We start from the raw sequence: 288,358 nt of genomic DNA, 5'->3' as shown, positions 1-288,358 counted from the left end.
TCAGAAGGAGAGTCTCCAGGGATGGGTGAACAGAAGAAAGATCTCGTGAGGAGGGTGGCCATCCGCAAGCCAAAGAGAGGTATCAGAAGAAATCCAACTCTGCCAGTACCTTGATCTTGGACATCCGGCCTCCAGAATTATGAGAAAGTAAATTTTTGTTGTTTAAACTACTTCGTCTGTAGTGTTTTGTTATTGCTGCTCTAGAAAATTAGTAGAGTGCTCTTCCTTATTTGTGCGATTCTTTGGTGTTGTGTATGGTTTGGATGTGAGGTGTCCCCCAATAGCTCATGTGTGAGACACTGCAAGAAGGTTTGGAGGAGAAATGATTGGGTTATAGTCTTAAACTGATCAGTGAATTAATTCCTGAGAGATTAACTGAGTGGTAACTGGAGGCAGGTGGGGTGTGGCTACAGAAAGGGGTGTATTGGGAGTGGTAGCTTTGGGGTATATATTTTGTATCTGGAGAGTGGAGTCTCTTTCTCTGCTGCTTGGTCATCATTTGAGCTGCTTCCTTCTGTCATACTCTTCAGCTATAATGTCCTGCCTTACCTCAAACCTGAGGAATGGGGCCTGCTGTCTATGAACCGAGACCAAACTTTTCCTCCCCTAAAATTATTCTGGTCAGATCTCTTAGGCTCAGCAGTAAAAAAGCTGACTAAAATATTTGGCTTATCTTGTAGGGTCTTAGACCATTTGCCTCCCTTGAATTTTCTATTCTGCATGCTCTCTTAATTTTGAATAGTACTAAATATTTGCTTTGATGCTTTGAACAATGCAGATTTCAAGTCTCTGATGTTAATCATATAATAACCTTACATAAATATTTTAGAGATTGTCTTGGATAAAGGTAATATTACTATGATGATAAAATCCGATGGGGCATTTAGATTAAGCAATATGAAGAGTATGCTGCATGAATGAAGGGATATGCAGTCTGGAAAGAAGTCAAATCCAATGAAGCAAAATTAAATAAGAATAATAGTAGCCAGGCACTGTGACTCACCTGGGAGGCTGAGTCAGAAGGATTGCAAGTTCAAAGCCAGTCTCAACAACTTAGCAAGGCCTTCAGCAACTAAGTGAGACACTGACTCAAAATAAAAATGTAAAAAAAGGTCTGGGGATGTGGCTCAGTAGTTAAGGGTCCCTGGGTTCAATCCCCAGTACCAAAAAGAAAAAAAAAAAAAAAAAAAAGAAAGAAAAAGAATAAAGGTAAATTGTTGGTTTTTAAGTCCAAAAAATAAAAATATAGATGATGTAGCCAAAATACCACGTGTGATGCAAGGGGGAAATTTTTTTTAATTTACTGTCACTGAGATATGTATCAGTGTTGTTTAATATGCAGTGAGTTTGAAAAAGGCTTAAATGCAGAAGTACTCATCTCAACAATTTGTAGGTTGCTCATATATACTCATACTTTGAGCTGCAGGAATTTAAGAGATATTAACTAATCTGATGAGGTCTAGAGCACAGTCTTGGGTGTTGAGTAAATGCAATATCCATTATTTTAAGAAAGACGTATGGAGATTTCACACTAAAGATGAAAAAAAAAAAAAAAAAAAAAAACCAGAATCCTCAATTAGCCATCTTAAAATAGTTAGGGGTTATGATAAGAGGAAAAAATTCAATTTTTTCCAAGTACCACAGGACTACCCTTAGACCAATGGGGAAAACAAAAGTAATAGAATGTTGTATTTAAAAGATTATATAAAAATAAATTTGCTTAAAGAACAAAATAATCTAAAAAGAAAGAAGAATAAAGTCCTGCTATTAATGGGACTCAAGTTTTGTCTGATGAAAAACATTGTCACTAATGTCCTACGGTATGTTAAAGAATCTACTGGGGATTTTTAAATTACACTCTGATACATGGGTGATTTTCTCAAGTTGATTAATGAGCCACAAAGTACAGCAGAAAATAAACCTCAAAAACAGGTACGCAGTTGAAGTTCTCTGCACCTGTCTTGTTTTAACATTAAGGGAACTTCTTTTACATGTATTACATATCTGACTTTTTAGAATATGGTTGTTTGTTCCACACCTATTCATCTTCGTCAGACTCATGTAGCTGTAGTACCTATCAGGATTCCTATGATCAAACAGAAGTAGCCATTCCAAGTATTTCAAGCAGGAAACAGTTTTGTACAGGGGCTGACATTACAATAATGTTGAAAGGACCGAGATATTTTTAAATGGAGGACAGTGTTAGCCAGAAGTTAGTAATATTAGGACATAGCTATACCCTGGAGAAGCAGCTCCTATGATGCAGTTGAAATGACGGCCCAAGACTAATTTTGTCCCCTTAGGTCCCTGACACTTCTCTGTCACTGCCTGCTCTTTTTAACAGTACTGGAGGCCTCTCACCAGCAAAATATACTGACACTGCATTAGAGGAAAGACCTTTGAAATGGCAAGAATTAGCTGGGTGCAGTGGTGTACACCTGTAATCCCAGAGGTTTGGGATGACTGAGGCAGGAGGATTGAAAGTTCAACCTAGCCTCATAAACTTAGCGAGACTGTCTCAAAACAAAAAAATAAAAGGGGCTGGAGATGTGGCTCAGTGGTTAAACACCCCTGGTTTAATCGTCGGTTCTACTAATAATAAATATAATAATAATTAAAATGGCAGGAATTATTCTGAATGCCAGAAAATGATTCCATGTGAATCCCACCTCCGAATCTCAATGGATGGTGTAATCTTATCTACTGTGAACCCAGAAGTAAATTAGCCATAGGCACCTTCATGTGCTTGCCAAAAATACATCTACCTACAGAAGATCCTCAGGGGTGGTCTTTTTCTTTCTTTTACAGTGTGAAAACAACTCTAGTTATAATTTTAGATGAGTTCCTCCTTACTGCTATAGACCACAGCCTCCTCCTCCTTTTCAATGTTTGTCCTCCCTCAGTTGCCCCCCATTATTTTAGCACCTCTCTATTGGGTTATTTCCATATGCATCCGACTTACTTTAGACTTCCTGTGTTATAAATATCTTTTGACACTGTATCCACCGTATCCCACTCTGCGCACCACCATATCGTACCTCTATCTTTGTCCTCCCGTATTTTAAAAAAAAAGTCTTGGAAAAGTTGACTATGAAAACTATACCCACTTTCTTATTTCACATCCTTTCTTCAGACTAATTGCATTTTATTCCTTTAACTCCATCAAAAACAAAGAACTCTATGTTTCTAAATTCAAATGGTTAATTCTATTTTAATTTTTCTTTTTAAAAATATTTATTTTCTTGACTTCCTTCTCATACAATTCACCATTTAGTCTGCCTTTTCTCTTTAGTCTGCCTTTTCTCTTTCTTTCAACTCTCATTTTTGTAGTAGATCCTCTTTCTTGATCCTTAAATGTGGCATTTGTCATTCTGAGTCTTTTATTCTCTATCTCAATATAAATTCAAGATTATCTCATCTATTTCCACATACCCATTACAGCTATTCAAATCTGATCCTCTAATCCTGATCCCTTTAGAACTACAGATAAACATCTAATTAAATACGTGACTTCATGAGCCAGTGTGGTGGCTCACATTTGTAATCCCAGTGGCTTGGGAGGCTAAGGAAGGAGGATGGAGAGTTCAAAGTCAGCCTCAGCAAAAAGCAAGGTGCTAAGCAAATCAATGAGACCCTGTCTCCAAATGAAATACAAAATAGGGCTGGAGATGTGGCTCAGTGGTAGAGTGCCCCTGAGTTCAATCCCTGGTACCAATAAATAAATAAATAATGTGACTTCCCAATTATGATATAAAATAGGCTTCTCTGACTTAATATTATGAAGAGAACTATTTTCTACTCTCACTAATAAATTGAAGATTTTGAAACCACAGAATTTATTTCACAGTTCTCATATGTATATTACTCCATCATTAAAATCTGTCACTTCTATTCTTAAAACAACAAAAAACCTATAATTAGTTCAAATTTCTCCATCTTTACTACCATACACCTAAGCCACACAACATTCAATTTTTACTACTGGAAATTTTAGTAGCTTTCTGACTTGTCTCCCTTTTTCTACTCTTGATGCCTATAATCTATGGTCTACCTAACCCCCTTACAACTCTACATAGCAGTCGGTATGATTTATTTCAAACAAAATCAGACTACTTCACTTACTTAATTTAAATAATTCAGGAACCTTCCTTTCTAATTGAAACAAAATTCATTCTGCTATCCTGATTTACAAATCGCTCCATGAGTTGACTTTAATCTATTTGACTAAACTCTTCTAAAGCTATTCTCCCACTTGTCTGATAATTCCTTGCAACAGACCTACTTTCAGTTTCCTGAATCTGACAAACTTGTTTTAGCTCTAAGACCTTTGTTTTAGCTGGTTCCCCTGCCTGGACTAGCACCCAGGCATATTGAGCTCTCTTAAATCTCGTCTCTTATTCTGGCGAGTGTTCTCTAAAATGCAATCTAATGTGACTAGCCAGCCATTTTCTTATCTCACCAACTTTTCTTAGCATTTATTCATGACTACGATGTAAATTCATTAAATACACAGACCATACTTGTCTTGACTGTTAACTATTTAGTGTCTAGAAAAGTACTTGGTACTTTATTTGGACTCAAAAATATTTATTTGCTCAGTGAAAGAATTTGTAAGAGTATATCTGAAGAATCAGTTATATACCTAAAATAACTAAATTTATCATCCTCACCTTTTAAACATTCATAAGTATCAGCAAACTGTATTTCCAAATGTTAAATATTAGACTTTGTGGCCCATACAATCTTTGATGAAACTATTTTGTTCTAGCATAGCAAAAAATTACCATAGATAATATGCAAATGGATGGGCATTTACAAATAAAATAAGCATGCCAGATTTAGCCCATGAGTTCTATTTTGCCAATTCTTGATTTTGACTTAAGATAAATTATATGTAAAATTGTGTCAGGTGTATTTATTTAAAATGAGAACTCAAGACATTCTGCTTTTTTTTTAATCTTTTTTTTTAATTTTTCCAATAACATTTATTTTATAATTTTGTCTTTTTGTAAAGCTCCATTTTTTTAGATAATTTCTTCTTCTCTGCATTTCACTTTTATCCATTCTGACATTGCTATTTATACTTCTCACCCTCCCAAGATACATACCACTGAAGTTTTAAAAAGGAAATTTCTTTCTGTGGAGAGATACATCTCCCTTTTTCTTCAAAAAACAAAATATTTACCTTCTTACAAAAGCTGTAACCATAATGAGTTCAGCCACCCACATCATCAATAATTGAATTACACAGCATATAAAGTTGGGAAAATTACACTTTCTTCCATATATATTTGGGTCCACAATAGTGAATGCTAATTACTATTTCTTGGTCTTTCATTATTTACAATTAATTTTACTCTGTTTTTCTCACTAGTTTCTTTGTTTTTTTTTTCTTCTGCTCTCTTGAATAACAAGGTGAAAATATTTTCAACCTTCTCATTTATCTCATCTCTTTTATTTTCTGTCTTTTGGCAGAAGAGTATTGTTTTCATCACAGACAAAACAAGTCGTCAAACGGCAATTTCAAGGTCTCCTTAAAATGAACTTCTGAATAATTTTTCTTATATTACCATCCTTCTATTATGATAAAATTAGAAAAGAAGTATTCCCTCAAAGTCTAGTTGCTTTACTTGTTCTTTTTGATTTCATTCTTTCCCATCTCTTAAGTCTTACAGTGTTGATTATTCCCTTCTTCTCTTTCACTATCTGTTTTTATTTTCACTTGCTCTAGTCTATCAATCAAATAAAATACATTGAAATTAATATTATTAATAATGAAAAATAAAATAAATAATTGAAAGAATTCACATTCACACACATTCTTCAATCTATCACATACAATTGTACCTCCTTTATCTCTGGTCTTTTAGAGTTACCTTCTCAAAAGAGCTTTCATGTTCTTAATAAAACTTTCTTTTTTGTAATTGACTTGCAAACATCCTCCAATGTGACTTTGTCTGCTAAAGTCACCGATGTCATCCATGTTTAGATAATCAATATATTTCAGTTAAAAGTCTATATTTCTCTTAACTCGCTTAAGAAATCTTCTTAAATTTATAAAATCTTACAAAATTTCCCAGACCCCATTTATCCCAGATGGAAAATTCCGGTCCCTCCAACTTCAAGCAGAGTTACAAAAAATAATGTCTACCTTTCTCTCAGGACCCTGCAGAGGTTCTTTAGTTTTTGTTCAAACCAACTGCTGTCTAATTAGGTGAAAACTTGCATGTCAGAATGCTTAAAGCCTGCCAGTTTTTTCCCCTGGAATCACTGCTACTTGTCCTTAGCATGACTCCATCTATAAATCTCCTGTCCTGTTTAATCTGTCTGAAACACTTTCTTCAGAGTCTGCCATCCCTGCTGTGCTTCAGCTCATGAAGAGAACAACTTTGTTCTTTCAGATCTCCTGGTTTATTTCAATGCATGCTAAATTATTTATTTATTTGTTTACTTAAGGTTTTTTTTTCTTCTTTTTGTTGTTATCATCAGATAATACTAGATGCTCTTACCATGAAGCATCTCCTCTGGAAGAAGGATAAACACACTTTTCTGGCTTCCACCTTTGATTGATCTTTTGATTTCTACATTTGGTTTTATCTCTTCTATATGATTCTTATGCTTTTAGTTTCTCTGGTTTTGGATTTAAAACTATAATATTGTCATTTTAATCATTCTTCCTAAAATGCCCTATGCATTTTCAGAAATCCCAGTACAAAATATATCTTAATGAATTATAAAATAAAAAGTATATTCTGAACATAGTTGTCATTGAGCTTCTGAATCATAGTCACACTTTTTTTTTTATTAACGCTTTCCTTTTGCCAAACAAGTCACAAAATCTCAAAATGTTCAAAATCAAATTCATATTTCCCACAGTAAGTTTCCTCTCCAGTTCAACTATTTCAGGGACTAAATTGCCCCTGAAGACCTCATTAGCAACAAAAGGACACACCCCCTCTCTGTCCAGTTCTGTCAGTTTCACTGTGATCCTCCACTACACTTACTGCCTCTTCCTCTATTCTTGATCCAGCCAGTATCATGTGCAACTTAGTATGCATCAAGATGCTGGCCCCTGGTCTCATTGCAGCATCTTTGTTTCTTCATGACATTTCCAGAACAAACTTTAAAAGTATAAACTGAATCATGACAGACCCTCTCTTCAAGGCCATAATATTTTCATGTCTGCATCAGCTATGCTGAATTTTCCACATTGAATGCAGACACTCAATGAGTATAAAATTCATTGTTAAACTCATTGAATAAATGACTGAATGGATTTATGATTTCTTGACAGTGTAGAGAAAATTTGAATGTCTGGATGCTAATAAGGGAGACGTGATCAGCGAACCAGTGTGTAACGTTACCCGTGATCAGAATCTGTACTCTCTGCAAGGAATACTTAGGTGTTTATTTAGGGCAGAAATATCTCAGAGAAGAAAACTATATCCATGATTTAAAAAAAAAATAAGTTTTATTAAAGATTGCATCCATTGCCTCTGTGACTATATTAAACAAATACAAGAGAATCTTGGTAAAATTTAAATAAAAAAAAAACTTTAAATTTAATATCATTGTTTTTAAGGGAAAAATTTGAATATATTTGCAGCCTTTACTCTATCTAAATTCAAGATTTATACATAGGATGATGGTGCATTCTATGCTCATGCCACTAGATTCACATTTAAAATATTCACAGGACTACAAGTGAAAATAAAGGAATGGATTTTGCTTACAAGAGGACTCAAGTGCATTGTGGTTACATGCTTAAGCCATTTGTTTACCAAGGAATTGAACACACTTTTCTTTGGCCAAGAAAAATCTTGTCAGACTCATGATAAGTGAGTAGCAGAAAAGTAGTGCCCTGAATATAATGCAGATCAAAACACATTTGTTTCCCACCCGCCCCAAAATTCTGCATTTCTTCAAGTGTCTCCTGTTGAAAAGCAAAATTGTCTCTAAGCAGAGAAGGGGTTCAGAAGTCTCTCAATTCATATCAGACTGAAGGAAACCTTATCATGCCATTAGGGAGAGCTTTGCTTTTTCTATGGATGACACTGTGTCACTGTGTCGCTTTTTCTCTGCATTATCTATTAATGAATTCCCTGTACTATAAGTGAGATTATTCATTATTTGAATACCAAGTTGTCCTCCTGCATAAAACCAGGATATGGGGAGGAGAGAAAATAGTTTTAACTGTGAATGCCCTGAGCCACTTACGTGGCTGTCAAGTGTCCCTCAGTTCAACAAAATCTTTTCTCAGGGTCCCCTGGGAAGTTTTGAACATTCCTTTGGAAATGAAAATGTTTTTCTTCCTACTCCTACTGCATTTCTTTGAAGCCCACATACAAGCCATTATTCAAAGAATGAATAATCCTGAAAATTCTCCTGGGAGATCATCCTGATGCATACTGAATATAATGCAAGACTGAAGACAGAATGAAGTGCTTTTTTTTTTTTTTTTTTGTAAATACCTGGTATACTTAAAAAAATTGGAAAAAAAATGTTTGTCTCAAATTTAGTATGTGTTTCATTTCACCATTAGACAACCAAATTTTTTAAAGGACATTTCAGGCTGCTCGATTTTTCTTTAACTATATTTTGCAAATATCACAATCATAGTTCATTTCAGGCTCACATTTTTACCCTTCTACTTCATTAAGTCATTTTACAAGGCTTCATACGGTGTGTATAAAATAAGTGAAATTGGATGAGAATGCATTTAGAAGAAAGAAAAGAATGTTTGCAAACCAAATGTAAACTATGTCATATTAAAAATAAATTTAACAATCTAAACCTCACATAAATTGTAATAAAATAGGGGAAATCAATGATCACTCATTAGCTTACCTAATAAAGAATATACTGAATTTAATAATATGCTTTTTATAGTATAATATGTGAAAAGAAAAAAATTGGAAATAAGAAAATGTTGTACTCTATAACAAGTAATATCAAATTTATATCTTTAACTGACAATATTCATAATGTCAAAAATACCATAACAAATCACTCAGAGTTTTGCTTATGTCATTTTTAATTGGTTATGTACCCCCATTACCAGGCACTTTCTATTCTCCTTCTGCTTAGTTTTTGTTTTTTTTTTTTTTCCCCCTACAATAACCATTATCTTAATTTGGTATATTACATTTTACTTCTTTTTTAGTTTTTATTGTTAGTATCTTCTGGTACTCAAAAAAATGGACAAGTTCTGAGGGTTGGAATAAGAAGAAAAACAGATATTTTGGGAATTAATGGGGCTTCCAAGGTAGATTAAGTTCTGAAAGCATAGCGAATTAATTTATGGAGACTTTTTGATCTTCCTTTTTTCTGGCAATTATATAATTTTCTGTTAGACATTTGTAATTACACCACAATATTTATGGCTTTAGGAGGTAGTGCGCTTATTGAAAGGCATGAAAATTCAAATGTTAAGAAGCAGGGATTCTAGAAACACAGGATAAGAACTACTTTTGCTATTTTGGGCACTTTATTTTGTGGTTCCATCTCTAGAATACAGGATTTAAACTCAGCGATCTTCAATATATCCCTAGTTTTTCTTGACTCTTAATTAAAATAGTTAATCCACTTTCTCCTTTAACAAATACTTTTCAGAGTATGCAATTTGTCAAGGACCTAAAAAGGCAGTACCGATTAAGCCAGAAAAAAATTCTGACCGCTATTCAACAGGAAGAGCAATTAAAAATATAAAATACATAATAGTGACAATGAAAATAAATAAAGAGATAGTAGGTCTAGAGAATAATTTACTGTGGATAACACAAGACATACGAGGAAATAGCATTTAATGTGAGATTGAAGTGATAAGATACCTGGTTAAGTGAAGATTTTGTGGGAAAAAAAATCAGCCTAAAGAAATGACAAATCCTTAAGGTGTAGGAAAGAAATAAGCTCAGAATATTCAGAATACATAAAGAAAGTCTGTATCTCTGACACAGTTCTAGAGTATAACTATGAAAGGTAAGCAGGATTAGACTGTACTGGCCTTTCCCCCCAAAATAAGGAGCTGAGAAATTAAGAGATTTATTTGGCTATATAAAGGGAAACTGTGTTTTAATGAACAGAGGGTCACTTTTAATATCTGGGTAGCATAGATTGCAGGAAGGCAAGAAAGGAAGCAGAGAGATTAGCAGGAGTTTAGGGAAGCTATTGCTGTGATAAAGCTTTTGCTTGTGAGATAACAGTGATGAGAAGCAATCTGATTTAGAATATATTCTACAGGTAGAGTAGGAAGAATTGTATGTTGCTTTCCATGTGAAGTAGAATGAAAGAAAAGACTTAAAAATAACTGTGAGTAGATCTTTCTGGATAATTGTTTTAGTTCTGAGATTAGGTAAGAAGCAACTTGGGTGGGGTGGTTGTCAGAGCATTAGGCAGTCAATGACACTGGTAGGTAAGTCAGTGTTTCTGTGCCAGACAGTGAAGTGTAGATCAAATATTAGAATAAACTAAAATAAATTTCCTATTGCACTTTCATCATAATGAGACCATTAAATATGTCATTTCCCTTAGTCTGGCCTTGTCTTGCCTTGGCGTTTATCCACTTTTCTTCCTTGTGACTAATAGAGAACATTGATGTTTTTAAAAGTCTAGAATGTCCCTGCCCTGACAGTTCTTCTGGTGCACATCTGTAGTCAACTGGCTGGGAGGTCTAAAAGCTTCTCTGGCTAACCAACTTCATCTGATGTTATAAGAATAACATATCTCTAATGAATGTAAATGTCTTTCTCCAGGTGACACCATGTTAATAACATGAGTTCTAGACTAAGGCCTCTCTATAACCCAATGGCAGCAGTCCAAAGCAAGATGTATCTAAATGTTTATGAGTACACATTCTAGAGGCTATTGTGAAGTAGATGCCGGCCAAGAACCTCACTAAAATATTCTCTGGATCAGGATTAATTTTTCTTCTTTTCAAATAAGCAATAGTCTGAATTTTCAGGAAACCAAAAACTGAATGACTTCAGAAGGACATATTTTGCATAAGATTATGATTTTAATTCATGATTCAGATTTTCCAACACTAGCTTATTTCTTATGTATCTGAGAATTGTTGTAGCTGTTATTTTTGAGGAAAAGGATAGGCCAAAGACAGAAATATTGGCTTTAGAGGAGAGAAGGGCTTGTTTTCCATTCATATCCATAGACAAAAATTGTTAACAATGATTAGATCTAAATCAGACTTTATGCTATTATTTAAAGTAGGATCAAAAGACAAATATCTATTATTACCTAATAATAGTTAACACTTATGTGTCATTTATAATTATTCGAGGATTATAATATGAGGTCTACATGCTTTCTCACTTAATCCTCAAAACAACTATCTGAGTTATTGTTATTACTATTCCAATTTAGAGAAGAAGGAACAGGCATGTCAAGTAACTTATACAAGTTACACAGTCATTCAGTGTTAGGATTTTGACTTAATCTCAGTCAATTTGTCTCTCCTCTAACCTCTATGAGATTTACGAATGTTAGACAAGAATCTGACATAAGTGTAGAGATAATGTCCTTTTAGAAAACATATAAGCATGACATAGTCCTTGTGTGGTAAGAATTTAAAATATATATCTGAGTCAAGTGTACATAGACATGAGTGTGATTGTTTCTAATCACTGATTATTTTCATTTTACTTATTTAGCTAACAAATGTCTATTGGCACTGTAGACTTTTGCAATTATCAATGAACAAAAAAGGACAAAGATCCTCACCTTCACTGAGTTTACTTTCTAAGAGATGATATTGTTAACAGGCAAGATTTGCTTATTCTACTTCTTCTCTAAGAGATAAGAAATAAACACCATTGTGTTAGCTTTTCATCACTGTGACCAATATACCTGAAAAGAACAATTTAAAAGAGGAAAAGTTATTGTTGTTCATGTTTTCAGAGGTTCAGTCCATAATTGGCCAACACCTTGACTCTGGGCCCAAGGTGAGGTAGAACATTATGGCGTGATAGAGGAAAGCAGCTCAGGGTGAGACATCAAGGAAGCAGTGAGAACTTGAGTGCAAGAAGTCAAAGTTAGTGCAATCCCTGAGGACATGTGCCCTGGGTCCTAGTTCCTATGTCTGTGCCCTACCTGCCTAGAGTTATCATCTATTAACCCATTCAAATTTAAGCCATCAAATCAGTCAATCCACTGATTATATTACAGCTCCCATAATCTAATCATTGTACCTCTGAACCCTTCTGTAATGTCTCATATATGAGCATTCAGGGACACCTCGTATCCACAGCATAGCAATCATTGACCTTGTGGTGAGTGTGAAGAGAATTCCAAGCCTGGGAGCGATCAAATGTATCTCAGATCACTATGGCATGATCCACTTTGGGATATACTACCCTTCTACCAGGAGGAAAGGATTGTTCCTTAGTACCTGTAGGAGTGAACTAAAATTGTAACCCACTGGAAGTCTACGTGAGCTGCAAAAAAGCCACTCTAACTAAATACCAGTATCTTTCACAGGGAAGGATTTTTGTTATTGTTTCACTTTCTCTAATACTTTGCAGCATCTGTAGAACATTAAATCAACTAAGAATTTCTACAGTTCTTGCTTGGTTATGCTTCAGAGAAAAAATCATTAATGACAATAATCTTCTGAGGCTTCCTTGGAATAAAGAGAGCTACATTTCCGCACTTCTCTGAATTCCTCCTATTTTGGACTAAGCAGTACAAATGGGCTGTTGCACATTGTTATTGCATCTTCAGCCACCAAGAAAATGGTATTCTGTGCTGCTCACTTAGATAGAATATTGGGATATCAAATAATCAGACAGCCTTTGTGTCTGGGATATCTTCCTTCAGGTTTACACAATCAGTGATTTATTGTGCAGATTAGACAGTGGCTTCACGTATTGCTTTGCTGTTGTTTTGAAGTGATAACTTTTTAATGTGCTGGTTATTTGTCTTGTTTGGAATGGGATGCTTATTTATGAATGTTTTCCAAAGATCAGATAGAGGAGTTCATGTGTCTTAAGCAAATCAATAAAAATACAAACACATGAATAAATGAAGCACATCTGTAAAAACACTTTCACTATGATCTGGTTAGGGCTCTTATTTCATCACCTTTAGAATGTTTTCAAAACATTGACAATCATTACAATTTGATATCAGAAGTTTTCAGGTTTTTTGTGTTACTGGTTATTTGAGAAAACTAGTGTGAGTTGTTAACAGCACAAACTCAGATGTCTCACAGAGTCATTTTTAGACCCCTTTTCTTCTTCATTTTTATTAGTAACCTTGCAGCTCAGAACATGATCTCCTCTCTGTGAATTGACAGCATGCCAATGCTATGGTGTGAAATTGCAGTATGTAACTTTGCCTCAAGGAATTTAGCAGTGTGGAGTTGAACTTTGATAAAAATGAATGGATTATTTCTCCCCAATGGGAAAAGCTGAATGGCCTGGTGTGCAAGACATTAGATCATGAGTCAGAAGTCATAGCCTTGTCACTTACTTGCTGTGTGACCTTGGGCAAATCAATTAACTTCTCTGTGCCTCAGGTTCTCCATCTGTATAATGAGGACCATGATTCCCACCTTAAAAGGAAGGTAGAAGGATTAATGAGGCAATGTCTGCAAAACACATTAAGCTCCATGGAAGAGAGGTACTCTGTAATTACAAGCCATTATTACAGAATTTAAAAGACAGTAAAATGGAACCATTATTTTATCTTCTCTTGTAGGAGTTATTTCAACTGAAGCAGTATTTGGTAGAATCTTAAAGCTGAATAGCTTATTTAAATTGCTTTAATTTTTGAAGGATCTCTCTTAATTATAGAAAATATCATATTTTCAATATAATAGATCTGAGAATTAAGCTAATTCTGTACAGTAGCAGAATGCAAATTACTAAACATTGAGCTTCAGATGACCTCAGATTTATTCTACTGCCTACATAGAACTGAGCCTAATTCATCTCAGGGAGATAGTTATATATTTGATCCTTGAGCCTTAAAACAGAATGTTTCCAAGACCTCCTCTACTAAGCTGCTCTAATATTTAGCAAAACAGTCTTTCCCATTACCTAAATAGTTCTTGCTCAATTTAACTGTAATTTTTTTCATTCTTAATGGAAAGAACAGTCATTTTACATATTCCATTTAATTTTTGATGCTTTAGAAGAGTTCAGAGGTTATATTATTGTCTCAGTGCTAAATAATCCTATCATTTTCCATTTTTTCCTGAAGTTCAAATATTACAATATTGTTGCCTTTGAACTCTGAATCTCATTCAGTTTTTTTTTTTTTTCAGTACCTGTGCTATCACAAGGTCTAAATTGTGAAGAAATTCAGTTGTATTAGTTGTGTCACCAAAAAGTTTTCTGAGTTTTTGTAGGTCACTGAACTTCCCGTGGTTTAATTTATGGAAAACTTGAAAAATCAGGACTTGATTGCAAGGGTTAATTTTGGTACTCATATTCTACACTGCATATCAGGGTTCTTTCATTGGCCGGTTGGTTTTACACTAGTTTATTGACTAACAATCTGTAGTTCCAAATCTTTCACAGGATTTGACACATTTAACCATCTCGACAGACTTGATAAATATAATTATCTCTTTCTTATTGATAAAGGAAATGAATCAAACAGAAAGCACCATTTTTTTTAGTTAGGGATCTGACCATGAAATCAGACAGGTATGGGATTGAATCTGATTAACCTATTTCCCTAGATCTCACTTTATCAGTGTGCTCTAATACATATTTCACAGGTTAAGTGAGGATTATACAAGGTTCTATATAGTAGGTGCTTAATATAATGCCCAGTACGTTGAACACTTGGTAATTAGTACCTACTTCATTTTTATTATGACTGGGGTTGTGGTCAATGCTACTGATTCATCATTCCAGGTAACTTACTCAATAGGTAGGGTCAAAGTTTTGATGCAAGTTATGTCCAAAGTCCAGGTTTATAGATTTTAAGGTAAGTAAAGGGATTCTTTCTTTTTTTACTTTTCTTTTTTTTGTACTGGGAATTTAACCCAGACACTTTTAACCCCTGAACCACATGCCAGCTGCCTTTTTTATATTTTATTTACAGACAGGGTCTCACTGAGTTGCTTTGGGCTTTGCTAAGGTGCTGAGATTGCCTTTGAACTTGCAGTCTTCCTGCTTCAGCCTCCCCAGCTACTGCAGTTAGAAGTATGTGCCTCTACACCTGGCAGTAAAGGAATTCTTAATAGAAAAAATATAAATAATTTCTCAGTCTTTTTATGTCTTCCTTTGGAGAAGGTAAGACTACATAAACCATTTATTGGGTAAAGTTCTCATTGGGGAATTTGCTTTATTGATTATATATACATGAATATGTATATATGAATATTCATTATTTAAAAGATATTTACACCTATAATTCAAAAGATATTACCTAAAAGCTTGATATTATTCTCAAGAAATAGTTGATAACACGTATAATAAATCATGATAATATGCATAATTAATCCATTTCTTTGTTCCTAGAGAAGTACTTTAATAATTTATTATTATTGCCAAAAGTACAAAAGCTGAAAAACTGTCTTTTCCTTACCAAACTGTGGGAAATTTAATATCAGGGATCCTGTCCTTCTTTGACTCTCTAATGACTTATTAAGTTCTGACCCTTAAGAAGATCCCTAAGAATTTCAAACAAAACTGGTTTCTCTTTCAGGCATGTAAAGCTAGGGGAGGAAAAGACATGTGCCACTCTGATTCTGATAGAGTAAAAAATGTTATAGTTTGCATAAAGAATATGGACAAAAAAGAACTGAGCAGTCTATGAGATTCAGAGAACAATAACAAAATTTTCCGAAGGAGAAGGAAATGGAGCATTTAAAGATAAGTTGGATTTAGAAATGGAGAGATAGGAGAAGATGCTAGGGAAGGCAGTGGGAATGTGCAGAAATAAAACAATTTTATTTGTTTCTTCTCTGTGTCAGGCACTATGCCTTGGGCTCATCTCTACATTCTCCCACTTTTATAACATAGATATCATTTTGAAAGGATGAAATGAAATTCAGAGAATAAGATGCTCGCTAGGAGTAATAAAACTGGATTTGTCAGGAGTCTGCTATCAGACTCTGAGAGCCTCATGATTGGGTGGAAGGGAAATATAAGAATCAATGAACAGTTGATTTGGACTACAGAGAATGTTCTGGATCTTTTTGGTCTTTACTCATTCAAAAAGGACCAAGCTGTAACTGACCTTGCTTTTATAAAACATAAAGCCAAGCGACTTGGTTTGCATCCTGTGAATTACCATGCACCTTGGATCTCTTTCTACTTCTCATGACCCTATTTTTCTCTCTACAAAAATTTGATAATCATATTCAGTTAAAAAGTCAGAGAGAGCCTTGCTCAATTCCTAGTGACAATTATAAATGTGTGGCCCTTGATAATTTTTAAAACTTTCTGAGCTTCAGTTTCTTTCTATATATAGTGTTATTTATCTTTTATTTTATGAGGATTATAATAATACATGATAAAATTTAATGAATATTCTATCAAACAGGAATAATATCATTTTCTCTTTAGGATTATTCTATGGATTAAAATAAATAAAGTAAATGATGAGAGTATGTTGTAACACAAGCACTTGAAGCCTGAGAAACAATGTCAATATTTCAAGTTTATGTGTGTGTGTGTGTGTGTGTGTGTGTGTGAATATTACATATATGCTGTTGTATCGAATCTACTGATTTGATTATTTTGCTTAACACTGGACAATATTTATTCCTTCTGATATTAAACTGTTACATACAATATTTTACCATACTTTAGGTAAATAATCATCTACTTAAGTGTTTTAGTTATTTTTAATTTGTTTTTTCTATTGCAAAAATGGATTCAGTTCTCTTGGTTAAACATCTTAGGAAAACAAATTTCCATTTTTCCAAGTGAAACTACTAAACTAGTGTATATGTATATTTTTTAAATGTTTCCATTCTCAATATCAAACTGCCTTTCAGGAACATTGCCCTATCTCTTTAATTCACATTCTCTATCTTATCTGCAACTTTGTGAAAAGATCTTCTGCGGGAAGCCTCCATGAGCCATGTGTGGGGACTTTGGGATGTTTGAGCCATGAAGCAGGGAACACTGGTTTTAGAAACTCCCAGTTGGAATCCACTGGTTTGAGAACACCCAGTTCATGTGGAGCCCTTTCTTAGCTCAAGGCTCAAGTTAAAGCACAGCCTCCCTGAGATGGGTGTAGCCTGCCAAATGCCAATCAACCTGTTTACTGCAAGACCCTTGCCATAAGAAACATGCTCCTAAACAAAACTCATCCCACTGAAGCCTCATTCCTGCCTTTGATGTACTCCCCCTTAGGTAAAAGCTTTGGAGCCTTTTTCAGTTGTTCAGTTCCAGTTCCTTTCAGAACTGGAAGACCCATCAGGTGCTCTGCTTTTTATATCTAATCTTTGACTTTGTTTTAATCTTTTACTGATTATTTCAGACTTTTAATTTTCTCAGGTGTCTTGCATCTCCTGAGCAGGAACCTGCTCTGTTGGGGTGCTGGCCACCCCTTCAATCTTTAGTGTTATTTCTTTAGTTCTTTTCTTCATTGGAAGCTACTGTGGAATTGCATGTGTATTATTCTACTTAAGGTGCATGTTGTGAATATCATTTACACAATTTTACCATGTGAAAGCGTCTTGCCATTTATTAAAGCAGGAAAACAAACAGGTTTAATTTTATTTACCTATACCTTAGTTGTTATTTTCATGATGTTATATATTTAAACACATGAAGAAAGTTTCTTGGGAATTGAGAGATTATTATTTGTCTTTCTAAATTTAAAAGTGTTTTAACATACAAATTTAGCAAACTAAATTTAGCATTTATTTATATCCACTTTTACTGAGTTTAGTAGATCGGAAATATTTCTGCCTCTAAAGTGACAATTAATGTTAGTACCAAAAGCCTAAACTTACTATAGGAAGAATATTTTGGAAGTTGGAATGCATGAGACTTTTAAAGCTTTTAGCAATAACATAAATGTAGTCTTTTGGGATACAATTGTTTTGTATACTTACATCACACTTCCAAAACTTGTTACTTTTGTCTGTAGCTCTCCAAAATTAGCTTTGAATTATAAGCTAATAAAAAAAAAATCTACCAGATCAATGATAAAAAAATTATAAAAATTAGGATCAACAATGTGTTTTATGTGCTCTTTTCTAAAAATGCACTTGTATTTATCATTTCAGTAACAAAGTGCTTATGATATTTATGTGCTGTAATAATTAAACACAGCATGAAGATGAACATGGTAGCACATGCCTTTATCCCAACAACTTGGGAGGATGAAGCAGGAGGACCACAGATACTAGGCCAGCCTCCACAACTTAGCAAGACCCTGTCTCAAAATACAAAATAAAAATAAAAGGGCTGGGGATGTAGCTCAGTGGTAGAGCTATATATGTATGTATTTATACATATATATACACACATATATATATATGGTTTATGATATATATCTTGATAATATATGATAATAATTTAATAATATTATAATAATAATTTCACATTTGGTGCATATAATTAGTTTTTATGTGATTTAGCTTGTCTTGGAAAGTAGAACTGATTAACCTCTAGAATGAGCTTGGATATTTCTCGTTTGTAGTAATCGTGTTGAGGTAGTATTTCTATTTTAGTCATACACCTTCGGTTTTAAATAATTTGGAGATGACTTTCATTTTTTTTTCAATGAAATTATGTTGAATTTCTTCTGACTCTATTTGACTTCATCATTAACTCCTCCTCTAAGAGATAAGTATTGCATGACAAAACCCATCATTCTTGAAGTCACATTCTTAATTCTTCTGGAAAGAGAACTATCTCTTAAAGATAAAATAACCTGCTGAGTTATATGAATATGAAAAGTTAGGACTTGTGGCAAGTTCATGAAGGACAGGGCTTATCTAATAAAGCCTTAATCATACTACTTGAGATAAGGTGAAATTGTGAAAGGTTTTCAGCTTGTTTGTTTAACTTATTATTTTACAGCAGCATAAAACCATGTAGGGCTCAAAAGAGTTGAGTAGGGAAGCAGAGGAAGAGGAAGATGTAGCCCAGAAAGGGATAAAGATAAAATGAAAAAGACAAAATTCTAGTAAAATGAGAAAGACAAAATTCAGCTGTTTTTGATTCACAGTTGATAAGGAGCAATATTTCAATACTAAGGCACCTTTGCTATCTATCTACTGCTCCCTCCTCACTTGAAAGTAGCCAGACATATTTCCTGTCAGTGTTGCTTTAAACAGAATGATTTCTATATAATCCTGTGTAGAACTAAAACTATACGGAAAGGAAATAGTATATGCAAATACTATTACAAAAGTAGAAACGGAGAGTTCAGGGAGAGCATTGAAACAAAAATAGCTGATGAGGGTAAATGTGAGTCCTGCAAGAATTCCCATATTTATTTGGAAGGATAGTAGGTTTCTTTTGAATGCACTGAATGAATCTGACAAAATTATATTTCAATCTTAAAAGAAAAGATGACCCCCAATCACATTGAAAGACTTAGGACTGATATTTAAATTTTTCTCATAAAACAGTACTTTATACCAAATCCAGGTCTATACAAAATCATCATCTCAGGTTCTAGCATATATGATTTTCTGCTCTGTGTGTTAAAAGATGTTATTTTTCATTATAAAATGTTTTATGAAATATTTGATTCTATATAATATTTGTGAGGTTAATGTCTGGCTTGATTATAAGAGAATATAATTTGACTTTCTTAATGTATTTCAGATCTTCTTATTTTTTAATATTAGGCAAAAATTCATATTACACATTAAATTATTGCACAAATAAGTCAAGAGATATGAAGAACTTACTAGCTACCAAGAACGGGTAATAAAACATTGAGGAAAATAGGCATAATTTCTGGTTTCATACAGATCACATTCTCCTGAGAGATGTTAGGCAAATAATAATAGAATTAAGTACAAAAATTCCACTTTCCTAGGTGCCACAAAGCAAATACGTATGTTATAAAAGTGTGAGATTCAGGGGGTCATTGAGTAAACTTTGCCTGAGCTTAAATCTGAATACTGCATAGGAGGTAATTGACAGAGATGAAAAGGAAGCACATTTCAAGCAGAAGGAATAGTAAGCACAAAGTTCTTGCTGCAGCAGGTAGCAAGTAGAGTTTTTCAGAAATATAAAGCATTCTATATGACTGGAATAGAGGGTGAAAGGGGACATGTGTCATAGTATTAACCTATACTTGCATGGGGGGGTCATCTACACTGGGCATTTCTGGCATATTAAATAATTCTTACTTTATTTTAGGAATAATTGCAAATACTTAAGAGAGTTTAAATGTGCCTACAAAGTAAGAAAGCTGATATTATTAGATTTTTATTTAAAAATCAAACACTATTTCTGATTATGGCATATAGATTGGCAGTGTAATCAAGTAAAATCTGTTACAGAATCTATTACAGAAAGTAGGAATCTATTACAGAAATCTAATTGTGTATTAATAGCAACTTGAGCTATGATATTACTTATGTAAATGGCACAGTGAACAGATTTGAGGTCAATAGTCAAATATCAAAATGTGAAAGCAAATATTTGGAGGGGTGGGCAAGAATAGGAGAGTAGTCAAGAATGACAGTGAATTTCTTCCTTGCGTTCCTACATTCAGTCATAAAGGCATCTCTGCAGAAGGGTGAATGAGGACAGATCACAAATTTAGTTGAAACAATTTGAACAACTTGTGTCTTTGAGCTACTTAAGAGATGTGAACTGTGAGTTGGATATGATGATCTGAAGTGGAAAAAATAGTACAGGCTAGTTGCCATGACTTCTGACACTAACTACTCAGATTTAGGTCGAACTTCACAGGGTAGGGGCACAGACTTCCAAAAGACTACATTCATTTCTGACCCAGTTGTAAGTTCAATGGTCCCCAGGCCAGCTTCACTTCTGACTAGCCAGCTACTAATTGGGGTGAACCTACTCCCTCTTCAGGTTCAATAATTTATGAGGAGAGTTCACAGAAGTCAGAAAAAGTTCTAAATTTATAAGTATGATTTTATTATAGAAAAGCAATTCAAATCAAAATGAGTCAAAGAGAAAGACACTCAGGACAAGGTCTGGAAAGATCCCAAATGCAATGTTTCTCTTGTTTCTCCGTCAGCACACGCTAACATCCCAGTGGAATGATGTGAGACAATACCCAGGGTCCTGAAAACCAGGAAGATTCACCCAAGCCTCCAAGTCTAATTTTGGTTGAGGTCTTATTATGGAAGCTGTGTTGATGGAATTATTGTTCACAGGGCTCATACTGGACTTTTTCACTTCCCTAGAAATCAAATTTATATATTTGGCTTCAAGTCCTAATCCTCTCATTCTGTTTTTCTGGTATGGTCAGCCCCAATTCTAAGTTACACCATCATTTTCAAACTAAGAGCCTGCTCTCAATTACCTTAGTGGACAAACCACCAGGTGTGATTCGAAAGACCTGAATAAAAGAATAAAATCCAGAATAAAATCTATCCTATCACCATGAAAATCATAAATCATAAGGAATTTGATGCTAACACCCAGGAACCCAGGGACAAAGGTCAGTGAGATATTTTGCTACACTCTAGAAATATAACTATGTAAGAAATCTGCATTTAAGAAGTTGTTGAAGCTATGGATATGGGAAAGTTATTGAGGGCCTTGCTGGATAGCTGAGGGTGGTCTGGAACTTTGGATACTCTTGCCTCAGTCTCTGCAGTCACTGGTATTACATGGTAGATATGTGCCATCATGCTCAGTGGCAAATAAATCTTGTAAGGGGAGACCTAATAATTTAGCTTTTTTATTTTCTGACTTAAATGTACTGAAGACGTTTACCATTGTTGTTTTTGTAACTGGATGGGGGTGGAAACTCTGTGAGCAGAGGGCAGGATTTGGCAGGCATAGATAACTACTTATGGACATGTGACTGGGAAGGAAAAGGGTGAAGTTACTCCCATAATTGTTTACATGACGCCATTAAAGGGCATCTTTTGGTTCCTGCTGGTCTTTTCTATGGGGAGTAGATGGATTTTACCAGACTGAACCTCTGATTTTTTGCAAGTGGGGAAAGAGAGTCCCAGGCTGGGGAACAAAGGATCTTCTTAGCAGAGGTTGCTGTGAAATAAGATCCCTTTCTAATGCTCCAAGGTTGCCCCAGAGTCTCTAGCACAAAAAGATATTATCAGATATGAAAAAGACAAAGGGGAGAATGTATATCTAAAAATTAAATTATTTGTTTTACAATTAAAAAAAAAAAAAAAAAAAAGAGAAGACAAGACAAAGGGACTCTGGTCAGACCTCCAGCTGTAACTGGATCAGTTCTGTCAGTTCATCCTGCTCACACTTGTGACTGCCCGTTGGGCAATGGAATAGCAGGCTTGTGATGTTTTCCCTCCTGACATTTGTTATAGGGTTTCTCCTTCCTTAAGAGGGATTGAACTCCTTGTCCTAATTGGTTCTTCACCAGGCTTCCTCCTGTCTACCCCGTTGTCCCTTGGTGAGGGATGGGGAAGGAGTCTTACCAGGCCACCAAAATCTTCCCAGACAAGGCTGAAATTTGCCTTGGTATTATACCTCCAGGCAGTTTTAGGTTTTCTAGAAGGAGAATACTTCCATGGCCCTTATTGTTGTAAATTTCTTAATGTTCTTACAGACTTACTGAGCTTTGGGAAGGGTTCTCACTTGCTCTGGGGAAGAATGGACCTCCCTGGGCTATCTCTGATGCAGAATTATGGTGGTTTAACACTGGAGGTTGTTCTTAGGTTATTGTCTGGTGGTTAGGAGTTTATAATGCTCCCTGGCTGCTGTTCTACTACTCTCCTCTTGAAATTCAAAAGCAGTTAACTTCTTTCTCACTAGGTTTCAAATATTTCCTTTACTTGCCTCTGTGTTATTTTGAGAGTTTATAATTGTACTTAATGAAGAGGAAGAGGAGGAAATGTATCTGTACCATATATTCTGGACTAAGACCTAACAGTGGTATTTTATATTTCTTGCTGGTGATATGAATCACCTTGATAAAAATTTTAGCCTCCGTTGTGCATAACTCTTTCTAGCATTTGAATGGTGGTCACTTAACTGTAAAATTACAAAGAAAGAATATAAGCATGCATTTTATATGGATAAGAAAATTAGTGATAGTATCAACACATTACTTTTAATGTTTGAAAAAATTAATAAAAATCATGATTTAAAAGCACACATATACACTATTTAAATACACACATGATCTAAGAGGTATGAATCTGTTTCATGATGTTATTTTGTTAAATGAGTTAATGAAGGAATTACAATCTGTACGGCCTAACAGTGGCTGGGCTCTTGCATATTGGCTTTAGTACAATTAAACGATAAAAACACTTTCCCTCATTAAGCATATATTTTTGAGAGAGAAGCAATTTTCAAAATAAAGCAGTAACTTTAGGCACATGATCTGAACAGATATTTCTCAAAAGAAGAAATACAAATGGCAACAAATATATGAAAAATGTTCAACTTGTCTAGCAATCAGGGAAATGCAAATCAAAACTACACTGAAATTTCATTATACTCCACTTAGAATAGCTATTGTCAGGAATACAAAAACAATAAATGCTGGTGAGATTGTGGGGGAAAAGTTACACTTATATATTGTTGGTGGGAAAGCAGTATGAAGATTCCTCCAAAGACTAGGAATGAAAACACCAAACTTCCCAGCTATTCCAGTCCTTGGTGTTTATATGAAAAAACTAAAATCAGCATAACTTAGTGATACATGCATAATAATAGTTATAGTAGCACAATTCACAATAGTAGGTTTATGAAACCAGTCTAGGTGTCTGTCCACAGACAAATGGATAAAAAAAAATTGTGATATACGCATAGTAGAGTTTTATACAGTTATAAGGGATAATGAAATTTACATTTGCTTGTAAATGGATGGGATTGGAGAAAATCATGCTAAATGAAATAAGCCTTGACTCAGAAATTCAAGGTTTGAATGTTTTCTCTCATATATGGAAGCTAGAGTTGGGGGTGGATAAAAAGGAGAATCTCACAAAACCGGAAGACCAATGGAGTAGAGGAAAGGGATCCAGAGGGAGGGAGGCAGGAAGAGAAGGCACAGGGAAGTACCAAATTAAGATATGTCCATGTATGCATATGCCACAAAGAATTCTGTTTTTATATATTATTTATTATAATGCATTGATTGAAATAAGAATAAGAAAAGGAGATTAGTAGAATAGAGCAAGCAGATCAGAAGGGGAATGAGAGGAGTGAAAGGGAAGGTACTGGGAATAAGATTGATCAAATTATGTTATGTTCATGTATGAATATGCATAATAAATCTCACTATTATGTATAATTATAATGTACCCAATAAAAAATTAATTCAGTTAACACATTCAAAAGAAAGAACCAAAGTCAAGTTTTTATTTTTTTTAAATAATGCAGTTATCACAGCATTAGTCACATTTTAAGGTTATTTTAAACCAACAGAACAAACCCATCAAGTTTATGTTAAAAACATCCATTTAGATTTCCAATTTTTCACATTATCTACCTATTTATCAATCTCTAATTTGAAATTTTATTTTACACACAGATATTAATTTTTAACTTGAATAAACTCATATTAAATTTTTTTCTGGGATTACTCAAAGGCATATTAGGACAACTTCCTACTAAATCTGGAAATAACAAGCTAGCCAAATGAGGTATAGTTTGTGGCACATTTATGCCTTAAAAAGAGCTTAAAGAGATATCCTGTGAGAGTTATTATTTTTTTCAGAGTTGTTCCAAATTCTTCTGTATTTTAATCTAAAATAAAATCATTTGTGTTTCTCATTGGTGATGCAGAATGAGTGAGTCTCTCTCATAAATGATATTATTTATGGAGTTGTATAAGCAATTAATAGTAGATGAATAATCAGGACAAACTTAATTTTGCTACAGGGCAATAAACCTTATTAGCAAAGATGCAACTCTGACACTTCTAAGTAAAAAAAAAAAAAAAAAAAAAAAAAAAAGAGTAATAAGTTTCAGGGTCTTTGATTCTGTATTGGCACACGTACTTGCTGTCTCCTGGTTATGCCAGGCTTCAGCTACTACCTTCTACACCATAATTTAGCAGTAGGACTCACTCTCTCCTAATGACACCATCCTTTGAGCAATACACTAATAGATCATAGGCTGATGATGTTCATTAATGATGAATCACACTAATATATCATTTTCTCTGTCACACAGGTGTTTTATCAGATTAATTTCATCGGTGCAATGACCTGTGATGATGATGCATTGCTTAAGGATAATGCAATTCACAAAGAAATGAAATTTAGAATTAAACCTGTATTCAGCAGCTTTGAGGCTCTATTGAACAACTATAGAAACAATGGATACAAATGAGACATGTATTCAAATGTTCAGCATATATTCTCATTTTTATGAAGGACAAAACAAAGCAGCTCATGTTTCTAATTACAAATATTTTTTTTCCAAAAATTCAACATATTAAAGTCCTAAAAACCACAAACTTTGACTTATTGACAAGTAGATTGAACTTAGTTATAAAAGTGTAAAACTCATTTCAAATAGCCTTTTTTTGTAAAATAAATCATTGTGGTTCTGTCTTTTTCTATACTTAGGCAAAATTATTAGAGTTGGTAGTCTTTTATTTTTTATTAATTTGGACATTGGATAAAACATATACCGTGTATTTTATATATTAAATATGTTAAATAATTGATTTAGGTCAATGTAAGAATTTAGGACATTTCCTATACATTTTAAATATTTAAGTATTTTCTATACATTTAAAATGCATAGGAAAAATTAAAATTACATTTTTCCTGGTACGTATGAATAATAATTTAAAAATATTACTAGGAGAGAATTTTAATTAGACCTTTCATAGTGATAGTGAAAAAAAAGTGTTTTATTTTTATTATTACATTTACATTTTCAATTATAATATTGAATCTGAATTAGCACCCTATTAAATTACTTTTGCTTATTACCTACATGATATTGAAGACATCTTTAAGAATATATTTAATCATTTATTTTAGAATTTTCTTTTATAAAACTACCTCACTTCTCTTCAAATAAATACCCAGTTATTAAGGAATCATGTAAATATATCCTTTACATTTTAATTCCTGAGCTTGGTTTTAATTTTTCAGTATTTACTATAAGCTTCCAAACTGATCTAGTTCCATCTCTGATACTCATGACTTCTTGAACATCAATTTGTCATATTTATATTTAGTATAAAACCCCTGCATACTTAAATCACCCACATTTCAACAAATTTTGTGTTCTGATTGAAACAGAAATTATATGACCTTTCCTAATGGTGTTTGACATCACCCAGAGGGATCTAAGTTCATGCAAATTCAGCATTCTGTGACGATGGTGTTGTCTTTTCTATCCTAATTCTCAGATCTTTATTTTCAGACAAGTATATGTGCATAATATTTTATGCCCCTTCACAGTGATTTCCTGATCTGTATGATGGTATTTATAACAGCCAGAAGGACAAGTTACATCCCTCACCTTCTCCCACTCATGGTCAGGATAGTAAACTGAAGTAATTCTGCTTGGAGGAACTAGGAGAAAAGACTAAAATTAAGCAAGGATGTTTCCTCTGTTATGTCCTTGTTTAATTTTTTTTTTTTTTTTTTTTAACTTTGGCGTCAGAAAAACCAGCTGGATTGTAGCAGATGGTGATGAACTACTACAGATCTATCTAAATGGCAATCTCAATCACAGCTACTCTGCTAGAGGAGATACTTCCGCTAGGCAGAACAATGCAGACTCCAACATGTGGTATACACTTGTTGACCTGGAGAATTCAAAATTTTCAAAGCAATAGACATACACTGCTATAATGCAGTGTTAGTCCTATATGACATTAAAGGGCAGTAAAAAAGAATATTCTCCCAGAGAGGACAGGTACAGCATATGACATTAGTTATTTACTGTGTATGGAAAGAGAAGTAGGAAAATGTCCTGAGTTTTAGGCATACATGGACCACTGGGTACAAGCAATTGGCCTGGTATACTACTCTATGACGCAGAAGGAAAGAGATAAAAAAATAGACTAGGAAAGACACATGTAGATGGAATGATAGTGAGGACAAACATTATTTATTATTTTCTCTTCTCAACGCCCTCTAGGAAAAGACCTGACTCTGAGTGGCCAGAATGCCTCATTCTACAGGAATCCTCAGCCTAACTGGCACAATGAGCATATGAACAACTTGGTCATCATGGTGGTGATGATGGCCAGGCATGGGTTCAACAACATGGATACATTCCTATCAATGCTGTTCTAGATATTGACACTACAGAATATACAATCTACCAGAAAGTGAGAATGATGTCAAGTTCTTAGAATGCATTACCTGCTTCTGAGTTCTCAACCACTTTGTGGCATGTAGGTGACTCTGGAAAGATGCCTTTCTCTCAGGAGGAAACAGTGATTCTTCTCAAACATAAGTAGAATTATCTCAGATATAAGTTTGCCTTTCCTGACTGTAAGATTTGGGGGAGAATCTCTCTACAGGAACCAAGAACTGCTCTCATTAAGTAAAAAGTAAATTTAGACCAAAAGAGGTAGACCACTCCAGGTTGGTATGCAGTCAGATATTTATTCAGGGGAAACTTAAATAGCAGGCAGTGTTGGATAAGGTACACCTTTGCACTCACAATGCATGCCTGTCTAGCCTTTTATGTCATGAAAGGAAGAAGGAAAGGGGGATAAAAACAAAAAAGGGAAAAAAGGGAAAGACTCTGATGTTCTGTTAAGCCATCTGGTTACAGTCTTAATCCATGCAGTTTTCTACTTAAATGGAATGTTTATGTTCCCTACAATCTGGTCAAAAGTTGTGTTCCAGATAACAACAGTCATCTTGACATCTGTAGGTTTCCTCTGGTACTGCATCCTACAAAACACCTCAGTCACACAACTAGAATATCTTTGAACAATAATACTTAGTCATGCAAATGCTTAAAAATCTTTAATAAACTGGGTTAGTAGTTCATATAGTATTAAATCTGATTAAGGTGTTCATTTTGCCTGAAAGAAGATGTGATCATGAACATATGACCATGGCTTATGCAGGTCTTCTCACAGATCCCGTATATCTGAAGGACCTTGTAGAATAACATGGTGAAATAGCTCATTAACGATCCAGCTGAGGCTCCCTCTTGAGACTATCAGTCAATCTATGGATATGGATTATTTTATCAATTGCTAATAAATCATACTGTTTCCCTAACAGAATATAATAACGTAGGAAATGGGTTGTGGCAGGAGTAGTAATGACCTTTCCGACAATAACGTTCAATAACTAATTTAGGAAATTTGTGTTTTCTTCCCCTATTGCCTCAGACTCTGCTGGACTAGATAGAGTTTCTTGCTCCCACTGGCACAAAATAAGACACCAGAGATTGAACCAATGACTACTACTTCCAGTCCACCATCAGAAAAGGAAAAAAAAAAAAAAAAGAAGTTATAAAACTAAGGGGAATAACAGCAGATAATACACTGTGTTGGGGGTAAGCAAGGTATGAATGTACCTGGAAACTGGGGATTTGTTGGAATTTCTTTTGCATCTTTGCTACTTTGTGATAGCAGCAAATGTACAATTGCAACAACTAGAGAATGAAAATGAAAAGGAAAATAGTCCTTAGAAGTTTTGAAAAAGATGATTTAGGTTAACCTTCCTGGTTAACAATCTAGGGCAGCCAAAATAAAGTTCGAAGGTGAGGGAAATCTATTATGTATTGTAGAGAAACATCATGGACATCAATCATGCTTTGGAGATGTTTGTTGTTGCTGGAGAAGAACCTCTCACCACTTTTTATTTCCTGTAGACTGAGTTGTGTTCGGAATTTTAAGAGATTGGACATCCCCTGTAAAAAGACTGTGGGTGATTGGCTTTGATTTAAGAATCTGAGTGATGCAAATAACTATTAGACAACTGTGGGTATCATTGTAAATTCTTAGGGCCTTTTCTTGCTCAAGGTACTGATGAGACATGAATTTCCTGAATTGATTCTGAAATGATTTGCTAAAAAAAAAAAAAAAAAAAAAAAAATGGATACTGTCCCTCTTGCCTCTTGCTTTCAGCCCCAGAGATTTTCATATCTCTGATGTGTGTTGGTGGAAATCTACTTAACACTGACACATATGTGAGCTTGAATGTCAGGGGCTTTAAATGTGGTTTTTTTTTTTTTTATCATAAAATAATGGTAGAGTAAATTTAGGAGATAAATATTTACTCTTTCATGTCCTTGATTAAGATTGTTTTGAGATGCATTTCAAAGATCCCAGGAAGGTCAAGACCCTATCATCCATTGCAGTGGTCAGCAGTAAAATAATATTTAATTAAGTTTTCTCTCCTTACCTATTTTAATCTCCTAAATTCTCATTATAGCTCCCTGTGACTTCTTACCAAACAAGATGCTTACCTGGATGACTTTGTCCCAGATTCCCTTATGAACCAGTCAATGTGCACTTTCTTCTTCTAAGAATATTGAGTAAGATGGTATAATAAAGTATAATTAGATGACAGAAACATAGAGTTTTCACACTTATCCTACATAGCAAAACAAACTATGAACAATTACGATACAACTAAAAAAACCAGTTTCATGTCAGGATTAAAACGTTGGCTTAATATTATCTTTTAAAATATATTATTGAATCAAGGAAAAATAAAAATGACATAATTTTCATACAAAAATAGTTAATAATGCTTAGTGTAATTATTTATAAAGTATATTCCACATACATGAGATTAAACCAAAATTTACCATGAATATACTGGGAAAAAAGATGAAAAGTTGAGCATAAGACAGTAAATGTTTTTCTAAGAATTACCAAATTGAGATGCAAAATAACATAAAAATCAGTAAATTAAGCTACATTAAAAAAATCCACATGAAAGTGGATACCATGTACAAATATTAAATACAAATTACAAATGCAAATAATAATTACAGCCCACCATATGATAAAATATGTATGTGTACACCATGTGGCTCAGAAAACAATATCCCAATGAATGACTCTTCAAGATGTAGCCTTCAGGTCTCTCTGATATTGATCTCTCCCAAATCTCTTGATCTTTCTATTCCAAAGTGCAAGAAAGGTCTTTCTCTGAGGTTTCCCTAAGTAAGAGCTGGTTTCCCAAGAAGATTATCCTGCAGAAAGATTAGAGTTGACTACACTCTCAAAGTACAGGTGAATTTGGTTTCAATAATCTGTTTTTCTCACCCCTTCACTTTTTTTTTTAAATATCATTTATTTCCCCTGTAAAAGTGCCTAAAATTCTCACTTCTCTCTTCCCAATGAAGATGATATTTAAGCCTCAATAATCTGACTTTTCTTTGAGTTTTATAATTTGTTTGGAACCTTACACTTTCATGTAATAAACTTGAATGTTTTTGCTTCTGTTAATGTTACTCTATTTTGCACACACACACACACACACACACACACACACACGAGAGAGATATATAATACTATATATAAGCTAATATATTATATATATAATACTATATATATTAGCTAATATACTTTATATATATATATAATATATATTAGCATTTAAAATAAATAATCCCTGGGAGAAATGGGCAATGAACAAGAATTAATTGTTAAAGAAAAGGAAATAATTAGTTAAAAATGACTCTTAAGTACACAAATGCATACTCATCCTCAGTAATAATAAGTTAAATAAATATTGAAAATACTATGAAGTATCATTCCAAAATATCACCTTTTCACTCATGCTATATTACTATGGTATGATAGAGAATAAATAATGATCTCCTTCCACATTTTCTGGTGCAAAGAGTAAAAAAAAAATCTTTCAAATTTCCTAATGATAGGAATTTTTCCTTTTTAGACTAATTAGGAGACTTATGATGGGTCTTAAATAGTTTTAGAACAGGAACTCATCTCCAGAAAGACCAAACATGTAATTTGGGGTTTGGGGTTTTAAGCTGCCTGACGTAATGGAGTGGTGGGAGTTTGGAGATAGAGGTCAATCACATAGTCACTGATTGAATCTATCATGCCAACATAATGAAACAGTATTAAAAACACTGAACTGAAAGCTCAGTGTAGTTTGCTGTTTTGTGGACACATCAGTGTCCAAGAGTGTATTATACACTAACTCCATGGGAAAATGCCATGTATATTCTCCATTGGAACTTCCAGTCCTTGCCTTAGCACCGTATTTTACAATAAAACTCTAATCCTAAGAATGCTGCTTTCCCTGTGTTCTGTAAATTGTTCAAGGGAATTATCAATAGTTCTAACAAATTATCAAACCTACAGTAAGTTGTGGGAATTCCTGCATTTATAGACAATTATTAAGAACATTGGGTATTAGTGTCAGAGTTGAATTGTATGCAATATCCCAGATGGGTTTTGAAATGGAATAAACACATACAGTGTTAAATATATCACTAAATAACATACTTCCTCATATATTGCTGGTGCTTATATAAATTGACAAACCTCTAAGATTAGCAATTTAAGCATGTGTTCTGATTAACCATACTATTTGTGAAATTTAGCTTATAGTCACAAACATGTTTATAGAAGTATGAAGCCAAATTACTTTAATGTTAGGTTTCAGGAACAACCTATATAGTGATCAACAGAGTAAGGACAAATAACTTGCATTAGAATGCTATAATGGCACATGATTAAACTGAAAAGAATGAAGTAGTTCAATCGTAATGTATGTTAGTGAAAACAATTTGAAAAAGTATAAAAATACACTTTATGTTGAAATTACTTGCATATTTATAAAATATCTAAAATATATGTAGTATAATAATAAGAAGTGTCTTAGAGGGTGACTCAGTTCATTGGGAGGGGAACAAAAGTGGGAAGAGGGACTATTTGTACCTTGCATGCTTTATTACATGAACTTTTCACTTGGTTTTCAGACTATAGGGAAATGATATTTACCAAAATAATAAATTGTTCATAAACATTTTTTGAAAACTACATATTTTACACATAACACAAAATTAGTTATTATATGCATTTGTAAGTAATCATAGGCAGAATATATATGCAACTTTTCCTGTCACACAAAATGCAAGATCAAACACAAAAAACAGATTGAGTAAATATGGAATTAAAATTTAGTCTGCTCTGCCAATCCAGTCAGAGTAGCCAATTTTGTTATAACCATTATATTGACCAATGAAATTGGTTTAGAAGAGTAGGTGGGTGTTTTAGACAGCTTTTGCATCACTCTGACCAAAACATCCAATGAGAAAAGCTTAGAGGAAGAAAAGTTTAGATTGGGCTCATGGTTTCACAGGTCTCTGTCAATAAACAGCCAACTCCATTGCTCTCCACCCAAGTGGGGCAGCACATCATGGGGGAAAGGAGCAGTTGAGGGAATCTGCTTCCCTCATGGTAGCAAGGAAACAAGTGCGGGAAGGGGCCACAGGGAAGAAGCATCCTTTCATGACTCCAGCCATGCCCCACCTGCCTAGTTACAACCCAGTCTAGGATGGACTGATTAGGTTATAACTCTCATAATCCAGTAATTTTACCTCTCAATATTTTTTATTAAGGAGCTATTGGGGGACACTTCATAGCCACTATAACATCAGGGATTAAGAAGACCTCATGTTAATGTTCCCAAATTGCTGATTTTTTTCACTCTTAGTTTTCAATATTTAAATATTGGAACTGAAATTAACTAAGGATCAACTTAATAACATATAAATTTACCAATTTCTAGTGATAACCTATCCTGAGACTATGTTCCAGGTATAGAAAAATATAATGATTCTCTTGTTTAGTTTTAATTTCAAATTTTAATTTTTATAAATGTCAGTTTAATGTTATTGGAAGCACATAAAGACTATTTTACTGTGAATCAAGAAAATTATGCAATGAACTGTAATAAGTATAAAAATGAGTCTTCAATATTGTTACTTTGAAAAACAGTTATTTTAAACTTTACGTGCTTTAGTGTATCAACTTTTATAATCATTTTTCCATTCTATTTACAAAATACATTGCACTTAATTGGCTAAAATATTGTATTATTATTTTTTTATTTTGTTCATCTTCTGTGCAAAAATTACACATATTTCCTACTTTTTAAAGTGTCTGTAACTTATACTTTGAGTTCCAGCAATATTTTTATATCATTTATATAGCCTGCAAGAATAATACAGAAAGGAGTAATTGTTAGCTGTCAGATCACAGTGTATTTCTAATCATATTCCATCACTGACACGTGTTTTACATTGTTAAGACATCTTGTCTGAAAAACAAAACTCTGAAATGGAATGTAAAAAGCCCATTCTTTCAGATTGTTTGAATTATTCATGAACACAGCACCTTGTCGGCACTTAGAATGTAATCAAAATATAAATGATGCATGCACATGTCGTGTCTAAACTCCATACTGGATGTTTCTAAGTTATGCACAAGAGTCACTGTCTTCTAAAATAGCAAAGCAAACTTGGAACCATGCCAAATTGTTTTGTCAAATCTAATTAATTAAAATATTTTAATTATAAGTTCGTTTCATAGTCTTAACTATAAACCATCCCCAATGTCTCCATTAAAACACAGATAGGTTATCTAGTAAACAATAAACTTTTTCACAAGTTTATTCATACCTTTTAAAAAATGCTCCTAAAGTTCACCCAACATAACTTGCTTTATAATAGATGGAGAACTGCAATATCTAAACTGATTTGGTGACTTACCTAAGTATTATAAATTCCATTTATTTAGTAATTCAGACATTAGTACCGTGAAAATAATTACTAACTATCCAAGGTTTCACATTTCTGTGTGAAGAAAATATGATTTTCGATGTACTATTTTTGTATTTTATTTTTTTTTTGGTGAACTATCATAGGGTTTCCTGGAATTTCAGCTTATAGCAATAAATCACATAAATACTATTCTATTTTACTATTTCTAAGAGATTTAGACGACAAAATCACGTGTTTGGATAGTGATAAATTAGGATGTAATTTCACATTAGGTTTATTCTTTAAATAGTAAGTAGGCTATGTTATATTGGTATATTACATAGTACAATTATAAAGAGATTTTATGAATATATGTATTAGATTACACTTTGTAGTTCTGAAATTAATTTTAGAACTAGATAAGGATTTGAACTATAAAATAAGGTATGCACATATTCTATTACAATTTTGTCTGTGTGTATTATGTGTGTATGTATAAATAGAGACATAAAGATAAATAAGTAGGTAGATATTAATTTCAATCTTATTTGGATTGAGAAGTATTGGGTGGCAAAATAGCTCTCATTAATCAGTTCAGGACAGATGAGGGAAACTGATTGTGATATCCAAATACAGACTGAAAGAAATACGTGATGAAAAAGGGTAATGGATGCTAAAATTAACTGGAGCAGGAGTTCACAATTCACTTATGTACCTGTTAACCAATGACTTCTGTTAGCATTTCTTATATGCAAAGTATGTTGACATACTGGGTATACACAGACATATTTTTGGCATCTTTGTTGAGGATCAGATAACTATTAGAGCTTGTCTCTGTGTCTTCTATTCCATTAGTTTTCATGTCTACTTTTATGACAATAGTAGGTTGATTTTTTTTTTATTTAGCTCTGTAATATAATTTGAGATCCAATATTGTGATGCCTCCAGCATCTTTTGTATCATCAGAATTGCTGGCTATTTATTTTGGGAATTTTATTCTTCCATGAGTTTTCAGACTTTCTTTTTCTAGTTCTATGAAGATTATCAGGGGTATTTTGAAGGAGACTGTATTGAATCTGTATTGAAACTTTTGGTGATATGGCTAATTTATAATGTTGGTTGTGAGTATCCAAGATTATGGGAGGTCTTTCCATATTCTAAGGTCTTCGTCAATTGCTTTCTTCAGTGTCTATAATTTTCATTGTAGAAAATTTCATTTAATTTTGTCTCTTTGGTGAGATTTGTTCTGAGTATATATTGAGGCTATTGCAAATGGAATTATTTACTAATTTCTTTATCAGTAGGTTTGTTACTGGTTTGCAGAAAAGGGGCTTATTTTTGTTGATCTGTACCTTGCTATTTTGTTAAATGTGTTTATCATGTCTACAAGTCTTCTGGTGGAGTTTTCTGGTAGAGTCTTCTAAGTATAGGGTCACCTCATGAGCGAATACATAATTTAGCTTATTTTTCTATTTGTATCTTCTTAAGTTTGTTCTCTTGCCTAATTGCTCAGTCTAGAGCTTCAAGAACAATATTGACTAGGAATAATGAGGGAAGACATCCTTGTCTTATGCCCGATTTTAGAGAAAATGCCTTGGTTTTCTCCCTTCAATATGATATTGGTTTGAACTTTGTTGCATATAACTTTTATGATGTTGAGGGAAATTCCTCCTATCCCAATTTCCTCCATTGTTTTAAATATGAGTTGGTGCTGGATTTTGTAGACTTTTTCATCAATTGAGACAATTGTGACTTTTTTTCTTAATTCTATTGTTATGGATTAAATCATATTTACTGATTCATATATGTTGATCCAAACTTGCATCCCTGGGATGAAACCAATTTGATTATGGTGTAGAATTTTCTTATGTGTTTTTGAATTTTCATTGATAAAATTTTACTAAGGGTTTTTGCAATTATGTACCTCAGGGTTATTGGTCTGTGGTTTTCTTTCCCTGTTATTTCCTCATCTGGCATTGATATCAGGGTGATATTACTTTTATAAAGTGAATTCAGGAGTGTTTCTTTGCTTTTTTATTATTTTTTGATTCATTGTACACAAATGGGGTACATCTTTTAATTTCTCTGGTTGTACACAGAGTAGAGTCCCACTGTTTGTATAATCAAACATGTACATAGGGTAACCACGTTTGTCTCATTCCATTATCTTTTCTTCCCCCAGGCCCCTCCACACCCCTCATTTCTCTCTACACAATCCATCCTTCCTCCATTCTTCCCTTACCTCCTACCCTACCATTATGTATCATCATCCACTTATCAGAGAAAATATTCACCTTTGTTTTTTGGGGATTGGCTTATTTCACTTAGCATGATATTCTCCAATTCCATCCATTTACTTGCAAATGTCATAATTTTATTCTTCTTTATGACTGAGTAATATTCCATTCTGCATATATACCACAATTCCTTTATGCATTCATCTAGTGAAGGACATCTAGGTTAGTTCCACAATTTAGCTACTGTGAATTGAGCTGCTATAAACATTGATGTGGCTATGTCTCTATAGCATGCTAATTTTAAGTCCTTTGGGTATAAGCCAAGGAGTGGGATAGCCGGGTCAAATTTTGGTTCCATTTCAAGTTTTCCAAGAAATCTCCACACTGCTTTAGAGAGTGGCTGCACCAATTTGCATGTCCACCAGCAATGTATGAGTGCACCTTTTTCCCCCATCCTTGCCAACACCTATTGTTGCTTGTATTCTTGATACTAGACATTCTAATTGGGGTAAGGTGAAATCTATGGGTAGTTTTGATTTGCATTTCTCTTATTACTAGAGATGTTGAACATTTTTTCATATATCTGTTGATTGCTTATACATCTTCTTATGTGAAGTGTCTGTTCATTTCCTTAGCCCATTTGTGGATTGGATTATTTGTATTCTTGGTGTAGAGTTTTTTGAGTTCTTTATATATTCCGGAAATTAGTGCTCTATCTGAAGTATGAGTGGCAAAGATTTTCTCCCACTCTGTAGGCTCTCTCTTCACATTGCTGATAGTTTCCTTTGCTGAGAGAAAGCTTTTTTAGTTTGAATCTGTCCCAGTTATTGATTCTTGCTTTTATTTCTGTGCTATGGGAGTCCTGTTAAAGAAATCTGATCCTAAGTCGACATGTTGAAGATTTGGACCTACTTTTTCTTCTATAAGTTGAAGAGTCTCTGGTCTGATTCCAAGGTCCTTGATCCATTTTAAGTTAAGTGTTGTACAGGGTGAGAGATAGGAGTTTAATTTCATTTTGCTGCATTTGGATTTCTAGTTTTCTTTCTCCATTGTATGTTTTTGGCACCTTTGTCTAGTATGAGATCATTGTATTTATGTGAGATTGTCTCTGTGTCCTCTATTCTGTCCCTTTGGTCTACCTGTCTCTTTTGGTGCCAGTACCATACCCTTTTTGTTACTATTGCTCTCTAGTATAGTTGAAGATCTGGTATTGTGATACCTCCTGCTTTACTCTTCCTGGTATAGATTGCTTTGGCTATTCTGAGTCTCCTGTTCCTTCTCTTCCTATTTCATGGAATAACTTGAGGAAGATTGACATTTTTTCTTTAAAAGTGTGGTAGAATTCAGCTGAGAACTCATCTAGTTCGAGGCTTAAGCATATGTTGGAGAAAAGATAGACTTTTAACAAATGGCATTAGGAAAACTGTACAACCATATATAAAAGAATGAAAATAGATATCTATCTACTCTACACAAACGTCACCTGAAAGTGAATGAGACCAAAGAATTATACCAAAAATAACTTAAAAATCCTGGAAGAAGATATAGGATTAACAGTTCAATGTATTATCACAGACATTGACTTCCTTAATAAGACTGTGAAAGCTCAAAAATGAATCCAAGATTTAATAGATGGTATGACATCAAATTAAAATGCCTTTGTACAGCAAAAGAAATGAGCAAGAAGGGAATGCCTAGAGAATGGGAGAAAATCTTTGGTAGCTACTCTTATGACTGAACATTACTATTCAGAATATATAAAGAATTCTTTAGAAATTAAAACCAGAAAAATAAATAGCCCAATAAATAAATGGGCAAATAAGTAAAAGACATATCTCAAAGTAAGAAATATAATCAGCAAATATATGAAAAATTGTTCAACATTATTAGCAATAAGGGACATAAATATCAAAGCTATCCTGAAATTTCATCTCACTTCAGGTAAAATGCAAATAATCAAGAATATAAGTAACAATAAACGCTGGTGAGAATATGGGGGAAAAGGTACACTTATGTATTGTTGATGGAACTCAAATTAATATAACTGCTTTGGAAAGCAGTATAGAAATTTCTCAAATGATTAGGAATGGGTGTGAGGATGTGGCTTAGTGGTTGAGTGTTTGCCTGGCATGCACGAGGGTCAGCAACACACACAAAAATAAAACAAAGAACACAAAAAGAGACTAGGAATAACTTTATGACCCAACTATCACAATCCTTGATATTTATTCAAAAGAACTAAAATCACCATGGTAAAATTATACATGCATACCAATGTTTATAAATGTACAATTCACAATAGTCAAATTATGGGACAGGCATAGGTGCATGGGAACAGATGAATGGATAAAAAATGTGGTATATTTATACATTGCATTTTATGTTATTTGTTGATAAATGGATGGAACTGAACATGCTAAGTGAAATAGAGTTTGAATAGGAGTAAGGGTCAAATGTTTCTCTTATATGAGGAAGTAAGAGAGAGAGAGAGAAGGAATAAAAACACAGGGTGGAGCTCATAAAAATAGAAGGGAGACCAATGGAGCAGAGAAAAGGGTTTGAGAGGGAAGGAATAGGGGCGAGAATTAACAGGCATTAGACAATGAAATATACAAAAATCTGTTATGTCTGTGTACAAATATATCACAATGAATTCTGCTTATATACTAAAAATAATGCACTAATTGACATTAATAATATTAGAAGGGTTAACAATAGTAGAACATGATTAAGGGGAGGGAGGAAGGGAGGGAAAGGGAAAGTTCTGGTGAATGAGATTGATCAAATTATTCTACAAGCATGTATGAATATGGTGCATTGAATCTTACCGTTACGTATAATTATAATGCAAAAATTTTTAAAAAGAGAAGCTTCACAACCAGGATTTATTTGTTATATCAAACAATAAATGTTTCTTACATAGCACATACCTTAAATATAAGTGCACAGATATGTAATATGTCAGGCAAAATCAATAAGTCAAAGCATGAATACACAAATCCATAACCATTTTTAGAAATTTTCAGTTATTCTCCAGGGAATTGATAGAATAAGTAGCCATAAATTATTAAAGACATAGAATAGTCTATGAGAAATTCATATAATAATTTGGAAATACATATGATTTTCGAGTACATATGAAAAATTATATCAAAATTGACTACATAATGCATCATAAAACAAAAGTTCCACAACTATATGAATTTAAATTATGTAGCTATATCCCTGATCATAGAACTAATAAATAAATTACAAAAAAATAGAAATAAAAATTTTGAAAATTAGTCAATATGCTTTTAAATTAACCATGTGTTAGAAAGCATATATCAATGGAAATTATTCTAAGTTTAGTGATAATAAAAACAAACTAGAGTCACTTGTGTTGGAATTAATCATTTTTACCTGTATGTTTCATCCCATACTGATTGCCCATTTATTAATAATTTGCATCCATTTGTTTGCTCATCTGCCCCATTAGTTCCAAGGCCACTACCAGTAAATCAGCTCAGGTTCCAATTGTATCTTGCTTACAATATTTCAACAGCTGAAAATATATTCCCATTATTCTTATCCCAAACAATAGTGGCCAAAATGATCTTTCTAAAGCAGTGTTTGCATGTGGCTTCTGCATTTGCTACATGAGTCTATTTAAACTGTTCTCCAAAGGTACATACAAGTGTCTCAACCCTATTGTACCAGTGTTTTCTGCTCTTTCTTTCATGTGCCTCATTTATGCCAACACCTAATTGTCACTGTGTCTTTCCCCCTAATACTCTCCCTAGGTTAAAGCCTCCTTTTCTGACTGTTAATATCTCATCTGCACTTCAAGTTCTGTTTCACATGTTACCTTCTCAATAAAGCCTGACTAGTGACCGCCCAACAACTCTGATCTTTCTATTCTTTGATCTCTGTCTACAGAGTGCACTTTATACTTTCCTAACATCACTTGTATGTTATTATAAAGTGATTCGATTAATGTTATCATTGTCCCACTTTATCATCCTTTTGTTTTGAGTAAAAGATATCTTACTTATCTTTGTATCATCAGTATGATATAATACAGGAGAAATGGATACATTTAAATAAAATAACAGTGTGCTAGGGGTCTATTTTTTATTAGTTTAACATACTGAAGTCTGTTTGATTCATTTTTATATCAAGTAGTTTCAATTCAGTCTGAACTTACACCTTAAAAATGTATTTACAAAGAAGAAAATATTTTGGAAGAAACAAATTTATAGTATTTAGTTTTAATTTTGATTTATTATGCATATATAACATTATTTCCTTAATTTTTTATATCATATATTATTTCCTGACAAGCATTTTGAAATTTATATTCTTAGGTTATAATTAATCAAGTAAGCAATTTTTCTACATAATGCGTGAATTAATGAAATTAAAGTTTTCAAAGGAAAATTCTAAATGTGTTTTAGAGCACTAAAGCTTCCTGTTCCCTAGACTCCAGTAAATTGGTAAACTGCCCCATATATACCCACTGTGTCTTGCTTTAACCGACTGACAACTCAATACTATATTGGTGGATATTAGAAGTTTGAAATAGGTTTGAAATTACACATTTCCATAGATTCAAAATATATCTAAATGACTTAAGTGAATATAATTTCTTTACAGAATAATAAATTTTGTGTATTGAACACTTTCCCAGTTTGTACTTAATAAAAGTGGGTGTAAATTTTAGTCCTTAATTCCGAGGCACTCCAAGTGTCTTTTATGTGAATATATTCAGGAAAAAATAAACCCTACTTAATTCTAATAAAGCTCTTGTGCATATTCATTATCTTCAATAATGTTACTGGGAATATTTTTCTATTAACTATTGAATTATCCACCTGAAACTATTACTTTTTTTAAGTTAGGTACAGAATAATAAAGTACAAGGTTTTTAACAAATAAAATTACAGAATAGCAGTGATGGAATTTAGAGAGATCAAAGAAAAGGATATAACTCAATAAACTTGTTTTTTTTTAATTTTTAAGAAAGAATAATTCCTATTATCACTCTAAAAACACTCCAAATACACCAAGTAAGTTTTTGGCAGTTATAATAAATTGACTAATCTGATTTCCTGCTGAATATTTTTAAAATTAATTTTATTTAATCCATTTGGAAGTGGTCCTCTATGTACATACTGAAATGTCATTTATAGAGCAAAATAACCAATATCAGGCATTTGAAATTGATGTATTTGCCTAAACCGTGCCTCTGAATATTTTTTTAAAAACAACTCATTTTTATATCATCAAAAATAACTTTAGATTTAAAATTATTTAATGTTTTAATTTCAACATGAAAAGTTTTGAGGACCATCTCCCAGAAATATATTTCAATTGAAAACATACATTTTGCTCCAAGTATTAAGTTACAAGAGAACAGTACATTGCCATAAAGAGTAAGATGAGAGGAAACACAAAGGAAAAAAGAGAAAAACATAAAGCTGATATCTTCCAATCTCAATAAATAAGGCTGGTTTCCATGGGAATAATGAGAAATGATGGTTATTATAGGTAACTTTAGTGATTCTAAATGAGAAACTTTTTTCAAAATTTTTGTACTTTGTTTTCTCTATGAGATTTCATTTGTATCTGTTCAATTGAATAATAGGGGAGAAATATTCCATGATCAAGAAAGACAAGGTATATAGATTTGAATATAGATGGGTAATAAACACAATCAGTGATTTTCTCATTGTCCTTCTTAAGTGTGGTAAAACACTAGACAACCAAGCTAAACATACACAAGAAAACCATCAGCGTGTTTCTCAAGTATTCGCCCGGAATCTGCAGACTTTTCTTGTAGTCAGTTATTTCATCTAAATGACAATCTTAGACCTAAACCACGGAACAACTGAGACTGAATCAGTATCCCTCAAGAGGACAGTGTCAAGCGGACTTCCAATAACTCTATCTGAAAATAGCTTACTGATGCAGAGAATGCCAGAGATAAGAACGTGCTCCAAGCTCCCTTGTACCAGATACCTGAAAGGCTGAACTTTTGACATAGAGAACTTAAATTTTGCCTAAATAAACAAGAGTTGCAAGTGCAACAGTACTATATTTGGTAAACAAAAATAGTGGGAAAAGGACAACATGGATCAATAATGTAAAAAAAAAAAAAAAGAAAGAAAGGAAAGAAAACCAAGAAAGATGTACAATAATTTCAAATTAGATAAAATTTCCTACATAATCATAAAAGTTTTATATAATGACTTGTAATCTGAATAAACTTAAAGAATTTATTCAGAATTTTATTCAATAACAGATGAATAATTAATAAAATGAATTTAACAGAAAATAAAGGGGATATAGCTCAGTAATAGAATAGTTGCCTAGCATACATGAAGCCCTGAATTCAGTCTCCAGCACCACCAGTTTCTTGGTGCCATGACACATGTCTGTAATACCAGTGACTCAAGAGACTACAACAGGAGGATCCCAATGTCTGAGGTCAAGCTTAGCAATTCAGTGAGACCATGTCTTAAAATGAAAATAAAAAGAAAGGCTGGGTATGTAGCTCAGAAGTAAAGTACCCTGAGTTCAATCTCCAATACTAAATAAATAAATAAAACCAAAAAAAGGAAATACAGCTAATAAAAGTAAATTAAGAAGGGGGATAATGAAACTTCAAAACTAAAGAAAAGAATTGGAATCATGTACTCCAAATACACACAAATGTCACAGAAAGAGGAATAAAGAGATGTTATATAGATACAATAATAATTACAATGTTTGAAAATGAATAAAGCAATAGAAGAGAAACTAAATTCAAGAACATTTGAGGAGAAAACCACTTTTCTGAATTAAAAAAACAAAATGCCAAGTTCTGAAAATGTCTTGAAAATTTGAAACAGCTCACCTTTTATTCTGGAAAAAATAAAATAAAAAAAAAAAATAAAGTAAGCTCAAGTATAGATTTTGACAGTCTATTACTTATTAAAAATTAAAATTGGTAATAAATTCTAATTGGTACAAATGAAATATGAAACAGAATAGAAATTAAAATAATGCTAATATTAATAGAAAAAATATTACTGAATTGAACAAAGAAAAACAAATTATTGAAATGTCTTATAGACTGCTGGCCAAAGATAAGAAAAATAGTCAGGGCTGGAGATACAGCTTAGTTAGTAGAGTGCTTGCCTAGTATGTACAAGGCCCTGGGTTCAATCTCCAGCACCATCAAAAAAAAAAAAAAAAAAAAAAAAAAGGTAGAAAAATAATCATTGCAACTTTTACATGAAAAGGCATTTCAATTTTTCAAATGGAATAGCAGATTAATTAGTAGACTTTCTTTCCACCTATTAACTGATACAAATATATTCTGTGTTATTAAAGGAAATTTTAAATATATAACTGAACTGTGAAGAATAGGAAATTCACAAGTGTCATTTTCACACATGAAGATGGAAAGTAAAGGTCAAGTTATAGGCTAATGAGATGAAGTCGCAGCAGCCTAAGGAAATGTGGTATCTCAGTTCAGACTATTGAATATATCATGAGGCACACATCAGTGAAACTGCAGACTGCGGTTTATACAGATTTGTTCATTTAACTGCATTCCAAGCCCTTTTAGAGCGCTAACTTCAAGATGAAAGAAGAAATGCTGAAGACTACATTTTATAGACCTTGTAACAACTCAGATTTTGCACATATTTTGTCTTTCACCAAATTTTTAATTCACCAAATATCTAGAAATCATAAATGAGGGAATAAGTAGGGTGTGGTGGTGCATGCCTGTGATCTCAGCAACTTGGTAGGCTGAGCAGGAGGATTGCAAGTTCAATGTCAGCCTTAGTAATTTAGTGAGGCCCTAAGTAACTTGAACCTCAAAATAAAAAAAATAAAAAGGGTTTGGGATCTGGGAATGTGGTACAGTGTTTAAGCACCCCTATGTTCAGTCACTGGTACCCAAAAATAAATAAAGTAAAAGGGAATGTATACTTCTGTTGGTTTTGTTGACCAGCATGGCCATTGAGGAATTTGAATTATCTGCTGTATCAATGTGCAGAACTCAGTATTCATTTTTAGCTTAAGGGTAAGGGCATGAAGACCTATTTTTAAGAGTAGATTATGTTTATGCTAGTATAACCTGGATTCAATATGCATGGTGGCACCTTCCTCAACTATAGTTCAGTGCTATCATCTGTGAATCAGAATAGTATAAAATAATTTAATAATGTCCTTCTTGTTTCCACTTTTCCAAAACTCAATGGAGGTTTAGAATGCAAGTAATTGGAGTACTAGAATTTCTGTGGCATGAAAATTAAGAGTTGAATAAAGGAGATGCTAAAACCAATCATCATAGATGACCATGCCATAAAACTACCCATTTGAAGCTCCTATGAAAGATGACTGAAGAAAAAGCATTGGATGCGGTCTGAAAACTGATTTGCATGATATATTGGGACCTTACAAAGGTAATCCGATTTTTATAATTACACTCAGATGTGAATCTGTAGAAAAGAGGAGAAGAAATGTCCTGCCAGAGGGCAAAAGTTCAAATAGTATTTTATAACTTACTTTACTTGATAATGGTGATCACCTAAGTAAGATAGATACTGCTTTTTATACAGTAATTGTGACTCATTAAGTGGTCATAAGTGTTTATTAAGAATAAACAGTTTGCCATTTATTCCTGTAAATGTCACCACTCACACCCATTAAGAAGCAATGAGGTGGGCATTGTGAATCTCCCGAAAGATCTGTTCATCTCTTTCCTCAGTCACATTTGTTCAAAGGCTGATACACCCGATGGCAAAGCACACAAGCATGGTGGTTAGTCATAGACATACACACCTCTTATCAAGGCTATGGCCAAAACCAAGTACCAAACCCACTAGTAGCAGAGAATTGCATTTGTCCCTCATAGATACTATTTTACAGGGTACTTACACATTGACCACCAAATCATAAATTGGGTGCAATATGTTTTCTTCAGTATTTGAGATACAAATAGTAGAAATATATTTATTTCCTTTATAGGCCATTGTCTCTAGAAAGAATCATTCTTTGATGAAATGAAATCAATATGTCGGAGACAGACTAGTACTCCAATATTTATTTCAGACTTATTCACCATAATGAAGATATGGAATCAACCTAAGGGTCTGTAAACAAATGAGTAGATGAAATATAGTAAATATACACTATGGAGTACTGTCCAGCCATTAAAAAGGATAAATCCTGTCATTTGAGATAACATGGATGAACCTGAGCACTTAAGTGTCAGGTAAAGCAAACCAGGCACAGAAACAAACACTCTATGATGTACACAGCTAAAAATCTAAAAAGAAAAAAAAAATTGTTCTCATAGAAGTAGAGAAGAGACAGTGGTAACCAAAGACTGAGAAGTGTTGCATAAAGCTAGCAGTGGCTACAGAGAGGGATTTGTTGTTAGGTACAGAATTAAAGCAAGATGGGAGGAATGGGTTCAGGTGTTCTTCTGCACAGTAGGATGATTGTATTGGACAATAATGTAGTGTATATTTCAAATAATGATGAGAGTGGGTTTAAAACATTTTTACTACAAAGAAGTGATAAATGTTTGGGGTGATGATTATGTATGCTAAGTTACCCTGATTTGATCATTACACAATGTACACATATATAGAAATATAAAACTGTAAATTATGAATATGTACAATTATTATACAATCAAAACATTAAAAATATATATAAAAGAGAAAGCAGTAATGCTTTTGGCCTTAAGATCAGCAGAGAATTTAATTTCAATTTATATACTAAATAATGTAGTGTGCTTATTTTTTTCATTAAAAATACTGTGTATGGGAATGCACAATCTAATTTTGTAAATATTTTTCTATATCACAATAGTATTACCTACAGATTTATATATAATTGTTGGATGAAGTCAATAAGAAAACATTTGCATCCAACTTTCATGAACTTTGTGATTTTGTGTTTAAACACTGAACATGAAATCACCAAACATCATGAAGCTTTCTTCAATTCCCTGACTTGTTATGTACTCTTTTGAATATAGGAAATAAAATTATATTCCCTATAGTCTCTTCCTACCCATAATCAGCTAGCCTTCTTTCCTAAATATAATTGCTGTTTCCAGAGAATTTCTAATAAAGCTAATCTTCTTAGATCTAAAGTAATATATAGTTTTTATAGTATAACACTTTTCCTTAAAGAATTCTATAATAAATGTATATATTACAATCATATTCAGTACACATATAATGAACTAGAAACAAAGTCCTGCTGCTTCATTTTTATCCAACTATTCCATAGCATTTTGATTACATCCTTCTGAGAATTGACTGAATCTGTCAAGCATCATTTTGCTTAATCATCAAGTCCTTCTGAAAGAGGCTCAATTGCTATCACCACAAGAATTTGGGAAGATTTAGACAGTTCTAGTGAATGTCTCAGTCATGGAAATAATAAACTCCACTATAGGCATCAGGTAAATTTAGCACCTAATATACTTTCATGCAAGGGGGAAAAAAAAAAAAAAAAAAAAAAAAAACTTCATGAGGAAGGAATACAACTGGTTTTCAATTTAAGTTAAGAAAGGAGGACACAATGTAAGCATATGGCTTCAGCAAATTCTTGAAGTGACATGAAATTTGCATTACAACTGTGTGTTGAGGACAACGAAAACAATTTCCAATTATGCATTTTTTTCTAACTTCTAGGAAACAATTTTTTATTCTCTTTTCACGTTTTGTGGCAGTAACAAGGAAAGAAGCAATTTTTACATTCAAATAAGAGAACTCTCACCTGAAGATATGGGGCAAAGAGGAGACATCTACACAAATCTTTATTGAAATTTATACTTACTATAGAAACAATAGACATATGACAACTCAAAATTAAATTCAGTTCAGATGTGGACTGTTTCATTCAGGTAAGAGTGAATATACTCAGGTCTTGTCTCCAAGACTTGTGCATAATGTAATAAGTAATGTATAAAAAGTTTCTCCATCCCTGACCCTGTTTCAGAGATCAGCCCAAATCATTTGTGAAGTATCCCAGAAGTGTAAACGAAGCCAGATTCTCAGTGTCACAGTCAGAACAGGGACTATCATCTGTAATTAAATTATGGATTATGATAACTTTATTACCTGTCAACTTGGCATTGAACAGCGTGGATCTTAGCATGGGGTCTCTGTCAGCTAACACTCCTGGGATGAGGATTCAGATGAGACCATTAGAGCTGAAAATAAAAGCTGGCTTCCAGATCTCTGCCAAGGAGATAATGTCCTTCTGTTCTATTTGAAGGAGAGAAGAAGACCAAGAACATAGGAAATAATCTTCTCATGGGTATATGTATTTGAAATCATTGCTCAACTTTCTTAGATAATAAAAAGAAAATTAAAACATGGTTTATTTACTAAATGTTAGACATTTTACATCATTAGATATTTTCAATAGAAAATTGTCCCCGGAAGAGGTCAACACATGATAAATAAAAAGAAGGCTATTGTCTCCAAGATTTGTGAATAATGAAATAAATAATATATAAAACACACAACGTGCCTCTGAAGGTCAACTACTTTATTTATTTTTCTTATTAAATACTCCTGTCCCTCAAAGATTGTGTTAGTTTGGATCAAAAATGTCCCCCAAAGTCCATGTGTTGTCTTAGTCCCCAGCTTGACGATATTGGTTGGTGGTAGAAACTTTTAGAGATGGGGCCTAGTGAGTGATCCTCAGATAATTGGAGGTATGCCCTTGAAAAAAGATTCTGGTGGCTTCCACTCTCTCTCTTTTGTTTCCTGGCCTGGAGGCGATCAATTTTCCTCTGCCGAACAATTCACACCGTGATGTGCAGCCTTGTCTCCTTCCCCAAAACAACAGGGCCAACCAATCATGGACTGAAACCTCCAAACCTGTGAGTCAAAATAAAGCTTTTCTTTTTATAAACTGCTTACCTCAGGTATTTGTTATAGTGATAGAAATCTGACTAATGTAAGTCACTAGCCAAGATTACAGATTTATCTAATACAAGTAAAAAATCTATTGTTAATGATTTCTTGAAACTTGTACATAAGTACAAATTTATTATAAAAATTTTAATACTTTAGGTAAGAATTTCGTCATGTTACATAAGACTTTCTGAGAAATATTTATTGTTTCTTCTGTAGATGAAGAGATTTTATAGTTACAGTTCTATTGATTTGCTTAGTGGTTTCAATTGAAGTGGGTAAGTGTTGCCATTTTACAGACCAAAAGCTGAAAAGAGGAAATTGATTCTACCAACACAGAAAAGACATAAAAACAGTAAATGTTGAAATGAAACTTAAACTAGGCTACACATTAGTATCCTTATAGTTTTGACTTACCAGTGTTATTTATTTATTTACCAGTGTTATTCATTGTCCAGGTCTGCTTAATTTGAGATACTTATGGTAAAATAATTATTCAAAGATTTAAATGAATAGCTTGGTGGTTGTCACTCTTTTGCCTTTGACAATGAAACATTATCTTTCATTTAGTTCAAATATCTTCATAAGTGAGGGAGGCAAATCTTTGAGAAAAGAAAAATTCATCACAGTATTTGCTGGATCTTTCTTTATGAAAGAGCAACTATGAAGTTACTTCATCTTTGGACAAGCACTATGCTTAAAATAGTAAAGGTGTCAATATCCCACAACTCTTGAGGAACATACCATGGCGGAAGCAGTGTAAGCTGCGGTCGGTACCATTTCCATCCCTCTACATGCTTCATCTGTGCAGGATTCAGAACCTCCACGTGATCCAAGGTGATTAAGACATTCCAATATGCCCACTGTGGCTGGCATCACAAAAGGAAGCTTCAGAAGGTCAAAGGAGTGTTAGAAGTTAAGATTTATTATAACCCAGAGCCATCTGCATGCAAACAAATTGCCTCCTATCTAGCACTTTCACTGATGTGCTTTGCCACACAGCAAGAAACCAAAGAGCTCTAATAGCCAATTGATATTAATAATTAATCCAAACATTTCTCTATGCTCGGCCTTTATCCTGTGATTGACATATGAGTCTGCAGTTTATTAAAATGTACCACAGGCAATTAAGAAATGTCACTCTGGTGCACCTTCAATTGCTCTCACATCCATTTAATAAAGCCAGTTTAGTACCTTTAATACCTAAACTCTGTGTAAATTGCACAGAACCCCACAACTTATTCTTAAAAGGTAGAGGGATAATAATATATCTAGAATTGTTCAGTATCCGTTAACTGCAAACACCCAAACCACTTAAAGTAAGCTCTAAAATGGAGGCAGGAAAGTGAAGCTAAGTCCATTTCTGGAGAACAAATCATTAAGATTTAAATACCCTGAGAATAGGAGTGGTGCATTTGCCTTTTATTTCTAGGGACTCAAGTTTTAAATTTACCTCAAGCAAAATGATTTTGCTAACCTCAGGCTTTCACAAGATCTGTTGAGATCTGCTTTATATGAGGTAGGAGGAAACCTTCTCAAGGAAGTGAATGAGTCACAGAAAAATAAACTATAAAAATGCAGAAAAAAATGCTATGTAAAAAGAACATGCTTAACATTTAAATTAAAAGTAATAAATCACTTTACAGAAAAGATTAAAACATTGTGTTCATTAAAATAAGATAAATTTTTGCAGAATTTTCAAGAATAATCATTTTATATTAAATAATATAAACAAGTGTTAAGGGAATAACCTCTTTTATCTTAATCATCAAGCTAAGTTTTATACCATGATACTTTATTCTAGATTAATTTACGTCATGCAGGATCTCATAATTACTTACATGATGCTATGTAAAATAAAATGTCAAAAAGTAAAATCAAAATCAGAGACATGTTATCTGACAGAAACAGTATGAAATAATATGTATTTAATGATTTTGTGGTATTTAAATTGCAGCTTCACTAAAATGTATTTGATTTATTCCTAATGTTATGCAATTAAGACTATTGCTTTTGATTAGGCAATGAAAACCTCAAAATTACATTATTAAACATCACAATTTCAAATGCTTTCAACTATTTATCAATGTCAATCATAACTATTTAAAGATTTGGGTGTAAAATATACCTTGATTATTTGACTTGGTCTCTCAGCAATTTACACTCAGCACAGACTTTTCCAGTTGTCCTTCAGGAGACAAGCCTCCTGGTCTCATTCATTTTGATGAAGGTGAGTTACTCTACATCATCTGGACAGAAGCTTGTGCTATTCTTAGTTGCTATAACCAGCTGCATTACTGAAAGCAGGCTCTGTCCTTACACATTATAGATGGATAGCTTCAGATAAGAAAAAGCTATCTTGGTGAATGGTGGCCGGAATTTTGATGTTTCTGTCTAGTAGGTGATAGGGTTATCATTCACATCTCTAGGTGATTTGAGAAGATGGCTGTCTGGAGCGATAGATAAAGACTCATTGGTCTGTTGCAGAGGAAAAGAAATTCAAGAGAGGCATGTGAATTCATTATTAAGAAGAAAGTATCAGAGTTTTCAGGCCAAGGGGAAAAAAGGAAGGAAATTGTGTGAAAAATCAGCTGCATTTTCTTTTTGATAGGATGTTCTGTGTTATTGGATTATATGAAAGAGCTTAGTAGATGAGGGCTATATCAAGCTTATTTGGTTATTTTCTTTTAATCAAGCAACATGATGACACATTTGGAGCAGAGTTATAAGATAACTTAATTAAAATGACAAGACTAAGTATAAATTACATAATATATACATGTTTTACAGTAGAATGGAGGTTATAACAGCTATGATTGATTTTATGTTGAAATGATTTCTATTTTAATTTATTTTGCTTTTTGTAGTGGAATTATTTTTAAATTAATTATATAGTGACTTCTGAGAATGTGTAGATTATATAGATAACAGGTAAGTCTAAATTTTATTTCTTTACTAGGTGTTTTTTAAAATACAGAGAGCAAATCTAATCCATGTTGGGAATTATAACACAAAAACAATGAATGAATGGAATGAAAAGATTACAGAGTTTGAAACTGGATAGCACGGGCTTGCCTGGAGACTCTTGGTAGGGTTTATCATAGAAAATGTATTTCATCTCTCATTGACTCAGTGTATTCCTTTTCACAGGGGAATTATAATACCTACCATATAAGATTAAGGAAAGGATTAAGGTAAACCAAACCCAGGTCTTAAAATGCTGCCAGTAGCAGGGATTCAACAACCGCCAGTCTTTTTCTCTAACTATAACAGAGACAAGTTCCTAAAGCTGACTTTAGAGGAAAACCAGATATTATTTCCAGTAGCTGATTACTACCAAGAATCATGAAAGTAAGTGAACTTCTTGTGTATAGAAATACCACATCTGAAAACCCTTAGTCATTTTACTTTTTTATTTTTAAAATTTGAGTTACCTAATATTATCTGATGTTAAATAGGTCCCATACATGTAATAGCTGAATCTTAGATATGTTATTACAGTTTTTGGAATACCACTTATTTTTATTAGAATGTCATTTGCCTTTTCAAATATTATATTTAATAATTTCTACATTTACTCCTGTGTGATGAAAGTGAAAAATTCTAGACCAGTGAAAAACCAAAGATATACATTCAAAATTAAGTGGTATATTTCCTTTCTCATTTCCAGATTCTTGTTTTATCCTCTCTTGCTGGTGGATTTCTTCGAGGCAGGTAAATTTTTGCATAATTGAAATAGGTGGACCAACCATGTTCACCTATTTTGATTAAGGTCTATGAAAATATGATATTTTCTCTCAAATTGATGCATCATTAATAATATGTGCTTGTTAGTGAGTTTTCACGAAATGACTGGTACTCAGTTGATCAAAATATTCAAATATAGTCACACATCGAACTTACAAGTGTCTTCCAGAAATTCTCTGGAAGTGGTTAATTGCTCAGGACAAAATTATAATTTGTTCCATCTATTTTGTAAGTCAATTATAGGACAATTTTCAGGTTTTTTTTAGTGGTTCTCTTGAAATGTGACTTGAAATTTGTCATCTACTATTGTAAGGTTTAAATATTTGAAATAATTTCAATTGACTAACTTGTAAAACAATGGAGGAAACGTATTTGTTCTACCGTTTCTCCTTCCTGTGTAGTTTATCTATAAACTGGATTTTAAACAAGTTATGTATTACCTCTCTTCTTAAGCAACTTTTGATTTTTATTTAAAATGAAGCTGTAGTATTTGCAAGGTGTGTTCTTTGATAAAATCAATACACATTTTTTGCAGAAAATGTGTAAAATGTATATCCTTACTATAACCAAGCAAAGCGCAGTTTTAATGTACATATTTGTAATCATTCTGGATATACTACATTGAAAGTTAATTCTGTAATACGAATACTTCCCTAAGCCAACAACAGATTATCTGTAGCATCATTTTAAATGGTGCGTAGTAGCCAAGAGTGGTGGGGCGTGCCTGTAGTCCCAGTGGCTTGGGAGGCTGAGGAAGGAAGATAGAGTATTCAAAAACCAGCCTCAGCAACAGCGAGGCATTAAGCAACTCAGTGAAATCCTGTCTCTAAATAAAATACAAAAAAATAGGTCTGGTGATGTGGCTCAGTAGTTGAGTTCCCTGAGTTCAATCCCTGGTACACATCGCCCCCCAAAAAGAAACTAACCATATGCTTGCTTCAAAAAACAAAATGAAGCTTTGTTGCAAGCAAATATTTTCAACTGATTAACCTATCACAGGTAGAAAAAAATACACCAATATAATTTATCAAGCCACCAAATATAATCATAACCTTTGATAACGTTTCTAATGACTTCTGTGTAACTGAAAACCATGACAGAAATACAGTGTTCTATAAAATATACATCATGACTTTAAAAGCTTTGGAACTTTAAAATATAGAATCTATATTAAGGATATAAAATTTATATGAATATTTCCTGAAATATTCACAATATAAAGATCAATGTGAACAGACCAGAATCAACAGGGTCAAATTTTCCATAGTATAAAAATTGTGGCATCACCATATATAAATATACAGAGAGATACTCATAAAATATTAGTGATGAGAAATGGGGTATTGCAACTCTACCACATTAATGGTTATAAGAAAAAGATATTTGCACAATTCTAAACACCAATATATGTATAACTTATGAGTATTTTGCACATTAATTTTCATACACATTTAAACAAAGGTATTCATAAACCTAATGCTGAGTTGCTAGCATCATTTGGCATATTTAGAGTGTGAAATAATATTTTAAAATATTATTTTTATATGAGATTTATATTACTATGACCTAATATACTTTGGTCTCAGACCTAAATTATAAATCTCGTGTAAATGTAACGTTTTCTAAAATAATTTGGGAAGTGATTCTTCTTCTGTCGTTCTTATAGAAATCATGTATCTTTATACAAAGGGAAACTCTTGAGCCAGCATTACTAACTTCAATCTGTGATTAGCTTTGCAGACTTTGTAGACTGCAATACTCAGATAAAAGGACAGATTTTCCTCTGCAATCAGTTCTTACAAATAAAATAACTTACTTCTAACTAGCTTCCTTAAGAGAGTGGATAAACCGGAAATAATCCCATCAAAGCTTTGCTTTTTTATTTAGTAATATAACTGAAAAATAAATGTTATGAGACTGACTTCCAGTCAGAAATATCTCATGGAATTCTGTTTATTTAGCAAACAGGACATATCTCAAAAATTATTATATTAAAAATTGTCTATACAAAGTTCCTTGAAATGTAAGCATTAGAAAACCAAAGCATTAGAATATTCTTTTTCCAAATTAAAAATGCATTAACATGTTGGTGGCAGAATATATTCAATTGTAAAACTGAAGAAACCTTTAGCAAAGCATTGTCTTAGAGATATTTGAATACTTCTGCTAATTTAAATGTGAAGAAAGACATGCTAAAATATCTTCAGACTTTCTAGTCTCATTTTAATCAATAATTACATATTAAATGCATCATAAACATTTAATAAATTTAAATACTGATTATTAGTCACACTTACTTATACAGAAAGACACTCTTTGATTCTACTATATAAATAGTTGAACTAGATTCAAGGTAGATGAGCAGAAGTGGAAGGGATTGTAATTTTAAAAAAGAAAGGCACATTTAAGCCAGCTATATATCAAAATGAAATAAGTAAGATCATAATAGAAAAAAATAATATGTAATAAAGTAATATGTCTACCTGACATATTGGCAAAGTTTTAATCAGGAATAAGGCAACTTATATTGGGCGTTGAATTTTGATAGCATTTATTATGGAATAAAGAGAGTACTATACATGTTCTAAACAAGTTAATTATTTTAATAAAGAATATCAACATTTTCAGCACCAGAAATTTACAGCCATATATTAAGTGCTATACAATAATAAGTAATTCATTGATTAAACTATAAAAGAAACTCCTAACTTTGAAAAGAAGAACATTTCATGCATTTTGTCTGATTCTTCTCAGAGCTATGACAAAGTTCTAAAATTAATTGTAACATGTTTCTCACAGTTTTTTGACATTAAACACAATGTAACATCTGCTCTAAGGTTACTTGTACTATTTTGGAGAGCTGAAATTTAACATACGCACATATATGTACCTGTATACATAAACACAAAAATGTCATTTGATCTACATTGTTGTAGAGCAACATCTCCAGAGTTTTAGCTTTAGAACTTTAAGTAAGAACCACATGGCTCTTGCCATCTATAAAACAGAAAGCAGTTTTCACACTCTTCAAGTTTAGTTATGGTTGAGTATTTGTGCTGAGTTTCATGATTTCTTACAGGATTATGCCATCATGGCATAGAGGACATGCAACAGAAAACCGATTGAAAAAAATCTCAATTCCATGATGAGAAAATCAATTGCAAAGGTATCCAGCGATATGTAACAAAATTGTGAAAATATTATGTTATTCTTTACTTGGTGATTTCACCTCGTAAAGTTTACCAAAGAATGATTGTAAATAAGAAAAAAATAATATTTAGAGTTTAAAATGTAAAAAGAGTATTGTTTTATAAGAGCTAATTAGAGAAACAATCTAAATGGGTAAAAAATGGAAAAAATAAAAATACTATGCCTGGTTCTTTAAAAAAATTATTCAAGTTACTTTATAAATTTTCTTCCAGTCAAAGATATTTTAAGTTAGGAGAATATGAAAGAAGGTCCAGACAAAAGGCTTAAAGCAGGAATGGCCCAGGCAAATCAAAGCATGTGGTGATGCTAAATTCTAAGCACTATTTACTTATTTGTTTATTTATTCATTTAACAGTGCCTGGCTGGTTAGTTTCTTTTGCATGAAAAAATGATACAAACTTGTTCAGTGTTGTAATTTACTGGATATTATGATTGCCAATTTTAATGAATCATTCTACAAAGCCTAATGATATATTAGATAGCATAAGAATGTCAATTAAAGAATGATAGTCATTCAAAAGGTTAATACTTGCAAGTCTTTAAAGTGAGTAAATTGACATAATGCAATCCACTTTTTGGAAAAATTTCCCTTCTGTGATTCTCTGGTCAAGTATCCCATGGTAGTCCAAGAGACATTTGGTTATTTCATCTATTACTATTTCAATATCTAATTAAAAACTTTGGAATGTGTAAGCTATGAATCTTATCATCCTCAAAAGGGGGGCTTATATAAATGCTTATTTTAACTGAGAAAAAAGGCAAGCTGTTTCAAAATGTAGCCCTTAAAAATGACACAACCTTGTGATGATATTAAAGCTTTCAGCAAATGTCAATACCATATGTCTTAGGCACATGCATGAACATATGCATACATGAAAACCAGTGAGAATTTCGTTTTCTGTTGAAAAACTGAAGAGTTTGTGTGGTGACACAGAGCAAAATTGATTGCTCTCTAAATAATAGGCTAAAAGAAAGAACTATGATATCTGAGCATTATGAACCTTACCTCATTCTGAAAAGGAGCTGAGGTAAAGTGAGAGAAATGGTCTGCTGGCTTCTAATTCATGAAGTGACAATGATGAATGAATGGGAGTTAGCTCCAGCTGTAGCTGTGTTTTAGCTCCTGGATACTTTGTGCTGCTAGAAATACTGAAGAAAAAAAAAAAAAAAGCAAAATTTTCTGTTCACAACAAAAATATACCATCTCTGCGGTGGTATCTAAACAGTGTCCATCAAGAAGCTCATTCATTTCTCCATGCGGGAATCCTTCTTATTTAATGGCTACAAAAACATCCAAAGACATGTAGCTTTATTGGGTCTATGCTGGATATCTTGGAAACATTATAATCAGTCATTTCATTTTTCAGAAATTTGACATTCTGTGGAGAGAGAGATAGAACAATATTTAGCCAAATGGTGTTAGTTTATCCCCACACAAAATCTTTGAAAAGGGAAAAGATTCAAAACACAATAATGTTTAAAGTGACACAATGAACTAGTGACATTTACCTATTATTTTTGTGTTCAAATTTAGCCCTGGTTTTATAAAAAAAATGCTTTGTTAAAAAGTCATCAAAATATTTCTGAAAAACCAAAAACCCTTTATTGATCTGCTTTCTACTCCTTTGTGTACTCCTGGTTAATATCTGATCTCTTATTTCCATAGGCAGGAATAATTGTGTCCACAACCAGCCCATTAGATCCTTCACACTTGTGCAGTGGATAACCATGCAGGAACGTATAGGAATTACATTTCTGAAATTGTTTTCAGAAGAATGTTACTTAATATTTCTGAATTCAAATTCTCCCTCTTTAAAATGGGAATTAAAATTCCTACCACAGAAATTTTATGAATAATACATTAAAATGTGAGATATCTGTAAATCCTTAGGTATGCTTTGTAATCGAACTATATGCAATCTTTTAGCTCATGTTGCCTTAACTTCATCTCTTCCTGGAAATTAATTCATTTTGAATGCTTATTATAATTCAAATGGTTGTAAGGGAATTATGCATAGCTCCTATTTCATAGCCTCTTTAATAACCTGTTGCTTGCTGTTGACGGAGAGAGGGAGAGAGACAGATAGAACACACAAGGGCAGCAAGGCTGTAAAGAGCCAGAAGAAGCAGCTCTCCCAGCAGGAGTTGCTGGTTGGGGTGCACAGCCTCAAAGTCAAGAGTTAGACCCTCTGATTGTCTCTAACCATGAGCACACCTATGGTAGAGGGAACATCTGGGAGCAGCAGCAGAAGTGTTTCCAAAGTGAGCCTCTCTCTGGCTTCCATGGATATACAGATGCCAACCAACTCATGTCTGAAACTTCAGAGGACCCACAATATTCCACTGACCACCAAAAAGAAGGTAATGAATCTCCTGGGTACTGTGTAACACAATATCATTGTTCACTCAACCACTACTGAATTTATGCAGAGTTTTCATCTGTACTGAAATGTAGAAGTGAATTCCCTGGACTATAATGTCAACTAATTATATTTTGAGACTGTGAAATTATTGTATTCATAATTTGTGAATTATCTATACTTTTAAAGCTTAGAAAAGTACCATTTAAAATAACAATATATTACCCATTACCCAACACACCTGCATATACACTATCCAATTTAAGACGTAAAATATTTATCAATAAAATTGAGTCTTCCATATATATTCCTCAGTTTCATTGTTTTCTTACCTAGATTTAACCCCATAAAAGATAGTCAATCTCCTTAAATAAGGGAGTGTGTGGGTATACAGTTTACTTGGAATGTAGCACATGTGAACTTCACTGTATGGCCAGTCTTTGACTTATAGTAAAAGCAAAGTCAAAGTTGACTGGATGAGTATAACATAGAGCACAACAAAAGACAAGCTCATAAGTTAAAAGAACTTGAATCATTTGATTTTTTTTTCTTTTATTATTGATTTTTATTTTATATCTAATTAACTTTTATATAAATTGTCCTCAGGGCTTCATGTTTATAAATTATTGTTATAAAAAGATTGATTACACTTGCGCAATGAGTATCATTCTGCTTTCAGAGACTATACATAAACTTTAGGTCACAATGTATGGAAAGGAGAGTATATATCTGGAAGCCTATTAATGTGAGAAATTAACTATTTGTGCAAAGTATATGTTTCAAAATGCAAATGTGATCTCTATTCATCACGACTTTGAACTATTCCTTAACTTCTCTGGGCCTAACTCATCAAATACTAAATGCTAATGATAGTGGCATTTACTTCACAGGGTTGTGGAAAGAACTGAATAGGTTGTTCAATGAATTAACTCATGAAAAACTTTAAAAATGTGTGAGATCTCAAGGTTGCTGTTTCTGTCAGTTATCACTACTTTGGTTGGATGAAAATGAAAAACTGTACTGGGTTGGATAATGCATTTTGCCTGAGGAAGCACAGAGATCTCATGCATACCTGTCATCAACTCATTGATTGTTTTAACATTTCTTCTGTCTGCATGTTCATGATACTTTTGATATTTTCTTTTTACAGTGCTTTTACAGTTGAATGTATGTATGTGGTAACTATTTTTATGCCATTTTGTGATCTACCAAATTCTATCCTGTATTCCTACGAGCTTCTTTTTCTTCCTGTGTGTTCCACAATATAAGCATTTCCTAACAGTTATTTATATTTTCTTTTCTGTCATTTTTATTTTATTTCTACTCTATTTCTTCGGAAAAATACAAAACACAAATCACACACTCAAATGATAGCAATGGTTATGGTACAGGTATACCTATTATTGTGAAAAATTTGCAGATACAAATAACTTTTCAGTTGAATTTCATATTGCTAATTTAAATTATAAATTGTTTGCCCACAGATACACTTATAGGATAGAAGCTAGAACAAAGTAAAGGGTCCATGGTACAATTTCCTCAGAAAAACGCAGAAAGCCTGTTAAGATTCCTTATATCTTTCCCCAGCAAAAAACAAGACACTTCAGGAGGAATCTGTAGATCTTTGAGCACAAATTGGTACTATGTCTAAGTTTTATTGTTAAAAAAAAAAGTGCTAAATTGCAAAATTTACTATGCTCTCCAAACAAGTAAATAATGAGAAATTCAGTGATTTTCAATGCTGTGAGCAGTAAATAATATATACTTTACACATTTTCCAATTATCTCTGAAATAATTTCTCTGTCCCTTCTTCCTTAAACCTACTTCAAACATGTTTGAAATTATCACCAAATTCTCCTTAGCTAAATCATTTGTACGTAGTACATGATTTATAGCTACAGAATTTGTGAGTTTCCAAGAAAGTAAAGAAGCTATTCACATGTCACTAATTCTATGAATAAAAAAAATACCAGCAACTTCTTTTTACAGTGTGATTCAGTATTTTATGCACTGATCATGAAATGCTAGTAAGGACTGAGCAATAAAACATGATCATTTTTGGTAGTTCTTAATATGAGAACATATTTTTCCATTGTTATAAATAAGTTTGAAGCAAAATGTTGTTTCCACATTCAGGGACAAACCTAATTCTAAGCCTCTGGCTTTTAAGTGTTTTCTTGATTTTGTTGCTTTGTGACAGTTGCAGCAGATATTTCACTCATCATGCAGTGTAGTTGGCATTCTGCCACAATTACTAAACCCAATGAAGATCATTAGCTCTAGGGGACTGCCAGTGTGAAGTAAGGCTTTTTCAAACCCCATGTAATTAACAGAAATGTTTATTGGGGGCAGAGGGATGTGGTGTATCAAACTATCCATTTAAATATCGCTCGTTAGATTTTGATGTTGCTCTAGATTTTACTATTTCAACAGTTGTACTAGGATTCTATTGTGAAAATATCATCTTGTCTTAAAGAACTTGTCGGCACATGTTCATTTAACAAGATCACACATTTATATCTATAATGATACACAGAATGACATTCAAAAATACATTCTGCAGAAAAGTACATGGAGATACGGTCAAAAATAAAAATGATTGAAGTAAATGTTAATGGGTTAATATGGAAACTATTTAAAATCATCTGTGGAAGACATTATTGTGGCAAGACTGACTTTTTTTCAAGTCTAGTTTTGGATTACTGCCTAAGAAAAATGTGCAAAAGTCCATTGTAACTGTTCAATTAGTCAGAGGTTTCAGGGCAGGTAGTTCATATTTTATTTTCTCAACCTCATATATCAATTCTGGTTTCCAAAAAATACAGGTTCCCTGAAAGTTTCAATTGTTCTCTGAGGTAGAATGGCTATAATTACAATGAACAAAGTAGCATTGCTTCAAAATTTAATTGATGCAGACTATTATATTAAAAGTGGCTCATTATTTGAAGATTCTTCAATTTTTTAAAAATTAAAATTCATGGAAGTTTGAAAGAATTCACTAGCATTTAAGAGTATTTTAAATGCACTTGAAGAGGACTTTATCCAAGATGGTGGAATAGAGGAAGTTGCATTCCTGGCTGCTCCATGGTATGAAACCAAGAAAGCAGACAGGCAGTTTCTCTACAAGGTGAGTGGACAAGAAAGGGGGTGAGAGGACTTAACTAGAATTTAAGACTGCACATTTAAAGTAGACCGGGGACACTGGAGATTGGGTATAACAAAATAAGGAAAAAATCTCCAGCAGCACAGCTTCTGCCTAGGCTGGGTGAGAAGCACCAGCCAGCGCAGTTCCTCTATGAGCACAGTAGAGGGATAAAGGAACCAAAGGAACCTGTATTAAAGGGAATTAAAGGAGGCCCGACATGTGTCTGGGTACCAAGCATTTAGAGACCAAGGACATTGCCCAACAAACCTGAAAGATGTGCTGAATGATATCTGTGTGTGGGCAAAGCTGCCATCTCTCCAGGTGTGTGTGGAGGACAAAGGAAGGAAGCACTTTGGAGATGTGGTAGCCCAGGAAGATGATTCCTGCAAACCCAACTTTGGCCCTAAAATAGGCCCAAGCCAGGAAACACATACTATATGACATAGAGTGTGCCTAAGTGACAAGTAGAAAATCAGTTTTGGAGAGAGGTTTACACAGGGGACAACTGGTCATAGAAACCTACCTGCCTCCGCCCCACCCCAATCTGACTGCTTGAAGCACCTGCTGGGAGACATACAGCTGGCCAGGAATTCAGAAGGGCAGTGGAGGAACAGATTTTTTGGAGACTGAACCCAAGACCAGGAAATATGGGGTCCACAGATGACATAGGGGTCTGAGAACGGGTTCCCCCACAGCCCAAGTGGAACCCAGAGAAGATCCCTGGGGTAAAGTTTTCCAGCATGGACCAGCAAGTACAGAGTGCTGTAAGTGCACTGATTTAAAATCTCCAGAACAATTGGCCTTCAGTGAGAAGCCTGCATCCTGCCTAAAATCTAAACCCTGCCTCCAGGATCACCTCTCTTACTCCAGCCACTCAGAGGATGGAGCATCATGCTCCAGACACCCCCCGCCTTCAACTGCTGAGAAGAGAACTTGAGAATATTTTGAACTCCATTGAAAATAATTCTTTTACTTTTCATCAAGATTTCTTTTCTTTTCTTTTGTCTTTTTATCTATTTAACTTTGATCTTTTCATTTTTATTCTCCTTTCTAGCAGTTTTGAAGCCAGTTATTTTTCCTGGATTAAATTTTTTGTGAACTAGGATGTTCGACTAGTATATTTTAGTTTGTTTTGTAGTCTTTCATTTTTATTTTTAATTTTGATTTTTTTTTTAAATTTACTCTCTCTATATATTTTTTCTCCTATTTCCCGATTCTCTTTTTGATTTAACTAACATCCTATCTCTATTTTTCTCTCTTTCACTCTTCCTTTAATCTATTTCTGTCTTCTCTCCTCTTCCCTTAAAATCATCACATCTTTATCACTTCTGTTATCTCCCTGTCCACCATCTGAAAATTGTAAAATCTTTTGCAAACTTGCTCTTTTTATTATAGCTAAGAACTGATCATATCACTCTGTTTATTATGATAATTAGCATTAGAGATATCATAGTAGGAAACATTTGGTTTAATGTATATTGCTTGTATTGATTGCTGTTATTTGTCTCCCCTCAACAGTGAGGTACTGGAAAACTTCAGGAACACTATTAGTCAACAGAGTATAAACTCTACTGCCTCAGAGCCTTACTCTTAGATGGGTATACACGCAAACAACACTAAAAAGCAAGGTTATGAATTACTCTAAGCAAACCAAGATACTCTAATACCAGAATCTATTATTGAAGGAATGTCAGAGAAGGTGTTTAGAATGTACACAGTTAAACTGATCTGATTAATAAAGGATGATAAAAGGAATGAAATCAAAGAGAAAATATAGGAAGTGAAAAATCACTTCAATAAAGAGACAGAGATTCTGAAAAAAAAAAGCAGAAATTCTTGAAATGAAGGAAACAATAAACCAAATAAAAACATCAATAGAAAGTATCACTAGCAGACTAAACCACTTGGGAGATGCAACCTCTGGAAATAAAGACAAAATATATAATCTTTTTTTTTTTTTGCAGTGCTGGGGATTGAACCCAGGGCCTTGTGCTTGCAAGGCAGGCACTCTACGAACTGAGCCATATCCCCAGCCCCAAAATAAATAATCTTGAAAATAGAGTTGACCAGAGAGAAAAGATTTATGAAACCATGAACAGAACTTTCAAGAATTATGGGATGACATGAAAAGACTAAATTTAAGATTCATAGGGATAGCTGAAGATGCAGAGTACAAACCAAAGGAATGCACATTTTTTTCAATGAATTAATAACAGAAATTTTCCCAAATCTACAGAATTAAATGGAAAATCAAATACAGGAGGCATACAGGACTCCAAATGTATAAAATTACAAAAGATATATGTGAAGGGATATTATAATGAAAATGCCTAGCATACAGAATAAGGATAGAATTTTAAAGGCTGTGAGAGAAAAATATCAGATTACATATGGGGGGAACCAATACAGATGTTAGCTGATTTCTCAACTCAGATCTTCAAAGCTAGGGGTTCCTGGAAAACATACCAAACTCTGAAAGCAAATGGAAGCCAACCAAGAATCCTATATCCAGCAAAATTAAGCTTCAGATTTGAAGATGAAATAAAAACCTTCCATGGTTATTAGAAACTCAAAATCCTTCGTGTTACTAATGTGATGATCACCATGATAAAGTGGATATAGTCTTTCCATGAAGCCAATTAAGAAGGTAGATATTAATATTTATTTCACATGATTGTGGTTAAGTTGCCTATCTCCTACCAGAAGCAGTGATAGAATTTTTGGAGTTCCTTTTCTCATTTATTTATTCCATTATACACTAATCACCTATCAATTTTCAGATGTTTGTCCAACTTTTCTTTATGAACATTAGCAAAAATTAATTTGTCTAAATTCATTAACAATATGTAAGGCACTAAAGGATAACATAAAACACTGGTAGAGAAAATATTGCAATATTCTATGGCATAATATAACATTATAAATTAAAGTAATGCTTAAATTTCAGAGGAATAAAGAACATGGATGAGCCAAGAATATCAAGGAATGTGGAGCCAATGAGGGTCATCTTTACTGAGAGCTGGCAAAGAATAGGAGTACTCTTAAATTCTTGCATTGTATATTCCCAACGAACTCTTATGGGAGAGTTCAGTGGTTGTTTCCTTTGTTGCTCAACATCTGGTTCAAATCTCCATCATCTTTTCTTGTCTTCAAATGGAAGATTATCTATAAAGGGAAGGTCCAAATTCCTCTAGAGTCTCACCCTGCACTATCCTTCAAGGGCCCATTCCATTCTGCTCTTGGAACAAAATGCTAAACCATTATGAATGATGTTTTTCACACAGAACTAAAGTTATATACCAGATATCTGGTGTATGACACAATTATAAGAATGTTTAACCAAGGAGAAAAAGTCACATCTTTAAATCAGGCTTAATTTGTCCACAATTGACCACTTAATTGTTCTTATATCAATTTATTGTTTCATTCACTAATTTGGTGGGTTTATTAATTTAAGAAAGAAAAGAAAAAAAGGAAAGAAGGGAGGGACAGAAGAAGGAAGAAATGAGAGAAAGCGAGAGATCAGTCTAGGATAGGGAAATTGAGATCATGCAAATTCTGGTATCATTTAAAGAAAAATATATGTATAAATTCTTGAAATGCATGCATGCTACAAGTCAGGAGATAGTACATCAGTGATTTAAGAAGACAGACTCTGGTTAATGTTTAGTTTCTGGGACTATCTTTATGAAGTAAATAATATGATTAGCTTTGATTTGAAATTATATTTAGCCCATTTGAAACAGTGTTTGTTGGTCCCTCTATTTACCACCACATTTTGAATCAATTGATCAAGGTGATTTTGATACAGTTGGCAATTATATTAAAGTTTGAAGAGTCTGTATAAAAACGTTTTATTTTACATTCTCTTTAGGTAAGTACATCCACTTTGAATTATTTAAGTTTCCTAAGTCAGCTGCTGAAAGAATGACAACTAAGAAAAAATAAATTTCTGCACAAGCATACCATTTACTAAAAGAAACACACGTATGACAAAATGCTCTTCAGCAAATCGTACTGTATGAACTCTGTTCTCAATAAATTCAAATGCCTGGTTTATAAAGGTACCTTAGCACTTTGTTCAATTAAATTATCAATCAATGTTCAATGGGACACAAAAGATTGAAAGATATTCCATGTTCAAGGATTGGAAGAATCCATATTGCAAAAATGTCCATACTAACCAATGCAATCTATAGATTTAATTCTTCTCACAAGATACAAATATTAACTCAAAAGACTTAAAAGTAAGTTCTAAAACAATGAAATTGCTAAAGAAAAACAGAGGGAAACAATGCAAGCCATTTTCTTGGGCAAAGAATTTTTAGATATGAAACCGAATACTTGGGCAATAAAATCAAAAATTGAGAAATACAATTGCATCAACCTAAAACACTTCTGCATAGGAAAGGAAATAATCAACACAGCAAAGACACAACCTATATAATGGGAGAAAATAATTGCAAACTTTGCATTTGGGATGGGAATAGTATGCATAATATATAAGGAACTTGATTCAATATTATAAGAACAAATAATTGTAAAGAAGGGGTACAGATCCTAATATATAGTCGCCATTACCAAAAGGTTCAGAGACAATATATGGGGTGGTCAGGAAGCAGGAAGGAAGGGAGCTAAGGGAAGAAGCACCCTCCTAGGGAACAGCATTAGTGACACACCTCCAGCCACACACTGCCTTCCTATAGCTACTACTCACTCATTCAAACTAGGAGGGACTGGTTAGGTTATAGCCCTTACAATCCAATCACTTTACATCCAAACATTCCTGCATTGATACAGGAGCTTTGGGGGGCACTTCACATCCAAACTATAATAGTAGTATACAAGATTAAAAAGTTCTACAAAAATGAGGGTAAAACATCACATATAAAGGAAACCAATCATGATTCTTGAGAAATTCTTAAAGGCATATTGAAACACAAAGAGATTTTGGCTACATATCTTTATCTAAATGTCATCATTAACTACCGAATACCAATACAAATAGACACAGCAGTGTGCAGAATATCTTTGAATACATAATCTGTGCTTTACATGTAAGATATTCTAAAAAATATGTTGCTATAAGAACCTAAAATACAAAGTAAAACCGGGTTCCTGAAAATTTCAAAATGATGAACTTAAGAAACTTTCATCAGGCTGTCCATATATATGTTAGTCATAAATCAGTGTACAGACCATAGGTCATAATTTCTCGATAACATATGGTTACCTAGATACCAAGTGAGCTCCCTAACTGCCTTACTTTCATACAGAAGGTGGATTTTATTTTTCTTTTGTGTTATAATTATTAAGGCATAATAACATACAGATTAATGGGCTTCAGTATGTCATTTCTGTATGTGCATATGTCTCACTTTGATCACATCCACCCTCCTTATTATATCCTCTTTTGCTTTCACTTCTCTCCCTCTCTGCCTGATTCCTTTCCTCTTCCATAAAAGTTCCTATCACACCTTTTGGTTATCTTTTCTTAATTTTTAGTTTCCACACTTGAGGGAAAACATGTGCTACTTGTCTTTGTGTCTGAATTATCTTGTGTTATATAACATCCTCTAGTTCCATCCGTTTTCCTGCAAGTGATTTTATTCTGCATTATGACCGAATAATACTCCATTGGGTATACATACCATATTTTACACAATCTGTTCATCTATTTACAGACATTTAGACTAATTCCAAATGTTGTCTATTATGAATAGTGCCACAAAGAATTTGGGTATGCAGGGTTTTCTTTTATATACAAGATTGATATAACTGGATGGTATGTTAAGTCTAATTTTAGGTATTTTTTTTTATTGAAACTGCATATTATTTTTCATAGTGTTTGTCCAAATTCATGTCACCACCAACAGTGAATAAAGGTTATTTTTTATTTATATCCTTGCCAACATTTGCTATTTTTTTCATTTGTAGTAATAGTCATACTTTCTGGGGTGAAATATAATCTCAAGGTTTTTTTGACTTGAATTTCCCTGATGATTAAGGATACTGAATATTTTTTCATATATTTATTGGCCATTTGTACTTCTTTTGAGAAGTATCTGGTGAGGTCATTTGCTCATTTATTGATTAAATTGCTTGCTCTATTGTTGTCAATATTTTGAGCTCTCTATAGATTAGGTATATTAATCCTCTATTAAATAAATAGTGGGCAAAGATTCTTCCCACTCTGGAGATTTTCTTTTCACTCGGTTGTTTATTTCTCTTATTTGCAGTACTTTTGCATTTTTCACTTGTAATCCAATTTGTAATTCCATTTGTCAATTCTTACTTTTATTTACCGAGTTATTGGAGCCTCATTCAGGAAATCATCATCTGTGCCATTGTCATATGTGCATCATCCATGCCCAATCATCAAATGGAAGGCATTTCCTTCCATATTTTCCTCAAGTAGTTTCAAAATTTCAGGTCTTATAAGGTGATTTTTGATCCATATTGAGTTGATTTTTGCACATAGGAGGGATTAGGTATCTATTTTCAATCTTTTTTTTAAATTTATTTTTATTGTAAACAAATGGGATAAATGTTATTTCTGTTTGTACACAGAGTAACAGCATACCATTTGCATATTCATATATTTACATAGAGTAATGATGTTTGATTCATTCTGTTATTTTTTTTTCTTTCCCCCCAGCCCTCCCACCTCTCTTTTCCCTCTATACAGTCCCTCCTTCCTCCATTTTTGCCCCCCTTCCACTCCCCATTACGTGTCATCATCCGCTTATCAGTGAGATCATTCGTCTTTTCGATTTTTGAGATTGGCTTATCTCACTTAACATAATATTCTGCAATTTCATCCATTTGCCTGCAAATGCCATAATTTTATTTTTCTTTATAGCCAAGTAATATTTCATTGTATATATATATATACCACAGTTTCTTTATCCATTCATCAATTGAAGGGCATCTAGGTTGGTTCCATAGTTGGGCTATTGTGAATTGAGCAGCTATGAACATTAATGTGGCTGCATCTCTAGTATGCTGATTTTAAGTCCTTTGGGTATAGGTCGAGGAGTGGGATAGCTGGGTCAAATGGTGTTTCCATTTCAAGTTTTCTAAGGAATCTCCACACTGCTTTCCAGAGTGGCTGCACTAATTTGCAGTCCTACCAGCAATGTATGAGTGTACCTTTTTCCCCATATCCTCTCCAAAACCTATTGTTGCTTGTTATCTTGATAATCACCATTCTAATTGTGGCGATAATCTTAGTGTAGTTTTGATTTGCATTTCTCTTATTACTAAAGATGGTGAACATTTTTTCATGTTTGTTGATTGCTTGTAGATCTTCTTCTGTGAAGTGTCTGTTCATATCGTTAGCCCATTTGTTGTTTGGGTTATTAGTATTCTTGGTGTAGGGTTTTTTGAGTTCTTTATATATTCTGGAAATTAGGGCTCTATCTGAAGTATGAGTAGCAAAGATTTTCTCCCACTCTGTAGGCTCTCTCTTCGCATTGCTGATAGTTTCCTTTGCTGAGAGAAAGCTATTTAGTTTGAACCTATCCCAGTTATTGATTCTTGCTTTTATTTCTTGTGCTATGGGAGTCCTGTTAAGGAAGTCTGATCCTAAGCCAACAAGGTGAAGATTTGGACCTACTTTTTCTTCTATAAGATGAAGGGTCTCTGGTCTTATTTCAAGGTCCTTGATGCATTGTGAGTTGATTTTTGTGCAGGGTGAGAGATAGGGGTTTAGTTTCATTCTGTTGCATATGGACTTCCAGTTTTCCCAGCACCATTTGTTGAAGAGGCTGTCTCTTTTCCACTGCATATTTTTGGTAACTTTGTCTAGTATTAGAAAATTGTATTTATTTGGGTTTGTGTCCATGTCCTCTATTCTGTACCATTGATCACCCTATCTATTTTGGTGCCAATACCATACTGGTTTTTTTTTTGTTACTATTGCTTTGTAGTATAGTTGAAGTTCTGGTATTGCGATACCCCCTGTTTCATTCTTCCTACTAAGGATTGCTTTAGCTACTCTGGGTTTCTTATTCTTCCAGATAAATTTCATGATTGCTTGCTCTATTTCTGTAAGGTACATCATTGGAATTTTAATTGGAATTGCATTGAATATGTATAGTACTTTTGGTAGTATGGCCATTTTGACAATATTAATTCTGCCTATCCAAGAACATGGGAGATCTTTCCATCCTCTAAGGTCTTCCTTAATTTCTTTCTTCAATGTTTTGTAGTTTTCATTGTAGAGATCTTTTACCTCTTTGGTTAGATTGATGCCCAAGTATTTTATTTTTTTTGAGGCTATTGCAAATGGAGTTGTTTTCCTCATTTCCCTTTCAGCTGTTTCGTCGCTTGCATATAAAAATGCTTTAGATTTATGTGTGTTGATTTTATAGCCTGCTATTTTGCTGAATTCATTGATGAGGTCTAAAAGTTTTCTGGAGGAGGTTTTTGGATCCTCTAAATATAGAATCATGTCATCCACAAATAGTGAAACTTAAGTTCCTCTTTTCCTATTCGTATCCCTTTAATTTCTTTAGTCTACCTAATTACTCTGGCTAGAGTTTCGAGGACAATGTTGAATAGAAGTGGTGAAAGAGGACATCCTTGTCTTGTTGCTGTTTTTAAAGGGAGTGCTTTCAGGTTTTCTCCATTAAGAATGATGTTGGCCATGGGCTTAGCATAAATAGCCTTTACAATGTTGAGGTATGTTCCTACTATCCTATTTTTTCTAGTGTTTTGAGCATGAAGGGGTGTTGTATTTTGTCAAATGCTTTTTCTGCGTCAAATGAAATAACCATATGATTCTTATTCTTAAGTCTATTGATATGATGGATTACGTTTATTGATTTACGAATGTTGAACCATCCTTGCATTCCAGGGATGAACCCCACTTGATCGTGGTACACAATTTTCTTAATATGTTTTTGGATATGGTTTGCCAATAATTTGTTAAGGATCTTTGCATCTATATTCATCAAGGATATTGGTCTAAGATTTTCTTTCCTTGATGTGTCTTTTCCTGTTTTGGGTATGAGGGTGATATTAGCTTCACAGAATGAGTTTGGTAGGGTATCTTCCTTTTCTATTTCCTGGAATACTTTGAGAAGTATTGGAATGAGTTCTTCTTTGAAGGTCTTGTAGAACTCGGCTGAGAATCCGTCTGGTCCTGGGCTTTTCTTAGATGGTGGATTTTTAATGGCTTCTTCTATTTCATTGGTTGATATTGATCTGTTAGATCGTGTATGTCCTCCTGGTTCAGTTTGGGAGGAGCATATGTCTCTAGAAATTTGTCAATATCTCCGGTAGTTTCTATTTTGTTGGAATACAGATTTTCAAAGTAGCTTCTCATTATGTTCTTTATTTCAGTGGTGTCGGTCATGATATTTCCTTTTGCATCATGTATTTTAGTAATCTGAGTCTTCTCTCTTCTTCTCTTTGTTAGTGTGGCTATGTGTTTGTCTATTTTGTTTACTTTCTCAAAGAACCAACTTTTAGTTTTGTCAATTTTTTGAATTGTTTCTTTTGTTTCAATTTTATTGATTTCAGCTCTGATTTTAATTATTTCCTGTCTTCTACTACTTTTGCTGTTATTCTGTTCTTCTTTTTCTAGGGCTTTAGCTGTAATGTTAGGTCATTTAGTTGTTGACTTTTCATTCTTTTCTTGAATGCACTCCATGCAATGAATTTTCCTCTTAGTACCGCTTTCATATATAGTGTCCCAGAGATTTTGATATGTTGTATCATTGTTCTCATTGACCTCTAAGAATTTTTTAATCTCCTCCCTGATGTTTTTTGTTATCCATGTTTCATTCAATAGCATATTATTTAGTCTCCAAGTGTTGGCGTAATTTCCTATTTTTATTATGTCATTGATTTCTACTCTCAGACCATTAAGATCTGATAGAACACAAGGCAGTATCTCTATTTTTTGCATTTCCTAAGGGCTGCTTTGTGGCATAACATGTGGTCTATTTTCGAGAAAGTTCCATGTGCTGCTGAGAAGAAAGCGAATCCGCTCGTTGATGGATAGATTATTCTATATATGTCTATTAAGTCTAGGTTATTGATTGTGTTATTGAGTTCTGTGGTTTCTTTGGTTGGATTTTGTTTGGAAGATCTATCTAGTGGTGACAGCAGTGTGTTAAAGTCACCCGAAATTTTGTGTTGTGGTCTATGTGATTCTTGAAATTGAGAAGGATTTGTTTGATGTACAGGCATGCACCATTGTTTGGGCCATAAATATTTACTATCATTATGTCTTCCTGATTTATGGTTCCCTTAAGCAGTATAAAGTGTCCATCTTTATCCCTTCTGACTAACTTTGGCTTGAAGTCCACTTTATCTGATATAAGGATGGAAACCCCCGCTTTTTTACTGAGTCCAAGCGCATGGTAGGTTTTCTCCCATCCTTTCACCTTTAGTCTGTGGATGTCTTTTTCTATGAGATGAGTCTCTTGCAGGCAGCATATAGTTGGGTCTTTCTTTTTAATCCATTCTGCCAGTCTGTGTCTTTTGATTGATGAGTTTAGGCCATTAGCGTTCAGGGTTATTATTGAGAAATGATTTGTATTCCCAAACATTTGGCTTATTTTTGGTTTTTAAGTTGGCTTGGTTTCTCCTTTGAGTGGTTTTTCTCTAAGGTAGTTCCTCCCTTTGCTTACCTACATCGTTGTTTTTCATTTCCTCCTCATGGAATATTTTGTTGAGAACATACTGTAGTGCAGGCTTTCTTTTTGTAAATTCTTTTAACTTTTGTCTATCATGGAAGGATTTTATTTCATCTTCAAATCTGAAGGTTAGTTTTGCTGGGTATAGGATTCTTGGTTGGCAACCATGTTCTTTCAGAGCTTGAAATATGTTGGTCCTTCTAGCTTTTAGAGTCTGCGTTGAGAAGTCGGCTGCTATCCGTATTGGTCTCCCCCTATGTGTAATCTGATGCTTTTCTCTTGCTTTGCAGCCTTCAAAATCCTATCTTTATTTTGAATGCTAGGCATTTTCATTATAATGTGCCTTGGTGTGGATCTGTTGTGATTCTGTGCATTTGGTGTTCTGTAAGTCTCTTGTATTTGATTTTCCATTTCATTCTTCAGGTTTGGGAACTTTTCTGATATTATTTCATTGAATAGGTTGTTCACTCCTTTGATTTGTATATCTGTGCCTTCCTCAATCCCAATAATTCTTTAATTTGGTCTTTTCATGATGTTCCATAGTTCTTGGAGATTCTGTTCATGATTTCTTACCATCTTCTCTGTTTGGGTGACTATATTCAAGATTAAATATTTTGTCTTCATTGTCTGAGGTTCTGTCTTCCAAGTGGTCTAGTGTGTTGGTGATGCTTCCCATTGAGATTTTTATTTGGTTTATTGTCTCCTTCATTTCAAGGATTTCCGTTTTTTTTTTTTTTTTTTTTAGAATCTCTATTTCTTTGTTGAATGATCTTTTGCTTCCTGCAGGTGCTCTTTCAGCTTATTGGTATTATCATTCATTGCCTGCATTTGCTCTTTTATCTCATCCTTTGCTTCATGAATCAACTTAACCATGTATAATCTGAAGTCCTTTTCTGACATTTCTGCTAACATACTGTCATTGGATTCTATGAATATAGAATCTAGATTTGTTTGGATCATTTTTTCCCTTGTTTTTTTTATGTTGTTCATGTATCTTCTTCTCTAGCAGTGCAGATCTGGGGTTTTGCAGATTTCCCCCTATAGGCTTATAGTGGCCCTCCCTATAGGTTTCCAAAACCCTTTCTTTAAGGGGAGATCAATATTAGCAGTGCCCAAATCAGATACTATGCAATCCTAGACCAAATAGCCCCTATGGGGACAATAACAAAATTGTCATAATAAACAAAATGAATTCAAATATTGTCTTCAGTATAACGAACAGGTTTGAAAAAAGATCTGCAGTTTCTAATGGAGGAGAAAGAGGATGCAGAGGGATGTAGAATGTGGCTGTTAATGGGATAAGAAAAGAATATACAGAAGTTCTAGAAAATAGAAAGGGTGAGAGTGTAATCAAAAGAAATCGGATGTTAGCATGCAAAAAAAGGAGAAAGAGACTCTGAGGGAACGGGTAAACAAAAGGAAAAGAGAGCAAGAAAAGTAAAGAAATAAAAACTTAAATTTTTTTAAAAAGGAGAAAAAAGAAAATCTACTGTATAACAGTCATATACTAATGAAACCTCCTAGTGTTCAGTAGCCTGATGCATGAGAGGTACCTGACAATGAGCTTCAAGCCTCCAGCAGGCATTGCAGGATGGGATTTTCCCCACCCAATGATCAGAACTACAGCTTCCAGGATTATCCAAGATGGCCTCTCTGGCTTCGAAATGTGTTGTCAAATGGGGAGTTTTAGCTCAGCGTTGGACGTGGTCAGCTGGTGGTCCTAGAGATGGGATGCAGTTGGTCTGGCAGGGGTCCTGGAGGTCCTGTGTGTTTGGTGTAGTTGTGGGATCCTGGAGGCCGGGTGCAATCAGTTGGTCTGGGGTCCCAGTGATAGGGCGCAGTCAGTTGGTCTGGGGGTCCTGGCGGCAGGGAGCAGTCAGTTGATGTGAGGTCCCCAGAAGCAGGGAGTGATCAGTTGGGCTGAGGGATCCTGGAGATGGGGCTCAGTCAGTCCGGCCAGGGGTCCTACCGGGCCTGGCTGTTGTCTCAAAATGGCGGCAGCCACGTGTAATCAAACCTGCAGATACTGTAACAGTGAACTTCCAGGCAGCAGTAGGTAGCTGGTGCTCCATTGGCCATTGGCGATCAGTTTGCTGACTGTTGTCGGACAATTGGGAGGTGAACCTTGAGCGTTGGGTGATGGATAGGTGTAAGGCAGGCGATGAACAGGCAAGAGGCAGGCAAATGGCGGATGATAGATGCCTGACAGTGAGCAATCTGCTCTCAAAAAAGGCGTGGATATTCTGGCTGACTACAGGTCATCACAGCAGACAAATGGGTAAACACCAGAGGATCAATAACCCGCAAAAACTGCCTCACCGAGAAACAGATATCCTGTGCTTGAATCCGGCGTTATGGAGCGACAAGGAATGCAGCCTCCCTCTAGTCCGCCATCTTGGATCCTATTTTCAATCTTTTACATGTAGATATCCAGTTTGCTCAATACCATTTGTTGAATAAATTGTCTTTGTTTTTGGTACCTTTGTTGAGAATCAGTTGGCTTTGATGCATGGGTTTATTTCGGTTACCTCTGTTGAATATCATTGGCCTTTGTGACTATTTTCATGCCAATCCCATGATGTTTTTGTTAAAATGTCTCTGAAGTAGGTTTTGAAATCAGATGTTGTGATACCTTTAGTATTGCTCTTTTGCCTCAGGATTGCTTGAGGTTTTTTTTGGGAGGGGGTGGTCTCTGATACTTCCATATGAGTTTTAGGATAGTTGTTTTTTCTAGTTCTATAAAGAATGTCATTGATTTTTTGATGGAAATTTCATTGAATCTCAAGATCCCTTTCAGTATTCTAGCAATTTAAAACAAAATTCTCCCAGTCCATGAACATAGGAAATCTTCCCATCCTCTAGTGCCTTTTTCAATTTTTTTTCTTCAGTGTTTAATAATTTCAAGTGTAGAAGACTTCCACCTTCTCAATTAAGTTCAGTCCTAGGTATTTAATTTTTTAGGCTATTGTGAATGACATTGTTTTCCCAATTTCTCTTTTAGTATGTATATTTTTGGTGCACAGAAAAGTTACTGATATTTACATGTTGATTTTATGTCCTGCTGCTTTGCAATTTGTTTATTAGCTCTAAGACTTTGGGTGGGATCTTTAGATTTTTGTAGATACTGAATTACATCATATGCATACAGGAATAATTTATGACTTTCCTATTCATATCAATTTTGTTTCTTTCTCTTGCATTATTGCTTTGGTCAAATTTTCAAGTGAAATTTTGAATAAGGGTAACAATGGTTGCCCAATCTTACTCCTTCTTTTAGAAGAAGTAATTTAAATTTTTACCTATTAAGTATGATGTTGGCTATGTTTTTGTTATATAGCCTTTATTATGTTGAGGTATGATACTTTTTAATGACTATTGTTATTTTGGGTTCTTAGCTATTCCTTTATGTCTAGTAGTTTGCTTTATAAAATTGAGTGTCCTATAGTTTGCTACATATATATTTATAGTAGTTATATCTTATTGATGGGTTGTTCTCTACCATTTGACCCTGTTATTCCACTCTTTGCTATAACTCAAAGGACTTAAAATCAGCATACTACAGTGACACAGTCACATCAATGTTTATAGCAGATTGTTCTCCTTATCCATGTAAATTGATCTTCTTTGTCTCTTCTGATTCTGAAGTTTGATATAGTTATTTTTTTATTGCTTCTGAAATCATTTTTCATCCTTTCACTTGAATAATCTGTATATTTTTACTGACTGTTAGCTTCTGCTGAGAAAGCTATTATTCAGATTGGTTTGCTTTTATATGTGATTAACACTTTTCTCCTGTAGCTTATAATATTCATACTTTGTTCTGCACTTTTGACAGTGTAACTATAATATGTCATGGAGAAGATATTTTTCTTTATATGGTCAGATTTATTTTGGGCTCAAAATGCCCCTTTTACGGGGATGTCCATATTTGTATGTCTCTCAACTTTAGGAAATTTTCTGCTATTATTTTGCTGAAAAGGATATCTATGCCTTTGCCTATATCTTTTTCTCCATCCTATATATTCTAATTGTATGTATGTTTTTTTTTTTTTATTGTAAACAAATGGGATACATGTTGTTTCTCTGTTTGTACATGGCGTAAAGGCATACCATTTGTGTAATCATAAATTTACATAGAGCAATGTTGTTTGATTCATTCTGTTATTTTTTTCCCTTCCCCCCACCCCTCCCACCCCTCTTTACCCTCTATACAGTAGCTCCTTCCTCCATACTTGCCCCCCTCCCTAACCCTAACTCTAACCCTTCCCTCCCCCCCATTATGTGTCAACCTCCACTTATTAGCGATATCATTCGTCCTTTGGCTTTTTGAGATTGGCTTATCTCACTTAGCATGATATTCTCCAATTTCATCCATTTGCCTGCAAATATCATAATTTTATCATTCTTTATGGCTGAGTAATATTCCATAGTATATATATACCACAGTTTCTTTATCCACTCATCAATTGAAGGGCATCTAGGTTGGTTCCACAGTCTGGCTATTGTGAATTGAGCAGCTATGAACATTGATGTGGCTGTATTTCTGTAGTATGCAGATTTTAAGTCCTTTGGGTATAGGCCAAGGAGTGGGATAGCTGGGTCAAATGGTGGTTCCATTCCAAGTTTTCTAAGGAATCTCCACACTGCTTTCCATAGTGGCTGCACTAATTTGCAGCCCCACCAGCAGTGTATGAGTGTACCTTTCTCCCCACATCCTCGCCAACACCTGTTGTTGCTCGTATTCTTGATAATCGCCATTCTAATTGGGGTGAGATGGAATCTTAGGGTGGTTTTGATTTGCATTTCTCTTATTACTAGAGATGTTGAACATTTTTCCATATGTTTGTTGATTGCTTGTAGATCTTCTTCTGTGAAGTGTCTATTCATTTCCTTAGCCCATTTGTTGACTGGATTATTTGAATTCTTGGAGTAGAGTTTTTTGAGTTCTTTATAGATTCTGGAGATTAGTGCTCTATCTGAAGTATGATTGGCAAAGATATTCTCCCACTCTGTAGGCTCTTTCTTCGCATTGCTGATAGTTTCCTTTGCTGAGAGAAAGCTTTTTAGTTTGAATCTATCCCAGTGGTTGATTCTAGCTTTTATTTCTTGTGCAATGGGAGTCCTGTTAAGGAAGTCTGGTCCTAGACCAACAAGGTGAAGATTTGGACCTACTTTTTCTTCTATAATCTGCAGGGTCTCTGGTCTGATTCCGAGGTCCTTAATCCATTTTGAGTTTAGTTTCGTGCATGGTGAGAGATATGGGTTTAGTTTCATTCTGTTGCATATGGATTTCCAATTCTCCCAGCACCATTTGTTGAAGAGGCTATCTTTTCTCCATTGCATATTTTTGGCCCCTTTGTCTAGTATGAGAAAATTGTATTTATTTGGGTTTGTGGCCGTGTCCTCTATTCTGTACCATTGATCTACCTTTCTATTTTGGTACCAATACCATGCCGTTTTTGTTACTATTGCTTTGTAGTAGAGTTGAAGATCTGGTATTGCAATACCCCCTGTTTCACTCTTCCTGCTAAGGATTGCTTTAGCTATTCTGGGTTTCTTATTCTTCCAGATGAATTTCATAATTGCCTGCTCTATTTCTGTAAGGTACGTCATTGGGATTTTAATTGGAATTGCATTGAATTTGTATAGCACTTTAGGTAGTATGGCCATTTTGACAATATTAATTCTTCCTATCCAAGAACATGGAAGATCTTTCCATCTTCTAAGGTGTTCTTTAATTTCTTTCTTTAGTGTTGTATAGTTCTCATTATAGAGGTCTTTCACCTCTTTTGTGAGATTGATTCCCAAGTATTTTATTTTTTTCGAGGCTATTGTGAATGGGGTAGTTTTCCTAATTTCTCTTTCTGAAGATTCATCACTTATGTATAAAAATGCGTTGGATTTATGGGCATTGATCTTGTAACCTGCTACTTTACTGAAATCACTTATGAGTTCTAAGAGTTTTCTGGTGGAATTTCCAGGTTCCTCTAAATATATAATCATGTCATCAGCGAACAGGGATAGTTTGAGTTCTTCTTTTCCAATTCGTATCCCTTTAATTTCTTTGGTTTGTCTAATTGCTCTGGCCAGAGTCTCAAGAACGATGTTGAATAGAAGTGGTGAAAGAGGGCATCCCTGCCTTGTTCCAGTTTTTAGGGGGAATGCTTTCAGTTTTTCACCATTTAGAATGATATTAGCCATGGGCTTAGCATAAATGGCCTTTACAATATTAAGGAATGTTCCCACTATCCCTATTTTTTCTAGTGTTTTGAGCATGAAGGGGTGCTGTATTTTATCAAATGCTTTTTCTGCATCTATTGAAATAATCATGTGATTCTTGACTTTAAGTCTATTAATATGGTGAATTACGTTTATTGATTTCCTGATGTTGAACCAACCTTGCATCCCTGGGATGAAACCCACTTGATCATGGTGCACTATCTTTTTAATATGTTTTTGTATGCGATTTGCTAAAATTTTGTTGAGAATTTTTGCGTCGATGTTCATTAAGGATATTGGTCTGAAATTTTCTTTCCTTGATGAGTCTCTGTCTGGTTTAGGTATCAGTGTGATATTGGCTTCATAGAATGAGTTTGGGAGGGTTCCCTCCTCTTCTATTTTATGGAATACTTTGAGAAGTATTGGAATGAGCTCTTCCTTAAAGGTTTTGTAGAACTCGGCTGAGAACCCATCTGGTCCCGGACTTTTCTTTGTTGGTAGGCTTTTGATGACTTCTTCTATTTCAGTACTTGAAATTGGTCTATTTAAATTGTTTATGTCCTCCTCATTCAGTTTAGGCAATTCATATGTCTCTAGAAACCTGTTGATGTCTTTGAAATTTTCTATTTTGTTGGAGTATAGATTTTCAAAATAGCTTCTAATTATGTTTTGTATTTCCATCCTGTCTGTTGTGATATTTCCTTGTTCATTCCGAATTTTAGTGATTTGGATTTTCTCTCGTCTTCTCTTTGTTAGTGTGGCTAAAGGTTTATCAATTTTGTTTATTTTTTCGAAGAACCAACTATTTATATTGTCAATTTTTTGTATTGTTTCTTTTGTTTCAATTTCATTGATTTCAGCTCTGAGTTTAACTATTTCCTGTCTTCTACTACTTTTGGTGCTGTTCTGTTCTTCTTTTTCTAAGGCTTTGAGCTGTAATGTTAGGTTGTTTATTTGTTGAGTTTTACTTCTTTTATTAAATGCGCTCCATGAAATAAATTTCCCTCTAAGTACTGCTTTCATAGTGTCCCAGAGATTTTGATATGATGTTTCTTTGTTCTCATTTACCTCTAAGAATTTTTTAATTTCCTTCCTAATATCTTCTGTTATCCATTCATCATATAATAGCATATTGTTTAATCTCCAGATGTTGGAATAGTTTCTGTGTTTTACTCTTTCATTTATTTCTAACTTCAATCCATTATGATCTGATAGAATACATGCTAGTGTCTCTATCTTCTTGTATTTGCTAACATTAGCTTTGTGGCATAATATATGGTCTATTTTAGAGAAGGATCCATGTGCTGCTGAGAAGAAAGTGTATTCACTCTTGGTTGGATGGAATATTCTATATATGTCCGTTAAGTCTAAATTATTGATTGTGTTGTTGAGATCTATGGTTTCTTTGCTCAATTTTTGTCTGGAAGATCTGTCCAGTGGTGAGAGAGGCGTGTTAAAATCACCTAGTATTATTGTGTTGTGGTCTATTTGGTTTCTGAAATTGAGAAGGATTTGTTTGACATACATAGATGAGCCACTGTTTGGGGCATAGATGTTTATGATTGTTATATCTTGCTGATTTATGCTTCCCTTAAGCAGTATGAAATGACCTTCTTTATCCCTTCTGACTAACTTTGGCTTGAAGTCCACATTATCGGAAATGAGGATGGATACTCCAGCTTTTTTGCTGAGTCCATTTGCATGGTATGTTTTTCCCCATCCTTTCACCTTTAATCTATGGGTATCTTTTTCTATGAGGTGAGTCTCTTGCAGGCAACATATTGTTGGATCTTTCTTTTTAATCCAGTCTGCCAGTCTATGTCTTTTGATTGATGAATTCAGGCCATTAACATTCAGGGTTATTATAGAGAAATGATTTGGTTTCCCGGTCATTTGGTTCATTTTTAAAATTTTGTTTATTTATTTGTTTGACACAACTTGTTTCCTCCTTTATTTGACAATTCCTTTAGGATAGTTCCTCCCTTTGCTGATTTGCTTCTTTGTTTTTCATCTCTTCCTCATGGAATAGTTTGTTGAGAATGTTCTGTAATGCTGGCTTTCTTTTTGTAAATTCTTTTAGCTTTTGTTTATCATGGAAGGATTTTATTTCATCGTCAAATTTGAAGGTAAGTTTTGCTGGGTATAAGATTCTTGGTTGGCATCCATTTTCTTTCAGGGCTTGAAAAATGTTGTTCCAGGACCTTCTAGCTTTTAGGGTCTGGATTGAAAAATCTGCTGATATGCGTATTGGTTTCCCCCTGAATGTAATTTGGTTCTTTTCTCTCACAGCCTTTAAAATTCTGTCTTTATTTTGTATGTTAGGTATTTTCATTATAATGTGCCTTGGTGTGGGTCTGTTGTAATTTTGTGTATTTGGAGTCCTGTAAGCCTCTTGAACTTGATTTTCCATTTCATTCTTCAGATTTGGGAAATTTTCTGATATTATTTCATTGAATAGGTTGTTCATTCCTTTGGCTTGTTTCTCTAGGCCTTCCTCAATCCCAATAATTCTTAAATTTGGCCTTTTCATGATATCCCATAGTTCTTGTAGATTCTGTTCATGATATCTTACCATCTTCTCTGTTTGTTCAGCTTTGTTTTCAAGGTTAAATATTTTGTCTTCAATGTCTGAGGTTCTGTCTTCCAGGTGTTCTATCCTATTGGATATGCTTTCTATGGAGTTCTTAATTTGGTTTATTGTTTCCTTCATGTCAAGGATTTCTGTTTGGTTTTTTTTCAATATCTCTAACTCTTTATTGAAATGATCTTTTGCTTCCTGTATTTGCTCTTTTAACTGTCGATTGGTGCGATCAATCAATGCTTGCATTTGCACTTTCATCTCATCATTCAATGCTTGCATTTGCTCTTTCATCTCCTCGTTTGCTTCTCTGATCATTTTAATTATGTACATTCTGAACTCCTTTTCTGTCATTTCTTCTGCCATGCTGTCATTGGGTTTTATTGATGTAACATCTAGATTTGTTTGCAGCATTTTCTTTCCTTGTTTTCTCATGTTGTTCAGATATCAGTGGACCGCTGAGATATTGCAGATTTCCTCTGTTGATTTACAATGACCCTGAAGATTTCTATATATATCCCCTCTTAGCCTTCAGTAGGCTGAAGTCTTGGAGGAGGTTGATAATGCGGTGCTCCACGAGGAAGCTGCCTCTCTAGGAGTGGTGGCCTTCAGGTGGGGTATATTCCCTGCTAGTGGGCAGAGGTGCCTCCACTTGTTGACCAATGGTCATCCAAAGGGGACCTAGGCTGTGGGCTGAGGCAAGGCCTGTTTGGGCCTGAGTCTCTGGTTTTACCGTCCTTGTGGGAAACCTCACCCAGCAGGGAAGACTCACCCGGTGGGGAGGTCTCGCTGGTCAGTTTCCTCCTAGAGGTTCCCCTCAATTTACAGCTACTGCCTGGGCTGGGCTGCCTTCCTCTGCAAAGTTTCCAGGGGCCCGGCCCTACCTCCTGGGCCTGGGAGCCTCACCCTTCGCAGATGAATCTCCTTTGGCTGCCCCTCCTCAGAGAATTTGCCCATAGGCCTGGAACCTTCGCTCCGCCCTAAGCCTGTCTCTGTGCGGCTCTTCCACCCAGAAGCCTCCTAGATCCTGGGACCCTGTTCTGCACCTAATCACCTGGCTGCGTGGCCCCTCCTCTGAGCATCCACCTGTGGCCCCGAACAATCGCTCTGAGTCCCAGAGACCCGCCACAGGCCTCTTCCTCCAGACAGCCGCCCAGTATGCCGGTGCGGTCACTAGGAGTCCAAGAAACTCACTTCGTGCCTCCTCCTCCCACCAACCACCCGTAGCCCGGGGCAATCAATCACTCCGAGTCGAAGTGACCCTGCCCGTTCCTCCTCCTTCTCCAGATAACCCCCCGGGTGTTCAGGAGCAGTCCCTCTGAGTGGCTCTGAATCCACGTGACCCGCTGCACGGGTCCTCTGGGCAACCGCCCGGAGCTCTGGTGTGGTCCCTCAAGACCAAGCGTCCCACCACGCTTCTCCTCCAGGCAGCCCCCCTGTGTTCAGGAGCTGTCACTTTAAGACCAAACAACTCACCACTCGCCTTCTCCTCTGAGCAGCCGCCTGGAGCGCTAATGCAGTCACTGCGAGTCCAAAGGACCCGCCGCGCTCCTTCTCCTCCTTCTCCTACTCCTCCGGGCAGGCCCCGGGGTTCAGAAGTGGTCAGAGTCCAAATAGCTCGCCACGCAGCCCCTTCTCTGGCAACCGCCTGTAGTTCCCGTATAGTCACCCGAATCCAAGCGGCTGCTCCTCTTCCTCCTTGTCCTCAGGGCAGGCCCCGGTGTTCAGAAGCGTCGTTCTGATTCCAAACAGCTCGCCGCGCGGCTTCTCCTCTGGCAACCGCCTGCAGCTCTGGCGCAGTCTCTCCGAATCCAAGTGGCCACGCTCCTCTCCTCCTCCTCAGGGCAGGCCCCGGTGTCCTGAGTCCACACAGTTCTCCCCGCCACTCCTCCCCCGGGCAGCCGCTGGAGCCCCAGTGGCTGCTCCGAGTCCCAGCGCTGTGCCGAGCGGCCTCCTCTATGGCGCTCCAGCGGGGGGAGGGGCGTCTCGCCGGCAGTTCTACTTCACAAAGTTTCCTGCGTTCCGGGACCCCCGTCCCATCCGGGATGCCCCCCCAGGGGGTGAGAGTCACCCGGCTACTTTGAGTTGGTCCCAAGCGTCTCAATATCTCCTCTCTTGAATCCTGAGTTCTGGAGCAACACGTAATGCAGCCACCCTCTAGGCCGCCATCTTGAAAAAAAAATTGTATGTATGTTTGGCCTTTAATGGTATCCAATGAATTTTATGTGTTCTAGTAACTCTTTCTTATTTTTTTCTTTATTACCAAAAAAAAGTGATAATTCATCAACCTTATCTTCAAGCCCTAAAATTCATTATTTCACTTGATCTAGTCTTTTGTAAGCCTGAGAATTTTTATTTCAGTTATTGAGCTTTTCATGTTCAAGATTTCTCTTTTTTTCAGAATCTCTTTTTATTGAACTGCTCTTTTAAACCCTATATTGGCTTCTTTAATTCATTCAATTGTTTATTTGTGTCATATTTAAAATCATTGATCATTTTAAAATTCAGTCTTTTGAATTCTTTGCCATTTCATCCTCATTGTTATCTTTAGATTCAGTTATTAAAAAATTGTAAACTTTTGAAGGATTAATTTTGCCTTGTTTTTTTTTTCACATTTCTTGTGTTTTTATAATGAGATTTATAAATCTATTAAAATTAATGTCTCTTCCACTTTTATGTGAGAGACTTCTTAGTGAACAGTCATCTATTAATGCTGTGACCTAGGGTATCAGTTTGTTGTGTAGGGCTGAATTTAATCCCAAATCTTTTCAATGTAGTTTGTGACTTCTTGGGGTGTGATTAGTAGTTTTTGCCGTAGTGAATACTGTGTTACAGTGGGAGGGACCCACTTTCTCTGTAGGTCTCTCAAGAGTGAGGTCCTTCAGGTAGTTTACAGAGTTATATAGAGAATGAAGTAAGTAGGGTATGCTCTACTGTTCCAATCTTGTCAGCAATCTGTTATCTGAAAGGATATGGGAGCAACCTATGCTGAGTTTCCTTGCAAATGCAGTGTCCACAATACCAGTGTTTCTATTATTGTTATAGGGATGAATGTCTAGAAATGGGAATTCAGGCCCTCAGCTTTGCCTATTTTGGGCTGTCATTACCTGGGGTCTTGTATCTCCTAACTTCTTAAATTGAAATATGCAGTGAGGTTTAAGTGTGGCCAGGTTATAGCAGGAGTAAAGTTCAATTTCTCTGGATATATAGTTAATTGGTCACAAAACATGCATTAAGTGCCAGGTTCATCTCAGCACTGCTCAGAAAGAAAAACACAAAGAACAGTAATAATAATGACATAAAAGCAAGCCACATATTAAAGTACAATTATCAAACACATATAACCAACCACCACAAAACCAATAGAAAATAATGGTAAAATAATATAGAATAGACTAAAAAGTTAAAAATTAATAAAAGTAAAATTGATTTTGTAAAAATAAAAGGAAATTTTTAAGAAAGAATACAATGCAGGAAAATAAGGATAGGAATGACTTTTTAATAAAAGGGAATGATGAGAAAAAAGAGGAAGAAAAGATCCTGTTAGAACATAAAATATAATGAAATAACAATAGCAATAATAAAAAATAGAATAAAAGGAGAGACAAAAAAGTAAAAACTTTCTCCTACTTTAGGCACTTAAGAGATTGGAGATGCTTCTTTCTGAGTTTTCTAATGTTAGAATCTTCACAGGTATGGGATGAGTAATGTGTTACACTGAAGCATGTTGTAATCCACTTAGCTCAAAAGAAAACCTGTGTTAAGTAGGCTGCAACCAAGCTTCCCACTGGGCAGATTCAGAAAATGTTGACGGTGCCATGTATTTCTTCCAAAAACTTTTTGTATGCACAGCCAGGTGTGTGACGAACATTGAGGCAACCAAAGCCCTTTTCATCAAAAGAGCTCCAACAGAATGTGAACTGTGCTTGGTAAAAACACACTCTTTCTAGAGGCTCTGTCCGTGCACCTGGTGGCATGGCCATTTGGGCTGCAGCAAGTCCTTCTTCCTGCAATAGGAAGATTCAGTGGTATGAAGGCCATGCCAGGTGGGCCTATTTTTGTCCAGAGGTCTTCCTCTATTCTGTTTGCTCAGGGACATGACAAATTGCCAAGTTGAGGCACATCCCCAGAGTGCCTTCCTGATTGGAGAATCAATCACATTATTGAGTTTTGTGCTATACTGGGGACTGTGGGAATCAATCAGTTTTGCCAGTTTTGGTCTCAGTGTTTTTGGATCTAGCCCCCTCTTGAAGCCATACCTGACCGATATCCTTCCTCATCACAGAATCAGATCACTGACCGCTGTGCTCTCCACTCCCTTCTCGCTCCTTGTCTGTGTACTGCAGTGCTTAAACTTCTCCGTAAGTTTGTGTCAGACACTCTACCAAGTCATGTCAGTGTGATGGGGTTTCCCTGAATTGTGATGATTATCACAATTTATTGTGATAATTTATTTTTTGATCCTCAGAGTAGTTCAGTCCCTAACAATGGGACTCTTCTCAAGGTGGCTCCTGGTTATAACACTCTAAGAGTTTGCTAAGTGAAGTAATGAATCTTTTCTCTAAAGTTAGCTTGTTGTGCTGCAGGAGCCACTTTCAAATTAAATCCTTGAACTGAATTTAAAACTTGTAAGAACTGTGAATTTCTGCTACAGTCATGACTGCCAGTCTGCTTTTAATATCTCTTAATATCATGGTGGTTTGTGCTCTCTGGCTTACCTCATGTTTGCAGTGTCATATTCCCTGCCCAAGCCAGGGAGCAGGATTGAAGCTGTGAATTGTTTTGTTCTTTTCTGAGTTACCTTTCTGATTCTCTGTACTATTTAGATTTCCTGTCATTTATTGGTTCCAAGAATTCTTCCTCTCTTTTTTTTTTTCCTCAACATAAAGTTTCTCCTTTGTTGCCTCAACTCTTCTAACTTGCAGAGTGCAGGAATGATTCTTCTATATCTGCAGTCTTACTATTTATGGTTTAGATATCAATTTGACTAGATTAAAGTATATCTAGAGAAATTGTAAAGCATTATTTGTGATGTTATTTCCAGGGGAGATTTGTGTGTGTCAGTGGAATCACTATTATGAAAAATATGGTGAATGTATATTTACTATAAAAGGTCTAATATTTTGACAAGAAATGAGGAACATCCATTATTTAAATATTTTAAAAATTTAAAACATTTTAATGCCTAACTCATAAAAACTGAAATTAACAAATGTGTTACTGGTGATAATAAAAAAATTATCGAACACATTTTGTGACTCGCTTTGTCTTGACGACTTGTTCAGTGTTTTATACATCTTACTGCATTTAATTCTCACCAAAACTCTTTCCAAAAATTGATAGTAGAGTCATACCAATTTTACAGGCAAGGAAATAGAAGTGGAGAAAGGTTGACTAATCTGACAAACACTGAAACTGAAGAAGACTTCATTTCATAGTAATGAAAAAAGAAAAACCTATCTGACTTGTGTATAGGCAAATTAAATGCCCACAGCTTGTGGAGAAGGAATGGAAGTCTGTGTTTTCAAATAAGGGTACTAGAAATATAGATGGTAACACATTCCCATAGTCAGTATGAGATCATATGTGTATTAATCAGTTTTGTGTTACTGTAAAAAAGTATCTAAAGAAGGCTAAGAAAAGAGTTCCATTTAACTCATAGTTATGTAAATCCAAAGCCCAACATGGAAGATACCCCATTTGTTCAGCTTCTGAGGACAGCCTAACAGGAGACAGTGTCAAAACAGAAGGGGCGTGTGGAGGAAGTTCATACAAATGAGACAGGAAGCCAGAGGGTGGTTCATAGGTCTGCTTCATTCTTAGAACAACCCACTTTTACCAGTACTCAGGGTTCCCAATAGAACCTCATCTCTTCTGAGTGCAGTTCCACCAATCACCTAAGGACTCTCTCTCACTAGGTCCCACCCTTAAAGGTTCCATGCCATCTTCCAAGTTATCCCACTAAGAACTAAGCATTCAACATATGTATCCTTATCCTTGGGGGACAATCTAGTAGAAATATTTTAGAAACTTCATCTGCATTTATATTTTAACCCCCAAAATACTATCATTAGAATATTGGAACTATAATATATGTATATGTATTGGAACATGTAGGTTTATTATTAATAGTGTCAATATTTTTAGTTATGGGGAGAAATATTTATGATAAAGAATATATATATTTATACTGCTTGTGTGTGTTCAATATTTATCTATATAACATATAACAATGTATATATGTGCAAAAATTATATACATGTAAACAGTGTAAATATATATATATTCATGATTTTATTTTTAAAAGTATAAATTTTATAGTAAGAAAATATAAAAGGACTGACTACATAACAGATTTATTACATTAAGAAACTGATATAAATTTAATAATGTATTTTTTCAAGCAAGGAAATGTATTTGTTGGAAAATTCACAAGATCACAATAACTTAAAGATAATTTTTACTGTGTGGCATTAGTGGTGCCAATTAATGACTACTTGTGCCCTAACACTCTAACTCTACAGTGCCCCTCTGCTCTTTCTTGTGACTTGCTTTCTCTAACCAGATATTATTAGCAACAAGCAGAGGCTTGAGAAGTATGTGCATGGGTTGTTTCCATTGCATAACTAGGCTTACTTCTTTTGAATTCACTAACATGAAGAGACAGCAAAAATATAGTACGAATGTAAGAAGCACAAGGAAGAAAGCCATTTAGAGTGACCAATCACAGCATACTGCCAATCGACATCAAATGTATGAATAAGCCTAGATGAGTTCTACCAAAAATGGCAAATTATTACTTCTCTTCCCATCTACAGTTTTATTACAAATAATATTTTTTAAAAATTACAGTGTTTTGATGGTTTGTTATTTTAGCAATAGAAAAATGCCTATATTGGTCAACATAATATTCCACTGTTGATAGAAAACAGAGAAACTGAAGATAGAGAATACTGGAACAGAATAAAGGGAAATATTTGCAACTATAATACATGCAGACACATCAGTATGAATTCAAAGAGCATGCTACCTTAAATTTTCAAATAAATATTCTTTTTGCTCTACTTTCTCAGAGACAAAATCCTTTGAACTCATTTTAAGTCTTCACTAAAGCACATCATGGTGAGGAAGATTAATGTTCAACGTGGGAAGATGTAAGAATCTTCAAAAACGACACATGACTGAAAGTCATGGCTTTCAATTTATGTCTATACATTTCCAGTGTGGAGTTATTTGTTTGATAACTAAAGTGTGTAGACTGGGGTAATATTTTATCTTGTGATTTTTAAAGCCTTTTAAGATAAATATACATATTTATACATTTATTAATATATTATTTGTACAATCACTGTTGTTTTTCATACATACATACAGTGTACATTGAGCATATGAACCAACCTTCTTTCTTTAGGGCTTTTATTATAAATATTAACTCACATTGATTGTATAAACAGTTTTCACTGTGACATTTTCATATATACATATGTCATTTTTAATCACATTCACTCTCCCTATTACCACCTATTTCCTTTTCCTTTCTCTCTTGTCCACTAAGGCCTCTTCCCTTTCCCTAACAGTTTCTATTATGCTTTCAGGTATTTTGTTGTTGTCGTTGTTTCCACATATGAAAGAAAACAAAATGCAATACTTGTCTTTCTGTGTCTAGCTTTATGTCACTTTACATGATGACATGCAGTTTTTTTCATTTTCCTACAAATATGATTTCAATTTTCTTCATGGCTAAATAATATTCTACTGTGTACATACACTACAAATTCCTAATCCATCCATCTGTTGACAGGTGGCTAGGTTGATTTCATAACTTGGCCATTGTGAACAATGCTGCAATGAAGATAAATTGTACAAGCGTCTTCAATGCTATCTTCATTTCCTTCAGATATATACTAAGTAGTGGGATAGCAGGATCATATGGTAGTTTTATTTAGTGTTTTGAAGAACCTCCACCCTGTTCTTTATAGTGGCTGTGCTAATGTACATTCCCACCAACAGTGTATATAGGGCTTTTTTTTTTTTTTTTTTTTTTTTCACATTCTGACCACATTTACTTTTTGTTTCATTCATAGCATCCATTCTGACTGGGGTGAAATGGAGTCTCATTGTAGTTTATCTTTGCATTTCCATGATGGTCTAAGTATTTCGGAATACTGTATTTAAAATCACTGGTATTTATCCATTGCAATAAAAACAGCATTGCTAATTCATCAAAAATACTAAGTCATATAACACCAAGAGATATTCAACTCATTGTAACTTTTACATTTGAAATAATTTGTTTGAAATCGCATTGCTAGTTATGGCACAGCTTGGATTAGTACTCTGATCTTGCTACTTATTTAGTGATCTGTGCACTAATCTCTGTTCAGTACTTACATTATTTGCACATAGAAAGTAAACCCAAGGCAATTAAATAAAATGACAAATATCTCTGGAACAGTGGTATATGGCCATATCTGTATCTTAATGGGCCACAAGTCAAACAAGAGAATAAATTCAGTATGTAAGCTGGCATAATCAGTGCATATATCTATGTTCATTTTACTGAAACTTCCTTAAATATTACATTTTCCCTCCAAAATTACCATATGCAGGGTTATCTCTTCATGTTCTAAGTGGTTATGAAGAGCAATTTTTCCCTAAAATTACTTCCATATCTCTACCTTCATTATGAGTTCATAATAAGTGCTTGAGTTCATTCAAAGTTATCTCTCACAGGGATAACATATTCAATACTTTAAAACTTTTGAATTCCACATAAAGATTCATGTACTACACAGTGTGTGTTTTTGGTTGTTCATAATAGTTAAATATTTGAATGAATCCATGAATAAGATGACTAATAGCTACTGGATGCCCTAGTAGGACAATTTGTCCAGAGGACCATGTGCCATGATTTTAAATGGCACTTGTTTCCAAAGATATAATTATGACATTAAATTTAATTTTAATAGGGCTTGTAGAGTTGACAAGTTCCCAGTATGTTCTTGTTGGAAAGAAAGCTACTGCTATTTCACCTTTTATTATTGTCTAAAATAACACAATTCTCCATGTACCAACTGCCTCAACCTGGGTCTCTCCTCTCTTATATTTCCTTGGAGCTTAAAGAGCACCTTAATTACTCACAGCTGCTAATTAACTTTCTAATTTAGTCTGAGAGCATTTTTTCCAAGACTACAAAGGACAAATGGAATTATCTATGGAATTTGGGTATTTGATGAAATGGTGCATTATTTTTTTTAAAGAAGTATGTAACTAATGCTCACACAGTTTTTACTATGTGCCAGTTCCTGCTCAGAAGGCTATAAAACTATAAAGTAGGTGGATCCTCATAGCAATCACATGAAAAATACTGACATCATTCTAATTTTAATGATGTGGAAGTTAAGGCACAGTGAATTTAAATAATATGACCAAGATTACACAACTAACAAATAGCAGAGAGTAAAGAATTCAGAGTATCTTCAAGGACAAACCTCATCCCCTATTCTCTGTGACCTCTAAGATATTATTCATCTTACTTTATTTTCACAATGTTTATGTGTCTTTGGCACATAACTTAGCATTTTATTGCAAGAGCTTCAAAGTTAAGATTGCGTTTTCAAATTATTTAGCCAAGTAAGTATTTTCATTCTAGGCCACATTTGCAATGGTAGGGTTAGGCATGTTTCAATTTTTCATAATGTTATGTGTATTATTGAGTGAGCATTTTTATAATATGCTGCAGGCTTTTTGTCTCTAGTCACCAGTATATGACAATTTATTAATGACTTCCTTTAGAACATTTGGAGACTTTTGAAGGATAGTAAAGAATAACAATTACTTAAAATACTGGGAACATATTCTTGTATTTCTGTGAAGATTATTATTTGAATTGTTTGCAACAGAATTGACAAAAAATAATCGTAGCCACTATATATTAATACTCTTAAGATTGTCATTGTAAACATTTTGAGCAAATCCATTTTGAAAACAACACTGCCTTTAATATCCATTAATGTTTGCACAACAAAAGATGAATAGAAACTAACTCATCATTCTTGAAAGTTTGTGTGTTTTTTCAAATCAACTTACATTTTTAGGAGAAGAGAGAGAGTACCCTTAAGAAGGAGAGAGATGCAGAATAAATATATCCTTCCCTATTTATGAAGCACTTATGGTAAGATGAAAATCAGATATTGATAAAACATCTCGCTTTAGTTTTATGGAGTATCTGTCAGTAGAATAGCACTGGGGTTCTTTAGAAAAGAAGCTTTTTGTTGCTTAGCTGAAATAACTTGCACTTTTTTGTGGGTAGTTGCAGGAGTATGGTAACAGAAACCGGAAGCTCCATTATAGGTTACTAGAAGTTACAACTGTATTGGAGGTGAGTTATGCCAAAAATATCATGCATTAAGAACAGTGCAATCTTCTTGATTTATATATTTACATTGAATATCACAAATGCATTCAAATGCATTTTACTGAATTTAAAGTTGCTTTGGGAGTGATTGGGAAAGTGTGGAAGCACATATATGGAGTCTCAAATCAATCATGGAATTTTAAATGACTATAAACTCTTAATGATTGAAAATCTGTAGTCCTTTTAGGTGTAGCAAGTGAAAAATTTCTAGTTTTTATAATAAAAAGGGAGAAATGGGCAGGGATATAACAATTAAAGAAAGAAATGGTGAAGATAGCTGACTTGAACCTTTCTGGTGAGGGCATTCATTATTTTTCAATAAATTAAAATAGTATTGTTTACATATGAATGCATGTGTATATATATGTATGTGTGTGTGTGTGAATATGTATATCTTCAAACATTGAGCATACTAATATTTTTATTTAAAAATAATTTTACCCATTTTTATGTTCAAATATTGTGAATAGTCTAATAATAAATCTTGATGCATGTGAGGAAAGATTTTTACATTTCTGAGTTGATAGGCAGTATTTAAAATAGCTTATTTTCAGATATACTTTCAGATGTATATATTTATTCAGATACACATTTGAAATCAATTGCTACTGATTTCGTGATACACAGTTATACTGGGTTGCATAAATTATCTCATGAATCCTTTTTTCGGAAACCTTGAAATGACATAGATGCAGAGTTCAGGCTACTGCGAAAAATTGGTAATTCATATCTAATGATATCTTTTAAAATTTGAAAACAAAAAGTTTTTTTTTGATAGTCATTAGGACTTTCTGGAATTAAGTGATATAATATTACATTATCAAAGTAGGAAGAGAAACTCAGTTTAATTATATTGATGATAGACTAAGACCTATTAATCAGTCAAGGAGTGACTGACCTACCCAAGTTGGGTGTTAGTTATTAAAGTAAATACAGACCCTTTTATTGGATGTCTTAACAGAGAATAGTCATAAGTGGACTTCAGTGGACAATATTAAGATGAAATATATTTACCTTGTTATAACTTACACTTTGAAACTTTAGTAGATTTTGTCAACTTAAAATTACTTCTAAACATGACGAAAATGCTTATCTTATTGAAATTCTTCTACTACATTTAATTCTGGAAACTCTAGCTGCTCTACTAAAAGCAATCTCAATCCTTGGAGACTAGTATTTCCTTATAATGGCATTTTTGGTACATGAAAGGATCACAGGTTTGAAAAGAATGTAAAAAACACCTGTAGTCATATCTCGTATTAGTTTTCAATTGCTGCTATAACAAATTAATAGACATTTAGTGATTTTAAAAGCATAAATATATTGTTTTCAAGTTCCAGAAATCAAAACTCTGAAATCAAACTGAAAGGGCTAAAGTCAACATGTAGGTAGGCTTGATTCCTTCTAAAGTCATGGAGGGAAAAATTTTATTGTCTTTTTCAGGTTCTAGGGCTGCATAAGATTTTTTTTTTTTCTCTACCATGATCCTCAAGGCATTTGGATCTCTTAATAGATTTTAATGTCCATATTTCTATCAGCAATCTGTCCATGACAACTAGGGCATAGTCTCTATGGGTCTTAAGATGCTTTTGCTTCTGATTGTCCTAGAACTGGAAAACCATTTCCATAGTTTGTTTTGTTTTGTTTACACTGGGAATTGAATCCAGGATCACACACATACCACTCATTTGTTCTACACTGTACAACATCCCTAGGCCTTTTAAAAATTTTGTCTTGAGACCCTGTCTTGCTAAGTTGCCCAGGCGGGCCTTGAACTTACAATCTTCCCACTTCAGTCCACTTTCATACTTTAAAAGTGTTTGTTACCACATAAAGGTACCAAGATCTGTATTCATTTCTTATTGCTGGCATAAAAAACTATCAGAAACTTTGTGGTTTATAGCAACATGAATTTATTCTTTTTTTGTTATGGAAGTAGGAAGAAAAAAATCAAAGATGTCAACAGAACTACATTTAGAGCAGAAGCAATTTCATTGCTTCTGTAATCTTCTTCAGATGGCCTGCATTGCACAGAGTGTGCCCCTTCCTTGTATCACTCCAACTTCTTGTTTTCATCATCATATCTCCTATTAATGACTCTCAAGTTCTCAGCTTCCTCTTATGAGGATTCCTGTGATTCCAGTAGGATCAACTGGATAACCCAGAATAAACTTCCCGTTTCAGGATTCTTACCTTACATCTGCAAAGTTCCTTCACCATGAAAGGTAATGCATCCACAGGTTTCTGGTATTAGGATGTGAGCATTTTTAGGGGGCTCATTATTTGACCAGTCAAAAATCTCATGTGCAAAAGATTTGTCTTAAATTTTGATAAACTAAGGTTTTAGAATAAGATAGAAGGCTTTCTGGAACTAGCGAAGCAATCTTGACATATTTGGTTAATGGAATCTGCTGCATGTCAAACTATGAAAGAATTTTACACTGTACCACAGAATGTTGATATGTTGTGTGAGCTTAAACAATTAGTACATAGTACAGGTGAATAAGGTGAAGGAGTTAGCAAGGTAGATAGGAAGAGCTACACCATTTTTATAATTAATATGAATGAAATAGGGTCTCTACAATGAACTGAATATAGAATTGAGATAATAATACCTACACTGTAAAATATTAGTAAGACTAAGAAATAATTTATAAGAATATCAGGCACAGAACCGTGTTCAATTAATCATGGTATAATTCATGATCATTCTAAATGTTCTGCATCCAAGACTATATCATATTTATGCCAACATAATCTTACTTTTTAAAAATGTGACATCAGAATTATTATAGTTATTATGTTTATAGTTAATGAAATAAAACATCATCAGTTGATTTTAGATTTATGATATAAATTGAAGTGAACTGGTCCATATTTTTTATAAAAGCTGACATTGAAATATATTACTAATAGACCTTTGAGAAAAATATGCTTATGTGTGAGGTATTTGAGTATTTGAAATGAAAGCATCAAAATTTATGGAATAGCACTTTTTGTGAAAGAAGGTATTTTTCTATAATTTATCTCATCAGAACTAGAGAAGACAGCATGGAAAATGTACTAGAAATTTAAAAGTTTAAGAAAAAATTGAGAGTATAAATTCCTTACACTATTTGAGAATAACATAATTGATAATATTTTTATATTATTATATTAGTGTAGATGCATACTTACATTATTCCTCTAAAATGCAAATATTCATAGAAAATTATTTCAATAAATCTGTTCCAAATTGGGGTCTAAATAAAAAGTAGTAAAGTTCAGAAACATAGTTAAACTTTGTAACATCACAGATTTCTTAACAAATGCTTAATATTAGAAGATCAAATTTAAAAGAAATCAGAAAGGTAAACAAAACTCTGTGCTTTTGTAAATTCATGAGTTTTGGAAAAAATAGCAAAAAAATTAAGAACTGATTTATTACTTGACTTCTTAAACACTTATTACATTTTTATTATTGTTTTTAGTTTTATGTTTTGTTTTAGAGCTTTTTGTTTGTTTCTGAAGGATGCTGAAGGTATCACATGCTTTAAGTCTACTACTTAGATTGATATTACAGTGCTCAGAAAGCATATTATAAAATGCTGGGAATGGCATAACCCATTTAGAACAAATCTTGTTCCCTTACTTCCATACATGTTACATGTGCATATTAAACTGAATTCATAATGTAGTTTTAGCTTAAATTAGGTTACTGGTTTAAAAGAATTTAAGAAGAACATAATACAGTTTTATATTTAACCAAATATTTATAATTTCTGGTAGTTTTCCCACTAGATCTGAAGTTCACTTTGCTTTCCACTCTGTTCAACTTGAAGAAAATTCTTGAACATTTCCTTGCATTGTAATCATGCTGCTGATGAATATTCTAAGTCTTCATTTCTCTAAAAATATGAGAATTTCTACCTGGTTTGTTTGTTTGTTTATTCATTTATTTGTTGATGAAATGTAGATTTTAGGGTAATTGTTTTCTCCTGTTCTGTTTTTCAGTATATTCTATTGTCATTTGATCTCTATGTCCCTGATAAGGATTCTGTCATCAGTCCCATCATTGTTTCCATTTATATAATGCTAATTTTGCTCTGGCTACTGTGATGGGCTGACAGATCTGGCTCCATGAGAATGTTATAGGCCAGACTCTAAGGGAAATGACTAAACAGACTCCATTTTGCTCTGAGACTCCATGTTATGTAGGAAATAAGTTTCTCCCATGGGAACACCCCGCCTCTGTGCCCATCATCAGTTACTTAGTGTGACATGTTTAATAATATACAATGGCAACTCCTATGTAGTAACCAATGTACCATGTAAATGGTAATTGTGTGGATGTTAGCAACCATTCTTTAGTTTGTACCTAGGTAAGGGTCAGTTTGACCCACTTCCCCTTCTGTTGATGATCTCATGATGTTAGTTCCTAATTTTGAATCATAGCAACAGACACTTATGATTGATGTGATTTTTGGTATAAAAACCCCTATAACCCTGTGGTCGGAGCTGTTCTCCCAATAGCCATTTTTTGGGGGCATTGTGTGAGACAGTCAGCGGGCCAGCTTAATGAAGACTCTCAAATTCGGACTTCTCAGTGGTGATCGGTCTGTTCTTAAGTTGCCCTCCATAACAGCTACTTTACAAGTCTCCTCTTCTTTCTCACCTTTGGATTCAGTAATTCAGTTGCTATTCACAGATGTGATTTCCCTATTTTATTTCTCAGTCTGCTTGGAGTTAACTGAGCTTCTTGGTTTTGCAAGTTGATGTTTGTCACCAAATTTATAGAAATGCCTATCATTCTTTGTTCAGAAATATTTCTATACCATTTTTACTCTCCTACTCTCCTAAGAATCCAATAACATGTTGGATAAATATATGTATATATTAATATTTATTTTATATAGTCATATTCTCTTTCTTTCTATATATATATGATTTCATAATAGCTTTATTTATAATTTCTCCAAACTCTAGGCCACTGAGACATCCTTCAACAGATGAATGAATAAACAAACTATGGCACACACATAGAATAGTATAGTTTCTGTTGATTAATAGAAATGAAATATCAAGGCATGCAAAGACATGTAGAAACCAAAAATTCATACCACCAATTGAAAAAAACCAGTCTAAAGAGGCAATATAGGGTGAGATTGTATCCATAAGACTTTTTGAAAACTGAAAAATAATATAGAGGAATCTGTAAAAAGATCAGTGATTTGTAGAAGTTTGAGAAGCGAAAGAAATGGATGGTAGACTACAAAGAATTTTAGGGCAGTAAAACTATTCTGTGTGAGATTTTAGTAGTAGGTAAACATTAAATTATGTTTATCAAAGCTAAAAGACTTGTACAACAAAGAATAAACTAATGTAAACTATGGATTTGAGTTAGTGATAAAGGTATAGATATTGGTTAATCAATTTTAACAGATGTACTATCACAATGCAAAATGTTTAAAATGGGGAAAACAAGTTACATATGAGAAATCTCTGTATTACCTGCTCAATTTTAATATAAGGCTATAATTATAATATTAGCCTTATATTACCAATGTGTAATTAGGTCAAAACAGCTTCTTCCCAAATAATTTTTAAGCATCCTAATTTCCAGACACAGGTGTTTCCAAATAGTCTGCTTCCTGCTTTCTATGTTTTTGGTATATGACCCTTTCAACCTTACGACAAAAAGTTCGTAGAAAACAAAACTGGTTGGATAAAAATTTGTATGCTTATTGGTTGTGTGAGCTGTGACATATTGATTATTGTTTGATTATTGTTAGTTTTAACTTCTCCTTACCAGGGAACACACGATCAGTGAAAAAAAAAAAAGGCAAAGAAAAAAGAGTTAGCTTTTTAGGTACCTGCCCTAGTTTCTAACATACAACAAAAAATGCTAGTTTTTTTTCTCTCTTTTATCCCAGAAATGATTGGTAACCCTATACTACCACATAATTTGGAAACTACGACTTGAATTTCTACATATCAGAAATAACATAGGGGAAAATCTTCCCCAAACCAGCTTTTCCTTCATTTTCCTTAGTAACCATTGCATTTCTACAGAGCTGTTTTTAATTATATTTTTTAAGTTGAGACTAGGAGCATGATGAAGTAATTAATTTTATTCATTTGTATTATCCACTTTTTTGGTTAGTTATGAGAATTCAATCTCTCTATGTCCATTGTTTTCTACATTTAATTTAAAATTAATTTATTTCTAGTCATTCCTCAATTGTTGGTTGACCTATACTTTCGAGCACTGTATGAACCTCTGAGGGGAGTTTGAAGTGAATCGTTTAGGTTATAGAGTACAAAAGGACAAGGCAGGTGTTAGTTCTTACATTTTCCTAATTTATATGGTAAACTTTGACAATTTAGTTCCAGTTTGACATCTTTAAAATGTCATAAAAATTCTTGTCTCACAGGGTTTATTATAAAGAATTACAAGCCAGTGAAACTATTGACTGCTTCCACTATGATTGCAACTGATTGTCAAGTATCTTAGGTAATACTTATATCATTCTTATTTTTCTAATTACAACCTTTACACGAATGGTAAAAATATTGAAATTTATTTTGGTAGCCTGAAGTGCTACAGATTTAACATAATTCTTAGTTTTTAGGTTTAGTTTGGTACAGAATTAAAGATGTGCTAAGAGAAAGGTAATGAGCAATGTCACAGAAAATAAGTTTGCAATTGCTTTGGTCATGGAGGAAAAGATGTCTACTGAGAAGGGACCTAGGAGTTCCCAGAGGAGAGGGGAAACTCAACTCAATACCGACAGGGTTCTTTGTATATATGACAGAAGAATTTCCACAGGAGCAGACAAAGGCATAGAGAGAGGTTTATTTAGGAAGGTATATAAACATTCAAAAGAGAATGGGGCCATCTGGAAAGTGAGGAGCCCTGACTTGGGCTAGGAGTACAATATTTATAGAGGCTGTATCAGGGACCAGACTGGAAGTAGATTTAGGGTGAAGCTGCATAATTTCTTGCCAGTTTTCCTGGCACTTGCTTATATCCCTCATTTTACAAGGGCAAGGGCCAAGGGATCCTTGCTCAAGATTTACAACTGTGCTTTCTGCATTTTGGTGGCTTCTGGGCGGTTCCCTTAAAATTCAGTAGTTCTCTCTCTTTATCCTAAATCCCTGTCTCACTTTTATTCCCACTTTGTGCATTTTTTATCATGACAAGTAATCTGATATTTCTTCTATTAGTAAACAAACACAGACACAAAAATTTAAAATATATAAGTTTGAAAATTAAAGAAGTCTGGTCAAGACATTATTTGAAAATCAAAATATATGGAAAGAAATTACTTTTTATGCCCTAAGAGCCAAAGGAACTATCCCACAAATAAAAATTATTGAATTCTATTGTAATCCCTTTAATTAATTTAAGGTGTTTGTTGTAATTGTCACAAAAAAAATTCAGTACATGTTTTCCCAAAAGTAACACATCAGATATGGGGCTTTTGTAGTGGTTAAATCCAGTAATTTCAGAAGAGAAAAAAAATCATATTTAATTGATTTTGTGGTAATATTCTTTGAGTTCAGCGTGATGTTATGACCTTCAACTACAGTCTTCTGGCTGTTCCCTATTATCAGTCTAAGGCACTAGATTAAAACATGACCTTTAACAATTACCAAAAGAGATCATCTGTGTTTTCTCTATTTGAAGAGTTATAGGTTCTTTTAACCTTTTGGAGAAAACTTTTCTCCATCCAGTGTTATTTGAAAACACAAATGACTTTTTAAGATCCTTTTACTTCTAAAGACGGGAGATATTTAAAGAAGCACAGGTTAATATTAAAATGAACACTTGGTAATCAGTGTACAGACTTTTGCCTGTGGTGTATTCAAAAAAGCATATGAACAGTCAGTATTGCTGCAATTGCTGTCAACTCTACTGAGAGATCCAAAAGCTCTGCAAATCTGTTGAGCTTCTAAATATTACTGAGGAAGCCTCCTGTGAAATATTCGAAATGCAGTTTTTCAGACAGTATATAAATACAAAATGTATGAAGCTCTGATTTTCACATAAATGTCCAGAGATATTTAATTAAAATTTATTCAACATTTTAGCAGATTGATAGTATATTATTTAATTAATGATGAATTAATAAAATGTGAGAAAAAACTGTAATCATGAATGCTTGAATTTCATCAGAAATTAACTGGTAATTTAACTCTCTTAGTACAAAAAAAGTTTAAGCAAAGCAATTGCATAGTCATATAGGAATTCTAAAAAATGTGCTTCAACCAATTTTTCACATGATAGACAAAAATAAATTAGACCATAGACAAAACCATAAAAGCAAAAAAAATCGAAAAATTCTAAAAGAAAATATAGTGGGAGATCTTCAGAGGGGGCACACAAATATTACTTAAGTAGAAGAAATCCTAAACATATAGGTGATAAATTTAATTATCTTGAAATTTTAAACCACTGGCTCTTCAAAAGATATCATCAAATCAAAAATAAAATCTCAGACCACATACAGGTATAGACTTTATCTATACATATATCTACCTACAGACTTATTTCTAGAATATAAACAAGATGTTCATGACTAAATATCAATAAATTAATAAAAATCTAAGACTGAATGGAAGACTATGAAAATATTATAAAACATATATTATATGAAAATATTATAAATTATAAACAAATGTTCAATAACTAAATAAGTGAATAGTTAGCATACATTTCCATAATGGAAATGCAAACTAAAATCAATGAGTTAAAATATCATTATCATTAAATGGATAAAATTAAAACATTGACAGTACCAGTTGTTTTCCTGGTTATGAGTCAACTAGAACTCTCAGTATTGCAAAAGTACACAATGATGCAACTAATTTGAAGAACAGTTTTCACATACATATAACCCAGCATACATGCCTACATGTTTATCAAAAAAGATGAAAATATTTTTCTAAAATATACTGTCTAAATTTTTATTTAACCTAAATACATATCACCAGGTCAAAGAATATGTAAGCTGTGCTCTGTTCATATTTTGAATCACCAATAAGCCACTTAAAAAGGAAATATGAACTGGGTTCTGTGGCATATGCCTTAATCTTTGTGGCTCAGGAGACTGGTGAAGGTTGATCAAAAATTTGAGGCCAACCTCAGCACTTAGCAAGGCCCTAAATAACTTGATAAGAACTTGTCTCAAAATAAAATATGAAAAAGAACTGGGAATGTAGCTTAGAGTAAAAGTGCCCCTGTGTTCAATCCCTGATACAAATAAACAAATAGAAAATATGAACTACTGATTCATGCAATAATGTGTCTGAATTTCAAGAGAAATATTTATGCACAACAAATCAAGATTCCTATTTTGGTGTAGTCTTTATATTTATGTAATTAGATATATTTATGTGTGGTAGAAATCAGACAAGTGGCATCGAAGCAGAAATCAGGGGTCAAAAATTTATTGCAAAATGTAGACATAAACTTTTAGGATGTTGCAAAAGTTTTATAATTGAGATTTTTATAACCATAATATACAAATATTTCCAAAATCATTGAAACATTAAATTTAAATTATGTGAATTTTACTTTATGTCAATTTTGCCTCAATGAGATCAATGAAAATCAACTAAAATAAATGAAGTATTCTAAATATTAAAAACTCTCCACAGATAACTTAATATTGGATGTAATATACTAATGTCAAGCAGAATTTATTATCAAGCTACAATTTGGCTTACATAGATATATACCAGGAATCTAACAAATTCTTTAATGTTATTAGACAAGAAAATCTTTCCCAGGGAATGCTCTCTAAAGAAACATAATAGAGAAATATTACCTTACATAAGAATCAAAAATATTTATTATAAGAAGCAAAGCAATTAAATGATATCAACTGAAAATAAGAACTTTAGAAGATTGCCTTGATTCATCTTATCAGTAAACAGATTGTCTGATGTTCTAACAATTTCAGAAAAACTAGAAAATATCTAATTTTGTATATTTTTGTCCTATTTTTGTAGGAACAATATCACTTATTCTGATATCAGAATTATATAACTAGAAAATACAGTAGTCTACATTTTTAAAAATCTGATAAGCAAAATAACAATATGGTTAAGTAATCATTAAATACATAAAAGAATAAGCAGCTCTTTTTTCTTTTTTCTGGTACTGGAGATTGAATGCAGGGGTATTCAACTACCGAGCCACATCCCCAGTCCTATCTTGTAGTTTATTAAGAGACAGGATCTCCCTGAGTTGCTTAGTGCCTTACTGTTACTAAAGCTGGCTTTGAACTCCCCATCCTTCTGCCTCAGCCTCCCAAACTACTGGGATTACAGGAGTAGGCCACACTGTTTGGCTTAGGCAGCTTGTTCTTATTGTAGAATTAATCATCATAATGACAAGTAAAATATCATGAAAAATAGTTACTACAAATGCAAACTTAAATAATTCCAACTAGTAAACAAAACATAAAGTGATGCAAAGACTAGTTTTAACTATAAAATTGCATTTAATTATATAAAATAGGAAACAAAATTGATATAGTCTTCCAGTGTGTTTGCACATTTCTGTCTGAAAGAGACACAGGTATACATCACTCTTTGGAGGAATACAACAGAACGTTTGTTTATACAATGTATCTTATAACTGAAAACATATATGATTGAACTTAAATTACAAAGTCTTGACCCTTGTGAAGTAGGTGGCAACTAAAATACAAGTTCAATTATATTAGCCTTATTTTTGTTTAGGTCACTTGGAAATTGCTGCTGCTTTTCCTATATGGATGTAGAACACACACACCTGGAGTTCCCCATCTTTCATGGCCATGTGCATACGTGTAGGTTGAAGACTCCACAGTGAGATAGAAAATGAGGCATTTATCTGAATGATTTTAATTTCTCGAAGAACTCTTCTTTTATTGCCTTTCTATTTGAAAGTTTATTTTAATATACATAAATATACAATTTTGCACAAACACATAAATATCATGTGTAGGTTCTTTTACTTGTATCTTAGTCTTTATACTTTTGTTTGGATCTTACTATCTCTCTCACTCTACTCTCACTAAGTAAATTGCCACTTTCTCTTTCCCTACCCCATAACACATCTTAACAATAGTCAATATTTTTAAAAAATCATATACAAATATTAAATGCCCTTTTCTACATATATAAAGTTCATTTATGTCACTGTTTCTTTAAAACATTAGAAGTTATAACCTCACTATTCTGAGTCCCACATTTTTTTTTTCAGAAATGCCTTGAAAATCCATTTAATAAAAAACATTTTTGTCATGTTTTTTATTGGCACCTTATCTTCATATGACTGCATATTGTGTGTATATACTGTACTATACCTTTTTTAAACTATACATTACTCAATGTGCATTGACATTCTCTTTCACATATTAATAGGGTGACTATAGGTATCTGTGTGCATAAAGGAATCTAATTTTACACTGGTAACTACATTTTTTTCTTCCCAAATATTCTCAAAATAGATACATTTATTCTTACTTTATATCTTCTAGATTTCAAACTTTGGATCTTCCTTCTCACCACCAGTCTCACAAGTAACAAGTTCTGTTCCTGGGGAAAGAAATGAGTGAACTTTATTAGATTCCTCTTACTAAATCATCTAAAACTTCTGATCATTATGTGTAAAAGATTTAATAATGTTCTTAAAGTTGAAGAGAATAAGACAGACTCACTAGTACTCTTGGGCCCTAAAGACAGATATGCAGACAAGTCCTTGAGTTTTTTTTTTTTTTTTTTAATACATATATCACAGAATAAATGCTAGAGAAGCTGGCAAACTGCAACAATAGCTGCAGACACCCACAATCACACATACATACACACACACATATACCCACACACAGCTAAGCAAAAGTCTGCCCCCTCTAGCCTCTACAATAGGAAAATGGTTGCCTAATGAGATAGAAGGTTTTAGATAATAACTGCTTTCCAGCAAAATCCACTGAAATTACTGTGGTCCTACCCCAATAACACCACAGAAATTTGAATGTGAAGCTTAGATTTCTACCCATGCCAGGCTTCAATTAGAAAAGCAATAAAAGAAGAGTTTTTTGGGAAATTAGATCATTCAGATAAATCCTCATTTTCTATCTCACTGTGGAGTCTTCAACTTACACGTATGCACATGGCCATGAAAGATGGGTGACTCCATACAGGAAAAGCAGCAGAGCAAGTATTCAGATAAACAATTAAGTATTTGGTTTTCAACATTTACCATCTAAAGCAAACAGGATTATGTTGCTTTCCTCTGGCAAAATTTTAATGCTACTGACTGCATATTTTTAATAGTATTAATTAAATATGAAAATTGAATAATCATTCATGATATGCCATTTCCTAAGCATTTTATACATATTTATTTACATTGGACAATCTTGTTCCCTTATATCTGTTTGTTTTACTATTTGTCTACACAAAAAATAAATAGGAATTATACCTTTTAAATAAATATTTGAGTGGAAAAGCATCATAATGAAAGTTCTGAAAATGATATCTAGGTTATTATATACCATACATTGATATATAGATAATTACAGACCACTTTTAAATCATTTTTAATATTTAAATTTGTTATAGCATGAAATTAAAACACAATATAAGAAAATAATTTTAAAAGTTGTGTACTGGTAAGACACAAGTGGCTTTGAAAGAAAACCTCATCTACCTTCCAATCTGTCATGCATCTAGTGTGCATGCATATGCCACTGCTTATGTTTTGGTCAAAAGCAAACATAATCTTGAATTTTATTTATTTTTTCAATTTGTTTCCCAAGGACAAAATTTTTAATGCTGTATTATATTCTTTAAATTTGTTTTTGGGACATAATTATTTCTAATGTGTTCCACACTAGAATACTTGTCCTTGATTTCAACAGCATGTACAATAAAATAAAAATGTGTAGAGGTGTATAGCTATAGTTTATGACTGAAGTGATCATATAATTCATCAAAATTGAGACAATTGACAGTGTCAGCAGTACTATCACTAAGAACTCTCAGACATCAAGAAGAAGCTGGAGCTGCAGAAAAAGGAGAGACACATAAGCCTGCAACCACAGAAGTTTAAATGGAATTGATATCAGTGCTAAGTGAGGTACTATTCCTTAACATTATTATTTAAAATAAATGACTAGTTGTTACTTTTTCCTCTCACATTAATTCTTTGATTGTTTTTTTTTTAGCCCCACCAGAGATAAGACAAGTATCCGCAAGAATTCACTCTGAGCCAGGATTTTCCTTTCCCTAGCTCTCTCAGTGAGAATGTAATTCAGGCTTCCTTCATTTCCCACCTTCATTATGGTTACATGTTCTGAACTTGAGTCCCAGGCTTGACCTTTAGTGAAATCTAAACACTGTAAAACTTCTTAAATATCGTCTTATTAAGTACATGGAGAAATTCTAATTACTTCCCAGGAAATGGAAGAACTTGCACTGTTTTATTACTGTCTACCACTTTGCTCATCTCTCTGTCCACAGTGATTTTGTTTGCACTCTCTTCTCCAAACACACCGTCAGCCCACTTCTTCATGGTACCTTGTGACTGAGATTCTCTCAGAAGACTTTTGCTTTCCTTTGACCTGCTAAAGGTATCTTTCTATTTGAAATATAGTTAATAAAATTATTTTGGATTAGAGATATTTGTTAAGTAGTTGATTTTGTCAGTTCTTGTCAAATGAAGTAACTGTGAGAAGGGATACTTTCCTTTGCTTCCCCAGAGTAATCATCTTACTTTTTAATGTATCCCACAATCTCCTGTGTGTGCACCTCAAATATGCACAATAAAGTTTATTTTAAAAGAACATTTAGTTACCTCATGAACTGAGTCCTATATCATGATTCTCACTCGTTAATTTGCCATGTGTTTATCAAACAATAAATATTGCATATCTTTGTTTAATGAAACAACACATTTAAGCATACAGATATTTGTAAAAAAATATTTATATTTATGCCTTAGGCCCACAGAAAACACAAACTCGATACAGAACATGTCTTTCTCATTTTAGATCCCTATTACCCCTTCCAGAATATTTTTTTATACATGATAAGCAACGTTTAGGTGAAACACAGATGATCCTGACATAACACGTTCTTTCCTCCATTGCCTACTGCCAAATTTCGTATGACTTCACTACTCGTCTGTTATAAAATTTCCATTTTCAAAAAATTTGTTTCTTTGAATTATCTAAACCTTTGACTAAATGTTAGTTACTATATTACATTTCTAAATTACATACATTGATTTTAAAGGGTTTACAAAATTTATTTTTAAAACATTTTTTAAGTCCAAGTTTCTACAATAATTCTAAGAAATGTGTAAACTACTTTGTCCTTCTTATGAAAGTAAAAGAATGTTATTTGTTTTAAATGTGATTTTTCTGCTCTAATTATTCATTAGAGAAATTTCTAAATACAAAATGTATAGTGTAATACATATTACAAAAGAAAATCAAAACTTTTTCTAATATTTGAATTAACTGGTATTAACTAACTACAAATGAGGATAAAATTACTCTATTGTATGGCATAGTGGTTAAAATTTAAATGTATTATTCAAATGTATATGTGTATATGTGTATAAAGGCACATATAAATAATAATCTATATTATATATAACACACATACGTAATATACATATGCATGTATATCACGTTATGTATATTACATATGTATGTTGTATATGTATGCATGTATTTGGAGGAATTGTGTATAAATCATAAAAAATTAAAGAAAATTTATGAGAGGTGTTGAAAAAAAACTAAAGATAAACTGTCCTTTGGATAACTGACATCTTGCATATTATTTTACTAAATTTTGATCATCATAAAACAGAAAAAAATTGGTTCTTAAGTGAAGCTAAACTAAAGGAAATATCCAAACACCAGCTTTAACAAAGAGATATGTAAAATTCCCCAAAATTATACTACCCTTTTGCTAGCACTGTCCTAAATAATTTGAGAACAAAGATGACATTTAGTAGTAAAGGAGAAAATGGAAAGAGAAGATTGCACAAAAAAAAAAAAAAAAAAAATTATTTCCTTTGCTGATGTTTAGTACTATCACTTTAATTAATTATTCTTGAAATTTCATACATTTCACCCATTATTCCCTAAGTTCCCCTAGAGCACAATTAAAAAATATAGGGTGAGTTATTTCTTAGAACACATTGTATGTTGCTGTCCTTTAATATACTCAAATTATTATTCTTGATCCTACCCCTCATGTATAAGCTCAGAGCACCACCTGTCTTAACAACGGAAGCATTTATAGCAGGGATTTCTATAAACATTTTACTGAAGGAAGAATTAGTTTCTGAGATCATATAAGGTGGGGAGGTACTCACACATGTAGTATTTAGAATAAGTTCACTATCAAGAATTAAAATTATATGCTGTTTAGATATTAATATCATGTGTTTCAGATTTTAAGCATCATCAAAATCTGTGCAAATTCTTACATCGAATAAAATAATAATCCATCACAGTACACAGTCAAGAGTTTAGTTAAATTGTTTCTATTTTCTAAGCAAAATACTTATTATTTTGATTCTTGTATTTTTGCCCTTTATCTATGCATGTCCTTAGTAATCTTCGCATATTGCTTTAGAAGTTTATGTTGTCCTATAATTCTTCTGTGTGTGTTTGCTATTTGATACGTAAAATTGTATTCTATTGTAAACAAGACTATTATCTTATTCTTTATCTAGCATGTTTTAAACTGCACATACGGAAAAATGTGTTCTTAAGTGAAGCATGTTTTAAACTGCACATAATTAAAATTAGCCTTATTTAATATTCATAATCTTACCTGACCTTACATCAAGTTTACTGAATAAAAGGTTAGTTTTTCTTCTGCTCAGAACCTCACACAAAGCCAGCAGTTTTTCATATCACTCAATATATGGTGTGGAGCAGTATTCCCAGGTCTTGCATAAGCTGTCTCTGGGACCTGAAGAGACCTTCTAGACATTCCTCCTTCTTCCTGATGTGTGATTGAAAATATTTTAATTATTCCTTTGGAGGTGTGTTAAACAACTTTTCATCACTGTGATAAAATTACCTGACAAGAACAACTTAGAGGAAAAAAGGTTTACTTTGACTAACAGTTTTAAAGGATTCAATCCTTGGTCAGCTACCTCCATTCTTTTGGGCCTGAGAGGAGACTGAACTGAATGTTGGAAATGCCGTGGCAAAAAATGGTGGCTCATTGCAGACAGAAAGCAGGGAGACAGAGATAGACACAGATACAGAAAGAGAAGATGTGCTGGGAATAAGATACATTCTTCCAGTGCATAACCCCAGGGACCTACTTCCTCCAACTTGGTCCTCTTCCCAGTAGTTGATCCATCTAATGGATTAATCCACTGATAAGGTCAGAGTCCTCATGATCCAATTTTGGTCAGGCATGGTGGGGCATGCTTGTAATCTCAGCAGCTCAAAAGGCTAAAGCAAGCTAATTGCAGGTTAGAGATCTGTCTGGGCAATTTCATAAGACCCTGTCTCAAGCTTTTTAAAAAAAGGTCTAGGGATATAGCGCAGAGATACAATGTTCCTAGGTTCAATTGCCATTGCTGAAAAACAAATGAAAAGACAAACAAATAAAATGTGTTAGACAGATTTTAGTCCCTGAGACCAAAATTTCTAATAAAATGAATCAGAAGAGGAAAAGTTTATTTTGGTTCACAGTTTCAGAGATTCAGTTCATGGTAGGCCCACTCCATTAATTTTGGCCAAAGGTGAGACAGAACTTCATGGTCAAAGGATATGGCAGAGACAAGTTGCTTATCTTAGGTCAGCCATGAAACAGAGATAAAAGGTGCCATGGGCAAGATGTACTCTTCCAGAGTACTCCCCCAGTGAGTCACTTCCTCCAGTCATGTCCCACCTGACTACAGTTATCACCCAGTTAGTCCATCTCAATGAGCTCACATAATATAAAGATTTGACTTCCTGTGTTAACAGGAGCTTTTAGGGACACCCAATATCCAAGCCATAATACAAAAAAAATCTTCACTGATTTTGTAGGCATATTTGCACAAGGTTTATTTCCTAATCTCTGAGTCTAGTATCACAATATGATCTATAATTTAATAGCTTGTTCTTACCAGGTTTGATATGCATGATGGAAATCATAAAAGAGACATCTTTTGATACTCTGAAGGTAACCTAGCAGTGCAGATCTCTTTGGATGCTATTAATACAGATAGTAAGAGAGTAGTCATACCTGTGTATAGTATATATTATTGTCCTATATGTGAACTTATTTTGATCTTCTTTTCCAATGAAAAAAGAAAAGAAAAGCACATTCAAAAAATGAATGGCCACATACCGTCTACCTGAGGTCATGTGCTATATAGAAGGTACTGTATCTGGTATGATGTCTACAATTGGGGACACAATTTGATTATGTTTACAGCAATCTATTATCATTCTCCAAGATACATCTGGTTAATTAAATGGGGATATGACACAAACTATAATCCCTGTACCCTGTTCATCTTTAAAAGTGGTAATAAATTCTATAAATTCCGGAGGAAATATAGTTTACTTTCTGTTCACTTGTTTTGTTTTAATTTGCTCTCTTGTCTGGGCTGAGGGTAAAAGTTTTAGAGGCTTTTACTTTTCCTTTGCTTTTATGCCATAGACCAGAGAACCCATGCCATATACCAATATGTCTTTTCTGACTATATATTCAAGAACCAGGAAAATAACCAGTGGGGATGGTGGGAGTCAAACCGTGTACAAGATTCTACTTATTACACATATTCTATATTAATGTAACAAGGAGGCCATAACTATTCCTTATGTCTTCAGTCATTAACATTCTTCTATCCAAGAGTCCTCAACATATTTGAAATGCAGTACATAGTTATCTGAGTTGTATACTACATTGCTGCTGCAGAATTCTTCCTCCTGAAATCTCACCTCTTCAATCAAAAGATATAGGTTAAAAAAATGTTTCAGTCCTAAGAACTGGGAAGGAGATGCTGACATTCCTTAGCATACTAGTCATCCATTTTTGCTTTCATGAATGTTTAAAAAGTAGGACCCTTTTTACATGATCAATTATTTTTCCTTTAGGTACCATTTTTTAATCCCTATAGGTGCTATTTATATAACTGTCTGTGAAATAAGTTCCCTAAATACCCTTTGACCCTGCCATTTATTACTGCAAATAGTTAAATGCATTGTTCCCAAGTCCTACCATCCTGTACTCTCAGTGTGCTAAGATCCTTAGCTATCCTCATATTGTCAGGAGTGACTTACATACAGAATCCTTGGACAGCTCTGGGTGATATTGGTGTTCCTCTCACTAGCATATTTCTAGAACATTTGGCAAATGGTGTATTATCTGAAATTTGTCCTGCAACATCTGATAAGCTTTAGACCTTTATATAAAAAAGTCACTACAGCAAGCCCAACTTCTAAGCATTTTAATATTTTCTTTCCCAGTATGCAATGGAAATTCTGAAATTTCATTGTCACCTGCATTGGTCACCACGTTTAAATGTTACCACAAGTCATCCTAGTAGCTGGTCTGTGTAACAGAAACCCTCATGTGTACTGGGGTCTTTCCAAATTGTTAAATATTATATTCCAATACAATGCTCCCCAATTAGTTATTTCATTCTTGATCAAAGAACCTCAAAATTTAATCCCTCATATCCTCTCCTGTTTTCTGGTGGTACATGCAGGCCAAGTCTTTCACATCCTGTGATTTTTAATCTCTCTTCTTCTCTGATAAGGTCCAGCACATCATCAGAGAATGCTATAACTTAACTCTAGTTATCATCTTAATAACAAGAGAGGACATACACTAATTTGGGAAGGAGTTATACTATCTTGAAACAGAAGGAATTTCACATCTCAGACAAGAAATATAGGCTAATGCATAATGTGAAGGAGTGACCTACTTCTTCAAAACTTGTGAATTCAGAGGAATTTGAATATCCTACATTTTCCAATGAATCAAGCCAGATTTACCTATTCCATCCATCAGGGTTCCATTATTTCCCAACCAGAATTCTGTCCTTCATATATCACACCAGATTTATTTAGAGCTCAACAGTCTGACAATTGAATCCCCTGCCCAGTTCTAAACTTCGCCTGCATTTCCACTGCTAAATGCAGAAGCATCTTTTGCACTGCCTCCATAACAGACTTTTGAAGTTTAAAACCCAGATTTTTGACTCTCTTGTTCTCCAATCTATGCTGAATAATAATTTTTTTAAATTAATAATAATAGTTGGCACTTACTGAACACATTACATATGCTAGACACTAATCACTTTGAATATAGTGAAATTGATTCTTACAAAAATCAGTTTATTGTATAATTATTCTGCTGGCAAAATTCCAAAGAATAATTCTGATTTTCATCTTATACTTAGTGTCCATCTTTGGACTCAACAACTATGTCTAGAGGTGCATCAGAATATAACCCTTCCATGCTGCCACCACATAATTAGATGGAGAGTATGAGACAGAGAGGACAATAGTCCTCAATGGAAAGGAATGATAATATGTAGATAAAATTTTATATGTCCAATTACTTATTCATAAAATGTGCAATGAGTGACTAGGATTACAAATTATTGTGTTTACACACTTTATTGTTTACACTGTTTACAGTTTTATTTATTAATTTTGATCCATTAATTAAAAATCTAACTATTCATAAAAAATAAGGTTAAATTGTAATATTGCACATTTTAAAAAGAAATTATTACATAAATTCTGAGAATGTTCACTTTTTAACACAAATGAACTGCCATTTTTAATGCAATTATTAATAATAAAGAAATGACATATACACTTAAAATACATAACACAATACTATTCAGAGTATTGATTTATGATAGAATAGCATATCATTTCTATATATCTCTATATCTCTATGTATTTACTTATAGCTATTTATATATATCATAAATTTAGAGGGACATATTAATATAAACACACAAAAATAATTTAAGTAATTCAGATTTTTAATTCAGTATACATAATTTCCTTCATCTATATCAATTACTGCCTTGAAAATGTTGAAGTTTAATTCTTTTTTCATAGATCATCTTAGAATGCAAAAAAGTCAATTATAATAACTGCTGTATATATATATATATATATATGGATTTTTTTTTTGTAATTTTCTTGTCTCATTTCCATGAGAAATAACTAGATAAAATCATTCAAGAAGTAATACAATTACATTAACCCAACAAAACTTTCCACCATGTTATGAGTGGAGATACATATAAGCAAAAGAAGAGCTTTGCCTTTGATTTTTGAATGAAGTTCAAAACATACAATTTTGAAAGCTAACAGAGATGGCCAATGTGTCAAATTGTGGAGGACATTTTACCACATCATCTAGTGTCCAATTTTCTAAGCGCCCAACCTTGACCCCGAAGTGCTGAGGTGAGTTAGACAGAAATACCTGATGTCAGTCAAAGGGAATAGCTTGATCACTCAGCCATCCTTTACAATCTCCCTTTGAACCAGGTAGAGGTGAAATGGTGTATATAGCAAAGTCATGAAGATTGATGGTGCCCGCTGCTTCCAAATGTATCCTATCTGCATGCAAACCACTTGACACGTGAACTGATGGAAAACAAAGAGTGTTTGCCCAGGAAAAATGCTTCAGCAAGCTTAATTTCCATAGCCATTTGCACAGCAAAAGCAAGATCTAATAGGTCCCAGAGAAATCAGCAAAGCCATGATAAGAATTCAAAGCCACAAACTAAATAAAAAGAGATTATTAGCTACATTGCAATAGGCAAACAGTAAAGACTTAAGTGATCAATACTTGACAAGAGACATGCCACAAACTTCATGTATAGGTCAGGCTCACACACCGTTTTTTAAATAAATCGACCGACTCTTGGACAAGGCACATAAAATGTCACTTTTTATCTCTCAGTTGATATTTTCCTCCAAGAGGGAAAAACCTATCTATTCACCTCTCCGAGAGATTTGATCGAAAAGATAGTCACTCCTGATATAAGGTTTAAAGGGGAAAACTGCAATCAAGTGGAAATTTTTGTCAGTACCTTAATCTCTGATTTGTAGAAGGTTTTGCTTTGGGATATTTGGTATGTCTGAGGATTGCCACCAAAGAGCCCTTCTGTTCTTTAATGGCTGCACTAAATCTTAACAAACGTGAGCATGAAAACTATTGTGCTGCACTTGTGAGGCATATATCAAAGTTATATTTTTTAAAGCTTGGGAAGGCAGTTGAATCATGCATGCTCTTTATGGAGCTCTGATCAGGCTGATAAAGGCAGTTCAGCTTCAATAAATGCTTTTTAAGTGAATGTTTTGGAAAGTGAATAGGAAATTCAAAGCTCAAACTGTTGCCAAACTGCTCCCACAGCACTTTGATCACTTTGTTTCTGACATTTTGTTGAAAATGTCTTGTTTTTATTAAAATGTTGGCATCTAGAGACCAAGAAAGTTAACTGTAGTCACTGAAAATATAATATACAGTAAATCATGGAATGACATGACTTATTAAGTACTTTGTACACATTCCTTAAAAAGAAAACTATTTCCCTGTGGGGTCACACACAGCATTGCACTTGTCTAAGAAAAAGTTCATATTGTTAAAAGAAAGACAAGTACAGAAGATAAATCACATACTAGCACTTTGCTTCAAGCAAAAGGGAAAGGAAAGAAAAAAAAGTTTTACAGCTTTACTATCCAAAAGATAGGAATTCTATAATACAACATTTAAAAATATATAGAAAGAGACGAACGCTGAACTGAGACTCATGCATGATATGCTGTTTTAAAATCATGATCACATAATCTATCTTTAACTTGAAAGGTAGAGTGGATGGGTATTATGACCTGCTCACATTTCACATGCCAGAAGAATGCTTCTACAATGAGTCTTACAAGTTTCTCTGAACACAAATGCCACAGTTTAAAACGTGATTTCTGCAATGCAGAAATGAATTTATCTGAAGTGTAGATTATTTGCGTGAGGCTGATACAGTATCGTGAATATTCCTCAAACATAGACACATATATTAATATTAAATGAACTGTATAATTTTCTTAAACATTTACATATATTATAAAGGCAGAGAGGACAGTTTTTGCTGCTATTACTGACAAAAAGCAATAATGATTTGAAGAAGAAAAAGTATTACATTCTTTCTATTCTAGTTACAAATCTCATCCAACATTTGCTTCAACATCATTAGCTGTAATTTTTAATACCTTTTTTCAAAATTTTTATTTCATTAACTTGTTAATGAATGATATACCCCAAGCCACTGTGTGAATTTGTGATATTTTTTATGTTCTCTGTGGTATTAGGGAGCATCAAGTAAAATGATGGTTCTGAAAATCTAAGGAAATTATTGGAGATTAAACTACAAATTGAGCCAGCAGGAAAGTAGCAAGGGTAGGACACACACACACACACACACACACACATACACACTCACACACAAACACACACAGAGCTTACCACTAAGAGAAGTAGGACATTCTTATTTAACACTGACCTGAATGTTAAGGAAAATTTATTGGCATGCATCACTATTTCAATTAACTTAGATTTATTTTCTGATTGTATAATTAAGGAACCAAAGATTTAATTGAAGATTCATAGGAGCAGATCTCTTTAACAATCATGCATGGTTGGGAGCAAACCTCACTTAGAGAAATAACAAAATGTTAATAATCTTAGACAAGTAAAGGTACTGTAAAGTTAAGATAGCAAATAATTACCAGAAAAAGAGCTTGGAAAGAAGCAAATCCAGAGAAAGTAAGTCAGGTGATACCATTATTCCTCTGAAGTCAGTTAAATAGGAGATGGTAGCTGAAATCCAGAAGGTAGAATGGAGCTTTTGACAGACTCCCAATGAGATAGGAAGAAGAATTCCATTCCATGCTTTTCCAAAGGGTGACCTAGTGATCCTATCACAAAGGACTGAGACCCTGAAGTTCTGAATGTTATGAAAATAAATAATTCAGAAAATTACAGAAACCACAACACATCTGCAAACTGTATCAATTTCTGATACGGCTTTAGAATGATACTAGAACAATTGTGCTCTCTATCTCCTTAGAAGTAATAAAACAAAAATTTACCTGGAGCAAAATGTTATTATTATCTTTAAATATATTCTAAATAGTTTTACAACTATAATATTGTATAGGTAGTGAGTATAGGTAGGGATGTGAGGAAATAAAACATACAGAAAAATCAGTAGCACAAAAGGAAACTATAAAAGTGGAATGTTCAGAGATAACAAAGGATTTCACCATTGCAACCAATAAAGTAATAGAGAATTTTAGTTGATAATTATAAACTATGAAAAAAAGTAAAATGACTAAGAGCAAAGTGGATGGATTTAATATTATACTACAAAAGCTGAAAAAAAATTTAGCTAAATAGAATTCTGATCATAAGAAAATATTTAGAGTGGATAGCTGAAGGGCAAAAATTTAAAAAGAGATAATATTGTAAATTATATAGAAGATATTGAGATGGTCTAACATATATGTAATTGAAAATCCAAAAGAAAGATGATAATATACCAGAAACAGATTTGGAGGAGATTTAAAGATATAAGACATTAGCTCAAGATAATGTACAGATTCAAGATTTTTATATCCCAAAGATAAAAGAAAGTATCACAGATATAAATATATAATAGTAAATATTTTGATAAATCAAGACAAATCAAATCTTTAAAGTGGTTTCAGAAACAAATAATAGATACCTTTCAGGGAACAAAAATCAGGTTGACACTTGATCACTAATTAAAAACATACACATGCATTTGCACCCAAATGGAAGACAGAATACAATGCTGTCAAAGAAGATTCTATGTTCTTCAAAAATGAAGTTAAAATGAATACGTTTCTAAGAAACATAGAAGCCAATGTTTGCATAATACAGTGTTTCGAATGCTATTCATATGCTGATTGCCAAGTGCTATCTCCAAAGCCAGTACTATATTCAATATTCAACTATTTGATAACTGTATTTAGATTCTTTGTAAACATCTCAAACACTATATATCATATCAAAACTGAATTGCTTCTCGCTGATAAGTGGATGATGACACATAATGGGGGGTGGGAGGGGTTAGTGTTAGGGTTAGGGAGGGGGGCAAGAATGGAAGAGGAAGGACTGTATAGAGGGAAAAGAGGGGTTAGAGGGGTGGGGGGGAAGGGAAAAAATAGCAGAATGAATCAAACAACATTATCCTATGTAAATTTATGATTACACAAATGGTAATCCTTTACTCCGTGTACAGAGAAACAACATGTATCCCATTTGTTTACAATAAAAAAAATAAAAATAAAAATAAAAATCTGAATTGCTCATCTTATTTTCTAAAGCCGATCAATCACAACTACCTCAGGGGATGGAAGTTGCACATGTCTGACAACATTCACATATACATATATATACTCACACATATCCATACACACACACACACACACACACACACACACAGATACACACACACACTCACACATTCACTAAACAGTCATCATCCATTGAGCTATTTTAAAAATGTACCCAGCAAACTGCTCATCCTTTTACAATGTCCATTAGGTTATGTCTCTCTTCCTAATATCCTTCAGGGCTTCCCAATTCACTCATTACAGATAGATTTATGTTTCCTTACAATGACTTGTAAAATCCCACATGATATGTCTTCTTCCTTCCATTTCCTTCCTCTCTGACATCAACCTCAAAAATGCAACCACTTTTTATTCTATTCAATTCACACTGGACTTCCTGCTGTTCCTCAAAGACAATAAAGCATTTCAGAATCTCTAAGGAAGAGAAATTTTGTTTTACTTGCAAGTTAACTAGTTAGCCTGCTTCCAGTCCATGAAAATTGGCTGAAGATATGAGAGTTTTGTATCCAAAGTAAGATCAGTTTTTACAGAAAAAAAAATAGCAAACATATCATATCTTCTTAACTCCTCCAATTCCAATTTCTATAGGGCAACATGTTAAGAACCTGGTGAAATGTTGAATTACAGAATAATTCCAAACTTGGGGAAAAGGTTTAATTCAGCGGTAGGTCACATATTTAGTATGTGAAAGGCCCCTCTCCCGAAGCCTTAGTGAAACCAAGAAAATTTTAAAAAGAAACAAAAACAAAAAAAGAAAGAAAGAAAAGAATTCTGAATGCTGAACTTAGAAAAGTCTCATTTTCTAAAATGGGATAAAAGCAAATTGCCCCTTTTTAAAGAGGAAAACACTAACATTTAATACCGTACAGCAAGCAAACCTAGATATTACCTCTATCCTCCAATGGTTATTGGGCACATAACCTAATACTTATTTGAATAAAAGTGACTTGACCTACAAAATGTCCAGAAACATGGATTGACTCATAGAGAACTGGTTTCAGAAATGGCCCTTTTTAAAGAACTTTGTTCTAGAGTGCTGTTCTACAAAATAGCAAAGGAGGAAACCTTTTGGGATCAGTCCTTCCACCATAGGAACAAAGGAGCTGGAAAGAGTTTTAGAAACAAATAATTTAGAACTGTGGTATCTAATTACATAGGTTCTTTCTCACACAAGAAAGTGGTATGCAGGGAAAAGTATTTCTGGTTCCCATTCTTTGAAAAAGTTAGGAAAACAGAAGTAGTATGTACCTCAAGAGTATCTGGTGGATTCTGAGGCAGGCAATGAGGTACTTGTTTCCCAAAACTTTAGGCTTTAGCATTTTGAAGGGAATATTCCTGAAGGATTGGCATATATGTTTGCTTGGTTTTAGCCCCGGGCCACAGTGGCTTTCCATGATACATCCATCAGATGACTTAAAGAGCCTGCATTTTTTTCTTTTCTGTTTGAAAGTAGTAATTTAAGGAAATCTTAGTGAAGTTATCATACTTCAGAGATCAAAAAGAAAAACTTAAATGACTGTACACACTTTGCAAAAGAGATAGCTCTAGACCTCCCCAAACAATCAGAAATCCCAGAGGAATTAGAGAATCACATTTCCAGAGCTGACAAATTACAGCATTTTCATTTTCCAATTCTCAACTAAAATACATACAAAGAAACAGAAAAAAATACTGACCAATCACAGGATATTTAAAAATTACAGAAAATATTCTTGAGAAAGGACAGAAATTTTATTCAATAGACTGTTTCAAGTACACCTTATGGACTAAATAAAGCTATAGAAAAAATTAAAGGAATTCAAACAAAAATCTATGAATGTATGAACAAGATGATGCTATTAAAAGAAACACAAATTACAAGAAGAATTAACAAAAATTTTGCAAATGAACAGTTGTGAAATACAATAGTTGAAATAAATAACTCCCTGGAAAGTTCAGTGGCAGATCTTGACAATCAGAAGAAAGCCTCAGGAAATTGCATAATAAGACAACTGAAAGAATCAAATTGGAGAAGCTAAAAGCAATAAAGGAGCAAGTAAAAGTAATCAGTACCTGTGGGACATCAATAAACCAACCAATGGATGCTTAATAGCAGGTACAGAAGGAAAAGAGCAAGGACAAGGGGATCACAAAAATAGCTGGAAAAAATAAAGTAGAACATGTCCAGTTCTCGTGAAAGACATACATACACATGCCCCAAAAGCTACGACAATTTAAAGCAATGATATACCCAAAGAGAGAAACCCACTGAGAAATAAGGTCAAATTCTCAAAAGCTAAAAATCAAAACGAGAATTTTAAATGCAGTAACAGAGAAATTAATTGTCATGTACAAGCGATGCTTAATGAGAATGTTAGCTCATCATCATGGTTCTCATCAGGAACAATTGCAGTCAGAAACCAGGACGATGACATATCTAAATTCCTGAGACAAAACAAAACAAAACAAAACAAAAAAAAAGAAGTCAAGCAAAACCTAAGAACCGAATATTATCTGACAAAAATATTCTCCAAATATGAAGAAAAAATTATTACATCTCCAGGTAAATGAAATCTAAAGGAAATTATACCAGTAATAGACCTATTTTACAAAAAATGCTGAGGGGAGTTCTTCAAGCTGAGGTGACAGACACTAGATGGTAACTTGAACCCAAAAGAAGAAATAAAAGCCATGAGTAAAGTGATTATATAGGTAAGTATAAACACTGGTATTTTATGTTCTTGGTTTGTATCTTTTCTTTTATTACCTTATATTTTTAGCAATTACATATGACAATAATCATAAATATATTGAAAGACATGTATAAAATGTATAAAAATGTAACAAAAATGATGTGACAATAACAATTCAAAGGGAGACAAACAGATGCATAAGAGTACAGTACATAAATACTATCAAAACTATTAGAATTATTCACACTAGATTGCATTAAGTTCAAGAAATACCTAAGCTAGTGACTAAGAACTTAAAACATATATATAAACATATATATGTATAAAAAGAAAGAATTGAATCAAAATACTATACTCCAAACTTAAACAACAAAGATGTAGTAATAGAGAAAATGAAACATACATGAAATATAAATATAGCTAATTGATAGGAGTGTATTAAACTTTATCAGTAATTGCTTTAAATATAAACATATTAAATTATCTTTTAAAGGCAAGATGGGTAGAGTGGATTTTAAAAATGATCCATAGAATACCATTATACAGCACTCTTTTGCTATAACTGACTATCAATAATGAATAGAACAATCATGTGAAAAATCAAGAAGAAAACAAATGACCTGAATAATAGTGTAATACAACTAGAATTAACAACATGTACAGAAAGTTTCACTGAATGATACCAAAATACATTTTCTTTTTAAGTGAACATGGACTGCTTTGTAGGGTAGTCCACAAAACAAGTTTTAATATATTTAAATGGTTTAAATCATTTAAAGAATCTATTTTGATCATGATAGATGACATGAGAAATAAACAACAAAAAACATGGAAAATTCTTCAGTATTTGAAAATGAAACTAGTCTTGAACAATTAATTAGAAAGTGAACATTTTAAAAAACAAGAAAATTTAGAACTGATAAAGAAATTAAAATAGAAGCATACTTGCCAAAACTTTTGGAATGTAGTGAAAGCAATGCAAACAGAGAAAGATAGAGCTTCAAACCCACACTACAAATAATGAAATATCCAAACTGGTAACTTATTACTATATCTTAAAGAATTAGGGAAAGATTAAAACTAAACACAAACCTACCAGTAAGAAAGAAATAATAAAACTTAGAACACGGATAAATGAATTAGAGGATAGGAAAACCAAAGAAATAACAAAACCAAAACAAGTTTCTTTGAAAATGTAAACCCAATTAATAAATCTCTAGGCTACATTGATGAGAAACAAATACTCAAATTATCAATACTAGAAATGAAAATTCATATTTATTACCTATTTTTATAAAAATAAGTTTATATCAGAATGCTATAAATGATTACAATTCAAAAAAGTGTAATTAGTTGAAAAAGACACATTTCTAGAAATACAAACAATACTATCATATTTTGGAAAGAAATGGAAAATCTGACTATAGCTGTAATGAACAAAGGAGATTAAATCAACAAAGTTCTTTCAGAAAAGAAGAGCCACTGGCCAAAAGTCTTTACTGGTTAATTTTACCAAATGTGTAATGAAGAATTAGCACCAATTCCACTTAAACCCTCTGAATGTTTTAAGAAGGAGAGTCCTACTAACTCATGCTGTGAAGCCAACATTACTCTGATACAAAAGTCAAAAAAGACACTGTATGAAAACAAAACTACAGAAAACTTCCTTTGTGAGTATATAAGCAAAGAATTCAATAAAATATCAGTAATTTAATCCAATCATATTTAAATTATTGCATACTATGAAAAAATAAGTTTTATTCTAGAAATGCAAGACTGGCTTAAAATATCATAATATAGTGTAAACATAAGTAAAATGAATTGAGGAGAAAGCATTTGATTATCTCAGTTAATGAAGAAAACCATTTGAAAAATTGAAAACCTTTTGATGAATAAAAATATTTGACTAGGAATCGAAGGGTACATTTTCCATCTTATAAAAGACACACTAAAACACTGCAGTTAGCATCATATCAATGGTGAAAGCTTAGCTTTTCTTCTAAGATCAGGGGCAAAACAAGGATGTTAAATATTACTCTTCTCTTTAGCATAGCATTGCAAACTCTAATTAGAGAAATAGCCCATAAAAGGCATTCATGTTAGAATGGAATAAATAAAATCTTCCCTGAATGTAGATAATTTGATATTGAATGTAGAAACCCTTAAAGAACACACACACACACACACACACACACACACACACACACACACCAAAACCAAACAAAAATCTCTTTGAGCTAAAAACTAATTCAACACAGTGGCAGGATCCAAAAACTTATTTAGATTTTTATATACTATAAATGAACCATACAAAAAGGAAATTAAACCAGGTACAGTGGTATGGGTGGTTGAGGCAGCAGATCTCAAGTTGGAAGCCAATCTGAGCAGCTTAGAGAGGCCCTAGGCAACTTACTGGAATCCTGTCACAAAATAAAAAATATAAAGAACTAGTGTTGTAGCTGTGGTGCAGCACCCCATCTTCAATCCCCAGTACTTCAAAAGAAAAGAAAATTGTTTTAAAAAACACAGGGATTTACAATAGAATTGAAAAGAATATTTAGAAATAAATTTAATGAAAGAAGCAAAATTTCTACACTCAAATTATACAACATTGTTAAAAAATATTAAAGAAGTTACAAATAAATGGAAAAAAATCTGTTTGTTGGCTGAAAGACTTAATATTATTTAAACATTATCACAACCTAAAGTAATCTATAAAAGAATGCAATGACTATCAAAAGCCCAAGGATGAACTTTTGCATAAATAGAAAAATATTCAAAAATGCAAATGGAAACTTGAAGGAACCCAAATAGTAGTAATAACCTTGAAAAACAAAACAAAACAAAAATATTGTCAGTAGACTCACTTTCCATGATTTAAAAACTTACCACAAAGCTACGGTAATCAAAACTATCTGGTCCTGGCATGTAGATTAATGGCACAAAATAGAAAGCCTAGAAACCCTCACATTAATGGAAACTTTTTTCAACAAAAGGGTGCCAAGATCATTTGATAGTGAAAGGACTGACTTCAACAAATGTCTGTGATGGGAAATTGTATATCCACAAGCAGAAGAAGACTGAAGATGGACTCTTACCTTATTTGCATGTGTTAATTCAAAATGAATAAATAACTGAACTTGAGAGCTAAACTATGAAACTTGCAGACGAGAACAGAGGAAAACCTACGTGAAATTTTATTCAACACTGATTTCATTAAGAGATGAAACCAAAAACACAGGTAATAAAAAAAATGATAGATTGACGGAACTTCATTAAAATTAGAAACTTTTGTGCCTCAATGGCTACTATGAAGAGAGTGAAAGGCCACCATTAGAATAGAAGAAAATACATGCTGATCATATCTGATATGGAATTTGTATTTGGAATATGTGGAAAACTCTTCTAACTTCACAACATCAACAACAACAACAACAACAACAAAACAACTCAAGTAAAAAAATGAGCAAAGACTTGAATAGATATTCTCCAAATAAGATACATAAAGGACAAATAAGCACATGAAAATATGCTAAAAATCATCAGTTTTTAGGCAATTGCCTATGGCAACAACAATGGAAAACTACTTCACATCTATTCAGGTGACTATTGCAAAAGAAAAGAAAACAAACGTAAAAAACAAACCAGAAAAAAGTGTTTTAAGAATCACTGAGAAAAACAGTAGGTTCTTAATTTTGGGAATACTGTATTACCCAGAAATTACACTCCTGGGTATACACCCAAATATATGAAAGATGGACTCAAACACCTATACAGTGTTTTAGACCGATTTTTGCTGCTTTGGCCAAAATACATGACAACAATTAGAGGAGGGGAATTTTGTTTGGGGGCTCACAGTCTTAGAGGTCTTAGTCCATAGACAACCAACTCCATTCTTTAGGGCTTGAGGTGAGGCAGAACATTGTGGCAGAAAAGTGTGGCAGAGGAAAGCAGGTCAGGATATGGTGACCAATAAATCAGAAAGTGTACCTTTCACTATGGACAAAACATATACCCCAAAGTCACAACCCCAATGACCCATCTCCTCTAGGCATACCCTATCTGCCTAGTTACCACCCTATCAGGTAATTAATGCTGAATAGGTTAAGACACTCATAACCCAATCATTTCACCTCTAAGTTTCTTGCATTGTTTCACACATGAAACCATGACATACACTAATATTATTTGATCTTAAAAAATGAAATTCTGATATGTGGCTTACATAGTTGAATCCTGTAAACAGCATACCAAGTGAAATAAGTTAGGCACAAAGGGACAAATACTATAAAATTTCCACTCCATAAAGAAAGTATAAATTCATAAAGACAGAAAGTAGGATTGAGGTTACCAAGTGCATGGAATAGGAGTAATTGAGAGTTATTGTTTAATGGTTACAGAATTTCTGTTTCAAGTGATGAAAAGTTTTGGAAATAGATATTGGGGATGGTTACACAAAATGGTAAATGTATTAGTGCTACTGAATAAACACTTATAAATGGTGCAAATGGGAAAACCTCATTTTATATATATATGTGTGTATATACATATATACATATATATATATATATATTACTAAATTTAAAAAATGTGAGCACCTCCTTTATTTCCTCTATTTGGAATGTGTTTTTCCTGATAACTGACTGGTCAACTCTCTCTCTACTTCAAAAACTGTTGAACTCTATTTCTTCCTGAAGTCTACCTGACCACACTGGGTATAACCAAAATTCCATACAGTCACTTCTTTTACTTCATGATGCCCTTTGTTTATTCTTTTTTATTTAATTTATTATTTTCTAATAATAGTAATAATGATAATAATGTATATGTATATATATTACTTGCATGTTTTTTATGTTTGTTATTTATGTTTTGTTAACCCCACAGGAAACTAAATTTCTCCAAATGTGTAATCTTTGTTTTACTCAAATATAACAGCAACCCAAGTACATAGGACAAGGTCAATAAATATTTGCAGAATGAATGAATAAATTATTATCCACAGCTATCCTCTGTAGAAGTGCAAGAATGTTGGATTTTATTTGGAAATGGAATGTGGTAATATGCTAGGGATTTTGATGCTAGCCTAGTAAAAGAAGACATTTTTCATATTTTGCTATCATTAGCCATTTCTTTATTAGTATTAAATGGCAAAATAATATAGCTTTTGCAGCATAAACAATGGTTTTATAATATAATGCCTTTGGGAATATGTAGTATATGTACATGTTCATCTGAGGACATTTCATTCTTCACTGTTTTTCTCGCACAATAATATCTGACAGCCCTCCTACATAGGTTGAAAAACACCAACATTAATCAATTTACCTATAAAGTATTCACACATTTTTCACATGTGCATTGACTTTTGGGAAATGCCTTTTGATATATCATAAAAGAACAATATTGTATCAAGACAAACCTTAAGAAAGACTTACTTGTTTACGGAATTAAAATTAGCCTCTATGCGTGTTGAATTGAAATCAAATTTCTGTTAAATAGGGCCCCAAGAAATCAATTGTAACCAGCAGTTAATGACCAGTTTGCTAACAGCTTGAGGCAAAGCCAAGGGCAGTTAACACTCGAACAAATTAGTTGTTAACTGTGCTAATGACTGATTTTGCAGGAATTGTTGCTATTATAAACAGTTGTAAACCTAGCTTTACCACTGAGTCTAAAGAAGTTTGCTGCCAAAAAATATTTTTATGTCCTCAGTTTGATACTCTGAATTCTAGTTAACATGATAATCTGAAATCATATAATGCTAGATTTCCTGCTTTGTTGGGAGTAAAATTAGTAAATTCTGTTTTTCCTTTTCTTTCTTTGTAGTATAGTTTCATGTATATATAGAGTTCTGATGGTTTATTAGGAGAATCAGTAAATATTATAATCAGAATATATAGTCTGAATTTAAAAGTATCTTAATGATCTATTTTTTAAAACATGCATTTTAAGGAATCTTCATACGCTTTCCATAGTGGTTGCACCAATTTGCAGTCTTACCAGCAATGTATGAGTGTACCTTGTCCCCCACATCCACGCCAACATTTATTGTTACTTGTATTCTTAATAATTGCCATTCTGACAGAGGTGAGATGTATTCCCAGTGTAGTTTTAATTTGCATTTCTCTAATTGTTAGAGATGTTGAACATTTTTTCATATATTTGTTATTTGTATTTTCTTCCTCTGTGTTCATTTCTTGTAGGAAACATTTCTCAAGCATATTTGACAGCAGTCACTGATGCCATGGTTTAAATAAACCTAACAGTCTGGATGGAGAAACTGAGGAAATCGTAAAAACTCGCCATAGATTGAAGGCCTTTGCAATTACTGAGGCTGAGCTATGAGCTGAGGGAAAGCCTGACTCATCAAGCATCCCAGCAAGCTGTGATGTGAGTTCATGTTCATGCTGCCTTGCCTCATGCTGTGCGCTGGAGCTTGCCCTTCCCCCAGTCCTTTGTCTCAGACTTGTTGTCAGACAGAATCACTTAGGTTTACTTGGTTTGTTTACATTAGCACAACATATAGCTTACCTATAGGTTGGTTCTATTATGTTTTAACAAGCATCTTAACCTGATTGGATAATGTGCCTATATATGTCTTGTACAATTATAAATAAAATTAGATCTGTGCCTTCCAAGCCTGGTCTCCCATGTCTATTTACTGGGAGACATCATTATCACCCTCAGTGGGACCTCCATTTCAAATAACAACAATTTCCTTTGCCCATTTCTTGATTAGGACAATTTTTTTGGTTTTGTTTTATTTTGTTTTTTTCTTTTTATTTTTTGGTGTTATTTATTTGTTTATTTATTTTTGAGTTATCCTGGAGATAAATGCTCTCTCTGAGATCCAGGTGGCAATGATTTTCTCCAATTCTGTAGGCTCGATTTTCATGTTCTTGATTATTTCCTTTGCTGTGAAGATTTTTAGTTTGATACCATCCCAGTTTTTGATTCTTGATTTTATTTCTTACATTTAGGAGTCTTATTGAGGAAGTTGGTTCCTAGGCTGACATGATGGAGAGTTGGGCCTATGTTTTCTTCTATTAGTCTTAGGGTCTCTGGTATTCTTGATTCACTTTGAGTTGAGTTTTGTGCATGGTGAGGGGGGTTAAAATTTATTCTGCTTCATATGAATTTCCGGTTTTCCCAGCACCATTTGTTGAATGCAAATTTTCCCCAATGTATATTTATGGCAACTTTGTCTAGTATGAGATAACTATTTATGTGAGTTTGTTTCTGTGTCTTCTATTCTGTTCCATTGGTTGTCATGTATGTTTTGGTGCCAATCCATGCCATTTTTGTTACTATAGCTCTGTGGTATAATTTAAGGTTTGTATCATAATGTTTCCTGCTTCACTTTTCTCACTAAGGATTACTTCAGCTATTATGGGCCTCTTATTCTTCCCAAATGAATTTCATGACTGATTTTTCTATTTTTATGAAGAACTTCATTGGAATTTGAATAGGAATTGCATTAAGTCTGTATAGCTCTTTTGGTATTATGGCCTCTTTAACAATATTAATTCTGCATATCCAAAAACATGGGACATTTTTCCACCTTCAAAGTGCTTCTTCAATTTCTTTAGTGTTCTGCAGTTTTCACTTAGAGGTTTTTCATCTTTTTGTTAGATTGATTCTGATGTTTTTGTTTGTTTGGTTGGTTGGTTGTGGTTTTGTTTTTTTTTTTTTTTTTTTTTTTTTTTGAGGCTATTGTGAATGGAATAATTTCCTGATTTCTCTTGCAACTGATTCATCATTGATGTATAAGAACACAATTGACTTATGGGTGTTAATTTTATGTCCTGCTACTTTGCTGAATTTGCAAGTTCTTGAAGCTTTCTGATGGAGATATTTGGGTCTTCTAAATATGGGATCATGTCATTGGCATATAAAGATAGTTAGAGCTCTTGTTCTCCCATTTGTATCCCTTTAATTTCATTTCTTTGTCTAATTGCTCTTGCTAGGGTTTCAAGGACTAAGTTTAATAGAAGTGGTAAAGGAGGGCATCCCTGTTTTGTTCCAGTTTTTAGAGGAAATTGTGGGGGTCCTTTCTGCCATGGCCCACATGGAGGAGGAAAGGGTTAACTGCCGGAGGAGGATGTTGGCGGTTTTTCTATCTATTACCCAAAATAATTATCTACTCAATGAACACACAAGAGTCAATACTCTTTTTATGAGAGTGTGTGACAGGCCTGACCATTCCAGCTCTGGCCTCTTACAACAACAGCTTGCCTAACTCTCTTTTATTTATAGACACATAGGTAAAGGGATCAAGGATCAGGAGAAACTTCTGTGATGGACAGGATAGGGTGGAGTTAGGGAAGCTATTCTCTTAGGGGAAAATTCCAGGAGACAGGGGACCATTCCCATGCAGCATAACATACTTCCCAGCAGTTCCTAGAAGCCAGGCCTCTTTGTCCCATTACTCAACCTAGTTTGATTCTGCTAAATAAAGATAGCTTCCCACAGAAAATGCTTTCAATTTTTCTCCATTTAGAATGATGTTGGCCTCAGGTTTAACATATATAGTTTTTATAATGCTATGTTCTTATGATCTATAGTTTTTCTAATGTTTTAGACATGAGTAGATACCATATTATTAATGAAATTGAAAGCAAACCAAAACAAAACAATTTACAAAATCAAGGAAAGAAAATGTTGATTCTTTGAAACAATAAATAAAACTGATAAACTTTTAGCCAAGCTAATGAAAAAAAGAAGAGAAAAAACTCAAATTACTAAAATTCATGATGAAAAAGGATATACTACCAAAATACAGACAGTAAGTATGACAACCTGCATGACATTTACTCAGTTTCCTCTAACTAGGGCAGTGAGTCAGATTATAAATATCAAAGGTATGAGAAATTTAAGTAAAAAAGAAACGACATGGAAATACATGAAAAGCAGGGACATGGTGGGATGATCCACCTCTGAGGGAGACTGGATCTAATAACAATATGGAGCTTGGGCTCTTCATTTATGTGGATAGGAACACCAGTGGAATTCAGTGTGAAGAACTTCCAAGGAATACAGGAATAAGATGGCAAAAATAACTAGTTTGGGGCTTAGCAGGTTATGCCCACCTCCTCTACTTCTGGGCTGCTGTCTTTGAACCCAGGGCTCTCTGAGTCAATGGACAAGGTGGCAGCATAAATTGAGCTGTCTCCAATTGGTGGGATTTCAATTTAGAGTTCTCAGAAGAGCAATGTCTCTGCCTTGAGATGGCTCAAACAAACCCATAATTCATTCATGGTCCCCAAGAAATAATCAGAAACTATTTTGAAAATCTGTACTCCAATGAAATAGAAAAATTTGAAGATATTCATCAAATTTCTAGAGACATATGACCTTCCAAATCAGGAGGACATAAAAAAGTAAATCAATTCCACCAATAAAATTGAAGATACCATCAAAAGCCTACCAACAAAGAAAAGTCCAGGACCAAATGGATTCTCAGTTGAGTTATGTCAGAATTTCAAAGAAGAACTAACACCAATTCTCCTCAGATTTGTCCATGAAATTGTAAAGGATAGAACATAATTTGATGAAGCTAGTATCACCCTGACACCAAAATGAGAGAAAGACACATCAAGGAAAGAAAACATCAGACCGATATGCCTGATGAAAATAGATGCAAAAATTCTTAATGAAATACTGGTAAATCACATACAAAAACATTAAAAAGTAGTGCACCATGATCAAGTGGGATTCATACCAGGGATGCAAGATTGGTTCAACATAAATTAATAAATGCAATTCATCTTATCAATAGACTTAAACGCAAGAATCATATGATTATTTCAATAGATGAAAAAAAAAAAGCATTTGCAAAAATTCACCATCCTTTTATATTCAAAACACTAGAAAAACTAAAGAGAGCAGGAGCATACCTTAATACTGTAAAAATCATATATGCTAAACCCAATGTCAACATCATTTTAAATGGAGAAAAATTGAAAGCATTCCCTCTAAAAACTGAAACAAGACAGGGATGCCCTCTTTAACCCCTTCTCTTCAACATATCCTTGAAACCCTTGCCAGAACAATTAGACAAAAGAAAGCAATTAATGAGACAATTCTAAGTCCTTTGGGTATAAACTGAGAAGTGGAATAACTGGGTCAAAAGGTTCTCCACTCTGCTTTCCAGAGTGGCTGCACCAATTTGTAAATCCACCAACAATGTAAAAGTGGGGGGTATGAAAAATGGTGGAATGAGATAGACATCATTACCCTATGTACATGTATGATTACACAAATGGCATGAATCTACATCATGCACAATGATAGAAACGAAATTCTGTACCCCATTTGTGTACAATGAATCAAAATGCAGTCTGTAAAAAATTTAAAAAAGAGATAATTCAAAAGTTAATACCAAAAGCCACATAGCCCAATCAATAAATGGGCAAAGAACTGAACAGACAATTCACAAAGGAAATACCAATGGACAATGAATATATAAAAAAAAATTCAACATCTCTAGCAATTTAGAGAAATATAAATTAAAACTACCCTGAGACTCCATCTCACTTCAGTCAGAATGGCAGTTATAAAGAATAAAAGTAACAACAAATGTTGATGAGGATGTCGTGGAAAAGGTATGCTCATACATTGCTGGTGGAACTACAATTTGGTGCAACCACTTTGGAAAGCAGTATGGAGATTCCTTAGAAAACTTGGAATGGAACCAGCATTTGTCCCAGTCATCCCACTCCTTGCTATATACCCAAAGGTCTTAAAATCAGCATACTACAGTGATGCAGCCACATCAGTATTTATAGCAGCTCAATTCACAATAGGAAAGCAATGGAACCAACCTCTGTGCCCTTCAGCAAATGAATGGATAAATAAAATGTGGATTCAGAGCAATGAGAAATCTGATGAGGACCATAGTGGGAAATTATGATGAACCCTTCCTCCCTCTCAACTCCATAGGTATTATGGCTGTACTCTACAGTTTCGTTGGGAACAGAGCATTTGGTTAAAGTATCACAATGTGAGTGAGGTGGTAACATAATTTTATACCAATTATTTGGTAGAAAGTGTAATTGAATACCTTTTTTACCTTTGTAATGAAAGCAGGGAGGGCTGCTCATTCATGAGACTTGTGCTCTTAAATAAGAATAGCAGGGCAAGCTCCCAATTCACTGTGCCATGTTTCATTGAATGATTATCTTCTTTCCTATGTAATTGATTTTTATGTGAAATATTAGAATTTCCATCCCTTTAGTTTTAGGTTTGTCATACAGGAAATTCTATGAAGTTTGTCTGGGCATTCCCTTTAACTTAAGATGGAAAAACTACTCTGGTGTGAACCTGTATTCAGTAACAGAAAATGCTGTTCTTGTACATCTCTACCCGTCACCCTCAGTTACTGGTATCAAAACAGAATGCATATGCATTGAGTGTAGGACTGTATGGGGAGATTATGATGAACATTTTCTCCCTCTCACCCTCACAGGTGTTTATAGGGTAGTCTACAGTGTCTTAGGGAATAGACTATTTTGTTATAGTATCACCATGTGAGTGAGGTGCCACCATCATCTTGACACCAGTTATTTGAGGTTGGAAGAAAAAGGAATTGAATACCTTGAGTGTAGACACATTGTGGTCCTCAAAGCAAAATGTTATTACAGAATTTTAGAAAGAAAATAAAGAGTATGTTGAAGTTCCAACGTATTTTAATTCCTAAATAAGTAAATGTCAGTCTCATAACCCAATAAAGCAAAATTAAAAAAGAAAGGCTGCAGTCCTTCTTTATCCCTACTCTGAAAATAGAAAAAGGCCTGGTGGCCCAAAAGGAGATGACCGCTGGGGCTATGGCCAGGTATGACTGGGCATTTGGATGTTCTGATGTCACAAGGAGCCATTGTGAGAAAGTTTCAACCAGTAGGTATATAAGAAGGTGGCTGGGGTGGTTTTTGTCCACAAGTACAGGAAGCTCTTAGTAGTGACCTGTCGGGTTCCCAGACAGTGCGTTTGTGGTTGGAGGTTGGTGACTGTGGTTTTGGACAATGTTTGAGCTACCATCCTTAGTTGTTTTTTCCTGCTGAGGATGGATGGCCACAGCATTCAGAATACTGTGGTATCGAAGAGGCCCAGCTCCTTCAAAAAGACACTCATGAAGGACAATTATAAATTTCTTAGTGTCATCGGGCATGGTGTGTTTAGCCAGATAAAACTGGCCCGCCATCGACTTACTGGAGCAGAAGTGGCAGTCAAAGTCATTCGGAAAGCAACCCAGAACCTCCTGGCACTCTCCGAACCGAACATCCTGAGGATACTAGATCATCCCAACGTAATCCAGTTATTTCAGATAGTTGAAACCCGGAAAAGTGTTTACATCATAATGGAATACGCAAGTGGGGGACAGCTATTTGATCATGTCCCACCAGGGGGCATGCAGGAGAAAGAAGCCTGCAGATTTTTCTATCAGGTGGCATGTGCTGTCGCCTACTGCCATGACATGGGCATAGTACATAGGGACCTGAAGCCGGAGAACTTCATGGTGGATGCCAGAGGCAATGTAAAAATGATCGACTTCGGCCTCAGCACCAACTTCACCTCTGGGAAAAATTTCCATGAGTTCTGGGGTACTCTGTCTCACCTTGCCCCTGAAATGGTGCTGAGGCAAGCACGTGAGGGTCCCCCAGTGGACATCTGGAGTCTGGGCATTATTCTCTACTTCATGTTGACTGGGACCCGCCCATTTATGGCGCCAACCACCCAGGAGTTGCTCAGACATATCGTGCTGGGATCCTACAACATCCCTTACCACGTTCCCCTGGAAGCACGAAAACTTATCCAAGGAATTCTCACCCTGAACCCAGGTAAGCGGCCCACAGCCAAACAAATACTTCAGCACCCATGGCTGTCACAGGGTGAGCAGTATTTACCACCTCATGGTACAGAGGCATTGAACAAACATCCTGACCCAGAAATAATGACCATTATCTTTGATAAAGGTTATGATATTTATGAGACCTGGGTGTCTCTGGCCAATAGGAAGTTCAATACAGCCATGGCAACATACTTGATAGTGGAGCACCAGAAAAGCCATGGGGCAGGCTGCACATTGCAGGGGAAGCCTGTGCCTCCAAAGGTCAAGCCTCACCCACTGGACATGGACATTTCCCATTTCCCTGTCCTCCCAAGGAGGAGTCCCAGTGAGCCTACCCTTCACACTTTCCCCTTACCCTGTCAGAATCAGCTGCCTGAGGAGGCCAAAGAGGCAGAGCAGAAAGTTACCAGGAGCGCCAGCCTTCCAGCCATTCCTCTCCAGTTCTTGACTGCACCAGATATAGCCTCCAGGCCTGACTCTGTGCAACCACGTGCGAAAAAACAACGCTGGAAGCAGGTAATTAGAAGGATGGCTACCTGTTTCCAAAATCTCTTTTGTTGCTTGCCATGTGTGAAGAGTAAGTTGACTCCAATGTAAGAGCAAAGATACATTGAGAATTGGCTGCATAACACCTAATGTGGCACCAGAGTCTTGGATGATATTGTTTACCTTAGCTGATCCTCTATGCCTTCTCCTACTGAATTCCAATACATGATGACCATCCCTTCTGTGTAGGAGCTGGACTCCTTCAAGTACAGTGACCTGCAGAACTTAGCCAAGAGTCTGGGTCTCTGGGTAACCTGAGGGCAGACAAGTTGCTAAAAGTCTTGAAAGCCCATCTTAAACATGAAGAAAGAAAATAAGAATCAGCAGGAACATTCTGATGATGCTGAATTCCAGAATCAAGAAAAGCAGGAGACCCAGATCTCCGAACTATGCAAAAGTTCCTTCTCTGCTGGACCAGAGCCAAGGAGATAATAATTTCATTTCCTCAGGAAAAAGATGAATGACTTCAAAGCTTCAATAGGCTCATTTTATGGAAATGGAGTCCATTGATAAATATGTTAAGAAAAAATTGAAACATTTTGAACAACACAAACTCCTTTAATGATCTGAAGAAGCGGACTTTCATTAAGGAACGAGTAGTAAGTCCAGTTTCTCCAAAAAGAAGACTGCCTGTGCCTTGTACACCCATCAGCCAGCAGTGCTCAAAAGGCCAATCACATGGCCCTGCAAGTCTGAGCACTATGGGTCTGAAGGGGTCAGTGAAGCACTCTGCTCTCTCAGCAGCTAAAATGAATGTCACATTTATAGCTGCTCTTTAGTAGCAGCTATAAACATGTCTCCAATGTGACCACATCTGGGAAAACCTCAGAAGGCCATGCTGTGCTTGGGACACCCAACTTAAAGTCCAAAAGAGGGAATTCTGCTGCAGTTATTACCCCATTCAAGTTGACAACCTCAGCAATGCAGACTCCAGTCTCCAATAAGAAACCAGTATTTGATCTCAAAGCAAGATTTTTTCGTCACTTCAACTATGAGTCACACAATAGGGGAAATCCAAAGAAAATGATTCTCTGAATGAACATGTAAATAGAGTTACCTCCCACAAGAAATCTATGAACAACCTCATCTCCAGACCAGGGAAGAGCAACAGAAAAAACACAATCAAGAATGAAAGGAGAAGAAAGCAAAAGTTTTGGAAGCTTGAGGGGGCTTTGTATGGTTAAAGATGAATAATTTGTTAATGTCCTATGTTTCTTTATTCTGAACTTGTTTTCTGAAATTTTGTAAATATTTTTATTGCCTTTACCACTTTTGTCAGACCTTTCCCTGTTAACTTTTGTTCATAATCTATGTAGCATCTGTGTGTTCATTATATGCTGTGAAAGACATTACTATCTTAAAACTCACACATTCTTTGGAATGGTCTTTATCTAAGTCCCTGTACAGCCCCATGTTCTCATGAGACCCACTTAGAGCTTAACCTAGATCTTTAATGTCACGGTACTCCTCCTGTTTCTAATATTAACAGCCTGCAGTTCTCTATGCAATAGCATTTGCCTGTGGACAGCAAGTTATACCATAAGCTTTGGTAGAATTTGAACAATAAAAAGTTAAGAATAGGGAAAGCTGGCACCAAAAGGCCCTCTAATCCTCTAATTTACAAAATCTAACACTCTTGAAACTGGACCAATGGTTTGGTTATGGGGTTAATATTTTGTCTATATGAAAATGTTTTTTTAAGTTTATAATAAGCACTTGTGCAGATGACTTCATGTAATTGCTACCTGTCACTATATTCTTAAAAATGAAAGTCTACCTCTTATTCTAGGCGTACTTATTTAAAAACAAAAGCTATAAGGCCCTATCAATTTGAAACAGGTGGGGGTATAGCTCAGTGCTAGAGCACTTGCCTCGCCTGTGCCAGGCCCTGGGTTCGAGTCCCAGAAATCCCCCCCACACACACACACACAAGTATTACTGTTTTAAGGATTAAAGTGCTGTCACTGTCAGATTGTATCTTAATAATTTTATGGAAAAGACCAGAATTGCTTGGCATCATATTCTTGTTCTTTGCACTAAGAATATAGAGCTCTTCCCAGGTGTATAATGCTCAAGAATTTCATAAATTTTGTTTTTTTGTTGTAGAAAAAAATAAAGAATGTGGCTCCAAAGAAGTGGCGGGCTAAAACTAAAAAATAGCAGTAGACACTATGTTCTGTTGCCCCTGACATCTTGGCTTAGGCATGGGTCATGTGGATTCTGAATAGAGCTAGATGTTCAGACTATTATAAACATCTCTGCACAGGTTATGGATGAGAGCACTCTGAATCCACCAGGAAAACTGGAATCTTCTCTGCCCTGACCTGCAAAAGACATCTGAGACTGTTTTCCTTGGGACATTTCCCTCTACCTTGCTTCTCTGTCCTCTTCTCTGTTCTCCAATTCTTCTGAGATACTTTTTAATAAATTTGTTTCAGATGAATTGTATAATACAATTATTACTACAAAGATTTTAAAATAGTCTGATTTTAGAAAGGGGGGACCTCAGTGTGAAGACAGAAGCCCACCAACCATCCTCTCCCAAGGCCTGCACCACTGTTTCTCCCTCTCTAGTGCACATACTTACTCGCCTTTAGCCAGAATAAAAAGGGATACTAGCCTTGAGCCAGTGTAGATGTTCACTCGACTTGAACTAGCATAGAACATTAACTTGCTTTGACCTAGTGCTGGAAGACTTGCTTCCCTTGACCCGGTGCAGTTGGAGACTCTTCCCTTGAGCCAGTGTAGACGTGACTGACTTTGACTTTTATCTGGTGACCTTGGCCAGAAGAAATCCATCCCTCGGGTGGTGTTGGCAACTCTTGAAGAAATCAGATCTGAGAATGCATGTGAGACCATCATGTTCTATTGAATTGTCTTCATGATACTGTGTTGGGAGTGGAAAATAAATTGAGTCTTTGAACTGCCCAGAGAAAGAGGCTAACACTTCCCTAGAGAATCTCTTTGTGTCTAGAAAACCACCTAGTTGTATGGTGATGCCCTGGTCAAAGGGAAATTCTATGGTTGTCATGGAGTTTATCAGTTCATGACCTAAGGTTCATGTGCCAGTCACCTGTGGGTGGAGAATTGTGGACACAAGCTAATGAATGTAATTGAGCTGTTCAAATGTTTGACCTCCATTAGGTTTAAGTGATTTCTCACAATGAATCCCTTTGATGTAAAAACCTATATAATAAACATGCTGAGCCAGGTCATTGTCAGTCTTTTTCCATTGGAGGTCAGCTGAACCACCAGGTCCCGCTTTCTCAGTTTACTCTATTTTTATGTTTGTCCATCTTTTTTCCAATATCCTCATCAGCCTGATTTGGGGAAATTGAGTAATCACTGGACCCATCTTGATAATCCTGTGTTCAGGGAAGGAAGAGGTGGGCCAGTTAGCAGGGCAGGCCTGTCTGTAGCAGTGGCTGGGTGCCTCACCACCTGCCATGCAGACTGTCCACCAAAAATCCATCAGAAGTCCAGATGTCAGTCCACCTTATGGATGCAATTTACATGAAAACAAAGTACACCAATGTGGATTTGCTCTTATCTTTGTGCTCAATTAACAGTTTTCTAAGGCAAAATGCACCCAAATGAAAAATAAGAAATGGTCAGTTTAGTCAAAAGAGATGACTTGGTTACATAATTTTCTAATATTCTGAGGTTTTTATGAATGGAAAAGTATTCCTAATTTCCTTTTATGCAGATTCATTATTGGACTAATGGAAAGTAATTAATTTATATGTGTTGATCTTGCTACTTTGCTAAATTTTTTTAAGAGTTCTAGAAGTCCTCTGGTAAAATCCTTGGTATCTTTTTAATGCAGGATCTTGTCGCCAACAAACATCACTTTTCTTTTCTCTTGCTTTTGCTAGAATTTAAAAGCCTACATTGAATAGGAGTGGAGTGGTGAGAGGGGACCTGCTGTTATTCTTTCTTTCAGAGGAAATGCTTTTGGTTTCTCTCCGTTTAGTATGATGTTGGCCTTTGGTTTAGCATCTATAGTTTATGAGTTTGAGGTAAGCTCCTTGTGTCCCTAGTTTCACCAGTGTTGCAATAATGCATCATGCTGGACTTTGTCAAATACATTTCTGGATCTATTGATGTAATCCTGTGCTTCTTTTCCTGAACTCCATGTGGTGTATTGCATTTATTTATTTGTGTATTTATACTCCATATATGTATAATATATCAAAATACACTCTACTGCCAGGTATATATAAAAAGAAAAATATTTAAAAAATTAAAATAAATAAAAGTAAAATACATTTAGTTTTTTTTAAATATGCATTTTAATTCATTAGCCCTCGTGAAACAAATTGCCCAAATGATAGCAGTTTAGCATTTGAAGTACAATTCTAGTCAAAAAAGAAAACAGAAAATATAAAAACAGATTTACATAGTATCAAACTAAGTTTTAGGAAATTACTTCCTAAAGTATTTAAGAACAAAATATATGTTTTTAGAAAACAATATCAATCTTAAAGTATGAATATTATTTAAAAATAAATTAACTATCTACCAATGAAAATGGAGAAAAATGAGATTATCCTTAAATTCTGTTTTAACCAAAAACATAATTTAAATTGATTTCCAATTTCATATTACAAAAATTTTAAATGATACTAATTTTGATTCTAATTTATTGCCTACATTATATTTCTTTCAATAAACATTTTTACTATATGATGGTGTACCAGTTTCTTGCATTGCTGAAATTTATTTGAATAGAGTTGCAAAAGTGTCATCAACTAAATATTAGAATATAGATTCCATTAATATTTTACAAGTACAGATTTAGCCACTGGTAATTGCAATAATAATGAGTTTTTATTGTTATGAATGTAATTTTAATCAGAGGGACATAATGATAAGTTACTAATGGTTTTACTACATTCTCCATAGCAAAGTCTCTGAAGTTAAAGCTGAATATCAAATTAAGTAATTATTTGAAAAATTAAAATATGAGTTCTTCTTTGTAAACTATCTTAGAAGAAAAGTAAAGATACTTTGTTTATATGCACTGTATTTCAAGAGATATTCTTCCCTGTGTTCAGTGTATACATATTTATACATATATATTGCACATACACATATATGTGTAATATATATGCATGTATACTAAATGCTTTATATTAAGATAATGACTGAAAGTTACCTGTGGTTTAAAAAAGTGAAATAAAAAAATCATACCCATTGTACCCAGTGACCACACAATGGAATTGCACAATTTTACTTGAGTAATTATACCTCTGATTTTTATATAGATACCAGACAAGAAAAATGTTTCACCTTGAATGAACAAATTTTCATTTATCAATTTCCAATCTCATTTAATTCCATGTTTTGCAAACAATATTTATGAACTTTATACTGTTTGAGTATTTTTGGAAACTGTTAATTTAGTAACTATCTCAACATATTCCTCATTTAGATACAGTCTTAAATTCATAATTCGCTAATACATACTTTAATTACATGCATTTTATATCCTTGATTCAAAGATACTCTCATCTGTTTTGCAACATATTCAGTTTTAATGTTGAAGGCTACTCCCTTCCTTGTTCCCCTTTTTTCTTTTCCCATTTTGATACTACCACTGTATACGGAAGTATATAATAAATACAGAACTCAAAGAATTAATGTTTGGCTTAATAGAAAGCTCACACAGAGGTTTTTTATGGGGTGGTACTAGAGATTGCACTCAGGGGCACTCAACCACTGAGCCACATCCCCAGCCCTATTTTGTAATTTATTTAGAGACAGAGTATCATTGAGTTGCTTAGTGCCTAGTCCATTGCTGAGGGTGACTTTGAACTTGTGATCCTTCTGCTCAGCCTCCCCAGTGGCTGAGATTACAGGTTTACACCACTTTCCTGGTATACAGAGTGGAGTTTTTAATATAGATATTTTTATTCTCTTTTTTTACTCTTTTGATAACTGCAGACTCTCGCTTTCATTTTATAGTTTTAATCCATCATCAAAGTAGTTGAAATTTAGTTTGTTCTATAGAAAAAGTCTTCTTTAATTTTCTCCATTTTGGCTTGCCTAATCTTCAGTTCCTGGTTGTCCCAGGACTATTTTGTCTTTGAACTGAATCCTAAAATGTTGTATATGTGTAGATACAGTTCACAATATTGAGGCTATTACCTCCCACATGGACTTTAAGTGTATTTGGATGGAAATTAATGACTTGAGACCAGAACAAAACACAGACACATCACAAAGAAATGGTTGAAAAATACAAAATCAGTTAAGGAATAGAAACGTGCATTAGGTAAGAAGGTAGTTGGTTTCTCAATCCAAATAATGGAGAAAAGAAGAAAATGGAATATTGGTTTTTTTAAAATGATGAAAGAAACAACAACAAAAAGACTACCTAGAAGCTATAACAAAGAGAAATTACTTTCAAAAATAAAAGATAATTTTCAAATGTCCAAACTCAAAAGAATTGTCAGCAAAACTAAACTAAACTAAATGTCAAAAAATATCTGTGATGGTGAAAGGAAGTAATAGCTAGAAGCCTGAATATGCATCCAGAAAATAGAATAAGATTTCATTTTGGGAAGTCTCTTCTGTTTTTATAAAATTGAATAATTATGACTGATAGTGAAAATGTAAAAGGAGTAAATATGGTACATATTTTTTAATAAAACTAGTTACAAAGTATTTGTTTCTGACCTTCTGAAAATTCACTAAAAGCCCAAGTATCTGAATCGATTTCTTTAAAATCTTTGAGATATCAAATGCTATGTTTTCATTTGTCTATCTATACTTTAATCTATTATGTTCATTCAATTAAAATCCTATTACATTTATGACTTTCAATCTATCTGTTATATAGTAATATTTATACAGAAAAAAGCCTCAAATTACCAGCTAAAACACGTAATATAATGCCCCAGGGAACAAATAAATATATCAGTTGTTTGACGTGATAAATGAAAATTAAGTTCTGCCACTGCCTATCTTTCTTGAAAATATGTATTATATTGGAGACATTTTCACCAAAGACTCTAAATACAGTTAGGGAAAAAGAGATAAAAAATGTCATTGTTTTACGTATCATAAATACATTACATAAGAATATACTCTCATTAATTCATGTCATTTAATTACAACTAAAAAAGGATACGAGTTTTTTATGAGTTACATTTGTTCTACATAAATTCTGATAGCATGCTACCTTTCTTTAACAGTGATTTCAGGGACTAAAGTGTAGATGTGGGAATCTTATATCACATTCTGAAAGCAGCGCTATTGAAACTTTAGGGCAGATTGTCACTATCTAAGTAACTTTGTCATTCATCTAGATTTGAGGTCTGTTCAGGTGTTCGGAATATAATTTTTTTTCACCATGAACACCAAACATCTAGATTGAAATGAGAAAAAAGTGGCCATCAACTTAGATACATCTAAAGGTGAAACATTTTAAAAACTCAGTATTCATTTTTTATTTAGGGCATGTATATTTTTAAAAAAGATTTCCTGCTTAAGCTAACTGAACTTTTATTATTTTATTTAAAATTGTCAATTTCAGGAATTATAGTACTATAGAATGAACTGAGAGAATAGGATTCCATTGAAAATAGTAAAAATTGTAGTGACTCATGTACCCTTCTGAGTATGCTTTAGTCCTATTGTGCCATCATAAGAAAGCATGTGCCATCTGACAGCCTTATATCAGACCTGCAAAAGTCTGTGCTTACCCTGAAACTAGTATCAGAAATTACCATCTTCAATAACTTTGATTTAGATGTGATAGATGAAAATTCATACGTAAATAATATAAGTTTTATCTTTACATTTCATAGAGTAGCTGCTAGTTCAGAATTTTAGGAATTAATAATATGGACTAAAGGAATCTGCTATCTGGTATTTTCAGTTTACATAACTGCTGTCTTGTATTTTGCAAACACATCAGAGCATAGTTTATGTATCATGACCTTTGCAAAGCTCATTCCTACTATTTCAGATGTCAGTTATTATACTTCTGTTATCCAGATTTTACAACATATACCTTGTTAGGTAGAATATTGATCTTCAAAGATGCCCAGATCCAGTCCTTAGGAAACTATAAACATTTTACATTATTTGACAAAGGAGAATAAAAGTTGTTAACCATTCTTTAAATTGAGAGATTATTTTGAATAATCTATTTAGGCCCGATATAAACAAAGGGACTTTAAACGTAGAAGGAGGCAGAAAAGGAGGTGATAGTGATATAATTCGAGAAGAAAATGACTTGGTCTATCTGGCTTTGAGGATGAAAGAGCAGGGTGAACGGGCGTGACCTCTGGAAACTGGAAAGGGCTAGGAAATAGATTCTTTCCTAAAGCCTCCAAGAGGAACACAGCCCGGCTAAGACCTAGGTCTCAGCCCAGCAAAATCCATTACACACATTTGACCCAGAGCTAAAAGTTAATAATTTCTGTTATTTTAAGCAACTAAGTTTTTGATACTGTTACAGCAGCAAAGGAACACTAACAGCACACCTTACAATTATTAAGGTCTGCAATATTTTCTATTGGCCCGCTGCTTTAGAAAGGCTAATGTCTTTTCTCTATAAATTGCTGGTAGCCTTGTAATAAAGAGATTATATTTGCTTTATCTTCATCTTTTCATGTGGCTTCTACAGTACAGTCCCTTAGCAATTTTTTTTTGATTTTGTGTAGGACGTGAACAAGTAACTAGTTAGAACCTACAGTTATATAGTTTAGAAACAATTTTAATGACATATTTGTCAACTATACCTGAATTGAAATGAATGAAATACAAACTATTAAGTCATGATGTTAAACCTGTGCTTTTCCTTTCTCTGGGGATGGAGATATATATATATATATATATATATATATATATATATATATATATATATATTATATATATGGAAATATGAATATGAATGTATTAAGTTGTATACTATGATATTAAATGAAATGATTTCCCTAACTTTGCATCTTTATTTGTCCTTCATCTTTATATATATCCTTCATAAATTAGAATGCTATTATTTTTGCTGACTTACTTGTAATACTCATACTGAAAATTTGTATGCAGCATGAGGAAAAGCCATGAGTTAATATTAACCATCATGTATTTTTTTTCCTCAATTCAATACCTTCAGTTGGTTGACTGGGTTTTTCTCTAAATATATTTACATAAGCAGAATTTACTTTCAACCTAATTTGTTTTATTCTGCCCAAAAAAATGCTCTTATGTAATTCATATGCAACATGCAATAATTTTTATTGTGTTCATTTATCAAAAACCTTTCATAAACTGTTGTTATTCACAAGCTATAAAACCAGAAAAATAAAATAACAAACCTTACTAGGTTGCATGACTAAGGTCCTACTTTATCACTACTTTTCTGTTTACTTTGCTGACTTCCTCCAAATCTTTCTCTTTCATTTCTGTCACCCTCCTGCCTTTGTTTTTGGGGTTTCTATAAGAAGATACCATAAATTCTATGGCTTATAAACACTGGAAATCCACTTTTCATAGTTTGGGAGGCTGTGAATTCCAGCTCAAGGTAGCAGAAGACTCAGTGAGAACTCATTTCCTAATTCACAAAGGGCTGTCCTCTTCTGTAACTGAGAGTGCCATGTAAACTCAAATCATGGAAGGTGTGAGGGAGCTCTATGTGGTCTCTTTCATAAAAGCATTGATCTCATCCATGAGTGCTTTACCCTTATGACCTAATAAACCCCTAAAGACCCAAACTCCTAATGTACAAATTCTGAGGGTACACAACCATTTACTTTATAGTACCCCCTAAATATACAGTACTCTTTCTTTTATACTTTTAACATTTTATATTGCATGATTTTTAAAAATGCATTTAGAAAATGGCAGAATGTCATTTTTTTTTTTAATGGAACCATGTCATGATCACATTTCCTTTGCCTGAGAAAAGAATAAGTCTATATTCTCTTTTAGAAGAAACTCAGTAGATCAGTCAAATTAGAGACAAATATGCGGCATTACCTGCTATGGTAAACCAAATTCCTGAAATTTTACTCACACAATCATGTGTGTGCACACATATGCACACCACACATGCACATATTCACTGATTTTGAGGAATGGTTCAGCACATGGAGATATTAGTAATATACTCATCAAACTCAGGGAATATACATTGCTTTACAACTTTATTGTCTTTCTTTTTTCATATACAAATATTTAAGGAGTTACTTTTGTTAACTCATATAAAATTATAACCACAGTGTAATGTAAACACGGAATCAAATTTAGGGTTCTTTATAAAATATAATTTGTTTAATCTTGCCCATTTTGTTTGTTGCTCTTGTCTTTGAGAAATCCAGGAAGTTTCACTGAGAGGACAAATCATCACTTTCAACTGTGTTTTGATAAAATAACTGTTTGTATTAACATTCTGAGTGCTTACAATAGTCAAGTCAATTTTATCTGAATTATCTTAGAAGCCAATAAACTGATTGACTCTGATAGACCAAAGTACCTGTATTTAGTGGGTCTAAATCCCCCTTTACTTCTCTATTTCAAAACTTCATTTTTAAAATGAAGTTAATAATGGGAGAATCATAATTATATAACTTTCCTATATCCAACTTCTGCTTATTGACTACTAAAACCACTAAATTCCTTTACTATCATTCACAGTTCTTTGTGAAATGATTATTTAATTTCAGTAGCTACCTAATTTAATTTAATCACTATCAATCTATTCAAGTACTTAATCACACTTGGCTATTTACTGAACCTCCAGTATACAAATTCTTCCATCAAATTGGTTACAAACTCTTTCCAGAAGGTACACTAATATATAATTCATTTACTATCCTCTGTTGGCATTCACTAATTCAGGTTGCTCTACTTGTCCTATATTGCCTCATTAATCGGAATCTTAAAAAAAAAAAAATACTATCTGGGTGGCTTCAGTGATATATGACCCATGTAGTTATATGGTACTTATATAATAATGTGGTTTTTTTGCTGTTTTGAATTTATTAATTGAATTTCAATCCAGTGCCTTCATCTCTTCAACTTGTGTTTTGGTTTGGATATGATCAGTTCCCTAAAAGTTTCTATATTAATGCAAGAATTTTATTTGGGGAAAAATTATATTATGAGATCTATAAACTAATTTGTCAATCCTGGTTTAAATGAACTGACTGGGTGTTAACTGTAGGCAGGTGGGAGCAAGGTTGGAGGAAGTTGATCACTGGTGGCATACCCTGGAAGAGTGTGTCTTCCCTGTGGTGCCTTCTCCCTTCTTTATCTGCTATTTGATCCTGACCTGAGTTGAGTAACTTTTCTCCACAGGGTCCCTACCCCAGAATGTTTTGCCTCACCTTGGACCCAAAACAATGGAATCTACCATCTATGAATTGAGGGCTCTGAAACCACGAGCTCCAAGTAAACTTTTCCTTCTCTGAGTTATTCTTATTGAGTGCTTTGACCATAAGGATGCTAAAACAATATGTTTTTGTAAACAAAGACAATGTATGAGCATGAGCAGAGAAAACACATGCAATATCTCTCTGTCATTTCTTGAAAAACCTTTCACCCATAGTGTTTGTAGTACCTTATGAGAACAGAATTTCATGGCATTCAAAATGTGTGGAAACTCAGTGAGTCTCAAAGCAGTAATGAGGTACTAAAGAGGCAACTCTTTCCATGTAAGCCATAATTTTTTTAAATACAAAAATGGTGGCAATCTAACAAATATGAATCATGAAGCAAAAGGGCCCAGCCGTGTCCTTCTTTACATTACTTCTCTGTAACAACAAACTATCTATGTTAAAAATAATGATAACGAACGGAAAAGATAAGGAAACTCGTTATTTTGTTTTGTTTTCATCCTTTCCTAATCATCAATAAACTTGAAGTAGAGTGTTGGTAAAATATTCATATAACCAGAAATGAAATAAGAATAGCTTCTTTTGTGGAACATGTCTTCCTTTTTGATTACAATAAATTAGAAACACTTGCATGAGTTATGAAATACAAATAGTGTCTTTGTGGTGATTTTGCATAAATATTAAGTGCTTTTATATTTGTCTTTAAAAATTGCTTTGTGTAATATAAAGATGACCAGATAATTTCATGCTAATAAATATAGTGTTAATTTTTTGGCTCAGAATAACTTGAAATCAGAAATAAAAACACTATGCTAAGTTAAGAAAGAGACCATAGAAAAAATTAAATTTTAGACTTTAATATTCATAATGATATTATTCCTGTTTTTTGAAGAAAACACTCCACATATCCAGTTCATACTCTATCCTGAAAATTATGTAGCTGCCCCAAAATGACAGCATATTAGCACGAATGAAGTTTGATTTTCAAAATACTGAGACTAAAGTTCAATTTCTAGTTTGTCTCTATGGATGTGAGTACATGAATAAATGTTTGAATTTATATGATTTTCAAATCTCTATTATTCTTGAAATAGAGACAATATCATCTTTCTTAGAGTCTCTGTAAAGGTAAAATAAGATGAGTAACTCCCTTAATAGAGTATAGCATAGGTGCTCTTCACTGAGTATGTTTTCTTTCCTCTGTTTGTCTTCTCTGGGCCTCTGAATGTTATTCTCTTAAGAATTAACAGAACATAATCAAGTTTTATTGAAATTTAAAATAGACACTCTAACACAAGCTATGATATAGAAATAATACTTGGGAACAGTCCCTTATTCTCTATTTCCAAAAGCCAAAAAATGTTATGCCTTCTATTATTAACAAGAACAAGAATAAAAGAGCTAGTTTTCTAGCCATGTTTCTGCTGAGTCTCAAGACTTCTGTTTGTAAATTTTCGAGATTCCTGTGTAATAGAAAAAAGAGAAATCGTGATTTTTCTTGGTCCTATGATATTGGCATCAGACATAGGTCGATTTTCATGTCAAACTTCTAAAAGCAATGTTTCAGTTTGAAACCTTGATGATTACTACTTTCATTCTCAAAAATTTGATCCCTTCACACCATCATTCTCTTTTAGGACTTGATCAACATTAAGGCTGTGTCTTATCCCTAAACAACAGTATGCATAGTTTCATTTACGTGGTCTTTTACTGCAATAAAATAGAAATATCAGATCTCTAAGGAACACAATAAGTCAAAACAATTTTGTTTCTTAACAAATATGTATGCAAGGAATACATCGATCATAAAAAAAAAAAAAAAAAAAAAAAAAAAAAAAAAAAAAACCAACTGGCATTGCTTTCTCCACGCTGCATGGATTTTCAACTGTTGAAATACTGTGAACTCTACATGTGAAAATCTCCTTAGGAAGTAAGTTAGGAAGTAAGGGTTGACCTCATAGAAAATACCTGTGGTGCCATGAGACTGGGCCTCCTAAGAAAATATGGACAAGGTTGTAATGATGCAGAACTGTAATTGCTTAGATAATCATGATTGCAGAGAAAGAAGAGCACTTTACTGGTTACCTGAACACAATACTTATACGTGCTCCTGTTGAGAATGTGTAACCTAGTTCTTAGAAGTACAGAAAACTAGGCCTGAAGATATCAACTTAAGATTAGCAATCTCTTCTTTTTATTTTTTATTTTATTTTTTAAATTTGTTCTAATTAGTTATACATAACAATAGAATGCATTTTGACACATCATACATAAAAGGAGTACGACTTCTCACTCTTCTAGTTGTACATGATGTGGAATCACACCAGTCATGTAATCATTTATGTAAGTGGGATAATAAAGTCTGATTCATTTTACTATCCTTCCTAGCCCCATGTTCCCTCCCCTCCCTTGACTCCCCTCTGCCTAACACAAAGCACCTCTATTTGTCCCTAAACCCACCCCCTTATTGTGAATTAGCATCCACATATCAGAGAAAACATTTGGCCTTTGTTTTTTGGGGATTAGATTAGTTTCCTTAACATGATATTCTCCAGCTGCATCCATCTACCTGTGAATGCCATAATTTCATTCTTCTATAAGACTGAGTAATATTCCATTGGTATATATACCACATTATTTTTATCCATGCATTTGTTTAAAGGGCACCTAGGTTGGTTTCATAATTTGCCTATTATGAATTGAACTTCTATAAACATTAATGTGACTGTGTCACTGTAGTGTGCTCATTTTAAATCCTTTGGGTATAAACTGAGGAGTGAGATAGTTGGATCAAATGGTGGTTCCATTCCAAGTTTTCTGAGGAATCTCCATACAGCTTTCCATAATGTTTGTACCAATTTGCAGTCCCACCAGCAATGTATGAGCATACCTTTTTCCCCACATTCTTGATAACATTTATTGTTGCTTATATTATTAGCATTCAATTATATAATTGCCATTCTGACTAGAGTGTTATGAAATCTTAAGAGTGGTTTGATTGGAATTTGTTTATTTGCTAGAGATGTTGGACATTTTTTCGTATATTTCTTGAGCAATTGCATTTCTTATTCTGTGAAGTCTCTGTTCATTTTCTTTACCCATTCAATGATTGTGTTATTTGTTTTCTGGTGTTAAATTTTTTGAGTTCTTTATATATCCTGGAGATTAATGCTCTATCCGAGTTGCATGAGGTAAATATTTTCTCCCATTCTGTAGGCTTTCTATTCACATTAATGATTGTTTCCTGTCCTGAGAATCAGCTTTTTAGTTTGAGTCCATCCCATTTATTGATTTTTTACTTTAGTTCTTGCACTGTAGGATTCTCATTAAGGAAGTCAGTTCCTAAGTCAACATGGTGAATATTTGGGCCTACTTTTTCTTCCGTTAGGTGCAGGGTCTGTTCTAGTGTTTAAGTTTTTGATCCACTTTAAGTTTCCTGCAGAGTGAGAGATAGGGATTTAATTTCATTTTGATACATATGGATTTCCAGTTTTCCCAGCACTATTTGTTTGTTGAAGAGGTTATCTTTTATCTAATGAATGTTTTTGGTGAATTTGTGTAGTGTGAGATAACTGTATTTACGTGGGTTTGTTTCTGTGTCTTCTTTACTGTACCATCAGTCTATGGGTTTGTTTTGGTGCCAATATCATGTTGTATTTGCTACTATGGCTCTGTAGTACAATTCAAGGTCTGGAATTGTGATGCCTCCTACCTCACTCTTCTTACTGAGGATTGTTTTTGCTATTCTGGGTCTCTTATTTTTCCAAATGAATTTCATGATCTCCTATGCTCTTGGATAGGCAAAATTAATATTTTAAAATGGTCACACTACCAAAATTCATATACAGATTTAATGCAATTACTATTAAGATCCCAGTAACATTCTTCATAGAACCAGAAAAAGAAATCATGAAATTCATTTGGAGAAATAAGAAACCCAGAATATCCAAAGCAATGTTTAGCAAGAAGAGTGAAGCAGGAGGCATCACAATACGAGACTTTACACTATCCTACAGAGCCATAGTAATCTTTTTCTCTGCCTCATTTCTATCTGCCCTTCTTTTCTACACTCTTTGAAATAACCTCAAACAAGAGAAAAATAAGAAGCAGGAATTCCGGATTCATAAAGAAAATTATTTCGGGAGTATTTCTTAAAAACAATAGTAAATCATATTCATGTCCCCCATTTTATTATATTCATCACCTGAAATGCCTTCCCTATCAAAGAATAAATATTAATAATGTAGAATAAGACAGACCTAATCAACATTTAACTATATCATGTTTGTTTATACGGTGTGGAAAATTAGGGTACTAATTTATCTTGAGATAAAACTTTCCATATAGAATCTCCTATAAGGACAGTGTAAAATATGATGATAGAAGAAGGAACTTTCTTTCTTTCAACTTATTTAAATTAGCCAAATCAATCTATGTAGTCAAATAACATATTTTGGAAGGGCTACTAAAATTCGATTTTTCTACTGTGGGGCATGCATGCTTCTAAATATGAGATCTTGAAAATCTTCAGTTATAAGTATATGTTTATATATATATTATACAAATATAACATTTGATTTTATCTTTTAAATCATTTCATTTGTATAAAAAATTTAACACACACAGAACTGAACTTACACATAACAAAGAAGGTTCACAGTACAAGTTAGGTTTTATAAAAGTGTATCTTTCAAGAACACTACACAATTTATTCAATGAACTTTAATTAAATCAGCACCAGAAATCTTCTGAGATGCTAATGAGCTTGAGTTTCTCTTATCTTTTATTTTGACCTTCAAGTAAGATTTTCCCCCTTTGGAATGCTATTATAAATACAGATGTGTGAAGACACTTAATTTTGAATAAAAATTGTCAAAATGTATTTTATTAATTTTGTCTTTTTCTCACTTTAGGAATGATCTATTACTATTAATCTGAAAGAATAATAGGTTGTTTTTCCTCAACGTATCATTTTTTGGTGCTTTCTACTGGGATAATTTTAGAATAAAAGTATGGAGTATCAGCTTAAAATTTGAGTGTCAAAAGGTGTGTAAATGATAGCTCAAATCATCATGCAGATTTCTATCTGGTATAAAATCTGTATGAGACAAATACTCTTAGGGAAATATGAACTTTTCAATCAGATACCTTTTCTACTTAACCAGAATATGGCCTTGGTTACTTAAGAAATCTCTTGACATCAATGTATCAGTTTACCATTTTAAATTTTAACAAGTTTCTGTGAAGTCTAGTCAAAAAATAACATTGATCTTCAATATCACACTCATATTCTTAATGTTATCGTTATTTTTCTCTTTCTTCTGAAAACTTTTGCAGCTGCTTTCATGAAATTGAGATTGCCTTGACCTATATAACTGTTCCATTAACAAGTTTTTTAAATTTTTTTTTTAAACCCTGTTTTCCTGTAAGTTAATAAAACTACTATTGGCTGGCAGGCAGAATATTTGAAAATTTAGGATCATTAGTCTCTCAAAGACTTCAATCATCTAACAAAATAATTTTATTTACACAACACAAAACTGAGGAACAAAAATATAATAGTTAACCCAATGTTATCATGCTCAATAAACTGTTATGAAAATGTTTTTGATTTTCACATGTTTAGAACAATATACTGAATACATTAGGAATTCTGTAAACTACATATAAAATAGATACTTCCAAGAAGATGGCATTTACATAAATAACAATACTTAGGCACTGAGTAGACACTTATTGGGTGTTTGCAAAGTAGCAATTTTTGCACGAGTTAATGATTGAATGATAGTGAACACGAAAATTTAGAGTCCATTGAGAGAGTTTGTTTACAACAGTTTTATCAAAAATTGATTTACAAATGATGCTGATTGCTGTGAAAGAAACAGAAGATATGAGAGAATGTATTAAAGGGAATCTAAATTGTATAGAAGTTTAGGAAAACTTTTACTTAAAAACGGGTGGTAGTTTTCCTAATTTCTCTTTCAGAGGATTCATCAATTATGAATAGAAATGCATTAGATTTATGAGAGTTGATTTATATTCTGCTACATTCCTGAACTCATGTATTAGTTCTACAAGTTTTCTGGTGGAATATTTTGTATCCTCTAGATACAGAATCATATTGTCAGCAAATAGTGATAGTTTGAGTTCTTTGCCTATTTGTATCCCTTTCATTTTTTGATCTATCTAATTACTCTGGCTAGAGTTTCAAGGATGATGTTGAATAGAAGTGGTGAAAGAGGGCATCCCCCTGTCTTGTTTCAGATTTTATAGGGAATGCTTTCAGTTTTGTTCCATTTAGAATGATGTTGGCCTTGAGTTCAGCATAGATAACCTTTATAATGTTGAGATATGTTCCTACTCTACCTATTTTTTCTAGTATTTTGAGCATGAAGGGGTGCTGAATTATATCAAATGCTTTTTCTGCATCTATTGAAATGATCATATGATTCTTAACTTTAAGTTTATTGATGTGATGACTTACATTTATTGATTTCTGGATAGTGAACCAACCTTGCATCCCTGGGATGAACCCCACTTGGTTATGGTACACTATCTTTTAAATATCTTTTTGTATGCAATTTTCCAGAATTTTGTTAAGAATTTTTGCATTTATGTTCATTAGGTATACTGGTCTGAAGTTTTCAATTTAAATAAAGATAGGGATAGATGGATAACTAATACACAACAAAAGCAAATATGAATCCTATCCTGAAACATGAGAAGATGTATGTGCTTGAAAATTGAAAAAAGGTCAATGTGGCCAAATCTTAGAGAAACATGGATGGAGAAGGTGATCTGAGTTACTATGGAAGGAGTCATAGGCAAGAAAAGTTCACTAGGAGCATGACAGCATGGATTTTAATTTTTTAAAAAATTGTTTTTAGTTGTTGATGGACCTTTGTCTTATTTATATTAGTTTCTGGATTTGAACCTGGTGCTTCACATAGGCTAAGCAAGTGTTCTACCACTGAGTTACAATTTCAGCTTGGATTTTGATCATTTCAATTACAAAAAATCTGGTCAATTTTAATCAGACTTTTAAATTTTATTATTTAAAAATCTATCACTATATCATATTTTATAATATTTTTCCCATATTTCTCTGACCCGATAACTCAGCTATGTCTGTATCAGTTCTTGTTTTTAGGTAGACTTGGGAAAATTTATCACACAACAATCCAAAGTCAAGAATTATCCTTTTATTACTCCACAGATCTATACTTTTAGATATCTAAGTGAAGCAAGACAAAAAGAAGTTTTACCTTTACACTGTAATTGTGGTCAAGCAGCTCTACCTTCTATTATCTCAGCCACATCTTTCAAGTTTGATTGATACATCCATAATTTCACACAAATTGACCACCCAGAAATTGACAAATAACAATGATTCTAAGTATTAAAATTAATGTTATTGGTTGATAATGTGCTATATCATGTACTAAGATCAAATTTCCAGGGATACCATAATCCTGCATTAGTTAGATTACCTGTTTTTTATGACATATCTTAGGAAGCTTTAAACACAATTGATGATATTTTTAAGTATCAGTCTATAATTTTTTGACCTGGCTCCAACACTCCAGTGTGAACATCTTTTAAACTTTGATGGAGTGCCTATGTTAGGGTGATGCCAAAATTTACACTACCTGTCTTAATAACTCCACGCCCACATCATGATTATTATATATGAGATTGACACCTGCAGGCATAGCATAACAGAATATTTAAGAAATGAAAATCTGTGGAAGGGAACAGTGACTCTGCTATTCGTCAATCCCTGGTACCAAAATACTTTTTAAAACTGAATGTCTTTAAAAGTTAGCTAGGAGGAACAGGAAGTAGAGCTGAATAGACTGATTTTGACCACTCTCACAGAGGACTGTGTTGGTGTACCATTAATTCTCTCTGTTAATCCATTGTGATACTGTGGCTAAATTCACTTAGCTTTCATTCAAATGCTGTGAATTTCTCTGTTTCTGCAACCTTCAACTTTCAATATCCTTATGAAATTATCAATATAATGTCATTATCAGCCCCAATTATTACATTGTTTTGTACTTAAAACTAATTTTAAGAGTGAGACTTATCATAAAATCACACAATGAAAAACTTTATTAGGCAAGAAATCAAAGTTCAATTCATTTACCACCTGTTACTAGCCCCAAATGCTTATTATATAGGAATAGACACTGTCAATATGTTAGTATGTGATAAACACTATCAACACATATTTTGATATGTGATTATACTATACTTACAAATTTTTCATATATTTACAAAAATGTAGCACATGTATTTTTATCAATATTTTACTGTACTATAATTGACACATATTAATATGACATATTAATGGAGATAGGCTGATATTTCCAAGCATATACACCATGTATTGTTCATATCCATCTACCTTTCTTCTTTCTTCCCCCATCCTTATCCCCTTTCCATTCCCTGTTAATAACTCTTCTATTTTAAGATCAACTCTTCTTCCACACATATGAGACAGACAATACTTGCCTTTCTGTGTCTGGCTTATTTTGGTTAGCAAGACATCCTCCAGTTCCAACCACTTTGCTGTAACTGACAGAACTCCTCTCTTCATTATGGAGGAATAATACTCCACTGAATATATATACATTTTTACTATCCATTCATTTGTTGAGGAACCTAGGCTAACTTCATATCTTAGCTTTAGTGGATAGTGCTACCATTAGCATAGATATGAAGATACCTCTTTTTTATGCCAACTTCATTTCCTTTGAATGCATACCCAGAAATTGGAAATCGGAATCATTTGGTAGTTCGATTTTTAGTTTATTGAGGAACCTCATACTGTTTACCAAAGTGCCTATACTAATTCATATGCCCACCAACAATGTATAGAGTTCCTGTTTCTCCACAAATTTCCCAATGTTCATTAAATTACTTTTTAACATTTTAATTAGTACATTACAGTTATACAGAATATTGGGGTTTATATAGACAATTACACAATTACAGAATATAATTTCCTCCAATTCAGTCCTCAATTCTTTCCTTTCCTTTCCCACCTCTATTCTACTAATCTTCCTCCTATTTATTAATATTCATTTATGTTTATAGATTTTAAAAAACAGTGATTTATAGATCTACATAAAGTTGAAATTCACTGTGGCATATTCATGTATGTATGTAGCAGAATTTGGTTGATTTAATTCCACTGTTCCTTTCTTTTCCCATCCTTCATCCTTCCCCCCTCAATCCCCTTCTGCTGTTCCAATGGTCTCTTTTCTATTTTCCTAGGATTCCACCACTGCCTTTCCCCCTTACTTTAATCTACCTTCTGCACATGAGAGAAAACATCTGACACTTGCCTTTTTTTTTTTTTTTTTTTTTTTTTTTTTTTTGCTGCTAGTGATTGAATCCAGGGTTGTTTAACCATTAAAAGTTCATCCCCAGCCCTTTTTATTTTTTATTTTGAGACAAGGTCTTGCTACGTTGCTCAGGGCATTGATAAGTTGTGAGCCCGGCTTTGAAATTGTGATCATCCCACCTCAGCCTCCCTCGTTACTGTGATTACATGCATGTTCCACTGTACCTGGTGGACCCTTGACTTTCTGAGTGTGACTTAGTTTATTTAGCATGATGCTCTCTAGTTCCATCCACTTATTAGCAAATACCTTAATTCTATTTCCATTCTTTATGATGCAGTCAAACTCCTTTGTGTGTGTGTGTATACCACATTTTATTTAGAAAATTGATTGTTAAACTTATTTTGTAGCCTAATATATTGTCTGTGTTACATTAATTTTTCATCATTGTGACAAATGCATGAGAAAAAAAACTTAAAGACACAAAGGTTTATTTGGGCTTATGATTTCAGAGTTTTTCTACATAGTTGGTTAGATCCATTGCTTTTGGTCTGAGGTGAGGCAAAACACCATGGCAGAAAGATATGGAGGAGGAAAGCAGGTCACCTCATGGCAAATGGGAACGAGAGAAAGAAAGAGCGAGAGAGAGAGAGAGAGAGAGGAAGGAAGGAAGGAAGGAAGGAAGGAAGGAAGGAAGGAAGGAAGGAAGGAAGGAAGGAAGGAAGGAAGGAAGGAAGGAAAGAAAGAAAGAAAGAAAGAAGGAAGGAAACCAGGTGGATAGACAGGAAGGAGTCAAACATTTAAAAAAAAAAAACCCTTTCTAGAATATGCACTCAGTGATCCACTTCCTCCAACAAGGTTCTATCTCCCAAATTTTCCACTTCATCCCAGTAATGCCTTCAGCTCTGAATCTATCAGTTAATAAATTCATCATAGAGGTAGAAATTCTCATGATCCAATCACCTCCAAAAGTTCTTCTATGAACATTCTTTACTGGGTACCAAGTCTTAAATATATTAACCTTTGTGGAACTTTTCACATCCAAACTATAAAAATGTATCACAAGTTCCATATGTCAAGAAAAGAATGTGTATTATGAGATTTGGGGATAGAATAATCAGAAGATGTCTACTAAGTCCATTTCATCACTAGTGTGATTTAATGCTAATTTTTTTTTACTGAATTTTGTCTGGATTATCTCTTTATTGGTAAGTGAAGTATTATAATGCCCCTTTATTATTTTATTGGAGTAGTTCTGTCCCCTTAATTTTACTGATATTTGTTGTATAAAATTGGATGCTTGACATTAGGTGCACATAGATTTGTAAGTGTTATAACTTTTTGATGAATTGACCCCTGGATCATTATAGCGTTACTATTATGGTTTGGATACTATGTCTTCCCAAAAGTGTTCCTGTGTCAATGTAGGAATGTTCAGGGGTGAATGATTAGATTATGAGAGCAGTCACCTAATCTGTGGATTAGTAGACTTGAAGTATTAATCATTTGAATGAACTAATTGCTGCTAACTGTTGGTATGCAGGGGTATGGATGGAAGAAGTGGGGCACTTGCATGTCTATGGATTACATATTTTGTCCCTGGCTCTTCAAGCAGCTTTCATTTGGCATTTACTTTCACAATGATACTCTATCTCACCTAGGACCCAGAACAATGAGGTCAGCTGGACATGAACTGAAACTTCTGAAATTATAAGCCCAAAATAAACTTTTCATTCTCTATGCTCTTTCTTTTCAGATAGTTCACACACAGAGATGGAAATCTGATTGAAATTGTCATCTCATTTGTCACTTCATATTGCTTTTAAAATTTATTTTGTCAGATAAAAATGTAGATAATTCTGTTTTCTTTGAGATTGCATTTGTTTGTCAGATGATTTTTAATATTTGAAATTTCAGTTAGTTTGTGTCTTTACTGGTGATATGACTTTCTTATAGACAGCATATTATTGGGTCTTCTGTCTTTTTACATTGTCAAGCCAGTACCATTTAATGAAAGAATTTAGATACATTGTATTCAGAATGACAAGTGGAAGTTATGTACTTGTATTTGTCATTTTCTTCCAGTTATTTTAAATATTCTTTGCTCATTTCTTCCTCTTTTATTCATTTTTGTGATTTGATGAGTCACTGTATTAATGTTTGCTTTTAAATTTCTATTTTATGTATTCATATTCTTAGTGAAATTTATACTTTCAAATGCCATTATTATAGTAGTTATTACATTTCTTTCACTTCTTGGTGTAAGACTCCCATAAGCATATTTTTAAGGCTTCTCTGCTGGTCATGAATTCTTCTTGCATTTTTCTTACCTTGGAAGATTTTTAGTCTCCTTTTCTGAAGGTACCCTTGCTTGGAATAACAATATTGGTTGGCAGTTATTTTCTTTCAGGGCTTAAAATATCTATTCCATGTCTTCCTTATCTATAGGATTTCTGATGAGAAATCTACTTGTTAGTCTAATGATATTGCCCATAAAAGTGACTTAGCACTTCCAGAGTTTAAAATTCTTTCATCATTTTGCATTTTGACAGTTTTACTATAATATGCTGTGGAGAGGATATTTTCTGATCATGTCTAGTTGGAGTTTTATAAACTTCCTGTACCTGGCTGTCCATGTCTTTCCCAACATTATAGAAGTTTACTGCTATTACTTTATTGAATAAGTTTCTACGCCTGTAATCATTCTCTTTCCCTTTACTTTATGCCAGTGATGTGGTTATATGATCTTTCAATTGTGTCTCAAAGATTCAGGAATGCTCTCTTCATTTTTTCTAATTTTTTCCCATTATTTCTATCTGAATTTTCTGTTTTCAAAGACTTGTCTTTAAATTCTGATATTCTTTCTTCCATTTGATCTAGTGTACCATTGAAACTTTCAAATTAATTTTCATCTGATTTATTCAGCTCTACCTTTTCAAGTTCTTTTTCAAAATCTGTCTCTTTTCGGGATTTCTCATTTTCTCCTTCATACCCAGTGTTATTTTCCTATTTGCATTTTACTGTTTATATTCTCTTTATACTAACTGGGCTTTGTGAATATTCTTATGCACAGGTGCATGTTGAGGTTAGCAATCACAGAAGGGCATCAAAATTCTACAGGAGAGAAATGGGAAACATGAAATTCAGAGACTTGGGACAGGTGAATCACAAGGAAAAAAATCTCAGCACCTGCTGCCTCAGCTACATAGCTGAGCTATAGGTGAAAGAAAGCATCCCCTCCTCCAAAATCTATCTATGGAAATACCAGTAATCATAACTTTTGGAAAGTTTCATTTTCTTATAGGCTTTCTGTTTAAAAAGAAATCTCACATCTGTATAGCACCCTGACTTTGGAAAAGAAATTCACCTTAATTCTCAGTCATGCTGCTGTAACCAGGAGTAATCTTTAATAAAATGATGGTGAATTTTGAATGTTTGGGGTTTCAGAATCCATAAATGTTACCCTCTCTGGGAACCCACACACTTTACTGCATTGGCTTAATGGAGAACTGCCTCATGAATGAAAAACAGCTCATTAGGGTGACACTGACAAAACCAAACTGGGAGTGCTACAATGTAGGGAGTGGGTGTTGCACACAGAGGGGAATTGTGGGTGCTGCCCTCAAAAACTGTAGAATGGAACAGGGGCAGAATATTAGTGTTCCAAAGAAGCAAGTGGTCAGAAGAAGCCTGTTGATGAATTTAGTAGTTTGTGAATTATCATCAAGTCAACATCTTTATAAAGAATCAAATTGTGATATGATTGAAGAGGTTTGGTCTCTACAGTGAGTCATAAAAATCAGTCAAGCTAATATAAGTGGTATTCCAGGGCAATTTCCTTTCTCTCTGATTTTTTTCTGTAGCACAGATTCTCTTTTATCTTCATTTATCCTTCACACTTTGTTCTTAAATGATGTTATGTAATTTCATTAGTTCATCATTAGAGTGAATTGCTTGCATTTTACTTACCAAAAAGAAATACACATAGATAATTATAGAACCTAAAAATATAACCCTATATAATATTGGTGAAAAATCCAAATATATTTGACTATCTTTGGCTCAATAAACATTTCCTATATAATATAATCTATAACCATTGTTTAACACCTCACTAAAAATTTAAATTGGTCTGTGAAATATTTATATCAAGAAACTGATTATTGGGTGTATGTATGCTATTTGATCAGTTATTATTTAGCAATAACACAGCAATAAATTCATCACTTTCCTGGAACTTTTCATATCTGTGCTTTACATGTTGTCAATAAAATGTCACTTTTTCTCAGCATGACCACAAATACAAAAGTCAGAATTAATAGGACAGTTTACTTTGCATACTTTATGACATATTTGGAATTCTGTTTCTTACATTTTAAATAATTATACATGATATGGTGAAGATTTTTATATCTCCAGGTACCCATGCTTACCAAATATGGGCATGTTATAAATTGCAACTTTAAAAGGAAGTCACAGTAATATGAAAACTTTTGCACTTTTTTCCATGCCTTTAGGACACTGAAAATTAACAACCACAAAAGAGGTGCATACTGGTTTTCAAAAAAGTGTCTCCAAAAATTTAATCTAATTTTATTAATTCTTTTCTTTACTGTAGTTTCAATAACGTATAATAATAAAATATTTTAAATTAAAAATCAGTACAGCCAAAGCATAGAATAGCATGAATAGTAATATATTTGAACCTTTTTATTATACAGCTAAACAGAAACAAGATACATATTACTTCCTGTTGAAAATAAGCTTTTCAAAGTACTGAAACATGGTCTCCTGGGTTGCAAGCTTCATCAAAGTGTATCTCTACTACCTGTCATTTGACTTGCTATTTAATTTAGATAGCTGCCAGCATTTACAGCTAAAGGAACATCCCTAGAAATAACATGATAAGAGCAGTAGGTTCTAAAATTATGCAAGCTAACTAGAAAAAAAAAAAAACACATATATAACCACTTTTTTAATGATTCTACAAACTGTCTTACACAGATAGTCATCCCTTGTTTATATGAACTGGATATATATTTCTTAATGAATTTTAAAAATGGATCTCATATAATACAGATAATACTAAACTGAACTTACATTAATATTAACATGACACACAGTAAATGTCACCCTGTCTGAAAAAACAGCACTGGCTAGGTAATAGAGATGCTGAAACTGGGACCCAATCCAAGACAGACTGGAGTAGTGACTATAACAGAGTTTCCTGGCAATAGGATGATGATTTCTTATTTACCTGGAGCAGCAAGCATTTTAGTGAATCTCCAATTTAAATTACTTTACAACGTAACTGAAAAGTTTTATCTATTTATTTTTTGTGCATATGTAATATATGTGGGTTATGCATAAAGAAAAAGATTTTAAAAATGCAGAAAACATAATATATCCTGCCTCTTTGATAAAAAATGTTAATAACAATAAAAATAACTATCTACATGACCTGGAAATAACTACTTCTGGAAGATATGTAAAACAACTAAACAGTTTAGGGTTAATGGTTTGCACAATAAGACTCACATTTAGGTCTCCAGAGCAAAGATATTCAAACTCTCACCATCTCAAATAACTCTTTTCAAGATTATCCTTAAAATAATAAAATAATAATTTACTATTTTGAAAATTTCCAAGATTCTGTGAATGTAGTCTTTACCCAGATGTAATACATTGAATAAACATTGCTTCAATGTTTCACTATCATTTTTCTGGATTTTTTGTGTGATTGCATATATGTGTATGTTCACACATGTTACATATGACTATACTTAACTCTTACTATAAATAAGAACTAACATTATAACTGTGTATCATATATGACATGTTTTTAAGTTACCACAGGAAATATTAAGTTCGCCATCTCTTCTAGCCTGTCATAAACCCTATCAAAAAGGCACTAATGATATAAACATTTTATCAGTGAGGAAACTTAAGCATGTAATGTGATTACCATATCAGTATTGTGTGCTGGAATTGGTGGCCAAGCTATTCAACTCTGGACCTCCATTATGCTAGTATGCATATCCAATGCCATGAAGAGACATAAAATATCCTGAGGCAGAAGAAAAAATTAGTAATGAGATGTGACTTCAATTAAATTTTTGATATCTTTTTCATCACAAATATTTTTATTGATTTGTACTTTCAAAAATAGTGCACTAAAATATTTATCTTGATTACCATGTTTAACACATCATTAAATTTTGTGCCCAAGGCACATGTCTTACTCACTTTACCTACCCAACCTTTGACTTGGCTCTGTGACACATTCACTGTCATTGGCACTCCAGGAATGAAGGAAACTGAAATGTCTGACCAATCACTCAATGATTTAATGAGCACGAGAAACACATGTAACTTATCTAGGCTTCAATTATTTCATCTCCGAATTGAGAATTATGCATAATGCATAACATTGTTATGGATATTTATTTAGCGACATGTTTTATAAAGATTATTTAAAATTATTAACTCAATTAGATTTACTAATAAAGTAAAAATAAATGAAAGATATCAAATGACCATCATCCTTTACCTTTAATGTTTTTTTAGAATTTATAAATACTTTCAAGTATGTCAATGAAGCTGTTTTACCCACCAAACAACCCTGTTTAGTAGACTTAGCCATCAAAGTTTTGCTCATTCTATTGCTGAAGAAAATGAGATCTTCAAAAGTAACAACATTAGTAGTTAGGTCACTTTCTTCTCTCAGTTCATTGCTCAATTTTGTTCTGCTACTGCTGAGCCCCAATCATCCAAAGAAAATATTGACATGTTGAAAGGTGAATTGAAATTGCTCCAATTTTATTATAAGAACAGTGTTAAGCTTCAACTGAAACAAACAAGCATGCACACAGAAAAAACCCTACTTGTACCTTTTTATTTCTATAACCAACAGCTTGTAAATGGTTGCTAAAGCCTGAGCTGGATGAAACAGACAATTTAGTTTCCTTACTCAAGATAATATCATTGGGGAAAATTGGTTGTAGGGTACATACTAAGTCTGTACACTACATTTGCAACTTTTGAAAAATCTTGAACTATTTTGAAATTATTTGAATTTTTTGTAAAATGATGAAAAAGAAGGTAGCAGAAACTTTGGGGAGGATATAAGTCTTTGAATGATTTTTAGATGAAATGTATAAAACTTCTGTACATTTAATAATCTTTAGCTTCAATAGAAACAGGATTTAAGTAGAAGAGGCACCTTAACAACTTTTCACCTTCAGAACTGTAAACTGAGTACAAAATTAGTTTCAAACAGTTTAAACTAGTTTAGAAGTAATGATTAAAGAACAATACATAGAGTCAATAGTGTATGCATTTAATTACTCTGTATATAAGATTGAGTTATGTACATAATACTTCATTGTTTGATCATCGTGTTTTTCTGTATTTTGTGTGTGTGTGCTTGCATACATATGTATCTAGTGCTTGAGAACATCCATTAAAATTTACTAATATTGTAGATAGGAAAACAACCTGGGCAGTATGGGCCGAATCATTAGTTTCAGCACTAGAGACCATTAGCTTAATATATATATTCTCTACCTACACATTTTTATGCATATAACAAAGAAACTGAAAAATACTTTTGAATCCTATGACAAAATATGAGCAAAAAAGACTGAATAATGAAAATAGCTTTTAACTTAAAGAGATAGGGCCTCCTTGGAGAAAATATGTCACCTGGACCATATTTTTTTATAAAGTACATTTTGTCTTCCATCTTTTCTTCCTTTCTCCCTCTCTTTCTCTCTCTGCTTTTTGGATACCATGTAATAAACAGATTTGTTCACCAGACTCTTAATTACTAGAATAACCTGACTTACCACAGGTCCAGAATCAGTGGAGTCAAGTGACCTTGGAATGAAACCTCTAAAATCATGAACCAAAATAAATATTTTCTCCTCTAAGTACATTTTTCAGATATTTTGTCACAACAACAGAAATGCTGATAATTTCAAAAAAATATTCATTAAAGAATGAATTTTTTTCTAAAAGGATTTGAACCAAATATGGCAAGTTTAGACTGGTGTTTTAGTTCTAGGGAACTTAATAATTTATATTTCAATTTAGTTTTACTCATTTTAAAACCAAAACATAATCTAACTTTAGAACATCTCATCACAATAAAATAAATCCTGGAATTAGGACTCCCTAAATAGCAACACAAATAATACTATGGACAATTTCCTAAATGCAAAAGTAAATCTGGTTAATGTTATGAGAATAAGGGCAAACTCAATCACATAAACTTTCTGAAAATTGTCTTGAGGACAAATATCAAGTAAATAATTATTTATTCAAGAAAACAGGTTATGAGAGTTGGGCACTATGCCTTTGAGTTATAATCTACTTACCACTCCCTATCTTTTCTTTGGGAAAGGTCAACTTTGGGTGGATGTGACCAAGAAGATGTGAATGTCTCTGCCCTAAATCCTAGGTTCAGGGCTGCAATGTCTCACAGGAAGGGATAGGTTAAATATATTTCTTATCTGCTGCAGTTTTATGTTTTAAAGATTAATTTCCAGGATAGTGCAAAGAGGCATGGGAATGCCTTTCTTCACCCAGCCCCCTGATGGGGCAGGATTCATGTGCTAGGCATGCCAGTCCACACATAGAGGGGTTACAATTTTTTCACCCAATTTCCTCATAAAGTAAAGTTGTGATCTGAGAAAAGTCAGAATCTGTTCAACTGAACATACTTCAAGAACTGTTACTCAACTAGAACAACATAAAAAGAAAAAAATGAAATGAACAGTGTCTGAGAAAGGTGGAAAGCAATTATCTATACCAACATGAGTTTAATGGAAGAATCAAGATTTTGACCTTCTGAACTCTTTAATTAGGCCCAATAAAATCTCCAGCTTGGATTCCTTATCTGATGCACTGCAAATTTTTTGTACCAATGCCTATTGTAAAATATAATAATAATCAGTAATATAATAGATGAAAATAATGTCAGATTTTTCTAATTTGATCAGATCAGCTGTTTTAGTCACCTTTTCCCACTGCTTTAACTAAAAGACAAAACCAGCAGAACTGTAGAGGAGGAAGAGTTTATCTGAGGGCTCATGGTTTCAAAGGTAGTCATAGAAGGCCAACTCCATTCCTCCAGGATCTAGGTGAGGTTGAACATCATGGTGGGACAACATGGCAAAGGGAAGCAGCTTACATGTTGATCAGGAAGCAGAAAGAGAGTTCACTCACCGGATACCAGTATATACCCAAAGACACATCCAAATTCCCACCTCATCCTGTCACACCCTACCACTTCAGTTACCACTCAGTTAATCCCTAACGGGGGATTAAATCACTGATTGGGTTAAGACTATTACAACCCAATCCTTTCTCCTCTGAACCTTCTTGCATTATCTGACAAAGGATCTTTCAGGGGATACCTCACATCCAAATCATAACATCAGCATTTCTAAAAGTGACCCTATTGACATTTTGGACTAAATCTTTCTTAGTTGTGGGTACTTTTATACATTGCATGATGTTTAACAATATCACTGATTTCTACCCACTCCATATCAGTTGTAAAATCACCCATAGTCTTGCAAAACAAAAGTGTCTCCTGATACAGCCATCAGTCCCTACTGAGGGCAAAATTCCCACTCATTGAGAACCACTCTGCTGGACAATCAGGAAACTTTTCATAACCCTGAATGTGGTATATATGAGTTTCTTTAATTATTTAACATTTTTCAGTAAGAGAACTATATATGTATCCCAATTGATTTATGTAGTATTGATTATCTCATATAATGTCTTTTAGGATGAAGTAACTTGACATCTGACTTATCACAATGTTCTAGACATCTAACAGTTGTAGAAAAGCTAATTTTGAGTCATGGTTTCAGAGCTTCAGTTCATGGTCACTAGACTCCATAACTCCAGGCCTGAATGAAGTAGAAATAATCCTAGGTTAATCTAACTTGGAATCCATAGCAAATAGTTTATGTGAAACCTCTATCAGTCTGGATAAAACTCTTTCCTTTCTTCCTTCCCTTCCCTCCCCTCCCCTTCCTGTCCCTTCCTTCCTGACAGAGACTTGTTAAGTTGTGCAAGCTGAATTTGAACCTGCTATCCCTCTCATTTAGTTTCCCACGTAACTGGGATTATTGGAATATACCACTATGACCTGTTTGTGGATGAAATGTCTGAAGAATTCCCTGCTCAATTAAAGAGATAAATGCACTGGAAAACTTGATTTATACATGTGAAGAATTTTGTCTGTTGTAGAGTTGGGAAACACTGAAGTTGATGTTAGACGCATTTCTTGAAAATGGATTATACTTGTTACCCAGATAATGGAGAAAATTGATTTTAAATTTCATATAATAAAATTAGGTCTCAAAAATATTCATAGGTTATACAATTATTATTGGACAATTTAGGGAAATGTCCAGTATTATTTCACCAAAATCAAAAAGTCTCTGAGACAACTGAAAAACAATAATGTACTCCTCTATAAAGGAAAATATTTTTGTATAGTTTTAAGAAGAAAAAGTAGAATGATATCCAGAATATATAAAGTTTTAAAAATTTAATAATAAATAACAAATATTCTAAATAAACCTGGGCAAAGGACAAGAATAGATAATATTAAAAAAGGGAATTTAAATTGCCAAAATTTTAAAAAAAATACTGAATTTAATTAGCCGTTAGGAAAACAAAGGCCTAACCCCAAATGAGACATCTTTTCACCAATTAGAATAGCTATTATTAAAAAGACAAAAATATCAAATTCTGAGAAGAATGTGGAGACAAGTAAATTCTTGTACACTTTTGGTGAAATTCTAAATTAATTGAGGTACTATGGAGAAAGGTGTGGATGTTTCTCAAGAAATTGAAATAGATCCACCATGTGATCCAGCAGCCCCCCTGCAGGGAATGTATTAAAAGGAAAGGCATCGAAGAAATAGCTCCACTCTTATGTTTACTGCAGTATTATTTAAAGTAGCTAAGATATGGAAATAAACTAGATGCTCATCAATGAATGAATGGACAAAGAAAGTGTTGAGTATATACACAATGGGATATGATTCAGTTATACAAAATGATGTCCTTTCATTTGTGTAAATTGGATGGAACTAGAAGGCATAATGTTAAGTGAAATAAGTCAGACATATAAAAAGACAAATAAGATGTGTATCCTCTCACATGTGAATGTTTATAAAAAGTCCATCTGAATGGATAATAGGAATTACTAAGAGAAATGGGGAGGACAGTGTTTTAGTCAGTTTTTTGCACTGCTCTCACCAAAATCACTGACAAGAACAATGTAGAGGAAGAAAAGATAATTTATTTTTATTTATTTATTTATTTATTTACTTATTTTTGTGGTGCTGGGGATTGAATCCAGGGCCTTGTGCATGTGAGGCAGGCAGTCTACCAATTGAGCTATATCCCCACCCCAGGAAAAGATAATTTTGAGTTATGGTTTCAGATGTAGGACAGAGCTACCAAGAAGCAGAGATAGAACTCTACTCAACAGAGACAAAATATGAACCCCAGAGGCATACTCCCAGTGATGTACTTCCTTCAGTCACACCCTACCTCCCTACAGTTACCACTCTGTTAATTCATATCAGTGCATTAATCCACTGATTAGTCTACACCTTTAAAAATCTAATCATATCACCTCTGAAAATTCTTGTGTTGTCTCATTGTCTCAAACATCTGCTTTGGGGGAACACCACATATTCAAACCATAGTAGACATAGAACAATAAGTTCTAGTGTTTCCAGAGAACTATGAGAGGTATAGAGTTTACAATAATCTAATATATACTTTACAAATAACTAGGAGACAGAGCTCAATGTCTCTAAACACAAATTAATGATAAGGACAGGGAAATGTTAATTACCCTGATTAAATCAGTACATATTGCTTACATGTATTATAAAGTCACACTGAACCCTACATATATGTACAGTATTATGTGTTAATCAAAAATTTAAAAATAGATTTAAGGATATGGAAATGTTAACTACCCTGATATGATTATTACACATTTTATACATATGCTGAATTATATACTATATGTCATAAATCAGAGATGCCCTAAGAATTTAAATGGACTAAGAGTACAATGTGGTATACCATGGTTTATTCATTTTTTAAAAAATGTGAAATAATATTGGAATTATGCTCAGATAAATAACACAATATTATTTAAAATATTCAACAAAAATTTATTAAAATTGTTTTAAGAATTTGGACATTGACTTTTAGAGAAATAGCTTTTCTAGAGACTATAGTTTCTTCTGAGGAGGTATAAAACATTTTCATTTACTCTGCTGGTTAAGTGAGAAACAATAATACATCATTAAACTTTTTGGAAATAAAAATTTAAGCATTAAGGCTGTAAATTTTAAAATTGAATAAAATTTTATAACACAATGTAATAATTTAAGTTTAGTACACATATATGTGCCTTAATATTTAAATGTATATTTAAAATTTCAAGTCGTCTATCATATAAAAGGAGGTCCACTTTTTACAAGTAAATTTATAATACCTGTAGTTATATGAATGCTTGATATTAAAAGGCAGTACTGACAACAATAGCAAAGTCATAGCTGAGGTTAATTTATGGATACAAGGTAGGAGGTGTTAAAACTATAAAGCATTTGAAGACTCATGATTCCATAGCAACTCATTTTTTAAAAAGTCATAAAAAACCTAATATAATACTATCTTCATAAGGAATAAGGATACTATAAATTATAAATCTTTAATTTTAATACTTCTTAACTTATCTATAGGCTCTGCTAACATTTGTTAATCTCTCTGTAATTAATTCCTTAAATCTGTAAAATGAGATGTTAATAATTATAATAAAACATAAATGTTATTTTTCAAATCAATCACAAACAATATGATTATAATATTTTAGAAATAGCATGTTATTTCTTATGTGTGTTTTGGTGTTGCATAGTAATGACAAGATTAAAATACTTTTTAAATAGCAAAAAATATTATTATTAAATTATTTAATTTAACAAATAGATACCACTTACTGAAAATCTATTTTGTGTAGGCACTGTGCTACAATTACGACCTCTAATATTTGTTGACCAATTTTTTGGCAACTAATGAGTGCTTTATATTATCATAGTCAGACCCCAGAACAACACATGAGGTATGCTTAGTTGCCTTTCATTCTAGTGAAAAATAGAACCTCAAAGAAAATAAAGATTTCCCTACTACTACTTACCTTGTATTAAATAAGCGGGGATGCAAACTGTTTTTCCTTCTTCACAAGTATCGTATCCTATTTTTTCTATTATAAAACCCTGACTCTTGATGAGTACACAATGAATAAAATGAGCTTCATCAAAAATATACATCTCTAAAATAACTTTATTATGTAGGGTTTAATTATTTATCCTCATAATTTTGGTTATGATGCTAGAAAGAATAGGCCCCGCCCTTTCAAAGACATCTGCATCTCAATCCTCCAAATATGTGAATGTGGTATGCTATATAAAAAGAATAATTAGGTCGCAGATGGAAGTAAGTTTACTAATTCACTTAACTGAAAAGACCTAGACCATTTTGGGTTATTCAGACAGACCTCACATAATCAGAAGCATTCTTTTTTTTTTTTTTTTTCCTCATGGTGCTGGGGATTGAACCCAGGGCCTTAGGCTGGCGAGGCAAACACTCTACCACCTGAGCTAAATCCCCATCCCCCAGAAGCATTCTTAAAAGTTTAACAGGCAAGAAGAAAGTGATAAGTTAGGCAATGTGAGGAGAAACAGCCGGTTTTTCTGGCTTTGACGGTGAAGGAATGGGTCATGAAGCCAGGAACAGGTGTGTTCTCTAGAAGGTAGAATGCTTGAAATGAGGAAAGGAAATAAATTCTCCCCTAGAGCCTACCGAATGAACAAAACCCCGAAGGCATTGATTTTAACTCAGCAACATCAGTGACAGACATCAGACATACAGAACTGTAAGGTGATAAAATTGTGTTTTTAAGTCATTATAAAAATGAATAAAAAAGTAGAATGCAGAAATCAGTAGAAAGATTTCAGGCTCATGGAGTAGAAGAATTAGTAGTGTTAAAATGTTCATGCTACCCAAAGTGGCCCATATTCTCCATGTCATCACTGGCAAAATTCCAATGTCATTTTTCACAGATATAAAAAATACTAAGATTTACCTAAAACTACAAAAATACATAAATATCCCAGGAAATCATGAGCAAAATGAACAAATCTGGAAGCATTAGTGTTTACCATCTAATTTTAAACTGTACTACAAGCAATACCAACTAAATAGCACGATATAGGTATCAAAATAGATACATGTGGGGCAATAGAACAGAATACAAACTACAGAAATGAACCTATGTACCTACAAGTTGATTTTTTTTCTAAGGTTCCAAGATTATACAAAAGAAAAAGGATAGCCTGTCCAATAAATTTTGATGTGAAAATCAAATATTTATATGCAAAAAAGGATATGGACCCTTATTGCACAGTATATAAAAACTACTCAAAATGTATTAAAAATCCTAGAAATAAAAAATTTTTATTTTTTTTAACATACATTATCCCTTTTTTTATTTTTACAGACTGCATTTTGTTTCATTGTACATTGGGATACAATTTTTCATTTCTAGGTTATACACAATGTAGAATCATACCATTTGTGTAATTATACATGTACATTGGGTGATGATGTCTGTCTCATTTCACCATCTTTCATACCCATGCCCCCTCCTCCCTCTCATTTCCCTCTATATAATTTAAAGTACCTCCATTCTTCACTTACCCCCCACCCATCCCACTCCCATAATATATCATCACCCATTTATCAGGGAAAACATTTGGCCCTTGGTATTTTGGGATTACCGTATTTCACTTAGCATGATATTCTCCAATTCCATCCATTTATCTGCAAATGCCATGATGTTATTCTTTATGGTTGAATAATATTCCATTGTTTATATATGCCATAGTTTTTTTCTCCATTCATCTGTTGAAGGGCATCTAGGTTGGTTCCACAATCTAGTTATGGTGAATTGAGCTGCTAAAAACATTGATGTGGCTACATTACTATAGCATGCTCATTTTAAGTCCTTTGGGTATAAACTGAGGAGTGGGATAACTGGGTCAAAGGTGGGTCCATTCCAAGTTTTCCAAGGAATCTCCATACTGCTTTCCAGAGTGAGTGTACCAATTTGCAACTCTACCAGCAATGTAAAAGTGTGTCTTTTTTCCCACATCCATGCCAACATCTATTATTGCTTGTGTTCTTGATAATAGCCATTCCAAGAGCTATTTGAAGTCTCTTATTCTTTCAGATGAATTTCATGATTGCCTTCTATATTTCTGTGAGGTACATCATTGGGATTTTAACTGGGATTGCATTGAATCTCTATAGCACCTTTGGTAGAATGGTCACTTTAATAATATTAATTCTGCCTATCTATGAACATGGGAGATCCTTCCGTCTTATAAGGTTTTATTTAATCTATTTCTTTAGTAGTTTTCATTGCAGAGGTCTTTCACCTCTTTTGTTAGATTTATTCCCAAGTATTTTAGTTTTTTGGGGTTACTGTGAATGGAGTGATTTTCCTAATTTCTCTTTCAGAGGATTCATCACTTATGAATAGAAATAAATTAGATTTTTGCATATTGATTTTACATTCTGCTACTTTACTGAATTCCTTCATTAATTCTAAAAGTTTTCCAGTGCAGTTCTTTGGATCTTCTATACATAGAATCATGTCATCAGCAAATAGGGATAGTTTGAGTTCTTCTTTTCCTATTCATATCCCTTTCATTTCTTTGGTTTGTCTAATTAATCTGGCTAGTGTTTTAAGGACTATGTTAAATAGAAGTGGTTAAAGAGGGCATCCCTACCTTGTTCCAATTTTCAGAAGGAATACTTTCAGTTTTTCTCCATTTCAAATGATGTTGGCCACAGGTTTAGCAAAGATAGCCTTTACAATGTTGAGGTATGTTCCTACTGTCCCTATTTTTCTAGTGTTTTGAGCATGAAGGGGTGTTGTATTTTATCAAACACTTTATCAGCATCTATCAAAAAAAATCATACGATTCTTAGCTTTAAGTCTATCGATGTAATGATTTATACTTATAGATTTACAGTTGTTGAACCTTGCATCCCTGGGATAAATCCCACTTGATTGTGGTGCACTATCTTTTTAAAATGTCTTTGTATGCTATTAACCAGAATTTTGTTAAGTATTTTTGCATCTATGTTCATCAGGAATATTGGTCTAAAGTTTTCTTTCCTTGATATATCTTTGTCTGGTTTTGGTATCAGAGTGATACTAGCTTCATGGAATGGGTTTGAAAGGGTTTCCTCCTTTTCTATTTCATGGAATACTTAGAGGAGTATTGGTATTAGTTCTTCTTTAAAGGTCTTGTAGAACTTGGCTGAGATTCCATCTGGTCCCAGACTTTCCTTGGTTTTTGGTGGTTTTATTTTGGCTTTTGATGGCTTCTTCTAATTCATTGCTTGAAATTGATCTGTTTAAATTGTGTATGTCCTCCAGATTCAATTTGAGAGGATCATATGTCTCTAGAAACCTGTTGATGTCTTCAAGATTTTCTATTTTTTTTGGAGTATAGATTTTCAAAATAGCTTCTAATTATGTTTTGTATTTCAATAGTGTCTTTCATGATCTATCCTTTTTCATTATAAATTCTAGTAATTTGAATTTGTCTCCTTTTCTTTGTTAGTGTGGCTAAGAATTTATCAATTTTGTTTATTTTTTCAAAGAAACAATTTTTTGTTTTGTCAATTTTTTGAATTGTTTCTCTTGTTTCAATTTCATTGATTTCAACTCTGATTTTAATTATTTCCTGTTCTACTACTTTTGGTGTTGATCTGTTCTTCTTTTCCTAGAGCTTTGAGATTTAATGTTAGGTCATTTTGTTGTTCACTTTTCATTCTTTTGCTGTATGAATTCAGTGCAATGAACTTTCCTCTTAGTACTACTTTCAGAGTTCCCCAGAGATTTTGATATGTTGTATCATTGTTCTCCTTTACCTCTAAGAATTTTTTTATCTCCTCCCTGATGTCTTCTGCTATTCATGCATCATTCAATAGTGTAATATTTAGTTTGCAAGTGTTGGAGTAGTTTCTGTTTTTTATCATTGAGTTCTAATTGCATTCCATTATGATTTTATAGAATACAAGGTAATGTCTCTATTTTTTTTGTATTTATTAATGGCTGCTTTGTGGCATAGCATATGGTCAGTTTTTGAAAAGGATTCATGAGATGCTGAGAAGAAAGCATATTTGCTCAATGATGGATGAAATATTCTGTATATGTCAATTAAGTCTAAACCATGTTTGTTTGTATTATTTAATTCTATAGTTTCTTTGTTTAGTTTTTGTTTGGAGGATCTATCCAGTGGTGAGAGTGGTGTGTCAAAATCGCCCAGTATTATTGTGTTGTGGTCTATTTATTCTTGAAATTGAGAAGGGTTTGTTTGATGTACATAGATGCTCCATTGTTTAAGGCATAAATATCTAAAATCCTTATGACTTGCTGGTTTCTGTTTCCCTTAAGCTGTATGAAGTGTTCTTTTTAATCCATCTGACTAATTTGGCTTGAAGTCCACTTTATATGATATGAGGATGGAAACCCCCGCTTTTTTACTGAGTCCATGTGCATGGTATGTTTATCCCCATCCTTTCACCCTTAGTCTGTGGATGTCTTTTTTTATGAGATGAGTCTCTTGAAGGCAGCATATTATTGAGTCTTTCTTTTTAATCCAATCTGCCAGTCTTTGTCTTTTGATTAATGAGTTAGGCCATTAACATTCAGGGTTATTATTTAGATATAACTTGTATTCCTGATCATTTTGGCTTATTTTTGGTTTTTAACTTGACTTGGTTTCTCCTTTGATTGGCTTTTCCTTTAGGTTAGTTCCTCCCTTTGTTGACTTGCATTGTTATTTTTCACTTCTTTCTCATGAAATATTTTGCTGAGAATGTTCCATAGTGCAGGCTTTATAATTATAAATTGTTTTAACTTTTGTTTATCACACGAGAATTTTATTTCATCATCAAATTTGAAGGTAAGTTTTGCTGGGTATAAGAGACATTGTTGGCATCCATGTTCTTTCAGAACTAGAAATATATTGTTCCAGGCCCTTCTAGCTTTAGGATCTGCACTGAGAAATCTGCTGATATCTGTATTGGTTTCCCCTTCTATGTAATCTGATGTTTTTCTCTGGCAGCCTTTAAAATTCAATCTTTATTTTGCATGTTTGGCATTTTCATTATAATGTGCCTTGTTGTGGATCTTTTGTAATTTTGTGCATTTGGAGTTCTGCAAGTCTCTTGTATTTGATTTTCCATTTCATTATTCAGGTTTGGGAAATTTTCCGATATTATTTCATTGAATAGATTGTTCTTTCCTTTGGTTTGTATCTCTGTGCCTTCTTCAATCCCACTAATTCTTAAATTTGGTCTGTTCATGATATCCCATAATTCTTGGAAGTTCTGTTCATGATCTGTTACCATTCCTAAGTGTGGTCAACTTTATTTTTAAGATTAAATGTCTTTTCTTCATTTTCTGAGATTCTGTCTTCCATGAGAACTATTCTGTTGTTGATGCTTCCTATTGAGTTTTTAATGGTTTATTGTTTCTTTCATTTCAAAGATTTCTGTTTTTTTTTTTTTTCAGAATCTCTATCTCTTTATTGAAATGCTCTTTCACTTCCTGCATTGTTCTTTTACCTATCTATTGGTGTGATCATACATTCTATGCATTTGCTCTTTTATCTCATTCTTTGCTTCACAGATCATCTTTATTATGTACATTCTAAACTTCTTTTCTGTCATTTCTGCTGTCATGCTGTCATTGGATTCTATCAAAATAGCATCTTGGTTTATTAAGGACAATTTCTTCTCCTGGTTTTTCATTTTGCTCTTGCATCTTCCCCTCCTATGGTGAAGATCTGAGGTATTGCAGATTTCCCCCTGTATGCTTATTGTGACCCTGTAGGTTTCCAATACCTCCTGTCAAAGAGCCTTCATTCTCTCAGGTATCTCAGGATGGGAGCCTCCCCTCCCAAAGATGGTGGCCACCCCCTCAGGGATAATTCAAGATGTCTGCACCTCCAAATACACTGGGGAGTTGCAGCTTGGATGCCAAGTCTGGGAAGTGGCAGGTAGTCCTCGGCAGTCTGGGCTCAGGCAGTGGCGGGTGGTCTTGGTTGTGGGTGGTCTGACTGAAATAAGCAACTTCTATATTTTAAATTTTGTGTTGTTATGAGTAACATGATGAAATATCAGTGTACCACTTTGTCAGGTCTAGAGCATAAATTTTTGCTTTGTCCAATGTATCCAGGCTATATACATTATGCACATGTTGGTCATTAAAGAGGACATCTTGGTAATGAAATCAACTCTACAGTATTATAGTACTTGTATCCAAGAAACACTTATTTACTTAACAATGGTCCAAAGTGCAATAGTGATGCTACTAATTTGGATATTCCAAAGAGAAGTTTTAAAGTGCTTCCTTTAAGTGAAAAGGTGAATGTTCTGGACTTCATAGGAAGTGAAAAAATAATCTATGCTGAAATTTGAAGGTCTACAGTAAGAGTGAATGTTCTATTGTTTGAACAGTAAAGAAGAAAAAATGAATTTATAAATTTTCCTATTTTTCAGACAACAAAAATTGTGTACACTCTGCACTATTGCTTAGTTACAATGAAATAAACATTAAATTTGGGTGTAGAAGATGCAGACAGAAAACATGCTCTGATGGATGATGGTGTGTTGCACCAGAAGATACACAGAGATTCTACACACAGATTTCAACAAAGGATTCCCTGAAATGAAACAAGTTACACCAAATATTACTGCAAGTAAGGAATGGTTACCCAGATTCAAGAGTAATTTGAAGTGAAAATATGTAAAAAATATGGCAGAAGTTCTATATGCCACTGAAGAAGCTGTGCCACATTTCTAGCAGAATTGAAGAAATTGATTATGGAGATAGACTACCATTCTAAGTAAGTTATCAATTGTGATGGAATTCAGCTTTTCTGCAGGAAGATGCCCAATAAAATCCACATTTATAAAAGTGCAAAGGAAGCAGAAAGGCATAAAACATGGAAAAATAGGTTAACTCTGGTATTATATAATAATACTGTTGAGGAATGTGATAAAGTCTAGCTAGTGTAAAGACCCCTACACTGTGAAAAACAAAAATAATGTAAGTTCTCACAACATAATCAGAAAAGTGAGAGTCATCTTCTACATAGATTGGCTCCACAAATGCTATATCCAAGGGGTGAAACAACATTCAGAAAAGTGAAGGTTGGAATTGTAAGTACTATAAATAATAAATAAAACACCTGACCATTCTAAATCAATCTATGAAAATACAAATGCCATGATGGTATTCCCCTTCCAAATATAACCATTTTGTTTTAGTCCTTTGATCAAGGCACTATGTATTTATTTATTTATTTATTTATTTATTTATTTATTTATTTATTCTTTTTTATTTAAGTCCACCTACACCCATCTGGCACTTGGACTTATTTGATCAACTATTAATGCACACCTTAATCTGGACATAAAACAGTGCTAGACATCATTCACCACTGTTTATGCAGTCATATATATTAAGGCTGTAAAAAAAGACTTAAAACCAGAAACTAAATGCCAACTGAGAGAACTTATGAAGTGAGGTTGTGAATAATTTTAAAAACTTCCCAATGATGGATGAAGACGTTAGAATGATAATTCGGACAGTAAGTCAAGTTGCCACCATGCTTAATAAAGATGTGGAAGAACACATTGGAGGCCATCAAGACATTAAAAAATGAGGAACTAGAGAGAAAGAAGAAGGACAAAGAAGAATCAAAAGCAGAACCAAAAATGGAGATGCCACTGGAATTTTCTGAACTATTTAGTATTGCATAAACATTGAAGGACAAAATTATGGAGTATGATCCACTGATGGAGTGTAGCATTAAAGTTATCTGGATGATCAATGAAGGATTTCAACCTCCTTAACAATACTTCAAGGAGTTAAAAACAGACACAATTTTCAATTATAACATTCTTCCAAGGATTTTGGAAAAGTATACCTTCCTCTATTGAAAATCTGTGACCATCTACACCATCATCTCCTGAAGTCCAATTGCTTATATGGTTAGGACTCCATGTTCGAGCAACACTCAGTACACATGATGTCCATCCTAATGTATCATCAGACAGTAAAAATTTTCTTGATACTCTGTCATCTGCCTATCATTCACCTCATTTCATCCCAACACACAGGCACTGAGTCATGCACATCATCATCATTTTAAGAGTGTTACAGGACTAGGGCCTTCCAGAAAACTGAGGAAGCAGAGGTCCCCTTCAAACCCTGATTCTTGCAATCAAGTCAGAAAGATTTCAGATTTATCCCTGGGAGTATCAGGCATGAGTTTACTAGAAGGGCATAGTGGTCCCATATTATGGAATTATTCTCTTAACCTTATATTGAATCCCTATCAAGAGGAAGGAGGATTACAGATGGCACCACTATGCTCAATGTGTTATTTGGTGTTAAAGAGGAATTATTGTGGTATGCTCTACCTTTAAAGATCATTCAGTGAATGCCAGCTGTATCTATTCCCATTATCTTCAACCCTGTCCTTCCTAGCTAGATTCCAAGATATGTTAAAAAATAAAAAAAGAGGAAGGAGGAATATAGTGCTATAAGATATTTTGAGACAGAGACAGAGAGAGAGAAAAACCTCATGCATATTACTTTAATCATAGAATGTGTAATTAATTGTTCTGTTATTATTAGTTATTGTTATTCTACTATGCTTAGTCTATATGTGAAACTATCACAGATACATACATATAGGAAAATATATATGCAGGATTTAGAGCTATCTGAGGTTTCAGACATACATCGGGGGTCTTGGAATATATTGCCTGTGAATAATGAGAGATTTATTTTAAGAGAATGTAATTATTTCCTCATAAAAGAAGGAAATTCTTGCATTTTCCACAATATGCATGGCCCTGGAGAACATTATATTAAGTGCAATAAGCCAAACACAGAAAGACACATACCTCATGTTCTTGTTACCAGAATTTCATCCCTGACTCTGTTGCCAATCCAATAAAGAGGACATGGTTTTGAGAAAAAGGAAAAAGTTTTCCTGCTTTGCTAGCAAAGGAGAAATACAGGGGAATCCTGACCCAGTGTCAGTGATTCTGCTCATCACAGGGAACAGAAAGTTTTTAAAGAGATGACTCAAAAGTACATTCCAGGGGGAGATCCAAGATGGCAGACTAGAGGGAGGCTACATTCCTTGTCACTCCGTAACTCCGTAAGCAGAGAATATCTGTTTCTTGGTGAGGCACTTTTTGCCGCTTATTGATCCCCTGCTGTTCACCCATTTGTCTGCTGTGATCACCTGCAGTCTGCCAGCATATCGATGCCTTTTTTGAGTGCAGATTGCTCACTGTCAAGCACCTATCATCCACCATTTGCCTGTCTCTCGCCTGTCCATCGCCTGCCTTACACCTGTCCATCACCCAATACACGAGATTCACCTCCTGATCGTCCGACGACAGACAGCAAACTGATCGCTGACTGCCAGTGGAGCACCAGCTGCCTGCTGTTGCCTGGAAGTTCACTGTTACAGTACCTGCAGGTTTGATTACACGTGGCTGCCGCCATTTTGAGACAACAGCCAGGCCCCTGACCAGACACATTGAGCCCCATCTCCAGGATCTCTCAGCCCAAACGATCACTCCCTGCCTCTGGGACCCTCACATTGACTGACTACTCCCTGCCACCAGGACCTCCAGACCTACTGACTGCACCCTAGCACCAGGACCCCAGACCGACTGATTGCACCTGGCCTCCAGAATCCCACAACCACACCAAACACACGCGCCCTCCAGGAACCTTGCCTGACCAACCGCCCCCCGGGTCCAGGACCTCCAGCTGACCACATCCACACCCTGAACTGAAGCTCCCCATTTGCCAACACATTTGGAAGCCAGAGTGGTCATCTTGGATAATCCTGGAAGCTGTAGCTCCAATCTTTAGGTGGTGCAAATCCCATCCTAAGATGCCTGCTGGAGACTTGAAGCTCATTGTCAGGTACCTCTCATGCATCAGGCTACTGAACACTAGGAGGTTTCATTAATATATGACTGTTATACTGTAGATTTTCTTTTTTCTCCTTATTGAAAAATTTTAAGATTTTATTTCTTGACTTTTGTTGCTCTCTTTTCCTTTTGTTTACCTGTTCCCTCAGGTCTCTTTTTCCCTTTTTTGCATGCTAACATCCAGTTTCTTTTGATCACACTCTCACACTTTCTATTATCTAGAATTTCTGTATTTTCTTTTCTTATCCCATTAACAGCTACATTCTACATCCCTCTGCATTCTCTTTGTTCTCCATTAGAAACTGCAGACCTTATGCAAATCGTTTGTTATACTGAAGATAGTATTTGAACTCATTCTGTTTATTATGACAATATTCTTATTGTCTTCATAGGGGCTATTTGGTCTAGGGTTGCATAGTGTCTGAATTGGGCACTGCTAATATTGATCTCCCCTTAAAGAAAGGGTTTTGGAAAACCATAGGACGATATAAGCCTATAGGGGGAAATCTGCAATACCCCAGATCTGCCCTGCTAGAGGGGAAGATACATGAACAACATGAAAAAACAAGGGAAGAAAATGATCTGAACAAATATAGATTCTATAGTAATAGAATCCAATGACAGTATGTTAGAAGAAATGTCAGAAAAGGACTTCAGATTATACATGATTAAGATGATTCATGAAGCAAAGGATGAGATAAAAGAGCAAATGCAGGCAATGAATAATAATACCAATAAGCTGAAAGAGCAACTGCAGGAAGCAAAAGATCATTTCAACAAAGAGATAGAGATTCTAAAAAATAAAATAAAATAAAATAAATCCTTGAAATGAGGGAAACAATAAACCAAATAAAAAACTCAATGGGAAGCATTACCAAAAGACTAGACTACTTGGAAGACAGAACTTCAGACAATGAAGACAAAATATTTAATCTTGAAATAAAGTTGCCCAACCAGAGAAGATGGCAAGAAATCATGAACAGAATCTCCAAGAACTATGGGACATCATGAAAAGACCAAATTAAAGAATTATTGGGATTGAGGAAGGCACAGAGATACAAATCAAAGGAGTGAAAAACCTATTCAATGAAATAATATCAGAAAATTTCCCAAACCTGAAGAATGAAATGGAAAATCAAATACAAGAGGCTTACAGAACACCAAATGCACAGAATCACAACAGATCCACACCAAGGCACATTATAATGAAAATGCCTAACTTTCAAAATGAAGATAGGATTTTGAAGGCCGCAAGAGAAAAGCATCAGATTACATATAGAAGGAAACCAGTACGGATAGCAGCAGACTTCTCAACCCAGACTCTAAAAGTTAGATGGGCATGGAACAACACATTTCAAGCTCTGAAAGAACATGGTTGCCAACCAAGAATCCTATACCCAGCAAAACCAACCTTCAGATTTGAAGATGAAATAAAATCCTTCCATGATAAACAAAAGTTAAAAGAATTTACAAAAAGAAAGCTTGCACTACAGTATGTTCTCAACAAAATATTCCATGAGGAGGAAATGAAAAACAACAATGGAGGTCAGCAAAGGAAGGACTACCTTAGAGAAAAACCACTCAAAGGAGAAACCAAGCCAACTTAAAAACCAAAAATAAGCCCAAATGACTGGGAATACAAATCATATCTCAATAATAGCCCTGAATGTTAATGGCCTAAACTCATCAATCAGACGACACAGACTGGCAGAATGGATAAAAAGAAAGACCCAACTATATGCTGCCTGCAAGAGACTCATCTCATAGAAAAAGACATCCACACACTAAAGGTGAAAGGATGGGAAAAAACCTACCATGCACATGGACTCAGTAAAAAAGCGAGGGTTTCCATCCTTATATCAGATAAAGTGGACTTCAAGCCAAAGTTAGTCAGAAGGGATAAAGAAGGACACTTCATACTGCTTAAGGGAACCATAAATCAGGAAGACATAACAATAGTAAATATTTATCCCCAAACAATGGTGCATCCCTGTATATCACACAAATCCTTCTCAATTTCAGGAATCATATAGACCACAACACAATAATTCTGGGTGACTTTAACACACTGCTGTCACCACTAGATAGATCTTCCAAACAAAAACCAACCAAAGAAACCATAGAACTCAATAACACACTCAATAACCTAGACTTAATAGACATATATAGAATAATCCATCCATCAACGAGTGGCTTCGCTTTCTTCTCAGCAGCACATGGAACTTTCTCGAAAATAGACCACATGTTATGCCACAAAGCAGCCCTTAGGAAATGCACAAAATTAGAGATACTGCCTTGTGTTCTATCAGATCATAATGAATGGACTGAGAGTAGAAATCAATGACAAAATAAAAAACAGAAATTACTCGAACACCTGGAGACTTAATAATATGCTATTGAATGAAATATGGATAACAAAAAACATCAGGAAGGAGATAAAAAAATTCTTAGAAGTCAATGAGAATGATGATACATCATATCAAAATCTCTGGGACACTATGAAAGTGGTACTAAGAGGAAAATTCATTGCATGGAGTGCATTCAAGAAAAGAATGAAAAGTCAACAACTAAATGACCTAACATTACAGCTAAAGCCCTAGAAAAGAAGAACAGAATAACAACATAAATAGTAGAAGACAGGAAATAATTAAAATCAGAGCTGAAATCAATGAAATTGAAACAAAAAACAATTCAACAAATTGACAAAACAAAAAGTTGGTTCTTTGAGAAAGTAAACAAAATAGACAAATCCTTAGCCACACTAACAATGAGAAGGAGAGAGAAAACACAAATTCCTAAAATTTGTGAAGAAAGAGGAAATATCATGACAGACACCACTGAGATACTGAACATAATGAGAAGCTACTACAAAAATCTGTATACCAAACAAATAGAAACTACCAAAGACATTGAAAAATTTCTAGAGACATATGCTCTTCCCAAACTGAACCAAAAGGACAAACACAATTTAAACAGATAAATATCAAGCAATGAAATAGAAGAAGTCATTAAAAACCTACCATCCATAAAAACCCAGGACCAGACAGATTCTCAGCCGAGTTCTTCAAGACCTTCGAAAAAGAACTCATTCCAATACTTCTCAAAGTATTCCAGGAAGTAGAAAAGGAGGGTACCCAATCAAACTCATTCTATGAAGCTAATATCACCCTCATACCCTAACCAGGCAAAAACTCATCAAGGAAAGAATATTTTAGACCAATATCCTTGATGAATATAGATGCAAAGATCCTTAACAAAATATTGGCAAACCGTATCCAAAAACATATTAAGAAAATCGTGCATCACGATCAAGTGGGGATTTGTGCCTGGAATGCAAGGATGGTTTAACATCCATAAATCAATAAACATAATGCATCATATCAATAGACTTAAGAACAAGAATCATATGGTTATTTCAATTGACACAGAAAAAGCGTTCGACAAAATATAACACCCCTTCATGCTCAAAACACTAGAAAAAATAGGAATAATAGGAACATACCTGAACATTGTAAAGGCTATTTATGTTAAGCCCATGGCCAACATCATTCTTAATGGAGAAAAACTGAAACCATTCCCTTTAAAAGGAGGAACAAGACAGGAATGTCCTCTTTCATCACTTCTATTCAACATTGTCCTCGAAACTCTAACCAGAGCAATTAGGCAGACTAAAGAAATTAAAGGGATATGAATAGGAAAAGAGGAACTTAAGCTGTCACTATTTGCGAATGACATGATTCTATATTTAGAGGATCCAAAAACCTCCTTCAGAAAATTTCTAGACCTCATCAATGAATTCAGCAAAATAGCAGGCTATAAAATCAACACAAATAAATCTACAGCATTTTTATATGCAAGCGACAAAACAGCTGAAAGGGAAATGAGGAAAACAACTCCATTTGCAATAGCCTCAAAAAAATAAAATAAAATAAAATACTTGGGAATCAATTTAACCAAAGAGGTAAAAGATCTCTACAATGAAAACTACAAAACACTGAAGAAAGAAATTGAGGAAGACCTTAGAGGATGGAAATATCTCCCATGTTCTTGGATAGGCAGAATTAATATTGTCAAAATGGCCATACTACCAAAAGTGCTATACAGATTCAATGCAATTCCAATTAAAATCCCAATGATGTACCTTACAGAAATAGAGCAAGCAATCATGAAATTCATCTGGAAGAATAAGAAACCCAGAATAGCTAAAGCAATCCTTAGCAGGAAGAATGAAACAGGGCGAATCACAATACCAGAATTCAACTATACTACAAAGACATAGTAACAAAAACTGCATGGTATTGGCACCAAAATAGACACGATGATCAATGGTACAGAATAGAGGACATGGACATAAACCCAAATAAATACAATTTTCTCATACTGGACAAAGGTGACAAAAATATGCAATGGAGAAGAGATAGCCTCTTCAACAAATGGTGCTGGGAAAACTGGAAAACCATATGCAACGGAATGAAACTAAACCCCTATCTCTCACCCTGCACAAAAATCAACTCACAATGCATCAAGAACCTTGAAATCAGACCAAAGACCCTTCATCTTATAGAAGAAAAAATAGGTCCAAATCTTCAACTTGAATTAGGATCAGACTTCTTTAACAGGACTCCCATAGCACAAGAAATGAATGCAAGAATCAATAACTGGGATAGATTCAAACTAAATAGCTTTCTCTCAGCAAAGGAAACTATCAGCAATGTGAAGAGAGAACCTACAGAGTGGGAGAAAATCTTTGCTACTCATACTTCAGATAGAGCATTAATTTCCAGAATCTATAAAGAACTCAGAAATCTCTACATGTTGAATACAAATAGCCCAATCGAAAAATGAGCTAAGGATATGAACAGACACTTCACAGAAGAAGATCTACAAGCAATCAACAAACATACGAAAAAATGTTCACCATCTTTAGTAATAAGAGGAATGCAAATCAAAACTACACTTATATTCCATCTTACCCCAATTAGAATGGCGATTATCAAGATTACAAGCAACAATAAGTGTTGGAGAGAATGTGGGGGGAAAAGGTACACTCATACATTGCTGGCGGGAAAGCAGTGTGGAGATTCCTTTGAAAACTTGGAATGGAACCACCATTTGACCCAGCTATCCCACTCCTTGGCCTATACCCAAAGGACTTAAAATCAGCATACTACAGAGATACAGCCACATCAATGTTCATAGGTGCTTAATTCACAACAGCCAGATTGTGGAACCAACCTAGATGTCCTTCAATTAATGAATGGATTAAGAAACTGTGATATATATATATATATATATATATATATATATATATATATATACATATACATACACACACACAATGGAACATTACTCAGCTATAAAGAATAGTAAAATTATGGCATTTGCAGGCAAATGGATGAAATTGGAGAATATCATGCTAAGTGAGATAAGCCAATCTCAAAAAACCAAAGGACAAATGATCTCGCTGATAAGCGGATGATGATACATAATGGGGGGTGGGAGGGGGCAAGACTGGAGGAAGGAGGGACTGTATAGAGGGAAAAGAGGGGTGGGGGGGTGTGGGGGGAAGGGAAAAATAACAGAATGAATCAAACATCATTACCCTATGTAAATATATGATTACACAAATGAAAAGAAAAAAAAAAAAAAGTACATTCCCGGTGTGCCCTGACAGAGGTGGTAATTATCTTTTTAATTTAGGAGATGGTCATTTCTTCCATCTTCTGTACCAATCAGAAGTCTGAATTAGTACATTCCTGTAATGTGTGGGCTCAGTGACATATTAATCATTCTAGGATAAAGGTAATCCTCTTTCCCCTGATGTTAGGGAGGGGAAGAAGAAAAAGAGAAAAAAAAAATGTCCATTTTAAAATTAGCTTCAGAGGCAGGACAACAGGGTTATATTCAAAGCATGAAGTAGACGATTATTATATTTGGGCCAGTAACATATACAAACAACAACACAGAGACAGACATTGTCAGTGATACATGAAATCTATAGCAGTCAACCTTTTAAAAGCAGGCAATAAAATTGTGGCTACGTCACTACTAAAATTTTGTTTTACTATCAGCAGCAAAAGTATTGTGAATTTTATTTCCCATTTATGAGTACTTTGAAAGATGGAGGTGCTTAATTTTGGATATTTCATTTTGCAAATGAAAACAAACAAATTATTTCTAAATAAAATATGTCCATTTTTATTTTTACCAACATTAAATCAATGTTTTTAGTGCTTATAGGTCAAAGGTCAAAAATTAAAGCACAGTATTTTGTTTTTGTTTTGTCTCCTGAAATTCTTATGAAACAGTTTTTCTCACGTATGTGATTTAATGTGATTTAGTGGTGGTGGTCATTGTGACTTATTCTTTGGAATTAAACAAATTAAACTCTTACTGATATCTACCCAACCTAAATTAATTAAAATAAATTACTTGAAGTTTTTGTTTGTTTGTGCTGAGGATTGAACCTAGGGGCACTTTACCACTGAGCCACATCCCCTGCCCTTTTCATTTTTTGTTTTGAGAGAGGGTCTTGCCAAGTTGCTGAGGATGGCCTTGAACTTCCAATCCTTCCATCTTAGCCTCCCATGTCCTTAAGACTACAACACACCTAGCTTAGGTTTTCCTATATCACTCTAATTTTAGTCACAGAAAATAATTTGTTGTGTAATAATGTTGGGATAAATGGAAAAATCCTGCCATTTTTCCTATTTCTGATATATCCATGTTAGCTTTCTCAATAAATTTCATTTACCCTCACTTCCTTCCTTAACTTGTGTAGATTTCATTTTTATGCAACCTTCTTTGAGTGTGAAGAATGAATATATATATTATATATATATAAAAACCCATATCATATATATATATATATAATATGGGTTAATTTTTTTAAGAAGTTCTCTGAACATATGTGCCTACATTTATATCTTGCCTTCAGCATATGACTAAACTTTTATTCATTGATCTGCTCATGAGTAAAAAGAGTGTTAACTGAATCTCCTTTATAGGGAGACTAAAAGCATTAAAAATATTTTTATGTAATGCATCCTTTACAGTGTCTTCAATTTTCTGTGGTTCACTAAATGTTGCCTATTACTAATCCTCTATCTAGGAAGGGTTACAACAAGTACAGATAACCTAAGACTTGGGAATACTTATCTGAGATCTGAAGCTTTGTATGTTTCTGCCTGAATTAAATCTTCAGTTTTGAAAGAGGCAAATTACTTAAGGAAACAAACTTCACAAAGTTAGCTTAAGTAGCATCCAGGTTTGGATATATATATTAGTGTTTTGGAGAAAATACTGAGCTTGATGGGAGTGAGACAAGAATTGTTGAGACATGGATTTGAAAATGAAACCTATTTCACAGAATCAGTTAATTTTTAAACAAAAGATAGATATCTGCATCTTTTTCCAATAGCAGTAAGAAAGAAGTAAAAATTTGAGAGATTGTAATACATTACTAAAAATAGACAGAGAGACAGAGTCCAGGGATCTACATAGAGATAGAAAATAGAAGATGAGAATTTACTGGACTTGAACAGAATCTAGGAACTAGGTGTCAAAGATGCCCCCTGTGTTGTACTACATTACACCTGACATCATTTCTCTAGGACTTCTGAATATTGAGTGTTTACCCTCTTTAATTTTTTTTTTTTTTAATTTTCTTTGAGCAATCATTTCCTGTATCTTCTTCCAAGATTCCCTGATTATCCTCCGCATGCTCTGCATAGGTCACAGACTTTTCTACTTTTAAGGAGAGGTGGTTGGAAACTGTGTTTCATGGTATGAATTATCAACAGTGACCTCCTTTCTTCTGCATTTCAAGACACTCACATATGCCTTCCTTTCCTGAGCAAACCTATTTGCAGTCACCAGAGCACTCCAAACCTCTCATGAAAACTTTTTGTTTTCAATTTCGTTTTTCTAACTTTGCTTATCCACTTTTCACCAATTCCATGAAACAGCTTTGTACAATCATTCTTTGAACTCTTTAATTTAAATAACCTTTACATCCTCCACGTTTTAGTTACATACCTACACTTAAACCTTCTGGTTTACCTCTTCAAATAAAAAAATGACTCTTCTAAATGGCAGTGCACAGCTGATGTCTGCACAGTTCAAAGCAAAGGCATGCAGACTTGAATTGTTTTAACTCTATAGGCTTTCTATGACAAAAAGAAACAGCACAGGCTTTGTTTTACATCATTAATGCACACATAAAATGCCTTCCTCATCTTCTCCCCACCTGTTTCCAAGAACATAAAAAGATTTTAAAAGAGCATGTAAAGAAAGGACCCGTTTAAAACTACAAAGTTTCATCCATTAGTAACAAGTTAACATTATTGTTTTTAAAATCTAGATGACCATACTCTAAACTGACCTTTCATGGCCAGTCCACTTTTTCTTGGAAATAAATCGCTTTCATTTTTCTTTTTTGCCTTATTCATTTATATACTTATAGGACTCTTATCACTTGAGGCTTCAATTATTGTAATATTTTTAATAAATCCAACTTAAAATTCTCTATACTTTAATACATTTGCACACTACATCTATTGTAGCTTTCTAAAATCACTATGACACTGTGATTTTCTGCCTAAGTAATCTATAAAAATATGTAATTATCTTACATTTTATCATGTATTCATTAAATAAATATATAATTCTCATTGTGATCTATAATATAAGTTGTATGGATGCAGGAACATATAAAAACAAAATGTCACAAAAGTCATAAAGCTTAAATTTCAGTTTAAAAATGTGAAGAGTAATGTGATATAAGAATGATAAGTTGAAGGCTGTTTTACCTGGATGGTCAGGGAAAAGCCTTCTAGACTACTGATATTCTGGTTAATTTACCTAGTGGAGTCAGCCAGGAAAATGACTGGAAGAGGAGTGTTTTAGTCTATGTGCGAAAAACTGATTAGAAATATTAGAGCCAAGACAAACTTTGAGTGTCTGAAAAGCAGGGATGACTTGCTCTTTCCCAGAGCATGAAGGAGTGTTTGAAAAGGGATGATGTAGAAAGTAAGGCTGGAAAAGATGGTGTTGGAATTTCTAGACCATGGAAAGGCTTTGTATTTCATCCCAGGTGCAATGTGATTTCAAAGTAAAATTAGGATTCCTTTAATTCCAGGTTACAGAAGAAATTGGATATTGTATTCAACTGACCACATAATGAAAGGTACACATCAATAATTCTCTAAACCAGTGGCAAATGAAATATTACATAAGGTTCATGTGTCAAGAGTTTCTTCAAAGATTAAAGACACTGGATGATCTGGTCCTAATACACTGCTCAGGTAAGGACAGTCATGTTTATACAACACATCTAACAAATACACTAAGTCTGAATACCACTCACTTCATTAACAATAATTCAATTCTAATATTGATTATGCTAATTAATAAAACAGGAATTGTATTGATCAGGAATATAGTGAATGAAAAGAGTGTCATAGCTTCCTCTGGACTAGTTTGTAAATATTACTTAATTACCTCTGCAAAGTGCAATCCTGAATAAGACATTGAGTAATTCTGTGTACATTGAATTCAACACACACACACAAACATAATCATTGACATAGCTATCATGGCTCTTAAACTCTTTTACAGAGACATATTTTATTTTTTATTTTTATATTTTATGAATTATCCAGGAAACTACACTGAAAAGGTAAAATTATAAAGAAAAAGTAAAATTATAAAGAAAAAGTAATGTCACATTTGCATCCAACAATTCCTGAAGATTAATTTATCTGTGATGACATTGTGCTATGTTATTGGACACTCTTCTTATCAAATAACATTTTTCCTATCAAAGAGTCTTATGGTTTGGATCTGGAATATTGACCAAAGTCTTATGTGTTTAGAGGTGGGAATTTGGGTAAGTAATTGGATCCTGAAGGTTCTGACCTTAGTAGCAGATTGATCCATTGATGATGGAAAGGACTAATGAGAGGTGGGGTTTATTCGGAGAAAGTAGGTCACCAGGGCCAGGTCTCTCTCTCTTTCTGTCTCTCTCTCCTTTCTGGCTGCTATGAGCTCAGCAGCTTTTCTCTGTCACACCTTTCTGCTATGCTGTCTTACCTCACCTCAAGCCCAGACTCATGGGGCAAGTCACCATGTACTGAAACCTCTGCCTCATGAGCCAAAATAAATCTTTTCTCCTCAATTGTTTTTTCCATATACTTATCCCAGTGACACAAAACTGGCTAACATATGTTAAAAATCCTTCAGGTTCCTCACTTCACAGGTTAACCTGTCATAAATCTGTTTTATCACACACTTCAGTCAATCCCAATCAGTTCCCTATTGTGATGGACCTTTCTTAAGCCATTTGATCCCAGGTCCCATCCTTATAAATAACCCCAACCCACTTATCCCTTTCAAAGTCATTGCTAAAATCTGTCAAAGTTGTGTTCTCCCTTCCTTTAATTTTAATATGTATGACTTTGCTTAATTAACAATTGTCTGTAAAAGGTAGTATTTCTGTACACACTGAAGCACTTTCAAATGAACTACAGCCAACGTAACAATTGTGGTTGGAGCGCAGTAACATGAAAGCTCTGTGAGAGCAAGAAACATATACATCTTGTTCATCATTATTTTTCTAACTATTTGCCAATACATGATGAAGAATCAGTACTTAATTATTTGGAAATGAATGCAGACATGGATTATTGCAATCTCTTTCATGGTACTGTCTCCCAGGTACTTTCTTATAATCAAAATTTTATTCTTCAAGTCTCTTTTTAAATTTTGCATGATTCAGAAAATCCTCCTAACTTTTCTGATTTTACTGTTTCACTAAACTTTGTGGAATTTATTTACTACATAACATTTATTTCTATTTTTGTTACATACTCTCCTTGGGTGCATGGGATTCATTTGAGCAATTACTACATTATGAGAGTCTTGAGTTGAATGTTTTTCTTTATACTTTGTTTTATAATTACTGTGTGCATTGTCCACAGCCCAGTTGTGCCAGGGCAGTGAGGTAAGTTGCAGACAGGCTGAAGATAATGCCTGCAGACAGCATAGGAACCATGGTTTATCGGGGAAAGTTTACAAGAGGTCAGTGACTACTCCAAGAAAAGTTCAGTGGTAATAGGCTGACAGAGAGCATCTGTCCTTCGTGATGCTTCACCAAGCAGTGTCTCCTCTGCTTCATGGTGTTCTATTCAGTGACAGCAGGCTGGCTGAGTAACACATATTCTTCCCAAGGTATCCTCAAGTTCACACCTGTCTCCATAGAGAGAGGAGTTTTACGTCAGGCTGCAGAAAGAGTGATATCATCAGCATTAGCTTGTTTAGTTTGTTTGTGTGACTAGCAATTCTCCCAGTGTACATGCAAGAAAGCAGTTTTGTACAGATAACACTACCTGACTTTTAGCTCCCAGTGTAGATAAATGAAAGCCATTGTCCTTAAGATAATATGTATCTGGATTAACTCTTATTGTTTCCTTAACTTGCTTGGGTTTGGGGAATGAAAAGAGGTTCTTCAGGGACATATGGTTTTATTGTCCCCTTTGCTTTAGGGACAATACACTGTGCAGCTCTCTCCTTCACACAAATGTCTTTCAAGGTCTTTAATGGTCACAGAAATCTAACCATTATTTTCTCAAAATTTAACCACTGAGGTTACATCTTCCTTTTCTGCTTGTGATCTTTTTCATAAGTATTTTCATATATGAGGAATTGAATGTATTTCATTTTTAGTAAGTGTACATCTGAATAAAGTACATTCAGTGGATTTTTAATTCAGTTAGCATTTTCAAAATGAGAATGGGCTTTTGCTCCCAAATATTATTATAAATGCTATTGACTTAAAATTTATGAAAGAGAATTGACTATTTGTATTAGAAAAATGATTCTAAATTCAGAAATAGTCAAAAGAGAATATTGGGCATTCTATCAATACCATGTTGGAACTGATGTATTATTTTCTGTTTTATAACTTCATGGGGTCAAAGATTAACTTGTTACTGTTAGCTAATAGACATAAAAGATTTTCTTTTTTTTTTTTTCATCTATTTGGACCAATAAAAATTGCCTAAATTGTCAAATGATTTTGGGCTGTTAGTTTCCCTCAATAATTAATAATTTATTAAAAACTTTGTCATACCTATATTTTAAATATTTACATAAAAAGTTATGATGTTACCTATTTGAAACTTATACTATAATATTGGGACACTATTAATGGAATCATGGTAGATATTGGTGTTTTGTTCAAAAGTTCATATTCATTTAATAAGTAAGATAATACTTTTTGCTAGTTGAAATACAGTAAGCAGTAACCTAATTTAACAATGTGCTAAGCTGATATTTTTCTTTTTATGAATTGCAAATATAAGAGAAAGAAAGACTATTTAAAAAGCTACTAGCAGTATGAGACATTTTTCTAAGAAGACTGCAATTCATCCTTAGGGAGTAAGGAGCTCATTTGTATGGGATAACTTTGTTTAAATTGGGTTTTGTTGTTGTTGTTGTTGATCTTGTTTTTTCTTTCTTTCTTTCTTTTTTTTTTTTTTTTTTTGATGGTGCTGACTATTGAACTCAGGGCCTTGTGCATTCTAGGCAAGCACTCTACCAACTGAGCTATATCTTCAGCCTTGTTTAAGTCTTTTTTATTAAGCAATGATTTGTAAAATACAGTTGAGTTTTTTTCTGTATGTCAGGTGATTCTCTTCAAGTTTTCAAGCTTTGGTATGTAGAAATTTATCTCAATGTTGTTTGTAAAAAGCAGATTCTCAGTTTGAATTTTGGTCGAGTAGTTCAGTTCAAAATTAGTTTGAATCAGCTTGAAAAACAGGGTACCTATGTGCTGGTTTTTCTCCTTTGCCCTATTGATGATAATGTTTCATTCTTTTCTCTTCTGCCTTGAGTTCTGGGAGATTGAATACTACATAGATTTCCTCCCAGCCTCCCTTCCTTTTCTGACTTCTGATTGATCCCATCCAATGAAGGCACAGTAGGAAGTTAAATGCAGATGAGGAATGAATTCAGGTTACCAGTTTCTTTCTTACTGCTCTGTGTGTGTGTGTGTGTGTGTGTGTGTGTGTGTGTGTGTGTGTAAGAGAGACAGAGAGAGAGAGAGAGAGAGAGAAAAGAGAGAGAGAGAGAGACAGACAGAGAAAGCATACACATCTCCATGGAATTACAGCTTTTCCCGGATGACTAAATTCTCACTGGGAGTCCCTGTTGAAAATGGTTTCCAGTTACTAGGCCATCAGTAGGTTGCAAACCTCCTATGAATCACTTGATATCATCTACAATAATTAAATAATTACTTCAATAAAGGTTTTTAAAAATAGAGGAACAATTGGCTGCCTTTTGATAGAATCATGATTGATAAAAAAGATAAGATCATACTTCGTCCTTGTATTCTATTCTCCAGGAATCATTCTCAAAAATCACTGTGTACAGGTCAGTAAATTTAAAGGAATTGTTTTCTCCTCACATCTGGTGTGGCTAGTCAAGTAATTTTAATGATGGTGACTCCAGACAATAAAATTACTTCAGAGGTTATTGAGTTTTGACATTTTTTGGGCCTATTAACCTTTGTATGAAGATCATGCCTCTATACTATACGAACAGGAACACACACATAAAGAATTTTGCATGAAATCTTGAAGGCTTTAATTACATCACATTAAACAGAACTCTTACCTAGAATGCAGACATCCAATGCAGCAGAGAAAATGTTCTTATTATTACACACATTTAGATTGTATTTAATTGCATTTACTCTTATCAAATTTAATGAATATTTTAAACAAATGTATTAAGACAAATATTTAGGTACATGTATAATAGGCAGTTAAGAAATATTTAGATGAATGATAAAAGAGATCATGGTGCACTTTTTGTCAAGTATGAGATTTCTTATTTAATGAGAATTTTGTGTACAAATTTCTCAGGTCTGTAATTCTTGCAAAATACATTTCTTAAGTTCTTTCAGGAAAAAAGTGATGGTGGACTATTTCATCAATATTTTGTTATTTTTATGAACTATAAAATTCATTTTTCATTATGATATGGTAGAAATAAGGAGAATAATATTTTGTTTCCCATTTATGCATAAAAATGCTGCACAATGAGAGTTCTTTAAGACTTTTTTTTTTCCTAATGGTAACTTTTTGTTCTCACTTACGTGTTTGCCTTATCTAGTAGAAATGTTCCTTGGTGTATTCTTGGCTGGTATATCTACTGTACTCTAAAAAACTCACAGCATTCACATATTTCAATCCTCTCATTTTAATCAACTTAGGAAAATTATTGGTAACAATTTATATTAACAAATCTGCTATGTTTTAATCCTATTAATATATATAAGATAGTTACTTAAAAATATTATAAAGTGTGAAATAAGACTGACATTGTCTTGCATATAATAGAACAGCTTCAACTGGAAAAGGATGAGATTGGGGATCCAGGTAGCAAATTAGATTGATGTGTTGTCCTCGACATAATGGCATTTTCATTTCTGAGCCCTACCAAGTCCAAAACAAAACCATTTTTTATAGTTGTTCAAAATCCCAAGAGAAATGAGCTCAGGTGGTCTCAACTCAGTTTCTCATGTACAAGGGGACATATCAAAGAGCTGTCATAGACTGATAGTAATTCATCACTTTCGCTTTTAAAAAGCTTGGGATTACAAGCATGAAGCAAACAACAGCAAAATGAAGTATTTCTAGCAGTCTTTTTTTTTCCTTTTTGCATTGGCTAAAAGTTTCTATTTTATTGTTAAAAATTGTCTTATAATGAGAACATTTTGTTATGATATTAACTGAAATTTCCTTTAGATATTCAATTATTAACATTCAAAATAGAAAATTTATATTACTTGTGACCATTGTTTATAATAAATGTAGGAACAAAATGTCATCATACATATTTAAAACCATGATACCACAGACAGGCAAATAAAACTTAAATCTGAGTTCCCTTATGCATTTTTATGATTCAGATGAAAAATACGACACTCATATATAAAAAATTCACAAATTTTTATATTGCAAAACTTTTAAAAAATATATGGTAATGTGTTTTTTTTTCAAGCAAACCAAACAATAGTTGTAAACAGTAATTTTAATATAAATAATTAGATAAAATTTTATGGAGTTTGATGCTTTCAGAAGTATAATGATGTGTGGCATTGCAAAGTAGAAAAATAATTTCAGATATTTTCTGAGGATAATCCGCTTTTCATTCACCATCAAATCTCTTGTGACACATTGATCTCATGGAAATCTGAAATGTCAACTGTGTAGCAGTCAAGGGAATATATCAGTATTTGAAGCATTACAGAGATGTGGGGCACAAGGACAGGACACAATGCATTTATTCAAATATTATTTGAATCCTTATTCATACATTGATTAACCAGGAATTATTAAATCAGACAAGAAGTCAGAAACATTTTTGATAATATAAAATCTAAAACTATATATATTGTAATGCATCTACTTTTTCAAAACAAGAAATAAAAAGAATATATTCAAGTGTCCTTTAAAACAAATTAGGAGAAAGAGGGAGAATGTCATGGCTTATTAAGAAGCAACAGTTCATTCTACTCCCTTGAAAATGTCATAAAAAAAATGCAAAAATTAATGCTTGTTAGCTGATACTGAAATTGAGAGAAGTTTCAATAGAAATTCATTATGATGATCAACAAATTAAAAGTAAATTATTTGAAGCATTCAGTGAATGTTTACTGATTATAAAAGTCATATGTTAGAGTCAAGCTGCACAAATTGATAATTTATCATATTTTATTTTTACAAAGTTTCAGGCAATCATGAGATTGAATGGGTGAATTCATATAAAATAAAGTATAGCATTAATAATTTCATAAATATACATAGAAAAATGTGCAATTGCTTTATCCATGATGGATTTTTTGGTACTGAAAATTGAACCAAGGAGTGCTTAATCACCATGTCACATCTCAAGCCCTTTTAATTTTTATTTTGAAACAGGGTCTCGATAAGTTGCCTAGGGCCTCACTAAGCTGCTGAGGTTGACCTGGAATTTGAGATCCTCTTGCCTTAGCCTCCCAAGTATCTGGATTACAGGTATGTGCCACCCCACTCAACTTTATCACAATTTGTTGAGATTCATGCTATTGTTTCCTACTGATACATAGTTTTCACACTTTAACAGGGGAAAGAACTTTACTATTACTATTACATTACCTTATGAGGAAAGAGAATCCATGATGAGCCAACATAATTTTTGCTTAAATATAGATTTAAAAAAATCTTTCAATTAGCATATGTGAAATTTAGAAACAAGCTGAAATCCAAGAATGAAAAGACTTGGGTTTAATGATTATAATATTCTCCAAATGTGGTAGATGTGCCTTCTTTCTCTTAAGATAGTATAGAACTAACATGAATAAGTTTTCCCTAACCAATTATTGTGGAACTGCATGTTATTGCTCATAATTAAAGCTAATTCAAAATTCAGTAGAGTCCTCTTGACTTATAAGATTAACATCAAAAATAAAAAACAAACTCATCATTGTTTAATATTTCACTTAAATTATTTCTCAAAGAGTCTGAGATGTTTCATTCACACAAGTATTTTTTATATATCATTAACCGTACCCTGATCCAAACATCTTATGATTACTTCCAAACCTCAGTACTTTGCCTTGACATTTTTAGTCTCATTCTATTATTCTTATGATTAAGCTCAAGTTTTATTTGTCCTGTTATCCTCAAATAAACAAATAAAAATTTAATTGTGAGAAAAATTTTAATGTTAGGTTACAGAGAGTGTTTTTCTGAAATCCACCCCATCTATTTTACCATTGAGAATCAGGAGCTAATGTGATTCAAATAGTCTCAGTCAGCTTACATATTACTTGTGTGTTGCCTCTTTCCCGAAGGTTTTTCTTTTCTTCATTTATTGTAGGAAACAATAAAGTATGAAGTACTTTTTCAATAAGGCAACTTTGCTCTTCAGTTTCTATAAACCTATGCTTTTACTATATTATTAATTTTAGTAGGGCATGACTAAATAAAATGTTGATGTTCTAATATGAGATATTTAATTGTAATAAAATTAAAATGAGTTGTAATAAATTGGTTTTCATGTAAATGTTTTATAGGAACTTAAACCAAACTGATCTCATATTGGTTAACTGGTCAACTTGAACCAAAAATAAGATTAAATTTATCATATATTTCTAATAATACTATTGTTTTAGTCAGCTTTTTTTGCTACTATGACCAACAATATCTGACAAGCAATTAATTAGAGGAGGGAAGTGTATTTTGAGGATCATGATTTCAGAAGTCTCAGTTGTGGCCAAAACCATTCCTCCACACAATGAGGCAGGATGTCATGGGGGAAATGTTCGTCAGAAGAAAACAGCTGGGAACATGACACCAAGACGCAAAGTGAGGGAGACTCCCCTTACCACTAATAAAATATATACCACATGGGTATCCCCCCAGGGACTCACATCCTCCAATCATACCCTACCTGTCTATAGTTTCTGCTCAATTATTCCCTATCAGGGGATTAATACTCCAATTAGATTAAAACTCTCATAACCCAATCATTTCATCTCTTCGCTTTCTTGCATTGTCTTAAACATGAGCATTTGAGGACACCTTATATTTAAATGTAACAACTGCAGTAGGCTCCATAGAGGATCCAAAGCTATGAAAGATAAAGTAGAGCACAAATTAGTTGCAATAACTGAAACCACTTTAGTTGCAAATAACTGAAACAGCAATATAATTTAATTATTTTGACTTAGAATTGAGATCAGCTTTGTCATAACTATTTGCTGCACAGATTACTTACCTGGGACACTAAAACTGAAAAATATCCTATATCTACACTCATTCCTTCAGGTAATTTTTACAAACAATTTATCTGAGCAAACAATTTGTTCATTTGGCAAATAGTTGTCTCACTGTTAATTCGTTTGGACAAAAAACTTAAATTGTCAGAACATTCTTAAAAAATTACACTTAATCTTGAGACCTGCAATTTTTTCTTGTCAATTATAATCTATTGTGTCACAGACCAGCATTTTTGCCTTGGATGACTTACACTCAATCCATTGAACATATATACCAGACCCATCTTTACCTGAATTCCATATTTCAAGTCACTATGAATACTGACAGGATATAGTTTTTCTTGATTCTATGAGTAATAAATTCAATATTTCTTGACAAATAGTTCTTTCCCCCATAACTTAATTACTTGGTAGTCAACAGTAGACAGCCACGGAGGTCTTGCTAAGTTGACCATCAAGGATTAAGACCCTTAGAAAGCTTCATTAATTGAACACCCCGGGGTCTTTTGCTTGGAGTGTTTCTCTGACTGTCATGTCAAAGTAGGTTCCACTTTGCATCTGAAAACTTAATGCTGAGATAATTTTGTCTCCTGGAAATAAAAACAATACTGTGTAAGAAATCTGTAGCTTATTTGTTTCTAAAGTATTGCCTTGGCCTTAGGTCAGTATAAACTCTCCTTTTCCAAACAACATCATCATTGATCTCTTGTTTAGTTCTTTCAACATTCTCTGGTGAACTTATAAGAGCAGGTTCATAGATGAGAAGATAAGCATAGATAAACAAATCTGTTTCTTAATTGAGTGCCAGGAGCCAACAATTTTTAAGATCTTGTCCAATTGGTATCTTGATACAATAAATGTTACCTTCATTCAGCTATCTTTCTTAATGATGGCAAAATTTTACCAAACATATAGGGGACACTTGAAGAAATTTTTGATGTGGACACAATTTTTCAGTAGAGAGATGTCTTAGAAAGAAGAAAAAACTTGATAAACTTAAAGTTTAAAATATAAAATGATTTGCTTTTTAAAACATTTTCATCAGAAAATTTGTAAAAGAAACAAAATATAAAACTACTCTCTAAAAATTAACTTGGGAAGAGAGAAAGAAAAATATATAAAATCCAACGTCCTTATTCTTTTAGATCTTGTGATGTTTAGTTTTTTGGGTCAAGGTGTCATTTTACCCAGATGTATATTCAAACTTGATTCAGGATGTTTCTGTAAAGTGTATTTAAATGAGATAAACATTTAAATCAGTGGATTTTGACCTTCACGGCATGGTTGGGTACTGTCCAATTTGTAGAAGGCCTGGACAGACTTACAACAAAAAATTAACTTTGTTGCGCAAGCGTGAACTCTGTAAAGAACACACTTCGGACTGGAACTGTAATAAGGACTTTTAGCTGGCTCTCCAGCATATGGGTCACAGTGCAGATTTTGGAGTTGATAGATTCCATAATGATATGATTCAGCTAGTTAAACATCTTTTGATGTATACACACTTCCTAATGGTTCTGTTTTTTAGAGAATTCTGACTTATAAAATTGTCTTATGTTATTTATGATATTAAAGGACAGAAAAATAATATGGGCAAATAATAGAGGGACTCTAAAATGAAAAAAAAAAAACACTTAATCCAGGTTTCTATTAAACTCTTTGAAAAAAATTTCCCTTTTATTAAATGACAATATTCACATTTATTAAAGATATGTGCTATAATATTATCCTTAAATCTTGTCACTATGATATAGTTTTATCTCTGTAAAAAATGACAAACCAAGTGGTAGAAGCTTGTTTAACAAACTCAAGACATTAACCAATCATCAGTCAATGAATCTCACCAGCATACAGCCCACCAAAGAATATTTTTTTTCTTATGAATTAACATCTGCTAACTAAAAAGAATACATTTAATTTGTAAATAGGAATATATTTTATAATATTTCCTAACAGCTCCTTCCCTCTTCCTTGAAGAAGGACTCTTCTCTTCATAATCAGGCAAAAGGTAATTTAAATCTCTACTCGCTATTTTACCTATATGTAAATAAGGCACTAACTGAATATCTCTGGGAGTTCTTGACATTTGTTGGATCAAAACTTTCTGGTATTATTGACAGATTTGTCAGAGTTACTATATCAAAGTTTAGATTGTCTCAAATATATATCAGCCCAACTTGAATATTATCCTTTAAAACATCATGCTAGTGAATGAACAAAAAATAATGACTGAATGTCTGGTAGGAAAAAAGTCTCATCATACTTATATCATCCTTAACACTCATTCTCCTAGCACAAAACACAACAGGAAAGAGACTAATTTATTCAGTACCTCAGCACCAAGAGACTGAAACAGAAAAATCTGAGCACAATTTTACCTTCAATACCATCCAAGCCCACAAACATTTGTAATTACCTACCCATGCAATGCCTTTATTTCCTAATGTTCTCTTAGCTGGTGAATACCTAAGTAAGAAAAAAATATTTAATTATTTAAAATTGTTCATAACATCCCAGCCTTCTGTGAACATGTGATCTGAACAACCCCTTGATGGTTGTATTCCACTTCATGGAACATCTCAGACACCAGCAGATTATTATGACTCATCTTATCATCTGTGGCAAAAGCTTATTGAGCCTACTGCGGTTCCATAGCAGTTTCAACTCAAATCATGAAAGACTATGAATTTGGACTTGGATGCTTCAATTTTAAACTTGTTGTTTCCTTATGCTAAGAAATCTTTGTTTCTCATCTGAAATATGAAGAACTAGGTTTATAAACAAATAAGTTTATCTCCTAGCTAAGAAAGAGTTGGTTTATGTCCCACAAAATTCTATTACTTCCAAGCATCAGTATTATTTCTCAATTTATGACCCATTATTTCCATAATCCAGAAAGGGAAAAGAAGTGACTGACTATATTCTGACAAAAATTATCTATACCCCAAACATGTTTACTTGAAAAACTCCTAGAGAAAATATAGATATATTATTTCTTAAAGGGTCCTGTTTTAACAGAACAGGTGAGTTTTAGTATATATCAAAATAGAATCCAACTTATTTGTAATATATGACCCCTTACTAGAAACTAGATCAATTCAGATAGCAGAGCACAGTACGCACTGTGGACTTTGACAATCAACTAGAGAGAAGAGAGATAAAATTATTGTTACACAGATATATTGTACATGCAATATGCGACGTTTGAACAATTTGGAAATAGTAATATTTCTCAATATCACCAGGAATTCTAGTTTAGAATGTTGAATAGAATAAAGTGCTCAACTTTCGAAGTACATAGTCATTCTAAAATTAGGAGTGTACACACACACAGATTACTTAAAGCAAAGGGAAAGGTTTGATAATCCGAATGATAGGATTTTTAATACAGAATTTTTCCCTTTTATCACTTCAAAATAAGCTTTTTAAATAAAAAGAAGTTTAGAAAAACTCCTGGAATGCTACTGACTGATACTATATTTTAAATAAAATTATAAAGAAATAGAATTTTGGGAAAAAATGACTGTATGTACATGAACATATCCTTTGGTACTTCCTGATCAGCCACTTATTGTCAACTACATACACTTAGAACAATTTCACACTTAATTTTTTTCATCTCAAGAAGGACACAATAAGGGTGCTATATTCAATCAATATTGGAGTGGGAGGATTTACTGAAATTGCAAAGGGATCTCAGCTTTTGTCTCATCTGTCATCACTCAAGTCCTAAGTAAACCCATAAAGATGAGGATATGCACAAGAGGCCCACTCTCAGGGACCCTTTGAATACATTCAAATGTTTTTCATAAGGTATTCCCTATAATGAATTTTAATTTCTTGATCATTGCTTGCCTCTTCCCATGATGGATTGAAGCTCTCACTTGATGGAATTTTCCTTATTTAATGCTAGCAAAACTATTGCTTCATTTCCAATCCGAAGAATTCGAGTCTATCTCCCTAGTGGAAAGAGCCCCAGTTTAGTATGAGTGATATCGAGAATTGTAAAATCTTGCTAATTTTTCAAAAATCTCACTGTGCAACTCATGATCAACCTTTAGGAAGCAAAAAATGACCAATAAACTCTAGATAGTAAAATTTGCAAGGCAATGATCTTTGATGGCCTGAAATATTGTCACTGGTTTTAATTACTAAGAAATCAACTCCTTCTCTGCTTCATCTATTCTTACTCTCACCTTATGATTTAGTAACAGGCCAACTTACTGACTTAGAGATGATATGCTGATTATGGGCTCTGCTCTATTTCAAACAGGCATGGCACATATTTCAAAGGAATCCTGCAAAATACCCATTCTTGTCATCAGGAACTACAATTGACCCTTCCCCAAAATTGTTTTAAACAATACTTCCATGGCTTAAGATTTACATATCTGACATTATAGAAAAAATTCGGAAAAGGACAACTTATAAAATCCTATGGAGAGAGCACAAAGTACATGACCAAGACTCCCAGATGTTCATCTTTGGAGTCAGAGATAATGATTTAGGAGACACAGCCATTCTCATATCAGGCAAAGTGTGCATTAGCTAGAGTCTTCAAGCTGAGAATTCCTAGACATTCTTCTTCAAGCTCATGTAGATGACTGTGCAATGTACCTTCTGCCTGAGACCAAGAAAATAAGATCCATAAGACAAAACCAACAAATATTTATGTTTTCATTCATGTTGAAGTTCTTTATTTATTAAATAATTGATCTTTGTTCATTTAAGTTGCTGATTTGTAACAGACATTAATTAACTTGTAACTGTGACATCCATGAGTCCCTTTTATTAGTATTGCTTGCTGCATTCCTAGTTACTCCTTGGTATATGTCCAGTGTCTAGCTGCAATTTGTTTATGATTTAGCTAAAATCTAAAATTAGATTAGCCAGTAGGTCTTTATATATGTTCCTTTGGTGGAACCCTGATCCATTTTAATGGAACAAAGAGTTTCAAGTTTAATATTCTCAACAAGGAGACAAAATTTTAGAAGACCAATATCACCAAAAGACAGGTCAATATGAAAATCTCCCTCCAACATCTCACATAGAAAAAGATGTAGAAAACTTTTTAAGGAGATTCTGTTGTCAACAATTTTTATAAATATAATGCTTGGTAAGAAACTATAGAAAATATTGTGTTTATATATACATATGCATGTACACTGATATATCATGTATATATGTACATATCACTATATAATGATACATACAATATATACACAATATCTATCAGTATCTATCTCTTTAATGGACATCAAAAGGAAAGCTTACTATTCAGGTGAAATTTCTGACTCCAGCAGATGACCTTTTATTGTCTGCTATAGTCAGCTACTTTTAATAGTATTTGTGATTTAAAAGAAGATAATTATGTGATGAGCAATAACGGGTATTTTTTGGTTTTGTTTTGGGTACCAGGGATTGAACTCAGGGGCACTCGACCAATGGACCACATCCCCAGCCCTACTTTGTATTTTATTAAGAGACACGGTCTCACTGTGTTGCTTAGTGCCTCACTTTTGCTGAGGCTGGCTTTGAATTTGCAATCCTCCTGCTTCGGCCTCCCAATCTGCTGGAATTACAGGTATGCCCATGCTGTCTGGCAATAACTGGTATTTGATTTGAAGCACCATGCCTATAGGCTATTAGAGCAAAATAGTCAGGCACTCGTTTAATCCACTGCTGCTTGCCTTCCTGAGAATCTCATATGCAAATGAACCCAAGGTGTTTACATGTTAATTTCATCTTGCAAATATACAGGGAGAATGATTACTTGATAATTTAGTTCAAGCAAGTGAAAATCTTATACTCAATTTACGACCCTAAGACCAAACCAACAGAAAGGAGTTCTGAACTATATTCAAAGATCTTCGGTCACTTTTTACAAGGGGCTCAGACAGTGTGAACAAGTGTACATAGCTATTGTGGAATAACTATTGTGCAAGAAGCCAGGGAAGATTGTTAGTCCAGAAAACATTTGTTCTAAAAGTTTTCATCAAATTGAACAGACAGAGGACTAGTACAGAATATCCGCTGTGTAATTTGCTGCTTAAAGGAGACTGTGTCATTTAAAGGGGAGAAAGCAGTACTTCTGTTCCAGAATGTCCTATGATCTTTTTTTGAGTCACATCCCCAGCCCTATTTTTTTGTATTTTATTTACAGACAGGGTCTCACTGAGTTGCTTAGCATCTCACCATTGATAAGACTGATTTGAACTCAGGATACTCCTGCCTCAGCCTCCCGAGTTGCTGCAGGCGTGTGCCACTGCGCCCGGCTATGATCTTTGATAGTAAGAAAAGATTCAAGAAAAAATAAATAATTAAATGTGGGCATTTGGCTAACGTCTATATTTAATTCTGATTTCTTCACATTGTAACAGTCTATTCTCCTGCACTATTTTAAGTACTCTTGACCCTGGGTTTGACAAAATAATGAGAATGCTGATTGAATTCATTCCATGTTAGATGGTGACAAGGCAGTGAGAATCTGGCCCCCTATCTTCAGCACAACTGCTGAGACTCAAATTTGAGAACATCTGTCAGCACACCACTTGCTTAAGGAAGTTTTTGCCCAACAGGCAGTGCAGCACAGTCGTAAATAACTTTTCTGTTTCATTTGGGAATTTATTGGAAAACTTTTTTTTTTTTTTTTGCAAATAGTTTGCTTATGTGGACAAATGATAATTTGAACTTCAGTATAAATAGCCCCCTTACATTTTCTGAGAATAGTCTCTTTCTTATTAATAAGTAAAAATAGATTCACAAATTAAAAAATAAAATTACTTGTAAGGAAATGCTTTTTCATATTCTGTTGGTATTTGTGAATTCTACATATTTTCCTTCTTTTGTTCTCATATAATTTACACACTTGGTAGAAGGTAGCACAGATTTCTAGAACATTAATCTTTTGTAGAACCATTGTGGTACGCTGGTAAATTTGAAGCCATAAGCAAACAGAAGGTTGATTTTCTTATATCAAATTTAAGCAGAATTCAGTGGTATAACTGTGATTAAATTCAAAGTATCTCAACTATTAATATTTTTTTCTGAAAAGTAGATAATGTGATATTTTTGTCCTCATCTAATAATCTGTTTCAGGAATATGTCTTCTTAAAGAACATCCTAAGAAAGGGACAATGAAGTGGGAAAGTTATAGAATAGAATAACTGTGAAATTGAAAAACTATTTTCATTCTAGTTCAAGAGGAAAATATATCTAGAGCTATGTAAGCAAGGTTCTAATCAATTTCCATTATTAGTAGGAAATAAACTTTATATTTTACTTAATATCACCTAATATTTGGATACAAAGTCAAAATGCTTTATTTTCAGCAAATTATCTTCAACATCTCCATTTTATTATATTCTGTCAGTATGATCATGGTAGAATATGAAGGGAAAAAATGGTGAGAAATTATATTTGGCACTCAAAATTTAGACTTATTTTTAAGTACTAATTATATGTCAGAAGGAGGAAGGAAGGAAGAGATATTGTTGGGTATTTATTTGCACTAACATAATAAACTAAAAATACATATGAACTTGTATTATTAATTAAGTAAGGCATTGACATGCATTTAAAAGTTGTGCTTATATAGTTGTTAAGTTTTGTCTGTTAGAAAACACTTGATTAAACCATCCCTAGATACTTAAGCCATTCTCTGGCTATTTTTTTCACAATGTTTGTCAAGCTATAGTTTTGTTCAGAAATGCAGAGGGAAAAATGTAGAATATTTTTGAAATATCATTTGTGGTGACTTAAAAGAAGACTTTCACAATTGCTCTAATTTTATATAGTAGCACAGCTTTCTGAGGAAAAAAAACAGTGTTCCTTTGATGAGAAAACAATTGAATGTTGCCAAGCTATCTTGCCGTGAAACCACCTCTTTGTTTGTATGCTTATCTTAAAATGCCAATTGCCAGAAATAGACCCAAGTGTACTTATTCCATGTTTTATTGGCCAAGGAGATGATTTTATTTGAGGGGAAAGATGGAAGGAAAATAATTGAATGAAACATTTGGAAATGCTAATGAAGAAAATCTGGAAATAATGATGTGATTGATATAAATATCATCTGTTCCCCACTGTATTTCCTGACTTTTTGTAGGATCTAAGTAGTGGAAAACACAGTCTCACATGTCTAAAAGCCTGGGTTACTGACTGGTAAAATCACAACACTGAATTTGTTTTCAGTGTTAAGTAAGGAATTAAAATCAGGTCATTTATGAAAACCTTTGACTCTGATTCAATGTATTGTGTTTTGTAATTTAATTATGCAACTTCTGTTCTACTTCCAAAATACGTTCAAGTGATAATGAAAGAACCTCTTCAAATAAACCTTAAGGTATCAACATGAAATTTGAAAACTGGGATACAGGATACTCATCCTTTTTACATGACATTACTCTTTGAAGAGTCCACTTTGTGTGGAATACAGTTGTTAGAGGCATTCTTTTAATCCTTACTTTATTCATTTTTTTGGAAATAAATATGACCTTGAGTAATATTGAGTGAGTGTGTGTATATGTGTCTCACCTTGTTCTAGAAAATATTGGTAAAATAGAAATCATCCCAAAGGAGAGATGCTGACTGTGAATAAAGTAATTTAGATTTTATTTTAACTCAGTGAAACATTAACTGTTTTACTTTTTTCCACTAGATAAAATTTAATGTCATTGTCAGTCATATTGGGGAAAATATTGATCATACACTTTTTTTCTGCAGTGACTAGATTTGGAGATTTCCAAGCAATCAAGAGATTATTAAATCTATTTTATTTGAGATAAGCATAAAGAAGGTCAGTCTTTTATAAGATGTAATTTCAACTTTCCAAAATCCTAATATTTATCTTGCTTTAACTGTAAATTTATGAAAAAAAATCTTTGAAAAAATATTTTGCAATGTGAAAAATTGGTTAAAATATTGTTAATTATGACATGGTTTGTGTAGCGGTAAATTAATGAAATTCACGTCCATTAAGAACTTATGGTTCAATCTATTTCACAGTCACACATCCCCCATTTATATATATATATATATATATACACACAATATTTACCATATATATATATATACCAATATATACCAATATAATATATACCATGGTAAATATTTATATAGATTTCTTTTACTCTTTCACTAAAATTTTTATGTGAGATAAATAACATATATATAATTTACTTATATATATGGTATTCATTTATATGTCAAATTATAGACTGAAACTTCAAAACTAGCCCAGAACCTAGTCAACCTCCTAAAATTACTTTAAAGTATCAGTCAAAAAATTAAAGACAGATTAATTGGAGATCTAGTACCATCACTTTTGGGGTTAGATTTCAATGTATGAAGTTTTCAAGGATACAAAAATTCAGTCCATATAAAGATGTGGATATAAGCTTTATTTTTAATAATAATAGGTTAGATAACTCAGCCTAGCTAGGATGACATAACCAAAACTTGCAACATTTTCTCACAAATCAGTATTGAATGCTTGGAAATGCCCCTTTAGAACTATGTTCCCAACTTCAGTGACATGCCCTAGCCCAGGCCCACTGCCTGCATGCAACTCTAGAGATACCTAGGCCTAGGGGGTGGTCTAGCAACCATGCTGTGGCTGGACATCTACCAACATGTGGGGTTGCCTCTGCTTGCTACCATGGATTATTCCCAACCTGGAGGCTCCCATCCCTTTTCGGGCAGCTCCCTTCTTGGGACACCACATTATCAAGTACCACTCAGGCATTAGGAGACCGAAGATTAGAAGGTTTAAACGCTACTGTTTAGTTTTATTGTAGATTTATTTAATAGTAGTATTATTACTATTATTCCTTTTATTTCTACTATTACTTCTACTTTTCTTTTTTTAATTTTTTTCACTCTATTTTCCTCTTACCAATCTGTTTCTTTGGAGATGGTTTCTCCCTTTTCTCATGCTAACAGCCAATTTCTTTTGATTCTGTATTCACTATTACAATGACATAGTACCTCTACAAACTCACTTCTTATATCATCAATGTTACATCCTGCACCCCTCCCCATCCTCTTTTGCCCATCATTAGAAATTCTGGACCTTATTGCAAACCTATTGTTTATGCTGTATATAATAATCGAACTCATCATTTCTGTTTATTAAGACAACATAGTTAATATCTTAATAGGAAATATTTGTGTTAAGGATGCAAATTGTTTGTATTGTGTACTGCTAATATTGATCTCCCACTTTAAGGTAAGGTATTAGAAACCTGTAAGGACACTATAAGCCTATAGGGGGAAACTGCAATACCTTGGATTCACACTGCCTAGAGGGGAAGACACACAAACAGCATTAAAAAAAAAAAATAAGGGAAGAAAGTGTCCCCAAAAAACCTAGGTGCTATATAAATAGAATCCAATGACAGTATGGTATAAGAAATGTCAGCAAAGGAGTTCAGAATGTACATAATCGAAATTATCTGAGGCAAAGGATGAGATAAGAGAGAAAATGCAGGCAATGAATTATTGCACTAATAAACAGTTAAAAGAGCAAATACAGAAAGCAAAAAATAATTTAAATAAAAAGATAGAGATTGTGAAAAAAAACAGAAATTCTTAAAATGAAGGAAACAATAAACCAACTTAAAAACTCAATAAAAACAGTAAACAAGAGACTGTATCACTTGGAAGACAGAACCTCAGACAACGAAGGAAAAATATTTAATCTTAAAAATAAAGTTGACCAAACTGAGAAGATGGTAAAAAATCATGAATAGAGCCTCCAAGAATTATAGGATATCATGAAAAGACCAAATTTAAGAATTATTGGGATTGAGGAAGGCACAGAGATACAAACCAAAGGAATGAACAATCTATTCAATAAGATGATTTCTTCAGAAAATTTCCCAAACTGAAGAATAAAATGGAAAATCAAAAACAAAAGACTTACAGGACACCAAATGTACAAAATTACAACAAAGCTACACCAAGGCACATTATAATAAAAATGCCTGACACACAAAATAAAGATAGAGTTTTAAAGACTGCATGATAAAAACATCAGACTACATTCAGGGGGAAACCAATATGGATATTAGCAGATTTCTCAACCCAGAAGCTTGAAGGGCCTGGAACAACATATTTCAAGCTCTGAAGAAAAATGGATGCCAACCAAGAATCTTATACCTGGCAAAACTTACCTTCAAATTTGATGACGAAATAAAATCCTTCTATGATAAACAAAAGTTAAAAGAATTTACAAATAGAAAGCCTGCACTACAGAACATTCTAAGCAAAATATTCCATGAGGAAGAAATGAAAAACAGCAATGCAAGTCAGCCAAAGGAAGGAACTACCCTAAAGGAAAAGTCAAATAAATGAGAAACCAAGACAAATTAAAAGCCAAAAATAAGCCAAAATGCCCAGGAATACAAATCATATCTCAATAATAATCCTGAACATTAATGGCCTAAATTCATCACTCAAAAGACATAGACTGGCAGATTGAATTAAAAAGAAAGGTCCAACAATATGCTGCCTTCAAAAGACTCATAGAAATAGATACCCACAGACTAAAGGCGAAAGGATGGGAAAAAAATATACCACGAACATGGACTCAATAAAAAAGCGGGGGTTTCCATCCCATATCAGATAAAGCAGACTTCAATCCAAAGTTAATCAGAAGAGATAAAGAAGAACATTTCATACTACTTAAGGGAAGCATAAATCAGGAAGACATAACAATCATAAATATTTCTGCCCCAAACAATGGTGCATCCGTGTATGTCAAACAAATTCTTCTCAATTCCAGGAACCACAACACAATAAAACTGGATGATTTTAACATACCTCTCTCACCATTGGATAGATCTTCCAAACAAAAATTGAACAAAGAAGAATTAGAACTCATTAACACAATCAATAATTTAGACTTAACAGACATATATAGAATATTCCATCCATTAATGAGCAAATACACTTTCTTCTCAGCAGCACGTGGAATCTTCTCTAATATAGACTATGTTATGCCACAAATCTACTCTTAAAAAATAGAAAAAAAGAGATAATACCATGCATTCTATCAGGTCACAATGGAATGAAATTAGAAATCAATGATAAAATAAAAAACAGAAATTACTCCAACATCTGGAGACTAAATAATACACTATTGAATGATGCATGAATAGCAGAAGACATCAGGAAGGAGATGAAAAATTTTTAGAGGTAAATGACAACAGCAGCACAATATGTCAAAACTCTGGGGTGCTATGAAAGCAGTACTAAGAGGAAAATTCATCATATCAAGTACATATGGAGAGAATAAAAAGTCAACAACTGAATGACCTAACATTACAGCTCAGAGCCTTAGAAAAAGAACAGATCAACACCAAAAGTAGCAGAAGACAGGAAATAATTAAAACCAGAGCTTTAATCAATGAAATTGAAACAAAATAAGTAGTTCAAAATATTGACAAAACAAAAAGTTGGTTCTTTGAAAACATAAGCAAAATTGATAAACACTTAGTCACACTAACAAAGAGGAGAGAGAAAATTCAAATTACTAATATTCATGAGGAAAAAGGAAAGATCATGATAGACACTATTGAAATACAAAACATAATTAGAAGCTATTTTGAAAATCGATACTCCAACAAAAAAGAAAATCTCAAAGATATTGTCAAATTTCTAGAGACATATGATCCACCCAAACTGAATCAGAAGGACATACACAATTTAAACAGATCAATTTCAAGCAATGAAATAGAAGAAGCCATCAAATCCTACCAACCAAGAAAAGCCCAGGACCAGGTAGATTTTGCGCTGAGTTCTACAAGACCTTCAAAGATGAACTGATTCCAATACTCCTCAAAGTATTCCATGAAATAGAAAAGGAGGGAACCCTTTCAAACCCATTACATGAAGCTAGTATCACTCTGATACCAAAACCAGACAAAGACACATCAAGGAAAGAACACTTCAGACCAATATCCCTAATGAACGTAGATGCAAAAATTCTCAACAGAACATTAGCAAGTCACATACAAAAACATATTTAAAAGATAGTGCACAATGACCAAGTGAGTTTCATCCCAGTGATGCAAAATTGGTTCAACATCCAGAAATCAATAAACATAATTTATCACATCAATAGACTTAAAGTTGAGAATCCTTTCATTATTTCAATAGATGCTGAGAAAGGATTTGATAAAATAGAGCATCTCTTCATGCTCAAAACAGTAGAAAAAGTAGGCATAGTAGGAACATACCTCAACATTGTGAAGGTTATCCATGCTAAGTCCATGGCCAAAATCATTCTAAATGGAGAAAAACTGAAAGTGTTCCCTCTAAAAATGGAACAAGGCAGGGATGTCTCTTTTACCACCTCTATTCAACATCATCCTTGAAAATCTAGCCAAAGCAATTAGACAGACAAAAGAAATTAAAGGGTTATGAATAGGAGAAGAGCTCAAACTATCACTATTTTCGAATGACATGATTTTATATTTAGAGGAGCCAAAAAACTCCACCAGAAAACTTCTAGAATTCATAAATGAATTCAGCAAAATACCAGGATATAAAATCAACACTCATAAATCTAATGCATTTCTATTCATAAGTGACTAATCCTCTGAAAGAGAAATTAGGAAAACTACCCCATTCAAAATAGCCTCAAAAAAATTAAATACTTGGGAATCAAAGTAACCAAAGAGGTGAAAAACCTCTACAATGAAAATTACAGAACACTAAAGAAAGTAATGCATTAAAACTTTAGAACATGGAAAGATATCCCATGTTCTTAGATAGGCAGAATTAATATTGTCAAAATGACCATACTACCAAAAGCACTGAACAAATTCATTGCAATTACATTTAAAATTTCAATGACATACCTCATAGAAATAGAGTAAGCAATTGTGAAATTTATTTGGAAGGATAAGAGACCCAGACTAGCCAAAGCAATCCTTAGCAGGAAGAGTAAAGCAGGAGGTATCACAATACCAGAACATCAACTATACTACAGAGCAATAGTAACAAAAATGCCTTGGTATTGGCACCAAAATGAACAGGTAGACCAATGGTACAGAATAGAGGACACGGACAAACCCACATAAATACAGTTATCTCATAATAGACAAAAAAATACAAGGGAGAAAAGATAGCCTCTTGAACAAATGGTGCTGGGAAAACTGGAAATCCATATGCAACAGAATGAAATTAAACCCCTACCTCTTACCCTGTACAAAACTCAACTCAATATGGATCAAGGACAAAGGTATTAGACCAGAGTCACTGTACCAAATAGAAGAAAATGTCGGTCCAAATCTTCATCATATCAGCTTAGGACCAGACTTCCTAAACAAGACTCCAAATGCACAAGAAATAGAAGCAGAAATCAATAAATGGGATAGATTCAAACTAAAAACTTTTTCTCAGCAAAGAAAAGAATCAGCAATATGAAGAGAGAACCTACAGAGTGGGAGAAAACCTTTGCCACATGTACTTCAGATGGAGCACTAATCTCCAGAATCTATAAAGAATTCACAAAACTTTACACCAAGAATACAAAAAACCCAATCAATAAATGGGCGAAGGAAATAAGCAGACACTTCACAGAATAGGATCTAAAAGCAATCAACAGATATATGAAAAAATGTTCAGCATCTCTAGTAATAAGAGAAATGCAAATCAAAACTACCCTAAGATTCAATCTCACCCCAATTAGAATGGTGATGATCAAGAATACAAGCAACAATAGGTGTTGGCGAGGATGTGGGGAAAAAGGTGCACTCATACATTGCTGGTGGGGGTGCAAATTGGTGCAGCCACTCTCAAAAGCAGTATGGAGATTCCTTGGAAAACTTGAATGGAACCAACATTTGACCCAGCTATCCCACTCCTTGGCCTATACCCAAAGGACTTAAAATTAGCATACTACAGTGACAGTCACATCAATGTTTATAGCAGCTCAATTCACAATAGCTAAATTGTGAAACCAGCTTAGATGCCCTTCAATAGATGAATGGGTAAATAAACTGTGGTATACATGCACAATAGAATATTACTCAGTCATAAAGAAGAATAAAATCATGGCATTTGCAGGTAAATGGATGGCGATGGAGAATATCATGCTAACTGAAATAGGCTATCCCAAAAAACCAAAGACTGAATGATTTCTCTGATAAATGAATGATGATACATAACTGGGGGGTGAGAATCAGGGAAGGATGGATTGTATAGAGGAAATTGAGTAGTGGGGAGGCGGTGGGGGAAAGGAAAGGTAATAGATTGAGACAAATGTCCTTATCCTATGTACATGTATGAGTACACAAACAGTGTGCCTCTAAATCGTGTACAACCAGAGAAATGAAAGCTGTACTCCATTTGTGTACAATGAATCAAAATAATAAAAAGATACTGTACATGAGATAATTAACATTGTTTTTAAAATTGTTCAATTCAAAATTTCCTCATTTCATTGGTTTTAGACATGCCCATACAGGATATTATGAGACACAATGTTGTACTTTTCCTACTATACCAATAACATTATTGTTTCAGAGAAGATAAAAAAAATTACAAAAATGTCACTAATCATCTTTATTTTCTAATAATGTATTCAATACGCTAATTGTGCCAGTAAAAATATGGAATAGTTTAATCACTGAAAAAAAAAAAAAAGAAATATGCTCCTCAAAGGGCTCCCTCACCCAGAATCCTCACATGGGGAAGAAGAGAGGATCTAGATCTAAAATATGTCAGGTATATCAAGGAACTAGAATGTATAACATATATGATTAGAATTTAGAATATAAACCTATGCTGTGATCACATGTCCTCACCCAGTTATCCCACTCCTCAGTTTATATCCAAAGGACTTAAAATTAGCATACTATAGTAACACAGCCTCATCAATGTTTATAGCAGTTCAATTCACAATAGCTAGATTGTGGAACCAACCTAGATGCCCTTCAACAGATGAATGGATAAAGAAACTGTGGTATATATACACAATGGAATATTATTCAGCCATAAAGAAGAATAATATTATGGTATTTGCAGATAAATGGATGGAATTGGAGAATATCATGCTAAGTGAAATAGGCAATCCCAAAATCCAAAGGCCAAATGTTTTCCCTGATAAGTGGATAATGATATATAGTGAGGATGAGGGAGTTGGGGGTGAGAGAAGACTGGGGGAACTTTAGATTACATAGAGGGAAATGGGGGAGTATGAAAAATGGTGGAATGAGACAGACATTATTACCTTATGTACATGTATGATTACACGGAATTGTATGAATCTATGTTGTGCACAACCATAAAAACGAAAAGATGTACCCCATTTGTATACAATGATTCAAAATGCAGTCTGTAAAAATAAAAAAAAATAATAATGGAACAAGATGTGGATAGAACAAAAGGAACATAGTGTAGAAAAAGAAATAAATCGAATTGTACTATTGTTTAATAGTTTTGTTTCCTAAATTGGCCCACTAGGGAAGTCACTCTTTAATCCCTATTGTTGAGAATTTGAAGAACTTGGAATTCTATTTGAAGAATTTCAAACAAAGCATGGATGACTGTACAAAAGCAGTTACAGTTTAATAGGATTGAGAAGAACAAAGTGAGAAGAGGGGGTACATCTTTTTAAATACTTTTTATTTAGAACAGGATGTCAACCCGGAGGTTTTACTGAAGTGTAAAATTATTAAATATTAGATGTCAGAGCAAGTTCTAGCACACATAACTCAAAGTAAAACCCTGTCTAAAATACACATGTCTCAGTTATAAATACTGGAGAGACTGAATATGACAAGATGACTTTTGGAGAGGGGCAGACCATGTCTACACTATTTTGAAGGGGTTTTCAGTAGGCCTGTGTATACAGCTTATTATATTTCCCTGGGTATTTTCAGAACATGGCAGACTGGAGATTAGCTTCAGGCCCAGGTATGTAGAGCAGAAGTTAGCAAATATTCCCTGTAAACTGCTAATAGTAAATATTCTAGGCTTTTGCAGGTCATGTGATCTCTGTCACAACTGTTCACCACTGTTTCTATAATGCAAAATAGCAATGGACAAAATATAAACAAACCAGCAGTGGACTAGACTACTTGTGAATCTTGTTTTGCCAATCCCTGTTGTAGAAGATAAAGGAAACACCCTTCTAGGTATTTTAGAAGTTGAACTATAGTACTGTGCTGTGTTACCTAACTCTTCCACAGTTTTTGGATTAAAATTTTGAGATATCCAAGAACAGATACAGAGAGCCCACATAGGTGGACGACCTAGGCTGAGACCTTTAAAAATGGCCCACGGATTCACTTGGGGCATACAAGAGAGACGTGGTTTGGGGTGGATCACAGGGAAAAACGAGTAACTGAAAAAGGAGTAGTCAGAGAGAGTAAAATACATCATCAGCGTTTATAGAAAATGCAAAATTTGCCAAAATGTCATGAGAGTGAGTCAGCTCCAAACGCTTGCCATTCTGAGGCAGTACCACCAAAGTAAAATATTTTCTCACCCTTTATTTCTTCCCCTTCACTCTGACTCTGGCAAAATCAGAACTATGGTTAGCAGTCTGGAGGTGGAGGAAAAATACAAGTGTGTGAAAGAAAGGTCACCCAGGGCATCTAAAATATTCTGTCATATTGTGTGACAAGTCACTTCAGTTTCTTCAAAATGCTTCAGAACAAACAATAAAAAATTCATATGAACCACATTGAAATATTTTTTATTCTATGCAGTTTATCACTAAAATATATTTTCCACCACTTACTTGAAGTCTTTTAATTCTATATTTCGACCATGCTGACAACTTTGTCTATAAGATTTTCTTTCCCAGCATAGACTAGAAGCAGTCCATTAAAAGGAGAAGGGGCTGAGCAGTAGGACTCCAAGGTACAAATTACAAAGAAAAAAAAAAGTGATATTGTTGATTGCTTGGAACTAATGAAGAATTAAGGAAATCTTTAAACTAGCACAAGAGCATCCTGTTATGATAAGTTTCAATACTTATCTTTATTATGACTGTCAGTTATATTTTAAATTACATGTAAACTATTTTATTTATTTTTATTTTTATTTTTTATTACTGGGGATTTAACCCAGGGATGCTTTACCACTAAGTCACACCTCCAGCCCTTTTAATTTTAATTTTTATTTTTTTAGTTTTGAGGCAAGGTCTTACTAAATTGCTTAGGGCCTCACTAATTTGCTGAGGCTGGCCTCAAACTTGCAATCATCCTGCCCCAGCCTCCTGTGTCACTGGAATTATAGGTGTGCACTACCACCCCCAACCTAAACAAGTTATTTTAAATAAAATATACAGGAGAAAACATATTACAAATATTCCATTGGCAAAGAGTAATTTATATTTAAGTAACATTACAATTTGTAGTAGAGAGTTCAATTTCTGAAATATTCCTGATGTTCTTTAAGATCATAGCCTTATATGTTTATTATTTTTAACTAAAAATTTCATTAGAGATAAACTGAGTGCCTATAGAGAGCTTTGAAAGAGTGCTAGAATTGCTTAGCTAGATATTTTTAATCCTTCACACTTTTGAGGATATATCTGTGCACATGTACACAACATAAAGATCTTGCCATTTTACAGTCAGCAGACTACACAGGAGACAGGAAATTTGACCCTGACTGATTGTTTCAATATGACCTTTTAACAAAGTATTGCATAATCTCTTCAGTTTTATTTTATTTTCAATTAATCATTTTTATATTTTGACGTGGCATGGCAATGAGTTGTGGAAAAATGTCAAAGGGACCAAAATAAATCACCTTGATAACTGTAGGTTCAAACATATCTTTCATCTGTTGATCCCCTGGGTAAGGTGCCTCTCATACGCTGAGGTCTTATTAAAACTGTTATCTTCCTTAACTATCTATGAAGACTAAGAACTTTGGACTTCTTTTTCTAGAATTATTTCTGGGTAAATACCAAACTTAGATGGAATCTACCTTATCACTAACGAAATTGGGGGATAATTCAATGACAAAAAGAACTGAAATGATTTCCTTAGTAAAATGAGTTATAATGTTGTCTCACTCAGATTGAGTACTCCAGTCCTCCAAACCCAAATAGCAACGTGAGATTACACTTATTCTAATGGTAGGTGCTCTAAAAAAGGGAATTGCTACAAAAGAGGTAACATTACAGGTAGATCAAGGCCTCCCTGTTGCCAGATCTTCAGGTTTTCTTTTCACTGTGCAGTAGGTAACCAACCCCACCAAACAGCTGGTACTGAATTTTGCAAACAAAATTTTATTTGAACCCTTAATACTTAAAAGTTTATCAAGACAATAATTTAAAACAAACTTATTTTGTACATTAAAATGTATAATTTTTTTCTCATAAAGTCAATGAATCAGAAAAGCAAAAACTGCTTGTCATTTTTATTCATATAAACCACCTCTTTCACATTTGCTAATTGTATAACCGACCATTGCTTGTTGAATAGAGTAAGCAACAAGCTGATGTACCCCAGCTTTATTTACTGTTTAATTGGGTGCATTAGGTGAACACTTTAATAAAGGACTTGTTGGCTAATTTTAAAGGTGATAAAATGCTCATATGGGAATTTAAAAAGATCAGGGCAGAGATACAACTTTGCTAATCAGTAACAATTATAAGACCTTCAAATATATTTACGCAGATGGCAAGGCAAATGTATTGAGGAATGCACAAAAGCAAATTAACCTTACAGTTTAAGATAGTGCATCAGTGGTTTCCAAAGAGTTACAATTTGACAGCACACTGAGTATTTTCTTTAATTACTACACTATAAATGTTAATATTACCAACAAATGTTTGGGAACCCTTGGTTCATTTCCACAGGGCTCATGGCCTCTAAGGAGCAGAGTTGGGGACCACTGCACCACAGTGTGCTACATACTACCTACAACTGCCCTGAGTCAGTTTAATTAGAAAGAAGAACAAAGACAGCCTGAAACACAGACATACGATGGAAGAACCAAATATGGACAACTAAATTTAATACATGTGAATATTCATAAGGCATTTCTCTGACATTTTCCAAGAATTTTAGTCTTTGCAAAGTGGAATTTTGATCAGAATGTGCTGGGGAAACATAGTAAAGGTAAAACTAGGTGCCAAGGGAACTTGGCATAACTTGCTTCATCAGGTCAAGGTGTCTTCTTAATACTTTCAACTTGGAAGTCCTTCCTCTTCCAAACACATGATCATAGTAAGTGTGATGAGGGAGCATGGTTTAGGAAGGATGAAATCTTTATACCCATGTTGGGGAACAACTAACCTGAGTTTCCTCATACTTTGTATGGTTCAAAGTCTCTTGACAGTTTTCTATATTTTTCTGCTGTGCAGTTTTCTATTTTTTTCTTTCTGTTAGCAGGTGAAGAAAGGCATCCTCTCAGTACCTCACAAGAAGGAAAAATCTATCATTCAATATCTTCACTGTAGGTATGAAGTAAGGCAGGCTTCTTGGGGAGAGAGGAGTGCCAAGGTCACTTCTAGTAAGTTCGACTCTAGATGAAATTTACTGATATTCTAAAATATGGAATAGTTTTTGATTTTTCTTCAACTAGTTAAAAATAACTCACCTTACAAGCAGAGGGTAACAGCTCTTTATGATTATCTTAAGCAGAACACAAAGGCATTTTTCTCAGAAAAATTATCTGACAACCTCTTAGAAAACCAGAATATTAAACTATTGTTTTACACAAGAAACAGTGGTTGGTGTCGGGCAAGAGGAGAGTTTTTATTGAATTTTGGCTAAAAATCTTCAGGGTAATGCTATTAGGACACTGTCTTGATGGATGCAAACTCCCACCTGCAGCCAATGGCATTGTAGAGATTATTTTATTGAATTGGTGTAACATTCTATGGGTCAAGTCCCTGCAGATTCAGTTGACTGAGATTTCTGACAAAACTAAAATTCTATATTCCCATGTGAATTATAACAAAATTTTGGAAAGAATTCACATAGGAGCTACTGTTGATTTTATCAAAAACCACTGAACCTAGCCATTAGGTTTTTCCCACCAGGATAGCCACGTGTGTGTGTGGATATGCTGAGAATGGAGAAGAAAACCAGTCTCAGTGCAGGTATAGGACCCAGGTTTCCCCGTGGCAACCAGTACACCACTTCAGACACTTGAGGTAATGCACAATGTAATACTCCACCAGAGGCAGTAAAACAGCTTGTTCTTAAGACTTCTCATCCCCCTTTCATTATGCTGCTCTGCCTAGAAAATAAACATATATTGCCTTAGCAGTCAATTCCTATTCAGTTTAAGGTTCTGATTTCCTAGTAAAAACAGGTATTACTATAAATATCATTAGAAGTTTAGTTCAGGATGTTGTTTAGAAACATGGCAAGCACATTCCCAAGTAGCTTGTCAGGAAATGCATCTCACAGCTAAAATAGTCTGGAAGAGTGATTTTCTAACACAATGTACTTCTCATCTCAAGCAGGAGGCACACTAGGGTCAACAGAGTTTTCCAGCATTAGCGAATAGACTAACAAGTACATCATGGACCATTTATCTCTTCAATACAAATGGTATTTGTGTGATTTGTTCCTTATGTACAGATTTCTATCATGGGCCAGAGTGAAGGTAATACAGAGGGGGAAAAAAAAGAAAGAGAAAATAAGTTATGTAGCCCTCAAATCCTTCAGTTCTGAGAAAATATTCTGATATTTAGAAGGTAGTCTTAAGTTTTTATTTTGAAAGAATAGCTGGAATAGAATTGTTACTACATTGAATTGGTACAAAGAAATGGAAATCATTGAAAACAGAAATCTAAATGAGCAAAAATAAAATGGATAATTACTTAGTCTATTTCTGAGACATTTTATGTCTTAATAAAATCAATATATCTGTTAAAATATAATTTCTGTATACAAATTGTCTGGGATCTAATCAAATCAGTATTTGAAATACAACTGTGTCATAAATAGAACAGTGATTTGCAGTTCATATCAGTATTACTTCAACAGTTCAATTTTCACAGCATGAAGTCAATTGTCCAAAGAAGAATAAAGAATAAATAGAAAACATATACTTGATTTCAAGTGTTTTCAGTCTAATTATGTATCTAACAAGATTCTAAATGTTAAATGACCAGGCAGTATCTTCTAGTGAAGTTAAAGAAAGAAATTAAGAGTTCAGAGACATAGTGCTAATTGTGTCCTCTCTGATAAGTGGATAACGTGTTTGTGCTTCAGCACCTGCATCTTATGAATACTGATGATTACATCCACCTTATTGATATTAATTGAAAAGATATAGTTGGAAAAAATAAGACAATAAAATTCAGTTAAATAGCTTAGTATTACAACAGCTTGCTTTTCATAATGACAGTGATGAAATAATTATCAAGGATAAATGTAACATAAAATAATAGGAAATTGTATTAAAAACAAAATGAATCATAACTGATCAGTTTAATTCAAAGTAATTGTAACCAAAAGTAATTGTTCTAGCGGATAGTTGATTAGACACATGATTTTTGAAAGAATAATATTTTCAGAAATACTAATTCTATGTTAAATAATGTTCGCTGATGCTTTATCATTTTTAACATAATTAGTTTGACAACTATTATTTTAAGGAATCATTTGCATTGACAAATTTTTGCTGTCAAATTAAATGGAAACAATGATTTTTTTTGCATTGTTACAAGAAATTATTATCATTCAGAAATAGAAATTTTCACAAAATTTCAATACACATGGGTAGTTTTACCTTTATTCTATTTTTAATTCTTAGTTGTTTAAATAATTTAGTTCTATCCAATGTTTTCTATTTAAAGGAAACTGGTACACTTTGTTTAATATTTAGAAATTCAGTTTAAAAAGGAAAAGAGAAAATAATCTACACATCTGGTAAATATGTGAATTCCTGATTAGTTTTATATTTCCCAACTAAATAGCTCTTATTCTGTTGGATCATTATTTACACTGTCTTTGAAAACACATGCAAGATGAAAGTGATTAACACCAAGACACTGCCCAGCTATCCAAGACTTAATGTGACAATCCTCACTGTGGCTGTTCTAATATATTCTTGTATCCAGAAATGCAAACATCACTGGCTATCCAGTCATTGAATTTTCTTATTTCATTAAGCATTACTTGTAGTATACTGGTAATAATAGCAATAATGAATCAGACCTCGCCAAGAACAGTAACCAACCCGCATTTTTGAAAGGAAATTTAAAACAAGGAAATGGTAAAAGAACTGAAAAGGTGAACATGTTGGTAAGAGAACTGAGGACTCCACTTACCTCAGGAGCAAAAGTGTTAGGTCTCAAACTTGGAGGCATGTTAAAATATGATGCCTAAATTATTACCTGGAAATTCTGATGCATTTAGTCTCAATGTGGTCTAAGCCTTGGGATTTTACAATTTAGGGTGCCATCAATGTAATCAGCAAGTAAGATAGGCACAATAGGAGATGGAAGATTTTCACAACTCAAAAGCCATTCATTCCAATTTCAAAAGGAATTAAAATGAGAGAAATATCAAAGAATAAATAGAGTTTGATAACACAAGCCTTATATGAATAAATTGATTGTAAAATAACTTAGTTGTTCATGGGTAGGAAAAGGAAAAGAAGACATGTTTATCAAAAGCCACATTTGAGAAGACAATAGATATTTAAAAAGAAGATGAGAAGGCAACTTTCTAAAGACTTTTTAGTTCAAGGAACTAGAGCACCTGAATAGTGAAAAATGTATCTTAATTGCAAAGAATGATCTCATTTTGAAGCAATAGATTACATGTAGAAATAACAAAAAAGGAAAAGTAAATGCTAAAGTGATGGGGAAACTATAAAGGTCATATTTTTTGGATGGCTTTGTATTGAATTGAGTTGTGCTGTCAACTACTATCAAACAAAGAAAGGTTCAAAATATGACAATTTGAACTCATCACCATGTATGTTTTCTCAAAAAAGAGAGAATGGCAGTACAAAGTAAATCTATGCAGGCATAAAAATATAAAAATTATAAAATCAAAAGCCCATTTCAGTAAGAAAGGTATAAACCGTTTAACAATGGTGTTGTCTACATGGAAAAAGATAATAGTATGCTTATTTCTCATGTAATATAAAATGTGGTACTATGAATAAAAGTAACACATTAAATGAAATAAAGTTTAGTACCAGAAAATCAAGGAGACTACTTTTGTAGTATGGGGCAGGAAAAAGCATCTCAACCAATACTAGAAACCCAGAAGCTTTAAGAGAAAAAAATAGAAATGTTAAAATATTGAATGTTAATATATAATATTTAAATGTTTGCATGGTAAAAAGCACCATCAGCTTTATCAAAGATATCATAGATCTTACAAAAATATTTAAAATTAAAACAATATGTGTACAATTTTAAATTAGGCAACTTACATAAAGATTGCACCATGATAGCACGACTCAATTCAATATAAGGCAATGCAAAGAATATGAATGGGAAATTCCCAGAAACTGTAAAAAAGGTAAACAAAGTCAACTTCTACTCACCACACTTCTCTTTTCTTCATTGCCTGAAACACATAACATCAAGCCCCTTCAAATATGCATTCATTATTTTTCAAAATCTGCAAAATTCCTTTTGCCATGTAAGATACCATATTCAATGATTTTAGGGATTAGGACATATCTGTCTTTGAGGATAGGGACATCATTCTGCTTACCGCAGTGCTAGAATAATGGAATTCTACCTATTTAATATGTGATATCAAGAAACCAAATCTATCTGGAAAATACAGCCTCATCAGCAATGTAAACTTAGTGTTGAATCCTTGTTCTCCAAACCCTGAAGGGAACAGTTTCAGGAAGTTAAAGGTAGTTATGTTTTTCTCTAGTGGGGTTCTTGGTATCATCTTCTCTGAGAGGGGTTCTTTGTATGTTCTTCTCTGAGTTATTCATATCCTCAAATTATTTTCTTTTTTTCTCTGCTTATTTAATATTTAACATTTTAATGAGAATAAAATTCTTCCTGTTATCTGTGTGCATGATCTCACTGTTTCCTATTTGATCTTCTTTTTCACGTTAATCTGATGGTAATCCGGTTGCTCTATGGATATATGGATATTTTAAAGTTTTTCTCTTTTTTTTGTCTTGAACTATTATGATACTTTTCTTCATAAAGATTAAAAAATTTTAATGTATATGTCTTTAATTCTTAAAACTTGTTAAATTCATTAATTCCTTCCAATTTGTAGACTAATCTAACTAAAATGTTTATTATGTTTAGTGACTGCAACTTCTTCATCTACCTTATAACCCTTATTTAGAAATATTCATCTATTGATATTATTTCTCAGTTCTTTAACATATTTCTTGCAGTAGATTACCTTGTCTTTATGTAGGATTCAAGAGTATCTTGTCTCTTGCATCATTTGTTCACTGAAATATTTAGATAATTAAATTCTTTGGAATATAATTTAATTAGTGTCCTGATCTTCCTGGCCCCAGGAAAAGAAAAAAAAAAAAAAAAGAAATGCATTGTCTCAATTGCTAAGGTAAATCAATAGATATAAACATCAGGTATTGAAGGATCCAGGAAGCTCTTGAAGTTCAGGAGAGCCTGAAAGGGAACCTTCTTCAACACAAACATAGAAACAGTTCAACTCGATTACCTGTTTCACTCAGATTGTCAATCAGACCTAAATAAGACTGAGTTAGTCAACCAAGAAAAACTGCAACTACTGTAAATGACCTAAGTAACTCAAGTTCCAAGCAGGAATATAAGTAGAGCAAAAAAAGACAAACTTGAGGAGGAGGGAAAAAAAAATCTTGTAAAGCGCATACACACAAAAAAACCTCAAACTAAAATAATATCAATAAACACTACTATTAATAATAAATGATATCATCTGACAAGCAGAGATCTCAGGACCTCCTGCCTTTCTGTATCAACCACTGGGTCAGGACACTGCATAGAACACATACCCAATTATGTGTTGGCATCGAATTCTGCAAATCCCAAGGTCTTCCATGTATATGGCTTCCTCAAGATCCAAATAACCTGCGTATCAGCAATGAAGAATGGATTGAAGGTGGAAAGGGAGGGAGAAAAGAGTATTGTTCACAGAGTCCCTTGTCTTATGCTGATCCTTGAAATCAGCATTCATGAAGTGCTTACCACTTGTCAGGTCAAGGCAGGATCCTGTTAAAATTAACCCTGCAGTGGTCAGTACAAAAATTCTGTTTATCAATTTGAACATCTGTGTTTGAGAAAAAGTAATAATATCGACCTACAGTGTTGCTACAAATATTAAACACATACATGCACATACATCAGTTTCTGGCAAATATTATGCAATTATAAAGGTGTTGCTGTTATTACTATTAAGATATTTTACTCTCAAAAACAAGTATATGCAATTATTTTTAGCACTATTTTTACTGTTCTAATTAGAAAACCGGGAGATAAGTATCTAATACACATTCAAATAATAATTGGGTGTGAAACCTTAGATTTGAACCCAGGATTTAAGAATGTAAAGTGCATGCTTATGAATAGAAGTTGTCAAGTGAGCCCATGCTCATTTGCCATTTACTAATAGTATTTATTTCCAGATGTGGTCAAATTACCTATTGATGAAGGGATTAACATATTAAGAATGAAGAAATTTGAGGAAATTTAATGCATTTGTTGTCACTTTAAAAATACTACATATTTAAGAAACAAAAAATAATTTCAGAGTTTTTCATAACAAGAATTACAGTTTTAGTTCCTCTTCTATCATCACCTGAGAGACTTCCTACTTTGAAGCATTTGCATCAATCTTGTATTGACTGACCATCAACCGAAGTTTTGACTCACTCTTAATAGTAATACTTAGAAAATCATGGACACTTTCTTGGCTTTATCCCTGAATATTCAGCCTAATCCATAACACTTGCTTTTTAAAGAAGTTGAGCAACTAAGACAACTGCACCAAAATTTCTCAAAATTGACTTATTTAATTTAAGAAAAAGTAAAATTGGTTGGTTTCCACATCCTTGATTTCACAGTTTGAATTGTTCCAAATCTGCCTTTTAATTATTCTTAACCCATGTATTTTTCTTAACAATGAAAATTACAGACTGCATTGTTACTGTGACCTATCTGTTTAGTATTTAAGGACCTATCTGTTTAGTATTTATCTCAATTCAGGAGAAAAAATCAGATACTAATGCCACTTACTTATATGTAAGTAGACATGCAAAATGCACCCAAACTTATAAGGAAAAATGTTAAGGAAATACTTGTTGGAAAACAATTTAGTAACCTAACTTTATAAATGGATACAAACTAAAACAAAATTTGGTAGAGACAGAAAAGAAAAAATAACACAATAAAGAACTAAAGTGTTGTTTTTTCATTATGAAAATAAGTACATATGGAAAAAAAACCTTACTTCACAGATCCAAGGCAAATACAATTTTCCCATTCATATATTTATTAAATTGTGATGACTTAATGTAAAGATATTTATTACTGAACACTACTAAAAATGGCAAATTAATAAAAATTTCATTGCAAATTTTCTATAGTAAACGAAAATAAGTCTTTAGAAAATAATAATCATCAAATATTATTTAAAATGAATGAACTTTTATGTAATATTGATCAATTAAGAATTTATGTTCATTCCTATTTTAAATTGAGAGGGCTTTGTTCAAACAATGAAAAACAATTGTTTCTCTTCTACCATTCAGATTTAACTGAATACCTGTTTCTAGAACTCCATATCAGATATACTCATAACAATTAGAGTAATTGATTTATATTGACAGTGAAAGGGAAGTGGGAATATTGAGAGACTAACAAATAGAACACCATCATCTCTCCAAATCCAGTTTGTGCATCTGCAGATTGAACCTCCATAGCTTAAAAATATTTAGGAGAAAAAAACTGACTGTACAGAGCATAAAACTTTTTTTCTTGTCATTATTCTGCAAATAATACAGTATAACATCTATTAACGTTGCATTTACAATATGTTACATATTATAAATAATCTGGAAATTATTCAAAGTATATGAAAGGATGTGCCTAGGTTATGTGCACTGCTGTTTTAACTAAAGGTCTTGAGCATCCCAGGATTTAGTTCCTCATGAGGGAACCTGTAATCAATTCCCCACAGATACCAAGGTTTGACTGCACGTACAAAGGGAAGATGTAATAGAAAACAGAACTATTTTATGGTAGTAATAGAGAAAGAAATTTTGTAAAACCTTGTCATTATAAAACATAAAAATCATTTATGTCAATATCTTTCCAGAACCTTTCTCTCTCAGTTAACTGTGTACCTGTCACGGAGGCCACACTCATATCATTTTTTATTCTAGCATGTCTTGTCAGATGAATATAAAATGTCTCAAGGTAACATACAGTTATCCTAGAACTCTTATTATGTTCATGGGATAATGATTTAAATAAGACAAACAACTTGTTTTAGCAGAAGTCTAACATTAAAATTATATTTTTATTCCATTCAGTTCAATAGTCTTGAAATTTTTTCTAAGGTTTTTGATTACAAGACTTGTTTTATTGGAATAATAAGGTTGTGATATAGTACCAAGAAAAAATAATGCTTTGCTTATGGTAAAACAAAATTCATTCTATTTCATACATAAAGATATATAAACATATTTAAAGATATGTTTTTCTCTATAGCAGTACTACCACTCAGGGAAAGAATCAGCAAATACTTTTTGATAAGCTTTGAAGAAATGCTACACTAAGTGCTGTCACAATGTGGAGTAGCTTGTATACAAAGGGTGACCAGGAGCATCCTTAAAATAATGCATATGTCATTTTGATACATATACAGCTTTCCCATGCATCAATAGGTCACACAAACAAGTAGTGGTAACTGAATCCAGATACACTTAACAACACTAAACTCAGACTCCCAAGAAAGCCACACCACACACAAAAGACATTTCTCCTGTAAGCGCTGCATGATCACTTCATGTCTTAGATGGTTAGGATTCCCTTTCTCTTGGTCTTGCAAGCTTTATCTCTCATCAATAAAATATACTTATTTGGTAGATTTTTAATGTATTCAGTATTATATTTACTGAATATTTCTATGTCTACTAGCAATTTAACATGTGTTAACTGTGCTCATATTTCTTGTAGGATAATTTTGTTTTTTGTTACTGTTATGGTTATGAAATCATATAGTTTTTGATGGTACTTTTCCAAAACCATTTTACTCATAAGTCTTGATGTTTTTTGACCCTAAATTTACAGATTGCAAAGTTATTTAGTAGGGCACACTGAATTGTAGCAGAAATGTCTGTTAGACATCGCAGGGTACGTAATGAGGAGTAATACTAATTCTACAGTCAACCCTGATGGACATTCTTTGTAATTTTATTAGACCCCATTACATGCCATATGAGCACTTAGTGAATTTCTTATGGATCTTACCATACAAGAATTATGGGACAATAATTTTGATCCTTTTTTTTACTAAAACTGTTAACACAGAAACAAATTCCATTAGTTAAAAGCTGTTTAACTTTTATTTATTCATTCATTCAATAATTATTTACTGAATCCAATTTGGGGCAAAAAAATAGTCTCAAAATATGAATATGGATGTTGTGTAAATTAGACCCACAGGGTGCTGCTTTCATTGTACTTGGGGAAAGGGAGGAGAAACAGACAATAAACAAGTAAAATAGTTTTACAAAGTCTTTTCAAACTGTGATGCAATGCCCACTGTTAAAAATAAAAATTACGTAAGTAAAGTTTGGACAACTTTAATTCATATAATCAGGAAAGGAATTTCTGAGAATATGGTATATGAACAGGAGATATACTAAAAATTTTAAGATAAAGTATAAAGTAAGCAGAATGAAACTATTTTTCAAGGTTTGATGAGATGGAATTTGGATAGGAAGAATAGTATATACAATTTCAAGATTAAATTTTAATGTAATTATATTTTTTCTTGTAATTAAACTATTTCTCATGTGATTCATTTTTTTTCTCATGTGATCATATTTTTTCTTTGAATTTTAAGCTACTTGGATTACCTTACAGTTGAACTTCTTCATATGATTGTTTTTTCATGGAGAATGCTCAGTTCATGTTTTGAATACAGAGGCTTTCCCTATGTTGACAAGTGCAAAGTGTGCCATTAGGTACCTAAGATGTCTCTTTACCAAGAACATAATCTTATTGTCCAATTTCAGTTATAGTACTTTATATCTAGTATTCATAAAGTTTGCAAAAACAAAATTGGCTGCCAGGGTTTAAATACATTGAAAAAACTAGAACTTATACAAACAATTTTAGTTTTGTCTTAAAATATACTTACAAGTATCTTCAAGTTGTTCCTGTAATAGACAATATAATGGTTTATATATTAGATATCCTCCAAAAGCTCATGCGTGAGAAAATTTTCTAAAGAAAATTTAGATGTGAAATGATTGGGTACTGAGAACTTTAACTTAAAAAGTATATTAATCCACTGATAGGGATGACCTAGATGGGGATGTAGGCAGGTAGGGTGTAACTGGAGGAGGGAGGTCACTGAGGGTATGCTTTTTGGATATTTATTTTGTCCCTGATGATTACACATTAGTCTCTCTCTGCTTCCTGGTGGATATGTTCAGAGTTGTTTTCCTTCACCACACTCTTTTGCCTCACCCGGGCACTCTTTTGCCCAGAGCAATTGAACCAATTGTTTATAGACTGAGATCTCTGAAGCTGTAAGTGCCAAATAAACTTTTTATCCTCTAAAATTGTTCTTCTTAGGTCTTTTGGTCACAGTGGTAAAATAGGTGATGAAAACAGAGAGCAGTTATTTTTCAAAAAGCATTCTAATTAAAACTCAATGAAGGCTGGGGAGATAGCTCAGTTGGTAGAGTGCTTGCCTCGCAAACACTAAAGCCCTGGGTTCAATCCCCAACACCTTAAAAAGAGAAAAAAATAAATAAATAAGTGAGTTCTGGGGCTCAATTTAACACACACACACATACACAAATAATAATATAATCATTATTATTTTAAAAATATATTAGACCATGTTAATGCTCTGCGAACCTTGGATAAGTACCCCAAGATTACAGGGGAATGTTCATATGTCCTCAAATGCCATGGTGGAGTATACCAAATAAGAAGAAAAGATTTACCAATAAAAGTATTTCTAATATGATAAAATAATTCAACATTTTGTTTCGTAAGTTTGATAATTTTTAACTAACAAAGTTATCATAAGTACATGAGAAAGAATTTTATACATTTGTTAATACACTAAGCAAATTATTGTGTTGATATATTGCCATGTTTTTCATAATTAACATTCATGAATTTTGTATATCAAGACTTGAGTTTATAGCTGTTTCTGTCTCATTGGATTGAACTGGTCTCCATTGGTCAATTACCTTTACTTTGATTCAACCCTGAGGTACTTGGAAAAAAAAAAAAGACTCTTTTTGTATCTTTTATAACCAAATGACTAAAATTCACATTTGAATCCTCTCGACTGTCATCTTAGTTGTGGGAAAACAGTTTTTAAATTGAGCTTTAAAGACTATCTAATGTATTTTAAAATATTGCATTTTTTAAAGCATCAGAGGAAAGGAAGTGGAACAAATTATCCAGGTGGCTGAAGATTTCAAGTTCATTTTAGGTTCAATCACTGAAGTCAATTGCATTTGGAATTTTTAGATGTAATTCTTTCTGCAAATTTCAGATCCCAGGTGGTATCAAATACAGTATTATAGATCCAAAGCTTTTTGTTATAGAAGACTTGCAGCATTAATAGGCTGACACTGTTTGGATAACCTCGATCATTCATAAGCCTTTTAAAATACCTTTTATCATTTCAGAGTCTAATAAACTAACAGAATTCAATTTTCCTGTTACTTGAGTCTTTGAATCTGTTACCAAAATTCTGACATCCATTAGCCATTGTCTGAATTAGGTGACTGCTGTGGTAAAGAATAAGTCATAACAAATTATCTCCTTACAAATATAATATATACAACAGCTGGAGATTTTCTTTCCCTTATTCTCATTCTATTGACATAAACTGGCAACTGTAGTTTCTCATTTTGTGAATAAGGTTTTTGGCAGGTTCAGGAAAACATGCACTTTGCTAAAAGCTTTCTTATGCTGCAAAGAATTGGAAATCCACAGTTTATATGAATTTCAACAGTTTACACCTTTTTTCCATTATAATCAATTCAATCATTTATTTTAATGTTTGTTTGTGATACTTCCATTCATTTGCTTAGGCTTCACTTATCTTTCACAAAGACTAGAATGACTTCATATAAAAATGACTTTAGACTTGCCATGGTATAAGATTTTTAAAAATATATAAAATACTTGGAAACTAGAGTAAAGTTGAATTAAATATTATTTGAACAGAAAGACCTGGAAAACCTTAAGAAGCAAATTATTCATTAATTTCACATTTATTTAGGAAATAAATGGAAATTTATTTAGGAAATTTATTTAGGAAAAGAAATTTCCTAAACCTTGGATAATGACTAGAGCATATTCAATTATATCACTATATACATACCTAAATCTTATCATTTGGCTAGTAACCTGAAAAAGTTGAGCATGATATGCATGGATCACTGTATTAAAGGTCTCTTCATATTCATGTTTATCTACACAATGTACAACACACTTCAAAATGGTCAAGTATCCATTATTTGTGGAGATAAAAATTACACATTAATTAAAATGTAATTGCTTCTTCTCATTCTTTCACTCCCTCTCCTCTCTCTTTCTCTATTTCAATGATGCTCTTAACACAATGATCCATGCCTGTAGGGAGTGTCTCACTGACTTAACTAAGAAACTTAGACATAATCAAGCCACAGAAGGCTTAGACTGTCATTCCAGCTTTTCTCTGTAATTGATCCCTCTATACACAATTCAGCCTCAAGAAGAAGCATGACATAAGCAAAGACAAAAGAAATCTGTAAGGATTATCATCTCTGGGAATTAATGTTTTTTTTTTAATTTTAGCTGATTATGAGGGATGAGAAAAAAAGAAAAAAACCAAGAATTTTATTGTTAAATGTGTAATATCTAAAGAAGGAAATAAGATGTGTTATAGATTCAATATTGAAAACCTCCCAACATCCATGTGTTAAAGGTTTCGTCCTCTAGGGGGCACACCTGGAAAGTGTTGCAGAACCTTCAAGAGGTGAGGGCTTATAGACAATCCTTAGTCATTGTGGTTGTGCCCTCCAAGGGGATTGTAGTACCCCATTCTCTTTCTCTTTCACTCGGCTTCTTGACTTAGGAGGGAACCATTTTCTCCACCATGTTCTTCTGCCTTGATGTGCTGCCCTCACCAGAGGTCCAAAGTCATGTGGCCACTGGATCTTGGACTAAAACCTCCAGAAACATGCACTAAAATAAATGCTTTTTCATTATAAGTTATTTGCCTCAATTATGTCATTATAGTAATGAAAATCTACTGATATAGAATAGAAAGTAGTCAATCTAAAATGCAAGTCAAAATTAGGAAGAGTGAAGATCAACAATGATTACCTTTTCCATTCTGTCGAACTTTAATTTGTGATATTATACTCTTCTTTCTGTTGTCTAACCAAACTATGTTTATCATTCCCTTCTAATTGTTTAATAAATTATCCTTTGTCTATATCTATTCTTTTTTTTAATATGATTGGGCCACTCAAATGCCACTTAAAAATTAAATGCATGAATTATATAGAATACATTAAAGTTTTCTGGCAATATAGTTTTAGCAACTACTTTACTTTTAAGGGTGTAACATATGTCCACATTCTAATAGGAGTTAGCAATTATTGAAAATAGTAAAATGTGCGTCATCCCCCAACTGTTCCTATGTTTTGCAAAGCCCGGAGGAAGCACACATCTTACTCTGGGAAGTTGTTGCTGACAGGTCAGAGAAGCTAACGGTCATTGTTCCCTCAAAAGTCAAAAGCACTTTTTGCCTTATCACATTAGCACTTTTGGCAATAACACATGGTCTTTTGCCTTACCTAACTTCAATAGCTTAGGTTACTATCATGACCTAACATTTTTGACCTTGGTAGTTTGACTCAAAAATGTGTGGTTGAAATTCTAACTTTGAAAAAATTTTAACTTGCCAAACCTCCATTACCTCCCATGTAAATTGTGTACTAAATGAAGCTTATCGTAGTGTTTTTCTCAGTGTTTTTGAAATAAATTAATAGTCATGACTGTAAAAGACCAAGTACATGGTAAAAATAATACAAAAAACTTCTATAAAGGAGCACATCAAATCTCACAGGAAAAAACCTCAAGTTTTTACAATGATTTTAAGTCTTTATTTTCTAAAAGACAGTGAAAAGAATGTAATAAGTATAAAATCTAGCAGAATACACAGGTGCGTAAAGAGTTACCTGATGCAAAATAAATGCTATAATTAAACTATTAAAAATATTGATGAGAACATAGAGTGGTTGGACTCTTCCCAGAAAAGAGAAAATTTAAAGAATTTCCCTAGAGGAGGTAATTTTATTTAAGACTTTTAATAATCAGTTGTATATGTAGTATTATGAAGGTGATCAGACAAAGACTCCTCTAGTCATAAGGAGAAGAAAGAGATAGAGTACACAGTTATTAATAGGATACATGAGATTAAGGATGAGCAAGTTCTCCAGAGGGTTTTGAGTACAAGGTGAATAAGCATGGTGGAAGATGAGATTCAAATTCCAGTGTGCTTATATTTTGTTGATGGATTTACAGGAATAAACTTCAATTTCAGTGCAATGGAGTGTTATCAAGAGCTACGCCACATTTTATAGGACCCCATTTTATTATGCTTTTATTTCAACTTTCACAATGCCATGTTATTTTAAAGCATAGTAAACTATTCTTTGATATTCATTGATGTGGTGCATATATCAACACTAATGCCATTTGTTCCAAATAATTCTTTTTTTTTAAAGGGGCCATCTTTTGAATTTTCCCCAGATGTTTAGCAGCATCTCTGCGCTCTACCTGAAATCACCAATAGCCCACTTAATCCAAGTGTAGCCAAATTTTCCCTGAGGAATACAATAGTCCCCATTATAGAACTACTGTGCTTGACAAAAACCACTGGGATGTGATTATTCATGAAAATATGGAGCCTAGTATATATATATATATATATACACACACACATATACATATACACATAAATATATATGTATATATTTATCACTGGAAACACACACACACACACAGTCATGTAAGATTATTCACCTCTTCTTTCTATGTCTCTTATTAATACCTAGATTTACATGCTAAAGGTACTTAGAGAGAGAAATTGTGATAAACATAGCTAAAGTCACCTGCTTAAGAAAAGTCGATCTTTTAGAAATTTTGCTGTTATATTAAGCAACTCAATAAATCTTCATTAAAAAAAAGAAAATAAAATTAGCACTTTGAGGACTTTCAAGCTGAAAACCTGTAAGTGAAGAAAATTCTTATTCTCCTGGGAAAAACTAGAAGGACTCGAAGAATGGTTTGTAGAACAGTCTGAGAATAACATAGGAGATGATTTGGAAACATAGTGAAAACTCAGCTAATTTTGTTTTCAAAAGATATTTTAACAGTAGATATTTTAAATATTTTTGTTCTATATTTGAGCATGAAAATTGTGCTACCAACTTACCCAGAAAGTTTCATGCATGTTGTAGTTGGTGAAGGAATTTAGTTATATGAGAAGATTCATAGTCAAGCAATTAAACATTATGCTTGAAGTTTAAGTATAAAGTCAAATAACTAAAATGCAGGCTTAAACTGATGTTTAAAGGTAAGTTTAGTAATACATACATTGTTTATTCCTGGCTATTTCTCTAGAGGAGTGGGGAAATGCACATAGAATGTTGAATGACAGAATTCTCGAATGAAGCACACTTAGGCCAGGGATACCACAAAGGAATTTAGTCTCTGGAGAAATCAGAGAAATCTTTTCACATCAGAGTGGGATTTATCTTTTTCTGGAAAACTCCATGTAACATGTGAATTATACCAGTCAAAGCAGATTGCACTGTGGCTTGTCAGAGTGTCGTATGTCATAAAACAAACTGCAAATAACATTATATTTTAACAACCAAGTACTTCATAAAAGGAAAATTTAAAAACAAACTTTGATTTCAGAATCCAGAAAATATGTTTGCATTTGTTTATTATAGTCTAATATTTTATACAATTAAATGAGAAAACAGAAAATACTCGTGAATAATTTGTCCCATTTGTCTATGTGTGTTGTGGCAGAACTTTTGGAAAACATCAAACTTCTCTTTTTGTGAATAGCTCAGTATTTTGAAGGAACAGGATTTTTCTTTTTCTTTTTCTTTCTTTTTTGAGGGAGAGGGGTGGGCATTGGGGATTGAACTCAAGGACACTCAACTACTGAGCCACATCCCCAGACACTTTGTATTTCATTTAGAGACAGGGTCTCACTGTCTTAGTGCCTCGCCTTTGCTGAGGCTAGCTTTGAACTCACGATCCTCCTGTCTCAGCCTCCTGAGCTGCTGGGATTACAGGTGTGTGTCACTGCACCTGGCAGGATTCTTAAATATATATGTGTGTGTGTATGTGTATGTGTATATATTATTTTTGTTGAAACATTTTATTACCCAGACCTTCATCCTGGAATTATTTTGTATAAATAAGTCCAACTACCGCACTCATGTAAAGTTCCATTGTTCATTTGGACACTCATTATATAAGTAGTTTGATTTTTTATTCACCATTAATTCTCTGTTCTCAAGTGTTTGTTTAATAAAGTTTCCTGATGCCCCAGGAGAGAGTATACTATAAAGTTAGATCATGAGATGTCTGAGTCTTTTGTCAATGATGGTTGGAAGAGAGCTTATCATATTTCTTAGAAGAGAAAACTGATATCTCACTGCATATCAGTAACTTTTTCCCCCTCTAAGGGATTGGCAAATAGCCAGTGAAACACTCAGTGTGGTTTTCTATTGATTGTCCTGTGGCTTGCAGAACAGTAGACATTTCTGTCTCTGAAACAGTATGATTCTGTTGTTAAGATTGTAAATCTCCTGTAGCCTAATAAAAATGAAGATGAGCTTTAAAAATCAAAATTGAAACAACAGGGTCATGGTTTTAAAAATCTTAGAAAAAATCTATTACAGTTGAGGATTGACATGAATAGCATGCTTTCATCTTCTTAATTATTTCATATAATAAAAAGCACTCAATTATAGTTATTTACTTAATGTTTTGTTTTCTGGATCATATATTAGGCAATAGCAACCAATTGGTGTGGATATATCAGACATGGTACTCTATTCTTTCTAATTATTTGAATTTTCTATAAACCTCTTGGTGTTTGAACATTCTTTCCTAACTGGTTGAGTTTTTCATCCTGTGGTTCTGACCTTATAAAAACTTCCTCAACCTCTGGAGCCACTTCAAAATCTTATGTTGGGAGTACATTATAGGGCAAATAGTGACAAAAATGTTAGTGTGTTCAAGAACAAACACTATTCAAAAATTAGTGTGGTTGAGATTTGAGAAAAAACATAAAAAAGAAAAAGTACATTTTATGTTGAATTGTAAACTATAGGCTCAAAATAAATTTACACCTGGTTCTTTGCATAAGTTTGATCACAGGAGTGTTTTGTGCACAGTTGAGAGAAAAGTCAATAAGCATTAGATTACTTCCATGAAGAAAAACACAGGAAAAAAAAATCATGATAAGACAAAATATGAAAACCACTTTTCATAGTACACATTCCAATAATGAGGATGTGAATGTCTAGGTGTAACCCATGTGCAGAATTCTGCAGTAGAGAGGGACTTGGTGATGGAATTTAAACCTCTACTGACCTCCAAAAGAGGAAATGGTAGATACCTGGTTGAAGTAAATAAAGAAACAAGATAGGATGTGTTTTGAACACAATTGTAAATGTAGTAAAAAATGTTTTGAGACTGAGAATTCACAGGAGCTGCTTCTCCACTAGCTTAAGCCACTGTGATGAGAGATCACATAGTTACATTTCCACGTGGCAGTATTCATTCTCCTAATTAGTTGATATTGCTATGTGGAGGAACTGTGGGAGGGAAAAATTGGAACTCTTTCTTTTGGTATCCTGTGTCAATTTGCTTGTAGAAACTACAAGTCTGTCAAAACTTGTATAGGTGGATTTAGCAGGGCCAGTGACAAGAATGGAATGGAGAGAGATCACAGACTACAGGTGTTCTTCACAGGCCTTCAGAACATACTCTTTATTCCTTAGCAGGACCTGTGAAGTCAGAGTAAATCATTTAAATGATTAATAATGAAAGAAAAAGGTACTTGTGGGACTGCTTATAAACAATAAACAATAGAAAATGCCTTTTTTTTTTTTAAGATGAGAAGACCTATTAAACAGTAGTAATTTTCCCCCTTAGGTAAGAACTAAATTTATTGAAATCAAATGCAGATTGTGATTTCTGTTAAAAGCCAAAGGGGGGGGGGTGGAAACTTCTCATATAAAGTAAAGATGATACTCTGAGATAATCTTTTATGTGCCTTTTAGCACAAAATGGCCTCAGATAATGGACATGAAGACACAGTGGCAGGTGTATTCCTTTTGCTTAGTGTCAATTCAGAAATAATTTCCCTTCTCTTAAGAGAGTGAATAAACAGCATTATAGCATGCAACTATGTAAAACTGGAGAGTTTCGTTGAATGTATTTTTGGAAAGATATGTCCTATATTACCTCCTTATTATAAAGTTAAGGCAATTGAAACTCAGTGAAGTCATAACTGTTGTGTTGAGAAGAAAAAAAATGAAAACAGAGTATTGCAATCTCTCATACCTCACCTTGTGCACGCACCTCTCTTCCTTTCTCCTCTCTTTCTAAAGAAAAGCAGTCCATTTAATTCTTATCCTTTTCCAACTTCACCCTTAAAGTTGAAGTTCTATTCCTCAAGAAAATAAGGGTTGAAATACATTATTTTCCTAAGGCACATTGTAATAAGGACTTATTAAGAACTTTTAGGTGTTTCAGTGAGTTCTGAAAAACACTTATGAAAATAAAATAATATATGGTTTGAGTTTTAATGTTAGAACTTTTAATTACATTAAGCAGATGTGTTACATTGATATTTTATCACATTTATTCATACAATAATGTGAATATATGATTTTAATATCCCAACTGAGCATAAAAACATTCTGCAGCTCATTAAGTGGTTTGTAAATGAAAGACTGTGTTAGTAGAAACTAGCACAGTGGTGGTGGGTAGTGATTAGAGCTCGTATTCCACCACTGTCTCCATGTGACCTTCCCTCAGCATTTTAAGAGCTCCTTTTCTCTGTCTAGACACATTTAAAGAGGTGTTTCAATTGCTCCAAGGTCACTTTCTGACTTCTGCACCATTTCAATGGAAATTATTTTGTGCATGAATCTGTGAATTTTGGACTCTGCATTTAATTTTATTTGCCAACATTAAATTTTTTATCTCTCATTAAATCATTGGCAGAACAAATTCAACCTTCCCTCTATTCTTAGTGTGCTGTTTCTATTTTTTCTCCTTCTCTCCTTCTCCATGCCTACTTCTGGATCATAGTAGCAATTTTGTTACAATTATTGAGACTAGGATCATGTTTTGTCTCAGGAAATAGATAATAGGGGAAGGTTACAAATAATAGTCTCCTTTTATAAATCCTCATATTATTCAATAAACAGAAATGATATCTGAGTTTTTAGACCTGGAACTTACAAAGCAATAACTTAGGTGTTTACATTTTTACCTCAAGCTCAATGCTTTGCATGCGTAAGTACACAAATCATTAAAAGTGTAACTTTACAATACTTCTTTTCAGTGTGCTTGTGATTGAACACAGCAATATATGAGGAACAGCTTTTCACAATGACTATATTTGAAACAAATTTGTCAATGCCCATTTTATACTGGAGTTTATATTAGAAACATTAGAAATGTATACTTTTATCAGCATATTCTAGATCAGAAGTTCAAAATAGCACATATAAAAGGTATTCAATTTGAAGATTTTACTTTTTTCTAGTATTTTAATTACATAAATAACATTAAAATAATAGGATTTTAATGAAATTATGAAGCTTCATTGAACATATTTTTAAAAGACTAATGTGGAGATTCTATGTTGTTAAATATTTTTAGGTATTTTCCCATTTTAAAAACCTTTAGATTGTTCTTATTTTTGCCAACTTACTTTAAAAAATGAAGTTCAAAAAAAGATGAATTTCATTAAATATGATTTTAATAATCACAGAGTTAATCACATTATGGGAGAAAAAGGAAACCTAAAATGGATACTTACTGTTATCAGAAATAAATGTAAGAGGCATATTTAATAGTAATCCCCAGAGTCGGCCAACTATAATATGTGTAAAGAAATTTGGTGCTGATGATTATTTATATTGCCCAAACTTCAGACAAAAATTAATTTTGTTGAATTATTTTCTGATAAAATGCTACAAATTATTTCCCAAAATGTATAGTTTGGGGATGATCTATACTGATTTCTTCTCCAAAAAATATTAGCCACTTGTCTTCCAAAATTTCATAAAAATTATCCTGAAAGAAATTAATGCAGCAATGAATCATTTGTAAATGTAAAAGTATTTTCATACTGAATAAAAGATTATTTGTTAAATTTTTAAATCATATTTTTGTGTCTATTGTAGATATTATGTATATCATATGTTCATCATATACATTTGAAGCATAATTTCCAAGTAGATTCTAAAGGGTGATATTAAAAATACATACCAAACAACTTAATTTACTTTAAAGCAAAATTCTGTGGGTGCAATGACAGGTAACACTACTGAATTTTAAGAGTATTTGTCAACTAATAATACTTACAGTCAAGTTTTATGAATACTGCATATATTTGAATACTGGCCATGATTCCCTAAAGGATGACACATTCTCTAAAGGAAGATGAATTCCACTGTAGGAGTTACTTAGTCTCTCTGGAGGTTGAAATAATCTATCGTTCAAAAGCATAAATGATCCAGCTGTTTAAAGAGCATGCCCAAAGTGCTCCAAAGGAGTCCTAGCTTTTATGAAATGGCTGGACTTCTCTGAAAAAAATATGGTGTTAGTCTGAGAACAGAGAAGCTGAAGTTTCTTTTAAAGATTCCCAAGCATGCTCCTCAAGAGGTTGAATTTTAAAGTAAGTGATGTATTCCTTCTCTACTCTCAGCATGACCTCAGAGACAGTCAGACTGCTTTAAAGTTTTAACTTTGTTAAAGAGACTTAGAAGTTTAAAATAGTCCAACAGGAGGCCTGAAAGTGGGAGGGCAAGTGAAATATTTTCAGGGTTGTACTAACTTTGAAGCAAAACATGAATGGTATTAATAGTGTAATAAAATCTAATATCAAAGTCTCTGTGATCAGTAAAAATTTAGATAAACTTGAAAGGTTTTGATTATTAGGGCAAGTAGTGCATTTCATTACAATCTTTTTGTTAGAACCTCACTACATCATCAGTCACAATATTCTTACCAGTATAACTTCAATAAATGCAGTGCAGTTTTCACAAAGACAGATATAATCATGGCCAGTTAGAACACAACTTATTTATTCTGCCAAAAATGACATTAGGATATGATCATAGATTTTTATAATAATCATGATGTTATGGCTTTGTAGTCCACTTATTAATTAACTTGGATAATAATACACAAGATAATATTGACTCAAAGAGAACTATGGCATTACTTTCACAATTAGGTATGTTTTGGAGGTGTCTTTAAACAGCTTTTCTATTAATATGTCATTTTTCACTATTTGAAATGTTTTATGCAGAGTTTAGTACTATGTAAATAGAGATGAGAAAGTCAATAATGGATAGAAGTGTTTGAGATTAATAACATAAAAAGACATTCATCCCATTTTAAAAGAGAGGTGTGGTTAATTAGCCAAGTCTATTCATTTGGTATTTATTTTAAAAATTTGTAGTTCTAAAACACTGTCAGCATATCTAGGTTTCTAATTTGCAGCAACACCAATAAAACTAAGCCACGATTCTTATCCATGTTCTCTAATCTGATTCTAAATTTTAATTTTTGGCATTATGTGATTTTCAACACATTTTCCTTATATCTTTCCTGTGATTCAGTAAAATTAAACTTCTAAGTAAGTTTGTATTAAAAATTGTCAGGACTTTTATTTATTTATCTTCTTATAATTAATCTGGAGGCTTTAAATGGTAAATCTTGGCCTCCCTAAATTTTGTATTAGTTTCCAATAACTTTTTCTAGCCCTCAAAATTATTTTGAATTATACATAATTATATCTCAGACATATGTACATATAGAATTATAAAAGTTTTATTTTGATCCTCACTCATTCCATTAAAGAAAATGTAGAACCAGTTACCCAGCTCATAATACAATTTTACGTATGACTTCAGTAAATACCTCTTCATCCTTTGCTTCCTTCCATTCAACTCTTATTATAAATTAATTATGAAGAGCTAATTATAGATAATTTTCATTATTTAGAGTTGCTTTGTTCTATAAAGTCTGGTGAAAGCTAAATTAGCAAATACGTAATCGATATTCTTAAGGAAAGTACAGGATGAGTTTCCTCTTAGCCTCGGGTCACAGTATTGCCATCAGCCAATCAACACATAGCATTTTATTATCTGTATTTCTGCTTAAAGAACCTCACTAAGACTATATTGTGGATAAAGTTCTGTTGAATTCACTGCCAATGGTGCTCTAACTCTTATTTGAAGTAAGATTATCTAACACAGGTATTTTCTTTGTAAAGGCACATCTCAATCTCCTTGCAAAATAGGAATCCCACAGAGAATTTCAACATTACTCTTGGGGGTCATGTTAAACAGTGAAATTACTAAGGAAACCACAAAAAGCGTCAAGAATGGCACCAAGTAGACCATGAAAAGGATACCAAGCAACAGTATGAGAGCTCAAATAAGAAAACAAAGCATGACTGTCATCATTGACTTGAGATAGTAACATGTACAGCCAGTATTTCAAAGGTTTTGCTGCTGTAAAGATACGCATGCCCATGAATGACTTAGAAAGCATCACAGGTGAATTTAGAGCTTAAAATAACTTTTTTAACAAATAGTTGAACTTATGAATACAAAAATACTCACATAATGATGATTTACTATTTATGTCTGTTACTATCCTAAATACTGCTGAGACAAAGTCCAATAAAACCCTTATCTAGTCCTAAAAAGACCTTAAATTTTTTGGTATAATATGTGGGAAATCTTGAAAGTCACAGTGGTTTTAGCTTATTTTCTTCTAGCTTATTGTCTTCATTCTTTCCACAGGTATTTACTAATTATCGAGTATATATGAATTACTTTTTTACCAAAGAAAAAGGCACAGTCCTTGGCCACCACAAAGATCCTACTGAAGCATAAGGACAAGCAAAAAGAATACTAGTGCATGTTCTGAATGAAAAAGTCCAGGATGTCATTGGAACACATTAAAGACGCATTCAACATAGTTCAATAGGTACAAAGTATACTAATGGATGTGCCTTAAAGTTAAAACTTTAAAGATGTGAATTTAAAAATTATCAAGTAGAAACTGAGTGATGTGTGTCATTCTTTGAGAAAAGGAGGAGAAAAAAACACCGTGTCCTTGAAATGCCATTCTGTGTTTCCAAGAATCTAGCCAAGTTAAAGGAATGACGAAAGCAAGTCTGGGCTGGAATGTCCAGATACATATTAGTTCAAAAGACCTTGACTTTCTCTCACATATCCTGAGATTCAGGACAAGATATGTTATCTACAGCAAGTTACTTTCTTGTATTCATGTCAAATTCTTTGGAATACAGGTCATACAATGGGACAGAACAAGCTAACTTAATGGTGTCACTGCTTTTGTAGACTAAACTTTCTCTCTGTGGTAATGGGTACAGAACAAAGCATAATGGAGAGTAAAGTACTTGATGGCATGCAGTCACTGGACAAAGTGTAACGAGGAATAGGGATGCTACTTTCAGGCAAAGCAGTAGAGACACTGGAAAATCACCACCAGACTTTCTGGTGAAGCACCTGTCTAGCCCGCTACCACTGAATCTTCCCCAAAGGCATGTTTCAGTAAGTTTTATGTATCCTATCCCATCTCTGGGTGTCTTTTTTGATCTCTTGGAAACCTGTCCCATTATCCTGGCACAACTGAGCTGTAATATTCATTAAATGAAAATTTGTATCCAATGGCTTAGAGATGAGAGACAGAAATTATAAATACTTAGTTTAGCAGGTAGCAATGGAAATGAAAGCAGTTAATGTATGGGAATTATTGGCAAGTGGAAAAGGGAATGGTAAAGGAGAAATAGTGATAATATATTAATCTAGAAATGTAAGCAGAGGCCAGATTATTAAGATCATTAATTTTGTTTTGCTGAGGGACTTGTCAATGTTTCCTGAGAACAAGGAGAAAAATAAAAGGAGCATGATTTGGATGACTATTTATATTGTGATTTTTAGCTCCAGATCTGAAATTCATTTAGGAATATGGGTTTTGGTATTGATATAAGGTCACAGTAAGTAATGATATTTGTAAGAATTTGTTTCAGTAATTTTAATGAGATTATGAGAAGTGACCTGGTTTAAGGTAGTGATGATGCAGATCAAGAGAGATAAATTAAAAGCTATTTAAAAATTAGAGTCAATCAGAGTTGGTGATCAACTGGATAAATATTGTAGTTAACTGAGAGAGGCCTTCTATCTTATGTTCTCAGAATTGTACTTGCACAAAGCAATGCTTAAAGATAACATAATATCTCCTCCCAGACTCAGAGTAGAGTTGCTTACATTTTAGAAGTGGTAAATTAACTCAGAGTCCTTCAATTCTGATGCAACCCCCTGGGTTCGTAGGTATCCAGCTATGCTGATTTGTGATGTTCTAGTGAAATTTCAGGATTATGAAGAGCTGGTGCAAACTGGAAACGCTGACCACCTCCTGTGTCTTGATTAATAAAGCCCTTTGTCTTTGATCCTGGAGTTACCAACCCTACCCATGAAGTAGTAAGAGACTAATTTATTTGGTTGCAAATATAGTAAATTACAAGACACTTCAGAAGTCCTCATAGTGGTTAATTTAGTGAATCAGGAACAGTTTCATTGTTACTGACTTGGGAATAAAAATTGGAATAGGAGATGGAGCATAACAGATGAATAGAAGTTAGTAGAAAATCTGATCTGTTCTAGGAATGTTGAAGTATAAAAAGAAGAATTCAATAGACAGTGAACATGTAGATCCACAGACAACAAATCAATTTTTTAAAAAGCAAAGTTCTCAATACATATAAAGCATGTATTTTCTTAATGAAAAGTACATATATACTTTCTTAAAAGTTATTAATAGTGCACTTTTTCTGTTCCTTATCTTCTAAGGTACTCATCAAATGTTTTCTTCCTTCTTTCTCTCTCTCTTTTTTTCCTTTTATAAAACTAAACATCATGGTTTTGTAGGAAATTGGAAAAGAAATGCAGAAAACTGTTTGATCAATAAAAATCTTACATTTGGAAATTGTTATTGGGTTCTATGACTTAGAAGAGATTTAAGCTACTCCACGCCTGAGATTTAACCTACTTCTCATTTGTTACACTTTACATTCACATTTTATTTCATTTGTAACTTGTAGCAAGACCTTAGGAAAGCAACTGTGTTCTTGAATGTACTACGATTTTCTTCTTATGCAGAAAACACTCAATATAATATGCCATAATAATTTTAATAAAAGAAAAAAGAAATTCTCTTTCTATCTTTCACATCTTTACTGGAGAAATTTTGTTATTGAAAATTATGAAATTTATTAGCAAAGTTTATTTCTCTCTCTCAAAACCTCAACACAATTGTAAAGATCTCTATTTTTTGTTTCCCATGATTTAATTGTCAGAAACACAAATATAGTTTATCAATAGGACAATGGCAAAATAGCTGAAATTACTATGCTTAAAAGTATATTATCCATTGATTGAAACTCTATCATCCAAAGTTCTCTAAAAAAAAAAAAAAAAATCCTTCTATCAATATTTCTTTACCAATATGCATGTGCTGACAAAAGAGGGAGGACTTAAACATTTGTGTAACGCAAGTAAAAATGTGTTATGAGGAGAACATAAATATCAACTTCTTATCAAGTTAATGCTAATTAAACAAAAACTTAAAAAAATAATATGCATAAAAAAGATTAATGCTCAAGGCTGGCTGTGGTGAACCTAGCAGGTTGGGAGCCTGAGGCAAGAGGATCGCAAGTTCAAAGCCAGCCTCAGAAACTTAGTGAGGCCCTAAGCAACTTAGTGAGATCCTGTCTCTAAATAAAATATTTTTCTAAAAGGATTTGGGGATGTGGCTCAGTGGGTAAGGTCCCTGGTTCAACCCCCTGTATCAAACAACAAGAACAACAAGACAGATTAGTGCTCATATTTAAGTCAATAGCAAAGTAAAATGAAAGGTAATGGAGAGTCTACATTATACAGTAATTACACAATGGCTGAGGATATGCTATATTACCCAGTTAAATACAAAACCTATATTTGGTATGGTTGAAATAATTATGTCTATGATTTTAGAGTACATTATCCCTAATCTTGAAAAAATATGCTTTACAGTTCCAGTATTTCTAAATAAATAATTCATATTGATAAATTCCACTTGTCTTGCTCACTTTTCTATATTAGTTTTCCAAAGTAGCTGGAGCTTTGAAATTTCTTGTCCTTTATTTTACTTTACTTCATTTGAGCTGCCTAATTGGAGAGTTAATGGGCAATGAAATTGCCAAAGGGTAGACAGTAAAGAGAAGGAAAAGGCAAATATATAGATTATTTTTTTCCCTCTTAACAGAAGAGACGACCTGCAGTCAATCTGAGCCAGTGATTGATTCATCTTAAAGTGCTAACCCTATTTCATTCATTAGGGAAAAATCCTTTCCAAGGAAGGTAATACAACTTTTCATCTTTTTAATGATTTACATGTATTAGTTTTTATGTTTTCACAAGAAAAGAGGGTATTTAAACATTGCTGAACTACAGTTTGAAGATTCTGGAAATTGTAAAAAATGAGGAAATAACCAAAGATGGGAAATAGTAAAATAGAGACACAAGTTGAGTCTCTGAGATGACAAATCAATAAATCATATTCTATTAACCATAGACCAATGAGTCATGATTATTATTATCAGTTCTCAGTAAATTGCTCTATAGACAGAATGGGAAATCTTTATTAGAACTTTAATAGTTTACTTATTGGAAGGAATACCATAGTGTTTGAAATATAGAAAGCAAACAATAAATAAATTTTATCTTTCCTGCACCTGAAATTAGGAAATATATTCTTAATCACATTGCATTTCATGACTAATTGAGAGGTGAAATGTAATCTCTTTTTTTATAGATATAGCGGTTAAGCCTCAATACGTTAGGAATCTTTTCAAAGCACTGTTCAACTAAGCAGTTGCTTGGATTACACCTCAAAGACATGTTTCTCAAACTTGTCCAGGTAAAACCAATTGGGTATAAAAATCCAATGACCTTTGCAAGTAAGAGAAAAAAATGAAGACTTGGATGATATTTAAGAGAAATAAAAACTTTAGATTTTACTTTGAATTAATCTACACATAAAATGCAATATGGAAAACTTAAGACAATTAATAGAGGTTGCTGAAAATTATCCTTATGAGCCAGTAATATAATAGAAATACCTTTAGAGATAGAATAAAGCAAAACTTTCAAATGTGTTCCAGTATCTATAAGCTTTCATAGGAGTTTCAAGGACATACTTGATAAGTATTTAGTTGTGCTCTGTGCTCATTAGGCAACATCTGGAATTCTCTGTCCATTTTGGGATCCCATCTTGATGGCATTCTTGATATTTGAGATGAATGTAAAGGAGGGTGAACAAGATCACACAATAACTAGAAACCACATCATATGGAGAATAACTAAAGTTAGTGGGAACTTCATATCATAATTACTTTTGAGACTGGATTCTCAGTGAAGGTGCAGAAAATAGAAAAGAAATGTATTTATTTCATTTGTAAAGATTTACCAACTTGACCTTGAATACTGCAAACTATTCACTTCATTAATAAGCTCAAACTCTTTGTATGCACTTGGTGAACTTATACTGAAGAAAGTTGCTTTAAAATGAAAGAGATATTATACTTAAATCATTACAAGATGACTATAAGAAACACATTAAGCTGCAAATATGCTTATTTTATTTTTCTTTATTTTATCAAAACTGTTTTTTTAATTAGAGTTCCATGGTGAGACATTTCATACTTTGAATAGAATATAACTTTTTAAATTTAGCTGAATCTGGACTGAAATCTTTACTTCAGTTTAAAAAAAAAATCACTTGATTTTGATTTTCATTTCCTGCTCTTTAATGCACACATTATTTACCTTGCAGTATTTCTGGTTAAAGACAATACTGAATACAAAGTGCTTAGCCTTATGCTTAGCAAGCAGAATTTCTCCAATATATGTGTCATAAACTTCTCTCCCCCTAATTAATACTATGTTTTCAGTTATTTTATTGATAGTGAAAGAATAGTTACCTGCCTTTTAAAACTCTTATCTTACTTTGAGCTATCTGAAGATGGAGACAATGGGTGGAAGTTTATATATATATGCGTATGTAATGACCAATGTAAAAAACATGAAAATACCAAAACATTTCAAAAGCTTGTAATATACTATTGTGAATGTATGAAGGCTAATGGTTGTAATGGTCAGATTTTAGTAAGCAATTTAATTCAAAAAATAAAATTTTGTGTTTTAACTTATATGTCATTTGATGATATATTATTATGCTTGAATCAGTATGATTTTAAGTTGTTTTTCTTTCTCATTTTAATTTTTGTTTTCATAAATTCAATTTAATTATACAAACTAATTATTTTAATATATCTTTCACTAATTTTCCCATGTCTGGTAACTGACAAATTTAACAGTTGTCTAGAACCTCTAATAAAATGATGTATGAGAGAATAATTTAAATGATAATACAACCTTACAAAGTGTTAAGGTCAATAAATCCATTGGTTCTGAAATTTAACATCTGCTATTCATGTATTATGTGCTTTTAGAAAGAGGATTGAAATATCTGAGTTTAAACAGACACATGGCTAAAGCAAAGTGATATGGTACACCAATAAACTCCTCCTTGTTTCTCTTTTTCTTTCATGTAGCTTTTGACTTAACTTTGAGTGACTATTTATCTCCTTGTATTTCTCAGGTAGCTTCTCTTTTTCAAATACATAATTATCAACTTTGTTGTTTTTCTAAGATTGTTTTTATATGATTTGGGTAAGGTGTTAAAAATGTTTTCAGTGGATTTTTTATATTAAGAATTAAATTGGATTTTCTGTATTTCATCTCATGTGGATGTATATCTCTTTCAGATAATCAAAATCAGGCTATTAATCAGGTTTTTTGATTGGAAATGCAAATTCTGGATATATGTAATATAGATGAAATAACATGCAAATTAATAGGAAGAAATTATAAGTTGGCAGAAAGAATTGATGAGGAAAGGGAATCAGATATAGAAATTGAATACTAAAAAAAGAATGCAACAAGAGGGTAATTAAGTATAAACCTCAGCCTAGATCCTGTCACGTCACTTGTTCAAGTTGTTGCCAGGGATTCTACAGCTACTCCACTGGAAAGCACCTGATTACACAGTCTTGGTATAAATGGGAGTCAGTTGGCAATTATTATTAGCTTTTCATCTTTCTCTACTGATTGAAAGTTCAAGTTAAGTGCAATCAATTGGTCAAGTTTAGGTTATGCTCAATGTTCAAGTCTGTGTTTTCGGAGAGATAGGAAGTGTATCAGAACTGTAAGCATTCCAAAATGAGATACTCGGGTCTTTGCAGCAGGACATTGCCCTAAATTAAGATTCCTGTTCATGCTCAGAAACATTACAGAATGACAAATGTCTATAATTCCAAACAACTCTTTCTTCTTTTATATTATTATTGCTTTTTTTAAAAAAAATGTTAACTACATATTAATATACATTATGCTAAAAAGAATTAGGAAACCTCAATTAACAAAGAAAACATAATAAATCCATAATATAGATGTTAGTATAATACAACTACTAATATTGGATCTTGGTGGTTTTGCTTCTATTTTTATTACCAGAAATATGTTTTTGTATACACTGCATTTATATACACATACATGCCTATAAGTGGCTTTTATTTTCCCAAATCCAGATCCTATGTGAATGGATTAAATTTTGTTACTGCTTACTTTACATTTCATCTTTGAATAGCAAACATTACATTTTTGATCTTGTATAGCATTCCATTTTAAGCAACTATTTCCATTAACTTAAGTTTCTCTATGGTTTAACATATAAACAACATTTTTCGTTGTTATTAGAGAATTAATGATAGAATTTAATAATTTTTTGAAATTTTGTACTTTTTTTTAGGATATATTTCCTCAAAAGGATATTCCTGGAAGGCTAGACCTTTTATATGTCTTGAGACATACTAATATTTTTTCTAGAAATATTTGTCTGCTAGTGGTGTAAAATAATATCATTTTAAACTCTCATTCAATGATAACAATTCCAAGACTATTACCCTACAAGAAAAACAAAAGTTCTTTCATTTTGTATTAGTTCGCCCGTTTGTGACACTAATTACTTTAATTTGCTAATGTGTTTTATATGTGTTGAGGTTATGCTAAGTATTAGTAATAATGTTAAAAAAAGAGATCAAACTAATTTCTTCTCCCTCAAAACTTGAGATAGGAGGGAGAAAAACTAATGAAACAATTAAAAGCTACTTAGGAAGATCTATGAAGTATAGAAGATGCTATGGAACAATATGAGCAGGAGAGCTCAAACTCAGATTCACCAGTGTCTCCTGGGAGGAATAACATCTAGCATGAAAGCTGAGTAACTACTCCAGCAAAGTGGAGAATAGGGAGATTATTCCAGACAGAGGAGAAATGGCACAAAAACTTGCAACATGAAAGCAAGGTAGAAGGAATGAAAGTTCTAAATAGAAAGCCTATAGCATCAACTATGAAGGGGTAGCATAATATGACTATGAAGGAGAAAAACAATATAAAGCAAAAACATAAAGAGTAAACTTGATTTAAATGGGAGATTTCATTCTGAAAACAAAACAGCTTCATCCTTCTTATCTAGTTATTTTTAAAAAGGGGAATATGGTTATCAGATTTAGATATCAGGAAGGCCATTCTCTCCACATGTTCCTGGATAGAATTATGCAGGGATGGAAGAAGGAAACTGCCATGACAATCTTGACAAGAGATAATGATTAAAAATAACTATAAATGAAGCAGAGAAGTAGAAAGAAAGAAATATCTTGAAAGACATTTAACTTGGTGATAGGCTTTGTGTTGGGTGGTAAGTGGGAAAGAGAAAAGAAGGAAGAATAAAATATTAGAGTACAATTCAGAACATAACACCTTTGAAGTGTCTTATTTACAAGATATCTGAGAGAATATGCAGGGTAGGTAGCTAGCATTTTAATCCTACTATATTTCAGAAGAGATGGTTAAATGAACAGGCAGAGAAGAGGCACTGCAACAAAACCAAATGAGACCAGTGTGGACATGAAAAATATCACAATGTAAATTTTTAAAAATTTTTCCTAGAATGTCTGATCATATGACTTTTTCCCTACAGAAGTGATAAAGTTTCTCCTATGTACAAGATCTTCATATATTAAGTATATCATACTGTACATTTCTCATTGTTTGAGTTAATGTTTTGCCAATTGTGATTTATGTTCCACGATTACTAAAATGAATTGAATCAGTCAACCACATAGTATTGCAAGTCTCTAACCTGAAGTAGACTTTTACCTTTTTCTAATAGCTCTATTTCAAGCTTAGAATGAATCTGTTTTGTATAAACTTATTAATACATGTAAAAGCTCTATGACAGATTAATTCCATGCTGTTTTCTTATTGAACTAACACAATGTCTTTTTAGGAGTGGAATAAATGAGACATGCTTCCTAGCAACACTCTTCCTTATATACCTTATGTTACTTAGCAGCAAACATCCATTAAAGTGTTACCTTGAATTGGTACCAGTCTTCCCTGAGTTGAGAAATTAACTGCTATTCATCTCCAATGTCTTTGGTGGTTACACTATGAAATGGGACAAGCAGAAAATCAATGTTCCTGGCTTCCTTTGACTTCTATGTTAGTCAGCTTTTCATCACTGTGACCAATATATTTAGGGGAAGAAAAACATAAAGGAGGAAACATTTATTTTGGGTTAATGTTCCAGAGGCTCAGTTCTTGTTTGGTTGAGTCCATATCTCTCTGCCCAAGGAGAGACAGAACCTCAAGGTAGAAGGGCAGGATTGAGGAAAACTGCTCAAGACATAATGGCTGAGAAGCAGGGGAGAGAGCAGGGCCACAGGAAAGGTGAATCTTTCAAAGGCATGTGTTATGGTTTGGATATAAGGTGTCCCCAAAGAGCTCATTTGTGAGATAATGCAAGAAGGTTCAGAGGAGAAATGAATGGGTTGTTATGAGTCTTAATTCAATCAGTGATTTATTCCCCTTATAGGGATTAACTGGGTGGTAACCGAAGTGGTAGGGTGTGGCTGGAGGAAGTGGGAATTGGGGCGTAGGTTTGGGGTATATATTTTATATTTGGAGAGTGGAAACTCTCTCTCTCTCTCTACTTCCTTATCTAATGTGAGCTGTTTCCCTCTGCCACATTCTTCCATCATGATGTCCTGCCTCATCTTGATCCCTAAGGAATGGAGTCAGCCTTCTATGGACTAGGACTTCTAAAACTGTGAGCCCTCAAATAAACTCTTCCTCCTTTAAAATTGTTTTGGTCAGATCATTTAGTCACAGCAGCAAAAAAGCTAACTAAAGCAGCATGGACCATCTCCATCCATGCTCCACCTGCCTACAGTTACCAACCAGTCAATTCATTCAAACTGTGATGGACTGATTAAATTACAGCTCTCACAATCCAATTATTTTTACCTCTAGACATTCCTGCATCAGCACAGGAGCTTTGGGGGAAGCCCTTGTATTCAGGCCATATCATCTCAGAATGCTGTCTTCACAAGCATATTCTGTTTATATTCATTAGGCCTGAGGGTGAGATTTTTGAATTAAGAGTCTGTTTAATGTCTCTCAATGAAACTCATTTTATTAATCTTATGTATCAGCATTATTGGAGTTAGAATATATTTCAAGCCCACAACGAAAAAGAAAAAAAGAATACTGTTTTTTGTCCTTTTATATATACTCTCCTACATAACAACTTTGAAAAATATTTGTTACAATGATAAACTATATTTATTAATAATGCACAATTCAGGAGTTTGTCCTTGGTTTCCTCTGTCAATTTTAATATATTTATGGAACTTTTCTGGGTTTCATTTGCACCAGAAATATTTCCTAGGAGATCAAGTATTAAACATCTTGGTGGAGATATCACATTCTAAAAATCCAGCAATAGGCTTTTATTATGTCTATATACGAACTTAGTAAAAAAGTAGAATGTAGGATGTTAAGGGGAATAAAAGTCAGAATGGAGAAAGAAACACAGATGTGTGACTTGTAGATTATATGATCAAATTCATTAATTTATTTTCTCTAATTCGAAATTAAGTAATAAAAATGTACTAACATGAAAAAAATCACAAACCTATGTGATAAGAAAAGCTTTTCAAAAAGAATAAGTCCTGATTATATGAGGTAACTAGATCAACAAAATGTTTTTTGAAAAAGAAAGTAAAATGGCAGTTTCCAGAGGCTGGCAAATGGAGGAAATGGGAGTTCCTGTTCCATGCATGTGAAGTTTTAGTTTGGAAAGAAAAAAATTCCTGCAGATGGGCAGCAGCAATGGTTGTACAACATTATGATGATTGTTCATAACACTAAATGATATACCTAAACATTTGCTAAAATGGTAAGACGTGCAAATTTTACTATAATTAAACATTTGTCAATGCCACATGCAAAAATAATACAGACTAAATATATATTAAGATCATTCCTGAATTTAAAGAATAGGAAACATTAAAAATTAATAATGAATAAAAGTTTACCATTAATAATATCAAAGTCTTATAAGACATTAATCTATTTATACTAGGTTCTGTTTTCAGCAATGATATTTAGGGTAGGTGTAATGTATCCCAATAACTTTCGTTTATAGATTCATTAGTATAATAACTGTTTAATTCACTGCTATATTTTAATACCTCTTAAGAGATTGGTAGGGGAGATTCTTTAAATACCAGAGTTAAAATTCTATTCATATTGTGTATACTGGCATGCATTTATTTTAAATTATGGAACTTTAAGTGGAATTGCAATAGTAGGTAGCAGTATACTTATTCTGTTTTCTTTTCTAAGCTATTATATTAAAAGACAAGATATTTTTCTTATGTAGGACAGAGCCAACTTTTAAGTCAAGGATAACAAAAATAGTCCTCATTCATTGGACATAATCCAGGTGAATCATGATTTATGTGCCTACTTTAGACATGAAGGGGAGGAGCATTGTGATCACCTAGTTTTCTCGTTTGAAGGTAAAACTGTTAGTCCCATGTTCTCTCACAATCTGACCAAGAGAAGCAAACTAAACTAAGAATCAAACTAGCAATCATATTAAGTAATGCATTAAAGCAACATCACAATACATAGATTCTTTAAATAAAACTGATATACTTGAAATTTGTACATTAAAAATGATAACTTTTATGGGATAAAGACATTAATGAGCTTAGCCTTCTTTTTATCATATAAGAGCTACACAACTACAGATCTAACAAAAACAATAGCAATATTTACCCATACTATTCTCCAGCCTGCATACCTGTACTCCCATTCATTCCTTTGATTTACCTCCCTCATCTAGCCCATAATAGATTTCTAGATTGCTATGCAATCTTTAAATTTCTTATTCTTTACCAGGACAGCCATCTTGAATTTTTCTCAGAAAACATTTTTTTTTTTTTAAAACATACTTCATATTTCCTCTTTATTATATAAATATCAGTTTAACCTTTTAATGTAAGAATATAAACGTTTTAAGAGGATCTTTGTTATTATTTATACAAATTCACAAACAGTACAATTAAATGATAAAGGTCTCTGGGTTTCTTTAACTCCATGTTCTCGCATGTTGCTGTGGAGGATTCTAAAAAAATAAACAAACAAACAAAATCCAACAAAAATATACATCCTACTCAAAAGCGATTTTTTTTAAAGCCACAAGTCCCAACCCCCCCCAAAAATAAAGTCATCTATTCCTCCATTTAGAAACAGATCTTTTTAAAACCCACAAGCTCCCATTTTATTAACAGAACACAGAGAACATTTTTAATAAAAGCTTGAGATGATAAACCTTGTTGTTTTTATTATCTGTTCACAATGTCTGGGGCATTCAAATACCTTTTCCAGAGAAACTCATTTGATATGAAAGGCTTGAGATACATGCATTTCAGGTAGTCAGCAAATGACTATCTAATGAGCATATCTCTATGCTAACTAGCAATTGAATATAATAAATATGTAAGTCTCATTATTCTTGAGTTTCAATCCATTCTTAGGCAACTTTTCTATTTATAGTACCATTTATAGTACCATTTAAACTTGGATACATGTGATTCCATGTTATTGTTATTGCATTATACTATAATATGCTATATATACATTTTCTTTGTAGATTATTTGAAAGGTTTTTGATTTTGAAAAATGTCAGGACATAAAATAGAAATTAATGAACATGCTTAAAATATATAATCAGGTTTGAGATTACATGATCTGGTAAATATTGCAGAAAATTTGGGGAATATCTCTAATAACTCATCAGTCATATGGACTCCAATGCTGCTTCTTCAATGAATCCTTCCATAATTTCCAACTTTATGGGTCACTATGTATCACATTAGTTTGTTTATTTACATTGGAAAATATTTCAGTGATTATTGTTGTCTTATTTATTTATATATTTTGCCTAGTTTTGACAATATAATATAAAATCCATGTATTAGCTAGATCTTGTTTCTGTTTTTGATCATTGCATCTTGATCCACAACAGTGGGTTAGGTAGACAGAGTACAAAAACATCTATCAATGAATGAATGAATGCTCTTATATTTGTCTATTTTTCCTTTATTTTCTCATTTCTCATTGAAATTGCATAACTGAAGGAAGAAAAAAAACATAGTGAACAATGTGCTACTTCATTTTCACTTGTGTTTCATTGTTCATATACATAGTGTTAATTTTTTAGATACTAGAATTTGAAAAACTAACTCCTACTTTCTCCAGAATAATTTCTGATAAGTAAAAACTATTTAAAACAATGGACTGTGAAATATGTTGAATATTAACACCATTTAAGAAAAATTACCCTTAAAAATTGTCCTAAATATTCACATATTTTTATATATTTAGGACTGATGAGATCAAGTGGCTTTGTTTTATATTTACGTAATTAGAACAATTTTAAAACATTTGAAACAAGAATCAAAAAAGAAATTATTATAATTTGATAAACTAATTTTAATCATAAAATTGTTTATTATGAAAACTTTCTTAACAGATACATTTGATAAGTTTCCATTTGCTTGTGAATTCTTAAAATAGGGCAAATTGATATGTTACTCATTTTGATATCTGTAATCATGAGAATCGCAATTAAATGTGGCATTCTTATATCCAATTGTCAAGGTTTATCCAAGATTAGATCTTATGAAGAGTCAGAATAAGCAGTTGAATATGTCTTAAGTAGTGAAAGAATTGGAAAATTATTTTTACTTAAAATAAAATAACTCTCTCATTACTTTTCTCTGTGCCTGAGAATTTTATCTTTAGAAATTTCTCTTGGGCTTTAACTTTAGTTTTCAGTTAGTACATGGAAGGTATGACTCTTGTATTTTTCATAAAGTTTTTACAGAGCTGGTTCGCATACTCAGAGTGGACATTGCCTTCTAAAGCCATGCAAATAACTATTTTCCATGGTAGTTAAGTATTTACTTTCATGAAATTATGATACCTACAGAAGCTATTTTATTCTTTTTCACTGTCCAGATCAGCCAAATGATCCCTGGGATTACTAGAAAGTCAGTCACATTGAAGTTGGTTGGCACTTAGATGCCCCAAAGGCAGGGGACAAAAGTAAAGGTCAGAAGAAAAGTTGTGAGTAGTAAGGGAATCCACACATTGAAGTCTTGTAAGATAATGTAAGATAATATCCAATCAAACATTTCAACTCACTAAGGGAACCAAGCATCTGAGAAAATGATTTGCTCAGAAAAACACAGTTCTAGAAGGGAAATTACACCCACATTTTCTAATGATTGTCTCTTCTCTCTTTTTACTATATAAAATTGCCCATTGAGAGGGAAAAATAGAGCTTGTGTTTATTCTCTGAATTAATCTTGCTTCTATTTTGTCTGTGTTGTTATTTTGGTTTTGTTGGTGGTGGTGCTAGTAATATTCATTGTTATGAATATGTTACCTATCAGCTACATGTTGAATTTGTTAAGTAAACAAATATAAAGAATCAAATAAAATCTCATCCATTATTTAAACTTTATTTTCCTATATCCCAGTTTTAATTTATGAATCATAAATATAAAATATTCCATCTCTAATCTTTCCCATTTTCCCCTTCTCTTTTATTTTACACTGATAGTTATTGCTCTTTAACTTACCATACATATTATTTATTTATTTATATTGTCAATTCCCTGAACCCTTCATCAATTGCTTTATGAGGGCACAGATTTTCACTGATTGCATTTATTGCTCTATTGCCAGTATCTCCAAAAGTTTGGCATATATTCAATATGTAATATTATTTTCTGAGAAATGGAAGAAATTCGAGATAAGATAAGCAAACCTTTATAGTAGAAAAATATTAATGGTAATACTACCACCACCAGTACATATCATTTCTAATGACAGACATAATAAAAGTATAGGTAAGTGCACATTTTAAGTAGGCAGTGACAAAAAATTCACAGGAATCCTGTAGAACACAGTAACATAAGAATAGCAAATAACACTGTTTAGCGGCCTGTTTGACTGACAGTGCAGATGTCCTTCTTAAGCTAATGACTGCAAAGCTTATGAGATTTATTTTTCTACTTCCTCTTTCATTTCTTTAAAAAATTCCCTAATGTAAAAGGACAAAAATATTAAGAAATTGACTTCAATCAATCTTAATGTATTATTCAGTTCTCTTTGGTGTATATGTAGTATCCAGATACTCTTTAATTAGCTTCCTTGGGCAGAAAAGGTCTGGTTTAGAATGTTAAAAAATAATAGGATCCAGAGATCAATTCAAGGTAAATATAGTGTTGGATTGCCTGGGGAAAGAAGACAATACTTGGAATTATTTCAATTTTAATATCATTATTATTTAAATATAAGATAAAATCTGTCCACAACCCTGTTGACATAAACATGATTACTTGCTCTCCATCTCTTGAGAAATATCTAACTCTGGTGCCTACTTTCCAAATTAACTAGAAAAAAAAATTTAGCCTGACTATGCAACAGTGTCTGTTTTGAATTTGGTTGACTACTTTATATCATAGCTTGCTTTAATTCAATATAAAGTGTTTTCAATTCACTGAATCTAGACGTTATTTAAACTTTTCATTCACATAAAAAATAAGTTTAAAGTAATTTTATTGATCATGTGTTAACATAATCTTATAAATTAATAATGAAAAGTTGAATTATAAAGACATATATTGCAAACCCATAACCGACATCATATTGAATGAAGAAAAACAGGAAGCCTTTTCTCTAAAATAACAATCAAGACAAGGATGTCCACTCCCATTACCTCTATTCAATATAGTTCTTGAAACTCTATCCAGGGCAATTCCTCAAGAAAAGAAAATCAAAAGAGTTATAATAGGAAAAGAAGAAGTAGAACTATCTCTGTTTGATGATGACATGATCCTATATCTAGAAGATCCAAAAAATTCTACCAAAAGACTTCCATATTTGATAAATGAATTTAACAAAGTAGCAAAGAGACCCAGAATAGCCAAAACAACTCTAAAAACCCATGCTGGAGACATTACAATATCTGATCTCAAATTATACTACAGAACTATGGTAGCAAAAACATCATGATACTAGCATAAAAACAGACATGAAGGCCAATGGAATAGAATGGAAGACATAGAAACAAACCCAAATTTTTATAGTCATCTGATACTTGATAAAGTTATCAAAAATATACACTGGAGAGCCTGTTTACAAACATCCTGGGAAAACTAGTTATCCATATATAGAACATGATGCATTTAGATCCCTATCTTTCGCCCTGCACAAAAGCCAAATCAAAATGGATCCAAGATTTAGAAATTAGACCAGAAAACTTGCACCTACTGGAAGTAAACACAGGGTCAACACTCCACCATATAAGTGCAGGTACCAATTTCCTCAACAAGACACCTAAAAGGCAAGAAATAAAACCAGAAATCAATAAATGGGATGCCATCAAATTAAAAACTTTCTGAACAGCAAAGGAAATGATAAAGAGAGTGAAAAGAGATGCTATAAAATATGAGAAAATATTTGCCAGTCACTCCTCTGACAGGGGATTAATATCCAGAATATGTAAAGAACTCAATGCCAAAGCAAAACAAAACAAAATAAACAAATATCCCAAAATATCCCATTCAATAAATGGGTAAAAGAAAACAAAACAAAACAAAAAACTAAGCATAAACTTTTTCAAAAGAAAAAAACCTCAAATGACCAACAAATATGTGAAAATATGTACAGCATTTCTAGCAATTATGGAAATACAAATCAAAGCTACCCTAAGATTTCATCTCACTCCAATCAGAATGGCAGTGGTAAAAAAAAAAAAACACAATTAATAATGAATGCTAGTGAGGATGTGCGGTAAAAAGGTACATTCTCACCTTGTTGGTGGGACTGCAGACTAGTACAACCACTCTAGAGAACAGTGTGGATATTCCTCAAGAAAACTAGGAATGGGCCTGGGGAGATAGTTCAGTTGGTAGAGTGCTTGCCTTGCAAGCACAAGACCCTGGGTTCGATCCCCGGCGCCGCAAAAAAAAAAAAAAAAAAAACTAGGAATGTAACCGCCATATGATTCAGTTATCCCACTCTTTGGTATTTATCCTAACCATCTAAAATCAGCACACTATAGTGCTACAGTCACTTCGATGTTTATAAAAGCACAATTCACATTTTATGAAATTAACACAGATGCTCACCAATAGATGAAAGGATTAAGAAAATGAAATTATAAAAGAATGGCACTTGCCAGTAAATGGATGGGAATGGACAAAATCATACTAATTGAAATAAGCCAGACTCAGAAAATCAAGGATTGAATGTTTTCTCTCACATGTGGAAGGTAATTGGGAAGGTGATCAGATATCATAGATAAAAGGAAGATCTGTGAAGTAGAAGGAGAATGAGACTAAGGGAGGAATAAAAGGAAATGGGAAGAAATATGGAATGAATTTAATAAAATTGTTATAAGCAAAGGGACTTTCACATTTATGTATATGTAGAAGAAGGGAAGTTTAGTAGTGTACAGGAGGAATAGGGAGGAGGGAGGAAAATGGGGTTCATGGTGATTAAAATCAAATTCCTTGCTTGTGCAATTTTGTCAAAATAAACCCAAATACAATGTACATTTGCAATGCTCTAATTAAAAGGTGGAAAGTTGATGTAGATCCATTTAACACATAGATCCGTCCTTTATCATAAGCTAGACATTTAAGACTAAAATCTTAATAGAAGTCAGCCTACCTTCTATATCCTGAGTTTTATGGTCTATAATAATACAGCAATATTGAAAAACATACTGATTATAAGGATAAAGCAGTTACAGGTGGCATGTTATTTTACATGACATAAAAAATAAAGCTTCAAAGTAGTCATAGAATACACTAAAGAAATGCATGGTCATTATCTTGAAGCAGGAGGGCATTTATTGTGGTGATAAATGGCATAGATGTAAAAGCCTACATTACTAAGCGATCAAAAGCTTCTGTCACTACTGTTTCCAAATTGTCTTCAATTTTTTCTTTAAGTTAACATCAAAGTTACCACTCCAAAATAGAGGTGAAGGTATTTGTTAAAATTCAGTGCAGTAAAATACAGTATTTTGGCTTTACTTGATGAATGATTTATGGTTTAGACAGGAGGTGTCCCTCAAAAAACTCATGTGAGACAATGCAAGAAAGTTTAGAGGTGAAATGATTGGGTTAGGAGAACCTTAGCCTAATTAGTGTAGTAATACACTGATAGGGATTAACCGTAGGCAAGTATGGTGTGGCTGGAGGTGAGCCTTATGGGGTGTGCCTTTAGGAGGCATGTTTTGTTATGGTGAGGACAGCTTTCTCTGCTTCCTGGTTGCCATGCACTGAGCGAGCTGCCTTCCTCCTCCACACCCTTCCACCACAATATACTGCCTCACCTCATGCCCAGAGGAAAGGAATCAGCTGTCGATGGACTGAGATTTCTGCAACTGTGAGCCTCAAATAAAATTTTCCTCCTCTAAAATTGCTCTTGTCATGTCTTTTGGTTACAGCAGCAAAGTAGCTAACTAATACAATTATGATGAAAAAGGTGTAAGTGATAAAAATTATTTTCCTTTCTCTCTCCAACCTCTTTCTGTATCCTTATCCCACTGCTCCTTTATTCCCCATCAAATACCTGAACAAACTTCGTTTCACACAAATTATATATCATAAATTTCCTTGATACTAATGTGATAAATACAAATAAGACAAAATTCCTGAGCTCAGAAAGCTTATGTTATAGAATGTGAAAATTTTCAAATAAAAAGATGTCATTCCTTCCTGTTAAATTAAAAAATAAAATCATAGGATTCTAAATATAAAGAAATGACTGAGGTAGATGAACTTATTCTTTTGTATTGTAGTTACTACATCTGCCACATTGTTCAAAATAATTTTACTGAATTACTATTGTATATACACCTGATAATGGACTTTCTAAGAAGGAATTTCCTCTACTAATATATTCTTCTTAGTCTTAATGTAGGATAGACTCTATAAATCTGTTCATGATTGGAAGGAGATACGCAAATGTCTGTTGATACTTAAAATCTTATGTATTTGAGATGTTGTGGAGTAGTCAAATATCTCCTATCCTCTCTTCCTTTATATGTGTAGGTATCTCTCTGCTGACAACACATACATTGAGCAGTGCACAATCACAATTCATAGATAAAGGAGAAAATGAAGGAATAAATATTCAATACAGTTATCTAGTGTCAAAGTATCAAGTACTTAAAGATAATAAAGAGGTGATTTATTGTAGGGTTTCAAAACATGAAATTTTCAGAGAGGAAAAAGTGGTTGCTGAACCAAGCACAGACTAACAGTAGGCTAATTCCCTAGACTACAGGTTCTATGAAAGCCAAGATTGGTCTATCAACATCACTGCCTTATCTCCAGCACATAGAACAATACTGAGTACATATCAGACAACATGCCATTTTGTAAATGAATAATTTCCAAAGTTTTAAAGTCCTAAGACCTGTGGAAAAGCACAGATTGCTTCCTGAAACTTGTTTCAGAGCTTGCCTCAAAGCAGCTTGATTGCAAACCCCAGAGAAGATTAAGTTCCCTGGTAAGTGTTGCAATAACTCCCCATAATTGTCTTACATTGCAGTTACCATATTACCACATTTGCTAATTGCTAAGTAATTTCTATTATTTTTCTGGAAACTGTAAGGTCCATGAGGACAGGCCACATCTGTTTAGTTCATTAGTTTCTTCTACTAAATAAAATATTCCATGAAAAATATTAATAAGCAATAATATCTTTCTGGAATTAAAGTGCTACATCTCACTATAGGCTAATACAAACAGTCAATTTTAATATGGCTTTTCTTAAATACAGTTATACTCTGTAAGAAGAGGGAAATGGTGCCAGGTACAGTGGCACATGCCTGTAATCCCAGTGGCTCAGAAGGCTGAGGCAGTAGGATTGTGAATTCAAAGCCAGGATTGTGAATTCAGCAACTCAGTGAGGCCTTAAGCAACTTAGTGAGATCTTGTCTCCAAGTAAAATAAAAAGAAGAAAGAAGGGCTGATGATGTGGCTCAGTGATTAAGTGCCCCAGGGTTCAATTCCCAGTACTAAAAAAGGGAGAAATTGTAGGTTATTTGTAATCTCACAATCTGCAATTCATAAAAATTACCCATGTGCAATTAAGTCTGGCCAGCTAACTTTAATTTTGGATCTGTTTGACTATCAGCCCTTTAAAATTTTTCTCGAATCAAATTCAGTTTTTTAAAAAAGTTATTTGTTATTAAAATAGAATGCAATCATTTTACTTCATTTACACAAGAAATCAAATAAAGTAACTACTCTAAATTCGTTTTCAATAAAGCTTTAAACTCATTGTCCTTTTGGACTAGAATTATATTGCCTTTCAACAGCAAAAAACATATGAAGAACAAGGTAACCTTTGAGAAAAGAAAAGAGAAATGTCATCTTTATTACCAATAGGGCATGAAAACATGACAGATTTTTTTTATTAGTTATATTCAAGAAACTGATGACAAAGGTGTTCTGTCAGTGAATGATTTTGGAATTTCACCACACATGTTAGGTGAGAAGTATGTCTTTTCCTCTCTTATTTCATTGCAAATTCTCTCTTTTAACACATAGTCTCCCCAAATGTCCAGTTCACTCATGAGTCCTCTTCACTTTACAAATATTTCACTTTATCTCCCCACAGTAATGTTTTCTCCACTTACTACTACCCAAGTTATTTGTTTGCAATCCCACAGTCAATGTTCCATTTTCTAACTTATGAGCTGCTGTCATTAAGCAAAGTGCTCTGATAAATTAAGCCCCACAAAGCTGACAGTGTATTTTATTATCCTTTGCATCATATTTTCCTTTTAATAGTAGATATGTGGACAGAGCACTTAAAGTCTACTCTCTTAGCAATTTTCAAAAATGCAGTACATTATTAACTTTAGTTGTGATTTCTACATTAGATCTCTTGAACTTACTCCTTCTATGTAACTGAAATTTTACACATTTTGACTAAAACAACTCCCCAAATCTACCCCTCTCCAACCCCCAGCCCTTTATCACTACCATTTTATTCTCTCCTTCCTTTTTTAGATGTCACATTTAAGTGAGATCATGCAGTATTTGTCCTTCTGTGCCTGTCTTGTTTATAGCACATAAAATCCTCCAGGTTCATCAATGTTATATCACTGCAAAAATTAACAAACACAGGTGATGATACATATTAATTGGCTTGGTTTAGTCATTCAACAATGCATACATATTTCAAAACAGTATGTGATAAATATATGCAATTCTTGTCAATTAAAAATAAAAACAAATTAAAAAGTAGATGCGTGGAAGTAATACTGTCTCAACTCAGATTTATATAAATAATAAGGCGAGTATTTGGACTTTTTGTAGATAAACTTAAAGCATATTAACAGAGTTTGATTCTTGTCTACTTCTAAATTTGAGTTCTAGTTGCCAATAGTACCTCATGTGTTGTTTTCCTTTGATTTACCAGAAAAACATGATTCAGTAGTCCCACTTATTAAACTTTTTGCTCAAAGAAATAGGTGTTTTTAACTAAAAAATGTCTTCTGCAGTATGCTTAGAAATAAAAGAAAATGTATTTTTAAGCAAAATTGTTAACATAAGACGTCCTATTTATCACGGACATTGCAAAGATAGTGCCAAGCTTGTCAGAACATTCGTGTGAGGATGTGAAGCTGCCACTGTACTACATGATAAGCAAAGAAAGAAAGCCTCAGGTATTCTCAGAAAGTCTGAGAGGGGCACGTAGGAGTAATTTCTTGGTGTGTACATGTGAATCATTATTTCCTTTACCATTGGAACATGGTTTAGGCCTCCTGGCAAGCAAGTTTTACAGTTAATGTTTAAAAGAAAACTACAAAACTCCCCCTGCTGGCAGAAAATATCAGCAAAAAATACAATATTTTTTTCTCAGGCATCTTGGGAGGGGGGAAAATGCTAAGAATCAATCAGTATTCCCGTGGAAATATAATAATCAGAAACCAATCAGCAAGTTAACTGCTCTGGGGCGGTGAGTGGCTCTCTAATGCCTGATATGTAATGATACATCGTCAGAAAAGCAGGCTTATAGGTAAGTAACCTTCATTTTTCCAAAGGCAATGCACACCATCTATTATACTGCCATGATTCCATAGCTGGAGGCTTAGAGAGCTCTTAACTTGTAAATAGATTTTGGATAATGGTTAACTCCAAATGACTTCATTCTGGAGGCAGATTACAAATAGCAATTTTTTAGGAAGGTGTGATGGCAAGACTAGCTAGTCCTCGTGTAATTTTCCACCGTGTAGCATTTTGACCCTTAGAAAAATGTTGAAATAGTGCTGTTCGACCCTTCTCATTCTTACCAGATTTTTCTTGGTATTGTTAGTAAAACAACATTTTTCTCAAATGTCTAAGGTTTTCATGGACCATCTCATACGTTTCAACATTAACTTTCAGATGCAGTTTTATAACACATATGCACAATTAGTAAGGCATCAATTGGACCCACTCTCAAGTAATGATATGTAGTAGAAACAGAAGTATTAACTAAAGGTTCTAAAGTAAACTATAATTAGACCTTAGGCATTGGTATATATTTGAAAAGATGGAATTATTTAGGAAACTTTCTCAGTGGAAAGGTACTGAAAACATTTTGCTTCTTTTGCCTGTAAAGGTAAATTGATAGAACTTAATTGCTATATCATCAAGATGTTATTTCTTTCATACATGGTACTGCACTTAAACATTTTTGAGAAACACTGCTTAATGAAAATATCTCCTATAGTTCCAAGGTACATCTGGATTTTTAAAATACTTCTGTTTGGCACATCCTTTACCAAGTATATTTGACCTTAGAATTTTTTTGAGCGTCAGCTCCTACAACATCCTCTGAAATGACATATGGTAAATACTGATTTAGAAAAGAAGGACATTGACTTGTCTTGGCTTTTACTTAAACAAAAATATTTTTCTAAGGAACAAAGAATATGGTTAGATATACAAAGTTTTTTTTTTTTTTTTTTTAATTTGACACTGTTGGTTAATGTCAGATATAAAATTGTCATGCTATCCTATGTAAAATTATTTTAGGTATTCACAAAGACTGTTTGCTTATTTACATTTCCACCACAAATCTTTGCAGTACATGGTGCTCTTAGAAAGTCATATGTGGTAATCATAAGGCAGACTTTCATCACCTGTAATAGCACAGGGATGTTAAGTCACAGGAGAACAGAGAGGAAATTCTAGATTGACTGATCACTCAGATAACTGTGGGTGAGGAGGAACTTTGCAATTTGAGGGAAGCCAGAATGACTCACCACAGATCTAGGCTAACACTTGCTGGTATATTGTGTAGCAGAGAAGCAGGATGAAGATAAAGAGAGGCAGTGGTCAGGATATGAATTGCATTGTAAAAGGTTATGGTTTGGATATAGGGTCCCACAAAGATTCATGTGTTGAAGGCTTATTTCCAAGACATTGAGGAAGTGGTTGGATCATGAGGGCTTATATTGTGTCAATGGATTTGTCCATTGAGGAATTCAGATCTCATGGCATTTTTGGGAGATGGTGGATACTAGGAAGTGGGCCTAGTTGGAGAAAGCAGGTCTCAGGGGCATGCTTAGGAAAGGTGTATCTTGTCCCTGGCCCCTGCTTTCTCTGCTTCATAGCCCCATGAAGTAAGCAGTTTTGTTCTGCTATGCCCTGCTGCCATGATATACTGCCTCAACATAAGCCCAGAATGAATGCAGTCAGCCGACTGTGGCCTGAAACCTCTGAAACTCTAAGCCAAAATAATCTTCCCTGCTCTAAGCTGTGTTTTATTTTTTCTTCAGATATTTTGTCACAATGATGAAAATACACATGCAAATCTAAAGATTTGGCTCTGTAATCTAAATGACCTCTTCATCTTTGAAGAACACTTAATGCAGGAAGGATAACTAAAGAAAAAAAAATATGTTTCTGTCCTGCATTCTTTCTTCTGTAATTTAAACAGTTTTGTTGAATTCCATGAATAATAGATATTCTTGTAACTTGGATAATCTATTTTATTGAATAGAATGTTACAGAGAAATTGCCACGCTCTTTAATAAAGAAAATGTTAATATCTAGAAATATTTTAGAATGAACACAGTTGAGGCCTTATCTTTCATTCTACTCATTTGTGATTTGCTTTAGAATTTACCAGGCAGGTTCACACGAATTATTTCTTTGCATGCTCACTTTACATAGAACAATTGAAATTCAGAGACTTCAAGTTTCTCCATATCACACTATAAAAGAGCCATAGATCCACTCTTTTCAATGCAGCATTTGCTGGGCATCTATGGAGTGTCAAGTTCTGTGCTGTTTTGTTTGTTCTAAAATATTTCTAGATAGTAATTTTTTTATACAAGTGAACAAAATAATACACTTTCACCCTGTCCAAAGCCAGGTCATTTTATTTTGGCAAAATAGATCTCAGTTGATATGATCTGTAACACCTGAAGTATTGTTCCCATCTGGGAGCTCTTGGAAAACCAAGTGCTAGGGCATCCTTGCTGTCATCAGATTATTCCTAATAGTCTTTATCCAGGTCACAGCAGATATGTAATACTGCATCATTAACAGGCTGAGCATTTCTCTTTTCTTGTGATGATAAAATAATACTGGGGATTGAACCCAGGGTCACTTTACCATAGAGCTACTTCCCTATTTCTTTGCAACTTTTTTTTTTTTCAAATTTTGAGTTAAGGTCTTATTAGGTTGCTTATGGCCTGGCTAAGTTGCTGAGGCTGTCCTCAAACTTGCAATACTCCTGTCTCAATCTCCAGAGTTGCTGAGATTACAGATGTATGCCACCATGCACCTCCAGGCTGAAGGTTTCTAACGCTCCTTTTGCGAAAGCCCTCATTCCCAGTCTGCCGGTTCATGTTGGCTGTACCATCCCATGTACCCCTATTGCTTCACTCACTACAAATAAAATTTAATTTCTTTTTATTCTTTCATTAAAACCATATCCAAAGTTTTTTCATTGTCTATTAAAACTGCAGCTAAAACATAAATTATCACTCCCACTTTCCAGGTAAATGAACAAGACTTCACTTGTTTCCTTTGTACAGTTTGGTCCTTCTTTTACATATTTTCCTTGAACAGAGCTTATTTACTTAGCATAATTTTATGGCATTACAGATAATTTTTTATAGTGCTTTATAGTTATACATGGTTATTGGGTTCATCCAAACTTATACATACATGGAAATTGATTTCAGTTCATGATTCCTATTATCCCCCTTCCTCCCCCCAACTTTTCCTTCAGTTCTCCCTCCCCTACTCCATTCTCCTTCCTATACTAGACTTCCTTTTGATCATTTAATAATTTATATTTGATTGGTTCTTTATGTTACCCTCTCCTTCTCTCCCTAACTCCTTTTTAAAATCTAGTCTTCATATATGAGAGAATATATTATACCTTGAATTTGTGAGTTTGACTTATTTTGCTTTCCATGAAATTCTCCATTTACAATCATTTACCAGCAAATGCCATGATTTCATTCTTTTTTATGGTCAAGTAGAACTCTGTTGCATGTGTGTATGCTTAATCCATTATCTATTGACAGTCATTCGACTCCATAATTTAACCATTGTGAATTGTGCTGCTAATAAACATTGAGGTAGCTGTATTTCTTCTGATTTTCAATCTTTTGGGAAAAGAGCAAGGAGTGGGATAGCTGGGTTACAAGGTGCTTCCATTCCTAGTTTTTTTGAGGACTCTCCAAACTGCTTTCTAGGTTAGTTGTACTAACCTGGAGTTCCTCCAACAATGTACAAGTATACCTTTCTCCCACATTCTCACAACTATTTTTGTTGTTCACATTCTTGATAATTGCCATTTTGACTGGAGTGAGATGTAATCTTAGGGTAGTTTTGATTTGCATATTCCTGATTGCTAGAGATGTTGAATATCTATATATATTTCTTGGCCATTGTGTTTCTTCTTTCGAGATATTTATCCTTAGTTCTTTTGCCAATTTATTGAATGGGTTATTTTTTTTTATTTTTAGTGTTAAGATTTTTGAGTTTTTCTACATTCTGGATATTAATCCCCTATTGGAGAAGTAGCTAGGCAAGGATTTCTCACATTCAGTGGGCTCTCTTTTCATGATGAAAATCTTTTATTTTGCCATGCAGAAGTTTTAATTTGATGCCATCCCACTTTGTGATTCTTAGTTTCATTTCTTGCATTTTTGTGGTGTTGTTAAGGAAGGCGGTGCCAGCACCAATATGGTAGAGTGTGGGCCCTCTTTTCTCTTAGTAGTTGTAAAGTTTCTGGATTAATCCCAAAGACTTTGATCCAGTTAGATTTGAGAGAAAGAGGTCTAGTTTCATTTTTCTACGTACAGTTATCTAGTTTTCCCAGCACCATTTGTTAAAAAGGCGATTTTTTTTCTCCAAAATATATCTTTTTGCACTTTTGTCAAATATCAGATATCTGTAGGTATGTGAATTTGTCTCTGTGCCTTCTATTATGTTCCATGGTCTTAATGTCTATTTTGATGACAATGCTATGCTGTTTTTGTTACTACACCTCTGTAGTATAATTTCAGATCAGGTATTGAAAATGCCTCCTGCTTTGCTTTTCTTGCTTAGTATTGCTTTGGCTACTCCAGGTCTCTTATTCTTCCAAATGAATTTTAAAATTATTGTTTCAGTCCTTTGAAGAATGTCATTGGCATTTTGATGGATATTGTGTTGAATGTGTGTATTGCTCTTGGTAGTATGGCCATTTTGACAATATTGAGTCTGTATATCCAGGGACATGGGAGGCTGTTCCATCTTCTAAGTTCTTCTTCAGTTTCTTTCTTCAGTGTTCTATGAATTCTATGAACTCTTTTGCTTCCTTTGTTATATTAATTTTTAAGGGTTTTTTGTTTGTTTTGGGGGAATGCATTTATTGTGAATTGGATGGTTTTTCTGATTTCTTTCTTGGTTGAATCATTGTTGGAGTATAGGAAAGCTATTGATTTATTGGTATTGATCTTTTTTCCTGCTACTTTGACACATTAATTTATAAGCTCTAGAAGTATTTTGGTGGAGTTTGTGAGGTTTTCTGGATGTAGGATTATATTGATGACAGAGATAATTGAACTTCTTTACCTATTTGTATCCCTTTGATTTCCTTTTCTTATCTAATTTCTCTGACTAATGTTTCAAGAATTATATTGAATAGGAGTGGTGAGATGGATAGCCTTGTCTTGTTACTGCTTTTAGAGAAAATGCTTTGGTTTTTCCATTCAGGATGATGTTGGCTTTGAGTTTGTTATAAATGGGCTTTACAATATTGAGGTAAGTTCCTTTGTTCCCCATGTGATTCTAGTTCTTAATTCTGTTTAAGTGGTGAATTACACTTGTTGATTTGCATATGTTGAACAACCCTTACATCCCTTCAATGAAACCCACTTGATAATGATGTATTATCTTTTTGATGTATTTTTGAATGAGATTTGTTAATATTTTATTAAGGATTTTTGCATCTATGTTGATCAGTGAGATTGGTCTGCAGTTTTCTATCCCTGATACATCTTTGTCTGGTTTTAGAATCTGAGTTATACTGGTTTCATAAAATGTGTTTTTGAGTGTTACTTCATTCTCAATTTTATGAACTAATTTGGGAAAGACTGGTGTTTGATCTTCTGTAAAGGTCTGATAGAACTCAGCTGATAATCTACCTGGGCTTTTATTGAAGGCTTTTAATTGCTGCTTCAATTTAATCACTTGATATTGGTATATTCATGTTTTGTATATCTCTCTGATTCAATTTGAATAGATCATATATGTCTAGAAATGTCTTCCAGATTATCCAGTTTATTGGATTATAAATTTTCAAAATAGGTTCCTATAATACTCTGATTTTCAGAAGAGTCTGTGGTGATATCATATTTTTCATTTCTGATGTTGTTGATTTGGGTCTTCTCTATTTATTTTGGTGAGTTTGCTTAAGGGTTTGTCAATCTTATTTTTCTTTTCAAAGAACAGGCTCTTGTTTGTCTTGATTCTTGTCAGGAGTAGTGATTTGAATCACAGTCTCTGATTTTTCTGTGGCAGGAATGCACCTGTGCTGGGAACTTCTTGTGCAAAGGTGCAAGTTAAAGACTGCCCGGTTGCTACACAGACACTCTGCTTAAAGGAGGTTCTGTGCTAGGCACAGCCCTATTAGTCTTGACCCTGAGGTCAGAGACACCAGCTGCCAGGGGTAGAGAATTATGAGCACAGAAAGATAATTATAATTGGGTCTCGTCTTTTAGCCTTCTTGCTTTGAAGAAACTTTATCACAGAAAACCCTTTTGATTTTAAAACCTATGTAATAAATGTGCTAAGCTAGCTCTGTATCATTCATGCCTCATCATTGAATGAAGAACTACCTGGCCCCAGGTTTTTCCCAATGTGTGTCTGTTTGTCTTTTCTCCATCTCCCATCCCCACTCACTGGTTTTCTGAATTAATGGCCAGGCAGATCGAGACAGATCCAATGTATTGTTTTCTTTCTCTTTTTGTTTTGTACCAGAGACTAAACCCTGTAATGATTAATAACTAAACCACACTCCAAGCCCTTTAATTTTTTTTTGTTTTGTTTTGTTTTTTTGAGACATGGTCTCACTAAGTTGCTTAGAGCCTCCTTAATAAATTGCCAAGACTGGTTTTGAACTAGTAATCATCCTGCCTCAGCATCCTGAGTAACTATTTATTGTTTTTTTATTATTAATTTTATTGATTTCAGCTCTAAAATTTTCAACATTATTTTTAATTTATCAATACAATTCTTAACAAATAGCAATAAATATATATTTGAACCTACATAAAATTTTTCTTTTAAACTGCATTTGGTTCATTGTAAATACTTAACATGTAATCACCTTTTATAGCATCTTTTTGGAAATTTCACAACAATGCATACATGATAAATTGACATTTCACATATGTGTTTGGATCCAAATTTATACTTTCATTGAGGCATTTTCTTCATTTAAAAAGTGCATTTCAGTTAAACCTCAATCCAATATAAACATATTTTAGTAACTTAAATGTGTTTTCTGGAATAATGATGATGAAGCAAGGTTAATATTTACACCAAGTATTTGTTCAGGATTATGAACATAGAAATGTGTTTAATTTAGTTGCTCTCAGGCAGTTATATCTGTCCCATGTTGAAAGAACAAATTATTTTATAAGAAAAATTATTACTTTATTTCTTTCTTTTATAGTATTATATGCCCATCCCTGAAAGACCAATTCCATTAGTACTGAACAGTTTTGCAGGGACTGATCTTATAAAACATACAAATACCGACTGTGGGAGGAGAAGCAAAGGCTTCCAATAGTACTGTATCTGGTGGCTAAAACATATTAGGACTCTGTCCTAATATGCCTAGGACAGAGTCCTGGAGCTCTAGAGAGAGTTCAGTGAGCCTCCTCAACTCTAAAGTGTGAGAGCATAATACAGAATAAGGAGGAAGTGTTTTTCAATTAAGACAGGGGTTAGGCATTCATTGCTTACAGAAGGAAAGTGGATATCTACCTTTCTAGCTGCTATCACAATGTGACATTGGTTTAATGCACATCAAACTGCTCAATAAGATCCAAGATGGAAGACTTATGTAGGTGTAGGGTCATGCAGGAGTCAGAATGGTATGCACATGAGCAAGACTGAATGGAAATTTCCTTTTTCATTCCTAATACTCATTTGACACCTGTTCAGAACCTAAAAGGCTAAAACCACAAGTATGTAACTCCAGATGTTATATGATCCAGTAACTATTGACTCATTTCAATATAAATCGCTTTTTTCATCATAATATTGATACATATTTATTAATGATGCATGTTTAACAAATATTTAATTTGCATCTTTATATGCTAAAAATGAGAAATATAATTATGAAATCAAAAATATTATCACAATATTGATTCATTCAGTAAGCGTTTATTTTTAACGTTTACATTGTGCCAGCCATTTGGTGAATTAAAGATATTGTGATGCCTCAATTGTAAATTAGCATTCTCACAGTGTATACATTCAAGTGGGCAGTTCAGAAAATCTAGTATATACATGATCTAAGAAGAAGGTTGAAGCAAAAATTGCACTGGATGAAGTTAAACAGGCAAGGAATATTTCTTTTCCAAGGTTATTACAAAAGGAGAGAGAGACAGTGACAACTCACTGAGAGACCTTAACAACTCTGAACTCAACTCACTGATATAAAAGACAGGAGATGCTTTTTTTGGAGTTAGGATAAAATGGTGGGGAAAAAAATGTTTTGGGACATTTAAGGGGAAGCTGATGAATGAGACTTGTGGAGTACGCTGTGTTACATCCAGAGTTTGCAGTCATTTTCCCCTGTGATTAATCCATCTGTGTTTGCCATTTGGTGCTCATGAAAGTTAGCCTTCCACCCTCCCCACAGAAATTGAGAAACAGAGACTATCTTTCCTAATGACTACTTTTAAAAAGGATGATTCTTGGGGCCTTGAGCAATGCATCCATGGATTGTTGGACTGACAAGAGTCTTTTTAAAAAGAATGACATGTTCCATTCAGGGTAGAGCAAGAATTTACTTGTATGAACTTTATCAAGAAAACACTTTAGGGAAAGGGAGGTTAGGATCTAAACCCAGAAAGAGGCCTATTTAAAGCTCAGTCAAACTGCAGGAAACATGAAGATCACTTTGGTCAAGAGAACCCAAAAGAGAAGACATTGAGGACTGTAGGGAACATTCTTCAAGCTTATTTGACAGCAGTTGCTGAAACCTAACAGTCTAGATGGAGAAACTGAGGAAGTGGTAAAGACTTGTCATGGTTTGTAGGCCTTTGCAGTTACTGAGGCTGAGCTAGGAGCTGAGGGGAAGCCTCACCCAACAGACATAACAGGAAGCTGTCATGTGAGCTCACCCGTGCTGCCTGGCCTCATGCCCTGTACTGGAGCTTGCCCTTCCCCCAGTCCTTTGTCTCAGACCTGTTGCCGGACAGAATCACTTAGGGATACTGGTTTGTTTACATTAGTACAACGTATAGCTTACCTGTAGGTTGGTTCTGTTATGTTTTAAAAAAGCATCTTAACCTGATTGGATGATGTGCCTATATATGTCTTGTACAATCCTAAGTAAAATTAGATCTGTGCCTTCCGAGCCTGGTCTCCAATGCCTGTGTTTATTGGGAGACATCGCTGTCATTCACCTTCAGTGGGACCCCGTCTCAAATACAACAGAGGACAACTTTTTAGAATGAATTTTCAGGGAGGGAAATGAGTAGGTTGTATTGGAACAGTGGTAAAAATGTTAAGAATTCCTGGAGGCCAAACTTTCTAGACAGAAAGAAAATACTCTTTTTTAATATTCCTACACTAGATGTTGTCATAAAGCAGAAGGAGAAGTTAAATAGTTTATTTGGTCTTACTTTTTTTTATTCTGGTACTAACTGATAGTCCTGATCTTAGTACCTGACTTCCAGTCTCCAGCTCTCCAGGAGCCATATGATGTCAACCTGAAACTACCTGAGAGGAGAGACTGAAGAACTGCATTTCTTTCTTGCAGTGACACATGTTCTTACATGTTTTATCTACTGTGATGCATCTCGTAGACACTTAATTTGAACTGTTATAGCAAATATGTCTGTGACCACAGTTATTACTATTCAACCCAGTCTCTTTGATTTACAGTCAGCATATTTCTGTAAAATATGACAACCAAATTCCACACCACAATACATTTTGATTGCCTTTATAAATTTCCAGTAACTGATGTCTCTATTTGTAATAGAATGATAGGCTAAAACTCCAAATTAGAACATGGTTGGCCTCTCTGAATTTAAAATGTAAATTGAATTATAGAATGTTAGAGACAATGCAGTATTGTTGATGTTATACTCATCCATTTCGAACAGTAGTGATAAAGTGCGGCCAAATGGAGGTTCTCCAGGTCTTTCTTTAATAAATAGATAAGCTTCATTAATGCTTTATTTGCACATTAATGAGTGTTTGAATTTGAGTATTCTCTTAAGTATGCTAAATATTTCTCATGTAATTTTTTATTCTTCTTATTAAAACTGTTTCTCTTTGTATACAAACTGGTGGAAACAAAGTCTACTCCAGTCACATAATTGCCATTGTAAGTTCTATCATATTTCCACCCTCTTCCATAGAACACAGTGATGAATTTTCAGTAAGTGGCTTTTGTATTATCTGGACTTATGGAACTGTATGTTTTATAAATAACCTGGACATAAATGGAATAATTTCAAGAGGAGTACCTACAGTGAGTTTGTACTAAAGTACTCTAAAATGATTGCTTCGTTTGGAAAGTCATAATTATAAAGAAACAATGAACAAAAACCAATGTAAGTCTTCCTTTCACAGCCCTAAATCACTTAAGTTATTGTAATGAATATGCATATCTCTTTTGGCTCCAAAATCAATATACCAAGTATGGTGCTTCCTTAATCCGAGTACATTGAACTTAAAGGACCTTGGCAGCAGCCTCAGAACCAAGGTCTTTCTGCCATGCTTCTGCGCTCTTGTCTCTCATTCACCATTCTCCTGCTAAGTGTGTTAGAGAAACTGGAATTCCTCTTGCCCTTGCCCTTGGTAATTCATACTGTTTACATTTCAAATTCCCCAAAATCAAGTATACAACCTAGAAATAAGAGGTGGGTGTAGCTCATTCAAGTGATTGGATGAGAAAGTAAGTAAGTACATATGTGGGAAGGAAGCATGTTAAAGCAAAAGGTGCTACCATGAACACCTTTCAGAGTTTCCCTTGAGTACTTCTCACAGGAGCCCAGCTGTTTGTAGTCTGACATTACTTACTTGCTCAAATAATCCCTTTAATATTTTAATGTGTTCAAATTTATCTTTTAACAATATCATTGGTGGCTGTTTATGTTGTCCTCCCAACTCGGTCAAAAATTTGCTTAAATCTAATGTTTACTTTATTGAAATATAGATGTGTAGGAAAACACATCTCATTCTTCATTGGGTCATGATGGAATTCCCCATAACAAAAGACAGAGTAACCACAAAAAAGGTAGGATGTTTATATATCAAACTTCCCATGAGATAGAAGACTCAGGACGAAGACTCAAGACCCAGAGGAAACACTGCATTTTGATGCTTGGATTTAGTGAAGCAGGGACAGCTGTGTCACTGTGATTGTACAAAAAGGGCAGGGTCTGGTAGTGATGGACAAAAGTCAGAAAACAGCAGGCAGATCTGTAGGGGTTGTTCTTGTCTTCTTTGTGTGCCACTACTTCCTCCTAAGACACCTTCTGAAATGAGCATTTTATAATTGACTACCAGACAAGGTAGGTAAGGGGATTTTTTATGACAAGCTCCTACATCCAAAGGTTGGGGAAGATTAGACTAATACTTTTAGGGGTTTTGTTTGTTTGTTTGTTTGTTTGTTTGTTTGTTTTGGTGATGGGAGAATTAAACCCAGGCCCTCACTCATGCTTGGCAAGTGCTCTACCCCTGAGCGCATCCTCAACCCCGTGATGTTTTACACATTCAAATAATATCTGTTTTTTTTTTTAAAGAAATCAGGTTAATGAAAATATATTATAGAATATGAAAATACAATTAAACCTATTTCAGACTTGAACATATTATTCTTTAGAAAGTTGCTAGCAGTGAAATAATTCTACTAAAAAAATCTTGTTAAAAATACTTTAAATTATAATATAACTTAAATACATGTGAATAGTTTCACATCAAAAGGCATTTGCTCCTCACTGAAAAATGAAGTGTTATAAATTAATTAACATTAGCCAAATTATTAAGTTACTGACAATGATTTTTGCATGTAAGTAATTTGTTAATCTTAGTTGACATTTTCAAGTACTTGGAAACATTAGTAGTTTATTAGAAATGATTGTTTTTATTAAAAATAATACATTGTTTTATTATTATGCAGTTATGTTCTTTGTCATGTAAATATTATGTTGATAAGGTCACAAAATACAGTTTCTTTATGAGACGATTCGCCTAGTCCCACCTTTCCAAGGAGAAAAATCCCCGATGGTTAGAATTATCACCTGTGTAGGGCACAAAATGAAGACATTGTGTGGCATGGAGAAAGCAGTCAATAGCTCATTAGTCCGGCTAAACAAGATTTATACTGCTACATATCCTCAAGTTTCGGTCCATAAATTATGTAGAAACTTCACCCCCAACTCAGAGACATTAGTAGCTGCTATTCAAAGCATAGGCAAAGAAAGCCTTTCATATGTTGAATTTAACCAGAGGTCTGGGTTCTGAAAAAATAAATTTTAATGTAAACATTTCAAAGATAGAGGAATGGATGAATGTAATTTTATAAAATCATATTCTCTGATGGTAGCTGTATGATATGTTTATAAAACTCTAAAGTTCATAATACACACACAGGCAGAAAAATATATGAGACTAGAATTTAATTTCTAAATGAAACAGCAAAAGATTAATAAGTATTTTTGAACATCTTGGGTTTAGAAAGATTCCTTTTGTCTATGCGATGCTGAGAGCTGTTAGCTGACAGATGCACTCAGGCCTTAGGTTTACAAGCATTCTTCGGTACCTGGAACATTTTACCTGGAAAATTTAAAAACTGCAACTTGGCATGAAGTCCATTCTAAGAAAAAAAAAAAAAAAAGACTCGGTAAGGGAAATAATAATAGTTTCCTAATTCATAAGCATGTGAGTATACTATATATCTTTACATTTCAGAAAACTGGGGAATGACTTTATAGACACAATTTAGACTAAAGTGTTAGACGGACCTGAAGGCCTGAAGGTCATTATAGGCACTAATAGTAATTAAGGTAAGTGAAGGAAGGCATACTATTTGTAAAGTTTTTAATGTTCATTTTTCTCAGCTTATAAAATGAAGGTAATAAGAATTTTAATAATAGGAAACTAAAAACTTACATGAAACCCTTACCATATCAGCATTGTGTCCTTAAGAGACTTTGTACTTCTAAACACATAGGATATTGCTGCTTAAGTTCTGTTCTTTGCCTTTTACATTGTGCTAACTCTAACACGTGCTTTTTTCATGACCTATTTGTGATGAAACAATAATGTCATATATGACATCATTTATTTCATCTTCTAAGCCCTCAAGTTAATCACCTGTGTCTCTACCTCAGATCATCTTTCTCTGCTCCTTTACTCTTGTCATTGTTCCCTCACTGAATTCTTTTTACCCACTGCTCTGGCCTATAAAAGTTTCCCTTCTTCTAGGATCCAACCAAATTCTGCAGATAATTTTACCTAACCCTCATCTTTCTCTTCCAGTGTATAGTACTATATAGCACTCATTACAAATGCTTGATCTTGTTATTATGTACACTTATCATCTTTTCTTAAATTACACATGACATTAAGTTCCCAATGTTGATTTTATATTCATATAATCCTAGCTCAAAAATATATTTTATACACAGACATATATAAACCCATACACACGTATATTTTTTTCTGAGAATAATATTGTGATATCAAGTTCACCTTAAACATGTTTGATTCACAGAAATAAAGCCTTTCCCAAATGAAAATCAGATAATTTGATCTTTGTTTTGGTATTAACCATAACATTTAGCTATGAAATAAATACTGTACTGTGTGATAGTATAGTAGAAACACACTTTCTGACAGTAAAGAAAGCAATGTCAATTTAAGAATGATAACCTTGAGCCAAGATTTCTAAATTATTCTTTCATACTCACAAAAGCTGAAAACATAACTTTGTGTGTGCATGTATTTATATAATACATACACATATGAAACACATTTGTTGAAGCAAATCTAAAATGAGGTGCATAGCAATTTTATAACCTTTATTATGAGATGATTGTAAGCTCACCTTGAGGCTAATGAAAAGTTTTCTTTGGAGTACATAACAAAGGAAAGAAAAAGGATTGTTAATTCTCAGGGAACCAAATATCACTAAAAACTTTTAAGGAAAGAGGTCCTTTTACAATCGCTATACTGTTTACCCTGAAATATGGGTAAAAATCAGAAAGAAACATGGAAATATATTTAGACTGATGTCTTTTGCCAGAAGAATTTGACAGCAACATTCTGCACCAGCTGGAGTTTATGAAGCTTCCTTTTGGGCCAGAAGCCAGTGGGGAACTTCAGTAATCTAATCCTGAAGTAACAAAAGCATGAATGAACATTTCAAGGTCTGATTCAAATAGATATAATTACAACCTAAAAGAGGATCCTCTATATGAAAAGATGACAGAAAACCCTTCCCTGAGAAGTTAAATATTTTATTTCTTTTATTTTTAATGGGCAATAATTGTATATACATATATATATATGTGTGTGTGTGTGTGTGTGTGTGTGTGTGCACACATATATTTGTAGATTGAGTGTATTGTTTTGAAATATTTAAAAATTTTAAAATTAAATTAATTGACATATGTATCATCTCCTATACTTATATACTTTACTTATGATGAGAATATTTAAAGTCTACTTTTTTAGGAATTTTAAAATATACTATGTATTATTACTAACTATAGTCATCATACTGTGCATTAGATCTTAAACACTTATTCAGGAAAATACAGGAGGCATAACAATCCTTATGATTACATATTTTAAAATTAATTAAAATCTTTTTTAATAAAAATTATAAAATTTAAAAAATTATGATTACATGAAAGTAATTATAATTTTAATATAAAAGATAACTAAGACAAAAAAGGAACACAATATATCTTAAACTGTTTCTATAAATATTCTTCTGTAGTCTATTGTGAATAATACCATATAATTATACTCTAGTTACCTGGCCAGATAAATTATATGAACCAGGCTTCATTGAACATTATTTTGTGACTAAACTCCATCAGAAATAATTTAAAAGCTTAAAAATAATATTGAATTATTTGAAATGGAGTAACAGTAAATTAATATTTTAAATAAAAATTTTGAAACATATTTAAAAACCAATATTAGAGCACAGACTGACAAAAAAATAAGAGATTCATTTTGTCAATAGAAAGGGTAAAATGATGATTACAGATATGTGATTAAAGTAGGGAAATTATAATCTGTGATATGAATGATTAACATAATTATACTTGTTACATTCTACAGTCACCATCAAATATCAAAGTAAATGCAAAGAAAATCAAAGTCAGCTCTAAAAGTAATTGCATTTTATATTGTTAGCAATGTTGGTACTTAAATATAAACAAATCTAAAAATTGTAACATTTTTAAATCTGGAATTTCTGCCAGTTGATGCTATCAAATTATTTTAACTACTTGATCTATTCAGTTTATCTGATGTTTCTCCTAAGTCTGTTTCCCTGCACACATATATACATATTTCCACTAACACACATTTGCAGTTTGCTATCACAAATGAAATCTACTCATTAAATTTGATGTGTAAAGCGTTAAGATTAGTCTGGGCATGGTGCCATATTCCTGTGATCCCAGAAGCTTGGAAGGCTGAAGGAAAAGGATCAGGAGTTCAAAGCCAGCCTCAGTAACTCAAGGAGGTTCTAAGCAACTTAGCAAGACCCTGTCTCAAAATAAAACAGAAAAAAGGACTGGGGATGCGGGCTTCTGGGTTAAATACCCAATATCTAAATAAATAAATAAAAATAAAAATAAAATGTTAAGCTTATTGTAAGTTCCATGAGTTCATGCTAAATAAGAATGAGCTGGTAGATATTCCAGGAGTGGCTGGAATGCCAATCCTTAAGTTATTATGTAGGTATATGAACCAGGGAGGGTCCTTGTAGCCTTGAAAAAGGAAAAAAAAAATTGCTCATGTACATATCCTTTATCAATTCTACTTTTAGAAAATTCTAAATGAAGTGTTAATTAATAGTTTTATAAACTTAGAAAATCTATCCATTCCTTGAGAAAACTAGTCAAAATATGAATTATAATGCTGTTAAACTAAGAGGTGAATTTACTTAAGATTTTGCCAATACCCACAATAAGTTATTGCTTAACATCCCAAAGTTTAAATGATGAATTGACTTATCTTATACTTGTATTCATTTCTTCTTTCAAAAGTAGAAATACTGCCCAGTGCAGACTCAGTACTGCAGTTACAGAGCCTGGGTGTGGGCCTCCTGTTTTCCTGGCAGGGGTGTTTTCTGAGAACCCCTGGGAACTGCTGTGCTTTGGAAACACTCCAGTTGAAATAGGGTGTTAAGGAAGTAGAGATACTCAGAAGCAGTCACACCCAGGCCTAAGCAATATTGTAGAAAAGATGAAATGGTGTTTCTGTTTCTTCTGGTCTCTTTCTCCCATAATGATACCACTGGTTATCCGTGATGAGTTCTTCCTCAAATGTTGAAGTATAACACCAGAGAAGCATGCCAAGGCAAGCATATGAAGCAAGTTTTATTTAAAGGAGTAACACAGACTTCTCCAGGGAGAGAAAAGTGGGCCATGGCTGGTGTTCTTGTATCCCAGGAAGTGAGAGCACCCTGCCCTTTATATAGACTTAAAGTATCTTTTCTTCTGCTCTCTCCCGCTTATCTCTCTCCTTCTTGACTAGGCCTAGGAGAAGCCAGTGAGATGGCAAAAAGAAGAGAAGCAGATGGGCAGGGGGAAGTGCATTAATTAGCAATTCCCTGTCTGCAGCCTTTGGGTGGGGTAGTATAGGCAGGTAACCTTGTTGGTTAAAGGGCTCTGGAGACACTGACATTCCAATCTCCCTGGAGCAGTCTCCAACTTCCCAGACTCAGATTGACCTCCATTTTCTCAATTCCACCCAATAAATTTTGGCTTCACTAGGAGAATGGGGAAGGAGGATGAAAAATAAATCGCACTAGCAATTGACTAATAAGCACCCAGGGAATGATCAGAGAATTTTTCTTCAACTGCGCGATGTTGCCATCCCTGGGGACCATCAGAGGGCTAATGTGGAGGCCCAGGAAGGTGGAAGGCAAGGGGAAAAAGAGATCAAGAACAGCCCCCTCCCAGCACCTCCCACCTCCCACTGTCTTGGGCTATGCTTTCCAAAGGTGAACTCAGGAGCTAAGTCCACATGAATGGAGTGAAGGCCTGCTATTGTCTGAGCTGACAGCACACAGAATAAGAGAGAGTGATGCAGAAGAAACCTTCATTCAGGCCCAGTACAGTCAAATGTGCTAGTTACAAGCCACTGAACACAGTGTGTGTTCTCATTTGATAAGTGGTGAGATGACCACTGGGCCTCCCTGAGTGGTATGACATATCAGGATTCTGCACCCAGGGTGGAGCTCAGTGGAAGAGTGCTTGCCTTCCAACTCCAGCTCTGCAAAGAAGAAGAAAAAGAAGGAGGAGAAGAAATGATTGAATCTTGGTATTCAGTGATTCTAATCATTGGGCTTTTAAAAATGTCTATGACTAGTTTTGATGGATAGGTGGATGGAGCACTAACTCAGGAGCCCACAGAGGCCTAAAGCAATCAGATCAAAGAGAGAAAAGGTAATAATTTTTTTTATAATAACAATAGTACAAGGCTCATTGTAAAAAAGACAGGAAATACAAGAAAGGAAGAAATCATTCACAATTCCCTAACAGAAGTGAAGTAGGGATTATTAACCTTATAATTTCCTTCTGTTGTGTTTTTAATATAGTTGGTTGAAGCAGGCGGTTCCCAACCAAGTTCAATGCCAGTCTTTGCAACTTAGCGAAACCCTGATTCAAAATAAAAAATAAAAAGGACTGGGGATGTAACTCAGTGGTACAGCATCTATGGGTTCACTTCCAAGTACTAAAAGATAAGAAAAAGAATCCATCAAAGTATGAAGGGATAAACAAAAGATGATCTGTATACAGGATGGAATACTATACAGTCTTTAAAAGGAGGAAAATTCTGACATGCATGGGTAAGCCTTGATAATGTCATGCAGAGTGAAGTAAACCAGTAGTAACAATACAAATATCTTCTGACCCCATTTGCAGGAGGAGTGGTCAGATTCCTAGAGACAGAAAGTAGGGAGTAGAATAGGTGGTTATCAGGGGCTAGAGGGAGAGGGGGTTGTTGAGTTTACTGTTTAATGGGCATGCGGTTTCAACCAGGAATATGAGAAATTTCTGGAGGTAGATGGTGGTGATGTTTGCATGACAATTTAAATTTACTTCATGCCACTGAACTCTATGTTTAAAGATGATTAAGATGGTAAATATTATGTATATTTCTCTACAATGAAACAATAGAACACAAAAATGTAGAAATACTATCTAGCATATTCAAGTCTACAGAAAAATCCCTTCTATTCAGTAGGCAATTAATTGGGAGCTAGGGATTATAAGACCATGAAAACCAGTCAAATCCTTCTTCTTTTTTGCTTAGTATATTTTTTATTGGTGGATTACAATTATACATAACACTGGATTCGTTATGCCATATTCCTACATATGCATGACATAATTTGATCGAGCTCATTCCTCTATGTCATGGTCATTTTAACAATTCATAAATAAACTCTTCCATATTTCCCTCTGTCAATTTTATGTGGGAGAGTTGAGGACCAGGCTATGGAACATCATAATCATCATAGTCATATGAATTCATACAAAAAGAGAAAGAAAAAATGGGAATAAAAGTTGCCCTTTCTACAAAAGTATGATGAGAAGACAGAAGAGTAGGAAAGAGTGAAGAACAGGGAGAATTTTAAAAACAAACAAACATCAAGGAGACAAAGAAACTAACTCCGACAGAGTTCAAACAAATATATTCAGGAAGAACAGAGCAGAAGTTGACAAAGTGCTTAAAGTGGTCTCCCTGACTCTTGTATTATTGTAAAGAAGATATGAAAATTAAGTTTCTGGAAGAAAAAGTGGGTCATTGCTCTAAATTTCAGCTAAAATTCTCAGGGGCCAAGGTGATTACCTTTTGAAAGTAAGAACAGGAGATAATCAAGAAACAACCAGAAAAGCTAATAACAAATTGGTCAAATTATGTGCATGTACAAAACTATAACAAGAAAGCCCAACATGATGTAAAATTATAATACACCAATAAAAATGATCTTTAAAACGTATAAAATATATCATTTAAAAAACAAGTTAGTAACAAATATTTGATGGTGTCTAAAGGAGAAGGTTTTTCCTTATTTATTCATACTATCAAAGTAGTCAAGATTTCCTAATTTTTAGGACAGTCTTTCTTCCAGATAAACCACGGCTCTTCTATTTTTCCTTTTATTGTTGATTTTTTTTTTTTTTAACCCAGATACAGACCTTCAGATTTGGCATCAGAAAAACATTTTAAACAAACATAACCTTCTAGTCTGGGGAATGTGGCTTTTGAGAAATCAGAAAGTAACAGGAGCCCAATAAATTGTCGTCAGCGATCTGTCTGCCTTCAGCACCTTAGCAGTGTGTTGATCTGGAGGAGTTTTATTGGGAACGGCTACAAACCTCGGGTCTGTCATCTGTCCACACATCTGCCCTTCAGGCCAGAGGAGAATAATAGCTTCTTTTTTCTTTTGCACCTTCCAAATATCATGTGAGTACATTATTTTGATGAAATACGAACGAGAATTTTGCTGACAACCATGTCTTGGAGCACAACTCTGGTTTCCAACCAAGTGCTTATGAAAATAGAGAAACTATCAGGATGGCATAAATGGTAATTTTATACTGCAAATAGACTGTGTAGAAATGTGATTATTAATTATCAGTCTGAAACATACAGTCATTACATTCTAAGCACATAATGTGAGGAGGAGAGAAGAGTCCAAAATATGTTTTATTATCTTTCAGAATATGTTTGCTCTTGCCTGCAGAGGAGGAGCCTGGGGAGATGAACACCGAAGGAGATGTTAAATGAGATCAAGACTGTTGAGGTGATGCTGAAGATCACGCTCCTTTACTTAAAAATCTTCCTAGGACTCACCAGTAACATTTTGTCAATGAATCTTCCTGAAAAAGAGTAAGTATGTTTATATGTAATTAGAGAACATAATCTGGTATTCAAAAACCTCCCTGGGAAACTGTCATCAGTTGTATTTACTGAGGCTGGAAATAAACGATAATTAATTGAGTTATAACACCACCATAAGACTTAAAAATTAAATGGTAAAATTTAGAACTAAAATTATCTTTAAAGATCAATCATTCTAACAGTCTTATTTTAAAAATTAAGGATAAAAACCCTAAGGATCAGAGAGGTTAAATGTCTATCAAACATTAGAGGCATGCACAAATATATATGTCTTCTTATGACAGTCTTTTGGTATGTAGTAGAAAGCTTTTGTTTTCACCCATTTGGCAACCATTTGTCAATTTTCAGTAATAACCCCTATCTTGATTTGAAGATAATCATATTTTCATTGAATATACTTATTGTTTAATAGTCAAGATGTTAGAGAACTCTCTTCTCTGCCAAATTATGTGCATCTGACAGAACTAGGCTAAATAGATATTATATAACTTAAATTCAATCAGTTATAAAGTGCATAGGATTTTAAAAGTTAACTAGTTCTACATAGGGCTACTCGTTAGATTTTTCTACATAATTCAAGAATGGATAATTTTCCCCTTAAATTCTATGATATGATTTACATAATCGCAAAAACTTCCTGTATGCTTACAAGAGATATTTTAACTGTTATTCCTTACAATCAGTCCTAATTCTATATAAATTCCATAGAATGACTGCTGAGAATTGATGGGCAGGGTATGTTGATGATCCATCCAGTATTGTGGTGGTGGGGTAAAAACTGTGAGAGATTATGTTATGTTTCATAAAGTGTTGCTCGATTCATAATATGCAACTGTAGTAAGGATACTTTGGAGTGAGAATTGAACACATCCCCAGTTCTTTCTGAACACACCCAACAGTTCATAAAGATGCCTCTTCCATGTAAAATAAAATTGTACCCAACTTTGTTTATTACTATGAGATTTATCACATACTCCAGATAGCAGTGTGTAACACCAAGATGGCATAGATTAGATGGAACCAGGTAATCACCAATATAAAATTGAATAATTTAAATTATTTTAGGCAACTAGAATTACATGAAAGTCCTAACTACAAGAATAATCCAAATACCAGAAATCTCTAGATGTGGATAAATAATTCGTATAAGACCTCCAAACATGAATAAACAAAGAAGGAAAATTCTGTCCTTGTTAACATAATTCTGATTTGAGACATACTGTGACATATTGCAATGATAATTTTCAAACTTTAGTTACTTCACAGACTTTCTTTAAATGTAAGCACCTTAGAAGAGGATCTGGTCTATAAAATCACAAGAGCACATTTGAACTCTCCTCTCAGTCTTGTACAAAATGTCCTGTGATCATTAGCCTAGGTGACTGCACCTTTGATAAAAGTAAAGTATCTAAATCTTTTTGGGGAATATTGGATATTATTCTGAGCCTACTTGATTCTTTCAAAAATCTGGATGCCACTGTTGTCCATGAGGCAGAGTGAGGCATTATGGGGAACAGATGACAAATATAGCTTGATTTCATAATGAGATCCTGTACCTAGGCATAGCTATTTCTGCCATTGTCTGAGACATAATATCTATGCATTTTATGGGGCTTATAACACATGTATAGATTGTGCAGTAATCAAATGAGGGTAATGAGGATTTCTATCTCATCAATCGTTAGGCATTTTTATGTGTTGAGAATTTTGTACTCTTCTAGTCATTTTGAATATCATGGATAGTTTTAAATAGCAGTTACCCTGCTGTGCAAAAGAAAAGACAAGAGTAATTCTTCCACTCTGTGTTTTTGATGACACTTATTGAACTTCTGTCTCTTTCTTCCCCCCTGCAGCTCTATAGATATAACTAGAGATCACTATGTTAAGTGACACAAGCCAGGCACAGAAACAAATAACACATATTCTCACTTATCTGTTGAAATCAATAGTCAACCTTGTAGAAGAATAGAAGGCAATAGTGGCTACTATTTCCTCCACTCTTGATTACATAGTAGAAAAAGATAGTAGCAAAGCTGACAAATTACAAAACCAGCACACAGTCAGAAAAATTATATATATTTCTTGTCTGGGACAGCTGTATTTCCTTTGCATTTTACGTCAGAAATATAACAATTCTCTGAATCTGTGCAGTTTTTTGGAATGTGTCAATCATCTATCATACCAATAACAATGTAATGATGAATTATGAAAATATGTGGAATTTAGATTCCTAACCAGTGGGGGGCATCTCAGAGTAAGTTGCCTTGGTAGCCTGGGGTGCATTTATTTACATCACTATGATGTTCTGAATTATATTCCCTATTTGTATTTCTCCTTGTAGTAGAGAAATGAAGCAACTCTTTTAATCAGAGTGAAGTACACTACCACTTTTCCAAGAATGTGAATTTCAGCTAAGCCATGTAACTTGCTCTAACCAATGAAATGGAAACATCAGCATAAAATAAGTGTGGACATTTGGGTTAGTGCCTTTGTCTTGTGCTTTTGCAGTGTGCAAGAAGTACTCCAGACAGTCACTACCTCTGAAGTCTGGAGTCAAGCCCAGCTGAGCGAAGCTGAGGCCAGCTGAGTTCATGAAAATTTTAGCTAACCTACAGATCTGTGACTTGAATCAGAAACCATACCAGCTGACCTGGAGTGCAATGGAGAAGAGGATGAGAAAAGGGAAAAGCTTATTATTGGATGTAATTGAGTTTTGAGAGATGAAGCTATTAATAAACATGATTGTACAATAGTTAGCTATTACTGACATTTAGTAAACAAATTTTTGGGGTGCAGTGTTTTTAAATTAGCTAAAAAATACTGGCTTAGAATATATTGCTGTAACTTGCTTATATCAGTTTGAATTTACATAAAATTCTTTAAAATGATTCATGTGATTTGCTTTTAGTGATATATTTTAAAAACTTGAGGTTTACTTCCTTTTGCTTTTTCTTTTTTAATTTTTTTACTGTGTTATTCCTGTTTTTTCAGCTAAGTTGCTCACTAAATTCAGGACTACTGTCAGTGAACTACATAAACACAAGGAATTATATAGTCATCTTTCCAGAACGTCATGAAAAGACAGTATGTGTATGTAATTGATGACATTGATCACACCAGCAAAGATCCTCCTCTGTGAGGGGTGTTACTGCATGAGACAGAAGAGAACTCCTACTGGAACTTGACAACATGTCTCACTCTCTTATACTTTCACTAGGACTTGGAGGAAATAATCCATTTTTAAAAAATATTTTTTGCATTATCCTTATCTCTTCACACTAAAATGAAGGGAAATGGCACAATAAATAATTTTTCTCCAATATTATAATATTCTGCATTAATTTCTTAGGGGAATTGTATCAAATGTCTGAAAATTGGGTAGCTTAAAACAACGTAAATCTATTCTTACATAATTCTGGACACTGAAGATTTGAAATCACAACGTCTTTATAGTCATTCACATTCAGAATGTTCTACAGAAGACTCATTCCTTCCCTCTTTGTAGCTTGTGGTAGCTACAGACAATTCTTGGCATCCCTTATCTGGTGGCTCTCTTTCAGTGTCTGCCTCTGTCTTTATAGGGTTCCCCTCTGTGTACTTATCTGTGTGTTCTCTACACATTGTATAAGGACACCGATAATTGGATTTAAGGCCTACTCTAATTCATTATGACTTCATCTTAAATTACATCTGCAAAATCCTATTTCCAAATAAGGTCAAATTCCAGAGTTCCAGGAAGACACGAATTTTTGGAAAGCATTATTCATCCCACTATTGTCTGGCCTCTTGTTCTCTAAAATTCACATCCATTCCACGTACAAAATATATTCATCTCATCTCAGCATTCCTAAAAATCTTAACCCCTTCCAGCATTTACTCTAAATTCAAAATTGCACCTAAACATTAACTCAAAATATTAAAAATCTCATTATCTAAATAAGATATAGGTGAGATTCTAGGTATTATCTTGATGCACATTGTTTTTTCACCCATAAAATTAGGGCACAGATGATATGCTTCCAAAATACCGTGGTGTGTAGGCATTCCTACTCAGAAGAGAAATACATGGGAGGATTAAAGGGATCACTGCCCTAAAGCAAGTTCAGAAGCAAGCTGAGCAGTTCTGTCAGTTTTCACATCCTTGGTGATTTCAATAATCTTTATCTTGACGTTCTGTCCTTTGGATCCTTGGTAACAACATTGCTTCCAAATTCTGCACAACAAACCACATTACTTCTTAGTGGCTTAAATGACGATTTGTTTTATCTAAGGAGTCTGTGGGTTGACTCAGTGAAGTTGGTTTCTTGTGTGCATCTCTTTTTCAGTTATACTTTGACTCGGAAGCTAGACTCCCCTGAATGCTCAACTGGTCTGGACATGTCAGATGGTCTGCTACAAAGTCTGGCAATTGATATTTACCATTAGAGAGGCTGTTAACTAAAACTACCACACATGGCCTCTCCATGTGCCTGGGCTCTCAAAATATGGCATCTTCATGCTGAGAGGAAGCATGCCAAGAACAGGAGTCTCAAAAAGTAGAAAACTGAAGGTATTAGGCAAATCAGGGGCTACCCAAGAACTACTATGTATCACTTCTCCATATTTGATTGATTGCAGTCACAAGTCTTTTCATATTCAAAGGGTTGAGAAACAGAATTCACATTTTGATAATGGAGTGACAAACGCACATTACAGAAGAGCATATAAGATGGTAGTTCAAATTTGATCATCTTCTTAACTATGGACACCAGTTCATTAAATATAGTTTCTGTTTTCCATGTTATTACAAATGGTTAAACTTTCTGACATCATAAAGTCATGTTTTTTCAGCATCCAATAATATATTTACATTTCCTCCAGGTTCCTCAATGCTTTCAGGCTTCTGTCCTCAGACCAGTCTCAGTACTAATGTGACATAATATGAACATTTTAATAAAAGCATTTTAATTCTAGTAACCAATTTATGTTGAAGTCATCTATTTTTTCATATTGAGTTACACAAAAATGTAATAGTATAAAGCAATCCTCTGTTACTATATCTTTAAATTTTGTATTTTTGCATGTTTTTTGGACTTAGCTAAGTTATTCTTAATGAGGTCCCTCATCCATTACCGTCAGTTGGCAGCTAGGGCTAAAGTCATCAAGAAGGATCACTGGCATGGTAATTGGTGCTGATTGCCAGCTAGGGACTCGGCTAGGGCTTTCAATCAGGGTACCCACACATGGTTTCTCTATATGACCTGGGCTTCAGACAGGATAACACTTATGTCCCAAAGGAAGAATATCTCAAGAGTCAGCATTCCAAAATCAAAACTCCAAGTTTAATTGCAAATCCAATTCCCACAGAATTGGCAAGGTGCCACATTTTTTTCTTTTCTATTAAAGCAGTCTCAGCCTGCTTATGTTCCAGTGTTTGGAAGAAATAAAATGACATTCCTTCATGAAAGAGTGGCAATGTCACCATACAAAAAACCACATGGAGATGGACACATTACATCCATCTTTGGAAAATAAGCATTTTCAAAATGACTTTGGAAAGTATTTCTCTCTTGACAAAACAAAAGATAATCATCTAAAAACAGTTCCTCTTTCATTCTGAGCACAAAGCTACATGATGTTTCTAACTTCCTTGACTCCTAGAAAGGGCACTTCTACCACTTCTACCCAGTAGAATGTGCATAGAATTGTGTCTGAACCATATTCTTCCCGGTGTGTTGTACCCCATGTTCTTTCATTTTCCAGTTGACTATAATAATAATAATGCCCAAGACTATGTTGAAGATGGTAGACCCTCTGTGGCTCTTGGTCTCTAAATACCTGTGTGGATTAGAAAGCCATTCCTGACCTCGATTCTTGAGTATGATATATAATGAATGTGTACAGAATTCTAATATGATCCTGGATGGTCTGTATTCTTGTATAATCCCTCCTACAGACTTGAGGTGGAATCACTTTCATGATTTGCTATATTCTATTACAAATAGGATCTTAAATCACTTGCTGCTTCTCTGTGTTTAATTTCTATTATTATTTCTGTTATTTTTCTTTCATTGTCACTGCTTTACTTACCAAAGCTCACACTTTGTGGTTCATTGGACCCTGCAGATGTTTTTAAGTTTGATTTTTTTCCAATTTAGTAAATGTAGATTGGTTTGTTCAATAATTCCAATCTCAATATATTTTGTCTCTGCTTTCTTTCCTCAGCTCCTTTCCAATTATGCTTTATCTTCTTCTATGCCTGAATATGTTTTACTATGAGATTTTTATATTGTATTTGAAATATTACTTGTAGAGTATTTCTGAAGAATGGGATTAAGATAGGATCTTTAAGAGAATATTTGATGGACTTGGACCAGTTCAGATTTACAGCTGGGAGTTCATTGGACACTGTGTTGATAGAAATTTGGGCTGTAAATTCATGTAAATGCCAAAGAAATATTCTGAATCTCTGATACAGTTTCTTTCTTCCTGTGATACACAGCAGCAAAGGACCTAATTGTGATGGGGAGGTATTTACTATGGGCTCAATCATCCCAAGAGACAATCCTTTGAGAAGTCCAAACTTAATATGAGAAAGATCTCTTTACACTGCTTAATCTTCAGAATTTGATTTCTAACATGCTTATTCCACTAGACTATTAAAGAATAGTATTTTTTTTTAATTCACTGATGTTGTTAGGGAAAATATTATTTTCTGTCTTTTCCTTAATTTTCTGTCATTTAGCTTCCTGTTAATTTTTACATCATGAATTATTTCTCCATTACAAATCACATGTTTTTAAAAGACTTTTTCAGATTGTTTGTTTGCAATTCTTATGTTTTCAGTGGGAGGTACAGTTTAATTATTCCAGTGCATCATATTCGTAGAAAGGGATATTTCAAACAATGTATCTTGCTCTTCACATAACTTGGAACAAGAGATAAAGTGAGGTCAATAAATAAACAAATTCCTGGTGAGCAGCTAATTATCTAGCCAGATGTTAAGTAACCTCTCTGTCACAAAGTAGATGACTAGTGTCAAAGTGGTTTGAGAAAGAAGTGAGAAAATAGACCTTTTAAAATTATCCAGAAATTAAGAATCTTTGTGAATGATGTAGTTTATCAAAGAGATTTACATTACAGAATAGATTCTTTAAAGTCTGTCTGAGAAGGTGACCCATGATGGTATTGATGAGCTCATGAGCTGAATGAGACTTGTGACCAAAAATGCTGTTTTTAAACAGGCTCAACAATATTGAGTGTTCTCAATTCAAATGCCCTTGCTTTTGCTTAAACAGAAAACTGCACTAATTCTTTGCAGGTAATCAGTAAGAGTGGGCTCCCCAAATGCTAGAGCAATTTGTCTTTTAAGTAATAAGCAAATAGTTCATGAATTAGTTTTCTTTTTTGCCTTTTTCTTATTCTCATAATTCTCCCACTGTCATAATTTGGGAACTCACTGAAAAGTTTTAATGTTTCTCATACAGTATTGCTTTTATCTTGAACATCACAGTTAGAATAGCTAGTGCCACAGCATATACTTTTTCTAACATTGACTTTATCAGTGGAATGAATTTCTTTTTACTATGCAATGATGGTGTGTCTTTTTAAAATTCAGTTATAGTATGGGCAACGTGACAGCAGATTGAGATGGGATGCTTCTCAGCTGAATATAGAATATGCTAAACATTAGCAACTTACATATTATCTTTTTGCCTCTGTGTCAAGAGTACATGACTCTGGGGACCAAGGTATGGGGATGAGGGAAGACTATGTTATAATTATTCCTAAATATGTTCCTAAATATTTGCTTTCTTATCATGAAAGCATGGGCTGTGTTGGTATTGTGTTCTAAAATTAAAACAAGCAATAGTTTCACTAAAGATTGCTTCTGAGATAGTAACTAGGCCATTCGCCACTCTTTTTGTCACAAATAATAGGAGCAAAAGGTGGGTAACACTAATTGTTGAAGTGACTGGCTCAATTTTTCATATAGAAATACGGATGCCCCAACAGTGTAAATAAATATGGAGAAAAAGATTGATAAAATTTGAGAAGGCTCATAGGCTGCCTTATTATGTCCTGGTATAGCTGCGAATAACTTTGTTGACTTGAGGGTGGCAGAGTTAATACTGGAGGATCTACTTCCAATAAAGTTTTTCAATGGTGTGGCTTGTACCTCCATGTAGGTGGGTGGAAGTCTTCACTCAGCTGGGTCGATGTTTGGAGGTAAGCACAGCCTGTCTAGCATGACAGCCTCTGAATTGAAGCAGGCAACACAGCTCAATTTTACAGCAAATAAAGTAAAAACTACATGGCATTTTATGATCAGCCTTCATAAGTCACATTGCATCACCACATCTGTACTCTATTTGTCAAAGGAGGCATAACAATCACTCCAATTCGAGGTAGAGCAACACAGTCTCTACCACTTAGTGGGAAATAATGTCAGAAAATGCGCAGTTTTTTTTTTTTTTAAGCTCTTAAAAACCTGATGTTCACAAATTATTTACATGCCTCACCTCCTACATGTAAAACAAACGTCCTCCCTTCCTTGATTCCCCAAACTCCAGGCCTTTTAGGACATCAGACTGAGGTTTAAGTCTAGAACATCTTCCTGTGAGTAAGGTTGAAATGCACATAAGACACATCAGACTTGGTTATTCCGTATAATTTACATCAGCCTATAATTCAATGAACTAACAAATTATCCATTCCTCTCATGATCAACATAAAATGGAAGCAAAAGCTGCATAACCAGGAGAATCACCTGCACTCCATAGAGAAGAAAGGAGGACAAATGGAAGCCACTAGTTCTAAAAAATGTGAAATTAAACCAGGCAGATGTGGTCAGTATCTTCATTAGGCTCTAGCTCTGCTTCTTGAAAATGCTTGTCTATGACTCTTGGTTCCTTATCTTTTGTCATCCTTCCTCTTCCCATAAGAAATAAAACCATGTCTTTGACTAAATAATATTCTGTTTCCTTTCTGTCCGTGGGTTTGAAAGTGCATTGTAATTTTCTACTTTCCATTCCTACAGTTCAAGCTGCTAAAATTTTTGAAAAATGAGTTCCCTAAGAAATAATCATACACACAAATCTCCTTGAAATTAACCCACCATTACTTCAGCTTTTCCTGAACTGGCTCTGAGAAAACAAGTAAAAGATTTTTAGAATCCTGTTGTTTAAGCAAGAAGAACTCTGAGGAAAGTCCTTAAGGGAAAAAAAAAAAAATGTTTCTATCTATCTGAAAGACTTTATAAGGCTTAAGCTTAAATCTATTTGTGATCTCACCAAAGGGATTTAGAGTCACACTCTTTGCTAAATCATTATCCTCAGACCACATTTCTGTGATAGCCTTCTGTTTTATTTTGAGATTCTCTCTTATTGGGAGACTATTCTCCCAGGGGAGACTGCAGATATGAAAAAGCTTTTCTTTTTTAACCCAGCATTATTAATTCTCTTTATAATTTCCTATAAAATCTTCTTGAAGAAAGAGGAGTTTCATTTTTACCCTATTTCTCTGTCTATACCATATAACATGCAGTTAAATGTAAGCAGTTCTTCCAGTGACAGCTTCACTTTCACCTTATCTTAGGAGAACATTTGCTACATGTGATAGAACACATAACAAGGATCTCCTTTCCTCCAGTTTTCAATAACAGTTTTTCTACTTAAGGTTCTAATTATAGCTTTCTGGGGAACCACCAGTTTGTTGACAGTGTTTATAAATGCTAACACATTCCAAGTGATGGGAGCAGCCTAAGTGCCCTTCAACTGATGAATGGATAAAGGAAAAGTGGTATACACACACACACACACACACACACACACACACACACAGTGCAGTTCTATGTGACCATAAAAAAAAAAAAAAAAGAACAAAAGTATAGTATTTGCAGGAAAATAGGTAGAACAGAAGAACATCAGAAAGTCAAGGGTCATAGTTTTTCTCTTGCATGTTGAAGTTAGAGAAAATAAAGAGATTTCATGAAATTAGAAGGGTGCTCATAGAATAAAACATGAGGATCAGAGAAAGGGAAAAAGAGAATAAAGTGGGAGGAATTGGATAAGGACATTGACCACCTTTAGTACATGCATGAATATATCACAATTGTATAATTTTGTATAATTATATGCACTGATAAAAATATTAAAATAAAAAAAAAATACCTCTACCACATTTGGCCTACCATGTTGCCCAAAATCAATGTAATGTTTTAGATTTTTGTTATGACACCATCTTACTCCAAATTTGTTATTATTGCTAAATAAAATCAACTCCAGAATGATTGGTATAAAATAAAAACTAGTTTATTATATTCATGGATTACGTGAGGAACAGATTCAGATAAGGCACAGAAGGAATTTCTTGGTTCTGCTTCATGATGAATCACACTTAAGCTGGGAAGACTCACGTGGAAGGAGTGGTAACTTGCATGGGACTTGCTGAAATGGTGCTGGCATACCTGCTTCTTCACCGTTGTTTTTTCACCCTTGAATGAGTTGGATGAGAAACTGGGACTACCTGGAAGACAGTCTACATGTGACATCTTTGGAATGGCAGCATTAGAGTAATTGGAATTCTATTATGCTCAATATTCAATATTCTGGCAAAAATTTAGATTTTGCATGACCTTTTACATGATATTTCTGTAGTTGTTCAAAGCTGTCTCAAATCCATGTAAATGAAAACAACTCAGAATTTGTGCTGAAGTTTTTATTTTATTTTATTTTATTTTTTATTTTAATTGAAAATCATAAATTTACATAAGACAATATTGTTTGATTCATTCTGTTATTTTTTCCCTTCCCCCCACCCCTCCCACCACTCTTTTCCCTCTATACAGTCCTTCCTTTCTCCATTCTTACCACCCACCTTATCCCTAACCCTAAACCTAACCCTAACCCTAACGCTAACCCCTTCTACCCCCCTTATATGTCCTCATCCGCTTATCAGCGAGATCATTCTTCCTTTAGTATTTTGAGATT

The sequence above is a fragment of the Sciurus vulgaris genome (assembly GCF_902686455.1).
Source record: "Sciurus vulgaris genome assembly, chromosome: 4".
Taxonomy (NCBI): Eukaryota; Metazoa; Chordata; class Mammalia; order Rodentia; family Sciuridae; genus Sciurus; species Sciurus vulgaris.
The sequence above is the reverse complement of the archived record's forward strand: the minus strand, read 5'-3'. Positions refer to the sequence as shown.